This window comes from Tyto alba, unplaced genomic scaffold, assembly GCF_018691265.1.
Source record: "Tyto alba isolate M040663 unplaced genomic scaffold, T.alba_DEE_v4.0 Super-Scaffold_44, whole genome shotgun sequence".
Taxonomy (NCBI): Eukaryota; Metazoa; Chordata; class Aves; order Strigiformes; family Tytonidae; genus Tyto; species Tyto alba.
Genome location: NW_024881320.1, coordinates 10,783,512 through 11,010,000, shown reverse-complemented (window position 1 = coordinate 11,010,000; position 226,489 = coordinate 10,783,512). Strand labels below are relative to the sequence as shown.

Sequence of the window (226,489 nt, the reverse complement as noted above, 5' to 3'; positions counted from 1 at the left end):
AAATAAACCAGGTAATTGTCAGAGAGCTGGGTATAATTTTTACTGTGAACCTCTGTGCCATCTAGACATTGCCTGAATACAGCGAATGCCCAGAGTCTTTTATTTTGTTTTAAATCCTTTGAACATGTAAAATGTGATCGCAGCTCATAATCCTCCCCTCAAATTTACCAAACACCTGTAAAGCAGTTCTGTTCTTCCTGGCACAAGATTCTCACCAGTGCTGAAGGCCACAGCAGGACTTGCTGAACAACATAACTATTCTAGACTACAAAATCAAATTTTAGACTTGTAGTACACTGACAGGCTGCCACACAATAAGGTTTCTAGTCTTTGTTTGACAGGACTCATTTTGATCTCAACATCTGTTTTCAGGTAAATTGTAACTAAATCTGTTGTTCCACAGTGCTTATCAACAGACAGAAGTTAATGGCAGATAAAAAAGGCAACCCTTCTTCTCCTTCCATGTGTCTGGTATGGCAATCTCAAAGATTAGATGACTGCAGTTACAGTTCATTCAAACTACATTTCATATGAGAGCGTGAGGGGCCTTTAGCCCCTGCTCAACCTATACAGCTGGCAATTTAACTTATCCAATATTTCATTTTTTGTATCAGGGGGCTAAGATGGTTTTTTTTTCCTGTTTCCAACTGCAATCATTTCCCTGGTGCTGAAGCACCGACGCTTCTTGCTTCAATAATCTTCTTCGGGGAGGCGGAACAGACTCTCAGCACGAGAAGGCAGTGTCAGCACGTACACCGGGGTGCTACAGTGCTGCACACCGGCACTTGCTGGCACGACTCGTGCACAGGGCTGAAGGAGCGGCGCTGGCTGATCCCGGTGTTGTTACTGAGCACAAAGGCCTAGGTGTGGGCTCAGCTGGCTCGCAGCGCGTCAAAGGATCCGAAACTCTTACCAAACGGGCGACAAGAATTCATGAGGAGAGTCCCCGGGAGCGGGGCCTGAAGCTGCGATCAGGCGCGGATCCCACTTCTGCCTGCTCGTGCGCGTGCCCGAAGGCCGCCCTCGCTGGGAACAGTGGTCCCAGCGCGGCCGGGGCTCTGGGGCAGTGGGGCCTGGAAGGTCGGTGCTCCCCTCGGCCGAGACCCCGCTGCCCCCCCGCCGGAGCCGCCCCCAGCCCGCTCCCCACGCCCCGCCAGCTCCCCCGGCCCGGCCCGCCGCCCGTCCGCGCCCCAGTGCGCCGGGCCGCACCTCGGAGCCGATCATGTAGAACTCGCCGTCCTCCTCCAGCTGGAACTTGACGGGCTTCTGCCCGAAGGTCTTGCTCAGCGCCATCATCATCATCGCGGCGGCGGCGGCGGGCGGCGGGCGCGCCCGGTGTCCCGAAAGGCCGGCGGCGGCGGCGGGACCGACAACGGGCGGCGCCGCGGCCTGCTCTAGCCTGCGCTGTGCGCATGCGCCTGCCGCGCCGGGGGCGGGGCCCGCCTGAGGGCAGCCGTGAGCGGGCGGGAAGGAGCCGGGAGGGCGGTGCTTACAAAAGAGGCGGTTTATTGGCGCGGGGCGGCACATAAATACACAGACGGTAACCCCACGCGCGTTCGGTGCGGAGGAGGGGCTGGATGTGCTCTGCGGGCGTTTACAGCTGCGCTCGTGGGGGACCTCGGGGCTGTGGTACTGAGGGGGGAGGGGGGGCGGTGTCTCCAGCCGGTCACCTGGGGCAGGCAGCGACGAGGGGCACGGGTGGGTTGAAAGGTGAAAAGGGAAGAAACCGCGGCCCCTTTGGGTGGGTGAGTTGGTTGGTTGGTTGGTTTGTCTGTTTTGGCATAAGATTATGTAGTAACTAGGGGTGTGCAAAGAGCTGGGGTGGGGCTGTACGGTGCCAGCCCCCAGCCTGGTGTCCAGGCAGGACTGGGAATGGTGGTACAAGACCTGTCAGTGCAGTCGTGAGCAACCCAGGATGGGGAACCTAACTGGGTCCGAGCACAGGGAGCGACGGGGCAGTGTCCAGCACTGGCACCCAGCACCATGGAAGGAAGGGGGCCCCTTGTCTATGTACAAATCAGTATAAAATCCTAACGCATAATAGTGATACAACATAAAACCGGGTGTAGGGCTGTGGCAGGGTCCTGGCAGTCACCACTGCAGCCCTGGTGATGCGACCCTGGCAGCAGCCACACGTCTGCAGTCCTCCACAGGTACAGTCAGTGTCCTTCAAAGGCCCTGGCTAAGGCTGAGGAAGGTGGCTGCATGGAATCCTCCTCCCAGGCCAACGTCTGGAACAGCAAAGGGCTGCTGTTGTCAGCTATGTAAACATAGGAAATGCTGTCAGATCAGTTATGTATGATGGGGTCCAGGTTAATTAGGAGAGCATCATCCTGTTCCAGGCTGGCTTGATGGCTTTTGGGATGCTGTTGCTAGAAGAGCATGGCCACATTAAGCGTTTTGTGGCTGCTCTCGCCTGCTAAGAGCATAGCAGATGCTTTTACACTGATAGCAACTGAATCTGGGTCTGCTGGAACTGGAGAGGAGCAAACTTTGTTGCTTGTTGTGACAGACACCTGTTGTGTCAAATGGTGAGCCCAGAAGGAAGCCAGGAAGGGCAGAGAGAACCCCCTGTGTGACTGCTGGCGGCAAGGGTGGTGAAAGGGGAGTGTGGAGGACACAGGCATCCCCCTCATCTGAAGGTGTTGGAGGAAGGTGTACAGCTGAAGAAGTCCTGGCTGATCTGGCGTGGGTAGCCCTCCAGCACCTTCACCTGGACTGGGTCGAACTTCCAGTAATCTCGGCCTCTCAGGAAATAGGCAAATCCTGTGGGTGAGAGAGGAAGGGTGAGAAGAGACAGGGTTTGTGTGGCTCTGAGCTCTTCCCTGGCATTTTGTCTAGCTGATGCTCTGCAGCATGTGCAGTACCAACAGAGAGCCTGGATGAGGCAGGAGATGCTGCTAGATTGCTGCTAGATTCATTTCACTTGAGTCTGGGCTTGTGACTTACACTGTTCTTTGACACTGTTTTAGTTTTAATGGGAGATTAAACTGGATGGATTTTATTTTATATTCCTGATGGTTCAAAATATGTTGTACCCATGTAGTGACCTGGCCCTGAGAGGGCAGAGGATGTCTAGGACCTGAGCAGGGCCTATGACAGGGAGCTTGTGAAGACATCATCACTTTCTTTGTTGGGAGTGGCAACAGCTGGGTAGGACTGTGGCCATTTCTTGGTCAGAAGTTTGAATTCTCTCTATCAGACACTTAACCGTTGATTGTTAAAATTAACAGTGATAAAATTTCTCACTTTTATGGGAGAAGTCTCAGTTCCCTACCCACTGAAGTGTGCTGCCCCTGTCTCTACACTATATGGCATGTGCTGTGGCTGGGAAGTGTACACTATTACCAAATGTCTATATCTGCCCAGTTCTTCCTGCTGGGCAGTGGCATCAGCCTGAGCGCCCACCCTAGAGCAGGCCACGTCCCTGTTGCACTGACCAAACTCATCCTGAAAAGCCGCGTCAATCTCCTGAGGGACGCCGCGCCAGTCGGCCATGGTCCGGGGGTAGATGTTGTCCACCTGGCGAGTGTTCGGGTTGAAGCGCCAGTAGTCGCCTCCGCTGAAGATGTAGATCTTGTTCTTCTCAGCCCCCCACACCAGAGCTGCCTGCACAGGGGATGCAGGGAGGCCCAGCTCCACAATCGGGGTGGGACCAGACACCTGTCTCTCACCATCGTAAATCCAGTACTGAGAATCTGGTGAGGAGACAGAAAAAGGAGGCAAGGGGTCAGAAGCTCTTTGGTGTCTGATAAATTGTCAGTGAACTGTGCAACTGGTGCCTTGGCAAAGCTCCCAAGGAAAGCTGTGCTTGAGAGGCAAAAACTTCACCAGTGTCAAGGACACTGTCACCGATGGGTGCCCAAAGTACCGTCACTGCAAGAAGTTGACTTCCCATCGCGGTCCAACCTGGAGGGTATCAGCGGTGGGATGAGGAGCACCATTTTAGCAGCTGTCTTTTCTCTATTTGTGGAAGTTATAATAAAAGACTTGGCTGGAGGGACCAGTCTCTACCCTGCAAACTCAGTGCTTGGAGGGAGAACGTATGTGGGCATGCACAGGCATAAAGGGGCATGTGGCTGTAAGGGAGCAAGCTAAAGAAACCAGGAAGACTTTGCCAAGTTGAAATAAAGACTGGAAGCATATTTCCAGATTAAAATGGGAATCTCTGTAATTAGCCTACGGCGTGTAATACTTTCCCCTTATCTCATTTTAACTCATGGTAGGAGCATGCCAATTTTAGCACTGTAAGTCCTTGTGTGCAGGTCAGGTGCTAAGTAATCTGTTTATGCAGGAACACTGCCTGCTGAGCCGCGTGGTGTGCTTTCTGCTACTCGGTCTCATGGTGCTCAGACAGGGCGTGCACACCCAGGGCAGCTGGGTGCCTACGTCATTCTGCATCCCTGCTATTAAATTTATACTTGTAAAGAGCATTAAAGAAAACAGTGGAGCTGAAATGGGGTTTGTTGCTGGCCTTGAACTCCAGAGGTGGCCAAGAGGAGGCTTGCCCCTGCCGCGGGTGATTGGGTTTTAACCCCTGTGATGGCTGGAGGTTCCCTGGCTCTGCACACAGGCTCCCTGTAAGCTTGTTCAGTCTGGGGGTACTACAGAAGCTCTGCATCCAGGTCTCTGAGGAGCAGAGAAGATGCTGTCCATCCTCTGAGCCGGCCTTCAGGGGCACAGGCACAGGGGTTTCACAACCAGTGAAGCTGCCAGGGGCTCTCTTCTGGCACAGATGGGAGATGGAGCAAGTGTTTCCTTCCTCTTCCTCTGCCAGCAGCATTGCCAGGGCAGAGGTTCAGAGCAAATGTTTGCATTCCAGAGAAGAATGGGATATTGTGGCTGTGTCTAAACTAAAAGTGACTCCTCCTTTTCTCTTCCCCCCTCAATATCTGCTAAAAAGTTTCAACTGAACAGAGGAAACAAATAACAAGGATCACTGGATTGCTGAGGATGCCCAGAAGGTTTATCCTCCCAGGAACTTGTTGGGTCCTGAATACCCCTAAGTAAAGGAGTTGCATTTCCAAGCTGTCTGATCCCAGTCCAGCTCTTACCTTGGAAAAACCAGATATTGCCCAGAGGGTCCTCAAAGGTGGCATCGACAGAGCTGGGGATCCCCTGCCAGTGGCGGGAGGCCAGAGCTGGGTAGCCATCCTGCAGCTTTCCAGCTCGGAGCCGCCACACGTAGCGGGACTTGAAGAAGAACAGCTCCCCTCGGATGGTGGACGCGGCGTCGAAAGCTGTGTCGCAGGCATCAGGCTGCACAGACTGCCAAAGCATGGCTGATCAGGAGCTTGGACTGGTGGGAGCCCCCCTCGCCCAGGCTGGGTTCAACGGACGGCAAGTCCCTGTGTCCAGGCAACCGTCCTGCTTTCAGCCAGTTTTGGGTGGCACATGCTGCCCAGAGATCCCCTACCTGCACATCCCAGGCTGGCTGGGACCTCACGGGGTCTGGACCTGGGCTCAGCAGCACGAGTGGAAGCCACAGACACCAAACCATGTGTAAGCCTGCTGCTGGCCTCCTGGTGAGGCCAGTGCCAGCCATGGTGTTAGAGGAGGACACGGACAAGCTGCTCACTCACCTCCACGTTGGTGATCTCATTTGTTTCAAGGTCCGGCTGAGGCAGCTCTGCTGGCTGAGTTGGGGTTGGGTCAGGATCCAATTTGGGTTTCCCATAGAGGTACTGGATACCTTGCTTATCATCCTCACTCAGGCTTAGTGGGTAGCGGAAGATGTAGAAAGGAGACATAAGTGACTTGGAGACAGCCGTGTGCTGCAGGCCCAGGACGTGGCCAAACTCATGAGCAGCCACTTGCAGCAGGTCCGTGCCTGCAAAGGGAAGAGATGGGAGATGCTTTTACCTGCTTGTGTGTGACGGGCAAGCTGCACCTGCAGAGAGGACGCCTGCCTCCTGGGCTCCTGTCTACCACTTACCAGCCACTGACAGCGCTCTGAGCTATGTTGTAGGAGTCTAGCATGAGGAAAGAGAAATCTACCTCCACTACAGTGCTCGCAGGTTGTTGTTCCCAGACTTTTCCTGTGTAGCTCTACACTGTGTTTGTGTGGTTTTTTTAAGGGCTCGGGGCATAATTAAGGGATCCACTGGTTCAGGAGCACTGTGAGCAAATTCATACACTCAGGCATTAGCCTTGGCATGTTGGTAATTTCTAATTCTGTCGCCAAGGGCTCCTGCACCTCATCCGCTACCAGGAAGAAAAGGGTTTTCCATGCACTTCTGTAAAGGAAAAATTTCCACAGAGAAGGAAGTCTGGTGCACTGATGTAGGTGGCATGATGGTAAGGTTGGTTTCTGTCCACCCAGCCTTGCAGCAGTTGTTGGCTACAGCTGTAGCCTATCAGGTCCATTTAGTTCATATCCACTGTGGAAGATACCAGCATCGACGGGGGAATGCTCTGGGATTAAAATCTGGTAATGGCTGTTGTCACACAAACAGCAGAGGGAGCTCATTTATTGCTTGCATGTAGACTGTGTCAAGAAGGTGACATTTAGAAATAGATCCATAAAAACATTATCCAGTGTCAAGGCCTGGGCCTTCTTCATCAGACTCACCTAGATTTATGGGAGATCATGTTTTAGGAATACATGACCTTGGAGCATCTGGAAAAGGAGAGTGGGGAAAGTGGATTTCAGTATGCAAAAATGTGTCGTTTGGCAGGTGTTATTTAGGTTCCAACGGATCCTTTTTGAAGTTGATAGGTTTCAGGGAAAGCTGGAAGAGAGGCCTATTAAGCAGCAAAGCCTGCGAGCAGGGCTGTTTGTTGACAAGTCCCAGCGTATTCATTCACTTGCCTTCAGCCAGAAATCCTCCGAGCTGCAGCCCAAGTGATGAGAAAGGCAGGGACGTGAGTCAGCCAGCCTCGCTGCTCCCAGCAGGATTTCCCTGCTGGCCCCAGGGGAGCAGGTCACTTCTCAGCACCAGGACAGGACAGCGGGGATGCAGCTGGGAGCAATGCCTGCCTGGGAAGGGCAGAGGGGAAGGTGAGCCCCCGTCTTCCTCTGCTGGTCAGCTTTACGTTGAAGTGATGCATTTGCACAGCACTGACCCAATTAAATCAACACATCTAGGTCAGCTGAGAAAGTGGGATTTCTATGTCAGTGATTTATTACAAACTTTCAGACACTGCTGTTTAGCTTGGCAGGCTCCTCACTTGATGCTTTCCAGTGTTGGCAGATCAGCTGTGCTATTGTCGGATTCTCTGGGGAAGGTGAACAACAGCAGCATGCCTGAAGGAGCTGTGCTGGGGAGTACCACTGTGTCCCTCACAGCAGGTCCTCCACGTGGAGTCCTGCTCCCTGCACGGCTTCGGGTTGAGCCCACCTTAGGCACCCTCGTAATTCTGATCTCCCGTCTGTAAAATGAGGCTAAGGATTTCCCTGTCTCACTGACAGCTGAGTCAAGGATTTACCCATGTTTATATCGTAAAGCATATTAAATGGCAATTAGCTGCAAAGAGTTTTTACAACATTTATTTATGGAAGATGTAGGGGGAAAAAAAGGCTATGGAATAGGCTGGTTTCTGATGGGAACTGGCATCCATTTTCAGTTCCTGGTTTGCCTCCAACACTGTCTTTGTGGGAGAATGTAGGAAATTCTTCAACAACACAGGCAGTCCCAACAGAGGGTGAAAAACAGCAGAGCCCACCCTTCACTCAGGAGCAGAAATGCTTCTGAAGAAATGTATGGTGCTCTGTGGTTCTTGTTTTGGGTCAGCACAAGCAGGGTCGGAGACACAGCAGTTCTGTGCCCCATATAGAGAGTCAGGTTAGCGTACAACTGACAGTAATGTCGATTTTTGAGGACCCCATCTGAGCCCTGAACATCGATCGACATGGGCAAAACGTTTGGGAAACCCCAGAGAGGCAGGGGTTTAACTCGGGCTTTGTCATTGCTTCTTTGTCCCTGTAGATAAACTGGGAAGGAGGAGGAGGGGCTGACCTAGGTTAATTTTGGTGGGTCTTGCAGAAACTGATGCTTTGGGCACTGATCCAGATGGTCCCAGGCAGTACTGCAGTGTCTCATGAGATACTCTGACACCAGACCCTGAGTGCCCGAGCAGAGAGCTACCAGCTTGGATCTATTATTAGCAGAAAAAAAAAAAAAAAAAAAAGGAAAAAAAGAAAAAAAGAATCTTGACTTGATGTGGCGTTGTTTATGGTCAGAGTATTCCCAGGCCACATGGACAGAGCTGGAGCCTGGGTGGTTTCCCTTTATGGACTTGTTTGAGGGCAGATGGTGAACAGTGCGTGCAGACACGGGGGCTGAGGCTGTCCTTTGGAAGACAGCTGTGTCACCCGTTGTTTGAGCCTCAGTTTTCCTTCATCCTTTCCCTGCTTTATTTCTAATGGCTCCTGCCAATGCTGGGTGCCATTCCCAAGTGGCAGGGCATGTGGCTGGGCAGAGCTGCCATCTCTCTTGCTCCCCCCACACAGGGGGAGCCCACCAGGAAGCCACAGTCCTGGTGCTGTACACAAGCTTTGCTGTAGCTGAAAGAGAACAAGAAAAGTCCTGAATACTAACAGTAGGCTGGTAAATGGTGGGAGACAACAATGCACGCCACAAAAATGATTTTTGCCTCTCAGTTTTACAGGGTCCCTGTTCACACCACAACAGAATCATTTCCAAGCACACCGATAAGCATCCTGGAGCAGCCACAGCTCCCCTTGAAACAGTACCGTACCCAGGTTGTTCCCAATCGTCCAGGTCTCGTCGTAGTCAAAATGGACATCTCCCTCTCGGTGTGTTTTGGGGAAGAACGCATGTGCCAGGATCCCTCCGGGGCCATCAAAAGGCAAGTTGTCTCCATGCCAGTACCTGGAGGGAAGACACACTGCACCTCAGACAAATGGCCGTGTACCTCCAGTGAACAGCATCATACGGGCAAAGGTGGGGAGCCACTGTGAGGGACAGCAGCTCTCACTCCCATCCCAAGTTCATCCCACCAGTCCAGATCGATTGCCACAAACCCAGCTCACATCTCTGAGGAAGCAGAGCTCAGACACAGCAAGCCCTGGGGAGTTCATATGTTTTCTCAGGGTTATTTCTCTCCTCCCACTGTTCAGCTTCCAGCCCAAAGCTGAGCATGGAGCCTAAAGAATTAAAGAGATGACTGCTCAAGCCAAGATTAAGTTGATATACCTGAGTGGTGGGGGGATGCAGAGGGGCAGCCAACAGTGAACCCAGCAAAACCCTCAGGCCCTCAAGCCAAGCCCACTGTTGAATAATGAAGGAAACCCATGAGAGATGTGGCCACTTTAGGGAGCTGAGGGAGGCACAGGCAAATACACAGCATGCAAACTGCATCACTGCTTGGACGGTCTCCACCGCCTTTATTAGTTTTGTGCAAACACACAACAGAGGGAAATCTTTGCCCCCGTGTGTATTTTGCCAAAAGTGAATTTCAGGAGCCAAGATTCATTTAACCAAGAAACTATATTTGTCTTTGGGCAGACAGTTACGTTGTTCAGTCAAGGGACAGGATGGAGGACCTGAAGATGTAAAGTCAAAACAAACACTTAGGAAAACAGCCTGTGGGCAGAGAAACGTAAATGTACCAGGAAGATTAATGAATGATCAGTAACGGTACTGAGCACAGCCAGCACGGAGCAGCTGCATTTACACCAAGCAGCCCACAACTGACCAAAAAAAAAACAAAACAAAAAAAATCCCAGTGTCTGAAAGCAGAAATTTGAGTCTCCGTTTAAGTGCTTAAGTTGTGTGTGGGCAGCTCTCATCTCTGGTTAGAGGCTTGGGGTCTGGCGTGCAAGCTTGCTTCTCTGTCTGAGAGGAGGGTGCTGCTGCCCACCATGCTCACCTGGTGAAATCGATGACGATGTCAGCCCGACCCTCCTGCACCTCGGTGAAGGTCAGCGGGGTCACGTCGCTCCAGACTTTCAAAGCCTCCTCGATGGTCCTTCTCACTTTCGCTTTTACAAGTTGCCATGGGAACCTGATAATTCTGAAAGGTGACAGAGGCAGGATGAGGTGAGCACCAGCTACTATCCCGTGGACACTCCCGTGCTGTCATAAGGACACTAGCTGTGGGATCAACGTCACTAGGGCTGCCACTCTCTCTCAGCACCAGAATATCTCTAATCCATACAAGCACTGCTCCAGCACCCTCTTCCAAGCAACATGTGCAGCAGATAAATCCCATCAGCGTTGAAACCCTCTGGCTGGTGAGCCCAGAGGTGAGCTCTCTGGGGAGCTTTTCAGATCTGCATTTTTCTGAAGTGCTGCAACATTTCCCAGGTCTGTCCCCCACAAACCCACCCCCACAGAGTTGCCTGGGAGTGGTGTAATGTGATTTTTCCTCCTCAATCTCTGCATTTTTTACCCCTGGAAACCTGGGTTCAGTCAGAGCAGCTGCTGCCTCTTCTGCCTTCCTATAACATAAGCAGATTGTAAGGTCTGCCACAGAGGGAGCTTTCTTTCCCTTCCATTAACAGTGTTGGTGTGTGTTTGTCTCTGCTGTGTTTCTTTCTTCAACACTGTTGGCCAAAAAAAAAAAAAAAAGTAAGAAGCCTTTCTGTTATCTACAGCCCCCTAATGCTATGAGGAATTGTCTTCTGCATTTAAACACATGATGATTTACATGCTGTCAGGGTCCATATGAGTGTGCTCACCTCTCCACTCATGCTCCTGTGGGCATCTGGGGAGGCAGCACAACCCCCCTGCAAACCTAATGAGCAGATTCACAGTTGAGAATGTGTGGGGTGATTTGGGCAAAACTTTACAATGAAGTTGTGTTTATGGGAACATCAATAACAGCTGGATAAAAAGGTCTTTTTAAAATAAATTGTGAGGTGAGCCCACAGCGGGGCGGCTGTGGGGGCAAAGGTGCAGCGGGAGAGGGCTGGTGGTGGAGGCTTAGCTCAACACGTCAGGGGTTTGATGTAGGGAACTGAGCGTATGTGCATGGGGGTGTCGAGGGGTGATGCAATGGCCGTGCGGAATGTGTTTGGGCTGGGGTGAGTGGCAGCTGTGTTTATGAGAGCGTGTGCATGAGGGGATGTGGAAGTGCTGGGTACGACCCTGCTGGTGGTTCAGCATGTAGCTCCCTTCCCCCCAGCTGCCCTCCAGCTTCTATGACCACACCACAGCGTGCCGCACTCCAGAGAACATCAGACTGAGAGGTTTGGGGAGGGAGAAGCAAACCATCCTGACTCCCATTTTGGGCCTCTCTTACTTGTAGGTGAGATCAGTCTTGTCCCAACGTCCACCGGAGAGGACAAACCGCTTCTGCCGGTTCCGCCCGTTCTGGCCATCTGGCAACACCGGGAGGTCCGGCACGCCGCACCGGGGTGGGTTCCAGAGTGCCTCCTGCTCATCTGCACCCACGGGGAAGCCCTTGGCAGGCACACCAGTCCCCACAGCGTTCACCAAGGGAGACAGCCAAGGACTCTGCTCCTTCCAGGTGTGATGCTTTCGAGACACATCCTAAAAGGGAAAAGTAAAGCCATGACTTCGGCGTCTGGGAAGAGATGTCCTGATGCAGAGTGGCGAATGTCTGCCCACAGCAGTCCTGCAGTGGTGAGTTCCACCTCTGCCTGCGGCTGTTCCACCGCTGCTAGGGCACAAACTGCTCCCCACAAACATCCTCTGTTCCCTGGGCTCTGCAGCTCCAAGGGCAGGTCACACCTGGGAGGCACTGTGTCATGCCCTGGCACCTCCTCAGCACTGGGCTATTTTTGGTCTGCTTTTCCTTGGCAGCTGGCCGGCAGGAAATGTTTTTACAAGCTGTGGATGAGAACCAGACCCTTCAAGAATGAAGCAAATCAATAGGGAGTAAATTCTGCTCCTTTGCCCCACATCCTTTATTCCCTTCTGGCCCTGGGTAGAGCTGATATTAGTGGGAGAAAGCCTTTAGTCCCCAGCACACAGCTGTGCTCCCTGTTGTCGTTTCTGTGGTGTCCCCATGCTGTCTTGGCATGGTGAGCAGGCTCTCAGCATGGCTAGGAGACATCACAAGCTGAAGAGCAGGACACACGGATTTGAGGCTGACTTAACCTAGCCCATGGGGCAGAGAGCAGCAGTGACTGTCCCTGCAGCCCCTATAACCACCAGAGGACACTGATTCTGCAGGGGGAGGGACTGGACCATACTCCCTCGCCTCACCGCACCTGTGGCTCTGCCTGGGCATAAGATCACCTGGGCTCTCCCACACTTAGCTGGAAAAACAGGGTTCCTCTTGCCAACATTAATTAATGATAATTAGCTGACTTCCACTGGTTTCCCACCTGAGAGCAGGACAATGGGACCACCACGAAACATGACCCAAGTGTAATCCCCAACCTGCTGTGAGGCATGTGGAGTAAGAGATGCTTGGTCCCTGTGTCACCATGCTGCACAAGCCAGAGCTCCAAACGCAGATGTTTTGCCTGATTCCATTGAGGCAATTTTAAAGGTGTTTGAGCAGCAGGAGGAGCTGAGATGCAAGTGACACATCTTTACTTGGACAGGCAGGGTCTGCCCCATAGGGCTCCAGAGTGAGGACCTAGTGTTTAGGGGTTCCCTTCCTTCCCCTGCAAAAAGCTGCCTTCTTCCAAGCCAGCTCTCCTGGATGCCCTGCCGGGACACAAAGGTCAGGATGGCATGATGCCAGAGCTGTCATGATGCCGTGTAATCCGCGTGCTGCCGCTGCTCTGTTCCCTACAATGAGCCCATTCATGCGGGCTGGAATGAAGTGTGAAGCCCTTGGCATTAATTCCGCCACTGAGCTCCCAGCTCTGCAGTGGCCCCGTGCCTCTGAGCGATGCACAGATGGACAAAGGAGCCAGGGAGGTCACACAGGGTGCAGTTTAGGTGTCCAGCTTTTCACATGTCTGTCACCACTCCAGCCTGCTGGCTTGTCCTCCCCAGCCAGCCAGACATGCTTGGTGGCCTGGCACCTGCCAGCCCTTGCCTTAGGAACCATCAACCCAAACCCAGTGTCCCAGTGCACTTTCACACACCATGGGAACCTCACCATCAACATGTGCAAAGAGAGAAAGTCATTTTACATCCCAAACAGCAAAGCCTACCCAAGCCATCAGCCATGGCACTGAGAATCCATCCAGTGCTTTAGTAGGAGGGAATACGAGCTGGCTGGTCCCAGAGGAGGCTGCACTGGGCTGCTCTTGGTGAACGCTGGAGCCCGGCCAGGTCAGAGGTACCTGTGTCTCTGAGAGGAGCTCTCTAAGAGCCACCTGGCACCCTGCCTGGGCTGGCAGCTAGTGCCTGTGAAGGACAGCTGTCAGGAGGAGCTGATAAAGTTCTTGTCCTGGCCAGCATCTTGCTCCCAGCCCTGATGAGACCCTCTGCCAAGCACATAATGGCAGTTGTGTCATGGCTCGGCTCCTTCCTCCTGGGTGCACTCAAGAGCACCCTCTGCCACCAGAGGCAGGTCCTACCGTCCAAGGACATGAGGTGATGAGTATGTCTCATTTCCCAGGACTAGGAGGTGCAGGACAGCCGCTCCAAGGCACATGGAAGTGAAGATGGACCCTGGGAAGAGCCCTCACTGTGGAACTGGGAGCACTGGGAAACCCTCAGGTGAGCAAGCTGAGACTGCCCCACATGGGCTTACTCCTATTTTTTTGTCTTGGCTATCCTAAGCACATCCCCCTGGTCGCCCCAGAAGGCCAGTTGTTGCCTTACTGGCTGGGGGCACTGGCATAAACTGGAGATTATCACTCTCCCCTGAGCAGGAGGAACTGCCTTTTTCCTTCTTGCCCTAAGGGATCCTATGTTGAGAGGCAGACCAGATGTAGATTTTCTCTCTTCTCTTTGGTTAGCTAAAGGCCTCTGGCATGAATCCCAGCTTCCAGCCATCCAAACCCCACCTTACCTTAAGCAGGACCAGCCTGCCTGCCCTCTGCCCAGACCTGGCCCTGAGAAGGGACACAGGGTGGTCCTGCGAACAGCTCTGGGTGGAGGCAGGAGGCAAGACCTGCCCTACTGCCCTGTTAGCTCGCTGTGCCCCTAGACAAACAGTGAGTCTCCCTGTCGTCACTGCACCAACATTAGCACCATGGCAGGAAAGGGCTGGAAAATGCCACTGCAGGCGCAGCCGGCAAGGGGAAATGTGACGGGTAGAAACCACTTGCCAAACAATGCTCAGGAGACACATCAGGCTGGAGATTTTGGTCTCCTTGGCTTGACACGCCTTGCTACAGGCACTTCCCAAGGCTTAGATAACATGTCCTCTTGCTTAAGGTTGCATCCTTCCCACCCAGCACTGACGCCACATCTCTTGGGGAGATCCTGCTTTGTTTTCCTGAGCTGTATGCTTAGGGGTTTGCTTAGGGCTATGCTGCTGCTGCAGCTAGTACAGACCTGTGAGGGGAGGATGAGGAGGGCACTGGCTGCTGGGTAACTATCAGGGCATCCCCACTCTGCCCATCCCACCACCAGAGGGGAAAGGATTACTAAAAACAAAAGCAAAGGAAGATCCCTGCAACCAGGGCAGGTGTTCAGACCAGCTGAGTGCAGAGCTGGATCTGTGCCTCCGGCTAAGTGTGAGCAGCCACTTGCACTGCCCTTCCCAGTATAACCTGCAGTCAGGAGTGGCTGCTGTGCATGGGGATGGACAGTTTTCAGCCAAGGGCTTTGCAATAGGGACTGAGCAACAAAATGTCTGCACAACACAAGCGCAGAGGGGCTGCCAGGCCTGAAACCAAGGGTCAAGAGCAGAGAGGAAAGCTATACAACACAGGGCTGTGCTGCAGGCTGGTCACAGCTCCTCACAAAGAAGGTGCCGCTTCCTGCAGCATTGTGACTGAAAGGCTGTGAGGGAACAGGAGGGAAAGGACAAATCCCACGGGAGAGCAGAAACCACAGCTGAGGTACAGACTGCCCACTCAATTCCTCGTAGCTTTATCAGCCCTCAAGTGCTGCGACACAACAGCCATCACTTCTGGGTCCGCTGGGGCCAGATGAACACCAGCCAAGCTTCCCAGGAAGTGTCCCAGCCATCCCAAGGAGCCAGGAGCATCTTTAACCTTATTGTGTTGGGCAGTACTCGCCCTCCAGAGCTTCCCAGGAAGAGAAGCAGCCAGAGCAGCAGTTACAGTTGAGTATCAGCAACTGTGTACAAATAACCTCAAGAGTGAGGCCAGTGCCCGGTACTGACAAGCCCAGTGCTCTCCTTTGCCTGGGTCCATACTCTGCTGCCTGTCCTGAACTTAAACTTGTCTCCTCTGTTGTGTAACTAATTACTTGGGCTCCTTCCTGCTTCTGCAGCACGGACATGAAAGGAGACCCCTGTCCCCATCAGATGGGAGTGACTGGACAAGTTACAACGCAAATCCCATCAGTCTTGGATACTTCCCCTGTCACTGGGGGCTGTTTCCTCTTCTGTTAGGGGATGAGTTTATGGATTTTCTCCCCACCTCTCGGTCTCTCCGCTGCTGCTTTTCCATTTCTCACTGCTTTCTCCTTCTGTTACTTCAGAGTATTTGTCAAGGCCCTGGTGTTTGCAGCCCCTTTGGCCAGTAGCATTATCCTCTCCCACCTATAAGCCTACACCTTGGAGCACTCCTGCCCCTAGTTGAACATGTGGGGAAGGAGAGCAGAGATGCCTTCTCCTGCAGTTCTCATGTAAGACAGTTCTCTCACCCCATTTCTGCCTGCTGACAGGTGGCTGTGCCCCCAGGGGCTCTGCACCCCCTTACCAGGCTGCAGCAATGTTCCTGCCCGAGATCAGCACCATCGTCCTGATGCACGGAGTACCATGGCTGGCTTTTTGGCCTGCCTGCCTCTCAGCCCAGCATGGATTTGCAGGGCTTGGATTTGAAAGTACACCTACAGCTGATGGTTAGTGGTAAAACTGGAGCTAGCTCCACTCTAGTCAGGTTGTGTCCCAGGAGCAGACTGGCCTTGGAAGGTGCTAATGATGCAGCTGAAATATCATGGCAGAAACAGATTATGTTTGTGGTCTGGTCAGACCCTGAACTAAGTGTGCTCCTGATCAAGGCACTGTTAGTGAAAATAATGGAAGCTTGGCAGAAACAGTGCCAGATTTATTGATCCAACCTCCCCCAGAACAAGGCAGAGTCTCCCAATGCCTCTAACTACAAATTCTTTGCTTAGACAAAATACTTCTGCTACAGGACTGGCTCCTTTGTGCTGGGCTGCAGCCCGGTGCCGCTGCAGACTGAGCCGGAGAGAACACAAAGGCTGAGCCCAGAGTTTGGCCAAACGGGAGGTGCTGCAATGCCTGGCCATGCACACACAGTTGGAGGTTCCTCTCCACTCACTTCCCATACTCTGTGACACCATCAAGCACTACCTCCTGGGGCCTGACAGTTTATTTCCGGATTATTTGGTGGTAGTTGTTGTTGGCAACAAAAAAAGGAAAATGTTTGTTTTTCCTAAGCAACATGGAACATGAAGCATTATGGACTGCAAATGTTTATGCCCACAGACAGAATGAGAAGACCCAGGCTCTGAAGTAACAAGAGAAAGCAAATGAATAAACACTGCAAGACTATTTTTATTATCAGACACTTTAATTACATGACAGTTTGTGAGTCTAGTCCATCAACAACACCAAAACCAAGCTGCTGGTGTCACCCAAGCAACAGTTTGCCAGAAACAGGAGTACTTACAAAGCAAACAAGCCCCAGGATGACAGGATAGCAAAAAGTTTCAAGAGCCTTAATCTGATGACCTAGAAATCCCCTTGAAACCAAGAAACCGCTCTAGGACGCGGCACACTTCAGGCAGAGGAGGAAGGGCGTTGAGATGTTTTGTTCCTTGTGCAATTACATCCAAGCTAAGGTGAGCAATGAGCTATCAGTGCCCAGCCCAAGGACAACAGGCAGGACATCTCCCACTGGGTACAGCCACATGGCACAGTGCAGCCCTCTCCAGACCTATGGGGGGATGTTCTACCCTCAGGGAGCGTGTGTTGCTCAGATGTTCAGGCTGGGATCTTCAAACTCACAAGGCAAGCACTGTCCCCCTGCCCAATCTCCTGGAGATGTCGTGGGGGGTGTTTCCCCCTCCACTAATCTTCACAGATCCACTTTTGTGAGATGGTGATGTCTCTCTCCTGCCCAAATCCTACTAAGAGGAGGAGGAGGTCTGGTTACCTGTCTGTCTTTGTGGGTCTCATCTGCACCAAGATCCCAGTGAACCTCTAAAAACATGTCTGTGGCCCTCAATGAACCACCCGAAGTGCTCTGCTTTTCATTTTGCTGGATAGCTCTGTGCAGATTTAGCAGTGTGTCCATTCATGTTACAGGCTGAGCCATCCCCTATGTAAGAATATCCAGGAACCCTTTCATTTACCTGTCTGGGTATTTTGGAGTATTAGGGAAGAGCTGACAGCATCTCTGGTGTGAAAAGTCTCTGTGAGACAATTTTTCCATGGAAGGTTCTTTTTCAACAAGACCTACGCAGCGTAGCCCTCCTCTGCTGAGCCCCCCAAGTTACGGTGCCAGGGCAGGATATACACGGGGAAAGGAAGTAAAGTGCAGTGTGAGCTGGAGTGGGGGATCCTCCCCGAAGTGCTTCTCTCCTGCTTGCTCTCTGCTCCCTCCCTGTTCCACTTTGCCAGCTGCGCACCCCAAATCTTGCCACACTGCAGGGTGTGCATGTGTGTTGCATGTGAGAGCACAAACACAACAAACCCGCTGGAGAATAACTGCTTACATGTGTCTTGAGTCTCTCCCAGAGCAGAGGACAAATATGCCTAAAATTACCCCAACGCTCACTGCAGTGTTTAAACAGCCAAACCAAAGAGTTGCAAATCAAACCCTTCCCGCCAGAGCTGCCTGAGCCCTGAGCGAGGCAGACAGCCTCCCCGGCTCCTGGGCTGTGGGGAAGGCAGCACCGTGCTCCCAGCGGGGAACCTGCTGGGCTCAGGGCGAGAGCTGCAGGATAGGGCTCCCGAGGGATTACGCTGGCAGCTGGGAGGGTGCCCACCACTTCTCCACTGAGAGAGACTTTCCCAGCAAATGGACTGACTTTGATTTCCCAGGGGAGCCGAAAGCAATGCAGGAATTCAGTGTCTGCGCGTGCACTGCCCCGAGGACTGCAGATCTTTTGTTCTCAAGTTTTACAGTGGACACCAGACACGGCCTGTATTCGGCTCTCAGTTTTCTCTCTCTTTCTTTAGGTGTTAATGTAAAAGTGAAGGAAATCTACAGGGTTTGCTACAAAGAACACAGGTCCTTCTGCAACTTGCCGTGTGTAGCCTGGCTTTAAAATGAATCTTAGCCCTTCATTCCTTCCACCCTGTTACTGCTGTTGTGACTTGTTATTGGACCACTGAATAGCCCCGGTGCAGGATCCTGCTGCACCTCGGGCAGTCCTTGACCACCTCGTCTACTAGCACAGCTCGAGGAAGTCACTGTTGTCTGTCTTATAGGAGTGTGAGTCCCTTTTCCCAGCTCAGCCTCTCAGCTCCTTTCTCATTCATCACCCAACAGCAAAAGGTGCCCAGACAGGAAATTAGCTGCTGTTAGACATAGCGAAACATCTCTTTGTGCAGAGAGACTCAAAGCAGCCAGAGAAGTGAACATGTGAAGGCACGGCAGAGCTCTCCAGTAAGAGAGGGTAGAGAAGGGCTGAGGCCAGAAACACACACACAGACCACCGTCAGCCCAGCAACCCCACTTCAGCTGTTATGTGCTGACATGTGTACCCCAGCCCGGAGAGGAATGGGGTGCGCTGCTGTTGACTTACATCATACATGAGAACAACCACCGTGATGCTGCCTTTACCTCAGAGGCAACAGAATAACTCTCAGAAGCCCTGACACCAAATAAAGAACCCAAACGGGTGGCTTTTGGGGATGAGAGAACTGCTATTTGAAAGGATGGGAAATCATCTGTCCATCTCCAACCCCAGACCAATGCAGCCACTGTCTCTGCAAAGTTTGAGTGAAATACATTGGTCTGACACCCCAAAGCTCCACATGGCTGGTCAAACACACGAGCACAAGGTGTCTCTCAACAAAACCTCCTGTAAGAGCATCACCTGGAGTTACTCCAGCCAAGAGGAAAGTGTTAGCAGTCATGATGCAGTGCATTAGCCTGGGATGAGGAAGAAACCGTTTCTGGGCAGCAGACTGCCAACTGGGGTGATGTTCTTCAGGAGTGTGGTGGTGGATTAGATGGACCAGGAGCCTGAGCAGACCTGGACCCTTGCATTAACTCTGTGCTCTTCAGCAGTTTGGTGTATTCCCCCCACTCATGGGGTACTGGCCAAGGCAGATGGGCCCCGTCAACCTCTGCAGCCAGTCAGCAGCTGCAAGCACTGGCAAAAGGAGATGAACAGTGCACGTTGCAGCTGGACTGGACCCAACTTCAGACGGTGTGAAAGCCAGGCTGGCTCTCCCTTCCTCAGGGATCCTGCACAGGTCCTTGCTAGCAGCAAGACCAGGACCAGAGGCTGTGCAGGTCCCTCCAGGAGCAGCAGCTTCACAGCTCACACACGGCAGAGCACGAGGCAGCCTCCAGCCTAGCCAGCGTCCCCACAGGAGCCAAGTGTCTCCAGCTTTATGCAGGTGGAGCTCTGTTCTCCCAGCCCACTACTTGCTGCGTTCAGATGGGGATGAAATCCGCAGAGCGGTGTCATAACTGGGGTGCAGTGCCACCACCCAAGTGCTTGGCCTCACCTTCCTCAGAGGCAGAGTGGAGCCAAGCACATTGACATTTCATTTGGAATAATACAGGCACTTTGGGGGCCAGGGCTGCTCTGTGCCAAGTCCCAGCCCACAGCATATTTAGCAGCCAAGTAAGAAAGTGCTCAGATGACAGAGCTGATAATAAAACCATCGACAGAACCTGAACTAATCCCCTTGGGCTGCTACCGGGCATTCGCTCTGTCATTATTTTATGGCACACTAGCGATGCACATGTATATAATAACCCAATTACGCACGCACACATTCCCAGCACAACGAGCTCTCTGTCTCCTCCCGCAGCCCTCTGCCCCGGCCCGGCGGTCCCAGCCCAGGTGCTGGGCTCCGCCTGGCCCTGCTGCTCCCCTCCTGCCCGTGCCTTTGATTCATCCCCTTCGTCTCGTCTCCCCGTAACACTTCTCAGAATTGCCGGCACAGCGGGCGGGGGGGTGTTATTAGCAGGCAGCTGCCTTTAAAGGAAGGAGGGATCCCGTGTCCTCTCGTAAACCCTCCCGGCCCCGGTCCTTGTTTTTCCCCCCTGCTCGCTCCGCAGAGGGGAACACGCCGGTGAAAACTCCCCCAACGTGCCAGGAGGAGCCCGGGGAGCGGCGGTGCCCGGGCGGGGGGCACGGACGGGGCACGGCCGGGGAAGGGGGCAGCGGGCAGCCGTTCCCTGGCCGAGGACGCCGGCATCCCGGGGGTGGCTCGTCCCGCTCCGCCGAGGGTCTGCCGGGGAGATGCTCCCCCTCGGGGCTGCACCGGGGCGAGGGACGGCTGGGATTCGAAGCACCGGGGGCGGGGGGAGGGGGAAGGCACCGGATGGTCCCGACTCACCGGCTTGTGGCGGCGGGCGGGCGCGGCGGGCGCGCAGTGCAGCAGAGCGGCGGCCAGCAACGCGGCGGCGGGCAGCGGCGGCCGGGCCATCGCGGCCGGCGGAGCGGCTTCAGACATGGGGCGGAGATGGGGAGGGGGGGGAGTCCCCGCTGAGTCTTTTATCCCCCCCCCGTGGCCGCCTGCCCTCCTCTCCGCGCCTCCTCCCGCTCCTGCCTTTTGTTCTTCCCGAGCCGCGGCTGTACGGGCCGGGGGGACACGGCCCGGCGGCATCGCGGGAGGGGGGTCCCGCCCCGCTCCGCCTCCGCTCCAGCCCGCCCCGCTCCCCCCCCCCCCCCCCTCCGCCGCTCTTGCCCGGCCCCGGCCCCTGTGCAACCGTGTGTGTCCCCCCCCACCCCCGGAGCAGGCTGTGGAGGTCCCTGGAGCCGCGCACTGCTCCCCAGGGCAGGTAACTCTGCCTCGCCGACGGGTTTTTGCATCTGCAGGCGAGGAAGCAGCGGCTGGAGTTACCTACGGCCGGTGTCAGTGCTTCCAGTCCTGCGACTGGTTTCCGTCTGGATTGGGATGGCTTTAAACGGGTCAGTTTAAAGGTGTCTTTCCCCTCTCCTGCCTAAGGGTGCCAGAATCCTCTTACACCTCTCAGTGCCCGCCGAGACCTGTTGGTCCTCACTAATCTCTGGGTTTAGTGCACAAAATGTGTCTGCACCCTGCTTTGCCTGTGCAGGGCTCTGCTGAAGCCATCTGTGTGCGCCTCGCCCTTCACGTGGCATTTGCAAGAAGGCTTTCCCTGTGCAGGATGCTGAGGGAGGGGAAGGAAGGGAGCAGCCCCCCATTTTGGAGATGCCAAAGCCTCCATCTGCTCAGCCACCTGGAGATGGAGGCAGTAATGCACAGATCTGGTTTCTTCGTTCCTGTTCCTATGGGAGAAGCCCTGGACTGTGTCAGCATCCCCTCAGTAGACCAAGTTTAGCTGCAAATTATTTCAAGAAATGTATGCAAATAAGAAAACTTTGATCTCCAGCTGCCTGGGCTAGTGTGCAGGCAGTGGGTATGGCTTCCTGACATCCCGGGCTGTATTACTGTTTTATTTGTCTGTGATCAGTTGTTCATGTTTTGTTTTATGGGAACCATACTGAGGATGTAAATACTGGGTACGGTAAGCAGATGCAAGAAGAAAGAGCCTGGTCATGGCCGTGCTTGGAAGGTGCTGCTGCGCTTAGCTAGCGGGCTGTTAGCGAGATGTCCCAGCACCAGGGCAGTGTGCTTGGCGTATCCCCGAGGCCTTGCTTGTAAGAAGGGAAAGGGAAGGAGGGAAAAAGCAAAAGGGAAGAAGCAAAGAGCTGGTGTTCACGGGGATCAGACTTTACACTGTGGAATTTACCCTTCTCCTGCTATTCTGGCTGTGCCCTGGAAATGCAGAGCAGATCCTACTTTCTTGCCTTGCTCTGAGCCAGACAGCTGGGACCCAGCAAGAAAAGCTTTCCTGCCTTTGTTTCTCTTTTCTTTAGTGTCTTTTCTTTGAATGCTGGTGTCTCTGGGAGCTCGGTGTCTTCCAGCCCATGGCAGTGCAGCCTGTTGGTGCCCTGGGGAAGCGGGGAGAGGCGTGGGAGCAGCCTGTGAGGCAGCAACAGGCAGTTTGGCTCTTCTTAATAAAGGGAGATTTTTGAAGGGGGTGTTCTGGGAAACAGGGACCTTGCAGAGATGGGATCGCGTGTGAGAACTGCTGGGTCCTGCCAAGGCACTTAACACAAAAGAAAGTGCATGGTGTGTTTGGGATTACAAATATTTCCCAGCCAAACAAGTAGATGTTTAGCAGGAGGAAAATGGCCTATTGAGTGGGTTGGGGGCTTGTGTGCCTACCTTCTGCAGAGTCCTATGTGCAGCCTGCAGAAGTCCTTTTTGCTAGTGCTCCTGTGCTGGGAGCTCTCTCAGCCACTGTCTGTCCATGCAGCCCTCATCCCTACCTCAGTCTGCAGCAAGCTGAACGTACAGAGGCTGGTGGCAGAGGAGCGCAGGGCTCCCACCCCAGCCCTGGAGCACTGACAGCCTGACACCCCTCAGTGCAGGCGCTGTCTGCTTGCTTTCATGCAGCTCCTTCCAGGCTGGAGCCAAATTTGGGGTTTGGGGATCTCACGATGGCTGCAGGAACTCAGTGGAAGCCTTCGTGATCAGGAGGTCCCTCTGGTTACTGATGTTGCTGATACAGCATCCCCACGTGTGCCTCTTCTTGCTTGGCATCTGCCTCAATGCCTTCCAGCCCTAGCAAGCGGCAGAGCTGTCATGGCTTTTCCAAGTTCTTCTGGCCACAAGCGTTAGCTCTCCTTCCACTCCCCGGGGCGGGGGAAGAGGCCTCTGATGAGAGTTAAGGGGAAAGGGGGGGAAGTGAGAGAGAAACTGAATTTAAATGGATTAAGCCTGTCTGTCCAAAGTCCTTTGTTTCCTGCCACCTCCCTGGTGTGATTTTCACAGCTGTATTCTGTGTGGCTGGGGACCTGGTTTTGGGTTCCCTACAAAGTCAGCATGGAGCTTTACACCTCTTGGGTATTTCCCTGAGCAGCTGGAAGAGAGTCCATGAGCCAAATCCCCAGGACAGAGAAATCCCTTTGATTTCTCTCTTCTAATGTCTTTCCTCTTCTCTCTGTAGGTGATGGCCTCATGAATCGATGTCTCCAGCATCACTGCTCAGTGGGTGACAAACGGGGACGCATCCCCAGCAGGCAAGTCTCCTTTCTCAGCCTCTTGCTTTTGGATTCCTGTTTTCTTTGGCCCTGGCACCTTGTTTTCTCCTGGGCAGCCAAAGTGGGTGTTTGTACAGGTGCTGGTAGGTGCAAACAAGACTGGGGTCATGCACAGTGAACTGCCCTTGTAAACACCAGGGATCAGTAGTATTTCTTGAACAGGCCCAGTTCTCCTCCTCAGCTGGCAGCCCAAAGCATGAGCATGGGGAGGGGGCAAGAGGAAGACATGGAGTTAGGGCAAATTTGGCCTTTGGGCCTGGACTCACAAGTGGAAAGGTAAAGTAGTAGGTAAAGCAATATGTAAAAATGTCTGCTGGTCAGCAAAATGCTCTGCTTCAAAGCTCTTTTAGCTTTTTAAAATCTTTTAAATGAAAATGGCTGGAGTTATGCAGGCTGTCCTGGATCCAAACAATGCACCTTAAAAATTAAAAAATAAAATGTTTTGATTTTACAGACTTCAGCTTAACTAGGCCAGTGCAACAGTCTCACTATGAATTTCCAGAAAGTTTTGCTTGATCCACTGCCACTTAGTTTGCATTTATTTGGGTTTGCCTTCAAAAAAACCCCTTCCTTGGCCTTAACTCTGGGTTGAACCCGGTGGTGCAGAGTCTGACAAGGTTGGGATCTGCCTGGTGTACTGCCCTTCTCAATCCAAGGGGCACACGGGGAGCAGAGCCCCTGGGCCGGGTGTGTGGCTCCCTGCAGGGCTGCTGGCCAGGCACCGCTGCCTTCTCCAACCTAGGAAGGAGTGAGCTGGTGGTGGGACTGTCCTGCCCCTCAACTTGCAGAGGCGCACCGCATCTGTGCAGGGGTCCCGTCCAGGAGCGGGTGCCTGGGGGAGCAGCTAAGGCAGCCACAGCCCGGCCCCCGAGTAGCTTGCACTGCTGGGTCGTGGAGCTCTTCCTCCCCCTTCTCCCCCTGCAGCCCTGGTGCAGCTGCAGCCAGCCCTGGGATTCAGCCCCCAAGAAGCAACTCCCTGCTGGGCCGTGGTCTCAGCGGGGTAGGAGCAGGCTGCAGCCCTGGGAGAGGTACACCACAGTGTTTGTTGTCTAATCATCTCCTGCCCCTGTGCCAGGAGCCGAGCGCACACAAACAGTGCCGGGCTCCAGTGAGAAGCGCTGCCTGCGAGATAAGCCAGGCAAGGAAAACACATCCATCTTCGTGTCTCTTGGCCTGAGACGAAGTTTCATCTGCTGGCATTTTCCTGGCATAGGCTCAGGGCACACCACAATTCACCTGAGGAGCCAGACGCCGGGGAGCCAGCTCCCATTCCTGGCGAGAGGTGTCAGCCCTGACTGGTGCAGAGTGCGATGGCTGCGAGGAGCTGGCAGTTGAGGCCCTGCTGGTTCTTGGGGAAGGGTGCTGACCCCGGGCTGAGCCCCTGCGGCAGCCTGCGCCCAGCTGCACGTGCTCATCCCCTGAGCAAAAGGGTGAGACTCCCTTCCCAGATTCCCTGTGCCCGGCTGTGCACCCAGCACCCTGCAGAGCCCAGGTTAAGAGCTTCCAGCCCACAGCCTGGACAGAGCAGAAATGACTGGGAGATACTGAGCCGAGCAGAGACTCAACTCCAGCCTGCGGCTGCTCAGTGTCTGGTAAGGAGGCTGCTAGTGCCGTCTTGCAGTGCTCTCGACCTGCCAGCTCTCCGCAAATGAAATGTCCTGGTGAAACGCCCCCCACCCTTGGCTCCCTCTGATCCCCTTCGAAGCTGAGCTGAGACTGGAATGTCTCCTGGGATGTGATTCCCTCTAGCCTAAGGGGGACTGCATTAATAAAATCCAGTGTGAGCAGTGGAGGCAGTGGGGGAGGAGGCAGGCAGGGCTGGTGAGATGAGACTTTTATGAACAAGTCACAGGTCTGTTGGAAAGGTCCCGTCCTGTCCTTTCTCCCTCCCTCTGTCCCCAGAGCCGAGCTGTGGAATTCAGGGTGTGGGTTGAGGCTTTTCTTCACACACGTTTCTGCTAAGAGCAGCCAAGCCCCTCACCTCCCTCCCTCTCCCCTCTCCTCAGCAAACACTGCTGAACTCACCTCCCTGGAACAGGCACCACTCCCCCAGCCCCTCTTGGCACATCCTTGCTGCCGCCGGGACCCTCCTGCCCCTCTACATTGCTCTGGCATCATCCCACGGCGTGCTTTTCCCGTGATGAGTGGAAGGTGTCCATCCCCGGGATGTGCAGGCCAGCGTGGCAAGCCAGGGCCAGCAGTAGTAAGGAGATGGTGCTCCCCGCATCTCGGTAGGACTGGGGGGCAGCTGTGCTCATGGTGGGGACACAGGTGGGCTGGCTGGTGCTGGGTGAGCAGAATTAGGCATACAGAGGTGTCTGCCCAGCACCAGGGCAGTGCTGTGGGCTCTGACTGACTGAAGCCACATGAGAGCAGTAAGGATGTGACCCAGGAGGGAAGAATGACAGGAGAGTAAGCAAACTCAGTGCAGAGGAGATAAGCAGGAAGAGAGATCACGGAGGGGTGGGTTTTGGTTGGTATGAGTGCTCTCTTGGCTCCCATGGGGATGCAAAGTGGTTCTCACAACTGTTAGTTTATGCAGCAGTGATGCAGTGCCCTGCAATTCGGAGCTCATGCTACCCTAGATGCTGTGGGGTAGGACACATCTGTCACCCGCGCTGCATTGCCACTAACAAATGTCACTGCAATAAACTGGCTGCCAGACTGTAGCAGAGCTCAGGTCCCAAGATGTTTTTCCACTTTCTCTGGGACAGCAATTGCTGAACTCTGAGACTGTATTATCCCAAACTCAGTGTGGAAGCCTCAGATCCAGGGAAGCACCCACAGACCACACTGAAGACTCCAAGGAACAGTCTAAAAGGAGCACCACAAGAGCTTGCATGAGGCTGGGAGTGAATCCAGCACGGCATACACAGTGCCCAGCCTTTGCAGAGAGCTGCGGTGTTTGTTCAGACCACTGATTTTGCAAAGGGCAGGCTGTTCCTACAGAAGGGGATGTTCCTATGCAGGAGCCCATGGATAGTCTGCATTGAGCTCAGCACTCTATGGTGGAGGCTGCAGCTGAAAGAAGAGCATTTCAGCAGAAATCATGACAAATCGGTGTGCATGACTGGGCTTCCTTGTGTTTTTGCAAAGGTTATTAACCTTCCATGTGAAGAGGAGGCACCATTGGCCTCTTGTACAGAAGAAAGAGAAGATGGGCTCCAGTATTTGGTTTCCAGCTGAGAAGAGGTGTTGGAAGGTGATGGCTGGACAGCCTCAGTAGAGAAGGGAGAACAATGTGGTGATTAAAACTGATGAGATGTTTTGGAGAGCTGAGACAAAGGACCCCAAACCACAGGTGGCTGAGAACTGTTTGTGTAGAGGCTGCAGAGTCACACAAAGTCTCTCCGGCTGCTGTACAGGCTGTGTCTTTGCTTAGGAAGGGGGAGATGGGCACAGGTAGCTACTGTAATATTCTAGTTCAAAGCAGTAGCTGTTCATGGGTTGGTGCTAACAGCCTCCTAAAGGGTCATGGATGCCTCTGCCTTACACACAGACCCCATGCTTGCTTCTGTGTTTGCTTATGTGTTGTTTTACTACAGATGCCTTGGAGCCATCAGCACCCCCCTTGGAGCTGTGCTTGACAGACCACAGAGATGTTTGCTATGTGTCTGCAACAGAGAGGAGGGGAATCAGACCAGCCAGGGAGCAGCTGTGCAAGAGTGGAAGGGAATGGCCTCTGGACAGACCTTTGGGTGAGGAGGAAATGCTAAGCCCCAAGCCCATCGACCGGGACAGCGCAGGTAAAGCAGAGAGCCTGTCAGGGTGTGAGATCCCTCCAGGGCCTGCTTGGCACTGTTATCTCCTGCAAGAGGTGTGAGCTCGCTGCTTTGGCCTCCCTGAAACCACCTGGCAGATCTCAGCCAGAGGAGAGGCAGCAAAGGGCACCTCACTGCTCAGATCTTCCAGACACACACCAAACAAACCTGTGCTGGCTTTTTAGCTGAACTGCTTACAGGGTGTTCTGCGGCCGTGAAGAAAACAAACCAAAATCTCCAGGCTCAGGTTTGCCATCTTGTCCTGTACTTAGAAGGTGAATTCACAGAGCTGACAGTAATTGTCATCCTCATGATCTGAGGATACACCAGAGATGTTCTGGAAGGGGTAGTTTCTTGGCTAGGTCTGACAGGAATGTTGGGACACAAAAGCCCTTCTTCCAGTTTTAACTAACAGCATCAGCCTTCAGCTGGGATCAGAACGTGCCTCTGAGTCTGCAAGCCCTGCGTCTGGATGTGTGAATACAAAGGAAATTGAACTTCCAAGATGCAGCTGCCACTGGGGAAGAGGAGATTTGGAACAGTTCTCTTTCTACCACCTCCTCTTTCTCCACCAGGAGGTGAGGGCATCCACATTCCACATTTGGTACCTTCCTCCACCCACAGGTCACCAGGGTGGGTTTAAGTGGCACAGGTAAATGCGGAGCTGTATCTATACCTCCCAGGACCCATGGGAATGGCTGAGAGAAGCTGCTTCTGACGGGAAATAGCTCTCTGGAAACCCAGAGCAGAGCAGTCTAGCTCAGGAGCGCGCCAGCAGACAGGCCCTGGGGTTCAAATGGGGAACACTCGTGATGTGAATGGATTCAGGTCCGGAAGAGCCTTCAGACCAAAAGTGGGCTAGCATGAATGAGTTAAAATTGAGTTTGCTTGGTGAAATCTATTGAAAACTACATTGTTCATCTGCTGAAACTTCACAGCTGTTGAGATTGCCCTCGGGGCAAACCACATCCAAGAAATGGCATGTAGATCCTGGAGCACGAGACTTGAAAGCTGAAACGGCACTCTGTAGTGCTGCCTTCCCTTCCCGTGCAGTCACGTCTAGCCATCTGCAGCTCCTCTAGTAAGACTCTGTGGTTTTTTATTCCTCCCTTTTCTCATGCCTGGCTCTTGCAGTACAGTCACTTCATTTCAGGCATTGTGTTTTGGCCAAAAAGAGGCCGAGGAAGGATGCAGACAACAAGAGGTCTGTGTGGGAAGAGTGTGCTCAAAGCCCGTGGCATCCAGTGGGAGATAGCGCTGTGTGCCACACTGCTGTGGTGAAGCCATCAAACATCACCTACCTGCGACGCTACTGCTTTGTTATCCCTTGGGGGAATGGTGGCGAGGCAGGGCTGTGGGAAATGTGCCTCTTTGCCCATGAAAAATCCGTGAATTCCATTTATTGGTAGCAACTTGCCCGATTTTTTTATTTTTGTATTTAATTTGTCAGCTGCAACTTCTGCTTGCAAAAAACTTTATAGGATAAAAAAGTAGTGCTTGCATATTTACATCTGACCTGAAAGCTCCGTATGGACTTGGGAGACTGAAATCAGCCACTTTGCACAAGCCAAATTTGGACTAGCCAGAGCTCAGAGATGAAAATAAAAGCAGGACACGACAGACACACTGACTGCAATACATTCAGTCACAGATGATTCATGGAGTAATTTTGAGTAGCAAACACATTGGTAAGAACTGGAGGTTTTGGTTCTTTTTTTTTTTTCTTTTTTTGGGATTGTCCACAAACAAAAATATTGGCTAATTCATCAGACGCTTTCTTCTGCTTTTAACAGTTTGCCCAGATCCCCGAGCAACCATCCCCGTGCAATTTGCTGTTAACCTACATAACTTAAATTCAGGTACACCCAGAGCACTGCCCAGATCTGCCCCTGCACGCAATAATTAGGGTTCTCCAAGCGCAAACCTGCCGCTCGGGAGGCAGGCGGCTCTGTCAGCATCCCCACATGGCTACGGGCTGGCAGTGGCCCGTGGCAGGGACAGGGCCGGGATGCGCCGCAGCGGGGCACGGCTGCGTGGAGAAGGCTTCTGGGGAAACATGCCACTTGTGGGTGGCACCGTTCCCTAAGCAAACGCCCTGCGAAACTGCAGCCTGGTAAAGGCAGACCCGCGCTCTGTCGCCAGTGGAGGGGCAGAGACAGGCAGGAGACCCGGGGAGGCCGGGTATTGCATTCCTTACCTGTGAAATAACCCCTTGCGATGCAAACGCTTGGGGAATTCCTAGATCCTTTTGTAGCCACATTTCGGCTGCGACAGCGTGAGGATTTAAGTGAGGCAAACTGAAGGGGGAGATTATTATCTGCTTTTAGAGCAACGGGGAGAAAGCAGTTGGAAAAAACAGACCTGCTTTTTGCAAGCCTTGTCTTCCCTGATCCTGCTGCTAACAGGAGGGAATGAACAGGCCAGCCAATCAGTGCACCAAGTTATTCAGAAATTACTGGTTTTGAGTAGAACTATTCAGAAATTAGTTACTGTCTTTCAGATTTATATGTCCCTTAATCCAGAGTTAACATTCAAGTGTAGGCAAGCCCTAACACCTGAACTATGTAAGGAGGGATCCTCTGGAGCAGGGGAAAAGAGAGAGGCAGAAACGAAGCTACTTGATTGAATCAAAGTTCAAATTTAGGCTGAAAAATGGGGGAATTAGGAAGTTTGGCCAGGAAAGCAGTGAAAACTGTTGCAGGGATAGTTAGATGCAAACAGTGCCCTGCTGCACAAGCCTCCCAAGGGGCGGAGGGCTCCTCAGCAGGGCTCTGCACAGGGAGACCTAACACAGCACTTCCAGCCCCGGTGCTGAGGGCTCTCCAGCTGGGAGCAGAGGGCTTGGAGTGGGTGGTGTGTGTGCGGGTGGAGTTGTGTACACTCAGCCTCTCAGACAGCCACAATAAATTATCTCATTAGTAAACCCAGGGTAGCTGTGCTCCTCAGCACATACCTGGCCTCCCACAGCACAGAAAAACTTTGGGTCTAATTAACCAAATCAAAGGGTCCCTCAGACGCAGCTTAAAGGGACACTCTCAGCTTGAAACCCAGGCTCCTTCAGCAAGTGGTTCTGCATGTAGTGGAATTAATGAACCTCAGTTTCTTATGGCTGGAGGTCTGGCATTCCCTGTGCCCCCAGCAAGCATGTCTTCTCCTCCCCCCCAGCACATGCCCAGCTTCTTCCTATGACCGGGGACAACGGAGGAGGGAAGAGGAGCCTGTGGTGTGGTAGCCCCAGCCCCCCATGCTGATGGGCTTGACAGTGCTCACCTGCTGATGGCACACAGCTAAGCTTCCCCTCTCTCAGGGGGCTTCTTCGCAGCGAGGGGCTCCCTGAGGTCACCCTTTTATTCCCTCCTGTCTTTTTTTCTGTCTTTAGAACCTCTGTTTCCCCACAAGTGCTGGTGGCGTGGCTGGCTGGGGCTGCACTGGGAAGGGAATCCTATGCCCCCAGGACGCATGGCTGGGAAAAGGAAAAACTGCAGGTGCTGCTGATACAGGGGCTTTCCAGTTACATTCTTCTGGTTTTACAACTACTTGGCCCCCTCTCCTATTAGTGGGCAAGAGAGGCAAACACCGAATATAAAATGCTGCTGTTCCAGCTGAAAGCAGAACTGCACAGCAGAGCTCCCAGGGCCGGCAAGCTCCCTGGCACTGTGGGAAGGACACGGGGGCGTCACCCCTCAGAATAAGAGGCCAAAGTTGTGTTTGTTTGAGGCATGATCCCTTTCCTCAGAAGTGTAGGAACTGCAGCTCTCCCCCTGACCGCCCAGCTCCCGCGCCAAGGAGGCGGCTGCCTTTAGGAACACTTCTCTCTTTCCCTCATGCTGGAAATTTGATTCTACAGAAACACTTACACAGCAGCTAATTGCCAACCCTGCAGTGACTTAGCTCTCTAATTCCTGCCAGTCAATGAACCAGCCCAAAGAGCCGGTTTTCATAACTTGCTGAATGTATGAACGCAGCCCTGGAGACATAACATAGCTGGGATTTTTTTATTTATTTTTTTTTTTTCCTGGACAATTTATGGATCCTTCTCAATTTTGGAAATGTCTTTCACACCACAAGGCAAAAGGAACAGCCTAGGACAGAGCAGGCAACCAGGCCCATCCCAGGGAGATACTGAGCAGACATGCACCCAGAGGCCCCAGAAACCAGCTGGGGTGCCAGGGAAGAGATGATTGTCAGGAAATTGGTTTGAAGGTAAAACTGGCGTCATCCAGCCTGTCTGTTCGTGATTTGAGGGCCCATCACCATCATCTCTCCATGGGTTCCTACTTCCCAACAATGTCCACACCTTGCAGAGGGTTCCTTGATCTGCTGGTTTGTATCCAGAGGGCTGCTGCAAAAATTGTTGTGCTGGCCAATGGCTTAGACCACATCATTCCTCCCCACGCTCCTCCCTGGCACTCTCTTTTGTCTGCCCCATTTGTGGACTGTTCATCTTCCCTCTCCCAGCCCTTCATTATCCACCTCTCCTCCACCCATCGTCTCCCATGCAAGAGGCCGTCTCCATCGCCCGTTTCCAACAAGCCCCTTCATGCTCTCTCCTGCTCTGCTCCACACCCGGGAGAAGCAGCCTCTGAGCATTTGCAAAGCCACCGCATTGCCCTCCTTGCACCTCTTCTTTGTCACGACAGACACCTCCACAGCAGAGCTCTGCTCATCGCCTGCTCGCAGTGCCTCCCCGCTCTGCCTGCGCCCAGCCGGTGGCTCCGCACTCCTGCCCAGGCCGTGCAGAGCTTCGGCCTTCAGGGCAGGCTCTGGGGCTCTGCAGCACTCAGCAGGACACGGTCCTCGCCCCGTGGTGGCAGCCCCAACACGAGCTAAGCCACATCTGGGCCAGCGACTCCAGGGACAGCGTGTAGCTTCAGCTGCAGGGGCTGAATTTGGGCACGGCGAGTTCACCCCTGACAGCGTGTTTGTTGTCCCAGTTGGGCTGCAGCGTAGCGGGACAACCTGAAACACCAAGTCAAACCCGATTTCGCAGCGGGTAGAGCTGCGGTCAGTGCCTGCTATGGGGGCAGAAGCCATCCCGTGAGCAGGAATCCTTCCTCCTCTGCTGCGACCCCTCCCGCTCGCACCCCGCCGCCATCCCAGCTGAGGCAAACGAGGCGTCTCTGCCCCTCAGGACCCACCAAGACCTCCCTCAGGACCCCCCAGGATCCCCTCAGGACCCCCCAGGACCCCCCCGCAGCTCCGCCCGTCCACGGCCCAGCGGGATCCGCTCCACCGGGCCCGAGCCGCGCGGGGCGGGAGCGCCCTCTGGCGGCGGCGGGCGGCGGCACTGACGTCGCCGGTGGGCGGTGCCCGGAGCCGTCCCGCCCTTCTCCGCGCATGCGCCCGGCAGACGGTTCCACACACACCCCCCTCCCCGCAGCTTCCCGCAGAGGGGCGGGGCGGGTGGCTTCGACCGTGCGACCGGGCATGCGCGCGTTGCGTCACGTGACGGGTGTCTCTTAAGGCGTGGCGCGGGGTGGTGCTGGCAGTGACGGGGCGATGGCGCGCGGCGGTAGGAGCGTGGCGCGGCCCGCGGCGGCACCGGCCCCCGCCAGGTACCGGGGGGGTCCCTGCCCCGGGGGGGGGGGTCCGGCCCCGCCGCCCCTCTCTGACTCGCTCCTCTCCGCCTCGCTCCTCTCCGCAGCCCGGCCCCAGCGGCCCCGGTGCCGGCGGCGCAGCCGGCGCAGCCCGGGCTGATGGCGCAGATGGCGAGCACGGCGGCCGGCGTGGCCGTGGGCTCCGCCGTGGGACACGTCGTGGGCAGCGCCCTTACCGGCGCGTTCAGCGGCGGCTCCTCCGAACCGGCCAAGGCGGCGGCTCCCGCCCAGGTGCGAGCAGGGGGGCTGGGCTGGGGGCGGGGGGCGGCGGCGGGGCCCCCGCGGGGAAGGACGGCGGTACGGGCCGCCCGAGGTGACGGGGTGGCTGTCCCCGCCGCCGTGTTCGCCGAAGGAGGTTGCTCTGCCCCCCAGACCTCCTTCCCCAGCCGCGTCCTCGCCTGCAGGAGCCCGGGCAGCAGCCTGTGTACCAGCAGTCGCCCTATGGACCCTGCCACTACGAGATGAAGCAGTTCCTGGAATGTGCTACCACCCAGAGAGACCTGACCTTGTGCGAGGGCTTCAACGAGGCTCTGAAGCAGTGCAAGTATAGCAACGGTGAGTCCTTGGCTCTGTTCCCAACAGCCTGCTGAGGTTACAGTGTCCTTCAGGGCTTTACATAGCAAGCAGTTCTGCCTTCCCTGTGTCCTGGAATGCAGAGGGAAACTAGGAATGGTAGGAGAAAGGATTCTGACCTTGCCTCTGTGAAGGTGAGGAGGCTGTAGCGCCCTCTGAGAGGTTTCTCTCTTGCTGCCATGGGAAGCCTGCAGTTTTCCCTACTTGATTCCCTAATTCCTGCTGTAGCTGTTAAAAGCAGAGGTTAGTAGTTATCTCTTGATCTGCTCTTCTTAGGTAAGTAAGCTTTTATTAATGAGCTGCTGGAATGTGCATCTAATGCTGAACTTGTGTTTTTTTCCCCCACAGGTGTTTCTTCTCTCCTGTGAAGAATCTGCCCCCTTGTAGGGAAGAGGAGCCTAGTGTGGAGCCCTGCTGCCTGTGGGGAGTGGAAGGACAGACAGGGAATGACCTGGAGGGAGCAGATTGCCCAGATAAGAGTCTTCTAGTGGTAATTCACTTGTGGATTAGTAGGGAAGGAAAGGAATGGTTATACCTGTGGGACTTTGGAATTCAGATAGTGCTGTATTTATTACAGAGAAATAAAGGAGTTTATTTGGACCTATTACTTGTGCACATTCTTTATTTAATTCTTGAGCTAAAATTAAGCTACCAAAATGTAGACAGTATCAGCCACTTAAAGGTCAAGGTACAGTTGTGTATTACCTGCACACTGGAGGTGCAGCCTAGCAAGGACTGTGCCTGTGTGGTTTGGCAAAATCAGATCTGCAGCTGAGCTGAGATTGTGTTGGCTGCACTCCAGGCACAGGAGGGGCTGGAGAGGGGTAACCTGAGATGTGTCCTACTGTATTTTCAGTAACAAACTATTTTTCCATTAATACTTTCTTGAAGAGCTGTTCTGACCCCAGAGCGAAGAAAAGATGTCCTGTCTGGCTGTGTGACTCGGATACAGTTGGCTGATCTCACTTAAAGGCCTTAGTGGGTTATGCAATGTTCTCAAGGTCACCAGTGTCAGGTTACGTTTGGAGCTGCTTTCCTCTTACAGTCACTGTAGCAGGACAGTCATGAGTGCTGCCTGCAGACTGGCCTCCAGCAGGAGACCCTACTCTTTTTGTTGGTGTGAATGAGAATTTTGAGGCTTCAGCTGGAGTTTTAGTGGCACAATAGCAAAACTATGACACTTTCAGATGCTTAACTGCTGAACTTTCATGGCAGAATTAATCTGTTAACTGCTGACCTCTGGCTGTTGAATATTGGACAAGTTCTCAGCTCCTTGCATGGATCTGGGAGGAAATCCAGGTCTAGATGGTAAAAGCTGGTAGCAGATAGTAGAGGCTGGTGTTGAAAGTCCTGTCCCTTCTAAATGTCAAGACCTAAATTCGTGGTGGTAGATAATGTCCTGAGCCGTGCTTCGCCTTATCTGGGGTGCCCTGTGCTCTCCTGAGAGACAGCCAAGGGAAAAAGTAGATGCCAGAGTCTCAAAGCCCAAGTGCTTTGCATGTTGAGCTGCTCCCAGTGGGGAGGAACCACAGTAATGAAGCTGTTTTAACTAGCTCCCTTTAAGGATTAAATACTAAACTCATGTTGGTGTGTGCTGGTCTGGGTGGAGAAGCTGTTCAGGAGAGCTATCAGGAGCACCTGCAGCAGGTGTGTGTGGTATCTTCTAACCCATCTTGGCTAAGCACTTGCAATGCTGCTGCTGGACTGGTGGAGACTCTGGATCTCTTGAACAGCTTTTCCTGGTGACTGCAGTGCGCAGTCACCAGAAGGCTGCTGCCAGTGTGGTGATAGTGTGGAAGGTGAACTCCCCCAGTGATTCAGGTGTGTGTTCCTCTGGCTGCTGGTGCAGGTGGGTTGAAAGGTGCAGTTTCTTGTCACTCTGGAGTGCAGGCTGTGCCACGGGAACGCAAGTGACCTCTTACAACAGGATCCTGCTGCTTGTGCCTGGCTGCGGTGCTGGGTCGGCATGGTTTGGCAGGGTGCAACTTTGGATGTGGCAGTGTGAACCTCTGAGCAGAGCAGCAGAGGATTCTTGCTGAGCTGGGGGTGGGCACCTGGGCAGTGTGGTGTAGTGGTCGAGCACTGCTGGTGGCTGCGTTGCATTTGTGGCCAGTAATGGGTCTGTCCCTCATCTAGGGGTGCCTCTGAGCTCTTATTGCTCTGTGAGCTGGGCCTGGCTGGGGTGCTGGTGAGGGGCTGAGCCCTTCTCTGCAAGAAGCCCTTCCTCCACCAGTCTCATCTGGGTGTTTGCTGAGAGCTTCTGCAACCTATCTGTGGAGTGATCCCCTCCAGAGTTGGGTGTTTTCCTTCTGCATTGGTTAGTTGCCTCTTGGCATGTTGAATGAGGCTGTGCCAACCTGTGAGACTGCAGCCTGGGAGAGACGCTTCTGGGTTTCCTGATCGTTCCTGTTGCCCTTCCTACCATGTTTTTCCCAAGGAAATGTCTCCTCTTTGCTTTGGACCCCTCCAAGCTGGCAGCTGTGCCTGGTGTGTGGTGGGAGGGCAGCAGGTGCCTGCTGTCACACACTGTAGGAGTGGTTCTAGAAGTAAACCAGCTCTGGCTTCTGCTTGCCCCTTTGCTTGTTGCCTGAATTCGCTTGCTACCCACAGCCATAACCAGTCCTGGGGTGTGGTGGAATGTGGAGGATACTCCCACGGATGGTGTACAAGAGCTGTGGCGGGAGAGAGTCATTCCTGCACCCCCAGCTCTGTGGAGGTGAGGTGGGTGCCTGGCTCATACCTGCTGGGTCAGGGTAGTGTTTCCTCAAGTTCTCTACCAAGGATTCATAGTAGGTGGCTTCAGAGTTTTCCTGCTAGCAGAGTGGGAGAAATGGATTAATTGCTTTCCTGACTGAAAACTGAAGTCAAGACTTGTAACTGAGGCAGGTGGCTCTGCCCAGATAAAGGTTCCTCCTTCCCCAGAACAGCCACCTCAGACAAACACAAAGTTCAGCTCTTGCTCTTCTGCCTCCTCAGAGCTACTGTGACACATCCAAGTGACTGATGAATAGAGGCCCTCTCCAAAGCTGCATCTTTGTTTCTAGGAGGTGACAGGATTTTTCCGGTGTGTGGGACCACCCCCAGAGCAGACTTTTTGGCATGGAGGCTGAACTGTGCTGTCTCATCAAGGGACTTATGGATGACTGAGGATGTAGTGCTCCCTTTCCCACAGGTATTTACTGGTGAACTCAGATGCATGAGTTTTCCACTTTGCTCAGGTTGATTGAGGTGCCAGTTTCATCCAGAAGATAGCTGCAGTCTGGAGGGAGAGAGATGTAGTGAAAAGTCCAGTGTGCCTCTGCACAGCCAGCGTGAGCCTGTGGGCTTTAGAGGTATTTTCCTTGTCAAGTTACACTTTGAAGAGAATCTGTTGAAGTCTAGAGGGGAGGAAGCTTGCTGTTCCTTTCCCTGTGTTTTGGGATGATCTGGGATTCCCATGCAACCTGTTTGTTACCTTCTGTTACTTCTCTATGGGTGAGTGCCAGTCCCTCCAGTGACCTCTGCTCAGGAGCACTTGTACCTCCAGGCCTGCACTGACACTCCCTCCTCAGGTGAGCTGTGAGGGTCAGGATGCTGCACTGCAGGTTCACTGTTTCTTGCCAGTTGGCTGCGGACAGGGAATGAGACCTGAGATATGAATGTGGTCACCCTGAATCTAGGGGCCCCATGGACATAGCAGGAGGCACAGTGGGTGGCTGCAGGAGAGGTGGGATCCTTGTGTGGCCATTGCAGGGCGTTGAGCTGTTGTATTACAGCCACGTTTGCTGACATTTGGTGCTGGGAATGTTCCAAGTTAGGAGTAGGATTGCACATTTTGATTTGGGGCAAATGGTTCTGTTTTATGATGTGTCTTGATCCTTCAACTTTGTTTCATCAAACATGAGTAGGAAAAAGCAGCAAGTCCTGGTCCTTGCCAGTCCCCTTCCACAGACTTGTCCCGGTCACAAGGGGAAAGAGCTGGAGATTGTGGCTGAGTCACCAGGGGACATTTTGGCCGTGAACTCTCACCAACTTTGTCATGGTTGAGAAATCTCCAGGGCTGACACACGTCAATAGTTGGAGCTGGGGATCCAATTCAAATAGCAGAGGGAGCAAAGGCTTAGGACCATGTGTGTCCGGCTGTTTCAGCCACAAGTGTCTGGGGTCAGGCAAAGGCTCTTGGCCAACTGGGCAAGGCCAGGACAGGGTCTGCTCGTTCCCTCCCACCAACTGCAGAGATCTACTCTCTGAGGGCCAGGATTTGAGCCAGGGAACCCTTCCCACAGCTGAGAGCAGAGTAGCTCTGCTGGTAGCTGTCACTTCTGCCCCATGACTCTTCTGGCTGTGTCTAGATAAGCAGTGCTCCCTCCAGTGATTCCCCAGAGCTGCAAGGTTGGGAACTCATCCTTGCCTCTGGCCTCTCTCTCTGCAGTTAAATTAGCTTTGCTGGTATGGTTTTCCTCCATGATTCATTGTGTAGGAATTAAAGGTATCCTCCCCCCCTTTTTTTTTTTTTTAAAACAGGTGAGGTAAAGGATGCTGATGTGCCCTGGCAGAGCTCTCCTGCCCTGTTCCCTAACCATCGGGCATCGCTGTACATGAAGGTGCCATGTCCCGCCCTGCCTCTCATGGGGCTGCCACACGGTGATGATGAAAATGGTCTGGATAACCAGCCAGCCCCTGGAGCCGAGTCAAAGCCAGTGCTCTCTATATCTCACTGTAACAAACATGGTGCTTAGCATGTCTCTTCCCAGAGCTGCTCTCCTCCAGCAGGGCCCCAGCCTGCAATGTAGGGGCTGCTCATGCCAGGTGCTGTCCTGCAGGCAGTGGGGATGACAAAATGCCTGATGGCGATGGTGTTATCTGCTGGAGAGCCCAGGGGAGAAGCTGCATTTCCAGCTGATGCTGCTGTGGTTTCAGCAGCCAGGTTTTCCAGCAATGGGGGATGGCCCCTGCAGATTCCTGAGCCTCCTGCAGCTGGGAATGTGTGTGTGTGAGAGCAGGTAGAGCAGGGGCTGGGCTAAAATGCTTGTTGCCTGCTCTGTGTGGTCCCAACTTCTCTGAGTTTCAGACTTTTTGCAGTCTTGTGGTGTTTCCTGCCCCCTATGCTTGTCCTGCAGCTTGTCTGGGCTGTGAAGGTGCCAGATCTGCCCACCCTGCTCCTGGCTGAGCCCAGCGCTGCTGCAAGGGCAGCCCCAGTCTCCTCTGTGAGATGGTCAGATGCCACCAGAAAAACCTTCCTCAGGACCTTGCCTGTTCTGGTCCTACTCTGGAGCATGAGGTAGTAGGGTTTTGCAGCCCAGGAGGAGCTGTGGGCAGTTGTCAGGATGGCAGCTGTACCTGCACTGCAGAGCAGGAGGAAGCCACAGGGCTTAGCAGCAAATGTGGGATGGTGGAGCAATAAGTCCTGGTCCAAATTTTGCCCTGGCCTGACAGGGGTAGCTGTGCTTGGTCAGTGATGTGTCAATCTGGAATAAAACCTACCTGGTTTGTGTGAGTTCCTTCCGTTCACTGAGCACTTCTCATACCTCATGTAGGAGGGAATAAAGCTGGCAGAACAGGATGAGCCTGGGGCTGGGCTTGTACCTGCTCTTGCACTTCGCACAGCCAGGCACTTTCCTGCACCCTTGGGCTGTCAGAGTGATGTGCATGGCTTATGCCCCTACTGCATCTTCCATTTGGTGCCCAAGAGTGCTGGACAAGTGATCCTGCAGCAGTGGTCGTTCCCTGTAGATCATTCCCTTTTCCTGTGGAGATGCTGGGACATACAGATTAAATTGTGTCCCTGGGCTGGTTGGCAGAGGTGGAGGACCTGAATGGTGGGAACCAGTCACAACACTAATGTACTGTATATTCAGTGCTTGCTACTCTGTGGACAAATTTCCTTTGCAAAATGCCCGTCCTTGCATGAGGAGGTGATTTCCTTCTGCCTTGTGTCTTTGTTTCACAGTCTCTAATTCATGCACTTGATCTGCTTGGGGCTTGGTGACACAGTGTATGTGCAACACTCCTTGCCTAGGACATGTGCAGGGTGACTCATGTTCACCTTGCAGAGTCTGGGGAGGCTGGTGGGCAACAGCTGGAGCTGTGTGGGCTCGGTGTCCTGGCTGCATGAAACACAAGCTGCTGATGTGCTGCAATGGCAAAGCTTCATAAGGCCAGAAGACATCAAGTCAAAGCCCCAGCATTGAATAGGCTTTGGAGCTGGTCTCATGCAGCTATTGCTGCCTGTAGGCTGGTTCTAATAAGTCTGATACAGCAGGTTTGCACAGATGGGACACGGCTGGGCTTTACTGCATGTGCAGGGACTGCTGTGTGGCACCTATATGCTCCATGTTCTGTGGGCAGGTGTGCAGCAGCCCAGCTGCACGAGGTGCTGTACAGTCCCATCAGGTCTGACTGGCACCTTTCCTCTTCGTGGCACTGCAGGTGTGGAGTCTGCTCCGTGGCATCTGTGTTATAGCTGCTCTGATTGCCCCAGTCACAGCCTGTCACTCTCATTTTCCCCTCACTGTTCCCAAAGGAGGCTGTGTCACAGTAAAATGGGCAAGGTTGTGTGGGTAATTGCTTTGTTAGACCAACTGATAGAGAACACAATAAAAATAGATGAGTCGTTGGGTGTACCAGCCCTTGTTCAGAGCACTGCAGTGTGGCACAGAAAAGCAAGTGTCCAGCTTGCTGTGTCGCATCCTTGGATGAAAGTGGTGCTGCCTCTTCAGCATCTGCCTGTGCCAGAGACACAGTGCTGGGGTGTTCTAACGAGGTGGGGCTCTGTCTCAGAGCTCCATTTTCCTTCCAACCCAGAGCATGAACAGGCCAGTCACGTCAGGAACCACTTGCAGGCTTGGGGACAAGTTGGGAGCAGGGCTGGGTGCTGCAGAGGGAGGGAAAGGGCCGTCCCTGGATGGTGATGTGGTGGCGTTGGGGGGTGGCTGAGCCTGCCTGTGGAGGGCAGGAGGTCCCCACTGGTTAGGGGACACTGCAGAGCGCCCGCCCACCGCCCTGCTGTGAAGGACTGCCAAGGGCTGGTGGCTGGAGAGTGCGGAGACGTGCTGGGGGAGGCCAGCCCTTGGCTGCGGCTGGCTGCGTAATGTGGTGTCTCTGCACCCTGTGATGGGTGTTACAGGCAGGAGGGGCTTTACGCTGGGTGAGCCAGGCAGGCTTTTGCTGTAACGGTCTGCTGTCCTTCCGCACAAGGCACTAGCTGTGCTGCAGACGTGTCTTGCTGCACTGGCTCCCTTGGGAAATGTCTTCTGGCGGGTGACTTCGGAAGCCACCCCTGCGCATTTGCCCATTTCTGAGGCAGCCCCTGGCAAAGAGGCAGCACTCTCATCACTGTCAGCAGCTCCCAGTCTGTGTTACAGGGCAGAAAATCTTGTCGCAGCAATGGAGCTCCATGGAGAAAGGAGCAGTGACTTTCCTTAGATTGCTTCTGCGATGAGGCAGCTGCCGAGGGGCTTTGGCATGTCCTGTCTTTCATTCTCTCTGGTGTCAATGGAGCCAGCTGGCCCCCGGCCTGCTGCTACCACAGGACATCCTTGGCATGGTGTGGCTCAGGCTCCTGGTCTGCACACCTGGTGGCAGAGGGCCCGAGGCAAAAGGTCTGAGTGTAAGAATGCCGGGAAACCTCTCTGCTCCCCCATCAGAGAGGAGAGAGAGTCAGTGATGTCTCCCCACCATGCCCCAGTGCCTGGGGCAGAGGGTGCTGGGGTGGACTGTGTGTGCATCTGTGCGCCTGGAGGAAATGGCCTAGCCTGGGGTGAAGGTGGGCAGTGGGTCGCAATGCTCAGCTCTCACCCCACTGCTTCGAGCCCCTTCCCTGAAGCCCAGCTGCAGCAAAGTGAGCAAGGCGGGGAGCTGGAGTCCCCAAGCCCCCTGTGTCATTTACATACACCTCACTGGCCCCTGCAGCACAGTGACCTGGGTTCGTGTAGCACTGCAGATCCTCTCCGAAACAGCCTCCCTTCCTCTGCTTCCTGCCATGGCCCTGGGCATCGCAGTCCTGCTCCTGGTGGGGTCGGTGGGGACAGGTAAGGGTGGTGTGGCTGAGCTAGATGCTGTCTGGGGGGGCACTGCGGGGTGGCGGCAGGAATGGGCTGCGTTAGTCTGAGGAGGGCATTTTGCTCTAGGGCTGTGTGGTGTAATGAGCAGGATGGAGGTTGCCTCAAAGGAGCAGAGGGGCATTTTAGGTCCGGGGGGGGGTGGAGGGGACATGGCTCAGCCCATCAGTAACTGCACTCTTGGTGCATGCAGCTTCCAGTGCTCAGCCTGTGCTGACCCAGCCATCCTCCGTGTTGGTGCTGCCCGGGCAGACCGCTCGGCTGTCCTGCACCCTGAGCCCCCAGTACAATATCAGCGAGTTCGGCATCTCCTGGTACCAGCAGCGCCCGGGGCACTCCCTGACGTATCTGCTCTATTACAACTCCGAGCGAGATAAGCACAAGCCCGCCCAGATTCCCAACCGCTTCTCTGCTACCAAAGACCTCGCCAGGAATGCCTGCATCCTCATCATCACATCTGCCCGCCAGGAAGACAATGGCAATTATTACTGCTCCCTGTCACATGCCTTCAACTGGTTTTAGAAATGGGGAACAAAAGCTTTCTGCATTTTCCCTTGCAACCCTGACACAAAGCCAACAGGGAGAATGGCAGCCGTAAGAGGAATGGAAAAAGACCCTCTTGCATGCTTGAGCAAGCCCAGCAGCACTGCGTTGTGCTGTGAGGTGCAGCAACCTCCTCTTCAACCCCGAACATCCCCCGTGGAGCATTCGACAGCCCAACATGATGCAAGACCTGCCAGGGCTCAGCCCAGGAACACGCAGGAGCAGGGATCTCCTGCTGCAGTGGGATGATGGAGAGCTCTGCCGTGGCCTGGCTTTCCTGGGCTCTTCCAGCAATTGGCACAATACAGGCTTGGTCCCGGCTTGGGCTTCTGCATGGTTTGGCTCACCCGATAATAAAGGTTAATCCTTAGCTGTGCGGCTTATGTCATGTATGCGGGGTTCGGAGGAGCCCCTCGGGTGTCTCTCTGGGGGGATGGCACCGTGCCCTGGGGTGCCTGAGTTAGGAGGGTGAGCCGAAGGCACGATGGCGCCAGGTTCGGTGGGATCTCCTGGGCCTGGGTGGAGCCACACCACCCACCATCTTCCCCACAGAGCCGGAGACCCCCACCCACACTGCCCGCCTCACGGGGAGGCCTGTCCTCACGCCCGAGAGGCCTCGCCCCTGCCGGAGCACCCTCGGTGGCTCCTCACAGCCCCCATCTCCCTTCACCCCTCACCTCCCCACATCGCCATCTCCCCTCACCTGCACCCCCAGCGGCCCCTATAGCTTCTGAGGGAAAAGGACACGTTTAACCACATGGGCACTTGTGGGTACTTTATAGGAAAACTTTTACATAGAAGGAGAATGTATATTTCCACAAAAATACCACAGATTTCATTAAAAACGCTGGGGGGGGGGGGGGGGGGGGGGGAGGGTGATGGAGGGGGTGTGTGTAACGCTCCACAGCACTTCGCGCGCCAACACCGCCCCGCACTGCGCATGCTCAGCGCTGCCTGCCGGTCCAGGGGCGGGCGTTAGGGCCGCTCGCAGGCGCCGGCGTCACGTGGGGCGCTGGTGGTGCTGCCATTGGCTCGGGGAGGAGGAGAACATGGTGCGCGTCACTTCCTGGTTCTCTCAGTGCGCGTCCGGGAGCCGGCGAGGCCGGGTCTGCGTGGCGGGATGGTGAGCCCCGAGCAGGCGGGGTGGGGGTGTGTGTGTGTGTGTGTGTGTATAGTTTTGCGGGGGTTAAAACTCTCTCTTTCCTCCTGCTGTGTTCGAAGTTGGTGTTAGCATTAGGGGACCTCCACATCCCACACCGGTGCAGTGGTCTGCCGTTGGAGTTCAAGAAGCTGCTGGTTCCGGGGAAGATTCAGCACATCTTGTGTACAGGAAACCTCTGCACCAAGGAGAGCTATGACTACCTCAGGACTCTGGCCGGGGACATCCACGTGGTTAGGGGGGACTCTGAGGTAACGATCTGGCTGCTGTTAGTTCCTCAGCCCACCTTCCTGCATGCTGTGGTTATCTGAGTGAAACCTGGAGAGTCCTTCAGCATTAGCAGTTCCTGAACAGTAATTCATTAGGATAGGAAGTAGGAATGTGTAAGAATAAAGAAAACTATTTTCTAGACCCTTTTTCTTGTACTTGCAACAAGGGGAACTGAGTGTGTGTGTGGCCATACAGGCACTTGATTCATACAAAGTCTGGCACAAGTCCGTCTGTGATTGCTGTGAGGTGACTGGAGCCTCTCAGCTGGCTGTGTAGTTGCAGGAACTGTGTGTGTGTGTGTTTACTGGTGGGTAGCCTTGAGGCTCCTTATGTCTGTGTGCCTCCAGTCTGATGCAAATTCCCAGCTCCTCACTCTGCAGTTGCTCTTGCTGGGGCGTGGTTCAAGCATCCAGTGGGTCTGTACATTGAAAAAGACCTTGTGCACTTACACAGCAAAAAGAGGGTTTGTGTCTTGGATCATAGGAACCCGCACTGTGTAGCTGAGGGGTTTGCGGCTCATTTATAGGCTGTGCCTTTCTCTTTCTCAGAGCCTCAGTTATCCCGAAGAGAAGGTTGTAACTGTTGAGCAGTTCAGAATCGGGCTGATTCATGGCCATCAAGTTATTCCCTGGGGTGATGCGGCCAGCCTGGCACTGCTGCAGAGGCAGTTGGATGTGGACATTCTCATCTCAGGACACACGCACAGATTTGAAGCATTTGAACATGAAAACAAATTCTATATAAACCCTGGATCAGCTACAGGAGCCTACAGCCCTCTGGAAATGTGAGTGAGGGGATCCCAGAGCTGCCCAGTGCAGCAGAGCCTGGAGGTGTTACCTGAAATGCATGCATTCACCTGTGAGTGTCCAGCCAGGGTGCTGGTGAGGTGCTGTGCGGAGAAGCAAGCCAGCTCTGCCCCTCCTGGGGAGCTCAGTGGGGCTCCCCTGTTACCAGGGTTTTACTCAGCCCATGTGTTGGGCATGACAGCCCAGCACTGGTGTATCTGGGGATGCTTCCTGGGCCTGGAGAGGAGTGAGTTGCAGCAGCTTCTCGAAGTCGTTTTGCTTTCTGGTGTCTTCCCAGAAGCTGCAGGCTACTATTTTGTAGGAAATCAGACTTGTGGAGGCAAAGTCAGCTTCAGTGTCTGAGCCTGACAGGCTGTTTAGTAGCCTCGAGGGCTGTTCTAGGTGGGGTACAACTCTGCCTGAGATGCTGTTGTAGGTGCCTGCAAACAGCAGTGCTTCCCACATCCCTGCAGCCCTTGGCAACAAAGTGTATTAGAATACATTAGTATAAGGGATGTTAATAGGGGCAGCATAAGGTCACTGGGAAGATTGACACAATATATTTTCTTTCCAGGAACAACATCCCTTCATTTGTACTGATGGATATCCAGGCTTCTACAGTTGTGGCTTATGTATACCAACTAATTGAGGAGGATGTGAAAGTAGAAAGAATTGAGTTCAAGAAGTACTGAGTCGTGTTCAAAGCTGCTTGTTGACTTTTTGCTGCCTTTTGTTCCTTGTCATTCCAGTCCAGGCTGAGTGGAGGCAGACCACAGGGGGGTGCTGCTGCTGCAGCATGTTGGACTGTAAAGCAGCCACAATGCTTTCTTGCTTGTGAGCTTGTAAAAAAACATTAGTCTTAGTTCCCAACCAGACCTTGAAGCAGAAGCAACCGCTGATGAAGAGAGAGGCCTGCGGGAACTATCCTGTGTCTGAGGAGAAGCTGCTGTGTTCCTGGCCTAAGGGAGTCCAGGAGAGTGGTGGTACCTTGGCACTGAACCTCTTGGGCAAAGTGAATGTAGACTAATAAATCCCTGCCTTCATGTGTCCGGGTCCTATTCATGGTGGTTCTGAAAGGTGAAGGGGGGCTGGTATTTGGTGTGAGAGGGCTCAGAGGGCTGAAAGGAAGCTGTTCCTTGCTTCCTGAGGTATTTTGGGATCTGTCTAAGATGCCTCAGGGCTCTAGCTGCTTCGGCAGGCCCACTCCAGCTCTGGCTTTGTGGCAGGTCTGGGACAGGCAGTGTTGGAGAGCTCTGCCTGGTGTGTAGAGCTGGGCAGGGGGGGCATTTGCCCTCATGCTGCAGAAGCAGCAGAGGCAGCAGAGGCTGGGGTGCTGCTCCTCGTCCCTGCAGTGCTGCTGAGGGGTGGGAGCACCTGTGCTGCTGCAGCAAACCTGGCCTCTGGCACAGGAGGTCTCGGAGCAGTGGTAACAGCAGGGGTGCAGAGCTCAGCAGGGACATGCCAGGGGTGGGAGGGGAAGGGGAGTGCGGCCGGAGGAGCTGTGCTGCCACGGAGGGAGGCTCTAAGGGTAGGGAGAGCAGGGGGGATGTCAAGGTTGCAGGCCAGGCTGAGGCAGCTGCAGAGGACGCTTCAGCAAGGCCAGGAAGAAAAGAATTCATGCCATCCCTTGGTATGTGTCTTGTCCAAGGTTGTATTTACCAAAATATTTGTCAAGGACCATTGGCCCAGACATGAAGATACAGCTGGTCCCAGTCCTGTGGCTGCTGAGAGAGAACTGCTTGTGGTGCCCTGATGTGAAGTGGCAGCTGCTTTTGCCAGGTGAGTGGCCCAGGGATCTGGTAGCTCAGAGTGGTCCTCGCGCCTTTGGAGGGACAGAGAGGAGCTGGCAGTGGCCGGAGGGGCACTGGGACAGGAGCTGCCAGTGAAGATTGGGGGCCATGTGTGCGTGAAAGAGCCAGGACCAGGTGTGCGGGGGTTTAAAGAGGAGTCAGGGTTGACAACAGCCCCATCGGCGTGGGGACACGGAGCTGGTGGGATCGCGCCATGGCCTTGGCCGCTCTCCTCCTCGCGGTGCTCGCCCACAGCTCAGGTGCCCTGGACAGACTGGCTGCGCCCGGCCGGGGACGGGGGGCACAGGGGCCCGATCCCTGTCCCGCTGCCCGGGGAGGGCTGTGCTCGAGGGGCACTGGCTGACCCGCGTCTTCTCCCCTCTCTCCTCTCCCTCTCCAGGTTCCCTGGTCCAGGCAGCGCTGACTCAGCCGCCCTCGGTGTCAGCGAACCCGGGACAAACCGTCCAGATCACCTGCTCTGGGAGCAGCAACAACTATGGCTGGTACCAGCAGAAGGTCCCTGGCACTTCCCCTGTCACTGTGATCTATGCTAACAACAAGAGACCCTCGGGCATCCCTTCGCGCTTCTCCGGATCCCAGTCTGGCACCACGGGCACGTTAACCATCACTGGGGTCCAAGCCGAGGACGAGGCTGTCTATTGCTGTGGTGGCTGGGACAGCAGCGGTGCTGGTCACCATAATGGAAGCACCGACTGTCCGTTCCATCCTCTTTGTGCTGCTGGTTCTCCTTGCAGGACCCTCGTGCTCTGGCACTGGGCTCTGTGTCCCTCTGTGGCATCATGGCCTTTGGGCACAGAGATTTATGCCACTGCCTGGGGAGGGGCTACAGCCACCCCTCAGGGAGTTCCTCTTGCAGCTGCGAGTTTTCCTTCTTCTGCCCTTGGACTCTGGGTCCTACTGCGGTATTGTGTTCTTTGGGTGCTGGGGTCCAGTCCCACTGCCCGGGGAGGGCTGTGGTCGAGGGGCACTGGCTGACCCGCGTCTTCTCCCCTCTCTCCTCTCCCTCTCCAGGTTCCCTGGTCCAGGCAGCGCTGACTCAGCCGCCCTCGGTGTCAGCGAACCCGGGACAAACCGTCCAGATCACCTGCTCTGGGGGTAGCAGCTATGGCTATGGCTGGTACCAGCAGAAGGTCCCTGGCACTGCCCCTTTCACTGTGATCTACGATAATAACAAGAGACCCTCGGGCATCCCTTCGCGCTTCTCCGGATCCCAGTCTGGCTCCACGGGCACGTTAACCATCACTGGGGTCCAAGCCGAGGACGAGGCTGTCTATTACTGTGGTGGCTACGACGGCAGCAGCAGTGCTGGTCACCATGATGGAGACTATGTCTGAGCTGGCACAAGCTGGGTGCAGGAAGAACCACAAAACCAGGGAAGGAATGCAAAGAGTAAATTCATACTCGTTACCTCCGAACTTGCAGATCTTCTCAGCAACTCCAAGGCAGAGGGCACAGGTGAAGAAGCAGGCAGTGCAGAGCTCAGTCCTTGTAAGCTGCAAAGAAGTGAACAGAGAAAAAAATCTTGGGCCTGCTCCTTTTTCCTGTATACACCCGAGATTTCCCCAAACATACTTTTCCACTGTGCTTTTATCTTTCCCACAGCAGGGCAGGAATCCTAAGGATATCCTATACAGTGCATCTGAGTCTCTCACAGACCTGTGTTAACTAAGTGCAGACAATCTACCTACCAGGCACGCGGAGCTAAACAACAATTAGCGTGATATATGTTTTTTTTGTCTCCCCAGCTGGAAGTCACTTGAACGTGCTTACACTCCTCCTTGCCAAACTTGCATTGTACTCCCAGAGGCTCCAACTCTGGCATCGCCCTCCTCCTGCTGCTGCCAGTTCTGCTTGCAGGACCCTCCCAGTCTGGCCTTTGGCTCTGTGCGCAGGGCTCTGGGTCCCTCAGTGGCATCATGGCCACCGGGCACAGGGGCCCCTACCCCATCCTGCTGCCCAAGGAGGGCCGTGTTCCCGGGGCACTGGCTGACCCCCAACTTCTGCCCCATCTCCTCTCCCACTCTGGTCCCTAGGCAGGGCTTAGTTATCCACCCGCAGTGTACGTGTCCCCAGGAGAAAGCAGCTGGATATTATCCTCCAAGATTAACAACTACTATGGCTGGCACCAGCAGAAGGTCCCTGGCACTGCCCCTGTCACTGTGACCTATCAGAATAGCAACAGACCCTCGGGCATCCCTTCGCGCTTCTCCGGATCCCAGTCTGGCTCCACGGGCACGTTAACCATCACTGGGGTCCAAGCCGAGGACGAGGCTGTCTATTACTGTGGTGGCTGGGACAGCAGCAGCAATGCTGGTCACCATAATGGAAGCACCGACTGTCCGTTCCATCCTCTTTGTGCTGCTGGTTCTCCTCGCAGGACCCTCGTGCTCTGGCACTGGGCTCTGTGTCCCTCTGTGGCATCATGGCCTTTGGGCACAGAGACCTATGCCACTGCCTGGGGAGGAGCTACAGCCACCCCTCAGGGAGTTCCTCTTGCAGCTGCGAGTTTTCCTTCTTCTGCCCATGGACTCTGGGTCCTACTGTGGTATTGTGTCCTTTGGGTGCGGGGGTCCAGTCCACTGCCCGGGGAGGGCTGTGCTCGAGGGGCACTGGCTGACCCGCATCTTCTCCCCTCTCTCCTCTCCCTCTCCAGGTTCCCTGGTCCAGGCAGCGCTGACTCAGCCGCCCTCGGTGTCAGCGAACCTGGGACAAACCGTCCAGATCACCTGCTCTGGGAGCAGCTACAGCTATGGCTGGTTTCAGCAGAAGGTCCCTGGCACTGCCCCTGTCACCGTGATCTACTGGAATGACAAGAGACCCTCGGGCATCCCTTCGCGCTTCTCCGGATCGAAGTCTGGCTACACTGGCACATTAACCATCACTGGGGTCCAAGCCGAGGACGAGGCTGTCTATTACTGTGGTGGCTGGGACAGCAGCAGCAGTGCTGGTCAGTGTGATGTAGGCACTGGCCTTGGCGTCCTCCTCTTCTTTTCTGCTAGTTTTCCTTCCTGGAACCTGATGTTCTGGCCTTGGTCTCTGGGTCCTACCATGGCATTATGGCCTTGTGGCACTGGGGTCCAGTCCCGCTGCCCGGGGAGGGCTGTGCTCGAGGGGCACTGGCTGACCCGCATCTTCTCCCCTCTCTCCTCTCCCTCTCCAGGTTCCCTGGTCCAGGCAGCGCTGACTCAGCCGCCCTCGGTGTCAGCGAACCTGGGACAAACCGTCCAGATCACCTGCTCTGGGAGCAGCTACAGCTATGGCTGGTTCCAGCAGAAGGTCCCTGGCACTGCCCCTCTCACCGTGATCTACTGGAATGACAAGAGACCCTCGGGCATCCCTTCGCGCTTCTCCGGATCCCAGTCTGGCTCCACGGGCACGTTAACCATCACTGGGGTCCAAGCCGAGGACGAGGCTGTCTATTACTGTGGTAGCTGGGACGACAGCAGCAGCTATGGTGCCCTGTTGACAAAGAGCAATGGGGAAGCGATACCAAAACCTCCCACCATTGCAGGGGCCAGTTCGGAGTCTCTTTTTTTTATACCCGTTTGTTGGTCTCAATGTCCCAGCCATGTCCCTGCCCTTGCTGCCCTGTGCTGCAGGTGGCTGTGCCCGCTGTCCCGGCTCAGCCGTTGTTAGAGCCCCAGCTCTGTGCCCGTCCCCCGTCACTTGAGCTATCGATGACCCCAGCAGCCCTTCTCCTGCCCCTTTCCCTGGCTGCAGCAAGACCCTCTTCTTGATGGCAGCTGCTCCCTACCCCCCCCCTTACATGCTCCTGGAGCTGCTGTCAGGTTCTCTGGCTGCTGGTGGGCTTCTCCCTGGCCGGGGGGCATCCAGCTGGCAGAGCTCTGTGCGAGCACTGGCACAGCAATGTCCGATGGCTCCTGCAGCCACCGGGCTCCTTCTGGAGCCGTGCGACTGGGAGGGAGCGTGGCAGCGCTGGGCTGTGGTTGAGGCCCTTGTGCTGCAGGGACGTTCCTGGCCTGTGCAGGGAGAGGTGTGGGCTGAGGAGCTGTGGGTGCTGCCGTGGGTTGGGGTGGCCGGCATGGCTGCGTGTGGGCTGGGGGAGCCCAGCTGAGCTGGGCTGCAGGTGAGGGGCCCCTGGCCGTGCTCGGGCAGGACCTGCCTGCAGCAAGGTCTCTGCCCTGCTCCCAGGCATCGCCGTGGTGGAGTTCAGCCTGCTGAAACGGCAGCCCTGTCGCAGAGAGTCAGGACTGTGCTGGCAGCGCAGGGGGAAGGACAAAGCTTCACCTTCAAACCCTGGGATGAGGAGTTTGGGGGGCAAAGCCCTGCTAGTGGGAAGCCTAGACAGCTGAGAGCCTACCAAGGGCTGCATGCCAGGGCAGCCTGTGGGACCATGTGCAGGGACCCTGCCCACAGGGGCTGCCCCACAGCCACTGCCATGTGCCCTGGGGATTGCCCGTGAGAGGCCTGAGCCCATCCCGAGGGCACTGGGCTGCGGTGCAGAGCTGGAAGTGGTGAAGCTGGGCACCACCTCCTCTGCTCGCATCAGGCCATGACTGGGCAGGAGAAGGGCCAGGCAGGGGGAAAGGCTGCACCTGGAGATGAGGGAAGGAGGGGGAATGGGGGGATCTGTCGCTACCGACATCTGGGAATGGGGGCACAGAAGGGCATTGGTGCTGCCCTATGCCACGTACCCAAAGCTGTCTGCAGCCGGTGCTGCCCCAGCCCATCTCTGCTCTGGGTGGTCCACGCTGGACCCAACCCTAAGCCCAGGGTGAGATTTGCATGGAGGGGCCGTGCCCGGGCGGGTGGGGGCTTAAAAGGGAGTCAGGGTGGACAACAGCCCCATCGGCGTGGGGACACGGAGCTGGTGGGATCGCGCCATGGCCTTGGCCGCTCTCCTCCTCGCGGTGCTCGCCCACAGCTCAGGTGCCCTGGACAGACTGGCTGCGCCCGGCCGGGGACGGGGGGCACAGGGGCCCGATCCCTGTCCCGCTGCCCAGGGAGGGCTGTGCTGGAGGGGCACTGGCTGACCCGCGTCTTCTCCCCTCTCTCCTCTCCCTCTCCAGGTTCCCTGGTCCAGGCAGCGCTGACTCAGCCGCCCTCGGTGTCAGCGAACCCGGGACAAACCGTCCAGATCACCTGCTCTGGGAGCAGCAACAGCTATGGCTGGTTCCAGCAGAAGGTCCCTGGCACTGCCCCTGTCACCGTGATCTATGCTAACAACAAGAGACCCTCGGGCATCCCTTCGCGCTTCTCCGGATCCCAGTCTGGCTCCACGGGCACGTTAACCATCACTGGGGTCCAAGCCGAGGACGAGGCTGTCTATTACTGTGGTGGCTGGGACAGCAGCAGCAATGCTGGTCACCATAATGGAAGCACCGACTGTCCGTTCCATCCTCTTTGTGCTGCTGGTTCTCCTCGCAGGACCGTCGTGCTCTGGCACTGGGCTCTGTGTCCCTCTGTGGCATCATGGCCTTTGGGCACAGAGACCTATGCCACTGCCTGGGGAGGAGCTACAGCCACCCCTCAGGGAGTTCCTCTTGCAGCTGCGAGTTTTCCTTCTTCTGCCCTTGGACTCTGGGTCCTACTGTGATATTGTGTCCTTTGGGTGCGGGGGTCCAGTCCCACCGCCCAGGGAGGGCTGTGCTCGAGGGGCACTGGCTGACCCGCGTCTTCTCCCCTCTCTCCTCTCCCTCTCCAAATTCCCCGGTCCAGGCAGCGCTGACTAAGCCGCCCTCAGTGTCAGCGAACCTGGGACAAAACGTCCAGATCACCTGCTCTGGCAGCAGCTACAGCTATGGCTGGTTCCAGCAGAAGGTCCCTGGCACTGCCCCTGTCACTGTGATCAACTGGAACACCAGCAGACCCTTGGACATCCTTCGCGCTTCTCCAGATCCTTGTCAGGCTCCACAGCCACATTAACCATCACTGGGGTCCAAGCCGAGGACGAGGCTGTCTATTACTGTGGTAGCGAAGACAGCAGCAACATTCATGGTGCCTCGTTGACACAGACCAATGGGGACGTGGTACAAAACTTTCAACCAGTGAAGGAGGCACTTTGGTGTGTCTGTTTTCCCCGTTTGCTGGTGGCAAAGTCCACGCCATGTCCCTGCCCTTCCTGCCCTGTCCTGCAGGTGGCTGTGCCTGCTGTCTCGGCTCAGCCGTCCCTTAGAGCCCCAGGTCTGTGCCCGTCCCCTGTCCTTTGGGGATGGGATGTACAGCATGTGGGCACGTGCCATTCTCCAGGGCCACATTACCCACTGCTGTGCTCCACGCTGAGGCAGAATCCATCTCTTACTTTGCTGGCTGGGGCACCAGTACTGACCAGTGTCATGGGGGCTCCCAGGATTGGGGGCGAGAGGCACAATCCCACTGCTGCCCCAGGGCCCTTGAGGTGCTGCCCGCTGCTGCCGCTGCCGTGCCTGGTCACAGCGTTGGAGCAGCGTGTGTGCCTGAGAGGTGGCTCCTGCCACGGGGCCCCAGCTCTGCTCCAGCAGGTCCCCTCCATGCTGGCTGCAGGGAGACAGCCCCCCTGCAGCCCTGCCCTGCCTCTGCCCCTCGGGCGCTCTGTGCCCCGGGCAGCCGGGGGGGACAGCATCAGGGACAGGGAGGGGGTGTGGGGTTAATTTGGGCCAGGCTGCCCAAGACGACCACGATCCCTGTGCCCTGGGTTGGAGCGGGGCCGGCCAGGGGCTGCCCCACTGTCTGTGAGCAGAGCCCCTGAGCTACCCCGGCTCTGGCTGCGTTGGCCCAGCACCGGCCCCTTGGGCTCGTGACTCAAGGGGTGGCATTGCTGGAGCCCCCGGGGCGCGGTGCCAGACAGGTCCTGTTGTGCTGGGAAGTGGATGGTTCGGAAGAGCAAGGGTCTTGAGTGCTGGCCTGGGTGGGCAGGGGAAGAGCCAGGGCAGAAAAGCAGCAGAGCACAAGGGTGCCTTAGGGAGCTGGGACACCCGCAGGAGAGAAAGAGGCTGAAAGTGGGGTGGGGAGAGCTGTCGGTTGGTGTGGTCCCAGCCCCATCACTGGGAGTTGCGAGTGCTGCCTGCCCCTCTTTGCCCCCTCCAGCCCGGCTGTCCCGTGCCCTTTGGCCCTGGCGCTGCTCGGCCCAGTCTGGGGATGTGGTGTCCATACTGGTGGGTTTTGGCTCTGAGCTGGGACTTGTCTCCGCTCTGTGCCCGGGGACAAGCCCCGCTGCATCTGGGGTGGTGGGGCTGGGCGTGGAGCGGGGCGGGAGGTGGGGAGGGAGACAGGGTCGGGATGGGGCTGTGAGCGCGGGGTGAGATTTGCATGGAGGGGCCGTGCCCGGGCGGGTGGGGGCTTAAAAGGGAGTCAGGGTGGACGGCACAGCCCCATCGGCGTGGGGACACGGAGCTGGTGGGATCGCGCCATGGCCTTGGCCGCTCTCCTCCTCGCGGTGCTCGCCCACAGCTCAGGTGCCCTGGACAGACTGGCTGCGCCCGGCCGGGGACGGGGGGCACAGGGGCCCGATCCCTGTCCCGCTGCCCGGGGAGGGCTGTGCTCGAGGGGCACTGGCCGACCCGCGTCTTCTCCCCTCTCTCCTCTCCCTCTCCAGGTTCCCTGGTCCAGGCAGTGCTGAATCAGCTGCCCTCAATGTCAGCGAACCTGGGACAAACCGTCCAGATCACCTGCTCTGGGATCAGCGGCAGCTATGTTGGCTGGTACCAGCAGAAGGTCCCTGGCACTGCCCCTGTCACTTTGATCTACTGGAGCACCAACAGACCCTCGGACATCCCTTCGCGCTTCTCCGGATCCTTGTCAGGCTCCACGGGCACGTTAACCATCACTGGGGTCCAAGCCGAGGACGAGGCTGTCTATTACTGTGGTAGCGAAGACAGCAGCAACATTCATGGTGCCTCGTTGACACAGACCAATGGGGAAGTTGTACAAAAATCTTAAACCAGTGAAGGAGGCACTTTGGTGTGTCTGTTTTCCCCGTTTGCTGGTGGCGAAGTCCACGCCATGTCCCTGCCCTCCCTGCCCTGTGCTGCAGGTGGCTGTGCCTGCTGTCTCGGCTCAGCCGTCCCTTAGAGCCCCAGGTCTGTGCCCGTCCCCTGTCCTTTGGGGATGGGATGTACAGCATGTGGGCACGTGCCATTCTCCAGGGCCACATTACCCACTGCTGTGCTCCACGCTGAGGCAGAATCCATCTCTTACTTTGCTGGCTGGGGCACCAGTACTGACCAGTGTCATGGGGACTCCCAGGATTGGGGGCGAGAGGCACAATCCCACTGCTGCCCCAGGGCCCTTGAGGTGCTGCCCGCTGCTGCCGCTGCCGTGCCTGGTCACAGCGTTGGAGCAGCGTGTGTGCCTGAGAGGTGGCTCCTGCCACGGGGCCCCAGCTCTGCTCCAGCAGGTCCCCTCCATGCTGGCTGCAGGGAGACAGCCCCCCTGCAGCCCTGCCCTGCCTCTGCCCCTCGGGCGCTCTGTGCCCCGGGCAGCCGGGGGGGACAGCATCAGGGACAGGGAGGGGGTGTGGGGTTAATTTGGGCCAGGCTGCCCAAGACGACCACGATCCCTGTGCCCTGGGTTGGAGCGGGGCCGGCCAGGGGCTGCCCCACTGTCTGTGAGCAGAGCCCCTGAGCTACCCCGGCTCTGGCTGCGTTGGCCCAGCACCGGCCCCTTGGGCTCGTGCCTCAAGGGGTGGCATTGCTGGAGCCCCCGGGGCGCGGTGCCAGACAGGTCCTGTTGTGCTGGGAAGTGGATGGTTCGGAAGAGCAAGGGTCTTGAGTGCTGGCCTGGGTGGGCAGGGGAAGAGCCAGGGCAGAAAAGCAGCAGAGCACAAGGGTGCCTTAGGGAGCTGGGACACCCGCAGGAGAGAAAGAGGCTGAAAGTGGGGTGGGGAGAGCTGTCGGTTGGTGTGGTCCCAGCCCCATCACTGGGGGTTGCGAGTGCTGCCTGCCCCTCTTTGCCCCCTCCAGCCCGGCTGTCCCGTGCCCTTTGGCCCTGGCGCTGCTCGGCCCAGTCTGGGGATGTGGTGTCCATACTGGTGGGTTTTGGCTCTGAGCTGGGACTTGTCTCCGCTCTGTGCCCGGGGACAAGCCCCGCTGCATCTGGGGTGGTGGGGCTGGGCGTGGAGCGGGGCGGGAGGTGGGGAGGGAGACAGGGTCGGGATGGGGCTGTGAGCGCGGGGTGAGATTTGCATGGAGGGGCCGTGCCCGGGCGGGTGGGGGCTTAAAAGGGAGTCAGGGTGGACGGCACAGCCCCATCGGCGTGGGGACACGGAGCTGGTGGGATCGCGCCATGGCCTTGGCCGCTCTCCTCCTCGCGGTGCTCGCCCACAGCTCAGGTGCCCTGGACAGACTGGCTGCGCCCGGCCAGGGACGGGGGGCACAGGGGCCCGATCCCTGTCCCGCTGCCCGGGGAGGGCTGTGCTGGAGGGGCACTGGCTGACCCGCGTCTTCTCCCCTCTCTCCTCTCCCTCTCCAGGTTCCCTGGTCCAGGCAGCGCTGACTCAGCCGCCCTCGGTGTCAGCGAACCCGGGACAAACCGTCCAGATCACCTGCTCTGGGGGTAGCGACGACTATGCTTGGTTCCAGCAGAAGGTCCCCGGCACTGCCCCTGTCACTGTGATCTACAACAATAACAAGAGACCCTCGGGCATCCCTTCGCGCTTCTCCGGATCCAAATCAGGCTCCACAGCCACGTTAACCATCACTGGGGTTCAAGCTGAGGACGAGGCTGTCTATTACTGTGGTAGCGATGACAGCAGCAATACTGGTGCCACGGTGGCACAGGAAAATGGGGAAGTGGTACAAAAACCTCCCACCAGTGAAGGGGCCAGATAGGAGTCTCTCTTGTCCCCATTTGCTGGTGGGTCTGGTCCCTGCCATGCTCTTGTCCTTGCTGCCCTGTGCTGCAGGTGGCTGTGCCTGCTGTCCCAGCTCGGTCGTCCCTTAGAGCCCCAGCTCTGTGCCCGTCCCCTGTCCTTTGGGGACGAGATGACCCCCAGCAGCCCTGGGAGTCTCAGGTCCCCTGCTCTCCCCGGCTGGCACTCGGGACCCTGCGGGTGCCTCCCTGCCCTCCTGCCAGCCCAGCTGTGCCAGGAGCCCTGGGGCATCCCGCGGGGGGTTCAGCCCTGATGTGGAAGTGCAGCCCCAGCAGCAAGAGGGGGGAACATACCAGGGGCCAGGCAGCTGGGCCAAAGCTTTGCCTTCAAAGCCTGGCATGGGGCATTTCCCGTGGGCACGGCAGCTCCAGGGCCATGTGTGAGGCTACTGGGGCAGAGCAGGGCTGCCCGGGGGATTCTCTGTTGTGCTGCAAGAGGAACCCGCGGGGGCTCCAGCGCTGGCTGTGTTTGCCCAGTGCCGGCTCCTTGGGCTCGTGCTCAGCCTGTGCAGCAGCCCCCCCCAGCAGCTCTGGCCCTGGCCAGTGTCCCACTACAGCCCCAAGACAGCAAGGGGCTGCCCAGCACCCTGCTGACCCTGTTTCCACTGCGATGCAGGATACGGGCACCGGGGATGCCTCTGGGGACAAGGGCTCCAGCTCCCCCGTGTCACGGGCTGCTGCTTGTTTTCAGCAGTGACATTTCCCGTGTGCCCACGTGTGTGACAGGACTAGGGTGGGCATCGAGGGTGTGATAGTGCCAGGCTCTGGGGGAGGGTGCTGGCCCCGCGGGGTCTGCGTTTGTGGTGTCAGTGTCTGTTATGTGGGCAGCTGGCTCCCGGGTGGCCTCGTTCCCCAGGTCTGTGCCCAGGACTGTGGGGTGGGCTGGGGGCCATGCTCCATGGGATGGGCCAGGAACACTCAGGCAGGCCTGCACCATCACCCTGCGGTCGGTCCCCTGGGGACCAGTCTACTGTGTGCCGCCCCAACGAGACCCGCTCCCAGCCCCGCTCCGCTCGCCCACTCCAGGTTCAGGTCCTGGGTGCTCATCAGTCAGAGACAATGTTCAGCTGAGGATCTTGCAGGGATGGAATGGGGGCTTTACTCCTGCCTCTTCCCATCCCTTTCACCACCGGAGTGCTCTGTTGGGCCCAGCTGGAACCCAAAAACCCACCCCAGTGGCAGTAGCCCTGGAAAGCCCTTGTCCTGCCATCCCTGGCACAGGCAGCAGCTTGTCTGCTCCCCACAACCCGTGGGGGGATGTGGGAGTGCCACTTGCCCCTTTTCCTTCAGGAGCCCGGCTGTCCCGTGCCCTTTGGCCCTGGCGCTGCTCGGCCCAGTCTGGGGATGTGGTGTCCATACTGGTGGGTTTTGGCTCTGAGCTGGGACTTGTCTCCGCTCTGTGCCCGGGGACAAGCCCCGCTACATCTGGGGTGGTGGGGCTGGGCGTGGAGCGGGGCGGGAGGTGGGGAGGGAGACAGGGTCGGGATGGGGCTGTGAGCGCGGGGTGAGATTTGCATGGAGGGGCCGTGCCCGGGCGGGTGGGGGCTTAAAAGGGAGTCAGGGTGGACGGCACAGCCCCATCGGCGTGGGGACACGGAGCTGGTGGGATCGCGCCATGGCCTTGGCCGCTCTCCTCCTCGCGGTGCTCGCCCACAGCTCAGGTGCCCTGGACAGACTGGCTGCGCCCGGCCGGGGACGGGGGGCACAGGGGCCCGATCCCTGTCCCGCTGCCCGGGGAGGGCTGTGCTCGAGGGGCACTGGCTGACCCGCGTCTTCTCCCCTCTCTCCTCTCCCTCTCCAGGTTCCCTGGTCCAGGCAGCGCTGACTCAGCCGCCCTCGGTGTCAGCGAACCTGGGACAAACCGTCCAGATCACCTGCTCTGGGGGTAGCAGCGGCTATGGCTATGGCTGGTACCAGCAGAAGGTCCCTGTCACTGTGATCTACTACAATAACAACAGACCCTCGGGCATCCCTTCACGCTTCTCCGGATCCCAGTCTGGCTACACGGGCACGTTAACCATCACTGGGGTTCAAGCCGAGGACGAGGCTGTCTATTACTGTGGTAGCTGGGACGACAGCAGCAGCTATGGTGCCCTGTTGACAAAGAGCAATGGGGAAGCGATACCAAAACCTCCCACCATTGCAGGGGCCAGTTCGGAGTCTCTTTTTTTTATACCCGTTTGTTGGTGTCAGTGTCCCAGCCATGTCCCTGCCCTTGCTGCCCTGTGCTGCAGGTGGCTGTTCCCGCTGTCCCGGCTCAGCCGTTGTTAGAGCCCCAGCTCTGTGCCCGTCCCCCGTCACTTGAGCTATCGATGACCCCAGCAGCCCTTCTCCTGCCCCTTTCCCTGGCTGCAGCAAGACCCTCTTCTTGATGGCAGCTGCTCCCTACCCCCCCCCTTACATGCTCCTGGAGCTGCTGTCAGGTTCTCTGGCTGCTGGTGGGCTTCTCCCTGGCCGGGGGGCATCCAGCTGGCAGAGCTCTGTGCGAGCACTGGCACAGCAATGTCCGATGGCTCCTGCAGCCACCGGGCTCCTTCTGGAGCCGTGCGACTGGGAGGGAGCGTGGCAGCGCTGGGCTGTGGTTGAGGCCCTTGTGCTGCAGGGACGTTCCTGGCCTGTGCAGGGAGAGGTGTGGGCTGAGGAGCTGTGGGTGCTGCCGTGGGTTGGGGTGGCCGGCATGGCTGCGTGTGGGCTGGGGGAGCCCAGCTGAGCTGGGCTGCAGGTGAGGGGCCCCTGGCCGTGCTCGGGCAGGACCTGCCTGCAGCAAGGTCTCTGCCCTGCTCCCAGGCATCGCCGTGGTGGAGTTCAGCCTGCTGAAACGGCGGCCCTGTCGCAGAGAGTCAGGACTGTGCTGGCAGCGCAGGGGGAAGGACAAAGCTTCACCTTCAAACCCTGGGATGAGGAGTTTGGGGGGCAAAGCCCTGCTAGTGGGAAGCCTAGACAGCTGAGAGCCTACCAAGGGCTGCATGCCAGGGCAGCCTGTGGGACCATGTGCAGGGACCCTGCCCACAGGGGCTGCCCCACAGCCACTGCCATGTGCCCTGGGGATTGCCCGTGAGAGGCCTGAGCCCATCCCAAGGGCACTGGGCTGCGGTGCAGAGCTAGAAGTGGTGAGGCTGGGCACCATCTCCTCCGCTTGCCCCAGGCCATGACTGGGCAGGAGAAGGGCCAGGCAGGGGGAAAGGCTGCACCTGGAGATGAGGGAAGGAGGGGGAATGGGGGGATCTGTCGCTACCGACATCTGGGAATGGGGGCACAGAAGGGCATTGGTGCTGCCCTATGCCACGTACCCAAAGCTGTCTGCAGCCGGTGCTGCCCCAGCCCATCTCTGCTCTGGGTGGTCCACGCTGGACCCAACCCTAAGCCCAGGGTGAGATTTGCATGGAGGGGCCGTGCCCGGGCGGGTGGGGGCTTAAAAGGGAGTCAGGGTGGACGGCACAGCCCCATCGGCGTGGGGACACGGAGCTGGTGGGATCGCGCCATGGCCTTGGCCGCTCTCCTCCTCGCGGTGCTCGCCCACAGCTCAGGTGCCCTGGACAGACTGGCTGCGCCCGGCCGGGGACGGGGTGCTCAGGGGCCCGATCCCTGTCCCGCTGCCCGGGGAGGGCTGTGCTGGAGGGGCACTGGCTGACCTGTTTCTTCTCCCCTCTCTCCTCTCCCTCTCCAGGTTCCTTGGTCCAGGCAGCGCTGAATCAGCCGCCCTCAATGTCAGCGAACCTGGGACAAACCGTCCAGATCACCTGCTCTGGGAGTAGCAGCAGCGACTATGGCTGGTATCAGCAGAAGGTCCCTGGCACTGCCCCTGTCACCGTGATCTACTACAATAACAAGAGACCCTCGGACATCCCTTCACGCTTCTCCGGATCCAAGTCTGGCTCCACGGGAACGTTAACCATCACTGGGGTCCAAGCCGAGGACGAGGCTGTCTATTACTGTGGTAGCTACGACAGCAGCAGCAGTGCTGGTCAGTGTGATGTAGGCACTGGCCTTGGCGTCCTCCTCCTCTTTTCTGCTAGTTTTCCTTCCTGGACCCTGATGTTCTGGCCTTGGTCTCTGGGTCCTACCATGGCATTATGGCCTTGTGGCACTGGGGTCCAGTCCCGCTGCCCAGGGAGGGCTGTGCTCGAGGGGCACTGGCTGACCCGCGTCTTCTCCCCTCTCTCCTCTCCCTCTCCAGGTTCCCTGGTCCAGGCAGCGCTGACTCAGCCGCCCTCGGTGTCAGCGAACCCGGGACAAACCGTCCAGATCACCTGCTCTGGGGGTAGCATCAACTACTATGGCTGGTACCAGCAGAAGGTCCCTGGCACTGCCCCTGTCACCGTGATCTACACCAATAACAAGAGACCCTCGGGCATCCCTTCGCGCTTCTCCGGATCCAAGTCTGGCTCCACGGGCACGTTAACCATCACTGGGGTCCAAGCCGAGGACGAGGCTGTCTATTACTGTGGTGGCTGGGACAGCAGCAGCAATGCTGGTCACCATAATGGAAGCACCGACTGTCCGTTCCATCCTCTTTGTGCTGCTGGTTCTCCTCGCAGGACCCTCGTGCTCTGGCACTGGGCTCTGTACCCCTCTGTGGCATCATGGCCTTTGGGCACAGAGACCTATGCCACTGCCTGGGGAGGAGCTACAGCCACCCCTCAGGGAGTTCCTCTTGCAGCTGTGAGTTTTCCTTCTTCTGCCCTTGGACTCTGGGTGGTACTGTGGTATTGTGTCCTTTGGGTGCGGGGGTCCAGTCCCGCTGCCCGGGGAGGGCTGTGCTGGAGGGGCACTGGCTGACCCGCGTCTTCTCCCCTCTCTCCTCTCCCTCTCCAGGTTCCCTGGTCCAGGCAGTGCTGACTCAGCCGCCCTCGGTGTCAGCGAACCCGGGACAAACCGTCCAGATCACCTGCTCTGGGGGTAGCAGCGGCTATGGCTATGGCTGGTACCAACAGAAGGTCCCTGTCACCGTGATCTACTGGAATGACAAGAGACCCTCGGGCATCCCTTCGCGCTTCTCCGGATCCCAGTCTGGCACCACGGGCACGTTAACCATCACTGGGGTCCAAGCCGAGGACGAGGCTGTCTATTACTGTGGTAGCTGGGACGACAGCAGCAGCTATGGTGCCCTGTTGACAAAGAGCAATGGGGAAGCGATACCAAAACCTCCCACCATTGCAGGGGCCAGTTCGGAGTCTCTTTTTTTATACCCGTTTGTTGGTCTCAATGTCCCAGCCATGTCCCTGCCCTTGCTGCCCTGTGCTGCAGGTGGCTGTGCCCGCTGTCCCGGCTCAGCCGTTGTTAGAGCCCCAGCTCTGTGCCCGTCCCCCGTCACTTGAGCTATCGATGACCCCAGCAGCCCTTCTCCTGCCCCTTTCCCTGGCTGCAGCAAGACCCTCTTCTTGATGGCAGCTGCTCCCTACCCCCCCCCTTACATGCTCCTGGAGCTGCTGTCAGGTTCTCTGGCTGCTGGTGGGCTTCTCCCTGGCCGGGGGGCATCCAGCTGGCAGAGCTCTGTGCGAGCACTGGCACAGCAATGTCCGATGGCTCCTGCAGCCACCGGGCTCCTTCTGGAGCCGTGCGACTGGGAGGGAGCGTGGCAGCGCTGGGCTGTGGTTGAGGCCCTTGTGCTGCAGGGACGTTCCTGGCCTGTGCAGGGAGAGGTGTGGGCTGAGGAGCTGTGGGTGCTGCCGTGGGTTGGGGTGGCCGGCATGGCTGCGTGTGGGCTGGGGGAGCCCAGCTGAGCTGGGCTGCAGGTGAGGGGCCCCTGGCCGTGCTCGGGCAGGACCTGCCTGCAGCAAGGTCTCTGCCCTGCTCCCAGGCATCGCCGTGGTGGAGTTCAGCCTGCTGAAACGGCGGCCCTGTCGCAGAGAGTCAGGACTGTGCTGGCAGCGCAGGGGGAAGGACAAAGCTTCACCTTCAAACCCTGGGATGAGGAGTTTGGGGGGCAAAGCCCTGCTAGTGGGAAGCCTAGACAGCTGAGAGCCTACCAAGGGCTGCATGCCAGGGCAGCCTGTGGGACCAAGTGCAGGGACCCTGCCCACAGGGGCTGCCCCACAGCCACTGCCATGTGCCCTGGGGATTGCCCGTGAGAGGCCTGAGCCCATCCCAAGGGCACTGGGCTGCGGTGCAGAGCTGGAAGTGGTGAGGCTGGGCACCACCTCCTCCGCTCGCATCAGGCCATGACTGGGCAGAAGGGCCAGGCAGGGGGAAAGGCTGCACCTGGAGATGAGGGAAGGAGGGGGAATGGGGGGATCTGTCGCTACCGACATCTGGGAATGGGGGCACAGAAGGGCATTGGTGCTGCCCTATGTCACGTACCCAAAGCTGTCTGCAGCCGGTGCTGCCCCAGCCCATCTCTGCTCTGGGTGGTCCACGCTGGACCCAACCCTAAGCCCAGGGTGAGATTTGCATGGAGGGGCCGTGCCCGGGCGGGTGGGGGCTTAAAAGGGAGTCAGGGTGGACGGCACAGCCCCATCGGCGTGGGGACACGGAGCTGGTGGGATCGCGCCATGGCCTTGGCCGCTCTCCTCCTCGCGGTGCTCGCCCACAGCTCAGGTGCCCTGGACAGACTGGCTGCGCCCGGCCGGGGACGGGGGGCACAGGGGCCCGATCCCTGTCCCGCTGCCCGGGGAGGGCTGTGCTCGAGGGGCACTGGCTGACCCGCGTCTTCTCCCCTCTCTCCTCTCCCTCTCCAGGTTCCCTGGTCCAGGCAGCGCTGAATCAGCTGCCCTCAATGTCAGCGAACCTGGGACAAACCGTCCAGATCACCTGCTCTGGGATCAGCGGCAGCTATGTTGGCTGGTACCAGCAGAAGGTCCCTGGCACTGCCCCTGTCACTTTGATCTACTGGAGCACCAACAGACCCTCGGGCATCCCTTCGCGCTTCTCCGGATCCTTGTCAGGCTCCACAGCCACATTAACCATCACTGGGGTCCAAGCCGAGGACGAGGCTGTCTATTACTGTGGTAGTGAAGACAGCAGCAACATTCATGGTGCCTCGTTGACACAGACCAATGGGGAAGTTTTACAAAAATCTTAAACCAGTGAAGGAGGCACTTTGGTGTGTCTGTTTTCCCCGTTTGCTGGTGGCGAAGTCCACGCCATGTCCCTGCCCTTCCTGCCCTGTGCTGCAGGTGGCTGTGCCTGCTGTCTCGGCTCTGCCGTCCCTTAGAGCCCCAGGTCTGTGCCCGTCCCTTGTCCTTTGGGGATGGGATGTACAGCATGTGGGCACGTGCCATTCTCCAGGGCCACATTACCCACTGCTGTGCTCCACGCTGAGGCAAAATCCATCTCTTACTGTGCTGGCTGGGGCACCAGTACTGACCAGTGTCATGGGGACTCCCAGGATTGGGGGCGAGAGGCACAATCCCACTGCTGCCCCAGGGCCCTTGAGGTGCTGCCCGCTGCTGCCGCTGCTGTGCCTGGTCACAGCGTTGGAGCAGCGTGTGTGCCTGAGAGGTGGCTCCTGCCACGGGGCCCCAGCTCTGCTCCAGCAGGTCCCCTCCATGCTGGCTGCAGGGAGACAGCCCCCCTGCAGCCCTGCCCTGCCTCTGCCCCTCGGGCGCTCTGTGCCCCGGGCAGCCGGGGGGGACAGCATCAGGGACAGGGAGGGGGTGTGGGGTTAATTTGGGCCAGGCTGCCCAAGACGACCACGATCCCTGTGCCCTGGGTTGGAGCGGGGCCGGCCAGGGGCTGCCCCACTGTCTGTGAGCAGAGCCCCTGAGCTACCCCGGCTCTGGCTGCGTTGGCCCAGCACCGGCCCCTTGGGCTCGTGACTCAAGGGGTGGCATTGCTGGAGCCCCCGGGGCGCGGTGCCAGACAGGTCCTGTTGTGCTGGGAAGTGGATGGTTCGGAAGAGCAAGGGTCTTGAGTGCTGGCCTGGGTGGGCAGGGGAAGAGCCAGGGCAGAAAAGCAGCAGAGCACAAGGGTACCTTAGGGAGCTGGGACACCCGCAGGAGAGAAAGAGGCTGAAAGTGGGGTGGGGAGAGCTGTCGGTTGGTGTGGTCCCAGCCCCATCACTGGGAGTTGCGAGTGCTGCCTGCCCCTCTTTGCCCCCTCCAGCCCGGCTGTCCCGTGCCCTTTGGCCCTGGCGCTGCTCGGCCCAGTCTGGGGATGTGGTGTCCATACTGGTGGGTTTTGGCTCTGAGCTGGGACTTGTCTCCGCTCTGTGCCCGGGGACAAGCCCCGCTGCATCTGGGGTGGTGGGGCTGGGCGTGGAGCGGGGCGGGAGGTGGGGAGGGAGACAGGGTCGGGATGGGGCTGTGAGCGCGGGGTGAGATTTGCATGGAGGGGCCGTGCCCGGGCGGGTGGGGGCTTAAAAGGGAGTCAGGGTGGACGGCACAGCCCCATCGGCGTGGGGACACGGAGCTGGTGGGATCGCGCCATGGCCTTGGCCGCTCTCCTCCTCGCGGTGCTCGCCCACAGCTCAGGTGCCCTGGACAGACTGGCTGCGCCCGGCCGGGGACGGGGGGCACAGGGGCCTGATCCCTGTCCCGCTGCCCGGGGAGGGCTGTGCTGGAGGGGCACTGGCTGACCCACGTCTTCTCCCCTCTCTCCTCTCCCTCTCCAGGTTCCCTGGTCCAGGCAGTGCTGAATCAGCTGCCCTCAATGTCAGCGAACCCGGGACAAACCGTCCAGATCACCTGCTCTGGGGGTAGCATCAACTACTATGGCTGGTACCAGCAGAAGGTCCCTGGCACTGCCCCTCTCACCGTGATCTACACCAATAACAAGAGACCCTCGGGCATCCCTTCGCGCTTCTCCGGATCCCAGTCTGGCTCCACAGCCACGTTAACCATCACTGGGGTCCAAGCCGAGGACGAGGCTGTCTATTGCTGTGGTGGCTGGGACAGCAGCAGCAATGCTGGTCACCATAATGGAAGCACCGACTGTCCGTTCCATCCTCTTTGTGCTGCTGGTTCTCCTCGCAGGACCCTCGTGCTCTGGCACTGGGCTCTGTGTCCCTCTGTGGCATCATGGCCTTTGGGCACAGAGACCTATGCCACTGCCTGGGGAGGGGCTACAGCCACCCCTCAGGGAGTTCCTCTTGCAGCTGCGAGTTTTCCTTCTTCTGCCCTTGGACTCTGGGTCCTACTGTGATATTGTGTCCTTTGGGTGCGGGGGTCCAGTCCCACTGCCCGGGGAGGGCTGTGCTCGAGGGGCACTGGCTGACCCGCGTCTTCTCCCCTCTCTCCTCTCCCTCTCCAGGTTCCCTGGTCCAGGCAGCACTGACTCAGCCGCCCTCGGTGTCAGCGAACCCGGGACAAACTGTCCAGATCACCTGCTCTGGGGGTAGCAGCAGCTACGTTGGCTGGTACCAGCAGAAGGTCCCTGGCACTGCCCCTGTCACCGTGATCTACTGGAGCACCAACAGACCCTCGGGCATCCCTTCGCGCTTCTCCGGATCCAAGTCAGGCTCCACAGCCACGTTAACCATCACTGGGGTCCAAGCCGAGGACGAGGCTGTCTATTACTGTGGTAGCTACGACAGCAGCTATACTGGTGCCACGGTGGCACAGGAAAATGGGGAAGTGATACAAAAACCTCCCACCAGTGAAGGGGCCAGATAGGAGTCTCTCTTGTCCCCATTTGCTGGTGGGTCTGGTCCCTGCCATGCTCTTGTCCTTGCTGCCCTGTGCTGCAGGTGGCTGTGCCTGCTGTCCCAGCTCGGTCGTCCCTTAGAGCCCCAGCTCTGTGCCCGTTCCCTGTCCTTTGGGGACGAGATGACCCCCAGCAGCCCTGGGAGTCTCAGGTCCCCTGCTCTCCCCGGCTGGCACTCGGACCCTGCGAGTGCCTCCCTGCCCTCCTGCCAGCCCAGCTGTGCCAGGAGCCCTGGGGCATCCCGCGGGGGGTTCAGCCCTGATGTGGAAGTGCGGCCCCAGCAGCAAGAGGGGGGAACATACCAGGGGCCAGGCAGCTGGGCCAAAGCTTTGCCTTCAAAGCCTGGCATGGGGCATTTCCCGTGGGCACGGCAGCTCCAGGGCCATGTGTGAGGCTACTGGGGCAGAGCAGGGCTGCCCGGGGGATTCTCTGTTGTGCTGCAAGAGGAACCCGCGGGGGCTCCAGCGCTGGCTGTGTTTGCCCAGTGCCGGCTCCTTGGGCTCGTGCTCAGCCTGTGCAGCAGCCCCCCCCAGCAGCTCTGGCCCTGGCCAGTGTCCCACTACAGCCCCAAGACAGCAAGGGGCTGCCCAGCACCCTGCTGACCCTGTTACCACTGCGTTGCAGGATACGGGCACCGGGGATACCTCTGGGGACAAGGGCTCCAGCTCCCCCGTGTCACGGGCTGCTGCTTGTTTTCAGCAGTGACATTTCCCGTGTGCCCACGTGTGTGACAGGACTAGGGTGGGCATCGAGGGTGTGATAGTGCCAGGCTCTGGGGGAGGGTGCTGGCCCTGCGGGGTCTGCGTTTGTGGTGTCAGTGTCTGTTATGTGGGCAGCTGGCTCCCGGGTGGCCTCATCCCCAAGGTCTGTGCCCAGGACTGTGGGGTGGGCTGGGGGCCATGCTCCATGGGATGGGCCAGGAACACTCAGGCAGGCCTGCACCATCACCCTGCGGTCGGTCCCCTGGGGACCAGTCTACTGTGTGCCGCCCCAACGAGACCCGCTCCCAGCCCCGCTCCGCTCGCCCACTCCAGGTTCAGGTCCTGGGTGCTCATCAGTCAGAGACAATGTTCAGCTGAGGATCTTGCAGGGATGGAATGGGGGCTTTACTCCTGCCTCTTCCCATCCCTTTCACCACCGGAGTGCTCTGTTGGGCCCAGCTGGAACCCAAAAACCCACCCCAGTGGCAGTAGCCCTGGAAAGCCCTTGTCCTGCCATCCCTGGCACAGGCAGCAGCTTGTCTGCTCCCCACAACCCGTGGGGGGATGTGGGAGTGCCACTTGCCCCTTTTCCTTCAGGAGCCCGGCTGTCCCGTGCCCTTTGGCCCTGGCGCTGCTCGGCCCAGTCTGGGGATGTGGTGTCCATACTGGTGGGTTTTGGCTCTGAGCTGGGACTTGTCTCCGCTCTGTGCCCGGGGACAAGCCCCGCTGCATCTGGGGTGGTGGGGCTGGGCGTGGAGCGGGGCGGGAGGTGGGGAGGGAGACAGGGTCGGGATGGGGCTGTGAGCGCGGGGTGAGATTTGCATGGAGGGGCCATGCCCGGGCGGGTGGGGGCTTAAAAGGGAGTCAGGGTGGACGGCACAGCCCCATCGGCGTGGGGACACGGAGCTGGTGGGATCGCGCCATGGCCTTGGCCGCTCTCCTCCTCGCGGTGCTCACCCACAGCTCAGGTGCCCTGGACAGACTGGCTGCGCCCGGCCGGGGACGGGGGGCACAGGGGCCCGATCCCTGTCCCGCTGCCCAGGGAGGGCTGTGCTGGAGGGGCACTGGCTGACCCGCGTCTTCTCCCCTCTCTCCTCTCCCTCTCCAGGTTCCCTGGTCCAGGCAGCGCTGACTCAGCCGCCCTCGGTGTCAGCGAACCCGGGACAAACCGTCCAGATCACCTGCTCTGGGAGCAGCTATGGCTATGGCTGGTTCCAGCAGAAGGTCCCTGGCACTGCCCCTCTCACTGTGATCTATCAGAATAGCAACAGACCCTCGGGCATCCCTTCGCGCTTCTCCGGATCCCAGTCTGGCTCCACGGGCACGTTAACCATCACTGGGGTCCAAGCCGAGGACGAGGCTGTCTATTACTGTGGTGGTCGAGAGAGCAGTGCTGCTCAGCACCCAGCGGCCCCCAGCAAGGCCGTGGTTGGGTGCTCTGGGTTGACTGTTCCTGTCTGCTGTACGAGGGTGGCAGCGATGGTGACGGTGATGCTGGAGGGTGTGGAAGTGGCACGGCTCGCGGCAGCGCCGGCTGGTGATGTGCCTGGCGGCTCCTTCCTGCAAAATGTCTCGTGCTGGGGCTGGTGGTGTTTCCCAGAGAAAGCCTGCCGTCCTCTCTGGGCCTCATGCTCTGGTCCCTGGCCTCTCGGCCAATTCAGGGCTGATGCCCACCCTGGTCTGGTGACAGCAACTGTGCCTAAGGGCCCTGTGCCCTTGTGCAAGGCTGTCCCCGGGACGCACGGGGTGCCTTGGGCAGGGGGCCATGCAGAAGCCGTGAAGGTCGTGGCAGGGGCTGGCGGTGCCTCTGGAGCTGGGGGAAGCTGTGGTCAGCGTGAGGGAGAGTGTGGGCAGAGCCCTGTGCTGGGCTCTGGTGTCATTTCCTCCAGTGCTGTCCCCGAGGGCCTTCTCGTCCCCACAGGGTGTCAGTGTGGCTCCGCAGCACCGGCCTGAGGTTCCCGGGGCAGCCAGGAGGCCAAGGGGCTGGGCACAGCCGGGTGCCGGTGGGTGACAGCCTGGCACGGGGCAGTCCCAGCAGAGCCCTTGGGAGGCTGCTGTGGCCCGAGCTGTGGGCAGGTAGCCGAGGGGCTGCCCGTGGCCAGTCAAGGTTGGGAGGAGGCTACGTGCTCTGGCTTGAGAGAACTCCAGCCCAAGGGTCTTTGCGGTTGCCGTGGAGCCGCTGGAGACCCCCAGCTCCCTTGGTAGACGGAGGAGCGGGGGGCTTGTGTTTCCTTGCTGCTGGGAAGCTTTGAAGCGCCTGGTCTCCGTGTGGTTGCAGCCTCCTTCAGAAGCACAGTGGTGTGCTCTGCAGGCGCTTGCGGCACTTACCGGGGGCCCGGCTGCGGTGCCCAGTCGGAGGCAGGACTGGGTTTTCCCAGCTGCTGCGTCGCCGGTGCTGAGCAGCGAGCGGGTAGCACGGCCGCCCCGGGAGAAGCAAGTGCCGAGCAGAGCTGGGTGCTCCAGGCAGGCAGACGAGTCCTCGTGCCAAGGGGTGGCTGTCCCTGCCCTGTGCGCAGGAGTTCCCGCTGCAGAGAGGCCACGGTCCTCCTGGGCAGGGACAGGCCCGGTTGAGGGCCCCGGCTGAGCTCAGCGCTCAGCAGCCACATTGAGGAAGGAGCCATGTTGTGGAAGGGACACGGAGCTGGTGGGATCGCGCCATGGCCTTGGCCGCTCTCCTCCTCGCGGTGCTCGCCCACAGCTCAGGTGCCCTGGACAGACTGGCTGCGCCCGGCCGGGGACAGGGGGCACAGGGGCCCGATCCCTGTCCCGCTGCCCGGGGAGGGCTGTGCTCAAGGGGCACTGGCTGACCCGCGTCTTCTCCCCTCTCTCCTCTCCCTCTCCAGGTTCCCTGGTCCAGGCAGCGCTGACTCAGCCGCCCTCGGTGTCAGCGAACCCGGGACAAACCGTCCAGATCACCTGCTCTGGGGGTAGCAGCAGGTATGGCTATGGCTGGTACCAGCAGAAGGTCCCTGGCACTGCCCCTGTCACCGTGATCTACGACAATAACAAGAGACCCTCGGGCATCCCTTCGCGCTTCTCCGGATCCCAGTCTGGCTCCACAGGCACGTTAACCATCACTGGGGTCCAAGCGGAGGACGAGGCTGTCTATTACTGTGGTAACTGGGACGGCAGCAGAAGTATGGGTCGGTGTGATGGAGGCACTGATTTTGGCATTCTCTGTCCTCTTGCTGATGCCTTCTCTCTCTGCAAGAGTCCCACATTCTGGCCTTGGCTCTCTGTAGAGGGATCTCCGTTGCACTCTGGAATAATTTCCTTCAGGAGCAGCGGCCCGATCCCTGTCCCGCTGCCCATGGAGGTCTGTGCTCCTGGGGCACTGGCTGACCCCCATTTTTTTGCTTCTCCCTCTCCAGGTTCCCTGGTCCAGGCAGCGCTGACTCAGCCACCCTCAGTGTCAGCGAACCCGGGACAAACTGTCCAGATCACCTGCTCTGGGGGTAGCAGCAACTATGCTTGGTTCCAGCAGAAGGTCCCTGGCACTGCCCCTGTCACCGTGATCTACTACAATGACAAGAGACCCTCGGGCATCCCTTCGCGCTTCTCCGGAACCAAGTCTGGCTCCACGGGCACGTTAACCATCACTGGGGTCCAAGCCGAGGACGAGGCTGTCTATTACTGTGGTAGCGAAGACAGCAGTAACATTTATGGTGCCTCGTTGACACAGACCAATGGGGACGTGGTACAAAACCTTCAACCAGTGAAGGAGGCACTTTGGTGTGTCTGTTTTCCCCGTTTGCTGGTGGCGAAGTCCACGCCATGTCCCTGCCCTTCCTGCCCTGTGCTGCAGGTGGCTGTGCCTGCTGTCTCAGCTCAGCCGTCCCTTAGAGCCCCAGGTCTGTGCCCGTCCCCTGTCCTTTGGGGATGGGATGTACAGCATGTGGGCACGTGCCATTCTCCAGGGCCACATTACCCACTGCTGTGCTCCACGCTGAGGCAGAATCCATCTCTTACTTTGCTGGCTGGGGCACCAGTACTGACCAGTGTCATGGGGACTCCCAGGATTGGGGGCGAGAGGCACAATCCCACTGCTGCCCCAGGGCCCTTGAGGTGCTGCCCGCTGCTGCCGCTGCCGTGCCTGGTCACAGCGCTGGAGCAGCGTGTGTGCCTGAGAGGTGGCTCCTGCCACGGGGCCCCAGCTCTGCTCCAGCAGGTCCCCTCCATGCTGGCTGCAGGGAGACAGCCCCCCTGCAGCCCTGCCCTGCCTCTGCCCCTCGGGCGCTCTGTGCCCCGGGCAGCCGGGGGGGACAGCATCAGGGACAGGGAGGGGGTGTGGGGTTAATTTGGGCCAGGCTGCCCAAGACGACCACGATCCCTGTGCCCTGGGTTGGAGCGGGGCCGGCCAGGGGCTGCCCCACTGTCTGTGAGCAGAGCCCCTGAGCTACCCTGGCTCTGGCTGCGTTGGCCCAGCACCGGCCCCTTGGGCTCGTGACTCAAGGGGTGGCATTGCTGGAGCCCCCGGGGCGCGGTGCCAGACAGGTCCTGTTGTGCTGGGAAGTGGATGGTTCGGAAGAGCAAGGGTCTTGAGTGCTGGCCTGGGTGGGCAGGGGAAGAGCCAGGGCAGAAAAGCAGCAGAGCACAAAGGTACCTTAGGGAGCTGGGACACCCGCAGGAGAGAAAGAGGCTGAAAGTGGGGTGGGGAGAGCTGTCGGTTGGTGTGGTCCCAGCCCCATCACTGGGAGTTGCGAGTGCTGCCTGCCCCTCTTTGCCCCCTCCAGCCCGGCTGTCCCGTGCCCTTTGGCCCTGGCGCTGCTCGGCCCAGTCTGGGGATGTGGTGTCCATACTGGTGGGTTTTGGCTCTGAGCTGGGACTTGTCTCCGCTCTGTGCCCGCGGACAAGCCCCGCTGCATCTGGGGTGGTGGGGCTGGGCGTGGAGCGGGGCGGGAGGTGGGGAGGGAGACAGGGTCGGGATGGGGCTGTGAGCGCGGGGTGAGATTTGCATGGAGGGGCCGTGCCCGGGCGGGTGGGGGCTTAAAAGGGAGTCAGGGTGGACGGCACAGCCCCATCGGCGTGGGGACACGGAGCTGGTGGGATCGCGCCATGGCCTTGGCCGCTCTCCTCCTCGCGGTGCTCGCCCACAGCTCAGGTGCCCTGGACAGACTGGCTGCGCCCGGCCGGGGACGGGGGGCACAGGGGCCAGATCCCTGTCCCACTGCCCGGGGAGGGCTGTGCTGGAGGGGCACTGGCTGACCCGCGTCTTCTCCCCTCTCTCCTCTCCCTCTCCAGGTTCCCTGGTCCAGGCAGCGCTGACTCAGCCGCCCTCGGTGTCAGCGAACCCGGGACAAACCGTCCAGATCACCTGCTCTGGGAGCAGCAACAACTATGGCTGGTTCCAGCAGAAGGTCCCTGGCACTGCCCCTGTCACCGTGATCTACTGGAATGACAAGAGACCCTCGGGCATCCCTTCGCGCTTCTCCGGATTCAAGTCTGACTCCACGGGCACGTTAACCATCACTGGGGTCCAAGCCGAGGACGAGGCTGTCTATTACTGTGGTGGCTACGACAGCAGCTATACTGGTGCCACGGTGGCACAGGAAAATGGGGAAGTGTTACAAAAACCTCCCACCAGTGAAGGGGCCAGATAGGAGTCTCTCTTGTCCCCATTTGCTGGTGGGTCTGGTCCCTGCCATGCTCTTGTCCTTGCTGCCCTGTGCTGCAAGTGGCTGTGCCTGCTGTCCCAGCTCGGTCGTCCCTTAGAGCCCCAGCTCTGTGCCCGTCCCCTGTCCTTTGGGGACGAGATGACCCCCAGCAGCCCTGGGAGTCTCAGGTCCCCTGCTCTCCCCGGCTGGCACCGAGGACCCTGCGGGTGCCTCCCTGCCCTCCTGCCAGCCCAGCTGTGCCAGGAGCCCTGGGGCATCCCGCGGGGGGTTCAGCCCTGATGTGGAAGTAGCGGCCCCAGCAGCAAGAGGGGGGAAACATACCAGGGGCCAGGCAGCTGGGCCAAAGCTTTGCCTTCAAAGCCTGGCATGGGGCATTTCCCGTGGGCACGGCAGCTCCAGGGCCATGTGTGAGGCTACTGGGGCAGAGCAGGGCTGCCCGGGGGATTCTCTGTTGTGCTGCAAGAGGAACCCACGGGGGCTCCAGCGCTGGCTGTGTTTGCCCAGTGCCGGCTCCTTGGGCTCGTGCTCAGCCTGTGCAGCAGCCCCCCCCAGTAGCTCTGGCCCTGGCCAGTGTCCCACTACAGCCCCAAGACAGCAAGGGGCTGCCCAGCACCCTGCTGACCCTGTTACCACTGCGATGCAGGATACGGGCACCGGGGATACCTCTGGGGACAAGGGCTCCAGCTCCCCCGTGTCACGGGCTGCTGCTTGTTTTCAGCAGTGACATTTCCCGTGTGCCCACGTGTGTGACAGGACTAGGGTGGGCATCGAGGGTGTGATAGTGCCAGGCTCTGGGGGAGGGTGCTGGCCCCGCGGGGTCTGCGTTTGTGGTGTCAGTGTCTGTTATGTGGGCAGCTGGCTCCCAGGTGGCCTCATCCCCAAGGTCTGTGCCCAGGACTGTGGGGTGGGCTGGGGGCCATGCTCCATGGGATGGGCCAGGAACACTCAGGCAGGCCTGCACCATCACCCTGCGGTCGGTCCCCTGGGGACCAGTCTACTGTGTGCCGCCCCAACGAGACCCGCTCCCAGCCCCGCTCCGCTCGCCCACTCCAGGTTCAGGTCCTGGGTGCTCATCAGTCAGAGACAATGTTCAGCTGAGGATCTTGCAGGGATGGAATGGGGGCTTTACTCCTGCCTCTTCCCATCCCTTTCACCACCGGAGTGCTCTGTTGGGCCCAGCTGGAACCCAAAAACCCACCCCAGTGGCAGTAGCCCTGGAAAGCCCTTGTCCTGCCATCCCTGGCACAGGCAGCAGCTTGTCTGCTCCCCACAACCCGTGGGGGGATGTGGGAGTGCCACTTGCCCCTTTTCCTTCAGGAGCCCGGCTGTCCCGTGCCCTTTGGCCCTGGCGCTGCTCGGCCCAGTCTGGGGATGTGGTGTCCATACTGGTGGGTTTTGGCTCTGAGCTGGGACTTGTCTCCGCTCTGTGCCCGGGGACAAGCCCCGCTGCATCTGGGGTGGTGGGGCTGGGCGTGGAGCGGGGCGGGAGGTGGGGAGGGAGACAGGGTCGGGATGGGGCTGTGAGCGCAGGGTGAGATTTGCATGGAGGGGCCGTGCCCGGGCGGGTGGGGGCTTAAAAGGGAGTCAGGGTGGACGGCACAGCCCCATCGGCGTGGGGACACGGAGCTGGTGGGATCGCGCCATGGCCTTGGCCGCTCTCCTCCTCGCGGTGCTCGCCCACAGCTCAGGTGCCCTGGACAGACTGGCTGCGCCCGGCCGGGGACGGGGGGCACAGGGGCCAGATCCCTGTCCCACTGCCCGGGGAGGGCTGTGCTGGAGGGGCACTGGCTGACCCGCGTCTTCTCCCCTCTCTCCTCTCCCTCTCCAGGTTCCCTGGTCCAGGCAGCGCTGACTCAGCCGCCCTCGGTGTCAGCGAACCCGGGACAAACCGTCCAGATCACCTGCTCTGGCAGCAGCTACAGCTATGGCTGGTTCCAGCAGAAGGTCCCTGGCACTGCCCCTGTCACCGTGATCTACTGGAATGACAAGAGACCCTCGGGCATCCCTTCGCGCTTCTCCGGATCCAAGTCTGGCTCCACAGCCACGTTAACCATCACTGGGGTCCAAGCCGAGGACGAGGCTGTCTATTACTGTGGTAGCTGGGACAGCAGCAGCAGTGCTGACACATTGGCACAGAGCAATGGGGAAGTGATACAAAAACCTCCAACCAGTGAAGAGGCCAGATAGGATTCTGTGTTGTCCCCATTTGCTGGTGGTCTGGTCCCTGCCATGCTCTTGTCCTTGCTGCCCTGTTCTCCAGGTAGCTGTGCCTGTTGTCCCCTGTCATTTTGGGGAGGGCATTTCTGACAGCAACCCTGCGGGTCCAAGATCCCCTGCGCTACCCAGCTCACACCCATGGACCTGCAGGATTCCTCTCTGCCCTCCTCCCAGCCCAGTTGTGCCAGTAGCCGTGGGGCACTGTCTGCCTGCTACCCCTGACATTGCTGATTTTCGTCCATAAAGGAAACTGTTCCTTGGTGGTTGATATTTGCCATGACAAGCCATGTCAGGGCACTTTCGGGATGGCTTATGCTGCAAGGTAGCTTGGTACATCCTACCGTTCCTCTTCTCATTTGCTTCTTGGCATGTCTGGGCAAGCAACGTGGCAGCAGCAGAGAGTGCCTGGCATGGCCTCTGCTGCTCAGCTCCTGCAGCTGGGATGCAGCAGTCATGCACAGCCTCCCCAGTGCCCCCTGGGGACTAGCACCCTCCCACTTGCCCCTGGTCCTGCCAAGGCCATGTACCAGGCATGCGCTGAAGGTCCAACTCCCCTGGTACATCCAGCACAACATCAGTCCTCCTCCATGCCTCCCTCAATGGAGAAGAGTTGGACATTCAAGCTAAATGTTGTCCCCCTTTATTGTCCTCCCTTAACATGGAACCAAAGCCCCATCGAAGACTGAGAAATGGTCAGAAACTGGCTGTCCACAATATATGGCACTGGCTTCAGCTGAGTGCTTTGCATAGACAATTTCAGTGGGGTTTTTTTGGGCTAGTCTCGGCCTTTGCACCAATGCATAAGCTTACCCAGAGGCAAACCAAACCTCTGAAACAGGAAGTGCCTATAACCACAAAATCTTCGAAGCATTATTTATTTTCTAGTGACTGAGGAGGTTCACTGAGTCTGCCTCTTTCTATAACCACTTGCACAAACCACAGCATTTGAATATTTTCGAGTTCAATTTAAGTTGGTGCTATTGAAATTCAGCATTCCAAGAGCTTCTTTGCTTGGAGCTGAGCACCCTGTGCCCTGTGAGATTGGCACTGTGCTGAGAAAACACTTTAGAAAGCAATAGCTAAGTCTTCCCTGGGGAATTTGAAGTTAATCCATTTTAGCTGAAACCCATCTTGGCTCACCCCTGCCTTGGCTACTGAAGCTCTGTGTAGGCATCCGCTTCTCTTGCATGGTTTTCTCTGCTAGTCCCAGCTCTTCCTCTTTACCAACAGCGATGCCTCCTCTCCAAGCCACTTTGTGTGCCATGGCTCTTGGCAGATGCTCCAGGTAGCCGTCACCCAAGGGCTGCTGCTCCAAGAGGCTGAGAAGGCAGGGGCTAACAAGGCGCTATGAGGAGCAGCATCCTGGGGGATGCAGAATGGGCAGGGGCAGCTCTGCAGGAAGCCGAGTTCCTGGGTGGGTGGGGGATACTGCTGGCATGGTTCTTGGAGCAAACCTACAGGTCTCTGCAGTCTCCCTCTCTCCTCTGCAAGGAAAATATGTTTGCCATGTCCTTCTGTTCATGCTGCTCCTCCCTGCTCTTTTGGAGCTGGCTTAGCTGTTGGAGCAGCATCATCCGCCACTCCTGGTGCCTTGGGAAGCAGCCACCACTTCAGCAGAACCGGGTGAGATCCATTTAAGTGCTCTGAAGGCTGCTCCAGCACTGTCCAGCTCAGCTCTCGAAGGCTGGAGGGTGCCCGGGGCAGGACCAGCAGCACACAGGCTGCCTGACCTCCACTGCACTCACCCCGGCAGTAATGCGTGTTCCCCCTCCGCACACGCATGCACTGGGATGTGCTGCTCTCACTTGCCCTTTCCTTTGTGCTCCTCACACCCCCACTGGCCCCTAGCTTGCCCATAGCCCAGGCCACCCCACCCTGTGCTCAGAGCACCTCTGGCATCTCCGCACAGCCCAGCCCGGGGAGGAGCGCTGCAGAGGAGTGCTGCGGTGCTCAAACAGGGTGAAGCTGGGCCCGGAGAGCTGCCACCCACTCCCCAGAGACAGGGTGGAACTGATTGTAAGGCCACCAAAGGCAGACTTGCTCAAACAGCAGGGCGGACACCCTCACTAAAACTTGTGATTCAGTGAGCAGTTTGTACAGGAGGTGTTTGGAGGGCAATTGAAATGTGATTTCAGCCAAGACCCTGGCCAATGGTGGCACAGCTGCTGGATAGCCCTTGGGAGAGAAGGGTGCACAGAAATGTGTCACTGTGTTTATTTCTTTGGCAGTGGGACCCAGCTGACCATCCTCAGTAAGTCACTGATTCTCACACATGGTCTTCCCAGTGCTGGGGGCTGTATGGACTCTTCCTGGGGTTTGAGGTGCTTTTTTTTTTCCTTTCTGCAACATCTCCATTTGGTTATAGTACCATGTCCTCTATCTGTCTAACCACACTGAAACATATGCTTCCTTGACAGGAGGAAACAAGACTTGACCAGATAATGGGTTTTGCTGCTTGCAAAACATTTTTGGTCTTTTCAAATCTGCAGACCCTGTACTGATCCCATGGGTCTTGTTCAACTTGTCTGAGTCCAGGAGTTAATGGGTAAAAGCATATCTATATATTTGCCAGACAGCCAGATTAGATTGGAGTTTATGAAACAGAAATTTCTTAACGTTTCTCTTTCTCCTAAGGAGAAGCTCCCAGGTATGCTCTATGGTATGGTCACAGCTGGCAGCCTGCATTGGATCAGGGGAGCTCTGAACTCCCCCCGACTGGAGCCAACCCCGCACCAGTGCCCTTGCTGGTGCTGAGATGCCAGATGTGATGAAGGGAAGTGCTTATTTCCCCTCGGCAGGATGGTCCAGTGCCCCGTGCCCAGCCCCGAGCTCAGGGTGGGAGCAGTGTGACGGCAGCTGGGGCTGCACCACTCCCCTGCTATGGGCTGCCCCACTGCAGGGCACCCCGGCAGAGCTGCCGCAAGGAGGCTTGCCCGCATGCCAGGCACTGAAAATCCTGCCCAGGTAAGGCTGTGGGCTCTGCCGGGGTCCGGTTTTGCCCCGGAGAACAGGGCCAGGCTGCAGGGTGGCACGGGTGCCAGGAGGTGGGGTCCCCTACAAAACCACAGCACCTACACCAGCGCTGGTGTTTCTGGGCAGTGGGAAGGATGTATGGATGGTTTATTCATGAGGTTTACCCACACACATACTGTCTGATGGCTGGAGGTCCCCGTTCACCCCAATCAGAGCCGCAGTATGGCCTGAGGGGTGGCAGGCCGGTGGCCGGTGCCCCCCCAGGGCAGCCCACAGCCAGATGCATGGCAGCAGGGCAGGCTGAGGCAAGGTGCTGCCCATCATGCCATAGGGGCACCTAAAACCTCCATCAGCCCTTCCTCACCTGGGATTAACATCCCCACATCGAAGGCAGGGTCACGGGCTTGTAACGAGCACAAGGCGTGCGGTCCTGGGTAGCAGTGGACCCCTGGAGCAGCCAACAATGCAGCCACGGCTCTGGAGAGCCTGGCCAATGCTCTCCATGAGGGATGGCAGGGCCAAGGCCGCCTATTTTGCCGTGGCCCCTCCAGCAAGGACACACAGTTGTCCCTGTATGGCTGTCCCGCTGCTCCAGCATTGCAACATCCACCGAGGCACATCCAGCACCATGCGTCTAGCCTGCTGTGTCCATCAGGACATCTCCATCCCATCACCTTCACCCTGCCATGTCCATCAGGACATCTCCATCCCATCACCTTCATCCTGACGTGTCCATCGGGACACCTCCATCCCATCACCTTCACCCTGCCATGTCCATCGGGACACCTCCATCTCATCACCTTCATCCTGACGTGTCCATCGGGACACCTCCATCCCATCACCTTCACCCTGCCATGTCCATCGGGACACCTCCATCTCATCACCTTCATCCTGACGTGTCCACCGGGACACCTTTTTCTCACCACCTTCATCCTGCCACATCCATGGATCCCAGGACTGCTCCTGCCATGAGACAGGAGGTTTTTGCACAGCCCTGTATCACTGTGTGGTATATTCGGGGCCGGGACCATGTTGACCGTCCTAGGTGAGTCGCCGACTTCTTCTCGGTCTTTCCTTCCCCACCGTGAAATTGTGACATTTTGTCGATTTTTGGTGATTTTGGGGTTTTTTCCTCGGACTTGGCGCTGGGCTGGGGTCTGCCGCCAGTTCAGGGACAGGCATTAGGCGCAGCGTTGAGGACTGGCTTGTCCCTCGTGGACTTGGAGGGCTTTGGTGCGTGCCATGAAGGACTGGGGGCTATTTTCTCAATTGAAAGATCTTAAAATTTGGTCAGGAAATGTGTCTGAGGTCTCAGGGAGACTATTTCAGAATCTCAGATTTAGGTCTCTAAGAAAGTCAATTTTTGTCTTTGTTGAATAAATTAGTTGTTAGTTTAAGGTCTAAGGTCTAAGTCCTCCGCTCTTAGTCCTGAGGACTAAGTCTGTCACCCTTGGTGAGGAGCTGAGGCTTCTCTGAGGGGTCCCGTGGCCGAGGGTGCGGGCGCTGCGAAATGGCAGCCCTTCCTCAGCCGCAAGCAGGCTGGAGTCACATCTGACTTTGTGTTAAAATGGCACGTCCCTGGGATCTTAACCAGAAGTTTTCAGGGGTATCTTAAAGAACCCGTTGTCCAGGTAAGACATGTCAAAAATTGACATTATTGTGTTGAAAATGCTGCCGGGAACATTGTTTGACTGACTTTGTCTAATTTTTAAAAGAATTTGGCCAAAAATCCCAATCTGAACCAAATTATTAGGGACACAAGATCAAGAAAAATGTAGTTTGACAATTTCTTCAGCGGAAAGTTTTTAACAGTGGAGTCCTCCTGTTTTTTTAATAGAGACAGAGATAGAGACACTGTACATTTAAGGAGGCAGCAGAACCACCTCAGAAAGACCAAACATCTTTTCTCTGTCTTCGAGTGATTCGCAGTTGTACTTTTTCTGAGACAGGTCTGAAAGTGTCTGAAAGCAGAACTGGGCAGAAAACAGGATGGTTTGTCTTTGAAATGTTGATTTTTTTAAAAAATTGCCTTTCAAAATGAATGAAATATGTTTATGGCAACTAACCAGAGATTTTGTTTTATATATATATTCCATATATATTCATATATACAACATATATATTTTAATATGTGAAATACATGAAAATACATAAACCAGTATATTATATAAATAACTATACATATATGTATAATTATATAGCATTTATATAATATACAGATATGTATATTAAAATGTATACTACATATATATGTAGTATACTGTATATTTTATATATGTAATATATAATATACACATATAAGATGTATATTAGCTACATATATAGACATCTATAATATATAATGTGCATAAGCACATATATATATGTATAGTGTATATATAGCATACAAATGCATATGGGATGTATTTATAGGTGTATATGTGTTACACGCACATATATACACATATATTTTGATATATACAATGCAGGCAGGCAGGGCGGGCAGGGGTCTGTGGTGGGGCACAGGGTCCCCCCTGACCCCACGCCACTCTCTCCCCCTCGCAGGCCAGCCCAAGGTCTCTCCCACCGTCCACCTCTTCCCACCATCTGAGGAGGAGATCTCGTCTCAGAGCAAAGCCACCCTGGTGTGTCTGCTGGGAGACTTCTACCCCAGCGCCGTGCAGGTGGCCTGGACGGCCGACGGCCGCACCCTCACCAGTGGCGTGGAGACCAGCCAGCCCCAGCGGCAGAGCAACAACCAGTACATGGCCAGCAGCTACCTGACGCTGAGTGCCAGCGACTGGAAGAGCCACGAGACCTACACCTGCAAGGTCACGCACGAGGCCGGCAACGTGGTGAAGAGCCTGAAGAGATCCGAGTGCTAGTGACCCCGCTGGGACCTCCCCGCGCCCGGCAGCCCCCTCGCCAGCCCCCTCCCTCTTCCCCGCTGCTGGGGGCAGCGGCTCCCCCCCCCGCTGCAGATGTGTCTCCCCATGTCCCTCTGTCCTCTGCTCCTGTCCCCCCACCCCGAGTGTCACACGAATAAACACTGACACTGAACTAGCGCTGGCTCAGCATCCCTGTCTCTGTGTCCTTCCAATGCGCCCGGCATCGCCCCAGTGGCACCGGTATGGAGGAGGGTGGAATGGGAACACACACACACACATGCATGTGCACGCACACACACACACACATTGCTGGGGCTCCTTGCCCCTGGGGGACCCCAACGAACCCCCCTGGCGCTGACAAGACCAAGGGGCAGCAGCCTGCTCTAAGCCCCCATGCCAGCAGCGAGCACATGGCCCTGGCTGTGCCATCCTCCTCCCTTGCCTGCTGGCCTCTGGGTGCCAGGTCCCTTGCAGGGACACATGGCTTGTGGGGGGGCCACGGCCAGCCACGTCCCTTTGCCGGCCACCCCTGGATCTGACCCCGTTTCCTCAGTCACCCCTGTGTCCCCTGGGATGGGAGTGCTGGTGTAGCTGCCAGTCATGCACATGCACCAGTCTGTCCCCTGCACCCTGTGCCAGAGCACTGTGGGTCCCTGCGTGACACATGCCCTGTCCCCATCCCTGGCACAGTCCTGGGAAAGTTTCTCTGTCCCCTGCACAGAGCAGCTCACGGCCACGGCTACGCTGAGAGCACCTGTGTTCGGCTGTGGTCACCCCAGCAGCGCTGTCAGGAGCCACCCTGGGGACAGGGGTGGCAGCACCCAGCCAAGCTGAGTGCAGTTCTGGGGGAGGTGACCCCTTGCTAGCCTGTTGGTAAAGGGGGGATAGCCCCACCGCTTCCCCCTCCCCAGGCTGTCAATGCCATTGGGCTGCCTGGCCTCATCAGGCTTTGGGTTGCCATATATCCCTGCAGGTATCTTCTGGGGACACAGAAATATAGAGTTATAGAAAGGTTTGGGTTGGAACGGCCCTTTAAAGACCATCTAGTCCAACCCCTCCCTGCAATGAGCAGGGACATCTGCAACTACATCAAATGGCTCAGAGAACCATCCAACCTGGCCTTGACCCCTTCCAGGGAGGGGGCATCTACCACTCCATGGGCAACCTGTGCCAGTGTTTCACCATCCTTATTATAAAATATTTCTTCATTACATCTAGTCTAAATCTACTCTTCTTTAGTTTAAAACTGTTACCCCTCATCCTATCCCTACACCCCCTGACCAAGAGTCCCTCCCCACCTTTCCTGTTCCCCCCTTTAAGCCCTGGGAGGCTGCTCTAAGGTCTCCCCAGAGCCTTCTCTTCTCCAGGCTGAACCCCCCCAACTCTCTCAGCCTGGCCTCCCAGGGGAGCTGCTCCAGCCCCCCCAGCATCTTCATGGCCTCCTCTGGCCCTGCTCGAGCAGGTCCGTGTCCTTCTGCTGTTGAGGGCCCCAGAGCTGGACCCAGCACTGCAGGGGGGTCTCACCAGAGCGGAGCAGAGGGGGAGAATCCCCTCCCTCGACCTGCTGCCCCCCCTGCTCTGGATGCAGCCCAGGACACGGGTGGCTTTCTGGGCTGCGAGTGCATGTTGCTGTCTCATGTCCAGCTTTTTATCCACGAGTACCCGCAAGTCCTTCTCTGCAGGGCTGCTCTCAATTCCTTCATCCCCCAGCCTGTAAAGATATTGGGGCACAGGAGAGATGACCAGACTTGCAGGAGCCCAGCCATGGGGTGTGATCCCCAGTGAGGTGCAGAGGGCAGCCCCACTTGGGGCAGCCCCTGTGCCTGTCCCAGGGACCTGGACACCCGTAACCACCATGGCTCCTCCTGCACTCCTGCTGACAATTGGCTGCCCTGAGAAGGCAGGGAACAGCCAACACCTTCACCATGGGATAGACACTCCCCATGTTGGCCTTGCTTGGGGCAAAGCCCCCAGCAGCTGGAAGAGAAATCGCCATTCTGTGCAGCTCTGGCAGCTGTGTGTCTTCCCTGTTGTGTCCATCTGTCCTGTCCACCCCAGTACCTCTGTCCTGTCCGCCTCAACGCCTTCATCCATCCTACCCACCCAAGCATCTCCATCCATCTTACCCGCCTGAGCATCTACATCCATCCTACGCATCACACCTCCGTCCATCCCAGAAAGCTCTGATGGAACTGCCCACGCCATGTCTTTAACGCTCCTTTTTTACTCAGCCTTTCAGTAACCACTTGAAGATTTCTCAGGAAATGAAGCCAAAATGAAACCAAAAATATTCTGCCAAACTCAAACTCTATGAGACAAGATCTGAGGGGGCAGTTTCTGCTATCTGCATTGTTCCTTGTCTGGCAAAACGTCTAAGGGAGTGGAGCCTCCCAGGGAATGAGCACTGAAACAGCAACTCCAAGCCTGCCAGGAAAGCAAACACTGAAGAGGAACTTTGAGTGGAATTAGGTTTCTTTCATCCATCTCTTGCTCACATGGACATGCCAGGGTGGGCAGTGATGGCCTGAACAAAGCAGTAGTCCTACTGCTGGCAAAAGGAGCCCCATGTCCCCAGCAGTGCTGGAGACCTCCCAGCAACAACAACACAGTGTTTTAGCATTTCAGAAGGCTATGCTGGTGGGAAGATGCTACTCTTTACTCAGATAAGGTGCTTTTCCCAGTGTGTATTTCTGCAGAGTGTGCAGCTCTCCAGCCAGCTCCAGGTCCACAGCCAGATCTGCAGCTCCAGCCTGAGGCATTGCCATCCCTGTCCCCATCCCTCCCCATTGTTGCTGCAGACAGCAGCTCATCGCTCCATGCTGTCCACATGTCCCCATGTCCAAAACACTCTCCCCTGCCCTGCTTATGTCCCCTGAACCCAGGGGTCACCCAGACACTGCCGCTGAGCTCTGTGTGGATGGCCACATCTCCTGCCCCCTGCACCCCATTCCCATGCTGGTGTTATCTCCATGTGCACTAAAATCAGGGTTTTTTCAAGCAGCTGGGCTGTTTGCGGCTGCCGTTTCTCTTTCAGAGCCTGGTGACCCTGCAGCCCCTGGGGATGTGGGGCACTGGGGAGGTGCACCGAGTGCCCCAGGCCTCTGCCAGCCTGCCTCCCTGCCTGCATGCCACTGAAGGGGGTCGCCCTGGGCAGTGCAGGCAGGGGCTCAGCCCCCGCAGCACAGCCCCCAGCAAAGCCTCACACCCGCCGTGCCTGGGGCAGCCCTGGGGTGCCCCACTCCAGGGCTGCTGGGGTTTTGCTGGCTGCACCAGGCGTTTTGTCCTTGATGAGGGACAGCACGAGCCTTCCCCAGACAGCCCGAGCAGCTCCAGGGATGTGTGCCAGCCCTGCGGGGATGTGTGTCAGACCTGGGGGGATGTGTGTCAGACCTGGGGGGGGCCATGGGCACTATGCAGTCCTGGCAGGGCACAGATAGGAGGGGCAGAGGTGGGGATGTAAGCCCTGGTCTGCCCCTGCCCTCCTTCCCTCCTGCTTTTTGGCAGGGAGCTGGCAGCAGGGCCTGGACTCCACCGTTGGTGCCAAGGGGCACCTCGTGCTCCAAAACAACTTTATTGGCTTTATTCTGGCTTTATCTGGCTCCCCATCCAGGCAAGGGAGATCCTGCCATGGCACAGCCCTGTGCATGGGGCAAACCTCCTCCCCATCACCCTGCACAGGGGACTGGGCCGACGGAGGCAGTCCCAGTGTCCCTGCCCATGTGTAGGGTGACAGGCTTGGGGTTTTATCAGGAAATCCCATCCCCACAGAGCAAATCCCTGCCCAGGCCAGATTGCAGCCCCCTGGGCTGTTGCTGGCCCCAGGGAAGGAGCCAGCAGCAGGATGCTCAGCTTGCATCAGAGCCAGGGGAAAGAAGGAAGAGTTACGGGGGGATCTGTGCTGCTCTATTTCAAGATGAGCTCCTTTAAGACACAGTTGCTTAGTCAGAGAGAGCCGGCAGTGGCAGAGTGCTGGCAGAGGTGGTGCTGGGGGGCTGCCAGGCTGCGGCTGGGGGGCCGGGAGGTGAGGGTCCCTGCAGCACGGCCACATGCTGTTGAGGGAATATGGACCCAGAGATCACACCAGCTCCTCCACCCTGGTGCTGAGCCCCTTTCCACACTCAAGCAAAGTTATTCCCCGGCAAACTCCTGCCCACAGCACCCTCAGCCCTGGCTTCATGGTGCTGCCGGGGCTTTCGCCCAGGAGAGCAACTGCCTGAGTCTCTGCCAGCCAAAAATGCCCCAAGGACCGAGACCTGCTGCCAGGAAGGATGCTTGCTTTTTTTTCCACTGAGAAAGCTCAAGTCTCAGTAATTATTGATTCCAGTAGTTGGTAAATCACACCCTTAAGCAGTGACTGAGTCTGGACTGAATGACGGGGTAACACAGGAGCGCCTGTCCCAGTTGCACTCCCAGGTTTGAACCTGCTAAATGCCACATTTTGGGTGGGGTGGCTGTCAGGGAAGAGGGGTGGCAGGGCAATGCTTTCCACAGGGCTTGAAATCCATCTCAACATCCTACAGGTAAAGCCCGTCCCTTGGTCACAGGACACCAGACCGAGCTTTCCACAGACTCGCCTTGGGGCAGGTCGTGCTGGGCCACGAGCTGGGGTCTTGTTTCGGCTCAGGTCTGGGTGTGCACAGCACAGGCACATCTCTGACTTCAGGGGCAGGAAATCTCACTAATTATTGATTAAAAGATTTTGCTAAATCCTTTCTGTAAGCAACAACTAGCAAGGCAAAACCTGCTGAATTATAGATCAGTGGCCTTGGCCCCCCCAAGGGCTCCCATACTCCCCCCCTGCCCATAGCACAGCGAATTTCCAGCTGAAGTTTTACCCATAACAAGTCTTTAACAGGGCTGGAGAGCCACCGCAGGGACTCACGCTGGGATGTGGAGCCTGATCCAGTCCCCAGCAGGGAGGGAAGCAGTGCCTCAGAAGAAAAGGCCCATCCCGCTCCCGCAGTCGCCCTCAGTGGGGTTTTCTGGTGAGCAAATGCGCTGAGCGAAACTAAAACCCACGCCTCTCCCCAGCTGCTGCTCTTGCTCTCACTCTGCCGTCTCCTGTGCTGCAATTTTAAACAGTCTTTTTTTTGTTGTTTTCCGAGCTTGCCATTAATTTTAAAACAAGGGGGATCTAATTTAGTAAATGAGATGCTTCAAGAAGGCCTTAATTAGCTGCAGAGAGAGGCAGCAAGTCCCACGGTGGGGTTGGGGCTTGGTGAGAGCTGTGCTTCCAGGCTGAGGCTCTCAGGCAAAGGTTTAACAAGGCCTTCAGGGAAGTTTAATAAACCCCAGTAGTTTAGATGCTTTGGGCTTGGAGGGGTCCATGGCTGAGACTAGAGGGAGGGATGCAGGGATGGAGGCAGAGGGGTGTGGGGCCACAGGGGCCCTTGCAACTCTGGCCCCAAAACACCACCCCCAGCCCCAGAGGACAAAGCTCTGCTCTGGTCTCCAAACCTTGTCCTGGGTCAAGGGCAGCTCCCACACCCATAGCCTTGCACTTTGGGGTGGCCATGCTGGAGCCCATCTGTGGGGTCCACCTCCAGCCAGGTTTGTCCCCCCAAAAACAGCCCAGGCTTGCTTTTTTTTCTTTTATTGCACATCACTCAGGGACTTCCCCAGGCCACAGCAAGCCCCAGCATCTCATTCCAGGAGGATTCACCTCTGTGCCCGGTGAGATGAGGGAGTGAATCCTCCTGGAAGCTAATCTAGGGCACACAGAAGATAAGGAGGTGATTGGTGACAGCCAACATGGCTTCACTAAGGGCAAGCTGTGCCTGACAAATTTCATGTCCACCTATGACAGGGTTACAGTTCTGGTGGATGAGGGAAGAGCAACTGATGTCATCTACCTGGACTTGTGCAAAGCTTTTGACACTGTCCTGCATGACATTCTTGTTTCTAAATTGTAGAGACATGGATTTGATGGATGGACCACTCAGTGGATAAGGAATTGTCTGGATGGTCACACTGAAGGAGTTGTGGTCAACAGCTCAATGTCCAGGTGAAGAGTGGTGATAAGTGGCGTTCCTCAAGTGTCAGTGTTGGGACTGGCGCTGTTTAACATCCTTGTTGGTGACACGGACAGTAGGATTGAGTGCACCCTCAGCAAGTGCGGTGATGCCACCGAGCTGTGCGGTGCGGTGACACGCTGGAGGGCAGGGATGCCATCCCGAGGGACCTGGACAGGCTGGAGAGGTGGGACCGTGCAAACCTGATGAAGTTCAACAAGGCCAAGCGCAAGGTCCTGCACATGGGTTGGGGTGATCCCAAGCCCAAATCCAGGCTGGGTGAGGAGTGGATGGAGAGCAGCCCTGCGGAGAAGGACTTGGGGGGGTTAGTGGATGGAAAACTGACTGTGAGCCAGCAATGTGTGCTCACAGCCCAGAAAGCCACCCGTGTCCTGGGCTGCATCCAGAGTAGGGGGGCAGCAGGTTGAGGGAGGGGATTCTCCCCCTCTGCTCCACTCTGGGGAGACCCCCCCGCAGTGCTGGGTCCAGCTCTGGGGCCCCCAACAGCAGAAGGACACGGACCTGCTCGAGCGGGGCCAGAGGATGCCACGGAGATGCTGGGGGGAGATGGAGCCCCTCCCTTAGGAGGCCAGGCTGAGAGAGTTGGGGGGGTTCAGCCTGGAGAAGAGAAGGCTCTGGGGAGACCTTAGAGCGGCCTCCCAGGGCTTAAAGGGGGGACAGGAAAGGTGGGGAGGGACTCTTGGTCAGGGGGTGTAGGGATAGAATGAGAGGTAACGGCTTTAAACTGAAGGAGGGTAGATTTAGATTAAATATAAGGCAGAAATTCTTCCCTGTGCGGGGGGTGAGGTGCTGGCCCAGGGTGCCCAGAGCAGCTGTGGGTGCCCCCTCCCTGGAAGGGTTCAAGGCCAGGTTGGACGGGGCTGGGACCACCCTGGGCTGGGGGAAGGGGGCCCTGCCCGGGGCAGGGGGGTTGGGACTAGATGATCTTTAAGGTACCTTCCAACCCAAACCATTTTATGATTATGATTCTATGATTCTATTATTCTATGATTTAGGGTGTCCCATTGTGGGGATGTGGCAGGAGTAGAGCGAGTGCACCTGGGGCTGATGAAACACCTCATCTGGGGAGACATGGGCGACGTGGCGCAGCCGGAGGGGATGGGGGTGTCCCGCCTGGCCTCCTTGCAGCAGCTGCAGCCACCCAAAGAGCCGCCGTTCCTGGAGGCAACGGGCTGAAACTCGAAAGCAAGAGCTGGGGCTGAGAATAGCCCCAGCCCAGGCTGGGGGGAGCAGGGCAGAGCCAGATCTTGCTGGGGTGACCATGAGGGGACGGCATGAGTATCCCCGGCTTTAGCTCTGTGGTTGTGCCAAATATCAGGAGATACCCAACAGCCTCTGCCCTGCCTAAGCTGGGGGGGGTGCAGCCCTGAGCACCCGGAGGGGTGGCTGTTGGCTCCTGCACCCCACCCTGACATCCCCCCCGCTCACATAACCGCCTTTTCCGAAGGGTTTGGGGAAAGGCTGTGCAGAGCCCAGGCTGTGCCACGCCAGCTCTGCCCCCCCCAACCCCCCCCAGCCAGCACCACCATGCAGCTGTGTGGCTGCGGGGCATCCCCCAGCTAAATTTACTCCTCGCCCGCCACAGTCTCCAATCAGAAACTCGAAAGGGGGCCCGAAATAAGGAAGCGAAACCGTTTCCAGTGGGTGCTGACGTGTGAAGGCGAGTGGGTGCCACGCGGCTGAGCCCCGAGCCCCCCAGGCCCTGAGATGGCTGCCAGCGCTTTGCTGCGGTGAGCTTTGTCCCTGCCTCACCGGGCTGTCACCCTGTGGGGCCGTCAGCCACCGCGGTGGGGGACAGGGTTTGGGGCCAAATTGCCCAAAATTGGCAGGGCGGAGGGGCGGGGGGACATGACACACCAGGGCCCCACTGGGGGCTGGTGCTGAGGCCAGTGGGGCTGCATGCCATGGTGGGGTGCGTGTCCCCTCCTGTCTCCTGGAGGGTCCCTGGCAGGACCCTCCCCGGCGGGGTCTCGCCTGGCAGAGGGGTCCCTGCCCTGGTGGGGGGGGTTCCCCGTTGCTGCACACACAGATATGTGCACACGCGCTTGCACATGTATGCGCACACACCCACAGACCCCTCCCAGGGATCCCCTTCCCCCCAGGCTGGTTACTGCTGACCCCACCCGTATGGGGTCCAGGGCCAGGGCTGATCCTGACACTGCTCAGCTTGTGGCCTTGTCCCCTTGTGCCACCACCACAGGGAGACCAGCCCAGGGCCTCCTCCTGCCACCTTGCTGCCAGGTCACCCTAAATCCTCTCTCGTTAAGTGAATTAAACTGATCAGTCCCTGCCACATGCCGGGCAGCCCCTTAGCTGGTCTTGTCCATCAGTCTGACCTGCCACAAGATGCATGAGACAGCTTCCAGACTCCCACAATATGGGGCAAATTTTCCTGAATCTGGGAAATAAAATACAGGTTATAAATTATTAAAATACAGGTTATAAATTACAGAATACAAGTTATGAATTATAAAATACTATCAAACACACCCTGGGGAGCCCAAGGCCAAAGCCCCAGATAGGGACAACCAGAGAGCCCAAGGCCAAGGTTTATCGCCCTGCAATTGAAAGGGAATTAAACAAAATAAATAAATGTTTGAGGCTGGCTTGGTCGAAGACACAACCTGAGCAATCAAGCCCACTTGCAAAGACAAGAATATTTGCATATCTCTGTGAAAACAGCAACCGCCACCGTACGCAGCTGGCGGCTGACAGGAAGGCACTGGGAGGGGTGGCCAGACCCCCCACAGCAGGTTTATTTAGATGTGTATTAAACCCTCACCACAGCCTGGGAGAGGTAAACAGCCCCAAAGATAAACGCCCGGGCTTGTAAACACCTTATAAACAAGCTGAACCAACTCAAAAATAAACACCTTTCAGCTGTGTCAAAATATTTATCATCTCCAGTTTAGCATGATAATAAAATAAAACTCCCAGCAGAGCTTCAGCCCTGGTCTGGGGACCAAGCAAACCCTTGTTTTCTGCCCATATTTGCTGTAAACAGCCACGTCTCCCCAGGCAGGTGTGTTGATGGCGAGGTTTTATCACAGAGGGTACTGCCCGTCTGGAGAAATATGGCCGTTAAGTTTCAGCCCTTATTAGGACACCCAAGATGGATTTTTTTTTTAGCTTAATGTTAAGAAATTTCTAGCTAGGGAACATTAGTGGCAGCGTGGCAGTGATGGCTGATGAGTGTGATGGAGGTGGCTGCCGTGGTCCCCACCAGGCCCTCAGGAGGGAACAGAAGGGTTTGACTCAACCAGGTAGGGAGGGCTTTAAGCCAAATTTGGTTTTCTCTCCCTCCACGGCCTGCCGGGGTGAGCAGTAGCAGCGCCACAGCTTTTGCAGCCAGTGCCGGGGTCAGGGGGGGACTGGAGGGGAATGCACCCCGGGGTGGGATCCTGCACCCCGACCAGTGCCACCCTCACCAGCAGCCTCCCCGCCCTGAGCAAACGCCGCCAGCCCCAGCCGCAGCGGAGCCCCAGCCTTCTCCCCTCTACTACCACCGTGGTGGAAGAACATCGGGTTTACGCATTTCTGCTATGTTTGGGGCACTTTTGGCGGGACACCCCGGGCCGGCCATGGGCAGGGGGGATGCCGACACGCATCGCCAGCCCCCCAGCTGGGCCAGCTGACCCCGGGCAGCTGTGCCGACCACAGCCCCGCTGCTCGGGAACAGCCTTTGCTAAAATTACAGTCCGGTCGAAAACAAGAGCCCGCTTTGGCCAAACACCAGCTGGGAGCCAGGAATAGCCCCGGCCCCAGCACGCACCGCTTCTTCGGCACAAACTTTCCAGTACGTGGCACCCAGAGCATTGCTGCCCGGCTGTGCCGCGGGGAGGGCGGAAGGTGGGAAAAGCCATTTTTCGGCCCCATTTCAGCAAAAGCTCTTGGCGGGGGGTGAGGGTCTAGGGCCTTTTCCCAAGGGAAGCCCAGTGTTCTCAGTGGGAGGCATAGCACCTCCACAAATTTGGGGTCCCAGCAGGCGGCAGAGTGTGTGCTGAGCCCTCAGGGTGGTTTTGCTGTCTGGCGGTACAAATCCTGCCTGGTGCCACCACCATCCTCTGCCAGGGGCCCGCAGCCAGCAGGGATGGGTCCCCCAGGGAGCGGGGACCCCGCACACAGGGGTGTCTGCTCCCAGGGCTCCGGCCGGGAGTTTTGGTCCCCTGCTGCTCTGGGAGAGCTACAGCCTTGTGCCCTGGATGGACGGGCCCCACTGCCCGGGTGCCCCTCACACCCCAGCCCGTCACTGGAGTGGGCCGGGGTGGGGGGGGAGGCTGCAGCCGTTTGGGGCTTACCATGGCTGACCCCGGCACATTCATGAGGCAGCCGTCCCGCAGCCCGTGGGTGCGAGGGGCTGGGCCACGCGGGGGGGTGGGCGGGGGTGGCTAGGGGGTACCGGGGCACAGCGAGGAACGGTGGGACACGGGGACACGGCATGGAGGTCACAGGGGGAACGTGTGGGGGGGGACAAGGGGTGCGAGGACGCACGAGGGGACGTGATGGGACACAGTGGGGGGGGGGGGAACAGAGGGCGCAGTGGAGGGGACGTGGGGGGGCGCAGGGAGCACGAGGACGCGGGTGGCAGTGGGGAGCGGGGCGGGAAGCACAGCCAGCAGGCGGGCGCCCCCTGGCGGCCGCGCGGCGGCCCGGCGTGTCCCGCGTGTCCCGTGTCCCCCGCGGCGGCACCTGGGCGCGGAGGCAGGCAGGCAAACAGAAAGGATCTGCCGGGTGGCGGGGGGACGGACACACGGGTGGGGACAGCCCAGGTTGCCCGGGCCCATCCCGCCGGCTCCCCCCGGCCTGAGCAGGCGGCCAGGGCCGTTACCCGTACGGGCAAGAGCCTTAATGAAACGTGGGCACACGGGTCCCGAGTGGGGCCGCTGCTTCCAGCCGGCGGTGGCCGGAGCCCGGCGGGAATTCCCGAGCTGGGTGATGGCCACCACCACCACCACGCCGGTGGCAAGAGGCTGCGGCAGCACACGGGACCCCACGCTCAGCATCCTGCGTGTGCTGCACGCCCAGCGGCACCCGGCACCCCAGGGCACGAGCACCAGCTCTGCCTTCCCCCCTCCAGACCAGCGTGGCTGCTCCGAGACCCCCCACACCTGAGCTCTGGGCTGGATTTATAGAGCCCCAGCACCCCCAGGGGCCTGTGAGCACCCCGGCAGGGTTATCAGGGGATCTTCGGCCCTTCACCCCCTGGAGATATCTCTTCCCCGCTGTGGGCAACAGAGGGACCCCAAGCCTCGTGCCAGGAGGATGATCAGGCCCCTGCACCCATGGGTGCCGCAGCCGTGCCTTGGGCTGGGCTGGAGCTCTGCACTGGCAGCAGTTTCCCTCCAGAAATTATAAAAACCTCAACCCGCCCCACTCTGCTCTCAGATAACAACCTGTGCTCTTACACCCATAATTCAGGAGGAGACGGGAACATGCCTGGAGCTTCAGCACATTAATTATGAACCACCCCATTCGCCCAGGCCCTGGGTCTGCCTCCACCTTGCCAGGCAGCACAGGAGCAGTGCCGGCAGCTGCAGCTATTTCTGCCAGCATAAAATTAGCTCTGTGGAAAGAGCTATGAGTTCCCTGCATCCTGCCCCAGGGCACTGACGGGTGCTGTGTCCTTGGGGACAGCCCTGTCCCTCCATCAGCCAGCCCCAACCCTGGGGAAAGCAAGCACAGAGTCTGCAAGGACCCCAAGTTGCATGCAGGGTCAGGATTTGGCCCTGGGGATTTGTTGCACAAGGAGGAGAGGGGGAGTCTCACGCCCACCTACACAGCCATGTGCAGGGCCAGTATTCCTGAGTGCCACCCAGTCACTGTCCCCCAGCTCCCTCCCCACTAATCCCACACCCCTGCACCCAGCACCCTGCCTCAGGAGCGCAGAAGGGACACAGAGCCAAAGAGGCAGCGACACACAGCCACCAGTGAGGACCTCGGCTTTATTCCAGCCCCTCCAGCATCCCCTCCTCGTGGCTCCCACCGCCTGGCTACAGAGGCATCACAGGGAGGCTTGGGGCTTGCAGAGATTCACCTCTGCAGAGATCCAGGTATGCAAAATCTTTGCCTAGCCGAGGTCTTGACGCGCTTTATTTGTTTTTTTTTTTTTTTTTTTCCTGTTTACCCATGAACCAGACGTGTTGCCTTCCCATCACCGTTGCAGCGGGGCGATGCTCATGTGGAGACCGGTGAAAGGCTGGGCCAGACCCTATGGGGTTGGTGAGAAGGGGCCGAGCAGGGCTAGCAGGAGCAGGAGGGAGAGGAGCTGGCAGCGGCCCCTGCACGGGGACCCGCCGCTGGCTGTGGCCGCCCGGGAGGCGAAGACCTTCCGGCTGCGGAGGGGCTGCGGCGGGCGGAAGTTGTTAGTCATTTTTAGGAGCACGGGGCCGGCGGCCGGGAAGTGGAGGGTGCTGACGAATGCCCGCAGCTGCGCAGGGGGAGAGGCAGGGGTGGGCAGCCGCTTCGCTGGGCACCCTGAGCCCCCACCCACTTGTGAGCACTCTTCTGTGCTGCCCCGCAGCCGGTGGCATGGCACCTATGGCGTGGCCCCACGCCAGCGGGTGTGTCCCCCCCACCCCTCACTGCTCTCCCAAAACCAGACCCAGAGGATAAGTATGTGAGCCAGGGCCTTGCAAAGATCGGCTCTTGAGTTTTAGAGGAGCTAATCATGTTTCACTGCCTGTGTTGAGCACTTAAAGAGCAGGTGGCCCATGACACCCTCAAGGAAATACGTCTACTAAGATGCTTGGGCAGCAGAGGAGAACATACTCCATCCATCCATCCATCCATCCATCCATCCATCCATCCATCCATCCATCCATCCATCCATCCATCCATCCATCCATCCATCTTCTTGGAGCCTCCCCTGACCTCCGCTCCCATTTTGCTTTCTGAATACCGGGACTGGGTGGGAGAGCTCTGCAGATGAGATTTCTCCCCACTGGCAGGTGGCCATGGCTCTGTTACTTATCCCTCATAAAATTAATTAATTGCCAGGTTGCCAGGAGCATTATTATAGAGATGACTTTCCCTGTGCTCTTGCTTAGGGGTCGGGAAGGGCGAGGAGAGGGGCCCCCTAGGCAGTTTGGGCGCCGGAGTGTGGGGCTGTGCATGCTGGTACCTGCTCCCGGCCGATCTCCACCGGCTCCTCGAACACGGTCCAGACGACAACCTCACTGCAGTCAGGGGTGGTGAGGGAGCCCTGGTAGCGGTAGTACCTTGAGAGCTGGCTGGTGCGTGGCAGCAGGGTGCTGAGGCGGAAAGTGGAGGCCAAATCCACGGAGTCCCCTGCGGGGTGAGACATCGGCCCTCAGCCCATCCCGTGCCAGGGACATGGTGGGGACAGCAGGGCCACCCCCATCAGTTTCCCATCAGACAGATGGCCCCACGGACCGGCAGGTCCCCCCCACCCAACCCACCGGGGCACAGCCCTGCCCTCCTGCACCAGGGTCTCTCCCCTTTCCACCCCTGCCCCAGCGAGGAGGCGACTCACCAGTGTGGGAGACGTTCCTCAGCCCGGCCACGATGGTGTTGTAGTTGGTGTTAGGGATTTCGGAGACCTGCAGAAGGGGAGAATAAGCGGCTGGGGCAGGGCAGGGCCGGGTCATCCGGCAGCGCCGAGCATCCGCAGGCAGAGCCGGCCCCGGCCCCGCACTGCCGCAGAGCAGCGGTGGGGATGGGCGAGCTCCCAGCCAGCACCCTCTTGCACAAAGCCGGCGGGGGGGTCATGGCACCTTTCACCACTGAGGTTCCCCAGCACCTCCTGGCCTTGGCCCAGCCTTCCTGCCCCTTCTCGCTCCCTCGGGGCAGCCGTACCACGCTCCACCAGCCGCACCACAAGCAGCCTGATCCCGGGGGGTCCCCCCCCACCGGCAGCGTGAGCCCCCGCAGACCCACCTGGAAGAAGAAGCCGAGGACGGCCAGCCCGTTGGGATGTCCCTTGGCCTCTGCCAGTGTCCGGTACTTGACATTGATGTGGACGATGTGCAGCTGGGGAAAGCACAGAGGGGCCAAGCATGGGCAGCCACTCCCGTCCGACCCCCGGCAGCGGGGTGCTCACCCACAGATCTCCCTGGCTAGCCTGAGGCAGCCAGACATTGAGGTAACCACCCCCCCAAAAAAGCCCTCCTGGTCGCATGGGCGCTTCCTCAGGGTGGCCACTCAGAGGATCAAAGCACCCCAATGAAATGAGCATCCTTTGAAGGGGATGGGGAAGGGGGGCCAGCAGTCCTGGGGCGCTCACCAGCTGCAGTACATAAATTTTGCTTTCCTCTGGCAGACAATTAATATTTTAGAGGCACAGAGCCTCTCACCGAGAAGGATCCCAACACATTTGGCACAGCATGCTCCCGCACACTCTTGCCTGAATTCACTGACCCAGCGTGCAGTCCAGGTGGGGCACAGAGCCCTGCAAACCCCACTGGGACAAGGCAGCTTGGCCCATGCATGGTAAAGAAAAACCTTGAGTCTCACATCAGCTGCTTTTTAACCACCCAAGTGACAGGCACAGCGTCTGTCCGTATCCCACCATCAGCACACAGCTGCGGTGATGGGGAGCACAGCTGAACCCGTTGGTGCAGCATCACAGAGCCCAGTCTCGTTGCTGCATGGCAGCCTTAGGGTGCAGCAGCAGCATCACACCTTCCCATTGCACCGAGGGCCACCCAGAAAGCTTAATGGGTGTCTTTTCTCACCTACCTCCATGGGGAGCTGGTGCCCGTCGAGGGTGTGCTCGGAGCCGTTCCCGGCAGGGCTGCCCCAGTGGAAGTGGAGCTGCAGCGCGCGGTACCTGCTGGGGAGGCCCCCGCCGCTGATGGTGATGTGCTCAGAGGCCGACTCACTCGCCAGGCTCAGCATCACTGCAAGGTCAGTGGGACAGGGTAAAGATGGGGGTTGGGATGGGGGACAGCCCTGGCGCACCTAGGCTTGTCCTCCCCATGCTCCAACCCAGCACTAACACAAACCCACGGAGCCGGAGCCACCCCAGCACCCTGCAGCTTGAGGGTGGAGAGCACCCGGGAGTGGTGGTGGGACAGGGAAGGGTGCCTGGCTGCAGCACTCACCCGTGTGCCCGTCATTTGCCAGCCTCCACTTGCCCGGGGGGGCCTGGTCGTAGCCCTCGAAGAGGATGTCCCCGAGGCCGCTGTCCCGCTGCAGCCGGCGCCTGTCGATGTTCACGGGGGACTGCTTGTCACCACCGCACGTGGCTTTCAGCTCCTTCCAGTGGCTGGGGCCTGCGGAGGAGGAGCAGGGGCACCGCGGGCAGCCACCGAGCCACTGCCACCCCCGGGGGGGACAGGAGGCCAGGGGCGGCTGCGTCCCCTGCCAACCCTGCTGTCCCCAGTCAGCCCCACGTCCCGTCCCGTGGGAGCCACCTTCCTGCCTGGACAACTTCCCTCGCTATTGATGAGGGGGGACTTATTGCAGCCTCATCCATAATTCAGCAGGATTTCCTCACAGGGCTGGGGGCTATATTTAGCCTGGTAGCCGTGTCCATCCCTCTGTGCTGCTGCTGGCAAAGGGCAGGCTTTTCTCCCAGCCCCTTCTGCCAGTCCCTACAAGCAAACTCCCACTGCAGGGCTGTACCAGCTGCCATCCCCCCCATGCCCCCCAGGCTGGGCAGGGGGTTGCTCTATGCAGAGGGAGCAAAATACCCCATACAGTGTCCACGAGGGAAGGACAGACCGGAGCTACTGAGAAAGGAGGACAGAGGACTTAGGGCCTATTCACAGAACACATGGTTTGGGGTTTACCACATTTTAGCCTGCCCACGCTGGTTTTGCCCAGTTGTGGCAGGTGACAGTGCACCCTGGCCACACAACTTGTCCTGAGGCAGATCCCGCATGGGGTCCAGCGTGACCACATGATGCCTGTCGGCAGAGGGCCCTGGGAGAGCTCAGGGCACCCCTCCATGGGCACCGCTGGCTCTGCTCTGGCAAACATTATGGCTGGGCAGCCTTTGGCTGACCCACAGACTGTTAACAGCCATATCCCATACAACCAGTATCTGAGGGGGCTGTCCCCCCAGCAGCGCCCCATGATTCAGCTCTCGCATTTACCGACCTTCCTCTTGGGCAGACAAAACCACAGACACAGGGTCACCTCCACCTCCTGCCCCCAGGGCTCAGCCCTTCTTCCCTTCTCCTCTCATTCCTCCAGGCAGCTTTTTGCCTGGAAACCCTGAGAACTGCAGCCTGGCTGTGCCGCCACCCCACCAGCTTCCCTGCACGGTGCTACCAGGCGGCCCCACAAATTACCCAGTGCCTTCATTAAGGGACCATTCCCCGCGGCCCTGCTGTGGGCACATGGCCGGCTCCACGCTGCCCAAGCCGCTTCCCACCGGCCTTGCTCCCCTGCCGAAATCTGCCCTCGCCGCCGGCCTGATGACGTTAAATTGCTGGTAACACCGAGCGCTGGTCCGGCAGGGACAAGTGGAGCCCAGCAATTCATGCTCGCCGGCTACAGCCGATGTGCCACGGCAGCTGGGCACGGGGCATGTAAACCCAAGAGCTATAAAACACTTGGCCCGTAACAGCTGATTAAATGCTCGTTGATCCTTAATTAACCTTTTACAAGCTATTTGCATGCTTTGAGACAAAGTGCCCCCAGCCATGCTTCCCTTCCCCAGCACGAGGGCTTGCTGCCTGCCCAAACGGAGCCGTCCCTCCTGAAGCCAGGCCCCTGTGCCCCACGGCCCCCTCCATGCCAGCACCTTGCTGGGGTTGTTAATAGCACATTTTAAAACAAGGGTTTAATTTGCTTGGGGCGAAAGGGGGGAGGCTGGTGCTGCCCCAGGAGCACCCAGACCTGACTTGGGTAGGGGGCAGTGGCTGAACTTGTCCAGCAGGCTCAGGCACTTGTCTCTGGTCTCTACACCAACACGCCTGAAAGTGAAGCTCCTCTAACCATTCCCACCTTGGAGTGATGGGGGTAAATTTGCCCTTTTCCAAGCCCCACTTTGCCCTGCGGCCATGGTGATGCTGCCCCAGGTGCCCTCAGCCAGGCACTGTGCAGAGACACGGGGGGTCTGAGCCCCGCACAACCCCGACAGCCCCCATCCCACACACGGCACTACTCACCACATTTGGGGTCCTGCGAGTCGTAACACCACTGCCCTGTGGGAGAGAGGAGAGCTCAGGGCAGGTGATGGAGACAGGCACCCGCAGCCATGCCCTTCCCCCCGATGGCAAGGGCACCCCTCGTCACAGCCGGGGTCCCGCCGGCACTTGTGTTCCTCCCGGTTATTCTTGGCGCTGGTATTTTCGCACCCTCCCTACCTCCCCCGGCCGCTCCACAGGGAAACCTCCCTCAGCATCGCTCCACTCCGCTCCAAGGCGACCAAACCTCACTGCTCATGGGGCTCCTTCCCCAGCTGCTGCAGGGCCATCCCCCCCTTACCCACCCTGGGGAGCTGAGGCAGACCCTTACCCCACACCAGACACCTCACTCCCCAGCAGCCTTGGGTGAGCGGGGAGCAGAGGGGGGGGCTGCTGCAGCCCTCCCCTGGTGCTTCCCGCAGCTCCCCGCGGGTGGGCTGGCAGCAGAAGGCAGCTGCTGGGGGCTGCAGCAGGCAGGGGGTGGCGGTGGGCAGGCCTGTGCCCACGCTGCAGGGACGATGGCTCGCCCCGTCACTCAGCCCCGTCACTCAGGGCCACCTCAGCCAGCGCTGCCGAACTCCTACCAGCGCTGCTGCCCGCGCTCGGGGCAGCTACGGGGACCACGCGCTTGATGCCGGCTGCCAGCGCAGCAGATGCGGGGATGCCAAGGAGACACCAAGGAAGCCGGAGCTCTGCTCCTGCTGTTTGTGCATCTGTCCGGGGCCACCAGGTCTGCAATGGGAGCAGGGAGCCCACCCCTTCCCTCCTCAGCTCCCCATCCTGCTCCTGGCAGGAGGCACAGGGCTACCCCGTGCTGCCCGGGGCCAGCCTGCGCAAGAGGTCCCAGCTGATGGCCGAGGGGCCATGCCAACGGGTCGGCTGCAGGAGAGCTGAGCCACGCTCTCGTACCAGCCGCGGCCGCTCGGACCAGCAGGACGAAGGCAGCCTTGCCTGCTCCCACCTGTGCTGCCCCAGCCTGCAGCACCGCATCCAAATCCTCACTACGGTGGTACAGGAGACACCAGCCCCTGAGGACAGCCGGGATTGGGATGGTGCAGGACTCGGAGTGTTTCCAGGGCAGGGACCTTGGGCTTTCTTCCTTGTCCAGGAGGAAGCCAAGCTCCTTGGAGACCCTTGGATCTGTACCCACCAAGCCCTTGCCCGACCTGGAGCACCACCTAGCAGGAGCCAAGCCTGGCCCAAATACAGGTGAGCATCCCAGCGTCTCGGTCCCGGGACAGCAGCGCCGGTTTGCCCAGAGGTTTCATCCTCATTGGTGTCTCCCGGCAGCACAGGTCTGTGGCATGGGTGGGCTGAAGCCCAAGACCCAAATGCCCCAGGGGTACCCTGGCCTGGACAGTTAGTCCCAGGCGGGCTGAGACCTCCCTGAGCCCAATGGCACAGCAGGAACACCCACCAGTGGGGAGGAGGATGGTGGGAGAGCAGATGGTTCCTAGGCCAGACCAGGTCCCCCAGTCCCTGCCTCCAGCCCTGCAGGAAAAGACATCACCCCCCCCCAGCACATGGGAAAGGGAATAAATGGGGCTGGCACAGGCGCACCCCCAGCCCCACACCCCACGCCCCCTCATCCTCTCCCACCGTGGGGACCCGCCATGCCCTCCAGCCACCCCAGGAGGAGGGTGGGCAGGCAGCGCATCTCACCTCCCGCGGCTGCTCGGACGACGAGAGGCAAAGTCAGAAAAGTTATCCCCAGCCCCTGCGTCCCCATGCCGGTGGCAGGGATGGGCAGCAGTGGGCAGGCGGCCCCGCCGCGACACCCTGTCCTCCTCCGCAGTGCGCCCGGGCAGGCGGTGGGGCGGGAGGCAGCGCTGCCAGCGCCCAGGCAGCCCGGAGAAATCCTCCGCTCCAGCCTGTGCACTGCTGTTAAATATTCATCACAAGGGCTGAGTTTTAACTCCTCGGCTGCTAGGAGGGAGCGGGGGGGGGGGTGGGGGGGGGGTGGGAGGGTGGGGGGGTGGGGGTGTGGCGGGGGGGCAGAGGGGGAGCAGCCCAGCCCCCAGCCAGCCCCACGCACTGTGCCAGGCCCCTGCCCGGGATGCCAGCCCAAGGGCGGGCGGCAGGGACAAGGCAGGGGAGCAGGGGGTTGGCAAAGCCTGGGGGTACAGCATGCTGCCCAGCCTGTTCCCCTCTGAGGGGTGAGGGGGTGGCCCCCCAGTACCATCCTGCTCTCCATCCCCAAAGCAGGGGTTCGGCACCATCCCTACTGCGCCCCATCCCACTCCCCACACGGTGCCATGGGGCCACAGATGGACTTCAGCGGGGCTGGCAGTAGTCAGAAGGGGCTGGGGGCACCAGCTCTGCCCCATGCCCTCCCCACTCTTTGCAGGCAGATGCTGAGGGACAGCCTTCCCCCCACCCCGTTTTGGCAAGCCCCAGCCAGCCACAGGTCCTGCATTTCCCACACTGGGAAACTGGTGGCTCCCATCAGGGACTCGAAGAGGGGTAGGCAGTGCCACCGGGAGCCACGGGCCAAATCCAGCTCAGCCCTGCAAACAAAGGCCCCTCCCCAGGCAAAGCCCAGCAGGTACCCACAGCACCCTGTTCTTGGGGTACATGTGGCCTCCGCAGCCCCGCTATGGGGGACCCTCAGACCCTGGAGTAACCGAGGAGCCGCACACTGGTGGGGCAGGATTCGGTCCTTTCCCCTCCAGCCGGCGCGAGGCCGCACCGCAGCGGCTCCGGCTCTCACAGCCACGCAGCACGGGCCGGCCAGGGCAGGGGGGCAGCACCGGGCGCGAGCCTCAGCACCCACCCGGGCAGCACAGGAGCCCGGCACAGGCGCCCCGTGCTGGCGGACACGGCTGTTCAGCTCCTCACCATAGAGGCAGCGCTCGCTGTCCCCATTGCAGCCGTCCAGGCAGGTCCCACGGGAGCCAGTATCTTGCCAGTGGAACTCTCGCAGCGGGCAGGTAGGAAGGGGGTGAAAACACGGGAGCGTGGTGTTGTCACATTCTCCTAAAATATCCCTGCCATCTTCAGGCAGCAGTGGAAAGGAGGCCACGGGGCCCAGCCCGCAGCTCCTCTCGCCGGCAGTTGGCCCTGGCTGGGAGTGCTGCCGAGTCGCTGCCAGGATGAACAAACCTGGCAGCAGCGTGAGGGCAGCGGGAAGAAGCCTCCTGCTGCTGGTTTGGCCGGGGACGGGCTCCGGCTCCGCGGAGCTGCTTGGCTGCCATGTGCTACAAGGGGACACCACACCCAGTGGGGCTCAAACTCAGCGGGGGCCTCTCTGCAGCATCTTCATCCCCCCCGGGGCAGATCCAGCCCCAGGCAGGTGCCTGGGCAGCACCGAACCACATCTTTGGGCATGGGCACGGGGTGCCAAGGAGGGTGGCAGCGCGGGGCTCCTCCGAGCTGCTCTGGATCTGCGCCATGGTTGACGCTTGGCCCCTGCTCCAGGGATGAGGTAGTTTGCAGAGGACTGCGATCATCCTTCCGGAGCAAGCCGCAAAGGGTGGGCAGGCAAGGCGGAGAGTCTCACCGGGTCAGCAGCCTGCCGCCGATTGCTGCTGGGAAGGAGAGGGGCTGCTCTGGCACCCAGGGAAGAGCGACCTCCTTTGGAGACGTGAGCCCACCAAGTGGCACAAGCACCCCTGCCGTCCACCTGCAGTGGGATGGCCTGGAGAGCCAGGCAGCCAGGGAGAAGCCCAGACCCTCAGGGCTCAGGAGCTGATGGGACCCACTGCCCCTGGGCTGTTGTCCCCCAGGGCATAGGCCAGGACAGAGGTGCCCCCCAGGACATCCTTTTGGGTTTTCAGGCTTCTCCGGTGGTGATTTTCAGCAAGGAGGGCAAGAGCAGCAACGTCACCTCAGAGACCGCATAGCCAGGGACACCAGCAGCACCGTGTCACAGCATGCGACCCAGCACGAAGCAGGAGGGAGTTCACTGTCCCACACAAGGTCCTGCCAGGGCAAGGAGTGGCACATCCAGCCCACGGCCCCGCAGGGCCCGGAAAGCCCTGCATGGCTGGAGGGGGGTGCAGAGCCCCGGTGGGGCTCAGCACGGCCCTGCCGAGGGGCAGGAGCGGAGCGAGGGAGCAGAGAGGGCTGCAAGGCATGTGGAAAGGCAGCGGCAGCACCGAGGCGCTGTGCTGTACCCCACTGCCGCCCATCCCTGGCTGCCCTGCTCCCCGGGGCACACGGCAGGCTGCTGGCACCAGCACCAGGCAGGAGCAACCTCCAGTTTCTATAGGAACCAGATCAAACCTTGAAAGAGCCACTCCGTACTTACCAGTCCCTTGCTGCCGCGGCGGTGGTGGGGAGCTCACAGCCGATCCTGCAGCTCTGTGCTGTCCTTGCAGGGAGAGACCACGTCCATCATCCTGCCACCATGGAGCCAGGAGACAGGTGAGGTCCCAGCAGGCATGCTAGTGACAGCACCAAGGGCAAGAGCCATGGTGGGGGAAAAAATACCGCTGAAAAATAAAAATAGTTACTTAAGCTGCAGCCATCGATCTGTCACGGGCACAGTGCCACCCTGCTGGGAACCCCCACCACGTGCACTGTCAGCAAGCGCTGCACCAACACGCGGCGGAGGTGCCAAGAACAGCTCCTGGAGGTAAATCCTGCGCTGCCGCCTGGGAGCCCAGCGGGGGACCTGGGTTGACGGGAACAGGGACGAGACAGAGACTTGAGCTGCCAAAGCGTGGTTCACGTCACCCAGGGATGGGTGCATGAAGGGTTGTGGGCATCCAGAGAAGCAAGCGCAGTGGGGAGGTGAAGTTCATGGGCAATAAATACTCCAGCCACTTCTGATTTTCCATGAAGGTCTTTGATCTCTGTAATAAGCTGCTGTTAGCCCCAGGAGCAGGGCAGGGAGCGCAGCAGGAGCCCGCTGCTGGTGCTGGCACAAAGGAGGCACTGTGGCCAGCAGATGTGGGCTGGCCACGTGCCGCTGCACAGCCCCTTCATTCATCCCATGCTCCTGCCACCGGGCTCAGCCACATCTCCCCCCTCCTCAGCCTAGCACCCCCGGGGTCACTGCTAGCACACAGCCCCTACCCATCTGACCCATGCCCCCAAGTCCCCAGCCCTCTCCCAGGGGCTAAGCACTCCGGACACAGGCAGCTGCTAATTAATAATTCCCTCCCAGGAAAATGCATTTTAAACAGGTAGGAGCTTACAGCAGAAGGCTGCCCAGCAATGCCCCCACCACAGCACCCAAGTGTCAATGCTGGCGGCTGCCCCCCTCGCACGTGTGTCCCCCGGGGGTGGCCGTGAGCCCCAAGTGGTGGCTCTGCTCCAGGCACTCCTGGCTGCTCCCCACAGCAGCCACAGCATCACCCCTCTCCCCAGGCAACAAGAGGGCAGGAAGGAAGGGCAAATTTTATCTGCACAGGGTCTTGCAGCATCAGCAGAAGCCCAACGGGGTCCCCGCCAGGCTGAGCCCTTCCAAGCCTTCATGACATCAGGCAGCTGCTATAGACACATATTTGTCCCCCTCCAAGACCAGCAATGAAGGAAGAGCTGCATCCTGTTGCCCTTAGCGGAACCAGCGTCGCACAGCCCGGAGCTGAGATGAAGCTCTGGGAGCTGGGGCTGTGCTGGTCCGGGTCCAGCAGCGACGGAGGTGGCTGCCGTGGCAGCTGCCCTCTGCGGGCGCAGGAAAGGGAGAGCAGAGCCCTCGGCGGCACCCGCCGTGACAATGACACTGCACGCTGGATGGCTTTCAGCAATGAACGCATCCTGCAGCCACGAGCAGGGCATGGGGACAGCCCAAAGATGCTGCAGGGACTTGTTCCACAGCGCTCACAGGAAACACTCAAAAAAACCCGTGAATGTTTCTGAGACCTGAGCTCCCAGCCCAAGGCACAGGCAGGCAGCACCAGGGCTCTTTCCCTGCACCCAAAACCAGCCTCTCTCATGGGAGGCTGGGAGAACAATTTTTAATTAACTACTTCCCCCAAGTAAAGTGAATTTGCCTCTGCATGGCTTTGGAAAACCTGACTCCAGCACTTGCACTGCAGGCCACTCCGGGAGCTGTCACCAGGATGGGGGTGAGAACGCAGGGGTGAGGGCAGCGATCCCCACACTCACTGCCCCAAAACAGGCAGGGGTAGGAGCCAGCAGCACAGCTCTCCCCCCTCCAAAAGGGCCCACCCTCTGACCCCACCAATGTTTGGAGTCTCAAGTTGTGTTGTTATGAGTATGTACAACAGGACAAGTAACTTGCACAGCAGGAGGCAGCAGTGATGCTGAACACACCTTGCTGGGACAGAAGAGATCCGACAGTTTGACTCAGAATTGCTTCATCCTTGCATCCCACCAGCCTGCCAGCTCCAGCTGCAAGCCTGCATTACTAAATGAACGTAACTGTTTAGAGAGGCTTATTTATCCAGCAAGCACTTTGGGGAGAATATTCCCTGCTATCAGCCAGCTTTGTTAAATAGCTGAGAGTTACTAGCTCATTCAGGAGAGGCAGCATCACCTCACAGCTCACTGCCGGCCAAGGGGCTGGGGGCAGGAGAGCTGCCTCTCCCCCTGCACACCCCGGCTCATTTCGTCTCCCCCAGCTCCGAGAGGATGGCAGGTGCCTGGGGTCGGTTTGAGCAGAAACGCCATCTGCTGTACACCTCCCCGCAAGACAGACAGTCCCAGCACCAGACGGGAAACCTCCTGCACACCCCGAAACATGGCTCTTGGCCGCTTCTCCTGCCAGCCCACCCAAAGTCAGCCCAGGGTCCCCCCTCCAGCCCCCGTACCACGCCATGGGTGTAAAACACAGCCGAGGGAAGGGTGCAGTACCCAAAACCTTCCCTTAGGCATTTGATTAAACGTTTGGAGCTCTGATTTTCGGACTGCTGAAGAGATCGGGAGAGCTGGACCTCCCCTCAGGCTTTTCCAGCCTCCCCCGTGCCTGCTGGGGGCCCAGAGGCAGCCGGGCTCGGTGCCAATGCCATCCCCCTCGGACACCACGGTGACCCTGCCTGACTCAGTTCATTCCTCGGAGCCCTGCTGCCCCTCGCCAGGAGCTGGGGGGCTCGGAGGATCCCCTCCCATCCAGCACAACCACCTGCACCTCCCGCCCAGGGGCTCGGCCTCTTCCCACAGCTCCGGAAAGGACAGCTGGAAGCAGCTGCACTTCACCTTCTTGGGAATACAGCCAAGACTTTCTTAAAATTGCACTAATATAGGTAAATTCCACTGGTATTTGTACATAAAGTGTCTTCGGCAGCCTCCCTGCTTGAAGTTAAATGCATCTATTGATCTTTTTGCAAGATCACAGCTCAGAAGCTTAATTTAACAAGACCTTCCCCCTTGCAATGCTGAGGAACCACATCGATGCAGAAATCAGGAGACATTGGAACAGCCCATTTCTCTTACAGAACACAATTTATTTGGCATTTGGATGAAATGTTTCTCACAGCATCTTGAGAAAAAAAAAAAGGAAGATTAGTGCCAACCCCAAAGAAAGAAGTTAAAACAAAACAAAAAAAAAAAACAGTATCACAGGGACTGAATTATTATAGTATCAAATTTAAATTCTACATGGTATTTCACAGAATATCAAAATCTTTTATACACTGCCACAGTTAAGTCCAGTCACAAACCAACTACACAGGAGAAGCCCGCAAATGCAGCGTTGGCTAAAATTATTTTCCAGGAGAAGGTAAAAAGCAGTGTCTCATTCTCTCTCGCAGCCTCCCTCCCAGGCATCCGCCAGCCCGACACTTGGGGTACGGCGCGGCACGGCCACGCACGCAGCCTGCAAGCGCAGCATCTCCACTGGCATTGACTCCAACCCACTCAACATTCAAGGTGCACAATACTGGAAAATTAAAGCTATGTTGTACCGTAGCAGGCAGGTAATGTAGACTGTTGTTAGGGGAAGCAGATCTTTACCACCGAAAGCATCTATTCCAAAGAAACACATATTTCATTTGCAACTGGGGAACGTCAGAAGCAAAGTGTATGAACTTTGATTTGCCTCCTCTATACTCATCTGCTCTAATTTTAGGGTCCAGCTCCCAACTTGCAAGGGAAATTTAGAAGAAATTTCTGTATATTGTATCTTCCTTAGCTAGGGAGAAAAAAAGATGTTTCAGCAACTGAATAAAGGAGACACGCATTATGGATTGTACAAGGCAACATTACGATGTCAGTGCTTTGTCACTGAAAAGCCACATCTGAAAGATGAAAACATTTTTTAGAACAGCTTCAAATTCAACAGTAGATGGGAAAAGTATGGTGGTAATTACTGGTCACAAAAACATTTTCTTTCGAAGTGAAAACTTGAGACATGTGAGAATAGGCCATCACCCCATGACACCTGTGGAGGCAGAGCACCCACTGACTCTAAGATTAAGCCTTCAGAAAAAATTTTCCACCTACTTCATTCTTCTTCTGCATCACTGTCCTGCCATGAATGAGTAAAGGCTCAAAACTAGGTAAGACTGAACACTATGCAGACAAGCTGTACATCTGAATGGCAGTTTTGATCTTCTAGCACAGAATGAAACCCACCGTCCTTCTAACATTACAATACTCTACAAACTCACCTAGTAAAAAAATTAGAGGCTGTCACGAGACTGTGTGCAGGTATCACTGATAACACCGACAGAAGTAAATATTCAGGGCTGTTCTGGAAGGAACAGAGACCTCGATATGGTACCACAGTGCATTGTAAGGACGGGGAATCAGGAGAGGTTTTGTCCGAGGCCACAACAGGAGGTGGGAGCCCTGTGCAGAACTGAGTGCTGTGACTTTACAGCGACTGCAGTCAAAGGCATCCCAAAGAGAAATGCACTCACTGCTCATGCGCGCTGCTGGGAATGAGGTGGCATTGTCATCTCCCCAGCTGGGTCTGCAGGGACATTTGGGATGCATCAGTAACTAAGGAAAACATCCAGAGAACTGAACTCGGGGTAGGGGGGGATAAAAAAAAAAAATAAAAATCAATGCACAGAAGTCCACAGATCTCATCAATCGAACGACAATCAAAACAGGAAGGTCTTCCTCAGGCAAGCATCAACCCTCTGTAATTGGTGCTCAGGACAAACTGCTTACCAGTCACCTTGCCAAGGGCAAGGAAGGTTTGCTGAGGAGTCAACTGCTGTCAAGAAAACAACTCTTCCCCAGTTGGTCCAGAAGTCTGAGTAGTTGTGATGTTTTCTGCTACAAAGGCTCTTACTCCAAATAAAGTACTCAATGTGAAAAAGCTACATTAGAAAGGGAAAAAAATTACAATTTTATTGCCAAATTAGAAGCTCACTGAGAGGTAAATAAACTGTACTTAGTGAGCTGCTCTGTTCAAGGCAAAATTTCCCTTGTTTACAGTTAAGATGAAGGAGGATAGGAGAAAAGAGAGAAAACAGCAGCCTCCGTGCCAATATACAAGTGGGAAAGGCTCAGAAGCAGTGGGGAAAATATCACACCGAGGCTTCTACAAAGAAGCTTCCATTTGGAATAGCTACAACCAGGAGCCACCATGAAGTTGCCAGTTGTAACAGAGCTTATTTTCAAATAAAATTCACCACAGAACCAAAAGTAAAATAAAAAAAATATCAACAGATTCCTGCAGTGTTAGGAGAAGTGTGAGGTAAGGTATCTGTTCACCTCAGCCACAAAACACAGCTTCAGAGACTAAACCAAGCCCAAAGGCCCTTTGTTATTGCGCTAGGATACTACAAAGAACAAATATTCCATCTGGCTTCAAAAGAAATTGGAAGTTTTCTATTCTGCACTGCTAACAAAATATTTTTCAGGAACAGATTGTAGTAGCATAGACTTCGCATCCTACTTAAGTGTACGCTATCACAGCCTGTCCTACAACAGAGTGTAGCCAGCTTGACAGAAGTATTAACCCTAAGAGCCCAGTTTATATCCCAGTGCTTAGCTTCACCTAGCTGGACACAGCACAAAGGTTACTGTCTACAGTATGTATATATATATATATATTTTGCCACCCAGAAACACACACGCACACACACATTCGTACCTATAAAACTAAAGAAAAATCAGTACATACAATGTATAAAACGTATGAATGTGCTCAAAAATGCACAAAACCCGCTTTATTTTCATACTTCAGAAATGCTCAATAATTTGTACGCATGGTTCTGACTACTGCTATCCATCCACATCATTAGACCAGGACTTGAACTCAGAGGAGAAGGCGGTAAGAGATCCCACAGGGTGGAAAATTGCTCCTCTCGTTTCATACCACTGCTCTTTGTGCCAGTCAAACCAGAGAGCAGGATGCGGGCGGTGGTACGGCTCCAGGCAGAGAGGCTTCCTGGCAGTGCTTCCTCCCACTCGCGGGCCAGCAGTGCACCCCACAGCTGTGCTTCACGCTCTCCGATGGAGTCGAGACTGTTAGTAAGTGTCTGAATGTCAAGACACCAGATTATGATCCCAATAATGAAACTCAGTTTTCTGTGCAAAAGGAGTTGAATTGTCAAGACCCATCCCCAAGTACAGTATAAGCCTATAGGCAAGACACAGAATAGAAAGTAGCAGCATATTCAATGGGGAAAGAGTCAGCTGCACTGGGAAACCACAACAGTGGGTTAGGATTTGTCATATAAGTACGATTTCTCATCATTACTAGAAAAATAGATCACATACACACCCCCATGCAGTGTTTTCTTCCTATCCCTCTAGGCTTGTACCCTTCATAAGGTAACAGGAGAACATTCACAGGGGGCATTCTTTACAAATTCCATATAATTCATCTCATCTGCTGACTGCTACAGCAAGTCAAGGAGAAGCAGACACAAGAGGAGGATGGGGGCGAAAGGGTAAATTATTTGTACACTGAAATCCAAACTTAAATTTAAATCACCTGTGAAGATTATTTTGCACTCATTAACAAAACCAACAGTTTTTGACTTTGGGTTTAGTGAGGGGGTGAATGAATCTTTTTGCCATCTGTAAATTAACTTAAAGAGTTCAGTCTGAGGGGAAATTTAAGACACCACATCAGATTGAAGCAAACTGCTTTATTAAGTTCACTAACCTCATTATAAACCCTCGTGGGACCTGGATAAGTGGTTGGGGGGCCCAGAGGAAATCCCTAGAATAGGGTTGGCAATTTATGGGACTTGGATAAGGAACAAGTGTCCAATTAGAATTAATCGTCACTTAGAGTGCGTGTTGATCACTCTTTTTAAATTATATTTGTAGAACTGTAAAGAAGTGAAATGGAGGGGAGGAAACACACTTAACATGCTAAATATAGCATGCAATAAAAAAAAGCAAGAACAAGGGTATTTTATCCAGGCCAGTCTTGTGCAACTGTTCACTATAAAGAAGTTAAACTACAAAAGAAAAATATCTGAATCTTCCTGATGGACTTATAACAAACAGGGGCTTCATACAGTGAAGTCAGACTGCAAAGTTAAATGCTCCCCATCTCTTCCCTAAAGTACTACCTAGCACATGTGAGGATTCTACTGAAGGGACACAAGCATTACAGAGACCCAGTTTTCTTTATGGGCTAGAAGTTTACCCTACAATATGAGATTTTGCAGCTACCAACAACAAATAATTGCAATTGGAAATCCTAGATTTCTTAGTACCCACTTGTCACATATTGCGCAGACCATTTATCCTCCAGCCCCTATGGTGATCTGAAACAGCAAGGCAGATCAGGACACGCAAGTGTTTTACACTGTGTAACTCTTACTTGGTGGCATGTGTTTTAGCTCCTCAGTGTTTCCACTCTGTAAAACAGGCCCCGAAGCCCCTTCCCCTGCAGTTCCATCTTCTCTGCCTTTTCCAAGTGCAGCACTGAAGCAAGAGAGAAATAATTGATTGAATGGTGACTGCCCCCACCCTCCTTTTCCATCGTCTGTTCCCTGGGTCCAGTGGTATCCAGCCAAATCCAAGCAGCTTTTTTCTGATGTAGATTCTGTTTCCTCTCAGGTTAAGGAAAAAATAAAACAAAAACCAACAAACTACCCATACTTTTCACCTCCTTAGAAGTCAAAGGAATTCTCTGCACTCTTTTTCATAGCCAATGGAAAAAAAGAGCAGTTAGACAATCCATATTTACAGGACAAACCAATTAGTGAATGAATAACAACAGTCAAAAAACGAGAGGCACAATCCTAATCTAGAACATAAAAGCAGTGTTCAAAAAACAAAGTGGAGATTCCTTCTGAAGTTCAAACCACGGATTAGTGTTTGTCTGTGCAAACAGTTGCTAAAACTATTTCTGACCGTCAGTCAGCTTTTTACTCTTTTATACAATGGTATTGAGAGAACAGTGGCTGTGACAGCTGCCCGGAAGAGTTTCTGCCGGCGTGTTTTCATTTAGCGGTGTATCAGGAGGGACAAGAAAGGTGCTGCTGTCAGCAGAGTCTTCCAGCTCCACTGGAGAGGGACCAACTGAGGGAGGAAGCGATCCCTCTGTAAGCTGTGGGGATACATCACAGTTTCCTAGTGATGGAGGACTGCTTTGCACAGTCTGAGAAAGAACTCCATCTGCAAAGGACAAAAAACAAGCAGAATCAGAACATGAAGTATATTATTTCACATTCCCAGGTAGATTTACTATCTGTATTTCTGGAAGCTCTGAGTTTTTCCTGGCTTTGAATTAATGCACAAAGAGATGACACTGCAAAAGGGGAAAATTATGTAGCAGAAATAAAACTTCAACATATAAATAAGATACTTGCACTAATCAGGCTCACTTATCTTGTGAGATATGCTGCTATAAAATCTCAAACTGCAATGATTTCTACAGTATGTGAATATCACAGCTGCAAAAACTGAAGAGCACTGGATGAATCATTAGAAAGTGGTATTTTTGGTCAATTTTTGGGGGGTGTGGGTGGGGGAAGCGGGGAGGAGTGAAGACACTGGATATATTTTATTCAAAATCTCTTGTACTTGACATTTGTTCTACTTTTTAATATCAATCTCTATAGACCTATCTCCAAAAGACCAGAAAAGGCACCAGCATAGTGGAAACCAGGTAACCAGCTAACCCATCCAAGGTAAGGCTTGAAAATAGGTAAGGTTTAAAACTGCTTGCAGTATGGATTCCACTTGTAATTCAGGTGGTCCAAAGAACCTTTGAGAAAAAATAAGTTTAATGATACATTCTAACAAAAGACTTTTCCAATGCAGAAATAGGAGATTTACCATGAAATGTATTTTCCCATCACAATCACTAAAACACATGATTATAGTTTTGGGGACTTTGGTTTTTTTTTGTTTGTTTGTTTGTTTTTGTTTTGGGTTTTTTTGTGTTTTGTTTTTAATCTACCCTCTAGCCAAAATGAAAAGAAGAAAAGATAAGTTATTGCCTGTGTACCTGGAGTGGAACAGAGGATGCTGTCTGGATTGACAGAGGCCTCATAAGGAGGAGGTGGGTCATCTGGATGTTGAATATCTGGATACTTGTAAGCAGTATATGGTGGAGGTGGATCATGGAAATGAAATGCACCACCTTCCCCATCATCTGAAAGATGCAGTGGAGTAAGGCCAGTTCCAAAACCATCAGGACCATAATCAAAACCAGGCATCCTGCGGCCCAAGTTAAAATGGTGCACTATTTCAAGAGAAGAAAAATAAGTAAGTGACTTTATCTCATGCTTTCTTCTTCTTCAATTTGAGGTAGATCTCAACACATTTTTCCACTTTTCACACCCAAGGAACTCATGTCTCCTAAAGACCTAAAAAAGACTATATAACCTATACAAATCAACTTACTGCAGCTACACAATACTAGCCAGCCCACCTGCTCCCAGCCTGTTTGTCCTGCATCACATCTAAATCTGAAGCGAACCTCTTTGAACTAAGGAGATCATTCACACAGAAGGTATTGCAGATTTGGACTACACACAAACAAAAAATATTTTTCTATTACTGGCTAAAAAAGTTCAAGTTTGAAGAACCTACTAAGACACACACACACACACTGGCACAGTCAAGCAAGACCATGACATTTCTCACCTTAACATACATCATTGTGTCAATAATAAGCACAAGGCACAAGATAGTGTCAATATAAGTTTTTTCTTTGAACGTGGAATGGCTCAGAGAACCAAAACTTGTACAAATCATGACCAGTTCAGGCAGCCAGCAGAGCTACATTTGGGTACACTACTGCCTAGAATCTATAACCAGACTTCTGCTGACGTTTTCCACAGGTTTTTTTCTTCTGCTCTCTTTATTCTGAAGCACACACACTACTTAGATCAAGACTCATTACAGATACAGGCTACTTACAATTGGCTCCAATCAAAGACTCTATGCGCTCTCTTCGCCTCTGGCGTAGCCGGTGGACCATGAAAAGTAGCAGAGAAAGGATGAGGAAGGAAGAAATGCAGCTAACGATCAGACGCATTCCACCAGCCATTGAGTCAAACAAACTGTTGCCATCTATTACATAAAACATAAGAGAAGCCTGTTACTTTGTTCAAAACTCATTTTTCTTGATGTTCTTCTGTCAGTAATGGAAAGATAAATGCAGAGTGGAGATTCAGTAGTCTAGTTTAACACTTCTGCATATTTCAAAAATTATGAATCATCAGGTGATTTATCTATTTACTGCAAGAAGGTCTAAACATTTTTAAAAATATCTTTATCAGCAGAAGGGACACAATGTTGAAGACTTCAGGTCTCTGAAAACAGGAGAAAGGAAAGGTTAATGGCCTTTTGCATATCCAGTTGTCTCCCTGGCCTGGCTGATAACTATATACTAAAGAGAACAGTGAGCCTGGAAGCTATGGGAAGGGCCCGAGAACTGGCATATCTACACACTACTACTACATGATTTCTGGATATCTTAACTTTTACATTTTCAATAGCAAAATCTCTAAACATTGTCATTAGCACCAAGATGTGGTCATCTAAATTCCCTCTGTCACTGGTACACTGATTAGCACCATTAAGTGATAGGAACTAAAAATACCTTAAAAAGGTGAATCAACACGACAATCATCTTCTAGGAACTGAAGAGATTAAGGCAAACGGGAATTAAATCTTTTCCTAGAATCACATAGAAATCAAGTGGCAGAGCAGGAAACAGACTTAGGAGCTTTCGACTTTGAGAGCTCTATACCATTACTAAGCAGATCCACACTTGGAAGGCTGTTGTGAACCAATTATCACTGTTCTACTAGTGCCAGACATAAGAGGTACCAATTTTTCACAATTCAACTAATCACACTTGGTTGTGCTCAAGTAGCACATGCATATACATATACTCTACACAAAGAAAAAAAGACCTAAAAATGACTGTGCTGTGTTCTTTGCACCAATTTCCTGTTAAAGAGCTCTCAATGAGAAACGTGCCCAGGCTAGGTGTGGATAAGAAACAGATGAAGCGGCTGCACAGCCCAGTCACCTACTGCTCCAGGACACAAGCAGTACCAGGTATGAACCCCTCTCCCCAACCACCACAGTGCCACCACACTTCCTAGCGTGAACAGACAGATCCTGGACACCTCTCCTTTCCTGCACCCACCACAGCTACAAGAGCGCTCTCAGTAGTTTTCCTTTCACTAAGAGTAGATAAAGCTGTATCAAATATTCCTTACAAAAGAAAGCTAAAATCCTCACAAAAATTTTAAGTACTGACTTTCTACAAATGCTAGTAACAGAAAAATCCACCTCATTTATATGTCATTAACGTACACAGCTAACAGGCTGCTATTTATTACGTAACACATTCTTGGCAACAAGAACTTAGTTTAATAGTGCGCTATGCATGAGGCTTGAACATGACACCCTCTCAAATCTGGCTGTGCAGTACAAAAGCCTCTGTGCTGTCAAACCTTTTAGCAACTCTTACTGTCAGAGCTTAAGCCGATGCAGTCACACTTCTACCAACCAACACACCCTCCTGAACACCACAAACCTGCCATTGTTCCTCCTCCATTTTATGGCAATGCTGACTTCATGAACATCATAAATTAGTGCTAATAACTGCCTCGAAGTCACTTAAGTAAAATATACACACAGACGAGCATGATGCAATCTTGTAGGTAGAAAGGCTGATGTCCACATATTCTCTCTAGGTCAGCTACAAGTGCAATTCTTGGACCTTCTGAGGCATCTTGGGCATCCATCACACTGCTCCCAGTCTGAGAGCTCCTACCATTCAACCTGTTTGGCTGGATAAACTACTGTTAAGTGAAGTCCTAGATTAAGAAAGATGACAACGACCCAGCTTGTACAGAACAAGATAAGTCAGCACAGAGATTTCCAACCCACATAAATACAAACATTTCAGAAATGCTGTTTTATATTCAATACAGTAGTAACACCCTGTCCCTGTAACTACATTAGTTTAGTCACTAGAAAAGCTTCTGTATCATCAGCTCTTTCAAAGTATTTTATTTCTTTTACTACTTTATCACAAATAAGAGTTGCAGGTCTGTCTAAACAAGAGCCACACAGAAAAATTATTTTCTACCACATCCATGGAGCAGCATTGGCAACTACCTCAGTTTCAATATTAGTACATGAAAGATTTTCCTCTTATTTATCTTCAAGTAAATGAGGAGAAGAGTCTTTCAAGAGAGTGTATCTGTGATTGCTCAGCTTACTCCTACCACTAAAATACTCCCCTACTACCAAGTCCTTGAGTAATATTTGTTATCTACTTGTAATCATTGCTCACCCACTCACACTGTGAGAGCTGATTACCTGCCAACCCAACAGCAGGATTTATTCCCCTCTCCCCAGTCTCTCCTTGGGTGATTAATTTCCTCACTGTTGATTAGTAAACCATTTTCTTTCCTTTGCAACAGAGCTTTGGGAAGACACATGTAAGAATCGGACAAAGATAAATACGTGCTGATTAAAGAAAGTAATTAATTAATTTTGTCATCTGGAATAGTCATTTATGAACACCCACAAGAAAAACTGAAATGCTTCATTTAATTTTAGTGTTTATCACTAGCTGAAGTAACTTCATTACGAAGGAAGTTTGACAACTGCTTGATGATTCTTCTCTCAAAAACTGTTACTAAAAAAAACAGAACACTTCAGGCAAGAGTATAATGAAACAGTCTTATTTAGCATCAGTACAGAAAGAAGAGCTTAAGGATCAGAAAGGATGTGGTAAAACACACTCTTCAAATCAGTATTCATGAAATATTTAAGATCCACAGCAATAAGCAAGGATTAAAGAACACGGCACTAGGTTATCCCAGGTCATCTTGTCCTGTCTGCTGGATGACACTGTTCCTGAAGATAAAAAAAGCGAAAAAAAAGTCTTAATTCTGCTGGTAAGAGTGAAAGACTCCTGTTATTTCCCCCATTCTTTCACCGACTAACCGGCAACACTAGTTATGAACATCTGCTAAACTTAATCCTCAGAATGAATGTGAATGACAGCAAGGAGGAGCCAGTGGCCTTTAATGATTAACTTCTGTAGTTAAGACAAGTAAGAAGGACTGTAAATTCGGAAGCCAATAAGCACTCCTTTTTTGTAACAGAATGAAACAGAAGCCTCTGAAAGAGCTGACCTTCTGTGTTTTCCATAGGAGTTCAGAACATTAGTTTTAGTGCACTCAGATAAGATTAGGTTCTTCTAAAATCCCAAGAAATAACAGTATCACAGAATTGAGGTTGGACAGGATGTCCTGAGGTCATCTAGTCCAACCCCTGCTCAAGCAACATCAGCTAGAGTAGGCTGCCCAGGACAGCGTTTAATCAGGTGTTGAATATCCTCACAGATGGAGACTCCACAATCAATCTGCTGCATTATTTGACCACCCTCACAGTAAATTTCAAGATACATTTATTTTTACAAGTCTCTCTACAGAAAAACAGCCCCCGCCAAATCTACATCCCCAAAAGGTCAGTGACAAACCATTCAGAGTCAACTGAAGACTTTACTGATCCAAAACAAGAAACTGCACTGGGATGTCAAATCTAATAAGGAAGGTTGCATGTCCTGATTATTCTTCAAACTCTCTGTAATTTATAAGCTCTGCTTCCCACGTAATCTCTGCATGCAAGCTTACACACACACAAATGTTCATGTCCAGAAGAAGATGCTTAATTAGTGCTCAGGAGATAAGTCTTTCCTTTTCTGATAACCAAACATGACAAAGGAACCATGCAAGATGTTCTACTAAAAGTCCACAGTAGTGTCAACCTCCATACAGAAAACAAGCTACTGCTTCTCCTATATAAGTACCATCAAGGATTACTAATTATTTCTAACCATAGTCTGAAGTGTTTAATTTCCCATGATTTGAGATCTTTACCCACAGGGGGTTTGTAGCCAAGTAATGTCAAGGCATTGTAAGGGCGCACCATTTCAAACAAGGTTATACCTAAAGATAACCAAGTTGAGCACTGAACTAATTTTTCTTGACAAAACTGTTGCAGTCAACTCTTACCTGGGTCTAAACATGTAAATTTGCAGCACTCCTTAGGGTCTTTGCGATACTGCTGACACCCCTGGGGTCGTTCACACAAAGCAGCCACACACATTTCAGGTTCACCGTTGTGACATGTGCAGCTCAAACAGGGATCGTTCCCTTTTGGAGTGAAATAGTAGCCTTCATCGACAATGTTGTCTTTGATATCAACGCAAGTCTGGCCTAGAACAGAAACACACATCAATATCCAAGTGTCTGTGAGCCTGCCAGACAGGAGTCCAGTTTATTCTGTTACATTAAGTGATTTGTAAACATAAGCAGACCATCAGTTAGAAGCCATGCCTTCACATTAAAGCAATTTTGAAAAGGGATCTCCAAGGAGTGGGGATGATAATGGATAGTCTGGAGGCACACAGGGATGATTTAGTGCTCAAAATTGACAAAGTGAGTTTTAAGTATTTAATGGAATTGACACACTTTCAGGCATCCTCACTAAGACATAGGAAAGCAAGTGGTCTGAGAAGTTTAAGCATCACTGTCAATGCCTGCTGCAGCTCCCTCCCTCTTCTCCTGGTACTTAAGAAAAGCTGCATCTTCTCTAGACCGAACCTGAAGGACATTCTTAACAGACCAGGCCTAAAAAAGGAAGCCAGGCAATAGTACTTCCACTGCTCTAGCTGCATCTTGATCCCTGCCCCGTGGAGGAAGTTTAGATGTCTTCTGTCCACTGTCCTTTCCTCGCACTCACCTGAAGGCAGGTACCAAAACCAGAGAGAGCGAACAGAGACAGCACTGGGACCTGCCAGCTGAAGCAATTGCTCAGGGAGGGTGGCCTGTCCCCTTCGCCCTACGCACAGGTCAGCTGGGAGGGTCCACAGGAAAGTTCAGACTGGAAGAGACCTGGAGAAGGTCTCCTGCTCAACCTCCTGCTCAAAGCAGGGTCAGCTATGACGTCCCAAAAGGTTGCTCAGGGTTTTACCTAATCTGGCCATAAAAACTTCCAAGCATAGAGGCTGCACAACCACCCTGGGAGTCTGTTGCACTCAACTACCCTCATGATTAAACAGTTTTCCCTGGCATCAATTAAAACCTCTTGTTTCAACTTAACATCCCTTGACTCCTGCCACACACTGCTGTAAGGAGCCTGGCTCCATCTTCTCGATATCCTCCCTGTAAGTACTAGCAGGCTGCTATCAGGTCCCCAGGAAGCCTTCCCTTCTCCAGGCTGAAGGAGCCCCATTCCCACTGCCACACCTCAAAGGACAGGCACTTCAGCCCACACCACCATCTTGCTGGCACCCAATGAACTTGCCTCTGTTTGTCAAGGTCTTGTCAACAGTTTTCTTGCACTGCAAGACCCAAAATTAGACACAGCATTCTCCTGCTCAACTTACACACCTGATACCCTCACCTTCCAGTTAATGTTTTGGCAGAGCTATCACTTTCCTTACAACATCATCCCAAAAAGATAACCAAAAAAAAAAAAAATCATCTTTTTATCATCATTTTGACTGAACACACATCCTTCAATATCAGATTCCAACATTTTATTACATCTCAAGGCAGACAAGCCAATATCCTGTCTTCCTAATTTTCAATATTTCAGGTGCAAAGGCAGGCAAAAGGGCTGAATTTTAATCCCTTGCCATTCTGTAAGTCTTTTTTCATGCTTTAAAGAAAAAGCGAACTAGAAAAACTTCAAGAACTAACATAACAGTTCAGCAACTTTTCTCCTCCTTGCAAAGAAGCACTGTCTATCAGGTATCTTAAGTATCACCTGAAAATACTGCCAATACCTCTGTTGGTACAAAGCCTTTTGGAGTACAAAAATGCAAGGTACAGAATGAAAAATATTTTCTTCACTTTAAGTCAGTAGCTCTACTTGTTTCCCTGCCCACACAGTTCTAATAATTAGCTGGAAAGAATTAAATGGAATTTGCTATATTCAAAATAAACCAGAAATAAGTGTTTCCTCATTTCTGTGTGAAGTTAATAATTTAACAGTGATATATACTAATCCAGTGCTTTTTTTTTTTTTTAAGTATATTTTGGGGCTGATATAAGCTGTTTAACAATAATCTTTTAGTGGAAATCTGTACTGTGGCTGACAACCACACATTATGATGCTTTTATTTATTTAAACCAAGCAGAAATTTAACTCCCCTCCCCCCTTTTTAAAAAAAATTAACTGGGCAAAAGGTAGAAAGAATAACTAACCGATTTCCCCATATTTGTTACATGCATATTTAAACATGCAACACAGTTAACTCTGAACTAAAACCAACTTACTCCTTTTGCAGAGGAATGAAGATTTCTCATAGCAGTTTTCAGCATACCAGCTGTGTAAACCGTGGTGCCGAAGGGTAGGAAAATGGAAACACTGAAGCTGGGCACAAAGAACGTTTTCATTTTCAGACATAGCCGTACCAAAGATAGGGTCAGGGGGTAAAAATACTTCTGAAGAGCCTAGAACAAGACGTATTGGTATAAGCAGCCTGCGGGTATGCAAAGCTTTAGAAAGGCTCTGTAATGTCACTCATTTCATGCACACCAACTCTGCTCCAAGGCTACTGTCTTCTAGCTTTAGCTTTCATTAGCAACATTCCTCTGGGGGAAGGCAAACAGCGGGGAGGGAAGGGGTGACTCACAGAGAGAAGAGACAGCTGTTTTCAAAGTACTGGGTAATTTTGTCATTCTGTACCATTAGGAGTGATGTTCTGATATCTCTACAAGTGCTGCTTTCCACAGACCCATGGGGTGTGCCTGCCGACAGCTATGCACCCCTTCAAACAACACTGAGTTTGGCCACACTTGCTACTAGTGGAGCAAGAGCCCATACCAACCTTGTACCTGGCACTCCAAGCACCTAGTGCTTCCAAAGATGTGTGGATATCTATCCTGTGTGGACATCGTGTCCTGTGCAGCGCACTGCGGAGCCGTTCCCCCACGGCTCGTGCTGCTCAGTCAGGGAATGACGCAGAGAGCAAGGCCGTGACGCCGCCCTGCTGCCGCAGAGGTGGCACGGACCGCTTGGTCCTTCCCACCCACATAATTGTTAAGAGACTGTATTGTGATGGGTTCCAAACAGTGCAAGAGGTGTTGAAGGCATTCTGTAACTTTTAAAATGTTTTTTCTGACCAGTATCTTGCTTCACCATTAAATCTGCTGGTATGCAAAACTGCAGATATTAATGGGAGACCAAAACACAGTAATTGTGAAAATTAGCCTATTTTATGTTTTCAAAAGCCTCCTTTCCAAATCTATGTGCTTAAACATTGATTTTAACAGCTCTTGCAGTTAGCATACTATGCAGTCTCTTCACATGATGGTCATTTAACCCACCTAGGTATGATTTTTTTGTTGTTGTTGAATTTGTTTTAAATGCAACTAGGTTCTGCTATAATTTTGTCAAGGGCTTACCTTCTATATCTCTCAATAATTGATTAAAATTTTTAAGCTACAGGACACTAAAATCACTTTTCAATCAGACACCACGAATTCAGAGTCTGCCTCACTACAAGTCAATGAAGCTTAAGCAAAGTTTTTTCAGAAGCTACTGAATGCTACTATGTATTACTATGTACTTTATTTCATTACAGGTATCCCTTTATTAAATAGAAAACTTGCAAACAAAATAATATATGGTATTGAAAAGGCTTAAATTTATATAATGCATCATATTAAATAAAATTTACAATAAAAACAGGTATCATTTTTCTATAAATTATGCCTTCTTGAACACTGTCAGCAGATGGCAGTGCAGTCAACTTTCTAAAGAGCAAAGAAAGGTCCTTTTAAGGAAAATTGTTTTGTTGGGGGTTTTTTGGTGTCATATAATGACTTTAAGATTAACTAATCCTCCAACTGAATTAGTTAAAAGGCATAGAAACATAACTTTGCATTTTCAGCATAGGGAGCTGCTTGCTTTGCAACTGAAAAGTTCAGCCAGCGACAGCTATCAGATCAATGTTCAGTTTTTCACATAAGCCCAGAAATAAATCAGTTTAGGCAAATTTTGTCTTGGTTTAAATGAACTACATTAAGTACTTTAAAATTAAAAAAATCTGGGTAATTCTACAAAATTCAAAGGTTTTTTTTTAAGTATATAAAAGTCTACCCATTTTTAAATAGGTAAAATCCCCCAAATATCCTATACTAGCCTGTGCAAATACTAGAATCAAGAATCAGCAGTTCAACTAGACATTCACCACAAAGAACAAGAAACTACAGGGTAGTTTCCTTTTTCCCAGCTTAATGAAGGGGAAAGCCCAAATAAACTGAAAAACATGTTTTTTCCACAAAACATCAGTATGAAAAACTATGAAGCTTCTTACACTTGAAAATAAGGCATGTGTATTGAGTATTAAACTCTTCCATTTTGATACTTTAAAGCAAAGCAGTTCCCCTATCCTATTTCAAAACTACCACTGAAAGAAGTTATGGTGTTCTTGCAAATAATATTAATGCTTTAAGACCATTTCCATGGGCCATTTAACTAAGTAATAATTTGAGGCCTACCTTTATACGCTACTTCCCAATGACCTTCTAGAGAGTGATTTCGATTGGTGATCACATATTGATATCCCACCCAGAACCTAAAAAAAACATTAAGTTAGATTCTAAAGACACAAGCCAAAAACATACTAACAAAATAAATTCCACAGAACCTTTCAATGTCTTATACTTAAAAGCTAACTTTCAGAACATTCTGATGATTTTTTTCCTTAACATTACACTGCCCATATGTAGGCTGAAGAGTCAAGGAATAGAGAAAAATACTCGATAGCATTTTAACTAAAAGTACTATAGTATTTTAGTATAATACTGTGTTTACAAATGAAAACTCAATGTCTTCTATTTCTGCTCATAAGCACATTACCCTGTTAGTATGGCAGCACTCCAGTATCTTGAACACAAAAACCCCACAAAATTATCTAGAAGTCAAATATTTTATCAACACATACTAAACTTATGTCAGACTGTTCTGGATCAAACCACCTAACCCTCCAGAGACAGGGATACACCCTTACTGAACCACTCCTGCTGATCTCTCATGGCAGCCCATGAGTGTCAAAAACCCATGGCTAAAAAAGGAATTATGTTTGTTGTGGACTAACAGAATGAAATATCTAAAGACACCAGACCATAGGTTCTTGCAACTAAAAATGGCTTTATCTCAAACTTGTGGTCTTTGTTAGAGCTAGTGGTACTTAATGGAAACAAAATTCTTTAAATTTTTCAACAGAGGTTATTTCTATACAAGGTAGAGTAGCAGTAAGTCATTGTAAAAATCCATCTTCCCTGTTGCAGTTCAAGAATACCAGTATGTTGCTAAGACAGCCTGAAGATAAAACGACTGTTGAATTGTAGCCTATCTGTTAATGCTCATTAAAACATAAAATACAGATGGCCACTGCCAAACAGTCAACCAGCATGCTCATACTGGGTTATTAACCTGAAGTCAATTTTACCATTAGATTTTTTTAAACAAACTGAACTACCAGCATTTGTATCACACGGAAACCATTCTCATATGTGAGATCTTTGTTCTTTCCCTCCTACTCACCTACGCTGGTCCTTCCTTACAAATGTTTTTTCTTCCAAGTCCCACTCCTGTGCTAGGATAAACCTTAACTCCTGGTCTGCAGTGAAGGTGGCGAGGGATCCATTCACCCGCTGACATGTCTGCACAGCATCCCAGTAGTTCTCCCCATTTAGATACACTCTATAACAGCTGGCTGTGCCCTCGTAGTGGTGCCATCCTGTTGGGCACTTTCCTAGGAAGCATGAAGAATAGAAGGGAAACCATTCCCCCCAAATTAGGATCTTCAAGATAGTGCATCCTAGTAAGTTTATGACAATGCAATACATAATCACTTGGATGTGTACACACAACATACTGCGTATACTTCACCAGGAGCAGATGCATGCATTACAGACCACGGAAGACTTACTTTACTATAGCTTTTGATAAAATATTTATATATATATATATATATATATATATATATATATATAAAAAGATGCAACTCATAGTAATGTTTTATTGCACTGTGACAGCCTTTTAAGTCTTTAGTTAAGACTGATGATCTGCTGTGGAATATATTTCCCTGCACATCTTTATAAATCCAATCAGTTTAATCAATCCAAGTCAAAACAAACAGCAAGAAGCAGGAAGAAAAAAACAGAGGTGGCAAATTTAACGATTCTGTCTTTCTACTAGGTGGTCAGCAATGCATCCAACTTGCTGTGAAGTTTTCAACCTACTTTACATAAGAGCCCCAATATTATTCACATAATCCTGCTCCCATAGTCAATCACTAAAGACCATGGGGGTTCTGGGACAATTGTTATTTGCTTTGGAAACACATCTCTGCAAAGTAGATTTTTAGGAAATAAGGAGGTGATGGTGTGAACTGCTGTCTCTGCTTTCTCTCAATTAACTTAGTTGAGAGAATACACAACAAAAGCCTTGAGGCATTTCTGGATGAAACAGGCCCATGGGCTTTTCACTGACATTTTTGGGGATGATGGGTAACTAACAGAGAATCACAGAGACAGGCAGATGAAATTTAAAACTGACATGAAATGATTTTAGCATCTGCATTTGCAGTACTAATTTTGCACCACACTTAAGAAAGGAACTTTAAATTCACAAACTGGTTTATATTCGTTGCATGCATTCGCAGAGTTTCTGTTCTCAAGCCTCTCAGAAAGTGATCTTTATCATCAACGATATACAAACTCAGATTTCAAGGCCTTCAATTACATATTTTTCCTTGTTCTTCATTTATATGGGATCTTTTATGAACTATTGTTCACATCACTACGATGGGACAGAATACAGTATCAATCAGACTGCAGAGCGTATTAGATATTGCTGTATCAATTTCCAAATGACTTTATTGTCCTCTATAAATTTTACGAAGATAATTTAGCTACTGGAATCTATGACAAATCAAAGTACATATTTTAGTAAGTCTTGACAGACTTTGTCTTCAGAGAAGCAAGTGAAGAATTTCCTTAAGTTCCCCACTCCAATACTCACAACATCAGAGATGCACTTAATTATCTAATAATAGTGCAACGTCCTTAAGATCATCTTCAAAATTACTTCAATCAAAATCAAGCAATTTTGGTTTGCCTCTACTTCCCAGGGGAACAATCTTACCTGCAAGCTCACATCAAGAGACAAAGAGCTAGACTATCACCCCTGCTGCAGGCCAAAACCATCACTGAAACCATGGGCTTACCTTTCTGTAATTGCAATGAGTTATAACACAAAATTGCAACTCTGGTTTCATAGAAACAGGATTACTTGGGAAGTGGAATTCTTTGCATGCATTGGCCTGTTATTTAAACTATGCAATACAACAGGACATATATAAAAGAAATGTACACCCTCGAAAAACATTGCATGTGAATAAAATCTGGTCAAAAATCTACGCGAGATAAAAATCTTTTCATTTCCCCTTTTTTAAAAAAAAAAAAAATGTCTAAATTGCTAAATTAATTAGAAGAAAGATGGCCCAGTTTTCCCAGTCTGCAACTTACTGCTAAATCGGACAGGTTGTGCCACATTGACAGTGTGAAAGCGGGTTGTCTCTCCTCCTCTCCCTCGACTGTGCCTGGAGTCCACATTCTCCTTCCCATGGTAAGTTCGCTGGTCCCCTGTCAAGCCTGGGGACCAGAAGGAACAGTCAGTACTGGTGAAAGATACAAGCAAAGGCAGATTTCATTTTATTAAACTTTATCTGGGTTTTAATTCAAGACATATATGATAAATAACAGTCAGGTAAACAGAGATGGTAGATCCCTGCAATAACAACTTGGCTATTTTACATGGTACATAACCAAAATCCTACAATTGAATAGAACCAACAAGGCATTACATGAGTCTTGCAGAGTAAGCTAAATATTTTGGCAGATTCTCAACAGCCTGCAGTTGTACACAGGACTCGATGTTCATCATTTCAAATGATGCAGCAAATGCATCATCTCCAGTGCATTTTATTTGTTCCTGTTTCAGAAATACCCACTTTCCAGCTGCTTCGTTTCTCAGTTGTGTGTTCAAGGACATAAGACAACTTCTCCAATACTTTTCCAACACATTCTCTGAGATCTAGGACAAAATTAAAACCAGGAAAGGAAACCAATCTTCAGCCAGAAGAACAAGGTTTTTCATTCACTCTTGAGCTTCTAAAGGAAACGTTAGTTCATTATTTCTGAAACAAAAAGCATACACACCCTCATCTCAGTGTCAGGTCTTCCAACAGGCATAACATGACAACTGGATTCAATAACTTAGGAAGAACACAGTGCAAGATGTTATTCCAGAAAAGAAGCTAGGGTGCTCCACATGCCTACCAGGAGTAAATAAGGAGCACACAGTTCAGGTGGAGATGCTGCAGGATGGGCCGTAGCCAGCAAAACTAGTAAGATCCTAAGTAGGAAGGCTGACACGGTGGCGGGGAGAAACATTTGAGAAAGACATAGATAAGCACTGAGAAAAATTAATCTGGAAACAAGGAATTAACCTTAAAAAGAGAAAAATGAAGAATCCAAGAATGTAAGCATTAGAAATACCTACTATCATGTTATTTAGTAATACTAGATGTTACTAAAGGTAGTAGAGTTTAACCAGCACAAAAAGCTATGCAGATATTCATTTCTGTATCAAAAAAACAGCTTATTTTCCTTTAAAGCTGATTAAATCTACTTAGCCTAGCTACACCGAATAAACCAGTCTTGGCCGTAAATGAAGAGGAACTACATAGTCTTCTTCAACAGGTTTAACTACAACTGTTTGAAAAACATTCAAAAGCTATGTCAATAAAACTTTCCCCTTACAGACTTTTAAAAGCACAAGGTCCACAGCAATTTCATGATAATTTAAACCCAGAGTTGCAGACTGTTCAGTGTATTACCTGGGGGGAAAGACCTCCAGAAGACCTACCATCAAACAATGCACTCTTTGGAACAAATGTTAGCACTGATGAGCAAAAAAAAAAAAAAAAAATCACTAGCTGGAGCCCAAGAACAGCAGAGTAGCTTTGCATTCATCTGGCTCTAGCATACAGAATTTACCCTGGGTTAATGGGATAAGCAACGGATATTTAATTATCATGTTATCCTAGGAATTACATGTCTACAGAGATCACCCATTAAGAAATGGCTGTGCATAATACACTCATATGGCCTTACAGGAATAAAGTAGTAATTCTATCGTTCAATGTTAGGATACACTAGTTATCACAGGCAAGAAGTTAGGGCCAAGAAATTCAGCAGGAGTACATTTCAAAGGATGTAAAATAATTTGACAGTGAAGATGACTGATTATTTTTTATTACTTTAAAGGCCAATCTATTTCTACTTTTAGAATATGACTGTTCTTAAATCTAATGTTCAGTAGCAGTATTTACACTATGATTTTCAGAGCAATCCCAAGACACTAAAAAAGCAAATCTTTAATTATAGTAAGACTTCAAAAATGATGCTAACTAATATAGAACACTATCAAAGATGAACTGAGCTCAGCATGGGAAGCTTTATTTTCCCATGGCGTTAGATGGTAACAACTAAACCCAAAGAACCAGTAAGAACCAAATGCACGAAGAATTAGTTCCCTTTCAGAAGTGAGAGCAGATGCAACACCATATGGCTGACCCTCCATGGCTAAACAGAACACCCACAAGGACTTAACAATTTACCTCCCCCCAGGAATAAAACAGAAGTTCACAGCATTTAAGATGTGAGGTTAAGAAAGGGTGATTTGGGCTAACATCTTAAATTAGCAGAATTTATGTCAGGTGCTTTGAAAAATAGCTACACAGATCCCACATAAAGTGAGTTCAATCAGTCCTTACCCAGGAAACATTCACTTCTTCCTCAGCATCTGCTCGTGTCAGCAGACTCGCCCCTGAAATGAGGCAGAAAGCAGCCACCACAAGTCACTTCTTCAAGCCCACCACTGTCAGCTGCTTAATAAACTGGCAGTCTTCAAATATTAAATTGCTTCTATTTGACCTGAATTTTCAGTCTCGGAAAACCAACAAGGGCAAGTTTTTCCAGGGCAATAAAGAGAGAGATGCTAACAAGCCTCTAGTCACTTGACTGCCATGAAAAGCCATTGCAGATTCTGGTGGCAAAAGAGTAATTGGACTGGTTTCCTATTAAATTCTTCTGCAGTGCTGAAGAAGTACATGTACTTTGCTGTTCCTGCTTCCTTTATAAAAATATTTTTATCTTTAAAAACAAATTAATAGCGCCACGGACTCAGCTTTAATATAAGAATTTAAGACAGAAGATCACAACCTAACCACATTTGAGAGTTTCAAAAAGGAAAAGCCATAATTTTTAATGCTTATATGCATACTTAATATTCTGAAAGCTACCAAATCTTGGAAGATCAGCTATTTTCCAAAACCTTTATTCTTCTAGATGCCACAACCACAAGCAATAACAGCAATAGTAGTATTTTTACTAGCCAAGACAGACAGTTCTGCTTCTTCTGACTTTGTACAGTTATACCAGAAATGTAATTTGCTTGTTAGCTGGTTGGGAAAAGGGAAAAACGTGTTCAAGGAAAAATTAATGATGTGCATTTTTTTTTCTCCCCTTGAATACTATAGCATGGTGGACACAAGCATTCTCCAATCTGTTTCCAAATAAATCAAGTCATGATTAGTATTTACCCAGCTCCTTCCAATTTACAGTTGCTATCTAATTCACTCTAGCATGATTACAGTCTAAGTATAGTGCTATACATCAAGAAAGTTGCCCAACACTGCTGATTCTATGACTATTTTCAGTTGTTTAAAACTTCAAGCTACCAATTCAGAATGTAAGCTTGCCATGCTGGATGGCTCCTATTACATTTTGTACTGGTAAACTTTTTTATATCTGTATCAAAACAGTTCAACAATTGTTCAGAACAAAAAATTAAGAGATTGGATGAGGACAACATTTTTTCTTAAATTTCTAACTACCTTTTGGTTGAACAAGCACTGCCACTGCAGCCTGCAAAACACAGCCCTGCTAACTCACAGAAAAAGCTTTGTGCCATGCATACAGGTTTTGCTGTTCCTGTCGCAGACATTAAAAACAGAAGGGACAAACGCAGTCAAGTTGGAGTCTGAAAGAAATATGAGCTTGCCCATTATTCATAGAGGTTGGAAGGACTGCAGTTACATTGTCCATACTCTTCCATGTACATCCAAGGATATTAGTCTGCAGCATTTATCCAGAGGAGCTCAGCAATGCTTTCTTTGCATGTGGTGTCTTGTTAGGGGAAGCCAAGCACACAGAGCAGAAAGCTCCTTTTTTGTCCCCATCAGTGCCTCTATCATTTGGACCAAGTAAAAGGAAGCAAGAAGCCAAACAGTACAATATGGAACATGAGCTTAGGAACTGAGACCGCATGAAAGTGAGAGCTGGCACCAGCTGAGACAGGAACAGGCTAGAACATACACGTGCTGAGCAGCACTGCATGGGGGGAGCAAGCATAACGCCAAATGGAAAACTGTTTGGAGGAGCTAGAAGAGAAACTGCAATCTGCCACACATGCCAAAGTCTGCTTTGCACCAAAAAGGCAGCAGGCAGACACTGTCTGTAATATAAAGAGGTCCTTGTAGGGTCAGGACTCAAAGTCATGAATATTGGATTTTGGGGAGTTGAAGTAGTTTCCAGAGTTACTGTGTCACAGATGACAAGTCACTCAAGCCAAACACTTCACAAGGATGGATGTACTCTGCCAAATTATGTCAAAATTAAACTGTTTGTGAGGCAACTAGGTCTTGTCCTATCTTATTCATTCCAAGATTTGCTCCTGTTTAAACACAGATTCTCAAAACTCACATAAAAAAGTTGCCTTGTCCCCTAAGCTTAAAATTTTCTGTCCAGGATATTACCTACTAAAAGCTTGGAAAAGCTTTTGATTCCATCTGGTAATTTGAGAGGCGAGTGATCTTCAGGATTAAATCTAATTTTGTGCCTAAAGATTTGGAAATACAGTTCAGACATCCCCAGAGAGGAGTGATTCTTCCCAGATCAAGCAGCTCAATGCTTTGCATTATCAATTAGATTACACTAGGAAATAGATGCCAACCAAGAATAGTGTCCTGCCGTGCTGAGCATTATTCAAAGTAATAGACCAACAGTAAAGAACTTATAATTTGAACACCAAAGTAGGGTAAAAAGGATGCATCATATAGAAGTTCAACAAAAGCTCAAAAAAGGCATGGAAGTGATTAGAGGGTTCTATCATTATAATCTAGCTTTAAAAAAAATGAGATGTACTGAAAAGCACACAAATATTAACAGCCACTTCAACCAGACACAGTATCCTTGGCAAAACAAAACACAAAGCTGTTTATGATCACTGCAAAACAGTGTGCTGCAGCTGCTGCTGTATCAGTTCCTGGCCATACCTTCAGCTGGCTCTGCAAAGGAGACTTTCAGACTCAAAGATGATATAGTGTGTATGTGCTGGGGCAAGTGACCTCCAAGTCTGCACATTTCTTCCTGTCACAGTATCTGGGGAAGTCCTTAAGAACAGCATATAAGGTGACATTGCTCAAAATCAGCATTTACAGTTAGCTTCCCAGCACGATTGTTTCTGTATGAAATTAGGTTCCCAATCTCAACATAAAAACATGTAAAATTTTACTGTTTGCCATGGAACTGCAGGGCAGTTCATAATATTGCTAGCCACTGCTTGCAACACTGCCCCAGGACAGCCAGCTGTCCAGTGCCAATTGTGTCCTCAGGCTCAGGGGAGGGAAAAAACCCTAAGAATTCAACTTGCTGAAACTTTCCAGTGTTCTTGTTTCTGACCAAGCAGGTCTAGAAGACAGTACTGAGAAATACCTTATAAAGGAAGAATGGGGCATTAGGCAAAGGTGTGCACTACAGGGTGAGCTGAAGGTTTTCAAATTCAGATGTTGGGAAAAGCCCAAAGACAGCTGATGGCATAATCTGATCACTTATTCCTGGGAAGAATTCAATTAAAATAAACAAACAGAATGATCACCAATATAATTGCAAGATGAAAAACTGGTATGGATGGGATTTATGAAAGGCATTGGAATTGAAGACATCTGTTCTCTGTTCATACATAACAGAAACAAACATTAAGCCTGTAGCATAGGAATAAAACACAGGTAAACAGTCAGAACTGTACTAAATCCTGCTCCACTCAAAATGCTGAAAATGAGTTTTGACCAGCAGGCCTTCAAAGGAAGTAGGATACTTGGAGAAGCTGAACTGATATTCTGGTAGAAGCAAAGCTAGAAATCCAATGAGCAGTAAAAAGCAAACTGCAGAGCCCTTCCTTCATACGGGTTTAAATACAGAACTTTTATAAAGGTGGAAAAGTTATGTTACTACTTTGATTACTTGTATAGAGATGTAAGAGGAAGCGAGCAGAAATAATAAATTCCCATTTGTAAAAGTCCCTGTTTAAGATATTAATGTCTGTTTCTACCATTTCACAGAATATACCACTTTAAGATAAACTCTTTTCAGGATCAATTACTGTTGATATGGAACAGTACACAAATTTCATGAGTCTCCATTGCTTAAATAGAACAGAGTTGCAGGTACATGCTACATAAACCCTCTCAGCAATTTTTAGTATGCTCGCAAGAGCAAACAGCCAACAGTTTTAGTCTGCCAGAGAGATTAATTGAGGGTAATCACTGCTGCAGATTCTGCTAACATTTCCATGCCTAGTAGGAAGGGCAGGGGGAATAGCACCTTACACATCACAAGTTTGGGACTGAAAGGAATTCTATGCTTTAGAGGAAAATGGTCATTCTGAAAAGGAACAGTAAGAATAAAAACAGCTATGATGACTATCTTCAGAGAAATATATGGTCTAGCAAAAATATGCATTTCATACACTTATTCAGATTGTCAATGAATTAGTCTTACCTAAGTGTGTTCTAAAAAAAAAAAAATGCCAGAAGAAATTATTGTAACAAAAAAGTCTTAGGGTTTGGGGTGTTTCTTGTACTTCAGACAATATACGATTACCCAACTAATTTATTAATTAATGATTCTCTTATTTTAATAGGAGCTTTGTTACTAACATGAATGAAATCAGGCCTTAAAAAAGTGAACTAAACCAACAGTGCCAAATAACTTACAATGGCTTTATATTAAACCTTTGAAAAATACCAACATGACTAAGTAGTCATTGAAACACACCATCACCACGACAAAACTTTAATTCACTGCCATTGATCTTTTCCGAGCTGCTCATGTTGGAGTGTGCCATTAGTAGCTCAAAGGCTGAAAAGTAACAAGCTTCCCAACCAGATTCAGAGCCCTTTCTTGCAAGCTTTCTTTTAATGCTTCAGAGAGATTTCATACCTTTTAATTTAAAGATATTTTAATTCTCCAAGTTTCACAAGTCCAGGTGGCTCACTAACTAGTTCTTTTAGTGTTCAGTCTGCCTTCATTGAAATTAAGAACCTTAATTAAAAAGTATTTAAATTTAGCTGAATCATCTCACAATCACTCATGTAAATCCAAAGGTATTTTCTAAATTTAAAGCTGCATCATTTCTTGTTAATTCAGTGGCTAAAGATGAAAGTTATCACTCCAAAGTACAACTATGTGCTACTATTATTAGTAGCATCAGCTCCCCAATAAACGTCCCAGGACTCAGTCTCTCCTATGACTGGACACATACATGTCGCTTCCCCCAACATAAGAAAACTCTGTTCTTCCAAACTTACGCTGGCCTCGGATTTACTTTCATTCATGCTATTCCTTTTTATACTTCAGCACACCAACTTGTCCTCATTCTTGACAGTTCTGAACAACACATGCCCTTCAACACCCATTCCAGGTCACAACACTATCCCACCAATTTTTTGTTACAGGAATAAGAGTTTTTACATCCTACACCCGTAGTTCTTGTTCCTCTGGTTTGCCAGCTACAGTCCTTGCATTACTGTGCAAATATCTCAGTTCTTTCATAGACACCACACCCAGCTTTCTGGCTGTTTTACTGAGCACAGCCTTTTCACCAATTACTTATCCAATTACTCTTCTCATCAAGAGAAATACTTCCCTTCTCTATGGTGTCCATCATTTTCCCCTATAGTTTTCTTTATGTACACTATTCTCCTCTTCCTGCATACAGACATGGTGATGAACCAAGTCTCTCCCATGTGTCTCCTTTAGTTTCTTAACTTAAGCTTCTCACCAAGACAGGCCAGACAGATCAGTGATACCTACAACCCAAACATAAAAGCAGAGCCTATCTACTGAGAAATGTTACCTTCATAAAAGCCTCTTTCTAGCCATATCTCAAATATTCTTTAACTCCAGTCCTTGAGTCAACATCATCCTGTTGCATCCTCCATGCAACAAGTTAAATTGCTGACCAATACACTAGGCAACAAGAGAAGTTAAAAATACTGTTTTCTACCTATGTGGATGTTCCGACATTCCCCCAAGTGAAGCATTCAGTGCTTTCTGAGTAAATCCAAACATTACCATGACTCTACTTTCCCCTAGTCACTGACTTCCATTAACCTCCAGAATTTTATTAGGTCCCTAGTTTGTCCCATTTGGCCAAAGTTAGCTAAAAAGGAGGAAGAATAACAGTACAACGATAAAAACATCTTTCTTTATGACATCCACATTGTAAAAAATATCCTTAAACAGAATACCAATGGCACATTATCAATGATTAATTTTCAATGTGAGAAGAAACTACCAACAGTTTTTTTCCCCTGTGCAAATATATACACTCACACAAACTAGCCAAAAGCTTTCTAAAAAGAGCACTGGACACGTTATTTTAATTATTTGTGTGTAGCACACACTGGGGAGATGGCTAACTATAGCACAGTTTCAAAGTTTGAGTGTTAGATCTACCTCTCTAATTCCACTAGAAATTATGAACATTTAGAAGAGCTCGATGCTGTAAAATGCCAATGTTACTATTTTGTAGCACCTCTCAGTTAAAAACTCAGAATGATGACAGACTCAGTGCTATGATGATAGTGTCACAAAGTTCATGTGATTGTCTCCCAAGCAAATTAAGTAGTTTAGTAGCAAAGAACTTCTTAAAACAGTTTGAATGTAATTTAGTCACACTGGGGAGACAGAAGTTTTGAATTATGCCACAGTTAACTTAATGCTTTCAGATTCCTGCTTCACTGTTCTCCCCCCCAAAAAAAAATTATAGGTCCCTTCACTTTTAAGACATTAAAAAAGAGTTGCACTGGCAAATGAAAATGTTGGAAAATGTTTAAAAATGTGATTATAAATTCACAATCAAAAATTTTTTTTGCTTATTTTTTAAACACAACTCAGTATCCAATAGCTTTCGCAGAGAACCACTGCTGGTAATAAGCTCCTGAAAGCATATGACCACAAGAGTTTATGAAAAGTAAATACACCAGCTTGTTTGGCAAAACAAAGTTCTCCACTTCAGCACAAGAAGCATAATCAGAACAGGAAGCAATAAAACATGCTCGGTACTTAAGTCCAACAATGTCACCCAGCACAGTTTGAGCAATACACTCATACAACCAAAACAGTAATTCCAAATTTTATCACAGGCCTACGTATAATTTTGCTTTAATCACACCACGATGTTTTCATTGTCATGAAAGTCTCTTCACAGACTACAAACTCTCCTCATCTCCAGGATACCTACTGAGACTGTAAGAATGCAGGGATAATTCAGGCAAGCAAAAAACTGTTTGCAACATTAGTACTGCTGCAAAACAAGCTGACTCCGGGATGAGCAATCTTCTCAGATTTACTTACCTGGACAGTCAACTTCATCACTCTCATCCTCGCAGGTGGGCCATCCATCACACTGCCAATTTGAAGGGATGCACTGGATGGTACCACTCCGACACGCAAACTGCCCTGGGGTGCAGCGGAGCTCTAGGAAATAAGAAGAAAGTTGTGCTTTGTTTGAGATGTTATTTATTCTTGAAGTGTTACTATTTCTTGGGAAATAATTCTCTCAGATATCCATAGTAAAAATTTCCTGATAAAGATACCATGCAAGCAGCTATCACCATAGCGTTACCCATTTACTTCTTGTGGGGCACTGAGGACTACTTGTTTGCTTTTTTCAGAACCAAAGTTCAACAAAAATTATGGTACATGGTAGCCAAGTGCTACATTATGCTATAAATTCAGAATCCTGTTTCCATTCCAATCACTATGTATACCAGGACCTACTAGACATGCACAAATGTCCAGCGTGATTAGAGCCATTTCATAGAACTATTTGTAGAACAATTTCTATATCCATTAACCTGTTTTCACTTTCTAGCTTAAGCTCTTTTGTAAGATTTCTCCATATGAACACATCCTTTACAAAACTGTCAATATCTGCAAACATGTAGTTCCTGCTTCTGTAAGAGTACTGCCTACTTGCCATCATTATACTGTCAGACCTAATTAGCATTATAAAAAGTATAATTTTTTTCAAAGCTTTTTTATATCAATTCCATCTATCAAATGCCAGAACCTAATAATTCAGCCTCATTTTGTATCCCTCAAAACATTTTGCAGGGGATAAAAAAATGTCTACACAAGTGAACAATTTAAGCTTGTTTGCAGATGTCAGGTCTGCAAGTCGCCATTAGCATCCATAGACTCACTTTTGCACCAGACCATCACTATCTTTCTTCTGGATGGTGGTTGTCAATTTTCCAACCAATGTTTCTGAACAATTTAGCACATTTTCCTCTCTAATAAGCTACAATAATCCCAGGTAAGCTATGTCTAGAGAATGAGGACCTTTTTGTCCTGACTTTGAGTGAGTGGTGGGGGGTTTTGGTATCAGGGGAGGAGGCTACAGCAGTGGCCCCCTGTGAGAATATTCTCGGAGCTCCCCTGGCTCCAAATCATATCCACCGCTGCACTAAGGCCGAGCTAATCATAGAGCTGTGCCTCTATGATAATGTATTTAAGAAGGGACCCGGGAGGAGGAGTTAGAATTGTGAGGAGGAACTGCAACATTTATGTGAACACTGAGGTCAGTGGAGGAACAGAGGAGGAAAAGGGGGGGAGGTGCACTGGAGCAGAGACCCTCTCACCCCCTGTACCCTATGGTGAGATGGCAGGGCCACCCTCCCCTGCCACCCATGGAGGTCTCCAGTGGAGCAGATGCTGACATACGGTTTGTGGGTGGCCTTATACCATCTCAGGTGACTGTGCCCAAAGGAAGCCAGCAGCCTGTGGAAATAAGCAGCCCCTGCTGTTGTAGCTCGGCGCTGGGAGGATTGCAACATGCAGGAGTGTCCCGTGCCAGAGTAGTTCAGGAAGGGCTGCATCCCCTGGGTGGGACTCAAGTTGGAGAAAGTTGGCGTTCTATGCTGGAGCAGCTAGGGAAACACTGTAGCCCATGGGAGAAACTCAAATCAGAGAAAGTTTGTGGAAGACTCTCTCCCATGAGATGGAGACCACACTGGAGCAGGAGGAAGTTCCAGAAGTCTCACTCGCCCTGCAAGATGGAAGAAGCAGCAGCAATGACTGCACCTTCCATTCCCTGCCCCTGCACCCCTGGGCAGAAGGGGTAGAGATATCAGGAGCAAGGCTGAGCCTGGGAAGCAGAGAGGGGTAGGAGAAGGTGGTTTCAAGATGTGGTAATGTTTCTCACTGTCCTACTCTTAAATGTTGTTGTTAGTGTCTGTATTAAATTTATGCTCTTTTTTTCCCCTCGTCTAACAAGTCTGGCATTTGCCTGTGACCATAACGGGTAAGTCATCCCTCTCTGTCCTTATCTTGAATCCTGAGCCTTTGTTTATTTTCTCCTTTCTCAGTGCTGGTGTGGAAGGGGGCAGTGAGCAGCTGTGTGGTGCTCAGTTGCCCTCTAAGCTCAAACCATGACACTTTTCCCTAAAAAAAAAGAAGAGTGGTTTACAGTAACACACATCCCTGATTTCGAAAGAATCAAGTAGGTAACTTTTGCAGAGAGAAATCTCCAAAAAAATTTAAAATACAGGTATGTATTCTCTCATCCACAGTGTACAACTTAAGAAAAGAGCTGTAATTACAGATGCTACCTTCTTGAAACACACATCTAAATTAAATCAAGACAGAGGTCACATTTAAGTGTTGAAGACAACATGACCAGGCATAATAAAACCAGTCATCATGGACTCTCAATAAAAGCTGTACCTGTACACCTAGTAATTGGTATAGGATATTGATAACAGGCTTCTAATTCGATGTTAGACTGAAATCCAGTTCTAGTACTGGTTTCTCTTCAAAGCACAGACCTGCTTTTCTAGAAAAATAAAAGCGGGCACATCCTCTTAGCAACCACCTACTCAGAGCAAACATTCAGGTCACAAAATAGCAAAGAACTTACACAGACCTGCCAGACTACTGACAGAAACAGACCTTACAGCAAGACAAGTCTTCTCACCCATTTAGAGTTTTACTCAGTTAACAGCTTACAGTAGAAATGTAAAAAGAAAAAAAAAAAAAAAAACACACCACACAACCATCTACGACCTTAGGTCATAATGATTCCCCTCCCCATAAAAACTGAAATAATTTATTTGGCCAAAAGACGGAAAGAGGAAATAAAAGGTTAAGCTTCACACGTCTAATGTAGCGAGAGAATTTAAAACTTATCTTTATTAGGGAAAAAAAATAAAAAAAAACAAACACAAACCAAACACACACAAAACCCCATGCTGAAATGAAAACTATTCAAATTTCAAGTTCAGAAAAAAGTATCAACTCTTCAGTAAATCACTGCGACTTCTTTCACCACTCTTGCATATCGTCAGCACACAGTGGAAGGTTTCTTAGAAAGTTCCATCATTGCAGTTTCAAGTATGGAATTTACACTGGAGCCTGTGGTAGATATTTTAACCCATGAAAGACTATCCTCAGCCTAGTTCCAGATTCCCATTGCATCTACGTGCAGTCACAGCATAATTAAATTCAAAATTCAATACTTTAAATAAACTCAATCTTTTTACTGCTTGATTTTAATGTCACACACACACACACCCCCTGTGAAGAAAGCTATTCTCCAGCCTCTGGTTTCACAGGCAGCATCCACGAGGAAAGCACTACAAGCCAATATGCACATGGGAAAGACAGTAAAGAATACTTTTGTGTCTCTACATTCATACATGCTATTACTATTTTATGTACAATTACATATGACTGGTTCAGATACAAGGATGACTCCATGCCAATATTATGGGCATTTAAAAAATGCCAGTTACATGCTGTAATGTCATTACTTCCTGTATTACAGGCACTCCTGTCTGAAGAATGTGGATACATGGAAGAATACAAAACATTTCTATTAAAATACTACTCAAGCCAGCTGAACAATTGTCCCCAATGGAAACCATGCTATGTCAGATGCACTAATTATTCAGACTAAGGAACACAAATTGGTACGCAAATCTATTGCGGAGGGGAAAGAAGTGATACTAAAAGAAATACTGCGAAATTAAAATCTCCATATTCCGCAAACACTGCCAATGACACCTCCTGAGACATCCTAACCCAGAGCCTGTATCCCCACACATTATTGAACTACCTAAATCATCGTACAGTTTCTAGAAGAGTTTCATCTGAAATGTTTTGCTTCTGTGTGCTGCCTGTTGTGTTTTAGCACAAAGAGAAACAACATGCAATCATCTGAAAAAAAAAAAAAAATCTATCAGCCTCTCTCACTATTGCTGAGGGTGGGTTTGGACATACTCAATGGCCTCCTTGAGGGCTGTTGCTTAAGATCAGCTCTTTCCGAAATCCCTTGCCATTGATGGAATACAGATTTCCACTAAGGCTCCACCATACACACACTGTCGGGCTGTCACTCAGCCAAGATACAGCAGCAGATGGGCAGCACAGCACAAGGGCCACTTGCTGACACCATCCCCTGGGCCCCGTGTGCCCCACATGGGCCTGCACACCAGGCTCAAGGCTCCCACAGCAGAGCACATCAGGTAGCCAAGGCAGGAGCCTTCAGAGGTAAAATGCACACATAAAAATAGATGGAAGCCTATAATGAACCTGTGAGATACTCAGCCAAGGAGCAAAAATATTTCAGAGGTGATGATGCACAAGATAGGTGCTAGTCTCCACAATCCAAACAGGCATTCATTTCAGTAGCCTATTTTTAAGTCAAAACAGCAGAAAAATGAAAACATTTCAAGCCTGTCTCTTTACCGCAGAAAAGGCAAGTCATGCTGCCAGCAGCAGAACAGGATTCATGAAGACATATGAGCACTAGGAAATAACAGTACAACACAAAATAACCATCCATCTTTCCTGAAATGTAATTACTTAACACACACTCAGACTTTGTACTTTCCAGGAGTGTGCTAAATAAAAACTGTCTCTTCACACATACAAGATTTCCAGTTCTTCAAAAGAATACCAAAGTTTCAAAAATACCGGTCCCACTTCTGTATCAAAAGCCAGGTATCCTGCACTGTTCACAGCTATTAATGGTAACTCACAGCAAGGAAAAATGAGGAGGAAAGTATCCTAAACTATCACCTCCTAGCAGCATTAAAAAACACACATTTTCCACCAGCTGTTAAAGGAGAAATATTTTGTATTTTCAAAATTGTTAGAAAATAAGTAATGGCACAAGCTCAGCTACAAGCAAGCAGCTGTTGCAGCAGAGGCATTGATACAACATTAGCTAACGACATCAACAACTGCCTACAGCAAAAAAATTGAAATAAAGCCACCTCCAGTGTTCACGTACAATGTGATGAGTTACATCAGCAGTATTATGATTCACATATAAAATTCTAACATAAATGGCTTCTTTTTCTTTTAAGAATCAAATTCAGTCTTTGCTATGCTGCAGCACAAAATTTAGTACACTGAAATCTCATTTTAAAGCAATTAAATTCATCTGGCATTTCTGGGAAGAAGAGAGGCACGTACAACACTGGAAATAGCAGCAATTGTAGTTTTTGCACTATACCTGATATAAACTTACAAAACTTCATGAAGTCCAATAAGTGTGAGAATGTGAAAACACTTCAAGCAGCAAAGTGTCATTATACAGTCTCTTCACTATCATCTCAAAGTACTTCTGTGATGTTAACCCTCAACAGTCTTGCCAACCACAGCATCCTTCTGCCAGCGGTTACAACGAAGCACAGAAAAATTACATAGCTTGCCAAAAGCTACAGATAAAATGAGGCTGTGAGCAGAAATCAGGTGTCTTGACAGGCTTCCAAGCTTTCACAACAACAGTTTCTTCCCTAAAACCCAAGCAACCTGCTGGCTCAGGGAACAGGGGTACCTGAACCAACATTCATCTTTCAGAAATATCAGCAATTAATTACAATGTATTCTCTGGTAACACTTCACCTGCTCTCTCTAGCAACAGTTTACCAAGAGCTACAAATTGACCAGAGGGAAAAAGAAACTCCTTAACTTGGTATATAAAGAGAATTAAAATTGAAATCAGGTTCAGACCACGTATCAGTTCTACAAGCTTACTATAGAACTTATGATAAAAGTTCCTGTTGAGTGAAGGCCAAAAAAAACCAATACCAATTTGCTGGGATACATTATTAGATAATATAACCTGCCCACGAGTCACTCACCTGAAAGAGGTCTTGCTAAAGCTAGTTGTGGACCTATAATTTGAAATTTAAAAGAAAATTTACAAAACAGTTGGAAACTTAATTAAACACCAGAAATAACAGGCAAGATTATAAACAAATGTGAACAGTGCCATACAAACAAGAAGTCTTCATCTCCTTTAGCTGCCAAATATTATTTTTCTAAGTTAGTGACAAAACAGACAAGATTTCTGACTAACAGAAAAATCCAGGTTTCATACAGGAAATACTAAGTTTTCGATGTGGTTGCTTACGCTCTTTCAGAAAGCTTTTGTTCTAAAGATATTACCAATTACATGTTGAATGCCAGGTGTTTCACAGCACTCATCACATATTTCAACATGGGCTCAACTAGCTTTTAAAATTTTCTTTACAGCACACTAATTTCCAGATTTTCTGCTAAGTACTCAAAACAGATAGTTACAAGAAGCATTATGCACAGGAAGGACTTCATAACATATGAATAAAATACACACCCACCCTGCTTTAATTTCTAGCCAGTTTCGCGTGTTTCATAAAACAAACACCTTTTTTGTCATTATAAAATGATGCAGGAAGCCCTTTCAGGCTTAATCATCTCATGTAATCTTCCCATGTAATTGAGAAGGTTTTCCTTCTGGAGCCTGAGCGCTGGGCAGCCTCAGCGCATCCTCCCCACAGCAGATGTGCACTTGGCCGGCATGCTGCCCTGGGTGGTACACTACCTGCAACCTGCATTTTCTGCTTCATTAAGTCTTTCAGAGGTGAGTTGGACTAGGACACCTCCTGCTTTCATTTAAACTGGAACTAATCTCATACCCTTTTTTTTTTTTTTTTTTTTAATGCAAAAGATAAGGGATAGTTACTCAACTTTTATTTGAAAGAAAGGCAGGGAGGATCTACATTCAGTACCTGAGACTACTTTTTGACACAGTAAATCTCATTTTAGAGCTTCCAATATCAAGTCAAGACTGTAATAGGCACATCTGACAAAGCATTGATTCAATACAAATTCACCTTGCTAGTTCAGTTTTCTGAATTAATTTGATCAGTTGGCTTTGAAACAGCAAGCTTCAGATCAAATTCAGCTATTGTCTGTCCACATTAATTTTAAATCAGATCAGCTACAATTTGTCCCCCTTTTTGATTGCATGCTCCAACTGATTCTGCTGAAAATACAGTTGTACAAACCCAGTATCAATTAATGAGGAATTGGGGCCTCATAATAGCTGTCTGCCAACAAAGCTGGAACATCTACTAATGCGTTTAATTTATTTTTTTAAATACTAGCTCTAATAGAAGACATTTTCTGATATGCTGGGATTACACACATCTCTTCACAGACAGAACAGCTCATTTCAGCCCTGTGCTACTAGAAGCTGCCCTGTGAACTGAGCTGGAACCTTCAGCTCCATACCAAAAGAAAAGCCTTGCTTACTGACCAGAGTCACAGCTGTACCAGGTCACACCACCACAGGGGTAAGAGAAATCGCAGGGGCAGAAGTAGCTCCCAGAAATGGGCAAAATCCAGCAAGCTGTAAAAATTTCTGCCAAGTGACAGAAGCCAACTGTCCATGAGCTTCAAAAATCACCCTTCTAGTCTACAAGCACTATTTACACATCAAAACACTTCTGCAAAGATAAGCTGATAGGTAAACATGAATGCTTTAATACTGTCTTCACAGGATTATTTATCCTCCTTCAATTCAAAACAGATATAAAAGGAATTCAGCCCAAATAAATGCTACATGCAATAAAAATGTCAGAGGCCCTGTCTCAGGTACATATAATAAACATCTCCTGTAAAGCACTGGCAATCAAAGTTTTCAAAAAATCTAAATTCCAACCTTATATTTTCAAGATACTGAAGTTTGCCATTACAGGAACCAGTGGAAAAAGAAACACTTGAAAGCCAAATCTCTCCTAAAGCAGAAATGTATGCTTGATAGACAGAAGATCCCCTTTACTTATAAACCACCTGTTCTTAACTCTGATATATAAACCACTAGTGGTACAAAAACCTCAATGTGTTGGCAATTCACAATTTAAGAGGTACAGATGAGGAGCCAAAGGCCTAAACTAAAGCCTCAAAAATACAGGTCTCAATTCAGGAGAGTGCCTTGATACATAGATTAAATTCAGTGACTGCAATCATTGATTATGAAAGTTTGTGTTCTTCTAGCTGCAATGACATAATTGCTCTTTATTAAAGAGATTCACCAGTCAGTAGAGTCTGATACATGAAGATATTCTTTTGGTAGCAAAGGCTACAGATGCATGTTAGAGTTTACACAGCAAGAAGAGATTTGAATATTTCAGTTTTTAATACAAAAAAATTGACACTTTTCATTTGCTACACTAATTGCTTGTTCTTGTCTGCTGAGCTTCATTTGTACGGAAATTGAAATTTGATTAAATGTACAAACCCAGCATTTAACGTTATTTCAATTATAAGCTATTACTCTGAAATGCATGTATTAGAAAAGATAAACTTGAAGTACATGGCTTGGTTTTGTACATAAGCTTTTAAGGAACAATGGCAGTTGTGTGTACCCTGTGTACTTTGCTTATTTTGGTCACATTTCTCAAGGTTGAATCTGGTGGATCCTCTGGCATAATTTTTATTTACAGATTGAAGAAAAAAAAAAAAAAGACTTTCTGCTTTCTCGTTGTCCCAAACCAGATGAACCAACCTGTAAGAGAATATTTCGTTCAGGTTTCAAGAGGCAATTACAGCTATCAAAAGCTGATTAAGCATTAACAAAACTCTAACTACAAGTGCTTAGGCTAGTAACTCTTCTTATTCAGATTTTAACTTGTCCAACAGGTCTTTCTTATATTTTATAATACTAAACCTACATAAAGTTAAGACCTGTACCTACATGTTGCACTATCATTTCACAGTTTAACACATTTAAGAGTAAGTTTACTAAAACTGAAAATAGTTCTTTTATTAAATCACAGTTTCTATATAGCCTGACCCATATTAAACCATAAAAGCACAATCAGATCCTAGGATCTTCAGCAAGAAATCTAACCCCCTAAGCCCTTAGCTCCTGGAGATTTTGCTCAACATCAGTGCTCAACAAATGCCTGCAAACAAGTATCAGAAATAAACCAGCAAAAGGAACACCACACCCATCAATATCATCACAAAAACACATAGCTCCACAGCTAATATTTATGCTCAAGAGGAAGCATAACACAATCAATACTTCTCTAGACTGGTATTTACTGAAGTAACAGAAACTTTTAAATATTCCTAATATTCCCAATACAATACCACAGTGGTTTTCTTAATTTAATCCTCAGCAGATATGGGGGGGGCGGCGGGGGCAGGAACCACAACCAAAATAAAAATGAAAAACCAACCCTATCCTTAAGCTAGACCTCTGCATTTGAAAAACAGTTTTCATAACTTGGACTTATCTCAAGTCCACAGGTAAAGTTCACCAGAGCAGGTACTATATCTCACACAAAATTCCTGAAAATCTGCCAGCTTGTAAAGAGCATGGTAGTGCTGCCCAGCCTCTGCTCATGATGGCAAGAAGTCAGCTCATAGTTGCTGAACAGTTTTCAGTGACAGAGAAGCCGACTCTGAACTATGCTTGAGGATGTTCTGACACAGTCTTTGAACGGGTTTTGTTGTTTTTAACTTGTCTTTGAGGTATCACTTATCCCAGACAAAGGCTCTGCTCTCAGGCAAGTGAAGCCATACCAAAATGGTATTTCCCATCAGCTCCAGATCTCAAAGAAGCTTTCATTATCCATTCATCTCCCAGCAGCTTTGTCACTTGGTGAATCTTACTTCCATTAAATGTTTTTAAATTTATCCTCACCCAACTCACTGCTGCATTCAGCGTAACAGAGTGAGTATATACAGTACTTGATAACAAAGCCACAGTAGGAAAAACAGCCTATGATAACACCACCTTATTTTCAGAGAAGAAAACTACATAAAGCTCACAAGTCACCATCAGACAATTATCCATTCCATAGATCAAGTTTAGTAATAAAGTTCCTCAGTAAAATTGGTTGCTTACTGTTCTTCAAATTAAAAACTTGTAGAATAATTAAAATTAGAAGCCTACTGATGAATTAAAAAACCTACAGAACAGAACATGTTCATCTGTGCTACTGAAAACATGCCTAAGCACGATCCTTAGGTCAGGTAGCTTTGGTTCATCACGGCCTGAGTATGTGCAGAAGGGTATGAAAGCACAGCGGCATAGAGCAAGGAGCCCAGGAAAAAATGCTATGCACTTAGCCAAACACAACCCACACCTATTCTCAAATTTCATTCCAGATCCTGAAAATTAAAGATTCTGAAGTTATAATCCCATTTAGTAGGAACACATCAGTTCAGAAAAATAACCCAACATATTAGAAGCATCATCATTTTCTGCATGACCTCAGCATGCAGTTTCATGAAGTAATTAAAATTGTGACAGCACTCCAGCTGAAAACTGTAAATCCTTAATGAATAACTCTAATGAACATTTTGTATTACTCAATGTACTGTCATAGTAAATTATGCTAGATTACCCTAACATCCATCAAAAGATTTTACAGCATGGTAAGGAACAGTAGCAGCCTCCTTCCCCTCACTCTCTCACATCGATATTATACATACACCCTGCACGAGCTTGGAACTGACCCAGTTTCTCCTTACTCACAAGAGTCATTCACTGCAATTCATTGTCTGCTCTTTGTCTGGGGGGCAGACTCAATGCCAGTAAGGATAAAAAAATTTTTAAAAAAATATCAAAAAAAAAAAGCTACAGCAGCTCAGGAGACCCAGCATTCAGACAAAGCAACATCAGAGCTTCTTGATTGGGAACCCTGGCTATGATTTTCTAAGACTCAGAAAATACAGGCTTTGTGCTTTATGAATGTGGACACTTATTCTGAAGAATTAAACAGAAAAAAAAAAATATTTCCCAATTCCTCGGTACTGCTAAAACTGAACAGAAAATAAAACTTGCTATTTGAATTAAGACAAAAGAAAACTATGAATTCGGAAATGCAGCATTCCAGACTGAAAACCAGTTCATTTTCATAGCAGTGAGGATACCAGCAAAGCAACAGGCTTCCTTCCCCTTCCCCCCCCCCCCCCCAAGAAACTGTTACATTATGATAGTAAGTAAATAGGCAGAAGGAAAAAGCAAAATACCGCACTGGCATGAAGAGCACTCAGTACAAACAAAACCAAAGCAATGGGTACTAGAGAATCCTTTAACATGGCTCAAAATTAAAGCCTACAGTTCCTCTATACTAATGACCTCGTTCAGAACTTCAGATGTTTTGTACCACCTTAGGTGGGACTTAAGGGTTTTAGTACAACAGTGACAAGTGACCTAAAACTGCACAGCAACAAATTTTTGACCCTTTCCTTAAAGAAAGCCCAATGAGTACGTGGATCAGTGAAAGTGCCAATCACATCTCAAAAATTCATTAAACAATTTCAAGCAAGATTGAGAAAGAAGTCAAGACCAGAAAAATAGTGTGCAGCGCAAGTTCTGGGAAGCGTAGAGCCAGCATAAGGGAAGGAAGCGATGACTGCCTTGGACTTCAGAGGGCAGGAAATCCCCAGGTGGTTTGCATGCTCAGCAGTCACCAACCACCAGCACATCTGCACCTCGCGCTGTCACCATGCCGGGGTGGCTTCCCAGCTGGCACAAGGGAAACCGGTGAGCGGGGTAACCGAATCCTTCCATGAGACCCTGCAGGACTCCCGGCTTCCTCGTGCCAGGACGTACTGTGGATAGACAGGGGGGATATTGGGAAGACATAGCCTTCTGAAATCAGTGGTGTCAGGCAAGGGTAGTACAGGGGAGGAAGTACAGTGATATAGGAGACAAGCCCACTGGAGTCCAGGTTTCATTAAACCCCACTGCTTATGAAACATGATCATGGGTGCTAAGAAAATAGCAATATTCCTCGCACAGAACTTAAACACAGTCCCATACACAACATACTAATTCTCCCTACAAATGCAGCAAAAGGGAAAAAGTGCATTAAGAATGACATCAGTAGTGAAATACTCAGCAAGTTATCAATTCTGTCCAAACAACAGCACCATCACAAACAGCACTACCTTCCCTACAATCAATATACACAGGTCGGGACAGACAGATTATCCCACATACACCACAAATACTTAAACTACCTGGGTACATCATCTTAGCTGCTTTCAGATTCCATCCTCAATCCTCACTTCAAACCTTCACCTTCTTCTAAGCACAGCATTTACAGTAAGATACTCATGCTCCATTGCATCTAAATACTCTAAAACTTCATATTGATGCACACATACTCTTCTTGCTCATTTTCAGCTCTTCACAAAGCTGGGGTCATTCTGAACAAGGAAAAAGCATCTGGTTCTCAGCTCTGTCTTCAAAAGTTTTCAGCATTACCTGCACCTCTTTCCTCCTAGGAGGGATCTCCACTGGTCCTTCATCAATACAAACTCCAGTGCATTTCAGAGTCAACTCTGGGATGCTCAGAACTATATAGCTGTGTCAGCAACTGTAGAAGGACCTTTTTTTTATATAATTTCTGACAATCTCTGCACAAGCTGCTTGTTGGAAAGCCCCTAAAAAGTGATCTAGATAAAATACTGATAAAAGAAATCTAGAAAGTACTTCTATATCTTAAACTATTACTTGGTAGCTGCCTTCCTAAGATTAGCTAAAAAAAAATCTAAGCATGTGAGAGTTCCTTTCCTGTTCTAACCAAATGTATTCTCAGGATTAGAAAAGTACACAGCCTATCAAATCAGTTTGGACCAAGATTTGTTCCTATGCAGAACACTCTTCACTTAGGAAGGATCACCAGGGAAAGAAGCCATATTCCCTTTGACCAAATAAACTGCAGGTGTGAAAAAAAGCTAAAAACCAACAAATACTCTAGAGAGGGAAAGAAAAAATTTAACCCAAAGTTTTACATGAACTCTATTAGTATTTTCTTTAGATCAGGTTTCAACAAGAAGAGTATTCAGATGAAACACGATAACAGCAATTCAAGAACTGTCAGAGCAATCAAGGCTAATTTGTAGCCACCATTAAATTGAAAGTAGAGATTGCCAGATTTCAGCAGTATTAGTTAGCAAGCCCATTTACTTTCCACAAGACAACACATGTTCTTACTTCACAGAAAACCAAAAAAGTTAATTATTTTTTTTCACCTTCAGTACAGGATTCAATAGTATTTAAGCATACCCTTAAACTTTCAGCACACGGGTAATGCAAACCAACCTAATGAAAATATACAATTTAAGGCCAAATATGTATTTAGAATACCTTGCTGAATTAAAACACGAGGAATTGCAATAGTCTTTAATGCCAAAGAGGTGACAAAATCCTACCTATGAATTAAGATATTTTTAACCACTCCATTCTCTAACACCATTTCTTAATTTCAAAGCCAAATTAACATAGAAGCAGCTCTCTACAGGCCCCTGAAGGTGGTCATGGTCATAAACAAGAATTTAACAATTCAGGGAGATGGGAATCCTGCACATGAGCACTATTCAAATGCAGGCCACACTAAAAAAGCCTTTTGCTCCTGTTTCATTTTTTTCTTCAAAGTACAAGACTTGATGAACAAGTACCTAGTACACTTAAAAGCAAAAATTTGATATATAGAAACATTCTGACCTCAAATACGGAAAATACATTTTATCCTTTGCACAGTAGCTGGTGCAGCGGCTGTCATGTACTGGAGCAAACGGCTCATGCTTTGAATAGCATTCCCCTGCTCAACTGAAGCCGAACATGGCAGGAATGCAGCCAATGTTAGTCACTGCTGCGTTTGTCCACATTGTACGAGATACTGTGCTTCCTTCTTCCACAGTGAAACAAATACCTGAACAGAAATTCCATATATCAAGCACTTAAATTTAATAGTTCTATCAGAAGCCAGCAAATAAAAGTCCAATCCATTTATAAAAAGCCCCTTAACCCCTTAAGAGTAGTTGTCTCATTCCCCGTAACTTCTATCATCTCAAGTACTGCCACCGCTCTTCAGCTTGTTATGCACGTGTGTCAGGTACTATACCACGAAACTTGATCTTTGCCATTTTTTAGCTGTCACATCAATAGAAAAATTACACTGAACTCCATTATTGCTCAGAAAGACACAGATGAGTGCTCATATACTATAGCATCCTTGAACCATTTCTCTCCAATCTGCTTACTGCTAGAATTGAGGGGAGAACGATGCTTCAGAATAAATCTTTGCACTTGGATCTCATTCCTGCAAGATCTCATTAGCAGATAATAATTTATGTATTTTAATCAGTAAAAACTAATTTAAGCATAACAATCTCACAAATTCAACAGAAAGAAAACACAAATGCAGTTTTGAACATCCCTAGATTATAAGAAGTTATATCATGTTTTAGAAGTTTAGCATACACAAGGCAAAATGCTACTCAGGGACAAATTCAAACCAAGCAGATGTTAGAAGCGGGATTATTTGTTTTCTTTTAAAGTGTATAAAAGAATATCTGTTACTTTTAAGTCAGAAAAAGCCTTTTTATTTAAATTTCTGAAGTAGTATTAGCACAGATGAAACATACAGATACTGAAGGACAACCTAACTGGGTTTTATGTAAAATTCTTCTCACTCATACAAAGGCAATGCTTGACACCTACCCGTGTATCACCACACCTATCTTCCTGTAGAGATCCGAGGGCAGAGCTGGGCTGGGAGAGCCACAGTCCAGGCTGGAGCTGACCTCCCTCCATACAAATCTAAGGGCTGTGCTCACCCACTTCAAACCTCAGCTGCTGTGGTATTGCCCACTCTGAAATGCAGATTTGAGTGTCAAAACAAAAACGATGGAGGCTTTGGCATTTCAAAGCGACATCTGAAGCTCCCTCAGGAAAAGACAGTTGCAGCCAGCCCAGAACACCCAGCATTGTTCCACCAGAAACTGCACTTCATCTCATTTTTCTACTAGCTTTGGTTCCCAAATAACTTCACTGGGTACCCCACGTAACTGGTCTCATAGTAGGAAAGGTAGGAGGAAGCACAGCAGAGGAGGTATATGAAAGAGAAGACAGCACAGGGAAAGAAAAGTTACACAAATGAAAATATGACAATTAAAAAACAGTAAGTTAAAGGACAAAAGAGCAGCCACCAAATGTTAGTTCTACATTTCCACTCACTGAGCTGGCTGACAATTGCCAAGCGCTAATCAATAGAGAGAACAGAAACTAAATACAATGGTTAGATCAACCAATTTTAATTTCAATTAATTAAGAAGTTGAATGTTATTTTGTTTAGCTATAGTTAATGAGGCAACTATCAATTTCCATTAAACTTAAAATTGCATTTCTAAATTATCAAAATGGTAGGCAAACACTAAGAATAACTTCCTTAGGAGTTCCATATAGCAAATACCATTAAAATGCTGTTCATCAAACCTAGAATTATCAGGTTGACCCTTTAATACAAAGATGAAATTAAAAGTTTCACAGGAAACTACAAAATGTCAGAGGACTTCACAGTTTGAGGAATGCAGATTAAAGGTTAATCCCAACTCACATTTTTAAGCAACTCTGTTGCTAGAGTTCTGCTACAGCTAATACATGTCTTCACCAAACAACCTGTGATTTCTCCTTGACTCAATAGGTTCTCTACAAAACCACCACTGGAAGTACAATGCAAAGGTGTGAGTCTGCCATGCAAGGAACTTGAGTGGTACATAAACCCTTCCAGAGTGGAAAGCCAGGAAACAGGCACTGCTAGGCACCCACGGCACTTAGCACTGCTGAAAAACTGGTGGGTCCTGTCACCTGAACAGTCTTGGGAAACTGTTGGTCTGTGCCTTAAAACTGTAGCACAAGAGGGACATGTGCACAACACTGTATTTAGACAGGAATAGTAAATTGCAACTGCAGAATAATCAACAGACTGGCAACTGGATTTACCAAAAGAATCTGGTGTTTGGAGTCTGTATCACAGGAAATCATTAAAAGTGTGCTAGATAAATATCCTGGGTTTACCAGATTTTGTTTTGGGACAGAAAGACAGATGTCCCAATCTCTTTGTACCCCTCCTAGCCATAACTTTCTATCAGTCTACACTGAACAAAAGATTAGCAAGCCTTTTCCCATCATCAGTTAGACCTTGAGATCACATAGGCAAAGATCAGCTGAGCCTCTCATCAAGCCTGCCATCAGCTGTGATCTGTTTCCTTTCTATCTCAAGGACTTCCTTGTTCAGGCTATCAGTGCAAGAACCCCTCACACACTTACTTCATTTTAAAATACAAAACAAACTCAAACACCAACATTAACCCCTGAAGGGCAGGAGCAGCGATGCCACCCATCTGTTTCCAGGCTCTGCTCTGGCCACGCTTCAGGTACCAGAAGTTCAATTCAGGCTCTGTGCAGTGCACCACACGAGTGGAATAGGAAGTTCTGCTAATCACAAAGTGAGTTATTTACATATATCCCATAGGATGAAATGAAACCTTATAAAAGTTGCAAGAAATCACCACGTAAAAGCCCAGAGACTCTGGCATTACTCAAAGATGGACTGTAGAGGTAGTTATTACTTTTGCATTACAATTCAACATCAAAACAAGCCCTAACAAAGCTAATTCCAGGGGACAAGATTGTTCATTGAAGTCTTGGCTGGTTTTCTGACATTCACTGGGGGATTTTACATCTTTCATATTTAGTATCTAAAATTCTTCTCTCCAAGCTAACTGTGCCTTTCCCCCTAACTGCTGAGAAAGAAGCACTTCCACGGCTGCCACGTCCTGCTACCAAGAGAGGCTGCAGCAATGCTCTCTCCTCCATTATTTCTGCTGTTCTGGCCTAACCTTCCTCTATTCCCAAGTCTACCGTGGAGCCATAGAAGTCACATGCCTGCAAACCCTCAACTTCCCTTTCTGTTTTATTACTTATCAGAACCAGAGCAATGCACGCAAACAGCCTTCTGCCTACTGACTCCTTTCTTCCCCTTCACTTTGTAGCCACAGCTAGCAGCAAGCCCACTTGCACCTCAAAAATTTTGCCTTATAATTAACATCGGGAATTACCAGTCTTAAAAGTATCAGACCTGCTAAGAAGGTCTGATACCTTTTGCCTTGTCTCTCTGCTACACTGATAGCAGCTGCAAGAAAGCCTTTTCAAATCCATCAGCCTTGCTTTGAAGCTCATTACAGCAGCAAACACCAGAGCACAGGAACACCAGGAAAAAGAGCACACTAATTTGTAACTATAGGAAGATAAAAAAATAAAATAAAACCAGTACATTAAGTAAGGGGATGAGGAGGAAACATAAGACTAGAAGACAGGCCAACCCTACTTTAAGCAAAATTGAGGATGTGTGATAAAAACCATTCTGCCCCTCTTACCTAAAAGCCCTCACTTGGGAATTCAGCTAAGTACAAAGACAGAGACTGCAGTTAGCAACGACATGGAACTGAAAAAATATTACTCACCACAGCTCTCACTAAGATAAAATGGTGAACAAAGCGCAAAATAAGGGCTTCTATTTGCCTATCAAAAATCTTGCTTTAGAGCAGAGGAATGCTGGACCCAGGCCACATTTTATGATCTATATACTTAAATCTCCAATTGAATTAACTGATACAATTCAACTAGTCAAAACCAGACATTCAGTCACAGCACACAAGTGGATCACCTTGAAATTATGTTGATTGTGGGTTTGTTTAGACTTCTCAGGAGCTCTGCCTTGTATTTAAGACCTACAACTTTTGACTAAGTGAAGAGTTGGCAATTTAAACACGCTTGTCCATTGTATTCTGTCAAGATACCAACACCTCACTGGCAAAAGCATAACTGCCAGCTGTGTACAAGCAAGGACCAAAGCATATGAAAAGTTCAAACTTTAAGCTGAAGTTGTGGGGCTTTTTAATTAGACCATTTGTGCTGGCAAGTCTTTCTAAGCATTGCCGATTAGGTAAGCTGTGCAAAATTTTTAAAAACAGAACTTGGGTAATAAAATTACTTCCTCTAGCTAGCTTTGAAGTGGCAGAAAAAAACTGCAAGAACAAGAACTCAACTGGCTTTTAGCTGCCTGGCAAATGCTCTAATAAGAAAGCCCAATGACCTACATTCACAAGGCTCTGTACTAAACCACTATTACAAAATCCAATATAAAGCCTGACCATGTTTAAGTGTTTTCCATTAGCAAGCAGCAGTATCTTGTTAGAGAAATATGAAAACATGTTATTGTCTTTAACGATGATGATCTTAATTAATCCTCTAAACACTATTCTGAAACATGTCGTTCTGATCATTCCAGTCTGTTTAAGTTCCCAGTGTTACATAAAGACACTGAAACCTTTGCTTTTCAGCTGTACAGCGGGATGTTAACAGAAACAGGAACTTCTTACATATTCTCAAACTGTGCTGCAACACTGAATTCATAACAATTTACATCTCTGATGATCTTTAAACAACTGTCAGAAAAGCACTAATGTTCAGAAACTCAATCTAAATCCAAGCTAGCACCAGTACAGTTTATTGTGACAATCAGTTAACACACCATTGAAATATTTCTTCACATAAAGAGAACAGCTCTTGGCCAGCTAGTCAGATAACCTGAAGCAGATGTTTTGAGTTGTCCCAGAAAAGGTAATAAGCCAAACCCTATTGTGGTAAGTATCCCCAAAAACAAGTGTCTGAACACCAGATATAATCAATTCAGTAAGTGTTCAAAGGAAAGATTAAGTTAATCCTTTACTGTACACCCATATAGTTGGAAAAGTCTGACACATTCAGCTTCAATTCACATTAGCAGCTTCCAAACAGATAATGAGTAACACAACTCAAGAAGTGCCCTACTTTATGATGAATTGTTGAAAGACTTTTTTTTTTTTTGAAGCAGGCAACTAGTCAAAACAACCAGTTGATGATCGAAACAGTTAGAAAGGGAAAGAGGGAAACACTGGGACAAAAAAAAAAAAAAAAATCCAAGTGGAGATTCTCAAAGGCACGAAAGTCCACAGGCTCAGAAAAATCAAACTGCCCATTGCTTCAGGAACTCAAGTCTCCACATCTAGGGCTGAGGTATGTTGGATGTACCTCATGCTGTTAGTATAAAACAGACTTGTGTAACCAAGATGGAAAAATCTGGGGAAAAAAAAGAAATTTTAATTAATTTCTCTCCTAATTTACAAAAACCCATCTCATCCTAAATGCAGAAAAAAAATAGGTCCACGTAAAATCACTGCTTCAGATTGCCTGAAAAGATACTACAGTTGAGGAGGCTTAAAAGGTTTTATTTATCTGAAGAGCACAGCATGAACATGGATACAAAGCTAGTGTCAAATTAACATGAAAGTACAAAGAGGTGCCTGATTCGCTGGGACTGAACTGTGAAGGGACTACACATTCATCTCCGAGTATATAAAACCTCCCATCACTCTGCAGCACTCATCTGATAGCTCCAAGTACAGATTTAAGCTAAGAAAGCTGCAGGCATCCTTTCTAAACCAGACAGTTGTCACAATACACAGGTTAAAGAAGCAAAAAGAAAAACAAACACCACTAGAAAAATAAATTCCAAGTCCAAATACTCTCCTCTTTCAGAGGAAATCCATGCACCTCCCCAAAACAGAGAAGAGAGACTTCTTCACCATTGAATAAAGTGATAAATTTGGTTCTGTACCTCCTCTGTACTTGCATGAGCCAAATTTTCCCTATTTGCACCTTTTGTTTCTGGATCAAGACAAACACTACTTAATGTACTAAACGGGTGATCTATTTGAGGCAGTGGATTTGAGATATTAAATGAAGCAAACGACATTGGCAAAAAGATGTGAGGCCACTCTGAAGTGTTGGGCTCTCTCCTGAGGAGGAAGGAGAGGCACCACCATGGACAGCTCAACCACCACACTCACCCCGAGCCTCCAAGTAAACAGGATGGGTGAGTATACTCCAACTGCAATTCAAAAATTCTTCATACAACAAGGAATTCCAGCTGCAACACTACATCCAGTTGGATTACTTCACATTAGGTTCAGGAATACATATGGTTCAAACAAAATCCAAGGAATGCATACAGAACTGCCATAGAGGAACCCAAACGCTACAGGTGTCGAAGCCGGTGGCATACATAACCTGAACAGATGAGAGTTAGGGTTTGTTCACAAGAAGGATGCTTCTGCTCGTGTGGCTACAGCACCACAAATCTCAAAATACATTTGAGACATGCCTTAAAGAAGCAAACCTCAGTGAAAAACTTGTCTGCATCAAGCATCAGCTGCTGACAGTGATTTGATATTAAACTAGAGCGACAAATGTTCTGACACAAATCGGAAAATGTCATTTTCTATTTTCTAAGAGGCTACAATGTTCAACACCAACAGAGTTCAGGGTTGAATCTACCCACCTGTAAAAGTACATGGACATCTATGAATCTCTGCTGAACCTTTTCAACCAGCAATTCAGCTATCTGTAGCACTTAGTGCCAGCTATAAAAGAAGTGGCTTGAAATCAGTTTTACATGGTATCTTCTCCCACATAAAAGCCTCTAGTTGCAACAATAAAAGGTTAGCAACCCCATGTATTTTTTTATTTTTTTTCTTTGGCTACTTAAGAGCATATCATAAGACCTATATATACACTACACTGCCAAAAAACCAAGCTAAAACAAAACAAGGCACACACAGAGCAGTTTCAACATCTAAATTAGTTATTTCAATAAGACTGCCTACACTGACCCAATTGTGTTTCAGCTGTACTGGGAAGTTGCTTAAATGCAGTTCACTAATACTAATACTGTTACGTTTTATTAGTCTGGGTCGTAAAAGTTATTCTGAAGAGAAAGAACAAGGGGATTTCAAATTACACCATGGCTCTTACTCTCCTATTTATAAAGGACTAAGTATCACCCAGGAGCAGTCGCATGGTACAATGAGTGGATGGTTTCCAAACCTTCAAAGCTACTCCAGGCAGCCTCACACTCTGACTACAGATGCTCTTTGGCAAGAGCAGCCTGAGGTACACGAGGTACCAAGCTCCAGTCAAGTTCAACACCCAAAAAGAAACCCCAACTGAGTGACTTACCTAGAAAAGTTGTAGTTTTCAAACAGCAAACAAACCATTTCTCCAAAGTTAATCATCTTAACATTCTAAAGCACCATCTCTAGCAGCTATCACACAAACTCCATCGCTAAATTATTTCCCTAAAAGAAGCAAAAACAGAACTAGGAAAATGGCATATGAACTGAGATGCAACAGGGTTTTTTCTCTTTCTGGCATGATAAAATGGCACTTTGAAAGCGAGTTTTTTGTATTGTTTTGTTGGTACCCAGGACCCGCAACATAAAAGCAGGTACGTAAGAAGCACCTGAAAAACTTGGTCACGCCGCCACATTTCCACTGCTAATTACCTGTAGGGTTATGTAGTTTTCCACCCAAGCTTTCGAACTGCAATTTTTTTACCCTAACTCGCAACCCTCTCAGGACCCAGCCGGCCGGCGCTGGGGACCGACGCTTCACCCCAGGGCTCAGTCAGGTCCCGTCTGTTTTTAAAAGTATAAAGAAGCGGCAGAGACGCCGCCGGCTGAGCCCTGCCCGAGCCCCGAGCCCGGGCCCGGCCCTGGGCCAGGACGACCCCGACGCCGGCGGGAGGGGAAGGGCCCCCCCGCCGCTCCGCTCCGCGCCCGCCCGGCGCTGACCGCCCAGGGGGGCCGCTGCCCGGAGGCTCACCCGCCGCCCGCCCCGGGGGAGCCCCGGGACCCGCCCGCAGGCTGGGGGGGGGGAAGACCGGCCCCGCCGCCCCTACCTGGCCGCAGCGGCTCGGTGATGCTCAGCACCAGGAGGAAGAGGAGGAGGAAGGTGCCGCTGTCCGCCTTGGGCACCATTTATCCTCCGTTCATCCTCCCCCGGCGCAGCGCCACAAACCCGCGGGGAGGGACGCGAGGAGCGGCGGGAGGAGGGGCCGCCGCCGGGCCCGCGGGGGGGCCCTCGCCCGCACCGAGCTCTTCCCCTCCCCCGTCCGCCGCCGCCCCCGGGCGGGAGCCAGCGGCCCTGGCTGCGGCGGCGGCTGCGGCGGAAGCGGCGCGGGGGTCGGGCGGCGCCGCGCTGCGGGCCGCTCGCCTGGCTCCGGCGACGCACAAGATGGCGGCCGCGCCTCCCCGCCGCCTTTCCCCCGCCCCGCTACACCCCGCGCCACCACGCCCTCCCCGCCCCGCTCGGCCAATCGGCGGCGAGGGGGCGGGGACGAGCGGCCGTCTCGGCACACGCCCCGCCCACCTGACCGGGCCGGGCGGGGCCGGGCGGCGCGGCGGGGCGGCGGGGGCGGCTGCAACGGGGGGTGCTGCTGCCCGGCGGCCCCTCTGGGCCCCCACCGCCCCCTCTGTGCCCCCTCGTCCCTTCTGTGCCCCCACCGCCTCCTCTCTGTCCCCTCTATGCCCCCATTGCCCCCTCTGTGTCCCCTCTGTGCCCCCCCATCCCCTCTGTGTCCCCTCTGTGCCCCCACTGCCCCCTCTGTGTCCCCTCTGTGCCCCCTCATCCCCTCTGTGCCCCCACCGCCCCCTCTGTGTCCTCTCTGTGCCCCCCCGTCCCCTCTGTGCCCCCAGTGCCCCCTCTGTGTCCCCTCTGTGCCCCCTTCATCCCCTCTGTGCCCCCACCGGGCCCTCTGTGCCCACCCCCCCGCCCCCTCTGTGCCCCCGGGGATGGCCTCGACCAGTCGCTTCCATCTTCCCCGCTGGCGGCCATCGCCAGCCGCCTCTGTGCCCCCAGAGCAGCCTCCACCGGTGCCCTCCATCCCCACCAGGACAGCTCCCACTGGTCTCCTCTGCCCCCACCCTCGCCCCGGAGTGTCCATTGCCAGCTACCACCATCCCCACGGGATGGCCTCTACCAGTCCATTCTGTCCTCAACAGGATGGCAACCCCAGTCCCTCCGTCCCCCCAGGACAGCCTTACCCAGTTCCCTCCGTCCCCCCAGGATGGCCTCCACCAGTCCCCTCTGTCCCCCCGGGACAACCTTTCCCTGTCCCCAGCTGGGGTGGCCTTCCCTGTTCACCTCTGGCAACACCAGACTGCTTTTCTCCATCTCCTGCATAACAGCCTCCTCTGTCCCTTTCCTGGTACCCTCCATCCCTGCTCCAGCGGCCTTTCCCTGCCACCATAGGGACATCCCAGCCCCATGACCCTGCCTGTCCCCAGGGCACAGACACAAAGCACGGGGGTTTCCCAACCGCAGCAGCTCCGAAGTGGATCATCACTTGCTGGCTTTGGCAATTTGCTCCCACCTGCCCACCGCATGGTGAGTCAGTCCCCATTTTCACATGTCTGCAGGGGTGACACCAACAACCTGCACCCACAGCCTGGGCCCCAGTGCAGCAGCTCCCAGCACCACGACAGTGCCAGAGCCAGCCCGTGTCTTCACACCTCCTGGAAACATCGTGTTCCCTGTTCCCAGGCCCAGCCAGAGAGGAAACGCATGAAGAAAAATAATTGTGCGGCTCAGATGATTGTTAATGGCCCTGCAAATGACAGGTGCCTTCAGGAATTTGACCCTGGGTGTTACCGCAGTCAGGCTGGGCAGGGTGGTGGCTGTTCCTGCTGGGGAGGAGGCATCTGCCCCTGTACCACAACTCTTCTGGTACTGAGGGTCAGCCCAGGTGACATTTGGGATCAAAAGGCAGTTTTGCCTTCAACACCCACTTCCCCAATTGAGCTGGAATTTCCTCCGATGATTGGAAGTGAAGCCGCAGTTCAGGCAGCACCAGAGCAGGGGCTCAGCCTGGCGGCTGACCCACACTGACTGCTGGAGTTGGCAGAGAGCTGGCACTTTCCCCTACAGGGAATTCCAGCTTTTCAGTGAAACACTAACCAGAGTCAAAGCCATAACCTGAGGAGGTGCCTAGGAAGTTGTTTTATTTTGGTTTTTAATGTTTACAACACAGTGTTTTCCACTTTCATGCTACAATTTGAAGTTTTCAAATAAAATGTTGAAATTCCAATACAGAGCATTTCGACCCAATCTTACACACTCCCTATTAATACCAATTACTCGTGATACCCAGCAGCAAACATCTTTCAGGGGTATTCTTCCCAATGGCTGTACAGATGCTCTCACACTGCTTCTGCTTCCCCCGAGGCACTGCCCAGGCCGGGTGCTGACCTACAGACAGGGGGACGGGGTCTTCTGAGGGTTTTTTGGGCACTCCCTGCTTCTGGCCCTGCAGGAGCCATGGCTGTGCTCAGGTCAGCAGCATTAAGGAGATGCTTTTTCCAAACCTACATGTGAAGTTTAATGTGGCAGTGGAAGTTGTTCCCCGTCAACAGCTGGGAACGGTTACACCCCACAGCTGGAGTAGCAGCGTGAGCCGTGGCCTGGAGCTGCAAGCTCTGCAGGGCCCCAGGAGGGCTGTGTGACCAGGGGTGTGTGTTTGGGGACCCACTGGAGTGCGTCACAAACAGTGGGAGGCTGCCTTAAGATTTAGGCCAAAACCCATTTTTCCAGATCTCATATGCTGCCAAATACTGTCATGATCGAAGTGTCCGTAGGGACCCAAAGCTGACAACATCCTCCAGCACGAAGGCACGAGTGTCAAACTCCCCAGCTTTGCTCCTCCCAAGGGATGCAGTGGGGGGAGGCTGTTTTCAGCCCAGCTGCACATGCCCACCCCCGACTGATCCAGGATGTTCTTTACTCACCCCAAGCCCACAACACCCAGGGCCTGGGCATTACGCCGTATACATGATGATGCATAAATAAATGCCCTGTGATGACTGCACCGTAAGAACAGGGCACAGGCTGCTTGTCCCTGGCTTTTGTCCAAGGGAAAGGCAGACCTCGTTTCCCCACACTGCAGCTCACGGCACCCCACCAGCGGGTCTGGAGGAGCACGCACATGTGCCAGCCGAGCACGGCAACCCACACAGCACCCTTGAGCAAACAAGCAATAAACAGCCCAGCCACACAGCAGCCCAAAGGTGAAGGGTAAGAGGCACCCATTTCCCCAGGCTGTGCTATGATGAGCACTGCAACGCTAGGGGAGACAGAAGTTTCAGGAGTGCCAAGGGCCTGGCCGAGCTGCACCACCCCCGAGCTCCCAGGCAGGAGGCTGGGGCACTGGGGGCTGTGTTGGGGGAACTGGGAGCAGCCCAACGTCCTGGACAGGAGGGGCAAGGATGGAGAGCGCTAGTGAAAACATGCTGGACACCTCTGCCCAGGGGAGCTGGCATGTCCCAAGCACTCCCAGCTTCCTACTGGGAACAAGCATTTCTAACCAGAAAGTGCAGATCACCTGTGGCCAAAAAACCTTGGAGAAAAGCTGCCATGCCTGGAAAGAGCAGAGGGAAGGGGCTCTTGGGGAGGGGGGGGGGGGCAAACCCAGCTCTGTCCTCGGCCTGACTCTTGAGCTGGGGTTTGCAGCCAGCTGCTGCGGGTCCAGCAGCAGTGAGCTGGGATTGAGGCAACAGATGCAAATATGAGGAAGTGGGAATTGCTCCATCTCCCACTCCCCTGTCTGAGTGGATCCATTTCCTCTATTTTTGCAGAGAAATAGCCCAGTCCTCCAAAACAACACAGTATCTCCAACCACAGCTTCCCTTCTAAGCTAAATAATCAGAGAAGTGGCACAGGGTCCTAGTGCTCACTGGAACCCGCTTTCAGGTGGGTGCAAAGCTGCAGCCCCTGCACCGCGGCAGGGGTGGCTCCCTCCGCCCCAGGGAAGTGCTCTTGGCCCTGAAGGTGAAGCGCACAGGGAACCAGCCTGGGGCTCGGTGCCTTTGGGAAGTCCCGTTGAAGACGGGACCCTTGCTGCAAGACACAGCTCACATGGGCTGCAAAACTAAGCTGAAGTGCTGCCTCCTGTCCCAAGGCAGTGCCCCCACCGCTCCCCTCGCCACTCTGGCCTGGTTGCTTGCTCAAAGCATCCTGTGGAGTGACTGTGAGAGATTCTCCTCTCACTTATGTGCCTCACTAAACCCTGTGTTGCTGCTTGTCTGCTGCTCAGCATTTTCTTATCTGTGCCCCACAAAGGAAAAAGCAGCAGTCATCTCTGGGGTAATTGGTGTTTTGCTTCTTTAAGGCATCCGAGCCTGCTGTCTCCATCCAGGTTATACCAACTTATCTCTCATCCTCACTTGCTCTTCACTAATGGCTCTTGCAACTTTCTCTCTAAGAATTACATCCTGCTATTCTCCAAATCCACCGTAATCTCCTCTCTTTCCTGTCCACTCATAAGAACAAGAATCCCTTGTGGTCCCTCATCTTCTTTCCTGCATGGAACAAGGAGCCAAGCCCCAGACTACACATGTAAGCACCCACAGACTCTGCACATGACGTTACAGCCCCAGGTGCACTGGGGCTCCCATGATTTCTTGCAAGCAGCCAGTAACCCACCACAGCCAGCCCCGCTGCCGTCTCTGCTCACCACCAACCACCGCTGCGGCATTAGGAGAGCTCCAGGTGCTATTTTGGTTGAGGGAAGAAGTGTGCTTGGGCCTTGCACATAGGAAAATGCAGATATACAGGAACAGCAGAAAGAAAATAACCCTCTGAAAAAAAAGAAGGAAAAAGAATAAAATCACAAGTCATCAAGAACCAAGATGGCTTTTCACACTGGATGTGGCCCTGTAAGTGCTAGTGCTACAGCAGCAAAAATATCTGGCAACAAAGAGTTTACTGATTCCCTAATTACAGATAGCAGGAGCTGAACTGCAGCAGGAAGCAGAGACCAGACATTACAGCAGGCATTACAGGAATAGCCCCTCTGAAGAACACTACACCCCCTTCAAGAGATCCAGTTTTATAGCATTTCATTGAAAATAAATTACATTTCCAGCAAACATGTGAAGGCCCTTCAGTCTGACAGAATAGACTGTGATTTTAGTAGGGCTGTCTAGGTTAATTCACTTGAGGGTGAACACAAAACCAACACCATCCCACAGGATATTTAATGCAATCTGCTTTTAAGCATGAATTGCACAACAAGGAACTAATTATTTTCAGATATCATATTCCCCCCTCCGGTTACTCCAGTTACATCTCGGTATAAGCATGACCAGTTCAAAATACCGTGGAAGACACACGCCCCATCCTGGTTCTGACCCACGTGTACACCCCATGCACAGTCCCTCAAACACTGCCCAGCCTTTCCGTGCATCCCGTGCCCAGAAGAGAGAGCTCCCGCACCTAGCGAATGGGTGGGAATTGCCTAACAAGAAGGTGAAGAAGGCACCAGGCTTGAAACACTTCTGCTGATCACAGCCTGCTTCCGCACATCCAGCCCACATCCCAACTTCTCTCCATGTTCCCATGTCTATTCTTGAATCCCTCCCTTTCTCTAACCCTCATCTCCTCCCCAAATAACCCTCCTCTAATTACTTTTTCCCCATTGGTCCCAGATTTGCTACAGCTCTAGCTGGATTTGGTGTTTCTGATACCTCTCACTGGGTCACCTCCTCCTCTACAGGTTCCACCCCAGGTGGTCCCCACGTTGGTCCTCAGTCACTTGCGAAGCTCAGCCGTTTCCCCGAGTGCTCTTTGTAGCAGTCCAGCAGCTGCCTGTTACCTGCTCCTTCCAGCCATCTCTCATGTCATGTCTACTCCTTTCTCCTGGTCTGTTCAGTGACCCGAACTGCAGGCCAGGGCCTGACCATCTGCCCACATACCCTAACAGAGAGGTTCCACATTTAATGGAGATAAGCAGATTGTGTGATCATTATGACATAAATATTTAGGTTTTTAAAATTACCTAAAAACTTCATTGTTATTTAGCCAGGTCAGTCCTTAAAGAACATCACTAAAATACAGAAACATTAGAAAATAGATTCCCTTCACATCCATTCACCAGTACCTGAGAGTATTTTTTTTTTTTGACTAAAGAAAAAACTTAACCTTCAATTATTTCGGAACTAAAAAAAAAAAAACAAAAATTACTAATTTCTTGCAGTCAGAATTCCTAGGAATGCCACAGTGGTCAATTGATTTTTACAAGGTACACTACAAAGATCAAGTCTCTTGGAAGGGTTTTTCACAGTCAGGGACATGAGTTTTAGAAGTGGCAGTGGAAACCGTGCAAGACAAAGATCTCCACCAAGACAAGCACAGCATCAAACACCCCAGAACCTACAGAAGGCTGAAGGCACTGCTCAAAGAGCTGCAGGAGATTTTCCATGTATGTTCTCTTGGTGAAACATCACCTGATCATAGCAAATGTCAAGATCGCCAAGTGTTACACAGGCTGCCTTGTACTCAGGCATTGTGCAAGAAGTGTATGCATCTGGCTACGCCTGCTTCCCGTTAAAATGTGCTTGGTGCTTCTCCAGGCTGGATCACACCACACAAGTGCTCATTGCATGCTCAGGGGTCAGCTCATACTGGAGCAACCACAGCTCTGCGTGCAGACTATGTATGGTTAAAACTGCTGTTCATTCTTTTGGCTAATTATAAAAGTTAGCCAAAAGTTTAAAAGAACAGGAAGAAAAAAACCAAACAGAAGTCCCAGTGTGGCTGTCAGAAGTACCACTTCTGTTCTTCAGAATGGTATTTTCTTCCACACTGGTGGACGAAGCAGGATTGTCCCTAGCTCCTGTGTTGTGACCATCAACACCATCAAGTCTTTGGAGTCACACACACAGCAGCTGTAAAAACAAATCTGAAAAAGCTGAAATCAACACAAAGCAAAAAGCCTCAGAGGCTGATTACAGTGAAGTAATCAACATGCAAAACAGCAATCCTCAGAGCCCTTCTGAGGAAGGTGTTGGTGTGAGTCTCTCAAAAACACCAGAAGCTGGAAGTCAAAATATAACTCCTTCACTGAGTAAGGGTTTAAGAAAAAGCCAGCTGCAAAGCCCACAAAAGCAGCCAATCATCGGAGCTACACAATGGTGGGGCTGAATGAACAACAAGGAAATGAACTTAAGAGAAGGCACCTCCTTCCCCTGATAAGCCCATGAGGGAAAAAAACCAACCAGTTCTTGAACACAGCCCCAGTGAAGACAAGAAAAGCAGCATCCCATTCCTTTTGAGGAAAGCTGGTCCACAAGAAGCAAGGCCAGCCATACACCAGAAGCAAGCCTACGTGGGGCTTGAAAGATCATCCAAGACATACAAATAGACAACAGACAAAATTTCTCCTAAGATGTGAATAAACAGACTAAGGTACATTTTAGGAAAAAGACATTTAACCTACTTCCATCCTGTTGGCGAAACTGAAAGTCGTTTTCTGAAGAAGACAGAGCACAACTGATCTCTCTCAGCGACCAGATGTTAAGTTTAGCCATGAGTGACATCATCCAGTAGCTTTATAAAAGAACTGAAAGGTCCTTCCAAATGCCCTGCGCTGGGGCGGCTGCCTGTGACATCACACAGCGGCCAGCGCCCCAGGCAGCCACCATGGTGCATGGGCTTGCCACCTGCCACCATGCATGATGCACACCAGCGCCAACTCGTGCAGCTCCCCCCAGCTCTCCCACCATGGATGATAGTGTGGTGCTTGGAAAGAAAGGCTACAGCCTGAGCAACACGCTAGGAGAAGGCTCTTACGGTAAAGTGAAATCTGCCTACTCCGACCGACTGAAATGCAACGTAGCTGTCAAGATAATTGACAAAAGGAAAACTCCTCGGGACTTCCTGGAAAGATTTCTCCCCAGGGAAATACAGGCTTTGAGACGTTTGCACCACCCCTCAATCATCAAAACCCATGAGATTTTTGAGACATCAGCTGGGAAAGTGTACATCGTGATGGAGCTGGGGGAAAAGGGAGACCTCCTGGACTACATCAAGATCACGGGAGCTATGAAAGAAGACATCGCTCACATCAAGTTTCAGCAGTTGGCTTCTGCCATCAAGTATTGCCACGACTCAGACTTTGCTCACAGGGACCTGAAATGTGAAAACATCCTTCTTGATGAAGACCTCAACATCAAGCTGTCAGACTTTGGGTTTTCCAAATCCTTGTCTCGGGATAAAAATGGAAGAACTATTCTCAGCCAAACCTTCTGTGGGTCTGCTGCGTACACAGCCCCTGAAGTGCTAGAGGGCATTCCTTATGACCCCAGGATTTCTGACATATGGAGCTTGGGTGTCATCCTGTACACAATTGTCTACGCTTTAATGCCATTCGATGATTCCAATGTCAGGAAAATGATCTCTATTCAGAAACAACGCAAGATTCCCTTCCCCAACTCAAATACACCTGACTGCAGAGTGCAAGGACCTCATTTACCACTTGCTCCAGCCTAATGCATCTCAGAGGTGGTGCATAGATGAAGTCTTAAAACACTCATGGTTGCAGACTCCAAAATCCACAATCCCTTCCCCTCTGCCAGCTGCAGAAGAGGATGAGCATTCCCAAAACCTATGTGAAAGAAAGTCTGAGGACAAGCAGCAAGCCACATCCCATTCTGCAGAAAGGGAAGGAAAGGGAGAAGGAAACAGGATCCTCCTAAGGATGGCTGGGTTTAACAGTATCACAGAGATGGTCTAACTTGTGAACTGCTGGTTCTCAACCTCTGGACCCTTTCAGCAATTAGTCCTCATCTTTTGCTTTACAAAGTATAGCTCAAACCACAACACAACAGAAGACACAGTACATCTGCTGAGATGAATGAACAGCTTAACACTATTATTCTCAAAAGACCCATCTCTAATAAGGTTTGCAGGGATAAGAAGTTACTGTCAAGACATATCGGATGGAAAGTTTCTCTCAGTGATGCTGACACTTAACAGCTTACACTCACATTTCTTAAGTTCCTGACTACACCGGGTGCAGAATTCACACCTGCAACCACCACATTTTGGATTCAGTTAGAGGGCAGGTTATGAGGAAGTATGAACCGATGTCTGAAATTGTGCCTACTGTTTTGTATGCAACTCTCTAGACAGGCCCACTGTATGTTTAAGAGCATCAGTTTGAACACCACTTAAATTAAAGAGAAGCCCTCCAAAATTCTGGGTCATGTCTCAATGTATACATGGTTGTATCCTCTGTTCTGCAAAGTACAACCAAAGAAGTTTGACAAGCTGGAAGAAAGTCCACTTTAATCTTCTAGAAAGGCTTACCACATTTTATAAATAGACATATCTGTACAGAAACATATTTAAATGCACGGCCATCTTAAAAAGAGAAATTATCGCTGTTTTCCGAGAGTCCCAAATCTTCCCTGCCATCGCAGGAAGCATCTTTTTGCTACAGCAGACCTGTGCAGCCCACCCATGCAGTTCAAAGGGAAGTTATACCACAGCAGGAGGTACTCTGCTTCCAAAAAACACATCACAGACTATTTTAGCTATATAGTCTAGAGTAACGCTGGTCCCAGATCTTGTTAACTGCTGTCTTCCATTCTGGCAGCTGCATCTAGACACCCCTTACTACCAATGGCTCACAACATCCAGTTTGCAGACAGCTGAGCACAGCCAGTTCACTATTGCCTTGCTGGTGGCTGGAATATTCAGAAGAAATTAGATGCTTTCCTTCTTTTAGGAAGCTGCAGTAAATTGTCTGTGATCGATGTAGTATCTTGAGATACTGGTGTCTGAGACACTGTCCTAGATTGTGGGGTGCTTGTGGGTGTATGAGGCCCATTTGCTGGGGTCTTGTAACCAGGAGTTCCTGTATGCGCTGGGGAAGGAGTATAGCTGGCTCGCAGGGCTTTGTCGGTGTATTTACTTGCAGTCCTGTTTACTAGTCTTTGCAAAGCTGGTGACATTGCTGGGCTTAGTCCTTTCGGAGTAAGGCTGGAATAGAATAAACAGTTTTAAAAGATTTTACAGTAAAAATCTGCCATTTATCAGGAAGAGCATCAACGATTTCACAGGCAAGCTCAGTGTCCTCTTCCCCCACAGACCAGACCCACTGGCTGCAGAAGTTTTTCTGTCTGCATGTAAATGCAGCCCGTCTCTCTAGAGCAACAAGTGACAGACAAACCTCCTACATTCCTCCCAAACCTGAGCAGCACTGCCTGCCTTTTCCTTTGAGCCTGTTCCATCCTTCCCATGACCCAGCCAAGCAAGCCTTATCACGTCTCCTCTTTGCAAAGGGGCAAGACACCAATCCAGGTGCGTTGCTGGGTGGCTGTAGGGCAGAACAGTAATGTTGACAAGAGGGAGTATCAGGGACAGCCACCAGCCACCTTCCCTCAGGAACTGAGTTTTTTAATTTCTAAAAACTTCTGGTTTGACTGCACCTCTTTCCATTTCTACTACTCTTATTATTCCTCCCTTTCTACACATGTTGATTTAAATCTCATCTGAAAATACCCATCCCCAGTTCTGCTATCAGAACAGAAGTCTCACCTGGCCAAGTTTTCTGTCACTTTTCGAAGTGCCTCCTGCTTCTTTGCTCGGTTTTTAGCTGCCACTTCATTGGCCATCTTGAGTCCTAGCCTCTCACGGCGCCCAGGCTCCAGGATCTAGAATGCATCACACAGTTCACTTGCCAAGCAGTTATATGAGTGCTGCATAAATGAGTCAAAGCACCTTCACAGTTGGATTCCAGTCTACAGGGATCTAAACCAGGGAGTAGTGTGGTCAGCCCGCAACTCTCTGCTGCTATACAAAAGTCAGAGAGGACACAGAGACCTTCAACCTACCTTAGCAAGTCACAAAAACTGTAAAACCAGTTCAGTCAAGGAAGCAGCCATTACCTCTGGCATTTCCTCCTGCTGTCTCCTAGACAAACAATGTCACCTGTGTCTTGCCTACCCTGGCCTGTAGTCAGCCAGCTCTCAGGCAAACACAGACATTGCTAAACAGCAGGAGAACCAGTCAAGGGCTTTGGAGTCTGACAGAACAGAGGCACATACAGCAAATTACATCTTTCTTTAGCTTAGAGTTTAAGGCAGCTCACATTCAGTGACACCAGCAGGAGACAGGTGGCATGCAAGGTCAGGTGCCATTAGCAAAGCCTGCGTTTCTACTCTCAAGTGATATGCCTGCCTCAGGCTGTGACAGTCAGAACATCAAGACAGAGGGAAATCCTATGATTTCTATCCATTCATACTTTAAAATCAGAGAAATCGGGCATCTCTTCAGCTTCCTCTGAAAGTCCTTCTGTCTGGGCCCATCATCAAATACTGAATCTCACTCTCCTGCCAACAGTGTGTGTTCCACCTCAGGTATCTCCACCAAGTAGCTTTCATGTGGAGCCACGGCCACCTCCACCCTCCAAGCTGAGCCTAGATTATTAGTCTTAAGGACTGGGAACACAGCCCAGAGATGTGTCACACTCCCACAACAATGTTAATCTGTTAGTTACTCACTTGCCTTTCCCTTCTTAGTTCTTCCCCCCAAAAAAGAGACATGCTGATTCCTGACATGAAATACCTTGAAGGCTGGTCCAGGTGTTCTGTCCACATATGGTGTTTCTGACCCTTCCAGGCGCAAAGGGGTGCTTTCGATTTCACCCCATGTCATAAAAGGAGACTCATTCACACCTAAAACCAAATTTAAAATCATGCTCATACAAGACATTTTGACTATTTGTTCACCACAAAAAATCCAGAGAAATAAATTAAGAAATGCAGCAAATACACCAGCACACAAAGGAGCCCCTCCACTACAGAGGAAATCACAGCCAATGCTGAATAGTAACATGTGCTTCCCATTAAGAGGGCATGACCTTATACTCACAGGACTGACTGTGGCTGTGTCACCCTCTAGGTTACAACACTCAAACACTGTCCTTTCCATGTGTTTATTTTTCCATTTGGCAAGCTTTTGCTTAGTGACACTTTCATTTTTTTCCTCTATGGTACTAGTCTTCCCCTCTGCTATTATATGAAAACTCCTTCAACATGGGGAACTTTTAAAAGCACAGAAACAGGCAGAGGACTTAAGATACATGTAATAGCCAAATGTACCCTCAAATTCATCTTGAGGCTAGCCTGTACTAAATAGTGACTGCATCTTGTCTAATAGAATCTATTCTGTAGTTGAAGCTAAGAGCCTGATTAAGTCACCAGGGCATGGAAAAGACATTTAGAATGGAGAAAGGAGGTGTGCTGCAAATGCCACCTACAGGCTTTCTGGAGGAAAAGTCTCAGCATGTTCACCTTTTAGCATAATAACAAAAGACAGGGAAACATAATGGCTGGTGAAGAACAGCTGAAAATTCAAATAACACATTTCAACTTGAAGAAAAATAATCAGTTTGTTTTACCTGAAAGTATCCTGCAGCTAATATATCTGAACGAAAGTAATCTATAATATACAAGTGTATTCAAAGGGAGAACCTAGAAAGCAATAGAACTGGAGGAAAACAGTAGGGTAGGCTAGACTGAAGGAAGTGAGATATGCTACATCCCTATGAGCCAGGCTGAACCACCACTCAAACCACTGCTCTTCATTTTCAAACATGAACACCTGAACTCGTTGGAAAGTTAATGCTTGTGAAATGTTTGAATTCTTATCTTTAAGCTCTAGAGAAGCATCACCTAGGGATAAAACAAGCAGCCACATCACCCCAGTTGCCTAGGAAGGCTCACCACCCTCTAGATGATTCCTAAGCAATGGCACAGCAGCTTGCTCAGGGCCTCTTGTGTACAGCATGACTCCTTTTGCCAGTGTATTGGACCAGGATTTAAACACTGAATCAAGGTGACATACATGATATGCAAAGTCACCAGATCATGAGATATATACGGATAGAAGGCTTATCTCCTTGTCTAAAACCAACACTGATATCCCAGTGTTGAACAAACAGCATCAAAATAAGTGCAGTAGCAGTCCTCTAACATCAGAAATAAGAAAACCCTCTTACCAGGGGCAGGAGATGGGGTAGCCACAAATCCATATCCATTCACTTTTGGAGACTCTTGGGGTATCAGTTCTTTCCCATCTGGTCCCACTTTGCCCTGTTTGTACTGAAATAAAAAAGACAATGACATTCATGTGGAGAAAGGTATGAGTCAGATGTATTTAACACACACAGTTCTCCTGGTTGATGAACTACACCAGAGAGCAGAGTCTAACAAGGTTTTAGTCAGAAGAAGTAAGATTATCCAACCTGAGCATTGAGGGCTGCAGCTTGTTGAAGCTGTGATTTGCTCACGGCTTGGCTAAAAGGGTCCTTCACAAAACGGGTGTTTCGATGGACAACTTCTCTGGGCTTCTTAAATACTTCATCCTCATCAGATACACCTTGAAAAGCAAAATATCTTTTAAGAAAGGGCTCAGATAACACTAGGCAGCAGCATGCTCTAGCGCTCCTGACCAACACAACACTTATCACACATTCCTAACACAACACAGAACCCATCAGCAATTGCAGTGTGTATCTCTAGCCATTAATTTAAAACAAAATTTGCACTAGATATATGTTTTGTAACAGCTGAAATTTATAAATTAAGATCAGATTTGGTTGGGTTTTTTAAGAAAACAGTCAACAAGACTTACTCTCTTTTCTCTACTTCACTGGTTTGCAGAAATTACCAGTTGTACATTTATAGACAAAAAGAAAACTGTGTTTACAAAATAATCTAGTTTTCTATAGCAACCAAGGGACCAAAGAGCCCAAGAAGCACTCTTTGAGCTGAAGCAAAGAATGAATAAAGATGACAAGGAAGTGCTTATTTATAAGATAGATCAAACCGGAAAGAGCTTTATCTCCTGAAAACATGTGCTTATATAATACAGATAATGAGCTTCTCCATGACAAACAGAACATGATCAAACTTTGCAATCAGAGGCAAAGGAGCAAGGTCCAAATAAAGGAAAGAAAAAGGGCAGGGGGTGGGGCAGGGAAGAAGAAGGTTTTTAAAACAACTTTACATATCTGAGCTTCACAGAAGAAAAAGTGCAGTATTACCAGTAAGAGCTGCTCAGTCATCTGTAGAAATGCTGTAAGCACTGTCTGGAGTCATAGAACCAACACCTCTGAGAAACCTGCACACCTCACCTGTCGGATAATACATGAGGGTGTTTCGAGCTGTGTATTCCCAGGTCTCCAGTCCAGCTTTCACATTCTCCAGAGCTTGCTGCTCTGCTGAAGGAAGTGCCAGGTTCTCATTCCGTCGCTAAAAGGGTGACAGGGAAAAAAAAAAAAAAGGAAAACAACAAAACAAACAGGTCTCAAACTGACATACACAACTTGGAGAGCTCAATCATGAGCTCATATACCTGCCCTAGCACACTCTGTGTCTGGCACAGCACAAGCACTCTCTCTCTGGCAAGTGGCATTTGAGAAACCAACCCATTCCCAGGTGAGCTTGCAAACAACTCTGTATGCAGTTCTGGTAAAAAAACAACAGAGAACTAAAGAATTAACTTCTCTGAAAGATTATATTGATGACTTGTTTATTACATCTTGTGACAGTTCAAACTTTTTCTGTTTTTTCTCTATCTACTAATCAAAATTCAAATGAAGCATTCATTTCTAAAGAAGGGAAGAGCAACATATGACACATATCTAATATAAAGACAGTCTACAAGGCTTTGGTATGCAACCTGGGGAGAATATTTATACCATCCTAGTCTCAGGCAACTGTATTAGCAGAGGCAAGCAGTAACAAAAAAACAGACACTTCAATACTTAATCAGAGAGTTTTCAAGAATTTCTATAAGCAGTACAGGTATGGAAGCATTTGACCTATCCACACAGTTACCTGCGTGCTGTTACCAGCATACTAGTATCACTGGTACCAAAAAGCAGCTAATAGAATGCAGTCAGCCACCAGTAAGTTACTACATTTTAAAATTCTCACGCTAATTAAACTAGACAATTACTGCCAGAAGCTATATAAGACATCAACTGATGCTGTCTTTAATAAGTATCATCCATATACATTTAATTAGCAGTTACTGTCACTGAATATGTTAAACAAGGCATACAAAGTTGTCTGCTACACAAACAGGCATGCTGTGCAAGGAAACACAAGGTCTGAACAGAGTGTGCTGGCTGACAAGACACACATCAACAGCACAAGGCTGGGTCTAGCAACTTCACCTTGACCTAAAACCACCCCTGTGTTTTGGTAATGTTCTCCTCCTGCCTGCCTTGTAATTCTGGATGAAAGCATGTGAGCAAAGAAAATGCATGAAGGGCCACAGAGGACATTTTTATTGTAACAGACTCTGAGGGTTTGCATTAGCTGGGATAAAAACATAACACAACAGCAGTAAACACGCATGCATCAGTGCCAAACTTCATTAAAAGGCACTGCAGGTCACATCCATCATTGACACATCTGGCAACAGTGCCAGCTGCTCACTGCTGATGGAGAAAGATTGACATGGCAGCCTCAGAACAGCTCTTGAACCTCCCACAAAGCTAGCTGAGGAAGACAGAGGAGTCAGCCATACTGTGTACAGTACTTTGCTTCAACAGCTGAACGGATTATTACTAATAGAAAACTGAAATAAGACAATCTAACTGCAAATAATAAAGGGCTGACAAACAACAGGAATCGTTCTCAGCTGCTCTCCTTGGTATTGCTGCTTATGGAAAAGCCTGCCCAGAATAGAACTATTTGCATTTAGTGCAATGCTCCACAGTCTTAAAACTTTAGGAAGAGACAGATCCTCAGCAATTATGTCACCACTGTTCTTGCATTACAGATGGGGGGAAAAAAAACAGGATTGTAAAAGGAACCAATGAGCTGTCACAGGACCTATGAAACTCAGGCTTAGCTCAGATTTAGATTTGATCACCCATGTAATCAAGACCTTACTGTTCTTATTCAATTATATGAGTAATTCAATAGCCTAATGCAACAGCCCCATGCTCAGATCCAACAAATTCTTATCTGTATTCATAGTAGGATTTGAAAACAGAAGGTAAGACAATATTCTATTTAATCAAGCAAGAAATAAATACAGTAAAGTGGTGTTTCCTTGTTGTGTGACTTTGAAAGAGCAGAGATACAGCTGAGGCATTTCCCTACCTGGGCATACTCCTCCTCTGCACTGTACAGCCAAGCATGCTTGACCTTCTCCTTCTCTTTGGCCACTTCCATGATCTGTTCAAATGAAGCATTATCTTCACTTGTGTGTTTTGCTAAGAAGCTGTCCAGACTGGGAAGTGCATCTTTATCATCTTTTTCTGCATCTCCTAACAAGAGGAGGGAAGAGGCCTGAGAAAGGTTAATACTGCCCTTTCCCTGAGAGCACTATACATAACTCCTAATCCCTTCTGCCAGCGAGCCTTCTACAGACCCACTAATAATTAACATGAAGCTTGGTGAAAAAAAAAAAAAAAGAGACACAGAATGGTACAATAATAAATTATTTTTTGGAAGACATATAACCAACTTTCACATAAAACCTTTAGTGGCATTTATAGTCGTCTGTGTTAAAGAGAAAATGCACAAGTGGCCAGCTGTTAGCAGACATTTTTAATATACTATATATGAATAGCTCTGCCCCTACAATCTTTGTTTACTTACAGAATTAATTTCAGGTGATGTAGGAAAATTTACTGCCTTCAAAAAGATCAACCAACTTAAGAATTTACACAGTCAAAACCAGACCCATAATCGAGAATTCACACACATAATGTGAAACATCACAACAAGTTCAACTTCAGTGATCGTTTTTGCCTACTAGAAAGTTAAACGAAACTGCTTAAACATCTGCTAAATACCCAAAACCCTTAGAGGAGACAGTTCACAACAGTATTTTCCTGCTGATGAAGAATTCAGCTAGAGAAACATCACTCTCCTACCATCGTCTGCAGGTTTGATGCCAGCTTTGGATTTATTCCCTGGTTGAGAGCCACCTGGATGCACTTCTGGGGTTTCAAAGGTGGCTGGAGTAACATCTGTGACAGGAAAAAAAAAAAGTTCACATGGTTACTAGAGCATGGAACAGGACATCTTCCACTGCAGTAAGGCTCATGTGCCAAACAAGTCACAGATGACATATCAAGAGAACAACAATTTAATTTAAAAAGTTGTGAAAAGACTTCACAATATTCTTCGCAATTCTGTCCCAACCACTGAACAAGATTTTGCACCCATCCAAGACACTATTTTTTTCCTGATGGGAAAAATTCAGATGAGAGCCATAGCCAAGTACATTTGCCACCCTACCTACAGCTTTAACCAACAGAAGCAATCAGCAGCCTAACAATCTTAACCTAGACCAGGGCCAGCACCTGCAGTAGGGGAGGAAGGGAAACCACTTGGTGACACATGCCCTCTGCCAGCAGAAAGCTTGTTACCTAAACCCTGCTGTGAGAGCTCAGCCAGGGACTGGGCTTCAGTAAAAGAAACACCTGAACCCACAGCAAAAGCAAATGTACATCAGGGCACTGGCTGCCTGCTGTGTGAACCTCTGATAGTCACGAGCTTCCAACACCTTCTGTCCCCAATGTATGAAAATCTTACGCATCTAAGAACCCCTAAAACTGTAATAAGGATACAAAACACGTCTTAGCATTTCTAATAGTATAATATTGCAACTCAGAGCATATAACATTCCCCAGGGAGCAGGAACTTGGCAAAAGATGCCTATGGAGAATGGTTATTTAACAGGTGTTTTTTCCAAAAACATACCCTCAAGAAAGAATTATTAGACACCATGAAAGAGAGATTTGGCATCAGCCATCAGATACAGGCTACTGCACAATCTGGTACATTAATTTCCATGCAATGTCAAGCTTATATCTTTAAGATAAGGACTGCCTGCACTAAGTTAGATAAACCAGAGCAGTAATATTAGATATAAAACCCTTATGCCCCAGTGAGACAGTTCTTACAGGGTGCAGGAGTGTCCCTCGATGATTTGCCCAAGGAAGAGCCGAACTTGATCGCAATTTGTCTCATTTTCTCCAAGTCACCGTTTTCTTCAGCCTCTAGATACTCCTTCTGCGCTCGCAACTTCTCCACATCAGGGAAGAAGTCTCGCTGAATGATTTTCTCCAAACTCTACGAACAGAGAGACAGGCTCGAGGCCGCGCTGGGGGCCGGGCCGCGCAACCACGGGCGCTCCAAGCCGCGGCCGGGCCGACTGCTGCCGCCGCAGGAGCCCGAGGGGCGGCCCCAGAGCCGCCTCGTCCCCAGGTAACGCCGGGCAGAGCCGGGCCGGGCGCCAGGAGAGCGGGGCCTCCCGGGCGCCGTCCCCCGCTTCCCCAGGCCCGGGGCCGCCGGCCTACCTCGATGTAGGCCTCCTCCCCCAGGATCTTCTTGGGCCGCCCCGGGGCCGGCGCGGTCGCCTCCTTCCCCAACGCCAGGGCGGTGCCCGCGGCAGCGGCCGGCACCGCGGCGCCGGAGGAGGCCGCTGGAACCGCCGCCGCCTCCATCGCGCCCGGGCCCGCCCGGCCGGTGAAGCGCCTTGAGCCTCCTCCCCTACCGCCGCCGCCGTCGCGAACGTGACGCCACCGTGACGTCACGCCGCCACGCGCCACGGGAAGCCCCGAAACGTCCCGCCCGGGAGTGCCGCGCGGAGCGGTGCGCGCAGCGGCCAGCACGCCCCCTGCCGGCCGGGAGGACCCTCCCGGGAGAACGGCGCGACCTCGGCCTGGGGCGGCCCCACGGCCGGGACTGGGGCGATGCGGGGGATGAAGGGGATGCGGGGGGGATGAGGGGGATGCAGAGGGATGGAAGGGGATGCGGGGGGATGAGGGGGCTGCAGGGGATGAGGGGGATGCGGGGGGATGTGGGGGATACGGGGGCTGTGGGGGGATGCAGGTGGGGAGCTGGGCCCGGGCCGGGGGGCAGCCGCCGGGGCTGCAGCCTGACCCTGCCGGGGTGGGCTGGGGTCAGGGCGAGGCCTGTGGCACCCACAGGTCGCACCTTAGGTCCCTCCCCACCCACCCACCCACCCCCAGCACCCCCACCACCGCCCTCAGGGTTCCTCAAACTCCCCAGGGAGTGGGACCCCCGCCTGGGTGCCCCAGGGCAGGCGAGGGTGCAGCGGGAAGCAGGCAGCACTGGCCCCCCCCGCCCCCCCGCCAGCTTTCCACAGCACACACAGAGATGATGGGACAGTTTTATTTATCTCGCTGCTTCACAGGACGTGGTTTCTCTTTGGCCCTGCCAGGGACACAGACACCGCTCGCACTGGCAGGGGACCAGTGCAGAGGTGAGCTGAATGCTGGCAGTGCCGACCCCTCTCACCACAAAAGATGGGTTACCTCTCCCGCGGGCTGCAGGGAGAAATACATGTTTCGTTGTTCAGGAACAAATCGCCTGTCCTGTTAAGCTCGACCCTCAAAATCAACTCTAGATGCCATCAACGTGCTGAAAATAGGAAACATTCATTTACAGCATATTTTGCAAATCTACAGTAGTAAAACAGGCACAAATACTACCTGCACAGAGCAAAGACAAGAAGGGGATTCTCTGCTTCTCTTGAAGCACGCACATTTAACACTGGTCCAGCTCTGTCCCATGCATGGGCTTTTGGTAGTGGTTTCTGCTTAAGCATCTAAGGGTCATGCCTGGTGCATTATTTGCCACGTGAACTAGGTTTGGAAGAGAAACTGGCACGTGAAAGTGCCATGTCTGCTTTTACCTGTCTGCCTTCTCTGGGAATTTGAGATTCCTTTTTGTTTCATTAAGTTCCCCTCGGGTTACCCCTCTACAGAACCTGTCAGCCATGGGAAATGGATGCTCTTAGTGTTCATCTGCTGAGATGCAGCTTGACCACTAACAGCTCTCCTCAGAGGGCTTCTTGGTGCCTTGAAGGATCAGCGTTGAAGCAGATGCCCTCTTCTGATGCCGCCACTTGGCCCGCCGATTTTTAAACCAAACCTAGAAAGTACAAAGCAAGAAAAGAACTTTTCCATTTCGTATGTTACTAGAGGATTGGGCAGTTACACTCCTGGACAGTACAGTGTAAGCTTTAGGATACTCTAATACATTTCTTGATATAAAAGTTTGATACCAGATTTAATCAGTCCCTTCCCTGCAATCCTGCTCAGATACATGTAAGTGGCACAAGGGAGCTGGGATCTCTCCATGGCAAATTCGGAAGTCACACAGATCACATAAATAAGGAACATATACTTGGGTGAAGGGGATGAGCAGACTTGGGCATGTCTGTGTTTATATAGGTGATCCTTGGAGAGAGGGAATGTGTGAGTTTATGGGACTGGATATCAGAACAAATCAGCCCATCAGAACTGTTTTACATTCTTCCATTGCTTGTCAAACCTAAACTGTGTTTTGCTGAATACCCAAGAATGTTTTTTAAAATGAGGCCCTGGGTGTTCAGCTCCTGAAAAAGACAGCGCAAGGCCCCAGTCTGTGTTCTTGGGGGCTTGCAGCAAACAGCACCTCACTGAGTGGCAGAATCTCACCTCTACCCTCTCCTCCTTTAAGTGAATGCGGTTTGCCAGATGCTCGCGGGTGATGACGTCCGGGTACTGGTTCTGATGGAAAAGTGTCTCCAGGGCCTGCAGCTGGTCCTCGGTGAATATGGTGCGATGCCGGCGCGTCCGGCGCTGGATCTGGTGGAAAGTCTGCAGCTCGTTTGGGTTCCCCTGGGGACTCTTACAGACCCTGACTGCCGACTGGAAGAGCCGCATGGGCCAGGGGAACCGGGCATCTGCAAGGGGAGAGGTACAGCAGCAGTGTTAGGTGTGGGAGGCTGAAACACCCATCTTGCTCGAGGCAGTTCAGGCACAAGTTGCATCCACGCATGTTGTTTGGAAGGAGGCAGCTGGCCAGCTGGCATGGGTCACGAGCTGCGTGATCATGCAAACGAGAGAAGGGCTTAGGAGATCACTGTGGGAAAAGTGTGCAGATGGGGAGCACTGGTTGGATTTTCCTTGTTTACTTACCAATTGCACTATGACCAGCTCCAGAAAATAGCTGGAAACTCACAGCCCAGCAAGGAGCTGTTTCAGTCCTGACATGGGGGATTTCTGAACTTTTGGGATGCTCTTGAACTGCATTCTGAAGGGCTTTGCTACTTTTTTTTTTTTTTTTTTTTTGCTAGATGTATTCAAAAACTTTTCCTTAAAGGACAAGTGAGGTTCCCCAGGGCCAGTGTTGTCAGGAAGCACAGGCACAGCTCTGCACATGGGCAGCATAACCATGGGGCCCCCCACTCCACAGAGAACTTCCGCCCCTAGAAGCATCATCCTCTCAAGTGTTTTACACTAAACTGGTAATACCCAGTCATAAATAGCACCTGCTGCTTTTAAAACCGTGGTAGCGTTGCAGGTGAACGTGCCTGCTCTTGGGAGCCATGCTGAGAACAGAGCTCGGCTGGCTGGAGCTGGAGTGGTGGCAGGCCAGATGCTCTATTGTCACTCAGTGCCCAGGTTCTCCCTTCTGCCCGGCGCTGGCACCAGCCCCTCCATGAGCCCTGTACCGTGAATCAAACCCAAACACTCACCCAGCCAACTCGGTGAGTCCTGCAGAGAACGGGTGCTCGTGTGAGAACAGCAGCAGCAGTTGCAACCTGCCCCTTCCATCTCTTCCTCCTCCTCCTCCTCCTCCTCCTCCTCCTGCAGGGAGCTGGCCGGGATGGTCTCCAGCTCACACAGCCCCTTGGGTGCGCAGTCCAAGATGCTCCGGAGGCACAGTGGGACCAGGACCTGGGGGCTCTTCTCTGCTGGGCTGGAGAGGATGTCCTCGATGCTGAATGAACACGGCTTCTTGAGGCCTCTCCTGCCGGCGTCGGCGTCCGATGCTGTCTCTGAAGACATCATCTTCCAGCAGTAGCAGCCACGGGAAGGGGCAGCTCAGCCTGAGTGGGGTTTGCTCTCCTTGCAATAACTCTGGAGTGGAGTCTCGCATGGAAAAAGTCAGCTTACGTAGCTTTTAAAATGGACTGGCAAAGCCATCCAGAACCGCTGCTTTGTCTTGGCATTTCAACTGACTATACACACACATGCACCTTTTCTCATTCTAACCTAGCTGCTTTATGACTGAAGCCACCCTAAATATATATATAGAGAGAGATATAATCCCTTTGGAAAGAAAACCGTAAACCCCCCTGTGAATAAAATAAATTCTAACTAATCTTGGCAGCTTTGTGAAGGGTTAGTGTGGATCTAAGATTTAGCTAATCCCACAAAAATGACTGGAGAAGGAAATCTGATTTCTCCATCTCGGGTGTAGATTTGAGGTGGTTATGATCTCCATTGTGCTGCAGCCTCCGATCCAAGGAAGGGGGAGGATAGCTGTTCCCAGCCCGGAAATGGACCAGAGGATTAACTCCTTAAAAGAAGCAAATTATCCCTTTCTCTGGCCAAATGAAAGCTTTCCCATCAAAAGAGAGCTGTCATATCATACAATATGAGAGAGGAGAGAGTTCAGCTTAATAAAAAATCATTTTTAATGATAGCACAGCCTTTGGCTGCACCAGAACTCTCTACGAAAGTTGATTTATTTACTGCTGAAAGCAGAGAAATTGTATTTACCCTCCTTCCCCTTTCCCCCACCTCCACATGCCCTAATCACAGTGATAATGCAGATGCTTTGCATGTATCCAACATACTCTTTGTAAGGGTTCAAAGCCCTTAATAAATTAGATTACCAGCAGCTCATGGCAGCTCTGTGGCTTAGCTTAGTGGTGTATAGCCGCCTCCCGTACAGCCGAGCTGTACCCCTGCTCGGGTCAGGAAGGGAAGGGGAGGATTGCTGCCTGCAGCCTCTGTGCGGGCAGGCAGGCAGCGCGGTCCCACAGCAGCTTGGGCAGGAGCGTGGTCCCAGTGCCACGGCTAATGGGCGGTTCAGTGAGCCCAGAGCAGCCAGGGTGGCTGCCTGGGGCAGCCAGGCTTCCCCAAAGCTCGGTCTGTTCAATTCCCAACTTCTTCTGCCCAGTAAGAGAAACCAGGGATCAGGCTACGTCTGAGAGCGGTGACTCGGGACAGGAGGGGCCTCCTGGCACTGACCCTCCCCAGGGCAAACAGCAAGGCCTGGCAGATGCGATCCACAGGAAGAGAGAAGACATCTTCCATCTTGGATTTATAACTGAAATGAGTAGCTGGGGTTAAAACAGAGAAAGTGTGGTTGAGCTCAGGTCATTTAGGAAAGTTTAAATCCAAGTTCTCTTGCCCTCAGTGTGGTTTAAGCCAAGGTGAGTAGCAAGGCTTCAGGAGCTCACTCAGGGAACACTCTCCCACTTGGTGTTTCTTTGCAGAGGAGTAGAGATACCAGCCCCGCTCATGGTACACTGAGGAGACACACAGGTGAGTGCTGCGAAACCACTGCACATCAAAGGTCCTCGTGGCAGCCCATGACTTCACACTGAACAGGCCGGCAGCCCCTCCAGCATCACTCAAAAATCAGAGCCAGTCTCCAGGAGAGCCCCTCTCAGCTCCCATTCTTTTCTCCTTGGCCATGCTTTCTGCCTGCCCTGCCTCACTCTGCTCATCTCCCAGTGTTGGGAAGACATGCCCCATAACCACTCTCTGTAAAATCTCACTTAAAACCAAACCACTATTTTTTCTTCCATCCCTTTATTTGCCTCTCCTTCAGCTATTCCGATGCTGTAACATAAATTATAACCATGCTCTATGAATCTTTACATACTTGCTGTAGGTTTGAGAGGATGATGCCATTGCAGCCGCCCAGTCTGGACATGTTCACTGCTGCCCTGCCAAGGTGTCAGCGCTCCAGAGAGGCACTGGGGATGCACTAATGCCAGGGATCACTGCAAACTGCTCCAGCTTTTGTGTATGTACCTGAACACTGACACAGAAGATGGAGGTGGGACCAGGTTCTGCTCCCCATACCTTGCTGGTCTAGAGGAACCATAGGGCAGGTGAGCAGGGACGTGCCGTGGGCAGGCGCAGGATCTGACCCTTTCTGCTCTCAGCTGTAATAATCATATGCCCGAAGCAGATTAATTCTCTTTCCCCATCCTTAACAAAGGAGGCCTTCCCCTGCCCTCCCCTGCCCATCCTTGCCTTCCCACCACACATGCACTTCACCTATTAGGATCTCCGCTGATTGCTTTCTTTCATTTCTCCCATACCTTTCACTTCAGAAAATGGACTGGTAATACTTCTTTTATCAAAGAATTATGGGATTTAGGACCCAGATCTTACAAAGAGACTTTTGATAGCTGCTGGTAATCAAATCCCAATCGTCAGACACTTCTCTGCACCCTGTTACCGGAGAGGAATAAAGGAAAGGGATTATCAACGTTATGTTTACTGAGCCTTCAGGAGATAGGATCGCTGGGCTATTTCATATTAGAAAAGAAAAGGAAAATAAAACAAGAAAGAAAAAAAAATGCAGACACGGGAGGACAATATAGATATAGATAAAAATAAAAGAAACAGGCTCTTATCATTTTCTTATTGGTTAAGGAGATTCCAAAGCCATTATAGAGGATTAGCAAAAAGGTTAATCTGCTTTAGCCGTTCAGTTGTCAAATGTGAATTTATAGGGTTTGAAAATCCTTCCTATGGTGAAATCAGAAAAAAATCCCCGTCTTCCTCCCCTGCCCCTCCCTTCTGCATGCAGCACAAGGGGATGGGAACAGCAGCTTTGGAGACCCTAAAACATGGGAGCACCTTCCCCTGCCTTGCCCCTGCCTGGGTGCTGGCACCTGTGAGCGCTCTGGTTTGGCAGCACTTCTCCCCACTCCCTCATCACCCGTGTGGGGTGGCCGTGGTGCTCAGGGAATGCAGGAGCAGGTCAGAGGGATGTGACTGTGCTCCTGCAGTGCTCTGCCTTACCTGGGGTAAATCCTGGGCTGTTTCTCTGGTTGATATTGGCAGCAGTCAGGGCAAACCTGAAACCCTGGATGGATTTGGGCTTCCAGGTTGATTTCTGAAGAGGAACAGAGATGGATGCTGCTGGCAAATGTTGCCAGAAACTACAGGCTGGGGCGTCTCTGTCCCCAAGCACAGTGCTCACCCAGAGAGCCACATCTCAGCATCCTCCCAGTCACCCAGAGCAGATACTGGCCTGTCGCAGCCGCGATCTCCCGGGCTGCCCGTGCTGCTGACTGACCCAAGCGGCTGATGCCCATCGCTCGCTCCAGTGCCACTGTGAGAAACAACCCAGGGAAAAAGCAATCATTCAGCAAACTAGCAAGGAGCATTTGTTGACAGCTGCTGGGTGAAGTTCAGTGGAATGCGTTAGTCAGGAGTTATAACTATGTTTAATAAAGACACAGAAATCATAGAATCATAGAATGGTTTGGGTTGGAAGGGACCTTTAAAGGTCATCTTAAAATGGTGCCTGTTAAAATAGTCCAACCCTGTGCCAAATGACAAAAAGAAGCCGAATAAAATAATTTGGATTTGATGATAATTAACATCAAGTGTTACAATAAATCTGTTTCTCTCTCCAAAGGCCACTTCATCCAGCAAGAAGAAGCAGAGTCCCCCTGCCAGCTTAGTGCTAAACAGGGATGGTGCCCACGGTGTGTTCGGACAACTGAGGAGGCCCAAACCTCCTCTGATGCAACGAGGCACGACAAAGTGAGACTACTATTTCACTCCGAAGCGTGTCACTTGGTATTTCAGCCCTCTTAACCGCCTCACACCGCCCGGCTTCCGCTGTGCCGGGCAGCGAGCACCAGCCCCCCCCGTTTTCAGCCTTTCGGGGGGCTCTCGCTCGCCACCGACTGCGGAAACACTTTCAGAGGGTGCTGCCTTTTCACCCCCGGCTGTGCAGCCCGCAGCCTGCCGCAGAGGGGCGCTGCCGGGAGGTCGCGGCCCCCGCGCCCGGCGGGCCGGGGGCGCAGCGCTAGGGGGCGCCGCTGAGCCGGCGGAGCGCGGCCGGGCTCTATGGTGCCGGCGGTACCGGCCATGGGAGCCGAGCGGGAGGCGCGGGCCTGCGCTGCTTTCTACGGGGCGCTGGGCATCGCCCAGCCGGTGCTCTCCTGCCTGCGCTGCCTGCGGCAATTCGCGGGGTAAGAGGACGGAGCCTGGGCGAGCGGACCCCGGCATCCCCCCCCCCCCCCCCCGGGTGCGGGTATCCCGGGGAGCCCCCGAGCATCCCCCGGCGCGGATCGCGGCATGCCCCGGGCGCGGGTACCCGGCGCGGGTCCCCCGAGCGTCCCCCGGGTGCGGGGCCGGAGGGGGGCGGGGGGGGGAGGCTCCGTCCCAGTCGTGGGGACCCAGGCACCCCCACTTGCTCTCATCCCCTTCCAGCCCTCTCTGCAAGCAGCAGGGCAGCAAGTTTTAGGATCTTTGGGGCTCTCCTACCCACCCCCAACCACACCACACACACCCCCCAACTAACCCGCCCCCCTGCCCCCAGGGCTTGCCTCTGCTGGAACAGGCTGTGTTTTGGACTCTGAGCTTTGAGGAATTTCCCGCCCCTCCTCCCCCCCCCAGTGCCGAATGCAGTTGGGGGTGAGGAGCATCACAAACTGGGCACCACAACCCTAACCCCTATCAAGCTGGGGCACCACTACCCCGATCCAAATCAACCTAGGGTACCCCAACCCTAATCTCCACCAAGACGAGGCACCCCCACTCCAATCCACATTGAACCAGGGCAGCCCAAACCTAATTTCCACTGAGCTGGAGTATCCCCTACCCCAATCCCCCAGAGAGCTGGGATATCCTCACTGCCACCACCATCCCATTTCAGAAGTACTGCCAAGAGATGCAAAGACAAGCACCTGGAGGAGGCTCTCCTGCTGTCGCGGGCGCTGAGCGAGGGTCTGCGGGTGCTGGGCGAGGCAGAGGCACAGCCCCTGCTTCGCTGTGTCCTGGCTTTCCAGCTGGAGGCAACCGGCAGCTCCAGCTCCTTTCAGAAACTGGAACAGGTCTGTAATGCAGCCGTCTGCGCCGCGGCTTCAGAACTCTATTAGCCATGAGTGTAAGCGATGGTCTCGCCCGGCTCTGCCTGCGCCGGGGCAGCTCTGGTGCAGCACATCTTTACCAGCAAAGGGGCCACATGATGCCGCAGAGCTCCCCTAAAAGCATGTTGCAGCTGGTATCTCTCGGGGGGTCCGGGCAGAGCGGCTGACTCGGGGCATCTCTCGGCAGATCGTGACCCAGCTGGCGGTGGGGAAGGAAGCGCTGCTGGCCCGGGAGGTGGGCGCGCTGCTGGCCGGCCTGGCGCTGCAGGGAGAGGTGAGAGCACCCCGGTACGGTGTACGGCGGCATCGGCTTTCGCAGGGGCTTGGCTGGAGCCCGTGTGGGACAGGGGCCTCCTGGTTTGGGTTGCCCAGGGTCCTTTGCTTCTCTTCCCACTGTGCCAGGGGCTCGCCTTTGCTTGCAGCCGGTGACAGTGGCTGCACATCACACCAGCTCTGGGACAGTTTCTGACAGAGGCAGGACCCTCCTGCCCAAGGGACCAAGCCCCAGCGTGTCATCACGCGGGACAAACTGTCCTTCTGTCCCCGCAGGTGCTGTCTCCTGGGGACCTTCAGTCAGGTCAGTCTCTGCTCCTTCCTCTCTGGGGGCTTCTCCCAGCCCACACCACCAACGCACAGGACACCTCCTGCCATCCAGACTGGGTCCCCTGCGCTTATGGGAGGGGAAGCAGGGATCAGCTGGATCTGTGGGATCTCTGTGGAGGCCCCAGCAATACCCAAGGGCTCTGCCCACCCACCTGGGACAGCTAAAACGAGACAAGCCAAAGCACCCCCTGCATCCCAGCCCCATTCTCACAGCTCTTGGCTTAACTGGGAGCTGGGCTGGCTGCGGGCACAGTGCCGGGAGGGCCAGGGGCTGACGCTGACCCCTTGCCCGCAGTTTGCATGTTCATGGAGGAGAGCAGCCTGGGCCGGCAGCACTGGCAGCAGAACCTGGCCCCGCTGCTGCAGCGCCTGGCCACCACCTTGTCCTGGGTGCTGCAGAGCCAGCCCGCACCCGGCGGCACGTGGGGCTACCTGGCTGTCAAGGTAAGAGCCAAATTTCGGAGGAAGGGGGAAGGATCAGTCCCTGCAAGGGCTGGCTGGGTGCTGGCACCAGATGTCCAGGAGGGATGTGGCACACAGCATGGCTTCGAATGGCCATCCCCAGGGAATCGCTGCTTTCTGGGAGGTGAGGGATGCTGACAGTCATTCCCATGGCCCCCATCCCTCCTCTTCCTCCAGGCCTGCCTCCAGCTCTTCCAGGCGCTGCCGAAGGATGTGGCCCCCTTGGTGTGGAGCACAGCGGGGAGGAGTGAAGCCTTGCAGAGCCTCTTAGGGCTGCTGCTGGAGGTGGCTTGGGGGAGGGTACGTATGGCCCCAAGGAGAGACAGGGCTGCCTGTCCCAAAGAGCAGATCAATGCCATCCTTCCTGAGTGTTTTCCCCATTCCTCTCCCGGAGGGGAGCCTGCAGAGGCAGCTTCAGTGTCTGGGGTGTCCAAAGGACCCTGCAGAGTTGCTTGCATGGGCATGGAGGGAGTGTTAAATGGGGTCTGGTTTTCAAATGGCGTTTTGAGCTGTGACTTTGCCTCCCCTGTGAGTCCAGGCCCCGAACAAGGACACGAGGCTGCTGGCGGGCACGGCCCTGAGCATGCTGGTGAACACGGCCCCACAGCCTGAGCGCGGGGCCAGCGCCATGCTGGCTCTCTTCCAGCTCCCCAACCGAGGTGCGTGCTCCATCCCGAGCTGGGGACAGCCTCTGGCAAAGGGGACAGCGGGGGCAGGCGTGTTTTGGTGTGAGGGGACAGAGGCTGGTGCTGCTCAGCAGCAGCCCAAGCCGGACTCTGCTGCTGTTGTCCTGCTCTCAGGGTCCGGGAGGCCCAGCTGCCACCCACGGGCCAGGGCAGCTCGCTCTTAGAGCAGCGTTTGGGTTTGCCATCTTCCTGCTGTCCACTGCAGCCATTTTCCACCAGGTGTGGGGGAGCTGAAGTTTGGGGAGCTGGTGGTGGAGGACCCCCCCGTCCTAGAGCCAGATGGGCTGGAGAAGCTGGTACTCACCAGAGGCTTGCTGACATGCTGCAGGACAGACATCCTCAGCTGCCACCTGGAGAGCTTCACCCACAAGGTAGGAGAGCTCAAACCTAATGGTCAGGGCTTGAGAGAGTCCTTGGAGAGGGCTGGTAGCCACTGGCGGGGGCTGTGGGTCCTTGGGGGACATAGCCAGGCTGCACTGCTCTGCACCAGCAGCTCCACACATCCCACTGAGCATGGTGTGTTAGCCAGGAGCCTGCTTTCTCCAAGGACATCTAAGCAGGGATTTCCCTCTCCTGGGAAGCTGAGAAGCTAGGAGGTGCCAAAAGTAGCCCCAGCACAAGCAAAACTGCAGCAGCTTTTGCCCTGTGCTCCTGCAGCACGAACTCAGGGCTGCCCTAGGCCAAGCGTAGCCTCCAGCTCTGCCCATCTCCAGCATCTCCTGAATCATCAAGAGCTGAGGATTTCCAGACAGGGAGCAAAAGCTAGCAATAAGCTGCTGTAGGAGCAGAAAAACTAGGCAGTGCTCTCCTCGCCTGTCTCATGGTGGGGTTTTCTCACCCTGGAAAGCCTGCTCCTGCCCGCTGCCTGAGCCACTGTGCTCCCGCAGGCCTGCCTGCTGCTGGACGTGGTCTTTCCCACTGTGCGTGCCCTGACCAAGGAGCAGAAGGACTGCCACTACTACTGCTTCCAAGGTAGGAGATGATGACCCCACCATGGTGGGGAGGTTTGAAAGGTTCACTGTGCTCATGCTGCACAGAACCCCTGTGGCACTTTTATCTTCTCCCAGGGAAGATGCTTTTCTGGATCTTGGTAGCTGTTGTGAAAACTGCTTATTAATTTCTGCTCAAGCCCAATGGACACTAACCCTTTTGAGCCCTTGTACACCTCACAGGGGAAATTGCTCCCCTTGCACGCAGGGTCCTTAAGGCCAGCAGCCCGCACTGGCTCTGCTGCAGGTGAGTCTCGGGGTTGCAGCGGTGCTCTCTGCTTTGCAGCTTGTGCCCTGTGGCTGCAGCGCCTGCGGGAGAGCCTGCCTGCTGTCTGGCTGCCTGACCGGGACCCGCATCCTGGCCCGGGACACCGAGCTGCTCCGGCAGCTCACCCAGCTGGTGTGGGATAACGCCGAGACCCCGGTAAGGCTGAAGGGTGCTGAAGGCCGGTGCCACAACAGCCAGAAACAGCCCTTCCTCTACCCGGCTCAGCTGCTGTTCCCCTGCCCATAACACACCGCTGCCTTTTTCAGTTCCATCAACCAAATGCAACCCCCTGGACTGCCCCTGCCTGCAGCTGCCCTCTGGCAGGGCAGGGGCACCCACGCTGCTGAGGCTGGGACACTCGTCACACGTGGCCTCTGCGGGGCCGTGTCCCAGTGCTTTGCCCTCCCCAGGCAGCACCTACTGGTGCAGTCCCAGCCTGTCTGTATTTACTGGCTCATCGCCCATCATCCCCTACGTCCCCAGCTCCCAACCCTGTGGTTACCAGCCAGTACTGAAAGTCCATGGCTACAGGAAAGCAAAGGGTCTTCTCTGACGCAGCAAGACAGGAGAGGGAGCCCACCCTAACTGCTCCTGCTTGCCACCGTCCTTCTCCCCCCCAGGTGGAAGGGGTGTCCGAGTTCATCCACAGCTCCTTCCGACTGCTCCTGGAGATCTACCACCTTGAGTGCCAGCACTTCCAGGACCAGGAGAGACCCCTCTACCAACAGATGCTGCAGAGGGTGGTCTCGATGCCGTGGCAAATCAAAGCCAGATACGTGCCCCTGTGTGCCATCGTCCCCTACGTGGGCAGCCAGCAGGTAGGGAAGGTGGAGGGATGGGGGGCTTGGTCCCAGCTGGCACTGCTGCTGGGGTGGCACTGCTGCTGGGGTGGCACAGCCTCTGTCCACAGCCCAGCTCAGCCATGTGGGCAGGTGGCCATCCCAGCCTGGGGACTGTTTTGGTATCCCTGGTTGGGGTAGTGAGCCGCAGCAGTGATGCATCTCTGGGGACTGCCAGCAGGGTGGGAAGCTGTGCCTGTTGATGTCCACCAAAATCTGGCCAAAAGCAGCTTGGGGTACCAGAGATGCTCTGTGCCATGGGTGACCGCAGTGTGGTCTGTACCCAAATCTGTCCCCCCCCGCCATATGCAGCCTTCAGCCTGGCGGGGAGATGAGGGTCATCTGCCTTTCTCCCAGGTGCTGGACGCCTACCCGGACCTGCCACAGCACCTCCTGAGCTGCCTCTCCACCAACCACCTGTGTCCCGCAGCCACCGAGGTCTACAAGGCCCTGGTGCGGCAGCAGTGTGCTGAGCAGCGGGGTGCGGAGGGGGCTCTGGCAGAGCGGTGGGCGCTGCGCTGGCTGCCCCTGCTCTCCCAGGCCCTCCGCTCCCCCCTGCCCATCCTGCAGAGCAACGCCACCAACCACCTCCTCGCCTGGACCCTGCGGCAGCTCCCAGCCACCCAGGCCCTGCTGGCCACCCAGTTTGGCGGCCAGGACACAGCGTCGCTCCGGGCTTGGGTGTCTCTGCTGAAGGCGCAGAAGAGCGTGGCGGGGGCCCTGCCGCTGCGGGGCGAGGCGCTGGAGAGGCTCTCCTGCTGCCTGGGTGCCCACGAGGAGGGCGTTCGGCTGGCGGCGCTGAGTCTGCTCTGCTGCAGCCCCAGCACCAACCGGCCCCTCTCGGGCACCGAGTTGCGGCTGCTGCGCGAGTTCCTGCCCCTCAACCTCAACTGTGACTCCTCCTCGTTCCGGCAGCTGCTGCAGGCAGCGGTGAGGAGGGCGCTGGTCCGGCTGCGGGACAGCTCGCTGGCCCAGCTGCGGGGGAAGGCGCCCCGAGGCACCGAGCCGGGCGAGGGAGCAGGGCAGCTCGCCCAGGCAGTAGGTGAGGCAGCCACCCTGGCTCCTCCATCACAGCCCTGGGGGATTTGCACATGGGTGCCCAGCCCAGCATCGCTCGCTGCCACGTTCTCTGCCTGCAGGCTTTGTGGAGTGGCTGCTGCAGCTCAGCATCACCTCGCTCAGCCCGGGCTCCAACTACCAGAGGAAGAAGACGGCTCTGCTCCTCCTGGCCGCAGTTTTGGAGACCTGCACGGACACCTGGAGCCCTGACAGGAAGAAAGGCCAGCCTCCACGTGAGTATGAGCAGCCCGCCTGGAGCATCACCCCTCAGCTGCAGGGGTGCTCCCCACCGATCCCGTCCCACCACCCCATGTCCCTGCCGCAGGGACCATGGCCACACTACTAAGCTACGCCAGGCAAAGCAGCTGCTGGGACTTCTTCTCCCAGCCCAACTTGTTGGCACTGCTGAGCTGCTTGCAGGATAGCACTAACGAGGTGAGCCTTGTAAAGATGAGGCGAGGTCATAAGGATGCCTGCCTTGACTCCGAGCAGGCTCGGGCGGGAAGCCCACCGTGCTTTCTCTACTCTCATGTCCCGATTCCCCCCACTTCTCCTGTCTTGGCAGATCAGAGACTTGGCGTCAGAGCTGCTGGTCCGCTACTTTCCTGCCACGTTCCCTGAGCCCATCACCCTGGCTCTCTTCCAGCTGGCCCAGGACGCCCTGGGCAGCCCCCGAGTGCAGGAGGCTGAAGCCGGAGCTGTGCTGATGAAGACTATCCTGCAGAAGTACAAGCTCCTGACTTCCCCCTCCCCGTGGTGGCACAGCAGCCCCTGAGAGTGTGTTGGCAGCACCAGTGTCTCGCCAGTGTCTGCATTTGTAGCTTAGGGCAGCAACAGCTTGGGTTTGAAATAGCCTTGCAGTGGGGAGCTGGGAAGGGTTGGGGTGCAGGAGCCTGAATCGGGGGAGGAAGGAACCACATAGCCCAAGACAGGCAGAAAACTCCCTCATCCTTGCAGCAACATCTGCCTCTTCCCCCAGGTCAGACAGCAACACCATGAAGAGCCTGGCCCTGGAGGCTGAAGCAGCCCCAACGCTGCCCAACCGAGGCCTGTGCTTCGCTCAGCACCTTCTCCATGTGCTGCAAGCCCAGTACGCTGCAGCGTGCCAGGACCTGCTGCAGGCAGCAGCCACCGCACCGATGCACGGTACGGCCCCAGCCTGGCAGGGCAGCAAAGTGGCTCCTGCAGCAGGTCTTCTCCCTGGGAATTTGGAGCAGGCAGGAATCATGCAGGAAGGACAGAGGCCGCAGCTGGGTGCTGATGCCATGTCCTTGCCGCAGTTCCCCTGTATTACTGCTCCACCCACCCAGCGTGCCCTTCACCCCGGGGCCCTGCGCTCCCCTGCCCGTGAGCCATTTCAGCTGCAGGCTCAGGCAGGAGGGCTGGGGCTGCTCTGGCCAGCGCTGTGACCAGGGGTGGGTGTTTGTGCAGGAGCCATCTCAGCCCTGCGGCGGTGCCTGCTCCACGTGCCGGAGGTGGCCGCCTCCATGCGGGCAGCAGAGTTGGCACAGAGCTGGCAGGAGCTCCTCACCCGCCTCGTCACCACGGTGAGAGACATCACCTCCTTCCTTCTGGGTGCTCTGCAGAGTCAGCAAGGCCCTGGCGCTGATGAGCGAGGTGAGTGTGTCCCCAGGGGATGACCAGCCCTGGGAACCACTGATACCTCCATCACAGCCACCCTTAACCCAGCCGCCCTCCAGCCTGCGGGCAAGGCGCTTGCTTTGGGCTCACTGCCTCTAGCAGGGGACAGTTGTGGGGCCGGGCAGGGAAGGTTGGCCTGGGAGTAAGATCCAAAGGGGGACACACCCGGGCAAGGATGCTCCGGGTGTTGGGAGGAGGATCCTGGAAACCACAGGAGCAGAGCAGCTAGGACCTGGTTTTCGGGTCCCTTTCTTGGCTGCACATGAGAACAGTAACAGAAGTCAAGGCAAAACCCTTGCAGAAGCAGTGAGGCACTTGCCCAAATGGGAGAGAAGGGGCTGGCAGAACCCTTACAGCAGTGGTGTGGAAGAAGCAGCAGGGGCGAAGTGCAGCAGCAGTCCTGCGCAGGACACACTGCAGGGCCGGAGCTGCTGCCATTTGTGTGCACTCTGAACAGGAGATAGCGGGTCCCTGCGAGCCCCTGGCAGCACCTGCCTCCCTCTGCCTGCCCCGACCAGACTGACTTCTCCCTTTTGCAGCTGCTGCCCCATCATTTGCAGACATGGGGAATGCCATCGGCTCCCTCATCATGCTGGGGAAAGGCCGGGGGCAGGAGGAAGAGGACTCAGTCCTGCTGTCAGAGGAACACAGCCTGATCCTGACCTGCTGCTGGGTATCAGTGAAGGTAGGCTCCCCCCCGTGGCACTGGGAAGAGGGGCAGCCTGGCACGGCACCCACCACCCAGCCCACCCCAGCAGCTGGGTTCTTCAGCTTCCCTTGGGGCATCCACCCTCCCTGGGGACAAACAAGGGGGAACCTCTGCCCTTACCTCAGAGCTGCTGCGCCCACCTTCATCCCCTGCCACGGAGGACACAACCACCACCCTCCCCAAAAGCAACCCCCTCCCTGCCTTGCTCTTATGTAGCCCAGCTGGTTCCCAGGTGCTGGCAGACCCCAGCTGCGGCAGAGCCGGGCTCCCCAGCCTGCAGCCCTGCAGCTGCCCATCCCAGCCCCTTTCCGACAGCCGCCCGTCCCGGCTTCTCCTCCGCAGCCTCTCCAGCGGCTGCCTGGAAAAAGGCCATCTCTGCCACAGCTGCCTTGCAGCTGGCTGGGAAACTGCCGTGCCGCGGAGCCTGGGCATGCCGGCGGCCACGCTGCCTGATGGTGCCGGCCACCGAGAGGAAGGGGGCAGCCCCACTGCTGGTCCTGGTGACCTTCTGCTTCTTCCCAGGAGATAGGGCTGCTCTTGGGGGGCCTGGCTGAGCTGCTGCTGGTCCCGGCGCTGCCTGCGGGGTCGGGGCCCCTCCTGCCGCTCCCCACCCTGCAGACAGCCACGAGGGTGTTCCAGGAAATCCTGCTGCGGTGCCGGCACTGGGTAAGAGCGTGTCCCTCCTGGGGTGGCTCGGCCCCTTGCCCACCCCTCCAGCCCTGTCCCTGCCCCGGGCCAGTAGCCAGGGACTCTCACTGGCCTGCAGGGAGGGCTGAGTGCAGTGGGGCAGTGTCTGCTCTGGGGCAGGACATGGAGCACGGCTAGAAGCCCCCAGCTGGGATCCCAGTGCCAAACCCCATCATGTCTCCACACCATCATGTCTGCTCGCTTCCTCCTTCCCCTTTGCAAAGAGGTTTCTGGGTGCTGTGGGGGGCTGGCAGATGCAGCCTTTGGGGCGCAGGGGCCTGACGCTGCTCTGCCCTAGGGAGCAGTGGAGGGCTGCAGCATGGGCTTCACCAAGTTTTGTGCCGCCCTGCTGAACCACCCAGACGCAGAGCTGCAGGCCATCCCGCAGACCATGCTGGAGCAGGTACTGTGCTTGTTCTGCCCCACCTTCCCCCCGTGCCCCGGAGACCCCCAGAGCTGTGTCCCTGTGTACTCCCACCCTTGGGCGAGCACCTACCCGGCAACCAAAATGCCACAGCGCAGGGTTGGTGTGGCTGGTGCCCTCCCCCGTAGAGCAGCCACGGGCTCCAGCCGGCAGGTTACCACCCATATCTTGGGTGGGTTTTGTTTCTCAGGGCTTAGAAGCGCTGAGCGGACCCCGGAGCAGCTCGATCACACGCCGTGCTGCCGGCTTCCCCATGCTCTTCCTCTGCATCGTCAGCGGGGAGGCCCCGGTGCAGGCACGGCCGCTGCTGACCCGCTGCGTCCAGACGCTGCTGGCCTTGGCCACCACAGCCCTGCCGCAGGACTGGGACCAGACCCTCGACCTCCCACAGGTGAGCACGGCGGGCACTGAGCTCCTGGCTTCTGCAGCCTGTTTGGGGACAGGGTGATCTGCGCAGAGCTCCCTTAAAGAGAGCTGCGCTGGGTACCTCAGCCTGCACGAGTGCAGAGACCTCAGGACGAACAAAAAGCCGCAGCCCTGGCCGTGCTGCCCATCCTGGCAGCCCAGGAGCTGACGGCCCCAAAGCTCTCCCATCTCTTCCCACCATCTTCCCTCTGCATGGAAGTGTGAGCCCCCTCCCCATGCTGAGCCCCGCGCGCTCTCCCCAGGTGTGTGCCCTCCATGTGCTGCAGACACTGGTCCGTGGCACGGGGCTGGGCAGTGCGCTGCTGCGGCACGCCACGCCGATGGTGGCCCTGGCGCTGCGGGGCTTGGGCTCACCGTGCTGGGCCATGAGGAACGCAGCCATCCAGCTCTTCAGTGAGTACCGAGGGGGGAGAGGGCCCTGCAGAACCAATGCAGCCCCTCGGGGATGGGGCAAAGTGGAGGGGTGGGTCAGGCAGGAGGTGGACGGGACCTGACGCTACTTTCTGCTCTGTGCCTGCAGGTGCCCTCACGTCCCGGCTGCTGGGCCAGCAGCAGAGCCAGTGGGGAGGGCTGCCTGGCGGAGGGGGTGAGCCTGCAGGCCTTCCTCGGGCAGCATCCCCAGCTGGGTGCCGTGCTGCTGGGCGAGCTGGAGGCAGCCACAGACCCTGCGCCGGGGGGGCCCCGCCTGCGCCCCGCGCTCCATGCTGTCCTCACCCTCCTGGCCCAGCTGCAGCCTGGCGCCGACAGCCCTGGGAGGTGAGGGGGCGGCAGGGATGCTCTGCCCCGGCCAAGGGCTCCTATGGCAGGAGGTGGTCCTGCAGTGCCAGAGCTGGCCCTGGTTCTCAGGGGAGGGGGGGGTTCGCTCCAGCCAGAGCATCACCACTCAGTGCCCTTTCTGCTCCGCAGCCCCTCTGCCCGTTTCCTGGGGCCGCTGCTGGAGCTGGCGGGGAGCCCCATTTACGCCGTGCGAGCGATGGCTGCCAAGGCACTGGTGCCGGTCGTCCCACCGCCCCAGCGCCGGGGGCTCCTCCTGCAACTGGCCCGGCAGCTCCCCACCGCGCCTGGACAGGTCCGCTCACACAACGCCAGTCCACGGGTGCCTGCTGCAGATTCGGGCACTGCTGGTCTCCCCACCAAGCACCAAGGGGTGAGTGGGTCCCACGCCATCCCGCTGCCCACAGCCCCTGTGGTCACTCTGGGCTGAGATGCAGGTTTTTGGCTGAAGAGCAGCGCCCGTCCCTGTGCTGCGGGCCCCGCGGTGAGGCTGGGCTGTCTCCCCGCAGGCTGTCGGCCGAGGTGCTGTGCCCCGTGGCTCTGCAGCTGGAGGCGCGGGGCTGGCTGCTCAGCCCTGCCCAGCGCTGCCCGCTCGTCCGTGCTGCCTTCCTCCAGACCCTGGCCCTCCTGCCCACCTCCTTCAGCCCTGGCTTCGCCCAGAGCATCCGCGCCGCCATCAGCACTGAGCTGGGCAGCCTCCCAGCCGGGGGGAAAGCTGGGCTGTGTTGAGCTGCAGGTACCACTGCCTGCCAGGGAAATCACGGCCGTGGCCTTCCTGGCAGCGAGCCCAGGGGTGGGAGGTGGGGACGCCCCACTCAGGGGGCACACACCCCACTCGAGGCCAAGCGCTGGAAGGAGGATCCTGGTTTTCTGCAGGTGGGCTCAGCCGTCCTCCACCAAACCATGGCCCACTTCATGTGCAGCGAGGCAGCCCGGCTGGCAGACAGTGAGCGGATCAGCACCGTCTGCTTGCTTCTACAGCAGCCAAATCCTGACGTCCAGGTTGCCATCCTGAGCTGGGTGATTGCTGGGGAGGGAGGAACGTGCGAGGAGCTGGAGAAGGCTCTCAGGCTGATACTGCTGGTACGATGAGGCTCAGAAGTCACCCAGTAAAGCAGAGGGTCCCCAATGCACTGCGCTGACGGGATCCTGGATGCTCACTGAGAAGCACGGTGCTCCCCAGGCTGAGGGTGCAGGCTGCTGGTTGCACTGAGGTTGCCACCCCACACTGCTGGGGACACTAACCGTGTACCTTCTTTCCCATTGTCGACTAGGAGAGCTTGGGGTCGGTGCTGCAAGAGAGGAGGGACAAAGAGTTCCTGAGATTGTACCTTGAGGCTTTGCTGCATCTTTACAGAGATCCCTCGTCGTGGTCCCAGGAAGCTTCCCATAAGCTCCAGGGCTCCTCGGCAGCATGCCTGGAGATGCTGCTGCACATAGTGGAGGCTGAGCATCCTGGCCCCGACCTCCTCTTCCAGGCGCTGTGTGCCGCCAGCCTGCTGCTCACCCACCGGTAGGTCCCTGCCGCTGCCGGGGAGCTCTGCCTGACCCTTCCAGATTTCTCCCTAGTCCTTGCTGGAAACAGAGCCACAGCTTCTCACCTAGAAATCACAGCTTTGCATCTCAGTTCTGCAGTCTCAGGGCAGCCAGTGGCCTTTGGATGCCCGGATGGAGCTGGAAGGTGTGGCTGAATTCCCTCTCCTTCCCCGGCCTCTGACAGGGTTGGGGCCGAGGATGGGCCCCTGGTCGAGCGGTGGTGCACGGCGCTGGAGGGGTGCAGCCGGTCTGCTTCATCCGACGTGCTGCGGCTGGCGGCCGCCCGCTCCCTGCAGACGGCAGGTGCCGACGTGGTGCGGCGATCCCTGCGCGCTGCCTGTCCCTCGCTTGTCCCCGTGGCTCTGCGGTAAGTCCTCGCGGCAGCAGCACTGCCCACAGCCCCGAGGTGTTGCAGGTTAATAGGCTGCGCCTGCAAAAGGCAATGTTCTCTGCAAAAAATTAAAGGGCATTAAAGAAAACACTCACTCAAAAATCACTAGCACCTGAGAGCTTGCAGCCTACAAAAAAACTGTGGTGGCATTTTAATAGAAGCAGCCAGTCCCTTATGAGCAATAAACTGCATTGATGAGTCCCTCCCCTCCCAAGCAGTGAGCTCGTGGGTACTGGCTATGCCTTTCATGACCCAGGAGAAAAGTCCTTCAGGGAAGCATTGCCCAGAGGACTCTCATCCTTCCCCCCTCCAGGCAGGCTGGGAATGTTCTGGGGCCTGCGATGGCCTTCCCTTCCCTTCTTTCTCTTCCCTTTCCCCAGGCTGATAAACGTGGGCATCCAGCTTCTGCAAGACGAGGAGCGGGAGGTCCGGCACGAGACCTCGGGTTTCGCCAGCCTCTTGCGGCCGGACCCTGGGGAGCCACTCTCAGGTGGCTGCATCTTTGTGCAGGACAACATGGGGCTCCAGGGCCTCCTGCAGCTCCTCCTGGCAGAGTTTGGGGAGCACCCCGAAACCTTTGACTCTCTGCTGCGGCACCTCCCCGTCCTAGATCTCAGGGGCATCGTGGAGAAGCTGAAGGCCAACAAGTGAGTTGACAGACCTGCGTTTGGGTACGAGGGAGCGCGGGGTGCCATGGGGCCGGCTCTCGGCTTCACTTGCACCTTGGCTGCTCCCCCAGGGCCACCAGCCTGTACAAGGAGGATGAACCCAACGTTTTTGCGGAGCCGGCCGTCCTGGCGTGGCAGCTGCTCCCCGTCCTGCTGCAGCTCCTGGAGAAGGCTCCTGCCGGCAGCCCACTGCATGCCACGGCTCTGTGCTGGCTGGCAGCCACAGGCCCCGGTGTCCTGCACGACCTGCGGTACTGCAAGCACCACTGGAGCCAAGGTACGGCGCAGCGTGAAACCCGCCGGGACAGGCAAGCTGGTGTCCTCGCCCCCCACCCCAGCTCTGCCTGCGGGGACCCCGGCACGCTCACGGCTCCTTCGCCCTCTCTCTCCACAGGGGCCGCTGCCCGCGGGGGGATGAAGGCGCTGGGCTGTGCCAAGCTGCACGTGGCCGTGGCCGTGCTGCTGGTGAGGGCCCGGCTGGTGGCACAGGCACTGCAAGTGCTGGGGGAAAGTGCCACCACCGTGCCCGGGCTGGGCTGCGACTGCCCAGGAGCTGGAGCAGGAGCTCGTGCTGGTGCAGGGGCTGCTGGCGCAGCACGGGCTGGCCCCTGTGCCGAGCCAGGGCAATGCGCCGGGGAGGCCAGGACCACCGTCCGGGGCTGCCTGACAGCTCCGGGCATGGAGCAGCATCACACCAAGCCGTGCAGCCACGAGGCTTCTGGCTCATGCTGCCACGTCCCTCTGTTTGCCAGATGCTCTCTCTGGCCACCAGCCAGGACTGTCGGTTCGGTGGTGTAACTCAGGGGAAGCCCACTCACCGTGTGGGACGCACTCTCATCCTTCCCAGTGTTTTCTAACTCCTCATCCTGAGGACACCGGTGCAGCATCACCTTGGCCTGTGCCTGCGTTCCTGCCCGCGCATCCCTGCCCTCGGGTCTGGTTGGGAGAAGGGGACACATGCCCCGGAGCCTTCACACCCCTTACACTGCTCCACTCCCACTACTTTTGGGTTTGGTTTTTTGTTTCTCTTTTCTTTTTTTTTTTTTGTTTGTTTGTTTGTTTGTGGGTTTTTTTGTTTTGTTTTGGGTTTGTTTTGTTTTGTTTTGTTTTGGTTTTTTTTTGTTTTGTTTTTTTTTTTTTAAGCAACGTTTTAGCCCATGGCCAACCTGGGGCTTTTAGCCCAAATAAAGAGGCCAGGAACATCCCCAGCGTTGAAGCCTTTTCCTTTCCCTGCTCAGGAGGGGCGGTGGGCGTAGGGGCAGCCTGCGGCTGGGGGAGGCGGGCGGGATCAGGAGGCAGCAGCCGGAGAGCCCCAAGCCCTCCCACCCTCCCCCAAAACCCGGCCCTGCGGGGTACCCCCAGGCTCCCGGCTGCAGGCAGGTGAAGACCCAGCGCCCCGCGTCCCGCCCCCCCGGAGCCGCCCCGCCCCGGGCCCGGCCCCGCCCCGGCGCGGAACAGGACGCGGCCACATCCGCTTCCCGCGGCCATCCGCCCGGTCCCGTGCCCGGCGGGAGGGGAGCGGCGGCAGCGGGGGGACCCCGCCGGGCGCCCCGGGCTTTGGGGAGCACCGTGGGGACGCGCACACCCGCACACCCACACGCCCACCCCCGGGCCAGCCGGTGTCGCCGAGCCCCGGGCAGTGCGGCAGCCCCGGCTCGGCGCGCCCCGGGGCGGGGGGAGCGGAGCGGTGCTCGGCGGGGGGTGCACCCCGACCCATCCTCGTCCTCACCCCCTCCTCGCCCGCCGCACAAGCAGCATGAGCGCTGGCAAGTCGAAGCGCATCAAGTTCTCTGAGGAGGAGAAATTCCTCATCCTGGAGGAGTTCAGCCTCCGCAAGGACATCTTGATCCCCAAGAGTGGCCGGTACAAGAACACGCTGGACCGGCAGCGCGCCTGGGAGGAGATCGCAGCCGCCGTCAACAACCTCAGCCCCCTGGTCCAGCGCACGCCCGACGAGATCCGCAAGAAGTGGCACAACATGGTCCTAGACGCCCGCAGGGAGCTGGCTGTGGAGAAGCATCCGCTGCTCCGCCAGCGGCCCCAGGAGAGGCTCTTCCACAACATCTTTGCTCTCTTCAACAAGCCCAGCCCAGGGCTGCCGGACCCGCTGCTCTCAGCCTCAACCTTAAGAGCGAGGACAGACAGCAGCCCCCCCGGGATGCTGGAGGCCGCCCCGGACTTGCTCCTGCACGGCCAGAGCAGCGCTGCCGCCTCGGGCCACGGGCCAGCTCTGCCTGGTGGGGAGCCCACCAGCCCCCAGCCCCGCATCAGAAAGCCTCCTTGGTGCAACCGATGGGGAGCCCGACTCCAAGGAGAACTTGCATCCTGGCGGGACCCCCGGCCAGCGTGGAAGAGAGACTGACGCCTCCCAGCACAGACCCTGTGGCCCCCAGCCTGCCCGTGGCTGGGGTGCTCCTGGCAGCAGCTCCCTGTCCCACCTCAGTGCAGGGCCAGGGTGCAGCGGGGATGGCCCCGGTGCCGCCAGCCAGCTCCCCCGAGCCCCCCGTGTCCATCCGCATCAAGTCCCCGCCGAGCCCGGTGCTGGCATCACCGTGCCTCAGCTGCGATGGCGAGCCCGGCGATGCAGAGCAGGGGGACAGGCAGCTCCAGCCCCTCGGCCCCGGAGGAGAACGGTGAGGCGCCTGCGTTACTGCCGGGCTCTGCCCGCCTCCCTAACACCCACCGAGCCAGGCGTGCTGGACCCTCGCTGCTACTCCCAGCCCCATCCCCAGGCCGGGTGGGTTGCAGAACTGCAGCAGCCCTCCCTGGGCAGTGGCTCCTCCTTTGCTGTGGACAAGCTGCCCAAACCCCCCATTTTTCCAAGAGAAGGGCCTGCTCGCTCTCCCTGCCGGTCCCAGCTCCCACGCTGGGGCAGGCCGTGCCCGGTGCTGCTCCCACCAGCAGATGCAGCATGCTGAGGTGGCTTGGGGGAAAGGCCAAATCCTACAGATTAAGCTTTTGGGAGGCTGTGGTACAGGCTGGCAGGGAGCAGTCCTGGGGTCTGCTTTCAGCATCAGCCAGCCCAGTGGCCCTGGCTCCCCATGGAGAGCAGCTGGGCTGGGGGGGCTGCGCAGCAACAGCAGGGGCATCGGGGGGAGAGAAAGGGCAGGGGCATGGAGGGGAGAGAAGGGCAGGGCAGGCAGTTCCCCACAGCTCCACGTCCCCTCTCCAGCTTTAATGGGTTTCTCTGCTCTGCTCAGGCCACCCATCGGCACCGGAGGGGTCCCAGCCCGGCCCATGGGGCCGTGTCGGCACGGCCGGGGAGCGGTGGGAGAAGCAGAGCCAGCTGCAGACGGAGATCCTGGAGTTGCAGAAGGAGACTTTGCAGCTGCAGAAGGAGAAGATCCTGCTGGAGAAGGAGAAGCTCTTCCTGGAAATCATCAAACTCCGCAGGGAGCTGGGCACCTGACAGTCCTCTGCAGGCGCTGGGGTGGCCCAGGGCCACGGTCCCCACTGTGGGGACGGGGACAGCCCACTCCTCCGGGAGATGGGCACCAGCTGCCCGCCTGCAGCCAGGGTCCCGTGGGATGAGGCCGGGACGGCTGTGCCGTGAGCTGCCATCTCCCTCCCACCTCCAGAGCCAGGGCTGTGCCCACCGTGGGCTCCCTCCTGCCTGCTGCCTGCCTGGTAGCCCTCGGCCAGCCCGCTGAGAGCCAGCCCCAGCACGGCGTGTCGTCCCGCCACAGGAGCCTCGTCCCGTCAGGCCAGGGGTTTGGATGGGCAGCACTGGGGGGGTGCTCGTGGTGTGGGCACAGCCACCCTCTGCCAGTTGCCCGTGTCTCCTCCGGCCCCTTCACTCCATTTCTCTGGGGGCATTTGTGGGCTCGGAGCTCCCTGAGCATCTCGGCCGCGGCAACGTGGGGCTCGGGCACCGCTGGTCGCTGCAGGTGGCCATGTCTGAATAAAGGTGATCTCTGCAGGACGAGTGCCCAGTGCTGTGCCTGACAGGGGTGGGGGTGAAGTCACCCAGGGGGTGGTTTGGGGGGTGCAGGCAGGTTGCTGAGGACTGCTCAGCTGCGGGTACCACTGGTCGAGGCTGGATCAGGGACCCCACCCGAGAGGTCAGGTCATGCTGGGCAAGGAGTGGGGAAGGGCACAGCCCAGCATCGCCCAGCCTGGCCCCGCTCCCTCCAGTGGGGGCTGCTGAGCCCCTGCGGCTGGACCCGGACACCCACCAGCACCCTTGCCCACGTGCAGAACTCGGGTGCTTACGCTTAATTTCTCTCTGCAAACCACAGCATGCAGCCAAGCCGCCCTTCATGGCTCACCCAACAGTTCCCTGCGGTCAGGCCAGCCCGATCGCGCAGAGGAAGGATGCTGGCTCCGTCCTCGTGTTGCTCACCAATGGCAGCTTATTGCTTGGTGCGACGTTACAGCAGAGCATGACGTCATTGCATTGTCCTCCCATGTCACCATCGCATCATCTTCTCACCCAGATTTAACCACAGCATGATGTTCTTCCACCATTAATCATCATACTTTCGCAATTCCCTTACTTTTAATCTTTACAAGCAGGCGTTTCTTCCCGTTCTTCAAAAAAATAATGGAAAACGTGGGAAGTCAGCTCCAAGGACAAGCAGCAAGCCTGCAGAAGGGTGAAATTATAAAAGACGCCACATTTTTATTTAATTCCCCACCTCCCCAGCAAGGAGCAGTGGCATGGGGAGGCTCAGCTCACCTTCCCAGGAGGGATGCTACACGAAGATGAGAGCTGGTGGGGAGCAGACACAACCCTCCTGCAGCCCCTCCTGCACCCATGAGCCCTGGCACCCCACCACAGAGGCAGCCACCCAAGACGTCCTGGAAGGGAAAGCCATCAAGAGCTGAGGTGTGCCATGAATAACTAAATATAGTTATAAAAAATATATATATAGCTATATGTAATGTATATATAATAATACTTATTGGCAGTTGGACTAAATGATCATTGTAGGTCCCTTCCAACTGAACTATTCTATTTAATATATTTATTTTTATATTATATATTATTGATTTATAGTACAAATTATTGCTTTATTTTATAATATTATGCTATGTTATCCTAAAATATTATGACAACATATTATAATATTTGTTTTATATATGAATATATTTATAATTAAGAATATAAAAGGAAGATGTTCCTCCATGGGGGGGGGGAGGGGCTGTCCCTTCAGAGATGCAACATGCCTTAGGGCACATTGTGCCTGTCCTGATTTTGGCTGGGATAGAGTTAATTTTTCTTATGAGTAGCTAGAATAGTGCTGTGCTTTGGATTCAGTATGGAATTTGGTATGAGAAGAATGCTGATAACACACTGATGTTTTCAGTTGTTGCTAAGAGATCAAGGACTCTCCAACTCCCCCTGTCCTGCTGGTGTGCAGGTGTGCAAGAAGCTGGGGGGGAGCACGGCCAGAGCAACAGACCCAAACTGGCCAGTGGAATATTCCATATCATGTAACGTCATGCTCAGCATATAGAGGAGGGTCGGCCGGGAAGGAGCGGGTTCTCTCTGGATTGTGGTTTTGGGATCTTGGCTTTTTCCTGGATCGCTAGCCGGGAATGGGCTGGGTATCGGTCAATGGGTGACGAGCAATCACATTGTGCATTACCCACTTGTACTTTCTATTATTAATATTATTACTGTTTTATTTTATTTCAGTTATTAAACTGTTTTTATCTCAACCTATGAGTCTCCCTTTACCCATCCAACTCTCTCCTCCCGTCCCCTGAGCAGGGGGAGGGTGAGCGAGCGGCTGTGTGGGGTTTGGCTGTTGGCCGGGTTTAAATCACAACGGTCCTTTCTGGCACCCAACACAAAGCACGAAGGGTTGAGACAACTACAGACCTGGCCAGAGTGTATTACAAGAAATTTGTTATAATCATTCATTATATTGGTTTAATAGTTGCTGGTCATAATGTCAGTTTATTGGCTCTTAGAGTTGTGGCTTTCGTTCTTACGGCTGTGTTATGCATCATCTCAGCTTGCCATATATAGTCCCCATACTGCTGCTTATCACTCGTGGGAGGTGGACTAAGATTTTTCCTTTGCTGTAATATGTAACACTGGTTTCTGGCACGATGAAGTTGTTAGTCCTGAGACCAGTCCGGTATTTGTATTCAGCACTGTTGTTACCTTTGTACTTCATGGGTCATCTAGCAGAAAGGGTTAACGATTCCACCCTTTACCTCTTCTCCTCAGAAAGCAAATCCATGAGAGGACACCTTCCTTCACCTTCACCTTCTCCTCCTTCTCCTCCAGTCTACTTACAATAGCATTTGGGAATTTTGAAAATTTTGAATATCCTTGGAATGTTGACACTAACGTGGTCGTCTTAATGCTGGGAGCCAGCGTGTTCCTGCAGTGTGGTTCAGGTTTTATTCAGGGTTAAGCAACTATTTCAGAGCATCACCCAGAGATCTGCCGCCAGGCTGGAGAGTTATGAATGGCTGGGGGTGTGGGATAGCATGGGCAAGTACCTAGGACAGTGGGCACCCCCAATGTTTTGGAATTGCACCCCTGAACAAGTGCAGAATCCTGAAAAACTAGTACAGTATTTGGAAAAAAGTATGCTGTCACCCTGGCAGTCCCAGAGAGACACAGGTCACTGCAACACGCTGGAGTCTGGCCCGTGCCTAGGGAGCCCTGCCCACCACTGCTCAGTGCCTTCAGGGGAGAGGTCTCTTGACCTGATAACAAAATGACAGACAAAACAGCCACTTCAACCCCAGTGACAGGTGCTGCAGCTGAACCAAAGGCCCAACCTGTGCCAGTATCAGTTGCCCCCATACGGAAGAAGAAATGGACATCATGTTTAGAAAGGGATGAAGAGACTCCCCCTAAGGAGGAAGAAGAGGAGGACGAAGAGGAAGAAGATGACACAGTAACCACCTCCACCCAATATGTATCCCTGAGCAAGCTGCGGGATATATGAAAAGATTTCAGCCATCATCCAGGCAAGCACATTGTCACTTGGCTGCTCAGATGCTGGGGTAGTAGGACCAGTAGCTTGGATTTAGAGAGCACAGAAGCCTGGCAGTGGGAGTCCCTTGCTAGGGAAGAGGACACTGATAAAGTGATTGGAAAAGGGGAAAGAATCTGCAACCTCTGGAGGCAGCTTTTGTGAGGGAAAGGTATCCCTACAAGGAAGAGATTGGATGTGATCCAGGCAAGTGGGTCAGTATAGAGAGAGGTATCTGGTACCTGAGGGAACGGGCTGTGCAGGAGGTCATTTATTATGACCCAACCAACATGCCGTTACCCAAAGACCCAGATGACATCTGTGGACAAGCCATGTGGCAGAAGGCTGTATGGAGTGCACCATCATCATATGCCAGCTCAGTGGTGATAGCAAATTTAGGAGGAGACAATGAGGCATCACCCATGAGTGAAGTGGCTACTCAACTCCAGCAATTCAAAGAGAATCTCTCTTCCTCCCTACTGGCCTGCAGCTCAGATGTGGAGGAACTACCAGACACCACGGAGAAACATATGGAGAAACTGTCCCGAGAATTTCAGCAATTCAAGGATAAGTTCTGCTCCCCAGCTGAAGCACAGCTCCTCCTGGCATCCCGGCTGCCAGTGCTGGGCTGGGTGGTCAGAGGGAGGGTCCCCTCAACACACCATGCAACTGATGCCATGTGGAGTAAGTGGGTCACACTGACAACACAGTGGGCTCAAATAGTGAGTCCTAGCCATCCAGGAACATTGGAAGTGACCACAAATTGGCCAGAAGGCAAAAATTTTGGAACATCACCAGAGGAAGAGGTGACACGTGCTGAAGAGGCCCCACCATTTAATAAACTACCAGATAATGAGATGTGCTCTGTTTGCTGACGGGTCCTGTCGCGTGGTAGGGAAACATCAAAGGTGGAAGGCAGCTGCGTGGAGCCCCGCACAACAGGTCACAGAAGCTGCTGAAGGAGAAGGTGAATCAAGTCTGTCTGCAGAGGTGAAAGCCATCCAGTTGGCCTTAGATATTGCTGAGCAAGAGAGGTGGCCAGTGCTCTACCTCTACACTGACTCATGGGTGGTGACAAGTGCCCTGTGGGGGTGGTTACAGCAATGGAAATGAAGCAATCGGCAGCACAGAGGCAAACCCATCTGGGCTGCTGAGTTATGGCAATTTACTGCTGCTCAGGTAGAGAACTGGGTTGTGAAAGTACATCACGTAGATGCTCGTGTACCTGGGAGTTGGGCCACTGAAGAGCACCAAAACAACCAACAGGTGGATCAACCTGCTAAGATTAATGGGGCTCAAATGGATCTGGACTGGCAACATAAGGGTGAGAATTTTATGGCTCGCTGGGCCCATGACTCCTCAGGACATCAGGGATGCAATATATAGATGGGCTTGTGATCAGGGGTGGACTTAACCATGGACGCTATTGCACAGGTTATCCATGAATGTGAAATGTGCTGAGACCAAGCAAGCCAAACGGTTAAAACCTCTTTGGTGTGGAGGGCAATGGTTAAAATATAGATATGGAGAAGCCTGGAAGATTGAATATATCATGCTCTCATAAACTTGTCATGGCAAATGCTATGTGATCACAATGGTGGAAGCAGCCACCAGGTGGTTGGAAACATCCCGTGCCTCATGCCAACACCCAGAACACTGTTCTGGGCCTTGAAAAGCAAGTCTTGCGACAGCATGGCACCACAAAAAGAACTGAGTCAGATAATGGGATGCATTTCCGAAATAATCTCATAGACACTTGGGCCAAAGAACACAGCACTGAGTGGGTATATCACATCTCCTATCATACATCAGCGTCTGGGAAAATTGAGCAGTACCATGGGTTGCTAAAAACTATACTGAGAGTAGTGGGTGGTGGAACTTTCAAACACTGGGGTACACAATTAGCAAAAGCCACCTGGTTAGTCAACACTAGAGGATCTTCTAGTCAAGCTGGCCCTGCCCAGCCAAACCTTCTATGTACTGTAGATGGAGATAAAGTCCCTGTAGTGCACATTAAAAATATGCTTGGAAAGACAGTCTGGGTTATTCCTGACTTGGGCAAAGGTAAACCCATGCATGGGATTACTTTTGCCCAAGGACCTGGGTGCACTTGGCAGGTAGTGCAGAGCAGTGGGGAAGTCCGATGTGTGCCTCAAGGAAATTTGATTTTTGGGTGAAAATAGCCAGTGAATGGAACTGTATAATGTCAATTCCCAAATAACCCTGTTAGAGCATATCATCATCGTTACGGTTGATACGTGTTATACTAGTGGCATACATCAATAAAAAAAATTAACTTTGATAGAGTCAGGACCAATTTCAGCAATTGGTGCCCATCAATTTCCTCAGGATTGACATCTTTAACCCGCAAACTGTGAGCATGGACCGCACCAGATACATCAGCTCCAAATGTAGTACAGACTACACGCCATTCCCCTGCTCCAACCAAGGTCACCCACTCCACCAACTGAGTCAATGCCACTTCACCCCTCCTGCTTTAAAAGACTCTTATGACATATGCAACTCGAAGTTATGGACTAAATAAATTCACTATACATTTTGGCGTGATGGCACATAGACTAAGGGAATGATATTTGTGCCTATACATCAAAAACCAGGGAAAGGGATAGTGGGTAATTAGAATGTATCAGGAAACATGGGACCTGAGCATAATGTAAATAGTATGGAATAAAGAGTAGATACTGTCCTGGTTTCAGCTGGGATAGAGTTAATTTTTCTTATGAGCAGCTAGAATAGTGCTGTGCTTTGGATTCAGTATGGAATTTGGTATGAGAAGAATGCTGATAACACACTGATGTTTTCAGTTGTTGCTAAGAGATCAAGGACTCTCCAACTCCCCCTGTCCTGCTGGTGTGCAGGTGTGCAAGAAGCTGGGGGGGAGCACGGCCAGAGCAACAGACCCAAACTGGCCAGTGGAATATTCCATATCATGTAACAGTCATGCTCAGCATATAGAGGAGGGTCGGCCGGGAAGGAGCGGGTTCTCTCTGGATTGTGGTTTTGGGATCTTGGCTTTTTCCTGGATCGCTAGCCGGGAATGGGCTGGGTATCGGTCAATGGGTGACGAGCAATCACATTGTGCATTACCCACTTGTACTTCCTGTTTTTGTTATTATTGTTATGTGCATTACCCACTTGTACTTTCTATTATTGTTATGTTTTATTTCAATTATTAAACTGTTTTTTTCTCAACCTACGAGTCTCCCTTTACCCCTCCAATTCCCTCCCCCATCCCCTGGGTAGGAGGAGCGTGAGCGAGTGGCTGTGTGGGGTTTCGCTGTTGGCTGGGTTTAAACCATGACAGCGCCTCTGAAGGGGCGTATCCCCCCCAAATTACCACCTACCTGGTTCCTTGCAGCCCGTGGCCGGTGCAATGGGGACTGCGGTGGGACAGTGTCCCTCTGGCACTCAACGCACACCCACTTGTGCTGGTGCAGCCAGCGCCTCCAGCCCTGCCCGCGGCAGGGGGGCCCTACCTGCATCAGGCGGAAATAGCCGTGGTAGCTGGGGAGGGAGGAGATGGGGGACGGGGGAAAATATGGGGAAAAAGGGGGAAAACGGTAGTTGGAGGGCAGGGCAGAGGTTGTGGTGTTTTCTTGATGTGGGGGGGCAGTGTAAATGGGCCATGGGTTTTGGGGTGCAAAGAGGCCTATGGTTGGTGGGGGTGAGGAAGGTAATGGCTCTGTGGGGGGTTGCAGAGGGACCATGGTTTGGGGGGGGGGGATGGGAGAGTAATGGCTTTGGAGGGGTGCAAAGGGGCCACAACTCTAGAGGGGGTGCAAAGGAGCAATGGCTTTGTATGGGGGTGCAAAGGGGTCATGGTTTGGTGGGGGGAAAGGATAATGTCTCTTGGGGAGAGGGGTGCAAAGGGGCAATGGTTTTGTGTGGGGTTGCAATGGGGCTATGGGGGGTGGAAAGGGGCCATAGCTTTAGGGGTTGCAAACGGATCATGGTTTGGGGGGTAGGAAGGGTAACGGTTCTAGTGGGGTGCAAAGGGGCCACAGCTCTAAGAGGGGGGGGCAAAGGGGCCTTAGTCTTGTAAGGAGGTGCAAAGGGGTCATGGGGCTGGGGTGGGGGAGAAGGGTATTGGTTCTAGGGGGGTGCAAAGAGGCCTTGCATCCGGGGGTTGCAAAGGGGCCATGGCTGCAGGGGTGTGTGCAGAGCAGTCACAGCTTTGGGGACGGGAGATGCAGAGGCGCCCCAGGCCCACACCTACCCGGACGGCTCCTCTGGCAGCAGCAGCCTGGCTCTCCGCCAGGGTCCCTGAAGTCCCGGCTGAAGGAGTCAGGTAATATCTTGGCCACCTCTAGCAGCAGAACAGCCAGGGGACACACACATGGATGGCTACAGGCCCCCCCGGGATGGCAGCACCAGGGATGGGTCACACCCGAGGGAGGTGGGCATCCCCGTGGGATCCGCGTTACCTTCGGCCGTCCCGCAGGTCGGGTGCTCCCCCGGGCACCCGCGGCACTGCTTGAGGTCGGGACAGGGCTTCCCTCTGTGCCAGGGGCGCCTCGCTGCCGGCCCCGCACGGGGAGCTGCACCCACTCCACGGCCCCCAGGACCCCAGCGCGCAGCCCACGCTGCCGGCAGGCCAGGGCAGCAGGTGGGACGGAGAAGGGGGAAAGGAAAGCTTCAGTGGCACAAAAGATGGTTGGAGGAGAGGAGGGAGATGCAGCACAGGGGAGGGGAGGGAGAAGAGAGGAAAGGTGACCTCAGCAGCCTGTGTCTCCCGACCCCCCCAGGCAGGGGCTGCCCCACCAGCACAGTGGCATCATGCAGTGCTTCCGCAGGCCTTTATCCCCGTGTCACTGCCACGGCTCTGCATCGCGCTGAGCTGGGACCCCACTAATCCCTCCAGAGATTAGGGAGGGCTGGCTGCTGCAACTGTCCTGGGGGCCACAGCACGTACCTGCCTGGGTTTGGGTCCCCAGGGCGGGCTGGCTCTACACCCCCCAAGCCCACACTCCCTGTTTGATCACCCACCAGCGCAGCTCCTGGGTCCCCGGGGAAGGCACTGCCCGCAGCGGTGGCAGCGGTGACGCCGGGGCGCGTGCCGCTCGGGTCCCACAATGACGGCTCTGAGGCTTGCAACTGACAGCGCTACCATCAGCTGCAGACCAGAGGCCACCCCTGTGGGCTCTCTTATTACACTGGGAGCAGCCACACGTTCAGCATGGAAAAAAAGCGGAAAATCGGGCTATCGCTCCAAATCCAGCCCAGCTGGCGTCCCCAGATGCATCCCATTACTGCTCAAAGTACGGGGCTAACAGATAATAGCAAACACCTGGCACCAAAACCAAAAGCCCCAGGCTGGCGTCCCCAGCCAGCGCCATCCCCTCCGCCACTCACTGCTGCGGGGGCACGCAGCCTGGTAGTCCTCGCAGCAGTCAGCCTGTCCTCTCGCAGTAGCAGCGAGCCCGGTGGGCGCCCGGGGCCCAGCATTGTTCCTGCCCGGGCAGCACCGCTGCTGGCAGCTGCCCGTGGCCCCCACCAGGTAGCTGGTGGCCAGCAGCCAGCCCCCCGCAGAGCAGCAGGCCCCGCATGGCACCGGGCCCCCACAAGCCCCCCTGAGGGATGGTTCCCCCCACCAAGGGATGGCTTCCCTGCGCCGTGCAGGCAAACGCTGGTCAAGGAGTGCCTGGAGCCCCGGGCACACGGTCCCTGGGCTGGGTGGGAGGACAAGGCCAGTTCCCTTCTGCTCCACCACCCCTCACCAGTCCCAGCTCCTCACTCCACAGCCAGGGTGAGGACTTTATAAAATTAAGCAGGATGGTTAATAAAACACTGTGCACGGGACAATGCAACCCCAGAGCAGCCTGGAAGAATCTGTGAATGGGCACTACTGGGTTGAAGCCGATGCTCCCCCAGGAGTAGCAGCTCGACATGATGGGGGACCCCGTCCCCAACCCTCACCCACACTGCAGGAGCCGCTCGCTGCCGGCTCAGCACAGCCCGGACGCCAACGCAGCTGCTAAAGCCAGACTGATTTTATTCAAATTGCGAATGTAAAACAGAATAATAATAATAATAAAAAAAAAACCCAACCCAACCCTCACTGGCTTCAGAGCAGAAAGCCGCAGGTAAACCGTGCCCAGGCTTTCCTTCTCCTCTTTCGCCCTCCTGTGTTAAGGCTGCGTTCATCACTGGTGGCAGGAGGGAGGGACAGGTCAAACCCTGGCTCCCGTGCCCTCCTCCCCCTGGCTCCTTTGGGAGAAGTTTGGCACAAATCCGGTGGGGCCGAGCCCGACGCAGGGCAGGGCAGGGCTCCAACCCCACAGCCATGGGTGTTAGTGGGTCAGCGTGAAGCTCTGAAAGCTATGGGATTACCTATGGGGCCACAGAGAGGCGGCGAGAGGGCAGATGGGGGGAATGTGGCAGAAGGAGGGGTTTGCACCCCCGGCCGAGGGGCCAAGTCTGCAGTACGGGGCTGCACCTCCTCACCCCGGCTTGCACACCCGTCTCGACTGTAAACGGCAAGTGGTGGGGGCACCCAGCTCACCCCATTCCTGGCCCCGTGGTGAGCAGAACTAACGGCCTGGCTGTATGTGCAATTTTGGTCAGCACCTGCTCAGCAGCCCAGGGCTGAGCAGGACCCGGGGGCTGGGATGCTGCACCCCAGGGGGTCTCAGTGGTGGCAGGGAAGAGGGAAGCTGGTGGGTCACTGTCCTCCCATCCCAGGGCGGCAGGGGTGGCGGGCCCCCCCAGAGCCACTGTGAGACCCTGTGCATCGCTCCCAGCCGGCGGTGTCAGCCCCAAGAGCCTCCCCCAGCTGCAATGCCTGGTGAGCAGCTTGGCCATTGCACCCAGGTGGCTCCAGGGGGCTCTCTGCACCCCCAAAAAGAGATGGCCCCCAGGCAGCTGGCAGCTCCTGGCTGCCGAGGGGCCCTGGGAGCACAAGGCCACGGTCCCAGGGGTCACCTCACCCTGGATAACCAGCGCTCACAAGTGATGCGGGACCAGGGGGAAGTGTCACCAGGGGATCGGGGCAGGCATAACCGGGACGCTGGGGGTCTGGATGCTGGGATGTGCTCCCTCCCCGCTCCTTTTAGCGCACAACTAATAATTTAACCTGCTCCAGAGCCTGTTCCTAAACATAAAGGTGGCCGGGTGTGTGGGGAGGGCACGTCGTGTGGGGCAGAGGCGGCCCCGGGCAGCGCCAGCAGGCAGCTGCGGGCTTGGTCACGGCTCTCCAGCTGCAGCCCCGCGGGGCGAGGGAGGTGGGGGCCGCCCCGGCCCGGCCCCCTCAGTCCGTTTTCCACACCTTGTTGAGGAACTTGACCACCTCGTCGTAGATGACGAAGACGATGGCCACATCGAGGCAGACGCGGCCCAGGCGAGGCACTGTGCCCTTGTAAAACCTGCCGGGGATAGATGGGGGGGCCGTGGGGCTGGGTGTCCTCGCAGCCCCCTCCTCACCCATCCTGTCCCCCCCTGCCACCCCTTGCCCATCCCCACTGCAGGGCTTACGCCAGGGGTCCTTCATATTTCATGATCTGGTAGGCGCAGTCCCAGGTGCTCTTGTACTTGTGCGCTTCCAGCCCCTGCGGGATGGGAAAAGCGGAGTCAGAGGCCTGGAGCCAGGGGTGCATCCAGGGGGGATTTTGTGGGGGAGACATAGAGCTGAGGGTGAGCCAGGAGGAACCAATCCCCTTTCACTGCTGTGGGCCACCAAACCCATCAGGGACGTCCCCAGCTCTGTGCAAACACCTCCCAGCACCCCCACAGCCCGGCTGCGAGGGGGCAGCGTCCCCAGGCATCCCCCAAACCCCGCCAGCACTGGGCGCCTGCCCCAGGGGCTGCACAAAACAGCTCTCAAACAGCGGGTGACCCCAGCCCGCTGCAGGCAGAGCGGTCCCGCACCGTGCCGCGGTGCCGTACCTGCATCCTGGTCTTCACCACGTCCAAAGGGGTGTTGCCAAAGACGCTCGCAGCTCCAGCGAGGGCTCCAAACACCCCCGTGACGAAGGGGTTGATGACCTTGTTGGGATCGTCCCCTGGGAAGGAGGAGAGGTTGAAGGGCAGCGTGGAGGTGCGGGGATGAAGCACGGCATCCCCAAGGGAGCCTGCAAGGGAGGTCCCAAGTCTGGCTGCTCATGGTCAGGGCTTGTGCCGTGCCGAGCTGGGGCCCATCCAGCAGCACCAGCCTGCAGGCCCCGTGAGCTGAAGCTCCCCTGCCCTGGCTTTCATCCTTCCTCCATCACGAGAGGCTGAGCCGTGAGAAGCGGAGGGTGTGCTGATGGAAGGCCTCCTGAGGAGGAGCCAGTGATGAAGCCAGGGTGACCTGTGGGGATGGGAGCACCATACCTTTGTACCAGTTCTTGAGGGAGGTCATGACAAAGAAACGGATGGCCTGGTTTGATCCTTGCTTGAGAACGGTTGCGGTTAAGCCCTGGTAGGTCCCCTTCAGTCCTGAAGCAAGAGAGAGCACTGGAGGGGAGCACCAGCCTCACCCAGGCAGAGAAAAACCTCCCTAAGCCGCCAGTCCCAGCCTGTACCCGTCCCCCACATCCTACCCTGTCCTCTCAGAGTGGGAGGACCCAGGGGGTCAGGGTGCCACTTCCACAGGACTCACCCTGTTCCCGAACAATCTCCCGGACGCCGTGGAAGAAGCCGCGGTATTTGGGCTTGGGGGAGCACTGGTCATGGATAAACTTCACCTGTGGGGAGACAACACGCTTGTCCTGGCTGAGGCGAGGGGAGAGGTGCTGGCCCCAAAAGGTTGCCAGCCACCTCTCGCCTTGCTCCAGGGATCGTCCCGAGATCAGAGCTGACCCACATGGCCAGGCAATGCGGGTGCAGACCACGGGGGAAGCCTGCGCCCACGGCCAACAGTGCATTTTGCAGAGAAAAACCTGGGAAACTGCCTCTGCAAGCAACCACATGGGTTTTATAGTGCTAAAATGAGTGACAGGATGGCTCCTGGGTGGGAAGCTCCTCCCTGGAGCAGGGAAAGGGCTGTGGCCGCCAGAACTGACCTCTCCATGGGGCTTCCCACCATCAGCTCCTCCCCTACAAAACCAGCCTGAGCAAACACAGAGCCCTCAGGTCCCCGAAAGCCGCGTATCCCTGGCTATTGCCTGGCTTAGCCCAGGCGGGGTGCCGGGGTGAGGGGACGCTGGTGGCTGCCTCTCACGCACCTTTATGGTCTCCATGGGGCAGACCACCACCACAGCCTCGGCCACGCCAGCGCCCAGCCCACAGATGAGGCCCCGCGTGCTGTCCAGTCGCCCCAGCTCATCTCTCATCTGGTTGCTGAGGAACTCGAACATCCCGAACCTGTGAAGGAGCCACCGTGCCGACCCCTGAGCGCCTGGCCGGGGGGCTGCACCCCCCTGCTCTGGGTCTATCCCCAGGAGCAGCCGTGCACCCTGCAAAAGGACCCTCTCCGTCGGGGAAAAGACCCAGCTTTGGCCAAGAGCTGCTGGGGACACCGAGGGCAAACCCACCCCCCCGTTTTGCCGCTGCCTGAGGTCCCCCCCAACTGACCCCATGCCACCGGGGACACTTACCTGACGGCGGCCTTGGGGATGGAGCCATACACCAGCGAGCTGAGCCCTCGGTACAGCCCCCGGATGCCATGGTCGCGGACAGTCTGCTTCACACAGTCCCCTGCAGCAGAGCACAGCGGTGCCGCTGTCACCCGCCCCACCGAGGGCCACTGGGCCACCCCCACTGCCCGCCCCACCAAACCCCGCTCACCCCCCCAGCTCCAACCCGTCTCCCCAGGAGTGTCCAGCTCCGGCTGGCGGGTTGGGGCAGGGCAGCGGGGGCGCTCTCACCGATGCCCTTGTAGCGGGGAGGGTTTGCCTTCTCGTCCAGCTGCAGCTGTGTCTTCACATACTCGGTGGGGAATGTGATGCAGATCTCGATCCCTCCGGCCAGGCCACCTGAGCGGGACGGGAAGGGACGCTGGGGCTGGGAGCAGCACCGTGCCCACCCAGTGCCACGTGGCTGCTGCCGGCTCCGCGACGGCTGAGCCCGAGACCTCTGGCAGCCAGGTCTGGGCTGGGACGTGGTGTCCCTGTCCTCACCCAAACCCCTGGGGACTTCACATAGCAGCAGGGCCCTGCGCCAATCTGGCAACCTGCACAGGCATCACCACCTGGCCAAGGCAAGAGCTGGTGAGGGGATCGGTCAGAGGGGTGGAAAAAACAGGCAAAACACTGCACCCATGGCTGCTGTTTCAGCATCGTTTCCCCCCTCAAAGGCACCTCTCCCCCTCCAGAGCCCCACCCACACCCCACAGGTGAGCTGCCAGCACGGGGGTTTATACACCCAGCGGAGCTGCACGAGGCCCAGCACCACTCATCCAGCGCCAGCAGGAGCCCATTTGCAGACCCAGCCATGCCATGCGTGGAAGCGCAATTATCATCAAGCCCATCTGGCCGCCCTGGGCTCACGCGGTGGCGGCTGCTGGGCGCTGATTACACCAGCTGAAGCCTTTCCTGCCAGGGCCTGGGGACACGCTGGCACCCCGTGAACAGTGACACCGGCTCTCGGGGGTTGGGGTCCCCTGGGCTCGCTTGAAGCGCCCTGCAGAGCCGGCCCCGCCTGGGCTGGGGGTCCCCAGGAGCTGGGCTCGCTCCGGCCAGCTGGCCGGCTAACAACTGCCCGGCTCGTTTCCTCACATCAAAGCGTGGCCGGGTCCTGCTGAGCAGCGGGAGCTCTTTGTGCTGGTGCAAGGAGGAAGCGCGGGGCTGAGCCGGGCTCCTCCAGACCCCGCAGGGGCAAACCCCGCTGCAGCCCAGGCCCGGGCTTGAGCCAGCACCGGGGCAAAGCCCCCGACCTGGCAGTTTCCCTGGGACCGGGCGCTTGCACGGTGCAATGCTGGGGAGCCTTGGGATGCTGCTGCCGGGGCTGAGCACCCACCAGAGCAGCCCCCAAGGGCCTCCTGGCTCCTTACCCAGGGAGGGCGACTCGGGCCCCAGCCCACAAGACACAGCCTGGCGTGGGGTCAGGTTGGCTGCCAGCTCCCCGTCTCCCACACCACCTCCACCAGCCCGGCCACGTCCTCAGTGTGACTCAGCAGCGCTGCAGCTCCCACCATGGCCCGGGGAGAAGCGCGCTGCCACCCCAGGAAGGGCCAGTGGTGGGTTATCCTGCTCTGCACAGCACAGCTCTGCTTATCAGCACCCTCCAAAGTGCCCTGTGAGGGGACGCTGACAGAGGACACTGCAGCCCATGGGACGGGAGCCCAGCCACAGCTGCTCCCCATGTCAGCACCAGGTGGCCCCAGCTCCTTGGAGCAGGAGAGTTTCTCATACAGTCTTATTCTTTCTGTATGGCCTCCAAATGTACAAGCAACCTTTAATCTCTCTGGCTCTGCCTCCAGCTCCCTCCCACAGAGTGTCACCAGCAAAGCCACACACCCAGTGCAGGGACATCCTGGCAGGCAGGCTGGCATCCCCTGGGGCACCGCTACCTTCTCTCAGGGAAGAGAGGTGTCCTTCCAGAGGGAAAGGAAAGCAGCCTCCCCTGCACTCCCTCCAGCAGCTGGGCAAGCACCCACCTTAAACCAGCCTTATCCTGGGTTTTCCCCCAGGCACAAGCAGCAGTGAGCTGAGCTGATCCTCCCTGAGGCAGCCGAGAAGCCCTGCCCACACAGCCGAGATTACAGGAAAGCCCAGCCCCATGCTGCAAGAGCATCCCCTTCCTCCGGCAGGCACGGCAGGTCCCCCACCCCCAGGGCAGCACCCGCCAGCCCAGGCTGGCAGCACCTTGGTCCCGTGGGGAGCTGGGGACGGGGTGTGAGGCCAGCCGGGCTCCGCCACAACAGACAAAAGGCCCCTTGTTTCTTGCTGTGCTCCCAGGAGAGGTCAGAGCTGCTCAGCCTGGGCCAGGCAAGCACCTCCCGGGAGGCGGCGATGGGTGACCGCTGCCGGCCTTTACGCCTCCGCAGCACCCTGAGCTTTGGCAGCGTGGGAGGAAGCCGTGGCAGCCGCAGCGAGGCCGGCTCATGCCGCTGCAGGCAGCTGCCATCCCTCCCCCAGGGCATGGCAGGAGGACAGCCACCACCCCCGGGGTCCCCAGAGCTCTCCTGCTGCCCCCTCTATCCCTCCTGTCCTTGGCATGTCCATCAGAGGTGGCAGACTGCTGCAGGTCCCACGGCACGGGGGCTTGCCAAGCACTGTAATTTCTCCTGTGGGAAAAGCTGGCGGGTCCCTGGCGAGCAGTGCGACGAGGAGCAGCGACCTCCAGCTGGGTGCAATGGTTCCCAAAAAGCGGAGCGCCGGCTGGCACCTCTCTGCGCTGCTACACACCACAGTGCCACCAGCCCTGCTGCCACCACAGCCACACCAACAGCCCAGGTGCTGCCAAGGCCACCTCCCTCCCTCTTACACCGCAGACCTGAAGTGCTGGACATTTTAAGAACTGTAAATGTTTGTTCACTCTCAGTCTCCCAGCACCAGCTGCTGCCTGGGCACCTCCAGGAGCCAGGCAGCAAGGAAACAACCAGGACGAGCACCAGTCCAGGGGCTACCAGCACCTCAATTCAGGGCAGCCCCACCGAACGGCACAGGGAAGGATGCTGCACCTCCTGCAACCTGCCTGCAGCCTCAGCAGCCACTGGGATTAAGGGCATTTCTGTGTGTCGGGGAGGCAAAGCCACATCCACAGGATCCTGTGAGTGCCCCAGAAAAGGGACAGTGTGCCATTCCTGGGAACTGGCAGCCTCTGAGACACTGGGGCCAGTTGCACTGGCTCCCTGCAGCAAACCAGTGAGCTGGATGCAAAAGATGTCCCCATCCCAGAGCCACCACAGGCAGCTGCTCCCCTGCGTGCTGCAGCACACACACAGTCACCTCGTCTGTGGCCCCGTCTTCTCCCTGGCCCTGCTCAGGGATGTGCCCTGCCTGCACCTCCAGGTCCCCTCCCTGCCCCCCCGTGTTGTTCTGGCCCCAGATCACACAGGAGGGTGCATGGAACACGGACTCCAGACGTACTACATGACTTGGGGAAATTTTATCCTGTTTTTCTCTGCCTGAAGAGCGACAGGGAGGCACAAACCAGCCACCCTGCAGCCCCTTCTCTCCCTTGAAGCAAGACCCATCAGAGGTCCTGCTCTGCTGTCAAGCATCCTCTCCCCATGACATTTTATTCCAGCGGAAACCTTATTCTATGCAAATAAATCACCCTACTGACCCCAAGCAGCAGGTTCTTTCAACCTCCCTCCCTCGCCAGGGCTGCTGAGTGCTCTGCAACCTGTTTACCCGGACTTTAACCAGCAGCTTCAGCTCTTGCAACACCACAGAGTCAGCAGGAACAGCCAGCAGCGAGCACTCAGGAGGTGAAAGAGCAAGCGGGACAGCCCGGATGCCGAGCCATGGCTCTTGGTTATTAACTGGATGAAGCAGAGCCAGAGGAGAGAGGACGTCCTTCAGGGAAGGTTGCTCTGCCCAGTCCCAGAAAAGGTCCCTCTGGCAGGGGAGATCCCGCCCGGCGCTGGGAATGGCTCCCTGCCTGCAGCGAGCCTGCAGGCACCCGGCTGCCAGCAATCCTGACCCCGCAGCCTCAGCGGGGAAGGGAGAGAAGGGAAAAATACCTGTTTGTCAGGCACTTGGCATGGCTTTCCCAGAGAAAGTTTAGCTTTCCTTTGTGGAGGGGCCAGCAGAGTTATTCGGGGACATGGCCGCAGCCCGTGGACACGCCTGGGGAGAGCTGGCCTGAAGGAGAAAAGGGTTTTTGGGGACAGCAGGAGGGTGCTGCCCCTGTGACTCTCACGCAGCACCTGATGGCATCCACGCATGCAGGTTCAGTTAATGACCTCAAACCCCCTTAGTGAGCAGCTTCTGGGGACACCACCAGCCCCCCCCAACCAGCCCGTCCCAGGGACCCCAGCTCCAGCACCCAGGAGAGGAGGATGCAGCTGCGATGGGAAAGACAAACAGAACCCTGGGGCTGACTCAAACCAAGGCTGTGCAGCCAGGGCTGGCACTGCCACCCCCTGCAAACCCCTACCCAGCAGCAAGTGCCCCAGCAAGCACTCACTGCCCTGTTTGGGAGCCACAGAGGGGCAGGAGGTGGCACTCGCCCTCTGCCACTCCTGCAAGTGATTGTGCCTGCAAAGGCATCCTGCTCCTGCGGACAGAGCAGCAGGGCTCTGTGCAGCTCTAATGAGAAGTGAGCACCTGGAGAACAATTTCAACCTCTCCATTTTAAGGATAATTTCACTTGCAGATACACAAGCACTTGACTTCCATACAAAAAGCTTCTTTTAACTTCAGATTTAGCAGAATCCTTTCAGGCCAGAGGAAATTATTCCTATGAGCCTGGAAGCAAAGCAGCAGAGCTCTCACAGGACCCATGTCTGAAGCTTGCCCCTTCTACTGGCTACGTGGCTGGGGGCAAGGGGAAGGCACAAACAGGCTTCCAGCTCCTCTCCAGAGCAGCAGCGAAAGCCGACCCTCACGTTCCCCCCTTTCCAGGGGGCACTGGGCCCACTTGCGGAAGGTGGGGGTGTACTGGGTGAGCTGAGCAGCAGAGACTGGTGACACAGACCACAGGCTGCGGCCACAGCAGGCAATCCCGCCTGCCTCCTGAATGCTGCACTTAGGGTTCCTACCTTCATCAGGGGACTTTGGTGCCCTTCCCCGTTAGCCAAGAGAGCTTTTAGAGCTGGGGAAATAAAAAAATAAAGAGAATCAAAGACCAGAAGGGTGCTACAAATCAGGGAGGCAGAAATACCCACTGCCAGCTCCTGACCGTTCTCTGCAGCCCAGGTCTCCCTGCCTGCTCCCTGCCGCTGAGGGATCAACCCCCTCTTGGCAGCCATCCATGCTGCTCTTGAGCCATCATTAACATAACCCAGTGAAAGGCACGGGTGGAGAAATCCTACCATGCCTGCAGTGGTGAAACGGGTTTAACGGGCCCCACCCTCGCCGCATCACCCCACCACCACGGGCCATCTTGTGAAACGGGCTCAGGGGCTGAGCCTGTCTCAGGAGCAGGCAGGCACCTTGCTGGGGACCTTGGTCAGGGAGAGCTGGCTGGCAGCAGGGCTGGGCACCTCCTCCTGCCATGAACGGCTCTTCACCACTCACCCACAGCCCCATCCTTGGGGAAAACCACCAGTGGCTGCTCCCTGAGGAAAGGTCTTATACGGTGCTGAGATCAGGGAGGGTTGCTTCCTCCCAGAGCAGACTGCCAAAAGATTACCCACATTTTGGTTAGAAGGGCAAAAGCACGTCCTGCGACAGGTCAGCCCAGCTCAAAGGGCGTCCATCCCCTGTGCTGGGGCCCTTGGATGGTCTCCTATCTGAAAGGGGCAAGGCCAGTGGGGGGCACGGGAGTTCAGCGTGTTCATCAGTAAATACACACGTGGCTGCTTTCGTCACGGGAGTGTGCTACGGCCAGGCTGGCGAAAGTCTGATCCTCCACCGGGGATACACAGAAATGACAAACATAAAACGCACCTCTCTGTACCCTGTGCCATCGGGCGGGTAAACAGCCCTGTGCAAACAGTGCTGCAGGTAATGCTGTGAATGGGATGGAGTAATTTGTCCCTAATCTTACTGGAACTGTCCTGTTTCAACAGGCCACCCTTTCACAACCTACTCATTCATCGCCTCCTTGCATTTACTTTCAGTGGGCCAATATTGCATGAAATCATTATTATATTTTAAACTTCTTGGCTGTGATTATGGTGGCAGAAGCCATTTCCCTTTGCTCATAGTCACAGCATCATCTGCCTTCAGTGATGACCCTACCTTTGGCAACTGCCAAGTCTCCCAACCAGGCTCAACTCACTTTCTCCCCACTGCCCTGCACACACCGCGGCCCCGGCTTTGTCACCGTGAGCTGGCTCCCAGTCAACCCAGCACACCACCTCGGACACCTACTTTGTAAGTGTCCAAAAATCTTTCTAAAGAGAAGCAACAAGGAGCTGCTATCAGAGCCCAGGGCTGATGAATGCTTCCCCAAGAACAGCCCTGCAGCTGGATGAAGGAGCCACTGCTGGGACTGAGGCTTTCTTGGGGACATGCTCCAGTCCCCTGGCCACCAGCACAAGGGAATGAATGACTGCTGTACCAGGCACTGAAGCACAGGGAGAGAGAAGAGATAGCAAAAAATCAATCTCTGCTGTCAGGAGGTGACATGAGACTTCAGGGCACAAGCACAGGGTGACCACTGCCCAGGCAGGAGTAGGGAGGCTGCATTGGCATGCACTGCACAAGGCCATCAGAGATGAGAGATGCTGCAACATCCCTGAGCTGTCAGCTTGCGGTGCTCATCGTCTCCAGGAAGACGGATGGCTCCTTCTAATCATTTACGTCAACCCAGAGAAAATGGTCGACCTGCAGAATGTCAAGCAGAACATCAGGCATATGAAAATCTCAGAAACTCACACTTCAAAGCCCAGGGTTAACCCCAGCTCACACAAATTTCATTCAGACCAAAGAAGCTGGGCATCCCAATGTGGTTTCCCAGTCCTGGGACTGACAGCCCCCTCCCACCAGACGCCTTGGGGCAGCTCTAGGTTTCTGCAGCAGCTGCGATTCATGAGGGCTCACGAGCAGGCAAGGACACACTCAAGGCCAGCGTGTTCCTTTTGCCCCCCTCCCCACACAGATGACAGCCAGGAGGCAGCCCTTGGGCCAGCAGACCTAGCAAGGCTGGTTCCTCTCACACTCACTAGTCCTCCCCCCATGTCAGTCTTCAGCCCACCTCAGCATCAAGGGGGGAACATCCCCTACGCTGCTGTGAGCACCAGGCATCCATCTAGATGTCAGGGAGCGTGCCAGACCACAGCCATTCCCAGCAGGACAACCTCCCTCCCACCCTCCCAGGAGGGCAATGGCCATGGAAGCCCCAGTGGACTTGGGACTTCTGGGAAAGGAGTCCTATTCTGCAAGAAGCAAGTCTCAGCTTTCACACCCGGGCCCTGACTCCACTCCTCTGGAGCTACAGCATTTTCTAAGAAAGATCGTATCAAGAGATTAACAAAGAAGAGGAAACTGAAGCTCTAATTACTGCTTTGTTTCTCAAGTGATCCTGGGCTCCCTGCTAGGCATGTGCTTCATGCCCTATCCTGCAACCCCTTCTCTTTCTCCCTCCAGTCCTCTCTGCCCATGCTCCTCCTGGGACCTTGGTGCATGTCGCTGCTATTTCCCTGCAGTACTCAGCGTTTGTAGCGAACAGCAGAGCAGCAGACAGGACCATTGTGAGCTCTTTTCAAATCAAGTACCATGTAGCACAGCACCCAGGCGTCCCGCCTCTCTGACCAGGCAGGATTAGGCGTAGGCAGGACTAGCAACTGTGCACCAGCCTCTGGGCGAGCAGAGGTACCATGCAAAGAGCAAGGCAGCTGAGAGCTTCTCCGTGGGAAGGAGCCGATGCCAGGCTTCAAAGGTGGCTAAAAACAGAGTAAGACTGTACTTAACTCTGGGCAGAGCAGGCAAAGCCTCCCATCAAACTGCCACTGCTAACCAGGAGCAAAGTCCTCCGGAGGAGGGCAGGGGTTTGCCTGCAAAATGGCAAGGACCATTTGCACAGGGCTCTAAATAGTTCACCACAGGCTGGCTGGAGCTGACTTAACAGCACTGTGGTGCCCAAAAACCCAGCAAGGAGCCCTCTGGGGAAACACAGGGGTGACCGCCTCCACCAGCTCTGCAGCCAGCACTGCTGTCTCGCCGCTTGCTGCCTTTATTTCGAGCTCCCCACTTGCCCACTGCAGCCTGGCCCCGCTCTGGGAGCTGTGGACTGGCAGCACCCAGCCCAGCCAGAGGCTGGCGGGAGGGACAGGAGCCTGGTGGGCTGAAGGATTTGTTTGGAAACCATGGCACAGAAACTGAGCTGGCTGTAGGGAGGCTGGAGACGTGGATAGACTCCAGGGTCTGGGTGCTAACAGGTTATTACCAAGAAGAAGAGACACAAGCTGGCCCTCAAGCCAGCTCATGAGTTCACAAGAAAATTATGTCAGCTTTACAACAGGTAACTGAGCCAGCAGGTGAGTTAGAAAGACACAGATGATATCCATTTCAGCATAAAGCCTGCATGTTTACCAGTCTCTTAACAAATTCTAAGCTAAGTCACATTATTCCAACCCTTAGAGCCCTCCTACAGCCATGTTACTTTTAATCCAGTGCCAGGTCCCCCCAACCAACTTTGCACCATCAGTTCAGAGCCCGGGGGGCTCTTCCCCTTGCAAAGGAGGTGTAGGGGTTGAATAGCAGCAGGGACCCACACCCACTCAGCTCTGCCCTCTGCAAGCCCAGTCTGCACGGAGCACCCCCAAAACCAAGTCCTGGCAGTGACACCCACCAACCAGCCAGGACAGCCAAGCTGCCTTCGGGTGCTCGGGCCACGCGTGGCTGTGGCAGTGGCACAGGCTGTGCGGTTACAGCAAGGTGAAGCGCTGCCTTGGCACACAAAAGCTGCTTGGACAAACGAGAGCCCATTAGCAAATTAATTTCTAACTTTGCGTTTGTCCATTGCGACAACTAGAGAAGAGCTCTTGGCAGCCAGAGCTTCACTTTTGTCTCTTAAGAAAAGAGCCAGCCCCAGTCTGCTCACGTCTGGCAGCTCAGGGGAGCTGTGCCTCCCTGGCAGAGGATCTCAATTACACACAGGGTCTAGGAGCAGACAGCATCCAGGGTGGGATGACGGCTGCTTATTTAACTCCACCAGTGCAAGGCTGATGAAGCACAGCACAGCAGGAATGGTCTATCTTGAACACCTCCAGCTCCCCAGAGAGTTGAGCTTCAGAGAAAACATCCCTGTTGCAGACAGATGTCAGATGAGAAACCCTTACAGTATCAGCAAACCCCTTAAAGTCAGCAGAGACAGCCACAAAGGGGACTGCATCCCCCCAGCAAGGGGCTGGAGGGCCGAGCAGACCGGAACGCAGGGAGTTAACAGCAGCATTCTCCCATCTATGTGGTTCTCTAATACAATTAGATGCCACAGAGGCTTGGCTGGACTTCTGCCCATTAACCAATTATTCTGATTTGCTGCATACGAGGAAAGGACTAGCATCTCAATAGGGTCCTTCTTCCACCTCTGCAGCCTCACGTGGGCCCAGAAGGGCTCCTCCAAGCTGGGGCATGTGCTGCTTTGTGCTACATCACCCAACCTGACACCCGGCAGAGGCTGCAAGCACCATGCTCCTTCCTTTACACCAGAACAGCTTCCAGGCACACCCACGGCAACTTTCCTGGCAGGGGAGAGAAAGTCAAGGCTGCTGCAGCCTCTTTCAGAGTATGTCAATAAGTCATCCACAGCTGATCGATCCCCAATTATGAACCTACAGGAGGGCTGCAAAAGTCTCCTGATGCACTGGCCCAGGCAGTGACAACCTGACACACCGCACACAGACGGTGAGTTGGGAAAGACTGGGAAGTCTGGATGAGGAGCAAACAGCTTGTCTTTCCCATCCTAAGCTTAAACCCCCATATCCTAAACGGCCTTTAAAAGATCTCTAAATAAAAGGGACCAAGAAGACTGAACTAACAACCACTGTGAGAGAGGGTGACAGCACAAGTCCTAAGATCCCTGTGGAGCGCAGAGCCATGGAGCAGCCTCAGAGTCTCATTTGAACCCTCTCATTTGGCTGCAGCTGCCGCCTCCTCACCCCCCAGCCCTTTGGCCGGGCAGCTCGGGTGACGGCACGGACCTCTCCAGGCGACATGACCCTGGGAAGCTTCGTCACCCTTTCCAGGCACCAGCATTCGCATCCATTTTCCGCAGCGCTGCCGCGTCGGGCGGTTCTCGTGTCTCTGTGCGAGGGGAGGCTGCCCACCGAGGCAGGGGCAGGGCCGGAGCAGCCAGGGCTCGGGTCCCTGCACCCAGCCGGAGGGCTGGCAGCTCCTCCTGGGTCCCTGCTACCCGAGGCTGGGGCTCTGCTCTTGGAGGAGAGCAGAGAGTTGGACAAGTGAACAAAGGCACAATCGTAGGAGGAAGAATTGGCTGGAAAACACAAAAGCTCTAAACATGCCAATCATTTTGAGACCACGATGGCTCATTTCAAAGGGAAAACACTTAATCTCCACTCTGGGAATTGTCCTGCGAGTTGCAGGAGAAACCAGGGAGCTAATGAACAGCTACAAAGGAGTTGAACAAGCCTGTGACTGTCTTGGACTCCATTCAGCTCAGAGCTCAAACCAGCTATGAGCAAAAGGAAGGGCATTAACTCTGCAGTTACTGCTGCGCTTGGAGCCTGTTTAGATCCCATGGAAATGGTCAGAACTGGATGGGAAAACAAGCCCTGGTCCACAGGGACTGATGCTGAGACACAAAGGGGAGACCAAGAAGCTGTAAGAGGAGCTGTGTGGAAGCAGCATGCAAGGCACGGCTGAAGCAGGAAGAACCAGAGCGCTGCCGCTTCTGCTTTCTCCCTTAACGCCCTCGGGGGTGCGTAAGGGGATCGCCCGCTGCCCCTCTTCCATCGGCTCAGCTCCCTCCTGCCCCGCGGAACAACGCGACGGCCGCCGCCCCGCGCTCCTGCACCGGGCACAGCGGCACCTTCCCAGCAAGGCCACAGGTTGCAGGAAGAGCCCCACAGCGATGCTGCGACCCCCGCCCGGAGTGTGTGTGTCCCCCCCCCCCCCCCCGCCCCATGAGCTGACGCCCAAGCTCGGGCTGAGGCCGCGGGAGGTTTTTGGCCGGTGCCAGGACGAAACCCCGGTTGGCGGCGGGCCGGCTGCCGGGATGCGGCGGGAGAGGGGCGAAGCGGAGCGGGGGGGGAGGGCGGAGGGGGTGTGTGTGTTCCTGATGGGAGCGCACCGCTCCCCCCCGGGGCGGGACACGGCACGAATGCCCACGCTGGCACCGGGGGCCGGGCCACCCCCACCGGGGCGGAGGGGACGCTTACCTGCCAGGATGGCCTTGCCGGGGTGGGTGAGCTTGGCCTTGCCGGCGGGGGCGGCGGCGGCCAGGCGGCGGGGCGCGGCGGGGGCGGGCATGGCCGCGCTGCGCCGCGGATCCTGCGCTGCCCGGCGGCGGCCGGGGCCGTATTTCAGGGCCGCGCCCGCGGAGGGGCGGCCCCGGCGGCGTCACATCCTCGGGGGGCGGAGCGGGGGCAGCATCCCGCGGCCGGGGCGGCAGGGAAGGGGCTGCCGGGGCGGGGTGTCAAAAGACCCCAAACGAACAGAAAGAGCAACAGCAAAAGGAACAGGCAGCGTAAGCCGGCTGGGGCCCAGCTTGGGCTTCGCTAGCGCGAAAATGGCGATTTCTTACTCTTCTCCCCTAAACCTACGGACCTGCCCCCCCCCCCCCCCGCGTAGGTAGAAGGCTGAGGGGGGAGCCCCGGGGGCGAGCTGAGGGGCAGCGAGCAACCAGAGCCCCAGGCAGCACCCCACACACGTAGGCCAGGGCTAACTCTAAAAGCACCCCAAAAAGCACTCAGTCGGTCAGATTTGCACAACAGCACGCTCACTGCACTTGGACAAAGGTAGATTTGGCCTTGTCTGGTCCCAGTGCACTTTGAAGGGGTGGGTTTGCTCCTCTCAAGCCTTCTGCTTGAATGATTTACATTGCCGGCAGTAAGGGAGACAAGCACACTCCCAGTGCAGTAACCACATGTGAACACCTAACAGTGCAAACAGAAGATAAACCCCAAAAGACTGCATGCGATTGCACAGACACTTCGGGCTTCTGGCTTTGTAGGTTAGTTTTTAAGGGGGGGATCCGTTACCTAGTACTCCTAAAGAATTAGGCTGTGCAAATCACACCACTGCCTAAGCTGCAGCTGGAAAAAGACAGCCTTTCACTAATTTCTTTCTGAAAGCTGTAGTTACAGAAATGCTGGGGAGAGAAACCAACACTGTTTCACTTTGAGATTTCACAGAAAGCAGGGAGCCCAGGAGCTGGGCTCCAGCCCAGTGTTCTTCCTTACACCTGGAGCAGCCGCCCTATTCCAAACAGGGAACATTTGTGTAAGAAACCTCCCCCGGCCATGTGTAGAGCACGCTCCTGTAGAGACTTGTTAGTTGTGTGCTCTGTGACATGATTTTTGCTAACAAGACTCAGCACTCAGGCAGCGGGATTGCTACTGTCAACCTCATCTGAAAGCAAACTCCACAGCTACAGGGCAGTGAGCCAGCTTTGGCTTCATGGCTAAACTGGCTGCAGAAAGACCATCGGGGAAACTAAAGCACCTTTATTTTGTTGGGATCAGAAGCAAACGTGTACTTGCAGGGCAGAACTCACCCCCACATGATGTCAGAACTATATGTGGTTTCAGAACAGAGTTAAGACAGCCAGAGACAAGTCCATTGAGGTGGTCCCAATGTCAAGTCTGAGGCTACCCACCTCCAGTAAGGGGAAAAAGATGACACGTGAAGGGGACAGGGAAGGAACAAACATTCAGTCCCAGTCCCAGAGAGAGCAGCTACTCAGTGCTTGGGTTAGCAGTACTGGAATGGCAAAAATAAGATAAATCCTTCCATAGATGACAAACAAATGGAAATGTATTTGGATTCCTGATTAAGCTCTGCAACTCCTCACTACCTTTCCATCAAATTACCATAACATTCGCGTATGCTTGTAGACACATACACCCACTGCTGTGAGGCTATGATTACCTTCACAACAAACACTGGCTTTTATGGATTCCCGAACCAAGTCAGAAAGGCCTTGTGCAGAGTCTCATCCTGTCCAAGAAAATACTATGCCACATGCTTAATTCTCATCAGCCTCAGTGGGATTCACAGCAGTGCTTACTTTGCTGAACAGGAAAAGGATTATTCGTATTTAATCACATGCAGATTGCAAGCCATCTCAACTTGACCTCCAAGAAGCTGCTAACAACACTTGTCAGCAGAAAGCCTGACGAAGAGCATCTAAGGAAGATAAGCAACCCCTGAAATACTAGAGGCTGCAAAAAGTGTATTTTAAATCCCATAAGTGACTTACATGAAAGTAAAGACTTGACCATACCTGCATGGTCAAAAGCATCTCATGAGAAATGGGTGAATCAAAGCACAAAAGATATCCCGTCAATAACAGTAGCTGCTCAAGTCCTCTATCACACTTCAGGAATTTTCATGGAAAAACAACCCCCTGACAATCTGAACCCATTTCCCATGCTGGTGGCCGGTGCTTGTTTCTGCTGCCATAGAAAGACACAAGAATTGAGAATTGTGAAATACACCATCAGGTGCTAATGCAGCCTGTATACCTCATGGAATCCCACTGGGCCCTAATCATCAGAATTAAAGAGAAATACTGAAGATGAAAGCAACTTCCATGATTTTTTTTAAAGCACAAACACTGACTGCAGATGGAGCTTTCTGGATCCCAGAAAGCACATAAACAGTGACTACACTTGATCAGTTCCAACTTATCCCTCCTTTGCCCTTCCCAGTTTTATTTTTAAATTGGCACAGCTTGATGCACCCAGCAGCACACCACAGTTTGAGACCGTAAGTGGTCAATTTAGGGCAGGTAACATCCCATTATACACCACTGAATCAGAGAATCTCTTCATTTCACTGAACAGCCATATTATCTGAATTGTTACAACTCAACTACTACAAACCTTTCCATGCATTATTAATCCACATCACTTGGGATCTTATAGTAAAATAAGAAAACTCATTTCTTCTGTGGTTCCCTGACAAGAACAAATGATTCCTTTATGCATAACAGATTCTGCGAATAACAGGCTTCAAGGAGAAGCGATCATATTGAAGATTTGAGTCAACATTTCCCCAGCTCTCAAGTGTGTGCAGCAGGAGCTACTGTGACTATAAGAGAGATGATGCTATTCCAAAACAACCTGCATGATTTCCCTCTTGAACACACATGCAAAAAGCGCTCCTGTTGATTCTGAAGATTATTCACTGAGATTACCAAGACTGAGCCTCTGAAGAGCCCAGCGAAGTCCCTGTTACATTAACATTTGAGTGGGCCTGACTCATCTCAGAAGATGAGTAAAATCCATGTACTGCACACGGCATTTAAAAGGTTATCATTCTGCTACCAGACCATGCTCACGCTTCTCTCACAGCATGATATATTTCTGAAACTACTCCAGCTGACAAACCCTGTTAGCAGTTTACCCTAGATGAGACCATTTCCCCACCCTCTAAGTAAAACAGAAATGTATATTCCAAAAGGAAAGCAATTCAAAGATTTACTAACCACCCCTTCCCACTCAAATCCACCCCTAGCTTCCCAGCTGGATAACCAGCACTTTGGGAATTTGTGCTCTGCATAACATTGGAGACCTCATCGCTGTGGAAAAGAACTTAGCAGATGACTTTGTAATTCCTTCCTTTCATAACCACTAGGGGGGAAAAGGAGAAATACAGATTTTTAGATGAAGATATTTTAAAGTCTTGATTAAAACCACAGCAGACAGGGAAAAAAAAAATATCCTTGAGTCACTGAACGACACGGGAGAATGCGTGACTGAATAAAGTCAGAATTTGACTCAATTTTTAAATTCTGACACATAAAAGCAAGACAAGACTTACCCTTCACTAACTGCATTTCAAATTCATACCATCTTAATGTGTGAAAGCTGGAAACTTTATAGACTGTTTTGGCTTGGAAGAAAACAGATGGATTTTGCTACCTTCCTGAAAGATCTCAAAGGCTCCAGACTGGAACACATAGCTATGCTAACAATTTTGCAGCATTTTTTAGTAAAACATGAGTCAGGCTCTGTCATTACACTTGGAAAGATGCCCATGGAAAACGCATTGTATTGAAAACCAAGAAAGCTATACTAGCAACAAACTCTTTGAGTGAGGGCGAAATGCTTGCTCAAGTAAGAGATGTAGCAGAATAAAAAGACTCCAGATCCATTAGGCTGGACTGGTGCACCTGCACGTTGCTATAGCAAGTGTTAATTCACTTGGCAAACCACAAGTTAATTACACACCAGTGTCACATAGCACTCTGGCATCGTTAAGCATCTTCCAGCCTTATGTTCCATAACATTTTATCGCAAATTCAAGATGCCCCAGTTTTACTTTGTGGGAACAAGTGAGCTTGAAGCAGTCCTGGGGTACTCTGTAAAGCAAAAAAAAGAAATACAGTCAAGCTTGGAGACAACTGACAAGCCAAACCATTTACAGCAGAATAAGAAGGACCCAGAAAGACTGAAAGAAGTTCTACGTATGAGAAATACACTCTGTCACATGGCAGTATGCATGCTTTCTAAACTTCTTGATATGGGAACCTGGTACATGCAGTGCTACTTGTTCTAAGAGTTGCAAGATTTCTAGCCTCGATTTTTTTCAGTACAAATTGGATCCACTGCCATGCTGTTTTAATCTCACTAATAGTTTCTCAGTGGCCAAGTTCTAGCCTGCCAATTGAAGTGTCACACAATGAAACAAACATTAACTATACAGTTGTTGAACAGTCAGCTTCACACAAGTATATTGTACATGCCCGAGTACAAAAGTTATCCATACTTATCTAAGTGGCCATCAGACAACAAAGGATTTGCTTGTCAGTTTTAGAGTTGAAAAAACAGAAGAAATCTTTTATACTTCCAAGTAATTGTTGCTGGTTTTGCTAGAGAGAAAAAAAAAAGTTGTTCCTTCTTTCACAGAGTCATGCTGCAAGTGCCAGCTCTCAGCATTGCAGTTGCTAAGAAAAGAAGCTATTAAATAAAAATTAAGTTTTAGACCTTACTACTGTCTTTCCTGTACCATTCCCATAGTTTGTACAAACGTGAATAGGCTTCATGTGCCTATCATTTTTATGTTTTAAGGAACAAAATTACTTGGGAGCATTTTCTTCTGCTACACTGTAATTTGATTATAGAGCCCTAAAAAGGGGGGAAGGGAAATGGAAGTCTTGTAAAATACCACAACATTATATAGCCAATAAGAAACAGAACTTACCCGAGCAATGCATTCCTCCCAAGTTTATGGGACTGGCTCATCTGGACCAGCAGAGCACACAGCAGCAGCCTCCACCAGAATTCTGCTTCTAGCAGCAGCTCTGTTAGACATTGTTTCTGCCCTCCCTTTCACTTGGCATTTCTACCAAAAGAATCCAGTAACCTTTAAAGATGCAAGGGAGCAAAGGATAGTGTAAGGAGCTAAAGGGCTAGCACAGAGAGAGCTGAAGACAGGTTAGAATTTTATGCCAAGAGGAATGCCAAGAACACATGTCCTTACAGTCAGTTGTGGAGAGATCAGTTTCCACCTAGCTCAGAAGACATTAAAGCAGCTGCAGTGCAATGCTTGTCATCTCTGATGCTAGATCTGTAGTTACCCCAAGTTTGCCAGATTGGGAAAAATTCCTCCATGGTCTGACAAATAGCAAGAGCTATTACAGAAGGAAATGCATACTCCTTCTCACAGGAAAAGCATGAGTCAGTAAAAGCGTGTATGTTGGTTCAAGCAAGTTACTATTTGACAGCATCCTAAACCCAGAAGTTAGCCTCTAGATGCTACACTCTGCAGCATGTTCTACACAAACACTTCATTCTACATGATAGCATAGCTCCATCTCACTGAAGTGGTGAGAATGAGTGAGAAGCTTAGTTTTAAAGGAAGTTTTACTGCAAAACAATCTTATGCAAGATTTCAAAAACTTGGATGGGCACTACAACTTCACAAATTAGATTAAATCTTCCACTTAACCCACTAAGAGGAGTCATTCCCTGCTTAGAATGACTTAACTGTTAAAGAAACTGTGAAGTACTCTGGTATGCAAGAGCTTGTTCCACACATTAAGTACAGCTGCATTGTAATGGCAGGGAGTATATATTTCTGGATGCATTTTAGAAGGCAAGATCACAAAATTGATGAAAGCCATTATACTTAGCAAGAGCTTAAGATAGCAGGAGAGCAACTAAAGCATGACTGATCAGAGCTAGCAGCTTTACTTTCCTTGAGAACTCAGTCATTCCTGTAATTAGATTTCTAGAGTGAAGCTATTAAGGATCCCCAGGCTAGCTCAATTCTCTACAGGTCATGAGCTGTTCTAATATTTAATCTAGAAGTTTGCTGTATTCCACCATCAGTTTGTACTTGTTGCTACAAAGTCACAGTAAATATTTAAGTTGAGAGGAAAGAAACTCCTACAGTCATACTAATCCTAGAGCTGGACTTCAGTTGCAGCTGACTTGCCCAAATTCATCTTGACCCACAAGGAACTGGTTACAAAATAAGTACTATTTGTCTGGACCATAGTGTGCTACCTGGCTAATGCCTGCTAGGAATAAATCTGGGCATAGTGCAGATTTGCTTGAACTCATTAGCTGCTCAGTATTTTAGGCTGAGCCGCTGAGTGCTGATCAGTACAAACCTGAGA

The 226,489-nt window shown here is 53.2% G+C and overlaps 17 protein-coding genes and 2 gene segments (V, D, J or C); 11 read left to right on the top strand and 8 right to left on the bottom strand.

Moving 5' to 3' along the window:
* Positions 1-1,404, bottom strand: part of SMARCB1 (SWI/SNF related, matrix associated, actin dependent regulator of chromatin, subfamily b, member 1) — a 12,663-nt gene extending 11,259 nt beyond the window's left edge. Inside the window, exon 1 of the mRNA XM_033001436.2 lies at positions 1,210-1,404. Coding sequence (XP_032857327.2) covers positions 1,210-1,302 — 93 coding nt within the window. The 5' untranslated portion in view covers positions 1,303-1,404. The remainder of the gene's footprint in view (positions 1-1,209) is intronic.
* An 85-nt stretch (positions 1,405-1,489) lies between these two features.
* Positions 1,490-20,721, bottom strand: MMP11 (matrix metallopeptidase 11). The gene is made up of 8 exons (XM_033001395.2): positions 20,467-20,721; positions 11,209-11,459; positions 9,835-9,978; positions 8,701-8,834; positions 5,583-5,830; positions 5,055-5,268; positions 3,441-3,698; positions 1,490-2,766 (listed from the first exon to the last, which is right to left on the bottom strand). Exons 1-8 carry the CDS (start codon positions 20,581-20,583, stop codon positions 2,633-2,635), a joined length of 1,500 nt encoding a protein of 499 aa, XP_032857286.2. The 5' UTR covers positions 20,584-20,721; the 3' UTR covers positions 1,490-2,632.
* An 11,686-nt stretch (positions 20,722-32,407) lies between these two features.
* CHCHD10 (coiled-coil-helix-coiled-coil-helix domain containing 10) lies at positions 32,408-33,736 on the top strand. The gene is made up of 4 exons (XM_042805278.1): positions 32,408-32,517; positions 32,607-32,790; positions 32,964-33,114; positions 33,481-33,736. Exons 1-4 carry the CDS (start codon positions 32,462-32,464, stop codon positions 33,498-33,500), a joined length of 411 nt encoding a protein of 136 aa, XP_042661212.1. The 5' UTR covers positions 32,408-32,461; the 3' UTR covers positions 33,501-33,736.
* A 7,198-nt stretch (positions 33,737-40,934) lies between these two features.
* On the top strand, positions 40,935-42,084 carry VPREB3 (V-set pre-B cell surrogate light chain 3). The gene is made up of 2 exons (XM_033001471.2): positions 40,935-41,141; positions 41,365-42,084. The coding sequence occupies exons 1-2, from the start codon at positions 41,093-41,095 to the stop codon at positions 41,691-41,693; spliced, it is 378 nt and encodes a 125-aa protein (XP_032857362.1). The 5' UTR covers positions 40,935-41,092; the 3' UTR covers positions 41,694-42,084.
* Positions 42,085-42,762: 678 nt separating this feature from the next.
* Positions 42,763-44,971, top strand: LOC104356136 (vacuolar protein sorting-associated protein 29). Its single transcript, XM_009975052.3, has 4 exons — positions 42,763-42,837; positions 42,936-43,124; positions 43,692-43,927; positions 44,503-44,971. The coding sequence occupies exons 1-4, from the start codon at positions 42,835-42,837 to the stop codon at positions 44,618-44,620; spliced, it is 546 nt and encodes a 181-aa protein (XP_009973354.3). The 5' UTR covers positions 42,763-42,834; the 3' UTR covers positions 44,621-44,971.
* Positions 44,972-45,898: 927 nt separating this feature from the next.
* Positions 45,899-49,375, top strand: LOC122154704 (immunoglobulin superfamily DCC subclass member 3-like). The gene is made up of 5 exons (XM_042805643.1): positions 45,899-45,978; positions 46,119-46,283; positions 47,924-48,172; positions 48,393-48,686; positions 48,900-49,375. Exons 1-5 carry the CDS (start codon positions 45,933-45,935, stop codon positions 49,373-49,375), a joined length of 1,230 nt encoding a protein of 409 aa, XP_042661577.1. The 5' UTR covers positions 45,899-45,932.
* Positions 49,376-50,548: 1,173 nt separating this feature from the next.
* IGLL1 (immunoglobulin lambda like polypeptide 1) lies at positions 50,549-79,690 on the top strand. 46 transcript variants are annotated; one of them, XM_042805341.1, is made up of 5 exons: positions 50,549-50,629; positions 50,770-50,885; positions 69,317-69,494; positions 77,644-77,679; positions 79,179-79,690. In XM_042805341.1, exons 1-5 carry the CDS (start codon positions 50,584-50,586, stop codon positions 79,496-79,498), a joined length of 696 nt encoding a protein of 231 aa, XP_042661275.1. In that variant the 5' UTR covers positions 50,549-50,583; the 3' UTR covers positions 79,499-79,690. The 46 variants fall into 46 exon arrangements, with proteins under 46 accessions (XP_042661275.1, XP_042661276.1, XP_042661274.1 ...); XM_042805342.1 differs by lacking the exon at positions 69,317-69,494 and adding an exon at positions 68,795-68,968 and having other exon boundaries at positions 77,640-77,679; XM_042805340.1 differs by lacking the exon at positions 69,317-69,494 and adding an exon at positions 64,855-65,029 and having other exon boundaries at positions 77,641-77,679.
* Positions 61,958-62,567, top strand: LOC122154703. The segment is given in 2 exon segments: positions 61,958-62,083; positions 62,224-62,567. Coding segments are annotated over 2 exon segments (390 nt in total).
* LOC122154687 lies at positions 66,704-67,516 on the top strand. The segment is given in 3 exon segments: positions 66,704-66,797; positions 66,938-67,330; positions 67,491-67,516. Coding segments are annotated over 3 exon segments (465 nt in total).
* Positions 79,691-91,455: 11,765 nt separating the features above from the next.
* On the bottom strand, positions 91,456-98,529 carry LOC116965381 (carbonic anhydrase 15-like). 4 transcript variants are annotated; one of them, XM_033008413.2, is made up of 8 exons: positions 98,292-98,529; positions 96,612-96,647; positions 94,596-94,766; positions 94,231-94,391; positions 93,430-93,522; positions 93,026-93,092; positions 92,654-92,820; positions 91,456-91,960 (listed from the first exon to the last, which is right to left on the bottom strand). In XM_033008413.2, exons 1-8 carry the CDS (start codon positions 98,356-98,358, stop codon positions 91,742-91,744), a joined length of 981 nt encoding a protein of 326 aa, XP_032864304.1. In that variant the 5' UTR covers positions 98,359-98,529; the 3' UTR covers positions 91,456-91,741. The 4 variants fall into 4 exon arrangements, with proteins under 4 accessions (XP_032864304.1, XP_032864306.1, XP_032864305.1 ...); XM_033008415.2 differs by lacking the exon at positions 98,292-98,529 and adding an exon at positions 96,810-97,708 and having other exon boundaries at positions 94,596-94,696; XM_033008414.2 differs by lacking the exons at positions 96,612-96,647; positions 98,292-98,529 and adding an exon at positions 95,790-96,600 and having other exon boundaries at positions 91,456-91,773.
* Positions 98,530-103,960: 5,431 nt separating this feature from the next.
* DGCR2 (DiGeorge syndrome critical region gene 2) lies at positions 103,961-153,571 on the bottom strand. The gene is made up of 10 exons (XM_042805086.1): positions 153,301-153,571; positions 131,729-131,851; positions 122,492-122,617; positions 120,504-120,714; positions 119,456-119,532; positions 117,227-117,403; positions 114,956-115,159; positions 110,826-110,978; positions 109,909-110,145; positions 103,961-109,073 (listed from the first exon to the last, which is right to left on the bottom strand). Exons 1-10 carry the CDS (start codon positions 153,377-153,379, stop codon positions 108,832-108,834), a joined length of 1,629 nt encoding a protein of 542 aa, XP_042661020.1. The 5' UTR covers positions 153,380-153,571; the 3' UTR covers positions 103,961-108,831.
* ESS2 (ess-2 splicing factor homolog) lies at positions 149,485-171,802 on the bottom strand. Of its 2 annotated transcripts, XR_004409297.2 has the most exons (11): positions 171,571-171,802; positions 171,175-171,343; positions 170,140-170,235; positions 169,361-169,527; positions 167,377-167,494; positions 166,486-166,619; positions 166,240-166,342; positions 164,805-164,914; positions 163,776-163,891; positions 162,577-163,217; positions 149,485-149,496 (listed from the first exon to the last, which is right to left on the bottom strand). XR_004409297.2 is itself a non-coding variant. In XM_033008067.2 (10 exons), exons 1-10 carry the CDS (start codon positions 171,715-171,717, stop codon positions 162,932-162,934), a joined length of 1,446 nt encoding a protein of 481 aa, XP_032863958.2. In that variant the 5' UTR covers positions 171,718-171,802; the 3' UTR covers positions 162,505-162,931. The 2 variants fall into 2 exon arrangements, 1 of the variants encoding a protein (XP_032863958.2); XM_033008067.2 differs by lacking the exon at positions 149,485-149,496 and having other exon boundaries at positions 162,505-163,217.
* Positions 160,956-161,945, top strand: TSSK2 (testis specific serine kinase 2). Its single transcript, XM_033008069.2, is given in 4 exon segments — positions 160,956-161,672; positions 161,674-161,793; positions 161,795-161,902; positions 161,904-161,945. Coding segments are annotated over 4 exon segments (987 nt in total).
* A 592-nt stretch (positions 171,803-172,394) lies between the features above and the next one.
* GSC2 (goosecoid homeobox 2) lies at positions 172,395-175,706 on the bottom strand. The gene is made up of 3 exons (XM_033008065.1): positions 174,762-175,706; positions 173,719-173,966; positions 172,395-173,170 (listed from the first exon to the last, which is right to left on the bottom strand). The coding sequence occupies exons 1-3, from the start codon at positions 175,075-175,077 to the stop codon at positions 173,066-173,068; spliced, it is 669 nt and encodes a 222-aa protein (XP_032863956.1). The 5' UTR covers positions 175,078-175,706; the 3' UTR covers positions 172,395-173,065.
* Positions 175,707-179,115: 3,409 nt separating this feature from the next.
* Positions 179,116-183,852, top strand: LOC122154700. Of its 2 annotated transcripts, XM_042805593.1 has the most exons (11): positions 179,116-179,243; positions 179,930-180,107; positions 180,331-180,417; positions 180,693-180,720; positions 181,042-181,190; positions 181,386-181,508; positions 181,747-181,867; positions 182,114-182,265; positions 182,782-182,866; positions 183,170-183,307; positions 183,772-183,852. In XM_042805593.1, exons 1-10 carry the CDS (start codon positions 179,119-179,121, stop codon positions 183,292-183,294), a joined length of 1,173 nt encoding a protein of 390 aa, XP_042661527.1. In that variant the 5' UTR covers positions 179,116-179,118; the 3' UTR covers positions 183,295-183,307; positions 183,772-183,852. The 2 variants fall into 2 exon arrangements, with proteins under 2 accessions (XP_042661527.1, XP_042661528.1); XM_042805594.1 differs by lacking the exon at positions 183,772-183,852 and having other exon boundaries at positions 179,933-180,107; positions 183,170-183,294.
* Positions 183,671-193,507, top strand: LOC116965349. Its single transcript, XM_033008157.2, has 21 exons — positions 183,671-183,969; positions 184,348-185,032; positions 185,130-185,282; positions 185,375-185,484; positions 185,615-185,775; positions 186,029-186,195; positions 186,481-186,666; positions 187,230-187,375; positions 187,922-188,065; positions 188,385-188,489; positions 188,701-188,901; positions 189,179-189,329; positions 189,457-189,692; positions 189,843-190,083; positions 190,220-190,446; positions 190,587-190,793; positions 190,985-191,223; positions 191,431-191,613; positions 192,018-192,284; positions 192,377-192,582; positions 192,700-193,507. Exons 1-21 carry the CDS (start codon positions 183,673-183,675, stop codon positions 193,101-193,103), a joined length of 4,716 nt encoding a protein of 1,571 aa, XP_032864048.2. The 5' UTR covers positions 183,671-183,672; the 3' UTR covers positions 193,104-193,507.
* Positions 193,508-193,676: 169 nt separating this feature from the next.
* LOC116965359 lies at positions 193,677-196,227 on the top strand. The gene is made up of 2 exons (XM_033008200.2): positions 193,677-194,938; positions 195,506-196,227. The coding sequence occupies exon 1, from the start codon at positions 194,062-194,064 to the stop codon at positions 194,665-194,667; it is 606 nt and encodes a 201-aa protein (XP_032864091.2). The 5' UTR covers positions 193,677-194,061; the 3' UTR covers positions 194,668-194,938; positions 195,506-196,227.
* A 269-nt stretch (positions 196,228-196,496) lies between these two features.
* On the bottom strand, positions 196,497-205,159 carry LOC116965350 (SCO-spondin-like). The gene is given in 8 exon segments (XM_042805642.1): positions 196,497-197,149; positions 202,744-202,771; positions 203,616-203,780; positions 203,782-203,850; positions 204,616-204,659; positions 204,661-204,713; positions 204,716-204,791; positions 204,793-205,159. Coding segments are annotated over 8 exon segments (606 nt in total). The 5' UTR covers positions 204,814-205,159; the 3' UTR covers positions 196,497-196,999.
* Positions 205,160-205,242: 83 nt separating this feature from the next.
* On the bottom strand, positions 205,243-220,228 carry SLC25A1 (solute carrier family 25 member 1). Its single transcript, XM_042805165.1, has 9 exons — positions 220,080-220,228; positions 209,050-209,157; positions 208,780-208,879; positions 208,408-208,546; positions 207,843-207,927; positions 207,575-207,679; positions 207,149-207,264; positions 206,738-206,811; positions 205,243-206,628 (listed from the first exon to the last, which is right to left on the bottom strand). Exons 1-9 carry the CDS (start codon positions 220,168-220,170, stop codon positions 206,514-206,516), a joined length of 933 nt encoding a protein of 310 aa, XP_042661099.1. The 5' UTR covers positions 220,171-220,228; the 3' UTR covers positions 205,243-206,513.
* Between the last annotated feature and the right edge of the window lie 6,261 nt (positions 220,229-226,489).

Bases quoted from the DNA above. Each gene is read 5' to 3' on its own strand.
- MMP11 (XM_033001395.2), bottom strand. From the start codon at position 20,583: ATGTCTGAAGCCGCTCCGCCGGCCGCGATGGCCCGGCCGCCGCTGCCC. The intron at 11,460-20,466 runs GTGAGTCGGGAC...TTTCCCTTTTAG, and splicing joins CCGCCCGCCGCCACAAGCCG to GATGTGTCTCGAAAGCATCA. The intron at 8,835-9,834 runs GTGAGCATGGTG...TCTTCCCTCCAG, and splicing joins ATCGTCATCGATTTCACCAG to GTACTGGCATGGAGACAACT.
- CHCHD10 (XM_042805278.1), top strand. From the start codon at position 32,462: ATGGCGCGCGGCGGTAGGAGCGTGGCGCGGCCCGCGGCGGCACCGGCC. The intron at 32,518-32,606 runs GTACCGGGGGGG...TCCTCTCCGCAG, and splicing joins GCGGCACCGGCCCCCGCCAG to CCCGGCCCCAGCGGCCCCGG. The intron at 33,115-33,480 runs GTGAGTCCTTGG...TTTCCCCCACAG, and splicing joins GCAGTGCAAGTATAGCAACG to GTGTTTCTTCTCTCCTGTGA.
- VPREB3 (XM_033001471.2), top strand. From the start codon at position 41,093: ATGGCCCTGGGCATCGCAGTCCTGCTCCTGGTGGGGTCGGTGGGGACA. The intron at 41,142-41,364 runs GTAAGGGTGGTG...TGGTGCATGCAG, and splicing joins GGTGGGGTCGGTGGGGACAG to CTTCCAGTGCTCAGCCTGTG.
- LOC104356136 (XM_009975052.3), top strand. The intron at 43,125-43,691 runs GTAACGATCTGG...TCTCTTTCTCAG, and splicing joins TGGTTAGGGGGGACTCTGAG to AGCCTCAGTTATCCCGAAGA. The intron at 43,928-44,502 runs GTGAGTGAGGGG...TTTTCTTTCCAG, and splicing joins GCCTACAGCCCTCTGGAAAT to GAACAACATCCCTTCATTTG.
- LOC122154704 (XM_042805643.1), top strand. From the start codon at position 45,933: ATGGCCTTGGCCGCTCTCCTCCTCGCGGTGCTCGCCCACAGCTCAG. The intron at 46,284-47,923 runs CCTCGGGCATCC...ATAGCAACAGAC, and splicing joins CTATGCTAACAACAAGAGAC to CCTCGGGCATCCCTTCGCGC. The intron at 48,173-48,392 runs GCACAGAGACCT...CTCCCTCTCCAG, and splicing joins TGTGGCATCATGGCCTTTGG to GTTCCCTGGTCCAGGCAGCG.
- IGLL1 (XM_042805310.1), top strand. From the start codon at position 57,162: ATGGCCTTGGCCGCTCTCCTCCTCGCGGTGCTCGCCCACAGCTCAG. The intron at 57,470-59,842 runs GTCCCTGTCACT...TACCAGCAGAAG, and splicing joins ATGGCTGGTACCAGCAGAAG to GTCCCTGGCACTGCCCCTGT. The intron at 77,680-79,178 runs GTGAGTCGCCGA...TCCCCCTCGCAG, and splicing joins GACCATGTTGACCGTCCTAG to GCCAGCCCAAGGTCTCTCCC.
- LOC116965381 (XM_033008412.2), bottom strand. From the start codon at position 95,982: ATGAATTGCTGGGCTCCACTTGTCCCTGCCGGACCAGCGCTCGGTGTT. The intron at 94,392-94,595 runs GTGAGTGCTGCA...CTGACCTTGCAG, and splicing joins GGCAAATGACGGGCACACGG to TGATGCTGAGCCTGGCGAGT. The intron at 93,093-93,429 runs GTGGGTCTGCGG...CCCCTTCTGCAG, and splicing joins TCCTCGGCTTCTTCTTCCAG to GTCTCCGAAATCCCTAACAC.
- DGCR2 (XM_042805086.1), bottom strand. From the start codon at position 153,379: ATGGTGCCCAAGGCGGACAGCGGCACCTTCCTCCTCCTCTTCCTCCTG. The intron at 131,852-153,300 runs GTAGGGGCGGCG...CTTATTTCCTAG, and splicing joins CACCGAGCCGCTGCGGCCAG to AGCTCCGCTGCACCCCAGGG. The intron at 120,715-122,491 runs GTAAGTTGCAGA...CATGCTTCCTAG, and splicing joins ACAACCTGTCCGATTTAGCA to GAAAGTGCCCAACAGGATGG.
- ESS2 (XM_033008067.2), bottom strand. From the start codon at position 171,717: ATGGAGGCGGCGGCGGTTCCAGCGGCCTCCTCCGGCGCCGCGGTGCCG. The intron at 166,620-167,376 runs GTGAGGTGTGCA...TTGCTTTTCAAG, and splicing joins CCTCATGTATTATCCGACAG to GTGTATCTGATGAGGATGAA. The intron at 164,915-166,239 runs GTAAGAGGGTTT...ATTTGGTTTTAG, and splicing joins TACCCCATCTCCTGCCCCTG to GTGTGAATGAGTCTCCTTTT.
- GSC2 (XM_033008065.1), bottom strand. From the start codon at position 175,077: ATGATGTCTTCAGAGACAGCATCGGACGCCGACGCCGGCAGGAGAGGC. The intron at 173,967-174,761 runs GTGAGTGTTTGG...CTCCCCTTGCAG, and splicing joins GGACTCACCGAGTTGGCTGG to ATGCCCGGTTCCCCTGGCCC. The intron at 173,171-173,718 runs GTGAGATTCTGC...TGTACTTTCTAG, and splicing joins TAAAGGAGGAGAGGGTAGAG to GTTTGGTTTAAAAATCGGCG.
- LOC122154700 (XM_042805593.1), top strand. From the start codon at position 179,119: ATGGTGCCGGCGGTACCGGCCATGGGAGCCGAGCGGGAGGCGCGGGCC. The intron at 179,244-179,929 runs GTAAGAGGACGG...ATCCCATTTCAG, and splicing joins TGCCTGCGGCAATTCGCGGG to AAGTACTGCCAAGAGATGCA. The intron at 182,266-182,781 runs GTAGGAGAGCTC...GTGCTCCCGCAG, and splicing joins TGGAGAGCTTCACCCACAAG to GCCTGCCTGCTGCTGGACGT.
- LOC116965349 (XM_033008157.2), top strand. From the start codon at position 183,673: ATGGCTACAGGAAAGCAAAGGGTCTTCTCTGACGCAGCAAGACAGGAG. The intron at 185,033-185,129 runs GTGAGGCAGCCA...CTCTGCCTGCAG, and splicing joins GCAGCTCGCCCAGGCAGTAG to GCTTTGTGGAGTGGCTGCTG. The intron at 190,794-190,984 runs GTACGATGAGGC...ATTGTCGACTAG, and splicing joins CTCTCAGGCTGATACTGCTG to GAGAGCTTGGGGTCGGTGCT.
- LOC116965359 (XM_033008200.2), top strand. From the start codon at position 194,062: ATGAGCGCTGGCAAGTCGAAGCGCATCAAGTTCTCTGAGGAGGAGAAA.
- SLC25A1 (XM_042805165.1), bottom strand. From the start codon at position 220,170: ATGCCCGCCCCCGCCGCGCCCCGCCGCCTGGCCGCCGCCGCCCCCGCC. The intron at 208,880-209,049 runs GTGAGAGCGCCC...GCTCTGCTGCAG, and splicing joins TCCCCGCTACAAGGGCATCG to GGGACTGTGTGAAGCAGACT. The intron at 207,928-208,407 runs GTGCGTGAGAGG...GTCTCCCCACAG, and splicing joins GCCCCATGGAGACCATAAAG to GTGAAGTTTATCCATGACCA.